The sequence below is a fragment of the Adiantum capillus-veneris genome, chromosome 17 (assembly GCF_014529385.1).
Source record: "Adiantum capillus-veneris isolate H3 chromosome 17, ASM1452938v2, whole genome shotgun sequence".
Taxonomy (NCBI): domain Eukaryota; kingdom Viridiplantae; phylum Streptophyta; class Polypodiopsida; order Polypodiales; family Pteridaceae; genus Adiantum; species Adiantum capillus-veneris.
In genome coordinates this window covers 108,973,256-109,261,613 of record NC_140947.1, presented here as the reverse complement: position 1 = coordinate 109,261,613, position 288,358 = coordinate 108,973,256, and the positions used below count along the sequence as shown (strand labels likewise).

The 288,358-nt window shown below is 42.5% G+C and overlaps 5 protein-coding genes across 7 annotated transcripts; 2 read left to right on the top strand and 3 right to left on the bottom strand.

Annotated features, from left to right (window-relative positions):
• Window positions 1-19,907: 19,907 nt before the first annotated feature.
• LOC147437859 (uncharacterized) lies at window positions 19,908-21,732 on the bottom strand. The gene is made up of 3 exons (XM_086487296.1): window positions 20,820-21,732; window positions 20,652-20,749; window positions 19,908-20,098 (listed from the first exon to the last, which is right to left on the bottom strand). The coding sequence occupies exons 1-3, from the start codon at window positions 21,249-21,251 to the stop codon at window positions 20,008-20,010; spliced, it is 621 nt and encodes a 206-aa protein (XP_086343422.1). The 5' UTR covers window positions 21,252-21,732; the 3' UTR covers window positions 19,908-20,007.
• Window positions 21,733-30,993: 9,261 nt separating this feature from the next.
• Window positions 30,994-31,635, bottom strand: LOC147437858 (uncharacterized). Its single transcript, XM_086486627.1, has one exon. The coding sequence runs from the start codon at window positions 31,633-31,635 to the stop codon at window positions 30,994-30,996; it is 642 nt and encodes a 213-aa protein (XP_086342753.1).
• Window positions 31,636-57,544: 25,909 nt separating this feature from the next.
• Window positions 57,545-57,913, top strand: LOC147437857 (uncharacterized). The gene has a single exon (XM_086486626.1). The coding sequence runs from the start codon at window positions 57,545-57,547 to the stop codon at window positions 57,911-57,913; it is 369 nt and encodes a 122-aa protein (XP_086342752.1).
• A 25,631-nt stretch (window positions 57,914-83,544) lies between these two features.
• On the top strand, window positions 83,545-264,110 carry LOC147437855 (protein ANTI-SILENCING 1-like). Of its 3 annotated transcripts, none has more exons than XM_086487292.1 (11): window positions 83,546-83,899; window positions 110,151-110,322; window positions 110,401-111,176; window positions 117,123-117,149; window positions 117,223-117,315; window positions 119,950-120,022; window positions 120,141-120,234; window positions 120,318-120,426; window positions 212,240-212,356; window positions 212,450-212,498; window positions 264,088-264,110. In XM_086487292.1, the coding sequence occupies exons 1-11, from the start codon at window positions 83,618-83,620 to the stop codon at window positions 264,093-264,095; spliced, it is 1,800 nt and encodes a 599-aa protein (XP_086343418.1). In that variant the 5' UTR covers window positions 83,546-83,617; the 3' UTR covers window positions 264,096-264,110. The 3 variants fall into 3 exon arrangements, with proteins under 3 accessions (XP_086343421.1, XP_086343418.1, XP_086343417.1); XM_086487291.1 differs by lacking the exon at window positions 264,088-264,110 and adding an exon at window positions 222,813-223,186 and having other exon boundaries at window positions 83,547-83,899; XM_086487295.1 differs by lacking the exons at window positions 212,240-212,356; window positions 212,450-212,498; window positions 264,088-264,110 and having other exon boundaries at window positions 83,545-83,899; window positions 120,318-120,477.
• Window positions 169,857-170,661, bottom strand: LOC147437856 (uncharacterized). Its single transcript, XM_086485928.1, is given in 2 exon segments — window positions 169,857-170,039; window positions 170,041-170,661. Coding segments are annotated over 2 exon segments (804 nt in total).
• Window positions 264,111-288,358: the final 24,248 nt, after the last annotated feature.

Genomic DNA, 288,358 nt, shown 5'->3' with positions numbered 1-288,358 from the left:
ATGTTTCAAGAGTACCAAAGCAGTATCAAGCACCAAAAATACCCAAGTCATACTCACCATTACAGTAGAAGACTGTAACTAGAAAGTACTAAAATAAGTAATCAAACTACCCAATGAACAGATAAGCACCCAGAGTACCAAAGATTGTGCCACATAGCACCCAAGGCAAATCTGTAGACTATATGAGTACCAAAAATTCTCAAGGCAGTACCAAAATGGTCAAAGAGAGAACCAAATAAAATAAAGAAGCACAAAAGGTTACAAGGGAAGTACCAAAAGTACCAAAATAGGTTGAAGTACCAAATGTTTCAAGAGTACCAAAGCAGTATCAAGCACCAAAATTACCCAATTCAAACTCAACATTACAGTATAAGACTGTAACTAGAAAGTTCCAAAATAAGTAATAACAGTACCCAATGAACAGAAAAGCACCCAGAGTACCAAAGATTGTGCCACATAGAACCCAAGACAATATCTGTAAACTATATGAGTACCAAAAATTCTCAAGCAAATACCAGAATGATTGAAGAGAGAACCAATTAAAATAACTAAGCACCAAAAGGTTACAAGAGAAGTACAAACATAGCAGTTAGTGTTCGATTAAATACCCAAATCAGTTTAAAAAGTACCAAAACAGTCCAAAAATAAGCAAAACACTTTCAAAAAAAAACTGGAAAGTACCAAGACATTTAAAGAAAATACCAAAGAACTAAGCAACATGTACCATAGCAGTCTCAAAATACAATTGAAAAAGACCAAATGATCAGAAAAGCACCAAAAGTACCATGGATTGTGCCATTATAGAATCCAAAACAAAACAAATAGTACAGTGTAAGACTCAAAAATTAGAAACAAGGAAGTACCAATATAGTACCAAGTAGTTCAAATGAGTACCAAATGAAATGAAGCAGCAGCATAAAGTACTAAGGAAAGTTCCAGCACTGCCCTTAGTGTTAAATAAAAGTACCAAAACAGTTAGAGAGAGTACCAAACCAGTCCAAGATAGTACTAAAACCCATAAAAATGTCAGCAAATAAACCAGTCAAGAAGTGAAACATGCCAAATCACCAAACCTTGTGCAGAATAAAAACTTTCAACAGTTGTACACAATGCAATAAGCCAAAAATACAATACCTCCTGCTATTCAACCTCAGCTTGGAGCTTCTTGATATTTTCAAAAAACCCGTGCCGTCGTAACAAGCACCGACTTGCTCCCAGCTCAGCCTCCACCTCTCTGATCTCTTCATCAGGGATAGGTATTTGTTGCCCCCGTAGCACACCGATGCGCGCCTCCAGGGTATCAATATCCTCCATCAAAATTTTTGCCACGCCCTCTTTACCCTCATATACCAATAGCTGGTCCTTGTTTGCTTGAATAGAGGCCTTCAGGTCTATTAGTTTTGATGACCCTGGATGTGACACATGCTTTTGGAGTCTTTGGAGCAATGCCACTAAGTCAGGTAGGTAGTCAGCCACCACTGCCCCTCTAACACCTTGCTCTGGTTCTATGCAGATGTTGCTACCACTTTGAGTCATGCGGGCCTTCTTAACTGACTGCGGGACAGTTCCAGGGGAGGAAGCATTTTGCTTCCTCCATGTCTCAACTTTACGGTCAAGACCCCCAGTCCTAAATAATATCATCTGCAACACTCCTTCCCCAAACCGGGCCCATGCTATTCTATGCCCTGTTGGGTCTTTTCTCGCTACATCACATTTCTCGAACGCATAACCCTTAGCAAATTTGGTGTTCAGTTCAGTGCATGAAGGGGGTCCCTGATAAACTTTGGAGAATAGAAATCTGCAGTCATCCACCAGATGTGGCTGCAAATGATTTAAATAAATTTTGTTGTTCTTTTGGAACTTGTACTTGAAAACAGATAACCACTGCTCAGATGGCAATTCCTCATCAGTCAGGTCCTTAGGGAGGTTGCCTTCTAGACTAAGGCCATACTCCTCATGCAAGTCCTTTGCTGTATAACAGAACCTGGTTTGTTGAGGGTACTCCTCCATTTTATTCTTACCTGAAATGTCAAACAAATCAGAAATTATTGTGAAACAAATCCAAAGTACCACATTTGTTATCGTACATTTAATAACTAATAACTAATGTGTTTACAATATGATTTATCCATACTCTATTTCCACGAAACTTCAACAATAGTCTGCAATAACTTCAGTTTTAATCCTTAGCATATGATATACAAAGCTCTAACATAAAGCAGGGAAACTATAGAATCATGTACATTGTCTCAGCTAAACCTTTCTATCCACAAACATTGAAGCTCCACAACCACTTTTCTAGAATATCCTAGAAAAATACACTTAATACTATAGAGCTGGATAATTAGCATGGTCCAAGTCAATTTTCTAATTTTTCTCTCATATGCATATGGATTACAAATGCGATGCTCCAAGGTATCAAATTTTACACTGAACATTTAAATTCAAAATTTTACACCGTCTAATTAACACAAGCCTGATTCCAATGAATAGCTTACCACGTCTTGACTTGTTGGCAGATTTTGATTCATCCTCATCGACACGGTGTGAGGTCCGTTCGGAGTCGATTTCAGAAGCCTTGAACTGTCTTGCACTAGCCCTTGAATTGGGACTGCTTTTGTTCTCCAGCTCTGTTTGTTGAGAGGCGGGGGTGGAAGAACCTTTGCTGTTGCTTCTCCCATGGGTGGGCATTCCCTCCTTGGCCTTCCCTTTCTGTTTGCATGTTGAAGGTGACGCTCTCCTGGCAGCAACTCCCTTTCCCTTTGGGGTCCTCATGGTGGGAGAACTCACACGATAGCAGCTCTGCTACAATGCTGAGAGAGAGAGAGAGAGAGAGAGAGAGAGAGAGAGAGAGAGAGAGAGAGAGAGAGAGAGAGAGAGAGAGCAGCTCTGCTACGAGTTTGAGGGGGGAGAGAGAGAGCCCAAGCGCTGGCAAAAAGGACCCAATTCAAACGGACACCACTAAATTTACTAATTACACCACTACTCTCACACGGGTTGGCCCATTGTGAAACTGCACGACTTGTATTTTTGAGATACAAGTATAGCTAAAAAATACAAATTCCAAAACTTTTGGGCCTCAAAACTTTCCCTCCAAAGGACCAAATAGGTGGAAAAAAAATTGGTCTTTTTTTGTACCACCATCCTTTGCTTTCAGCCGACGCGCCAAAAGCTACGAAATACCGTGAAATGCTTATATCAATGCGTAGAGATCTTACATGCGGCTGCAACACAACATACAGGATTGCAATGTGACAACCGGGGAGGGAGTAGGAAGCGCGAGAAGGAGAGAAGTGAGCGCCTTTAGCTCGCGCTGTGTATTTCATTATCCCAAAACTTCTTAATAACTTACAAAAATTGGCTTTTATACCTTAGCCAAGGTTTTTGGTGGTCAAAACTAATAATCTGGGAGCTCTAACTATAGACAGGTTGATACAATCTGGAAGCTTATAGCCCCGGCTCATCAATTACAAAGTTTATCCAAAAAATAGGAGTTACAATATTTTTTATTCACCACAATAATAAATATTTTTACAAAGAGAGCTCTGAAAAATGGTATCCGAGTTAGCTTGCTGCTAATAACAGCAATGATAGTGATGATTCTTATGACATTCCCTACCAGCAACTTAGGTCATCACCATCACTAGCAGCTTCTAACAGGCAAAGAACAACGAGTCCAAACCAGAAAGTTTGACAAATATGGATACCGAAGAGCCAGATTGGCCAAAAGCAGGTATGGATCAAGAAGACCAAGATCTTTGATAAAATATCACAAGATCCAATGCCAGCAAAAAAACAGTCTAAGCCTACAAAAGAACATATAAGAAAATCACAAAGTTGCAAGATTCTGTAACTCAAATTTGGGTTTCAAATAAGTTGACTCAAGCACAAAGAGGTCAGGAGTTCATATGGATTCCAAAATGGTTAAATTGTCAACTTCCAAAGTCTAAATCTCGTCACCAACCATCTGTATAAGAGCTGAAGCAAAGACCATTGTAGACTCACACAAAGACGAGGTGGATCTAAAAGCAATCTCTTCAAACACAAACAAAGCAGGGACAAGTATGGGTTTCCAAACGAGCAGCATGAAACAGCCAATAATTAGGAAGAAGTGGGTCTCAAAGGGAACCAATAAACCTACTGTCACTGTACCGCCTCTTGATTTATTTCAATTCCTTCTATGGTTATAGTACACTTAGAAGAGAACCCACTCCGAGGAACAATGCCAAATACAACAACCAACCACAGGGCTATACTTCCAAAGAAGAATGTGAGGTCCCCAACCCCGAGAAAATTGGGGCGACTTGATAGATGGCGTTCCTTTATTCTCCTTTTCCATTGACGACACCCTAGTCTATTTCGACAAAGTAGAGATACGAGCAACAGAAGAGATGAAGTCCTCTATCTATTGTTTAAGTGGTTATAAGGGTCATACGCCACAAGCCAGGTCGATAAATCTAGGATTCTAATGAAGCTGTTTCCTAACATAAAGATGAAATCCCATTGACATATTTAGAATCCATAAACAAAGCCTTTTTCCCCACGTTTAAGAGGCATGGCCGCCATCCATAAATCATAAATATGATATGAGACCTAGTCTAAATCAAATAGTAATTTTATGTCACGTAGATTTGGGCCATCTCGACTCTTGGCACAATGAGTCTCTAATTTCACTTCTCTTAATAAGAAGTGGAGAGTTTCTCGACTAATCGAGACCATCCATCCTTGACCGGAAACCTGAGCCAGCCTCCATTTTCCATCCCATACTCACACTTTTTAGCTTGTTTTTTAATTACTACCACACTGTTTTACATATACAAACAACGTTCTTTAATTAATTCCAGACACAGATTCTTTCATCCAGCCCTTCAAACATCACCAAATAATTTCTTTCTCAAACATGGTCTAATGAAGACAGTCCTATAAATCAACAAAAATGAATCTTTCAATTATTCTTAAGAGTTGCCGCTACCCACGGACTTTCTCTGTCTAACCAACAGAGCCTTTGCAAAGGATTTACTTATTTGCTAACCACGAAATGCGCATACTTTCCCAGTCACTGATCGCAAGGGAGCATCTCGCTAACCGCAAGGCATCCTGCTATCCGCAAAGTATCTTGCTAACCGTAAGAGACGAAAAGAGAGCTGCTAACCTCAGCTTAATCTCCGCTAATCGCGGAATCATCTCGCTAACCACGAGTTCCATCTGGAAACAAGATATTCTTTCAGCAATTGTTTTCTTTAAGTGATTTCTCAAACAACATTAACTAACTTCTAATATCAAACAGAGATATTTTATCAAACAGTAATCATAAATCAAACAATTCCTTTTCTACTCTATGAAATCATATGCTTGTTTCTTGTGATATAATCACATTTTCTAAACAATTTAAGGGAATTCTTAGGCTTGACTTACCGGTCATCATGTATAACGATGTAGAATTATAAATTCATCTTACCAAATTAGCACCACGTCCGACTACCTCTCGTAGTTGAGGTTGGACAGCTTCGACTTCTTCCGCAATCAATACCTCCGCTTGAGCCAGGTTTGGAGTAGTTGATACCTTCCTCTGCATCTTTTTTGGAGGTGGATAAACATGAGCATCCTTCGAGCTTCGAGTGACTCGCTTCGGGGCCATCGTATCGTGAAAGAGAAGAGAGAACGTGAAAAAGAGAACTCAAGAATTTGAGAGGTAACACGATGATGGTAGAGAAAGAAGTTGGAGATGGAGATGGCTTGAGGGTAAGAGCTTGAGGGAGAGAAGGTAACTCCGATGTTAAGGCAAGAGAGCTTCCGCTTCTGAGAGTGTGTGTCCTCAAAGTGAAGGGAACGGGGTCTTTATATAGGCTCTCAGACCAGCTAAGAATAGAGCTACATTACAAGGCTTGCATAGGCACAATTTTTGATTGCCCAAGCACAGCACATACCCTTGGTGATACACTGTCGTCAAGGAGGACTCCAAATAGGAGCAGCGAGGCATTCTAAATGCATACCTAATATTATGAATATTAGAGGGAAATGTTTTGTGAGTTGTATTGAATTTTTACATTTGATTGTGATGATTTTTTGGCAAAGTTCAGAGTATATGTCCTCATAATAGCGTTACAAGATGAGTACGAGGACAAAAGCCATATATGAGCCCCTAGGGACATGTGTACAATGTACATAGCATTTATATTTCTATTAACTTGATTTTGGTTTTTCAGTTGAGCTGATTTTTGGTTTTATTTAGTCGTTTTTTGAGATTTTCTTGAGAAAAACAGAAAAAAAATCCATAATCCAGATGAAGAACAGACTGAAGAGATGTCAAGCCGTACAAAGCAAAGAAGGTCCAAGAAAACGACGACACTTCATGAAGAATGTCTCAAAAGCCATATGCACAATGGGTAATGTTAGAGGTAAGAAAAGAATGTTGATAAGCCTTCAACAACAACATGAGGCCAAAAATGTCTGAAAATGATCATCAAACTCCGGGATGGACTACAAGGATAAATAAGTTGGTGATCGACTAAACAAAAGCAGCCATCAAGTGTAAAGTTTCCATCAAACACTTCACGGGACCATAAGGCCATATATAGGAAGTAGATCTATATACTGTAAATCTTCTATCTTGTATGTGACTTAATGAAGCCTAACAAACAAAAGGGACTAACAATATTGACAAGATTAAAAGGGGCAGAGATGACAGTTCAGTCATCTATCGTGATAGATGTCTGCAGGAGCAACCAATGGTTAAGCCCAATTCGGATCATCATCATTGGTTCTACATGTGTTTGCTAGCCAGAAGGATCCAAAGCAGGAGGCTATGCATAGAGAGTACAAGCTAAGGTTTTTTTTTTCTTTTTTTACCTAGCTTGCCAAAGATTGAATTTTTTCTAGGAGAAGGAGCCATGATAGCCATTTACATACCTTGTACATCATGTATGTGAGTTTTGGAGACAAAGGGACAATGATAGCTCATTGATGGTCGTCTATCGCGAATGATGTCAAATCAAGCCCTTTTGATGCAAGTTACTAACTTGTGAAATTAACTGGGGTTTGTCAGGATTTAATTAAGTCATGTATCAAGTAGAAGTAGTATAATGATTTACACAGCACACAAAAGTTAACAGTGGCAAATACAACTTTGATCACCTTGATATAGGAACAAAGGAGTCACCAACAAAGAAGAGCAAACACAAATGGTAGACAAACCAACCTTTGCAGGGCTGCATATCTTGTCCTTGCTGAGGCAAATCAAATGTTGAACCTGGGTTTGGAAACTCAAAGCAGAAAAATTATCTCCCATATTTGCATTGGCCTAAAGAAGGTGAAGGTTTAGCCATACAATTTCTACCAAATCCTTACAAAGTTGTCATTGGTTCACAAGATGTGAAGGCCAATCACTCAATTCTACAAATTATAGAAGTTGTTTCTGAGAATCACAAATACTCAAAATTGATAGATTTGTTGGAGCAAGTGATGGATGGAGCTTTCTCTATCCATGATGATAAGAGTCAAGCTAAACAAGATTGGGGTCTTTCTGAATTTAGATTTGGAAATAGACCTATAATGACAGAAATAGATGTTGCATATGAGAATGGTTGTGAAGGACATAAAGTTCGTCATCAATTATGATTTTTCTGAATCATGTGAAGACTATGTACATCGGATTGGACAAACAGGATGAGCTCGGGCACGAGCTCGGGCACAAGCTACATCCTATACTTTCTTTATATCAACAAAGCGAAAACAAAGACTGCACCGGCATTGATAACTAGGTCATGTCATGGACGACATGGACGGGGAGGGGGGGTGTTGACAGTTGGGTCAACAGCACGACATAACTCAACAAAGCCTTATTTTTTGAGAGTTATGAAATGCTAAGGATTATGGTTATAAACATCATTTGTAATAAGTAGATAGTCTAGTTGCAGAAGTTGAGGAGCGTGCAATGGCACTTCCAGATTGTACATACAAAGCCATTTTACCCATTGAACTCCATTTTAGGTTAAACCTAAGGTAACCGTAGTATATAAGGTACCTAGGTCATTTTGTAAAGAGAACTTTTACCATAATCATAGTTTTAAGCTGCCGTCAACTGTGTGTGAGAGAGAAAGAGAGAGAGCATGAGCTTCATCCTACCGCTACTGCCCGCTTGTTCATCACATTGTAGATCCAACTACACCTTCACGCTAGCCTCAACAAGAGCTACGCGACAATGCCAAGCATTCCGCGTGGAATGGAGCGAACGCGCTCGCGCATCTACGAGGTCTTTGCAGCTGTAAGTATATCAAATGATGTCTGTTTTTGCCTGCAAGTAGACGTTAGAATCGTAGCGACATAAGCTATTCTTAGGTACTCATAGATTTCACTTTTAGGCACTTCCAAAATTCAGCTCTGTCTTTATACGTGTTTTTTGCAGATGGGTTTAGAGCTAGGGTTTTGAGTTTAGAGGCTTAGGGACAGGTGTATTCTAGTGAGGGGATGGTGTTCCTTAAGTTTTGTATGATTCTGGCATGGTTTAGTGAGTTTCCTTCCGTTTATGTGTATGTGGGTTGAGTGGAGTAGTTGAGAGTAGTGAGACTCTAGATTGTGGTTTAGTTGCCCTTCCAGAGTGTTGTATGTGTAGGACAGTCTCAGCCTGACAAGATAAAGATATTTCCTCTGTGTGCCTATCATGTCATATGTTTCCTCGATTGACATTATGTTGATCTAGGTTGTGTTGCATGCACTTTATGGGTGGTGTGATTCGCTCCTGCAATAGGTGTCAAAAGCATGTATCTTCCCTAGAACTAGTCTCTAAGGTGGCACCTTTTAATCATACTTTTTTTTTTAATGGATGATTTTGAGTATAGACAATCCTCCATTCGGGGCTAAGCTAAACCATACCTACCCCAAATGCCTCAAAATTGAGCCTTCCTTCTCCTCACAAACCTTTGTTGATGGGACACCTTTCTCACATAAGTTAGTCTACCCTAACATGGAAATTTCTCTTGAGAAACCACTATTTAGCAACTGTGAGACACTTCTCAAGGTGGCTACAAACTCCATTTGCTCATAAAGAAAATGAGACAGAGAAGATGAAAGTTGAGTGTAGCTCTCCACCCATCCTTAGCTTATATAGGAAAAGCTCTTACCCTTCTAGAACAATGCATGAGACTTTGCTTTTGAGGCTCCACTTGAGCATCCTCCAATTACCCCTTGGCATTCCTGTCATGTGTTTGCAACTTTCCCTTCTTATGCATGCCTTCAAGCATAGGCCAAATTCCTAGCTACTTGCCACAATGCATGGCTAATTTTGGTGCCTTTGCCCTCGTGTGACATTGCAGTGACACTTGACATGCCTAGCCATCTAACCTACTTACACAATTGCACTTGGTCTATCTCTAGGGAATATGCTTAGTCCCAAGACCCTAGCCATTCTAGGATTGTGTAGGTACATTGACTTTCATTGCTTGTCACATAAATATGCCCTTGTTTTACTTGATGTCTAGCATTCTCTCCCCCTTAAACTAAATCACTGTCTACAATGATCACTTGGAAGGGTGTAGTTAGAAAAGAAAAAGTGTCTAGTGCAAACTTGTGCCAAAATAGGAAAAATTTAGTTATAGTCAACTTACCATTCTCTAGCTTGGTTCCTTTTTTAATTACCAGTTTCTAGCTTGGTTTCTTACCCAAACTTGGACCTCATATTGCCCCTTGCAATATCTACAAACTATATGGCTATGATAGATGAGGACACTGATCAACTGGTAGTCAATCTAATAACCCCATCAAAGATCATAAATTCTTCTATATGAAGGCTTTTTTTTAAATGACATATTGGTCCTAATATTTGGAGTACTTGTTAGTCTATGACTCTCTATGGAGTGAAGATTATGCTACTAATTTCTCCACCCCTTCAAAAGATGCATTGTCCTCAATGATAGCTACTTAGTTGGAAGCACTACAAAGGTACTCGATATATGAATCCCATACCACACTATAAAGAAATCCACGTAGCTAAAAAAACTCATTTTTCAAAGATACTAGTCTTCTTGGCCAAGACAAAGAAAATAATAATGCAATAGAAATTCCTATGTAGCTACATAGATACTTGACAAATGTGTCCCAGTTCCTCGAAGGGTACTCAAGCCATAGCATTGGTCTTCAATAACAAAGAAAAAATGAGATGCACACTTGGAAATGATGTTAATGAAGACTATGCTAACCTTCATCTTGTCCGTTTTATTTTTTCATTGGGTTTCAAATATATTGGCAAGGACAACTAAAGAAATCCCTTCTCCACAAAGTCACACACTATCATAGATATGACAGTTTTTCCATAAGGCCTTGGCACTCTTCTTTGCCTTGTGGCTTGCTTATACTTGGATACTTGGCTCATATCTATGTATTTAATGTTACCATATACATGTGGTAGTGATGTGTGTGAACACACTTAGGACCGTTGGGGCACTTTTTCCCTCACTAGGAGGTTTTTCCCCCCATCCATTATATATCCACCCATCACTCTAGGGCTATCTCATCTTTCCATTGCACGCTAAGTAATACTACTCTTTGTTGTGTGCCTTTAGCTTCTTGTGTTTTCTCCAAGTTGTGTGCATTTCCTTGCAACCCTATTTCCAACAATTGGTATCAGAGCAGGTTGCATCCTCCCGGGCTTAGTTGCCAGCATTGTTAGCACACGTCTTCTTTGGATTGTGCTATTTAGCACGCGTTAGTCTTGTTTAGTTTTTCCTCTTTTCGAGCAATTCTCACATCAGGTACATACACTCGCTAGGGCTAACACACTATGAAAATCTCAAAATGTTTATTGCGACCTTTTACTACATTTTGTAGAGAGAGAGTGGGGATGGGGGGCATTTTTTGTATTTAAAATATTAGTACTATGGATATTGCCGCTCATATTACCACGTATATGATTGCAATTATTGCCGCTTTAATTGACGTGCTTATTATTGAATCCCGCTTTAGCACTTAAACATTCAAATTTTGGTGTTTCCCTCTCTTTTGCTTCTGAATAAAAATTGAAAACAATCTTTAAAATTTCAAAAAAAGTAAAAAAAGATATTAAAACATGAAACAATGGCTATGTGGATAAACATGAAACTACGAAGAGGAAGCTCCATCCTAGAGTTATGTATGCGTCTCCATGTAAAGCAAGCACCACAGAGATGAGAAGCTAAACATGGACAATATCTTCTATTGAGGCATGGGCACTACTTCCTTGGACTTTGCATATGCCCACATGAGTGACGTCCATGGCATCCATCCATCCATCATGTTTTGAATTGGCTCTCACAAACTGAGGCAACCAATTCATCCCGTTACAGCAAAGCATAGTCAAGTCTGTTTTACAAGTGGAACCCCTCGTCTTCTACCTACAACCTCCAAGCTTGGGGATGGCTTGCCTTGTGATGAACTAGAAAGCCCTTCATTCAACCAAGCGTCCTCACCTTGAAGGTAATCTTGGTAGTGCTTATGAGAGAGAGAGAGAGAGAGAGAGAGAGAGAGAGAGAGAGAGAGAGAGAGAGAGAGAGATGAATGGATGACACGACAAAAAAATTCATAACTAAAAGTATATATAATGTTTATGAACTATCTTCCAAAAGATCTCTACAAGAAGCGTCATCCAACTCTAAGCACATGGCTCCTAAATCAATAAAGAGAGAAATAGAACTGTCGTTTGTGGATGTGTTGGCTTTAAATTCGTCATCCTTCATCTCATCATGGCAATTATCTTCGCTAAGATAGGGCGATCGTGGGACTTGAATCATCAATTTCTCTCTTCTCTATCTTCCCTCATTCAAAGGAGTAGGTGAGAGAGGGTCGAAGATGCTCTCAACTTCATTAGTGGAAAAAATGTTCTCCCCCAAGGTGTTACAGAAACTACCAACCAAAGATTTGGTGTTAGCTTCTCAGTTAACAACATGACATCATTCTTATTTATACCCTCATTGATTGTATCACAACTTTTTGTATTAATGAGAAATCTTGTAAAATTCCAAAGCTGTTGTATTATCAAGTGTAAAGGAGCATAGAGCTTCCAAATTTGTAACTAATTGCAGTTTTTAAGCCTTGTTATTGAGCCCAAATAGCTAGGAATCCATTCTTTAAGCCTTGCCTAAGGTATCAAAGCCAACTTTTGTCATTTTGAACCGAAGTTTTTGGATAATGAAAGTGAGTGTACGCTACAGCTAAGTATTGTGAGTTTTGTGCTACTTTCAATTGCTCATGTCTCCCTCATGCGGTGTTGCATTGTGAATCCGAGTATACCAACGCACTTGTTGGTGAAGCTCTCTCTTTCTACATAATTTTCTTACGACGAAGTTGTGTTTTTAGATGTGCCAGTCTACGAGATGTTTTCATTCCCTACCCACAATACACGCATCTAAACTTATTTTTTACCATAGTGGTAGATAGAGCACGTCCTAAGGAATCCATAGAGTGTTTCGGAGGCCAAAATTGACTTGCCCAAAATACGTTGTTTATCTTACGTGAAATTTTGTTCGAGTGTTAGAAATGACATTTAAGCATGCACATTCTAGGTAGTAAGTTTCATTGCAGTCGGAGCATCATAGCTATACAAAATCACGATAAATCTTGTGGTAAGAAAAGTTTCCTTTGATGTTTGACACAAGTCTAAGACCGATTTAGACAAGATCACATAAGACTTGGGTTTTTCGAGGGATTGGCTATCTCTTATAGTCTCCATGCACTAGTCAAGTCAGCTACGTCCGACGGATTGACATTTTATGCTTGTGCTCTGCTAGCATTGATATGGTGAGGCTCAAAGAAAATTAACAAAGAAAATGTCAATCCTGGCTAAAACTTGAAATCAGGGTGTAAATAAATCCTAAAACTTGTGGGAAAATCAATCTATGAAATAAAAATTGAAAAATATCAAAATCTGGTAGAATTTTATCTTAGGCGCGTTCAAGATAGAATTCCACACAGAGGGGGTATTTTGCCAAACTTTCAATTCATAGGGTTTTATTAGACCATATTACATCTCCTCAGCAAGTTTGATCAAGTGTGGAGTTGTTCAACGACAAAAAACACCAAGGAAGCTGGAAACCTTTACAACGGGATCAAAAAGGGGGACAAAACATTGGCAAATAGTTCAAACTTAGTGAAATTCATTGTACAAGCTTGAAATCACATATAGAAACCTACACAAGTCACATTGGCCAAAAAAAATGCTAAAATATAGAAGATTTATCTTAAACACACCGAAGATACATTTCTCACCAAGAGGGTCATTTTGTAAAATTGAGACCAGGGTTATCTTTGTCAAGCTATGCGGAGCCCATCCATGTGATAAAAGTTGAAATTTACCTCCACAGATAGGTGCAGCCATCTTAGGCACGCGTAAGATAGCCTTAGAAATTTTTAGAGTTAGGGCATATTGGGTGTGTCTAGTGCTTGAAAACAGAAATTTTTAGATATTTTGTTACTTCAGATTGACATTTGTGGAATCACGTATGGTTTGAAGTGCTAGTGTGCAAGGAATTATGACTTTGCGGAGAAGGGCAAGACAAGGAGTGGAAGTATAGTGTCTGAAACCAAGGGAAACTTTGAAGTATCTTTCCAAATTAAGTTGTGTGAGCCCATATATGTACTTAAGATTTAGTAGAGTTTTGGAAACTTTGGGTACCTTAGGAGAGAATAGGAGCAGAGCTTCCACAAAAGAGAGTGTAAACCAAGGAGACCATTAGAAACTATTGCGAAAGAAGTGTCAGACACTTATTCGACTCATCTTTGAGATGTCTTCTTTTCTAATTAATCAAGATGTGGGACCTGTCTCTAGTCAAGCACATCTTGAGCTCTTCAAAACCAACAAGTACAAAGCTCAGATTTACTTGGATCCTAACAAGGAATTTGTAGTAAGGATAGATGAACATACCGTTGAGTTTGAAGAGGAGGTTAGAACAAACAAATAGGACAACTTCTATATGGACCAAAATGGGGTGCAATACCTCAAGATACATGATCCTGATTTAGTAGACAAATGGGGATGGAGGTGATACTCTGATTCCTAATCAGGCTATGAAAGAAGGACCTCCCATGTTAGAATTAGAAGATATGACTTGATAGATACCAAACCTTTGAAATGCATACCCATTGACAACCCTAAGCTTGGAGTCTATTGTTGGGAAGCGAAAAATATCACGGATTTGATATGAACTACCCATAGCAAACTAGAACAATTGACACCCTTGAAGATATGTATATTTTCAAGATCAAGGAGAAGGGCTTAACAGAACTACCGATCCATCTCTTTAGGGATTGTTATAACAACAATTTGGTTATGATGACTCCTAAGGAGATTGAACATACCACATACCAGGGACATTCCATTCGAGAAGTGATTACAGAATGTACATGAAATTGAACATAATGGAGATCCAAATGATAGAGCCAATGATAGTATGATCAATCAAAGAGGAACCACAGCCAAGGGCACCCACCTCAATGATGGAACCAGGGGAAGAAATGTAGAAACCACCTATAAGAGGGAAAGAATGGGTGACCCTATGACAAGGAGAGGTCCACATGAGTCACATCTACCAAACAACTAGTTTGTCGGTTTAATGGAAAAAACCTCACTAGAAGAGAAAGAGCGGAAGCTGAGCCTAACCGTAGAGTCTAGTCAGACCAATAGACTTCCAAAAATGGATTAAAAAGTACAATGGGTTAGGGGATCCATTTGACCACTTAGCGAACTTTAGACAGGTTTTTGAGAGTTGAAGGCATAACCAACTTTCATACTTAGTTTGAGGGTTTTGGAATGACCCTAGAAGGCAAGGCCTTAACTTGGTTTAGACCATACCTCTTAAATCAATAACCTATTTACGACTTTGGCAATGAGATTTGTTGGTGCTTGTTAAAAATGAGAATCCAGCATAGTACAGTAGCACAAATCTAAAGTTTCAAACAAAACAAGGAGAATTTCAAAGATAATGTGACTCGGATGAGACAATATATAGACAGATGCTCGAAGTTGAAAATCCCAACCGAGGAAAGACTTGTCTCACTATTTATGGAGGGATTATTGAACAACGATTTGCATGCTATTTTGTATAGCAAAAAACACATAACTTAAGAAGCATGCAGTCTGGACGCGATTGACTTAAGTGATAATTGTGAGATTTCAACGAGGAGAGCATTGCTAAAGATACATAGAATAAGCAAACTATATCCACTGTGTCAGCACAAGTGGGCCCAATTTAAAAAGCTCTTGCAAACGATATAGAAGACATGCTCAAATATGTGACCAATATGATGACTAACATGCGTGCATGTAACGTCTTCCGCTCTTACAACCACAACACACAGCCAATGGTTTGGATTTCTAGCCTCCATGTAAGCTCACGCTCTTCCGTGGAAGTTCCACCTTTTGTCAACAGCACCAAGGTGGAAGAAACCTGATGTGCATACTTTCACCTGCAAGCGCCTTTGAGCAGGGTCTCTTCTGCGCCGAGTTGTGAACCCATCCTAAGAGATGTTGAAAGTAAAGAGTAAGGTTTTAATTAAGAATCAAGAAGAGGGCTTCCAGAACCTGCGGCAATAAGAAAAGGTCGAGAGAACGTGATCAACATAGCGAGAGCAAGGCCATCTCTTTCTCTCTCTCTCTCTCTCTCTCTCTCTCTCTCTCTCTCTCTCTCTCTCTCTCTCTCTCTCTCACACACACACACACACACACACACACAAGTTGCCTGTGGCCATGGCGAGCTCAGTGTTGCCCGACGCCCCATGCTTTTCTCTCTCTTGCATCCTGTTTTGCTGTGCACTCTCTATCACCTTCCCACCACTCTCTACCAGCTCTACTCCACCCCTGTGCAGCTTTTCTCTACCTTCATAGTGCTGGATCCCACGTATGATTTTCCTTGCTATGATATTACAATGTTGATTTTTCATTCTCTACCCACAATACAAGCATCTAAACTGATTTTCGACCATAGTGGTAGATAGAGCACACCTAAGGAATCCATGGAGTGTTTCGGAGGCCGAAATCGACCTGCCCAAAATAGTTGTTTATCTTACGTGTGACTTTGTCCGAGTATCAAAAATGACATTTAAGCATATGGGGATGCTGATACTCTGCACATTCTAAGTAGTAAGTTTCATTGCATTTGGAGCATCGTAGCTATACAAAATCATCGATAAAGCTTCTGGTAGGAAAAGTTGCCTTTGAGGTTTGACACACATCTGAGATTGATTTAGGCAAGAGCACATAAGACTTGGATTTTTTGAGGGATTCGCTATCTCTTGTAGCCTCCATGCACTAGTTGAGTCAGCTACGTTCGACAAATTGACATTTTATGTATGTGCTTTGCTAGCATTGATGTGGTGAGGCTCAGAGAAAATTAACAAAGCAAATGTCAATTCTGGATAAAACCTAAAATCAAAGTGTAAATAAATCCTAAAACTTGTGGGAAAATCAATCTGTGAAATAAAAATTGAAAAATATCAAAATCTGGTAGAGTTGTATCTTAGGTGCATTGAAGATAAAATTCCACTGAGAGGGAGCATTTTGCCAAACTTTCTATTCATAGGGTATTATTAGACCATAATACATCTCCTGAGCAAGTTTGATCAAGTGTGGAGTTGTGCAAGGACAAAAAACACCAAGAAAGCTGGAAACCTTTACAACGGGATCAAAAAGGGTGACAAAACATTGGCAAATAGTTCAAACTTAATGTAATTTCATTGTACAAGCTTGAAATCACAAATAGAAACCTACACAATTAGTCACATTGGGCAAAAAAATGCTAAAATAGAGTAGATTTCTCTTAAGCACACCGAAGATAAATTTCTCACTAGGAGGGTCATTTTGTGAAATTGAGACAAGGGTTATCTTTGTCAAGTTGTGGGAGCCTATCCATGTGATATAAGTTGAATTTACCTCCACAGAGAGGTGCAGTCATCTTAGGCACGCCTAAGATAGCCTAAGAAATTTTTTAGAGTTGGGGCATATTGGGTGTCTCTAGTGCTTGAAAATAGAAATTTTTAGATATTTTGTGACTTCAAATTGGCAATTGTGGAATCACATATGATTTGAAGTACTAGTGTGCAAGGAATTACGACTTTGCAAAAAAGGGCGAGACAAGGAGCGAAGTACAGTGTTTGAAACTAAGGGCAACTTTCCACATTTGAAGTGTCTTTCCAATGAAGTTGTGTGAGCCCATATATCAACTTAAGATCTAATAGAGTTTTGGAGAACTTGGGTACCTTAAGAGAGAATAGGAGCAGAGCTTCCATAGAAGAGAGTGTAAACCAAGGGAGACCGTTAGAAACTATTGCGGAAGAAGTGTTAGACACTTATTTCGACTCAAGCTCTGAGATGTCTTCTTTTTTACTCACTCAACAAGTGGGTAGTCTCTCAAGTTCAAGCATATCTTGACCTTCTTTAAAACCAACAAGTACAAAGCTCAAATTTACTTGGATCCTAACGAGAAATTTGTAGTAAGGATAGATGAACATACTCTTGAGTTTGAAGAGGAGGTTAGGACAAACAAATAGGACAACTTCTATATGGACCAAAATGGGGTGCAATACTTCAAGATACATGATCCTGATTTAGTAGACAAATGGGGATTGCAGGGTGATACTCTGATTCCTAATCAGGCTATGAAAGAAGAACCTCCCGTGCTAGAATGAGAAGGATATGACTTGATAGATACCAAACCTTTGAAACGCATACCCACTGATGACAACCCTAGGTTTGGAGTCTATTGTTGGGAAGCCAAAAATGTCACGTATTTGATATGAACTACCCATGCCAAACCAGAACAATTGACACCCTTGAAGATATGTATATTTTCAAGATCAAGGAGAAGGGCTTAGAAGAACTACCAGTCCATCTCTTTAGGATTGTTATAACAACGTTGATTTGGTTATGATGACTCCTAAGGAGATTGAACATACCAAATACCAGGACATTCCATTTGAGAAGTGATTACATGAATGGTACATGAAATTGAACATAATGGAGGTCCAAATGATAGAGCCAATGATAGTATGATCAATTAAAGAGGAAGCACAACCATGGGCAGTCACCTCAATGATGGAACCAGGTGAAGAAATGTAGAAACCACCTATAACAGGGAGAGAATGGTGACACTACGACAAGGAGAGGTCCACATGAGTCACATCTACCAAACAACTGGTTTGACGGTTTAATGAGAAAAACCTCTAGTAGAAGAGAGAGAGTGGATGCTGAGCATAACCGTAGAGTCAGACCAATAGACTTCCAAAAATGGGTCAAGGGATCCGTATGACCATTTAGCGAACTTCAGACGGATTTTGAGAGTTGAACGCATAATCGACTTCTTATACACAAATTGAGGGGTTGGAATGATTCTAGAAGGCAAAGCCTTAACTTGGCTCCAAACCATATCTCTTAAATCGATAAGCGATTTACGAACTTTGGCAATGAGATTTGTTGGTGTTTTGTTAAAAGTTTAGAACCAAGCATAGCACAATGACGCAAATCTAAAGTTTCAAACAAAAACAGGGAAAATTTGTCAAAAATATTGTGAGTCGGATGAGACAATATATAGACAGATGTGCGAAGTTGAAAAAGACTTATCTCACTATTTTTGGAGGGACTATTCAACAAAGATTTGCATGCTATTTTGTATAACAAAAAACACCTAACTTAGGAAGCATGCAGTCTGGACGCGATTGACTTAAGTGATAATTGCGAGATCTCAACGAGGAAAGCATTGCTAAAGATACAGAGATTGAGCGAACTACATCCATTGTGTCAACACAAGTGGGCCCAATTGTAACAGCTCTTGCAAACGCTATAGAAAACATGCTCAAATGTGTATAATGACCAACATGCGCGCATGTAACGTCTTCCACTCTTACAACCACAACACGCAGCCAATGGTTTGAATTTCTTCCAAGGAAGTTCCACCTTTTGTGAACAGCACCAGGCGGGTCTCTTCCGCCGCCATCCTAAGAGATGTAGAAAGCAAAGGGTAAGGTTTTTAATAAGAATAAAGAAGAGGGCTTCCAAAACCTGCGGCAACAAGGAAAGGTCGAGAGATCGCGATCAGAAGATGTAGGAATGACGTAGCGAGAGCAGGGTCATCTTCTCTCTCTCTCTCAGGTTGCGCGTGGCCATGGCAAGCTCATGTTGCCCACCCCATGCTTTTCTCTCTCTTGCGTCCTGGTTTGCTGTGCACTTTCTCTCACCTTCCCACCACTCTCTACCAGCTCTGCTCCACCCCTGTGCACCTTTTCTCTGCCTTCATAGCGTTGGATCCCACGTATGATTTTCCTTGCTGTGATATTTAAACAATGTCGATTTTTGCCACTGCGAAGGAGGTTCTGAGCATGCAGGAAGGGGGTTGATCAACCTGTACACTTTACGCTCATGATTCTTAAACTTGTGGAGTTTTGGGGGCATCGCGGGAGGTGCCAAAGTGGGGTTGGGCCAGGTGAAGAGGCTCTAGGTACTCTGCATCATACGCAGCTGTGATAAATTATAAGACTAGCTGATGCGGGCAACGCAGTGATTAACATTGATTCTATATTGCTTAGGCAGCTCGCTACTCGGGAGTCGGAGAAGGCTTTTATTAAAGCGTCCTACTTGTTTGAAAGAATCTAAGCAAGACACTTATAATATGCTTGTTGAGAAGAGTGTCATATAAATCTAGAGGGTGCATATGTTGGTACCTTGGTGTGGAAAACTAGAAACCAGAGTCCAGACTTTTCCTTTTGGGTCCACTCAAAAAACCTGACATTTGATGTGGATTGATACCAAACAATATACGTGCAAACTCTCTGTGATAAATTACATGAGATGAGATTGGGCGCGGCCCCTGCAAGTTGCACGTGGAGAGCATGATCATGTGTGTACTCGCTAGCAAAAATTTTGAGAAAACAGAGAGAGAATTAGAAACCGCTTTTCTGCACACGAGAATGGGGCGATATTGGATTAGAAATGGGCCCTCCTTCCTAATCCCCTTCTTAATCAAGGTAATTTATTCTCTGCAGGCAATTAATGCGTCATTCCTTGTGTATGTGATTATTGCCCTTGCAAGCTGGCAACCCCTCCGCCAACTGGAAGTAGCTTTTGTTTCGGAGAAGGGGACCATATCTGTGCATCAAGGAAACAAGGTAAGTAGAAAGATGCTCTCTCTCTCTCTCTCTCCTCTCTCTCTCTCTCAATATGTACTGATGTTGACACAAAGAGAGGCTTGAGAAACAAAGAAAGAGAGGACAGTATAATATATGCATACATATATGTACGTGAGAAACCTATCATGCAGCTAAAAGAATGCATATGTCCACATATAATTAGAGGCTGCATTAATTCACTAATGAATTCTATTTCTAGGGAAGCATTTACAACCAATTAGCTAATGCTCATGAGCTTTCACTCATGTGCGAGGGCCTAATCTTGTAGAGCTGGGCTTGGCTGTAATTAATGTCCTAGCCTATAATTCATAGCCCTTAATGTCGACCAAAAGAAGATTTCGACATTCTCTCATGTAGGAAAATGGGCTCTTTCTCCTTGTTTGCAAGTAATGTTTAACATCACGAAGAATAATTTCCGTTGGGAGACACCACATACTTAGCTAGGTAAGCGGTGCGCCTCCCTCACAGAAGCTTGGTAAGTCACAATGTGAAAAATTATTGTAGGAGAAGACCTTGATAGTTGGAGCAGAAGTTGATCAGATGCTGCGGCGCCGGCAAATGGTGTAGGTGCAGCCAGCAAATCGTTAGCGGTTGTGGAGAGGGTTGGGTCCTGCAGGTACGTAGCGTTTCTCTTGTTCATCAGTATCCTGGTCATCATGGGGGGCCGCAGTACTGCCCACTTGAAGGTCCTGTTGCTGCTGATTTTGATGAATGTCTGCGGTGGATATTGTTGAGCTGGAGCTGTTGCTTAATTGTGGGGGAATGGCAGCATTGTTGATGAAAGTGTGGGAAGAATCCACAAGCTGGGCCGCCACTAAAGCACTCTTTGGAGAAGTGGGTGGATTGGGGTAACTGGGTTTGTTTTGATAGAGTTGCAGCTTGATGAGCTCAACTTGGTGAGCATGTAATTGTGCAGCGAGAAGCAGACGGCGCGGGCAAAACGCGACCTGCAATTCCGCAGCGGCGAGGGAATTAAGAGCGGCTGCACGGGCCGCCGCATCAATGGCGCTAGTAGTAGTGTGGCAGAAGCTCATGAAGAGCTGCAGAAGCAGCAAAGAGAGGAGCATGCCCAAGCCGTTAGCGACAATCACTGCTTTAAGGAGTGGCGACATAGGACCAGCTGCAGCCAGCTGCTACGTCGTCTTAATATGCTGCAATCGTTTACGCTGCTGCTCTTGTCGTGACAAACCATTTAAGACGATGGACGTCCTACTAGCAGTTGCAGCTGCAGCTGAAGCCCCGCTGTGAGAGAGAGAGAGAGAGAGAGAGAGAGAGAGAGAGAGAAAAGGAGAATGACCTATCCGCCTTGCTCATGCATGTAGGTAACTGGGAGAGAGAGGGCGGCCGGATTCAAATTTGAGGAGTCTGGTAGAGAGAGAAAGAGTGAATCTGCGTTTGAGCTGCCCCAGATCTAGCCAGCTGTGTGTGTGTCTGTGTGTGTGTGAGAGAGAGAGAGAGAGAGAGAGAGAGAGAGAGAGAGAAGGTCGTTGCAGGAAGGAGAATGAAGTATCCGCCTTGCTCATGCATGTAGGTGGAAAAGAGGGGGCATTGCTCTCGCCTTTGACGTTTGAAGTTTGACTGCGCGCGAATGTGTGTGTGTGTTTCTCAGAGAAGAGAGAGAGAGAGATCACGTATTTGTCCTGTGATCTATCTCCGATTCTCCTGTGTATTGTGTGTGTGTGTGTGAGAGAGAGAGAGAGAGATATCACGTATTGGTCTTATAATCTATCTCGTGTGTGTGCGCGCGTGTGTGTGAGGAGGGGGGGAGGGGGGAGAGAGCGAAGGTGCACTGTGCAGTCACTGCAGTGTGGCGTTCAAGAGATAGAGAGAGAGTCATTGAGAGAGCCTTAGTGTAACCTGGGGTGTGGCTGCATGTGATGAGAGAGAGAGAGAGAGAGAGAGAGGTGGCTGTGTGCATGCATGCAATTGCAGGAGCTGGGAGGGGACGTGGGCAATACAAGAGGGTGGTGCAATGTGCATGCGCTGATGAGAGAGAGAGAGAGAGAGAGAGGGTGCAGAATTTTACCAAGGAGAAGGCCCTTTGTCGGGACCAGCTACTCGAGTGCTTTTGGACAGAAAAGCACTTTCTTTCCTTTATTTGCAAGGAAGGGCCTTGGGATGGAAGGCTCGTAGGGCAGCAAGCGAAGGGGGCCATGCCCATATTTACTTTCCACCGCCAGTAAACCATAAAGAGCTCACTGTTGGGATGCACTTCCCCATATAGCCTCTACCGCTGGATTCTCCACGTACAAGGTTGTTCTCACGCTCTGTCTTGTTCCTTCCTTCCAAGACCCTCACTCACACATCCCCAAGTTACAAGTTACACCCCCCCTCCTTTTGAGTGAAAGCCAATCCAGTGTAGTAAACACACAGGATTTTGCCATAGTATACCCACATTCTTGCCCAAGTAATACCCATATGCTTGCCATAGTAAATACATAGAATCGCTTCAAATCAACCCCCCCCACCCCTCACTCCTCTCCACCCACTTCAATCTTCTTCTATTGATGCAAGTTTTACCCAAGCTTCATTGCTCAACCCATAGTTGATTTTTGACGAGCATCCTTCATATTTTCACCAATTTGTACACCACACCATTTGCAAGGTGGCTTCAAAGGACCAAAAACAAAAACACACAAAAAGTGTGTGATTGTTGGGAAATCCGAGGGAATTTCAAGTTTTACTACTACCTTACTTTTTAACAATGAGAGGTGCCTCTCTCTCTCTCTCTCTCTCTCTCTCTCTCTCTCTCTCTCCGTATAAGCTCTTGCTCCATCTGCTTTCCCATCTCTATGCTTTCCCAACAAAAACAAACCTTTTATAATATGTAGGTGTGGTTTTAATGTAAGAGAGAAGAAAAAGGGGTGGAAAAGAGGTAAAAGAAAATTCAAAACAAGCATACATTCTTTAGATGTACAATACTTACTAGTAGAAATTACTTATTTTTATGAAAAAATCATAACTATTTATACCCACTACTCTAAGCTTGGTCACAACATACTTAAGGTTAAAGAATTTTCTTAATCGCATATTAAAGAACTCCTTGAACTTTTCCCTCCTTCCAATGAAACATCACCACACTTATAGAAGTAGTGTGTTGATATCAACAATTGGTGGAAGTGGGTGTTTTGAATGCCAAAACATACAAGAGTTTCCTTCTCTTCTTTCATAGTCACCCTTCAGTTCTTTTCAAGCTTAGGATCAAGCTATGCAATCTTTTACAAGGTGATTTCTTGGCTAGTATGCAAAAAACAGATACATTTGAATAAAAATGTGGATGTATAGTTGGATTCCATGGCAAATGTTAGCTTTCCTCCCTCTCTCTCTCTCTCTCTCTCTCTCTCTCTCTCATAATCCATTTCTCTCTCTCTATCTATCTATCTCCTTCTTTCTCTTATAATCCATTTCCTAACAAATCTACCACGCACATTCATTTGCAAACAAAGATTACATATTACAACAGCGTGCAAGAAGATTGCATCTACGTCACTAAGCAACCTACGTCAAATGAATGAGGTATCTCTCTCTCTCTCTCTCTCTCTCTCTCTCTCTCTCTCTCTCTCCTTCTTCATTTATGCATGTAAATGTGTGTGTGTGCGCGCGCCAGAGTAGAATCCATTAGGAAAAGGGGGGGGAGGGGGGTGAAGGTGCCGCGGGAAGAGTGTGCAAGTGCAAGTGCGAGAGCAGAGAGAAAGAGACGCCTGCTTTAGGTAGAGCGCACAACAATGTTATCCTGTTGCAACTCCTTATTCTTTTGTATTAAAGAATAAGTGTATATAGATTAAGTTAGTAGATGGGTTAGTAGTAAGTGGGATGTCCGGCCAGTTGGCCTGAATCCCAACAAACTCCCACTTGAAGGCCAACGCAACCCAAGTAACCTGGTATGTACAACCGTGAAGCAATAATATAGTGGCTTCAACCTATACCCATCAACTCACTGCAATGTGTAAACCGCTCCAAGGCTAAGCCTTTCATCAAAGTATCTCTCCACCCACTTGAATCTTCTTCTATTGATGCAAGTTTTACCCAAGCTTCATTGCTCAACCCACAGTTGATTTTTGACGAGCATCCTCCATATTTTCACCAATTTGTACACCACACCATTTGCAAGGTGGCTTCAAAGGACCAAAAACAAAAACACGCAAAAAGTATGTGATTGTTGGGAAATTCGAGGGAATTTCAAGTTTTACTACTACCTTACTTTTTAACAATGAGGTACCTCTCTCTCTCTCTCTCTCTCTCTCTTCCTCTCTCTCTCTCTCTCTCTCTCTCTCTCTCTCTCTCTCTCTCACACACACACACACACACACTCACACACAATTAACAATATGTTTCTCTTTTGAATACAATTCTTTAATGTGGGTCCACAATAGCAACAAGTGAATCTTACAATGGTAACAACTCTAAAATATGGTTTCTCGATCATAATAACCGTTTTCGTAAGCTAACATTTGCCATGAAATCCAACTATAAATCCATATTTTTATTCAAATGCATCTATTTTTTGCATACTAGCCAATAAATCACCTTGTAAAAGATTGCATAGCTTGATCCTAAGCTTGAAAAGAACTGAAGGTGACTATGAAAGAAGAGAAGGAAACTCTTGTATGTTTTGGCATTCAAAACACCCACTTCCACCAATTGTTGATATCAACACACTACTTCTATAAGTGTGATGATGTTTCATTGGGAGGAGGAAAAGTTCAAGGAGCTCTTTAATCTACGATTAAGAAATTCTTCAACCTGAAGTATGTTGTGACCAAGCTTAGAGTAGTGGGTATAAATAGTTATGATATTTTCCATAAAAATAAGTAGTTTCTACTAGTAAGTATTGCACATCTAAAGAATGTATGCTTAATTTTGAATTTTCTTTTACCTCTTTTCCCATCTCTCTTCCTCTTCTCTCTTATAATAAAACCACACCTACATATATGAAAGGTTTGTTTTTGTTGGGAAAGCACAGAGATGGAAAGCAGATGGAGCAAGAGCTTATACGAAGAGGAAGAGAGAGAGAGAGAGACATGTACTATAAAAAAAGATCTCTTTTAAAAATAACTTTACAATGCTTTTATAGAGCTCATATCTCGTACTTGCATGTGCATGCAAAAGGTTGTGTTTCAAGATTGCACATTGGATCAGAAAGTTTCTGCTTATACATGTGATGTGCTATGAAAGGGTCTTTGCTCTCTTGATGCCAGTGTCTATCCCTTTTACAATTTTATTGTGCAAAAGGAGCTAATCTAAAAACTGTAAATATTATAACTAATAAGGTTTGCATCGTTTGTCTCTCTTCCAATTGTAGAAGTGTCTTGCTCATCATCATCACTAGATACCTTATTATAAATAATAAGGTTTGCATCGTTTGTCTTTCTTCCAATTTGTAGAAGTGTCTTGCTCATCATCATCACTAGATACCCAGTTGGCTTTGTGATTGTTTTTGTAGAAACAATCTTTCTTAACATGATTAGTATGACCACAAATTGGACACTTGATCACATATTTAGCGCATTGTTGTCTTTGACATTATTTCTTGTAAAATTGGTAATCTACTACTTACACTAGAAGAGGAGTAGTCTATAATCGCTAGTATTGCCGCGGATAAACAAAGGAAAATGAAAAGACAAAATATTGTGTACGCGGCAATAACCGCGGCTCATATCGCGGTAGTGGTTTGAAAGCAATAATCGCGATAATAATTGCGATAAAATACCCGCAACTATTACCGCGACAATTGCTACTTGTATTACCATGCTAATTATTGCTACACGCCTATTCAAAAATAAAGATGCTCATTTGGACCACCCAATTTCATTTGCACCACCCAAAATTGGGTGGTCCAAATGAGCACCTTTATTTTTTAACAGCATAAAACAATGAAACATCAATTGTGTTTTGAAAGAATATGCAAAAAAACAAAGAATTGAAATGGAATATACTTTACCTTGACAATTTAATGTGCAGAGGATCAACTATTTAAAAAAGTTACAAATAGAATGAAAATAGTTGTATATATATTGTGCCACATTCGGACTTTACAAAAGTTTGGTTAAATATTTTTCTATCTAATCCTCCTTGTTCTCGTCATCGTCCAGAGGCACGTACATTTGATCACCTTAACTCTACATAAACCCAAACCAAATTAAACAATTATCAACATCTCAAAATAATGGATACAAAATTATTTGTTTAAACTTACCGCTTGTAGTGATCCAACCACTGCGTCGAATTGCTCATTGAAATTGGAGTTGATCTCTTCAGACAGCTAATTCTGGTGTTAGAATTTAAAGCTATTGGGTATGCCGTTAGTTCAGATAGTAAGATTGGAACAGAGCATTGACTGACTGAAATAGATAACTGAACTGGAATATGATACTGAACGAGAGACATAGTTAGAAAACTGGGAAGAGTATTTGCCAATTCAGATTAATAGCTCAAGATCAACCAATACAGTATATAATGGTTCAAGCTTAGATCATTACAGAATTGATGATTACAAGTGAAGCTAGAGGCGAAGAGCTCAAAAGTGCTAAGAAAGCTAAAGCCAAAACAGTTCGAAAGCCGATTACAATGTAGCGGGTCCTATTTATAGCTCTCCTGAGTTTATACTACAATATCTGCCTGTGATAATTACTACCAGTCCAATTGCCTCCCGCTGGCCGATCTTCTAAGGGACAGTTTTCGCCTGCCAGGACTATCTTCGCCTTCTATATCCTTCCCTACTTTCTTGAATTTTGGTATGATTCCAAAAAATTTGAAAAAAAATCCACCGCGTGATTCTGATTTGGTGCTGCTGAGTTGGCCGATGTTCCTCACGATAGTACTCTTTCGATATGGATTTATACCATACTTCATGCTTGTTGAGTGCTTGACACCCCTATAATTGTAATTCCAAGGGTGTCGAGCCAAGGAGATCCGAGTGCCTTACTGGAAAAAAATCCACCGTCTGATTCTGAGATGGAACTACCCAGTATTCTTCCACTGAACCCGCTTCCTTTTGCCCTTCTTTGGTGTTGGTGCCTCAGAAGTCCCAGTGCCAGTATTTTCCTTACGGATAATTCTATAAATGGCCTCCTTCTCAAGCTGATCCCACCTTTCAGTAGACATCTCAAATTCATAAGGGGTGAGAGGGTTGTAAGTTTTGATGTCGGGATCAGCTTTCCCTTTGTCAGACGAGTTCTAGCCAATTTGTGAGAGTGCGAGGCAATGTGGATCCATCCCTGTGCAAGAGGCTGACTCATCTTGATTCTAGCTTCGAAGAGAATCTCAGCCATTTCTCTGTATTGTGGTCCCAGTCCTGGTTTAGCCGTGATATCCTTTTTAGGGATTTTGGAAGACTCCACAGTGCAGCAAACTGATTTATGATCTTCGTCAAACCTCGGAGCTGGATCTTCCACTGTCACTATAGAGTTTGACCCTCTGCATTTGGCCTGCAACTCCATGACATCATCCAATTTGAAGGCATCATTGATGAGTGTTTGCCAAGTTTTCCACTCCAAAGTGGCCCGCTCATACCAATCCTGAAGGTCATAAGTGATACCAAAGTAAGTGAGCCAGTCCATTGGTTCAGAATGCTGGGGATACAAGGGCGGAAAGAATCTGGGCAGTTTAGTTTCTTTAGTAGGTAATGCATACAGGAGAACTGGAGAATCAGACACAAACTCCAGAAAAATTAAAATGGTTTGGTTCTCCTGCTACATCATCTTTCTGGTAACCCCGACTAGCTGCAAAAGTTTTCGGAGAGCAGTTGCATGTTCTCCTATAGTCATTTGAGTCCGAGGTCCCTTGCTGCTAGAAGCCTGTTCTTCAATGAGTGGCTTGTACTCGCTGGTCTAGAACTCCTCCAGCAATTTGTATCTGAAGTAAAACTTCTTTCAGCTGAGTTCTGACTTCTTTCATACATTTGTATGTCGACTTGTTTCCAAAGAGCAAGTCTAACTCCAGGGTTAGGGAATGTCGGTCTGCAGTGGATTGTCGTTGCCAATGTGGATTGGCTATCCTATCATTAGGAGTTAGTGCCCACTCAGGTATCATATCCATCAGTTGGATTCTGTTGGGATGCTCAGGCAATTGGCACACTTCTTGATCGTGAAAGGCAGCCGATTTCCAATGATATACCATTTCTCTGGCTCCAACATACAGCATTTGAAAGCATGCCAGATCAAAGATCAGAGTATCATCCTCTAAATACATCCTAGTAGCAGGATCATATTGATGTCTTAATCTCTTAATCACTGTGATGAGCTGTAATGAATGTTGCTCATCACCCTTTAGGGACTCAGTCATAGCTTTGGCTTTTCCTTTGCTGTCAACAAGGTGTTGTGACTGGTGTACTGGATAATCTTCAGTTTGGCCCTTCTCTCCACTGTCTGGCTGTTGATCCTCAGACCGTTGGTCCCCCGACTCTACTGGTCTAGCTTGTCTTTGTACTGGTCTGGCTGGTCTCTGTTGGGTTGACTGTCCCCTATAGCAGCAAATCCACCAGCTCCAGATCCTGAAGGTGGAGAAGGAGAAAAGTCATTTTCTTCACCATATGGCTTATCGTCCTGGTTGTCCTCTTCTTCTTCATCCTTCTCTTCTTCCCTCTCAAAATCCTCTCATCGGGATTATTCTATTTTTCAATGTAATCCAAGATGGCTTGATTTGTCAATGTTGTATTGTATTCTGAGAGCTTATCCTACAGATCACTTTGAACAGTGTCCATCAGGGCTTTTAGATTGTCCATATTCAGAGTGACATTGGCCTCTGGATTCAGAATATCAGCAACATTATTATAGACATATCTCTCTGTCATAGAAGCCTTGATCGCAGTGTGAGCTGTCATCTGTTCTTTGTGATATGTCCGCTTCATTCATAGCAGAGTGTGAAAGCGATCAGCATCTCTCAAAGTTGCTGCCTTGTCTTCTTTTAACTGCCGATTTTCTATTTCTATTTTTAGCAGCTTTGTTTGCAGATCATTGATTGTCCTCACTGACTGATTCTCAGCAATAGTATGCCTGAGTCTTTGTGCAGCCACATCCTTCTAGAGTTTTTGCACCTGCTGCTGGCTGCTCTCCAAGTCTTCTTTGAGCTTAACCACCTGCTCACTAGGAGCCGATGCATCCATCATCTGGCCTAAGGCGTTAACAATGGTGCTCCATGATTATTGGATAAGCATTGAGCAGTCATCAGTGGCATTTGCCTGGTCAGATTGAATTGGCTCATAAACCATTACGGGAGACATGTATGGTAAATGTGCTAAATCAGTAGTTTGAAATATCAGTCTACCTTTAAGGGGATTATGCTGCAATTGCTGCAGTTTATCTTTCTTGGCTATGGACAAGCCTAATTCACTGAAAGGAATTCTGTTTGATGGGTTGTCAAGTACTGGACCCGTTCCCTTATCTTTAACTACGGGTTGTTCAGTGCTTGTCTTTTCTTTGGAGCCCTTTCTACTCTGATGTCCGCTGGAATTTGTTCCTCTTGCTGGCCCTTCCCAACACTGGTCTATGCTAGAGTTTGTTCTTCACTTGTGGCTGAAGTCTGGCCTGCTGAAGCTTTCCCAGTAGGCAAAGACTTTACCTGATTCTCAAGCTGCTTAAGAAAAGCAATGCTTTTGGTCAGCATCATCCTTGGTTTCTTGGAACCATTGGCTTCCCCCTAGGTGCCCTTTCTCTTTTGTCCGGTTAAGGCCAACTGATTGCCTGGATCTTCTTCATCTGAAGACAGCTCGACATTGGCAGTCTCTGGGATTGGTTTCTGACTCCAAGCCATCCGTACCTGGTCATATTGGCCTCTGGCGCAAGTGCCCAGTATAAAAATTGCCAGACATACCAAGCTTTGATACACTCTGGGATTTCAGCTTGGCAGTCTGCTGGAACACAGGGTTGTTTTTCAGACTAACAGCCTCAGCCACAAACCTGTAAACTGAGGGGACGTCCAGTCCTGCTACTGGAACCCCTTGTGCATTGGCTTTGCGTTTCTTATTAGTTGCTTCATCTTCTTTCAGTGCCGTGCTTATCTGTTCCACAGAGACTGTGGTCGGCTTTAGTTCATTAGGCATCTTGAAGGCATATGCAATGTTGTCAGGAGTTGTTGTGACTCTGACACCATTGATAACGACACTACCATCCTCGGCATTAAAGGAGTCAAGAACCTACTTGATTATGGCCGAGTCAAAATCTATTCTTGTGGCATGTACTACCAAATGCAAGTCCCAAAGCCTTAGCAGCACTTCGGCCTGCTTAGTGAATACATACCTTTGTATCTTACTATGCGGAATAATTGCTAAGGAAGCTTTAAGAGAAGTGATGATTGCCAAAGTTTCATCTATGGTTTCTTGCATCCTCTCCGACATTTTCTTTCTACCCATACACTGTGAGGACGGTAAGTTTGTAGAGGAAGAAGACTTACTTGGATAATCAAAGACGTAACCATGTGTGTCGAGTAAAGATAGGTAGTGATCAACAGAGTCTGCTGACGATGAAGTTTGTCGTTGCAGTGAAGACTCCGTGGAGCTTGCGGCGATGGCGAATGTGTAATAGCAAGGAGACGTCGTGGAGGAGATTTACGACAAAGAATACCCACCCTCCTTACTGTTATATGCGCTCTCGCCATAAAAGCTCCACTACTTACCATTCCTAGAGTTTTGTGCACCGGCGTCGGTGACATGGCATACATGCATTGGCTTATAATTCCCATGTTCCTTCTAATGATTATCACTGGTCCTTTTCCCCATAAAAACTGGTACTGACTCTAACCCTTTACTGACTCTGACACTGGCATTGTTTTGTCATGCTGAGACTTTTCTATCACCTTGATTGGCTCTAGTACTGGTTGTATATGGAAGAGGTTCAGAATGGCTAGTTCTGAGAATTCCTATCCATCAGTAACCAAAATGCCAGTATCTTCTTCTCTGGAAGTCTCTTTCTCATTAGAATAATATAGCTTGATCTTGGCCCCATTATAAACACCTGGCAACAGTAACCCAGATAAACCTTTCAGCCGTCCTGTGCCATTGGAAAACACCCAGTCCACTTCATACGGACCATCCCAAGCTATCTTTAAGTTTGGCTTCTTCGGGACCAGTTTGGATTGATAGAGCAAAAGCAAGTCGCCCTTCTGGAATTCCCAAACTTTGATTCTCCTATCATGCCAGTGTTTCTTTCTTTGCTGAACAATCCCCTGTTCCTCCAGTCTTTGTTTAAGATTGTGATTAAAATCCAATCCATGTTTCACCGCCATCCTAAGACTGGGAATTATGGATTCCATAAGCAATACAGCTTCAGTACCATATACCATTCTGAACGGTGTCAGTCCAGTGGTAACTTTGTAAGCTGTCTTGTAAGTCCATAGAGCAATTTGGAGCTTAATATCCCATTGGCGTGGCTCCTTTTGCACAATCTTGGTGAGAATGTTTTTGATGGTTTTGCTACTGCTTTCAACTTTCCCATTACACCTGGGATAATATGTCGTTGACTTCCTGTGTTTTACTGAAAGCATTTCCATCAAAATATCCATAGTATCATTAATAAAGTGTGTTCCTTGATCAGATACAATCTCCACAGGGCATCCATAACGACAGATAATATTTTCAAATAAAAAGACAGCAGTGGACTTCGTAGTGTTATCTAGAAGAGCCTTGGCCTCGACCCATTTAGTGCATTAAAAAATGGCCATCAATATATACCGGTTCTTTCGAGGAGTAATCTTCTTGAATGGACCCATGAAGTCCAGACCCCATTTCATAAATACTCCGAGTGGCTGAACTGGAGTAAGTGGAGTCATATCTGTTGCTGTTGGTCTATCCATCCTTTGACATATATCACATGTTTTACAAAAACGTTAAACATCATATATCAGAGTTTGCCACCACAATCCAGCCTGCAAAATTTTCTTGTAAGTAATATCAATGGAGAAATGTCCTCTAGAATCCCCTTCGTGTGCTTTGGAAATAACCTGCATCGTGCCTTCCATCGGCACACACCTTTGAAGAACCCCATCTACGCCCTGTCTATAGAGCAACCCTCTGATCATGGTGAACTTCAGACTCTTAATAATCAGAGCCTTATTCTAATTTTAAGTCCAGTTTTTTTGGGAATCCTCCTTTGGAAAGGAACTGATATACATCCAACCATTCTGGATCTGTGTTTTCCTCAGCTGTTACCTGAAACAATTCTGCGTCCCCACTGGCTCATCTCTCAAGGATACTTCTGAATAACCATCAGTGCTTCTGGACAGGAAATCAGCTCCACAATGGGATTTACCAGGCTTATGGAATATACAAAATTCAAATTCCATGAGGAACATCATCCATCTAATCAATCGGCCTTGAATAATAACTTTGTTGATCAAGAATAATAATGCCTGATGATCCACATAAAATGAAATAGCTTTCCCAGCAAATAATGTAGAAACTTAGTGGCACTAAAAACCATTCCTAAAGCTTCTCTCTCCGTAGTAGTGTATCCTTGTTCAGCCTGACTGAATCTCCAGCTATCAAAATATACTAGATAGTAAGTCCTCCCTTTTGGTTGAGCTAGGATTGCTCCCATTGCCAGTCCCGATGCATCGACATGCACATGGAAAATAACTTCCCAATTCGGTTGTCGGAGTATTGGCTTACTGATGATGGCATTCTTCAAACTCTAAAACCTCTCCTCACACTCAGCAGTCCAAAAGAACTTGTTGGTTTTCTTTGTGAGCTCATACAAGGTATTGCCTTAGAAGCAAACATATGAATGAATCTTCTATAAAAATTATATATCTCAAGAATGAACTTAACTCTGATGTTGTGCAAGGTGCCTTGGCCTGCTGGACACTCTGGATCTTATCATTGGTCATCTCTATGCCATTCCTGGACATTATATATCCCAATAGTTGTCCCTTCCAAACCAGAAAAACAGATTTAAATGGGTTCAAACAGATCCTCTTTTCCTTACATATTTGAAAGACCATTTCCAAAAATAATAAATGCTTCTTTTTTGTTGAAAATACAGTGAAATCATCCATATATATATGGCAAGAAATTGGTGCAAGAATTCATTGAATATTTCCATCATACACCGTTGGAACATTACTGGAGCATTGTAAAGACCAAATGGCATGACCAGATACATGAATGGACCCCCTTCAATAATAAAAGTGGTTTTACTCCGATCTTTAGGAGCAATCTTTAGCTGATTATAAACACGATAGCCATCCATGAACCTATACATCTCATGGCCTACAATCTCATCAAGAAACATGTCTTTAAAAGGTAATGGAAAAGGATCCTTGATTGTTTGAGCATTCAGCTTTTGATAATCCACACAAACCTTGAGCTTCCATTTTTCTTGGGCACAACCACAATTCGAAACAACCAGTTAATAGTGGCTACCTCTGTGATGAGTCCAACCTTTAGAAGGTTATCAATTTCTTCTTTGACCTTCTTAGTGTAATTTGGATTCATTTTGTACCGTTGCAGACGCACTAGTCTCGCATCTGGCTTCAAAGGTATTCTATGTTGATAGACCTCTGGATTTACACCTTTTAGATGGTATGTTCCCATGCGAACACATCTTTGTACTTTTGGAACATGTGTCAAGCTTTTTCTTTCATTTCTGAGTTCAGATGCTTGTTTACCTTGATCAATCGAGGATTTTTCTCAGAACCTAGATTCCGCTCTTCGATTTCCTGGTCATCTGGAAGCAACCAGTTAGGTCCACCTCCCTTCCTTTTGGTTGACTCCTCAGCATAATTCCAGGACGGTCCTTGTAGTTTTGAACTATCATTTTGAACTTCACAAAAATTTTCAGAGTGCATTTCTTCAGTGGCCACTTGTGTACTGGAATCTAACAACTCTTCTTTGAAGTCAACTGGGTTCTCTGACCATCCATTTAGTTGAATTGGTCTTTCTCCAAGATTCAGTTCAAAGAACTGATCTGGAAATTGATTCCTTTGCTTTTTAGCCTGGTCTTTGTCAAACAATACTGCATTCAGACCTATCTCCGCTAATGGAAAAATATTCATTGCCGCCAGCATTCTCTGAATTTTCTTTACCCCATATTTTTTACAAAGCTCCTCTGGTCGCAATGCCTTCCTCCAGTTTTTGGTGTTGTTTGTCTGGACCTGAATTCTTCTACTGGAACCCTGTATTGTCAAAATTTTGATTGGCATAGTCGTGAACAGCCTGTGCCGTTCGCAGCCATGGCCGTCCCAGTAACATCCCATATGCGCCTTGCACATCCAAAACTAAGAAACTAGTCTTGAACTTTTCTTTTCCTACCCTTATCTGCATATATTCGATCATCCCAATTGCTTGCAGAACTCTGTGATCAATCATCCGAATCTTGAATTATGTTTCAAGTTTGTTATACCCATTCTTTGCTGAAGATGTGTCCCCCAAGATGTTGACACCTGCCCCTCCATCCAGTATGACACCGAATAGTGGCTCCCATTGTTTTCTGACTTTGTAGTCTACCTGGATCACCGGCACTTCATCTTCCTTGACAACTACAAGCTCAATTGCTCCAGTGTCGGCTTCAGCTTTCCTTCGCTATTTAATGAATTTTTCTGCTTCAGGCAAAGTTTTTCTGATGTCTTCTAATTCAACTGTTAGTTTCTGAATTCTTTCACAAATCTTCACATGTATTTTCTCTCTCTCTTGATTAGATTTATCCTCAAAACTTGAGGAAACTGAACCATCTGCACAGTGTCAGTCCTTCCTCTGGTGTCATCTTTAGCTTCTGCATTGTTTCCTATCTCAGTTACATCTGATTTGACATTTTCTAGATCCTCCACCAGTACTTGGACTACAGCCAGCATGGTCTCAAAAAGTCCAGATCCTAACTGATCTAATTGTCCTTTCTCAGAAGACTGGGCTGGTATCTTTTGAATGACTCAAGCCTTAGAAGGCTTTATGGCTGCTCTGGTAGCTTCTTGGCTAGATCTTTAGTGATCTTAGCCGCCATTTCTCTCTGCTCCTACCATTCGTCCACTACCTTCTCTTTGCCCTTTGCCTTCCATACCTCTCTCTGCTAAGTCCGTTTGCTAGTTTTAGCACTGACTAGTTTTGCCTGCTCCTTTGGGATTTCCTCAATGACTAGCCCTTTACTGCGTGTAACCGCTCTCACTGGAACTGGCTCTGGGACTTTCGCCTCAGTAGCCGCAGTAGTGGGCGTCTCCAGAAATTGAGCCACAAAGTGCCCATACTTGCCATAAGTATAACAATTCAGGCTTTGGTTTTGAAAATTAACCCCACCCTCAGCCAGTACCTCCATGGTATCTACCACGCCCAGTACCAGTACCACTGGTACCTGATTTCTCTTCCTGGGGTACACTGGTTATTTCTACTCTTGCTGGTTCAGCATTGGTAAATGCTACTACTGAGAGATTCTTTCCCTTCTTGAAGTGGTGAATGTGAATACCACAATTGTTCCATAAATGACCATACGCTTTGCAATAGGTACATTGTGGACATTCATTGGAAACATGATCTTTAGATTTGCACCTTGAACACCAGGTTTTCATTCTTCTAACTGGTTGTCTAGTCTGGCTGATTTCAGCAATCTACCAGGCCATTTCATCAATCTTTCTAGACCAAGACCCCTTCTTGGCCTTGTCTTTGCTCTTTTCTTATGAGCTACTATTAGAATTGCTGGAAGTTGCACTAGAATCAGAATTCTCAGAGGAAGAATTGTTGCTCCTCTTCTTGTGGCTTTTCTCCTTTTTAGCTTGTTGTTCAAGTTTCAAAGCTCTCTGCACTAAATCATTGAATTTCTTTGTTGGTGCAGGTACCTCTTGTTCTCGGAGCTTCTTACTACGGAACCCATTTAGAAACCATGCGCGTAGCCTCTTTTCTGAGGGTGGATCCTGCAACTGCATGGTTAACTCCTTGATCTTTTCAACAAAACTTCTCACTGACAACTTCCCTTATCTCATCTTATCTAGCTTGCAGAGGATGTCCTCATCACCCCTGTTATCTGAATATTCCAATCTGAAAGCTTTGAGCAATTTGTTGTATGATATGAGTTGGCAGGTTGGGTAATGGTAGTACCATTTCCTTGCTACATCTTTAAGTGTCTGAGAAAAATATTTCCCCCAGACATCTTCATCAATATTCTTCAACTCAGCATATTGTTCAAAAGCTTGAATATGAACATCTGGGTCATCTATCTTCCCTCCTTTGAACACTGAAAAATAGATTTTAAATGAAGAAGTATAATCATGTCGAACAGCATCATTTCTGCTTCTTCTGCCCTTGGAAGTCTGACTTCGGCGAGAAGACTTTTTGTAATGATCTATATCAGCTTCCCAATCAACTTCTTCTTCAGTCTCAGTCGTTGTCTCTTCTCTGGCTTTTTTGCTGGACCTGTGACGACTTCCCTTACTGCCTTTGGCCCCATCTGACTTATGTGTGGACCAAGAACCCCTGGTTTTGCGTTCTTCTCGCTCAGCCCTTCTCCTTCTAGAATGATTGGAGTGCTGAGAGCCCTTGGCCTCATCAGCATGACTGTGCTTCTCTCGAGCCTCAGTCTCGCTCTCCGGGTCTTTCTTATACTCAGACTCTCTTTCTGAGACCTCAGGAATGGGGTCAATGCGGTCGAAATCATTGTGTAACCGGGTTGACAGTTTGCGACCACGATTGACTTTGGGCGCCATGTGATCAGCTGAAAATTCAAACGGGGAAATAAGAGTTTTGTGGTCAAAGAGCGAACAGCTCTAACAACCGTGATGACCAAAATAGAATTGGAGCTGATCTCTTCAGACAGCTAATTCCGGTGTTAGAATTTAAAGTTATTGAGTATGCCGTCAACTCAGAAAGTGAGACTAGAACAGAGCATTGACTGAACTAAAATAGATAACTGAACTGGAATATGATATTGGAACAAGAGACATAGCTGGAAAATTGGGAAGAGTATTTGCCAATTCAGATTAATAGCTCAAGGTCAACTAGTACAGTGTGTAACGGTTCAAGCTCAGATGATTATAGAATTGATGAATACAAGTGAAGCTAGAGGCGAAGAGCTTGAAAGTGCTAAGAAAGCTAAAGCCAAATACAAACATTTCGAAATCCGATTACAATGTAGCGGGTCCTATTTATAGCTCTCTTGAGTTACTATAATAACTGTATGTGTTAATTATTGGCAGTCTGATTAACTCCCGTTGGCTGATCTTCTAATGGACAGTTCCCGCCTACCACGATTGTCTTCACCTTCTACACTCGCAAGAGATGTGGTTGTTCTTGAGCAACCATCGCCAAAGTATCAAATTTTGTATACCGCTCCCGATACTTGACCACCTCTCTGGTTGGGCGAGTAAGAGTAATATTTTTTTAAGTTAGCACTAACAATAACAAATCTCAACTATAATCTTTATAATCACCGATTTAGGTTGTAATTTAATCAAGCTTATATATTTGTCCTTCCAGACTGCTTTGCCTCCGGAGCCATAGTGCGTGGGAGTTTGTCTGGGGCGAGCTTCGCGTTGTTGTCTGTAGGATGAGCCCGTTGCAGCCTGATCGCTCTTTTCTTGCATTTCCCACTTCCACTTTGCATCTCCCATGTTGTCACCACGATAGCTCATGTCTGGATCTCTAACCTGGTTGGCTGTTGCGCGTCTTACACCGGACTGCTTGTTTTTCAAAAAATGTTTTTATGTAGCCCTCCAATCACTGTTGTGAAAAACGTTGATCGGGGACATTTGGAAATCTAGCGTGCAACACATCCTCAATGTAGCGTGCATGATCGGACAGTTGGTCTCTAAACTTGACAAAACAATTCTTATCCGTCGAATGTATAAGAATCTGAAGATGGCGTCAAAACACCCTACCCTGTGTTGTACCGAAGTCCACCTCCCCGCCATATTTTACTTTGTAGTAGCATCCATGCGTGTCTGGCACGGGTGTCTCAGTATCCTCGTCCTCTGCGTCAGGGACAGCACGTTCTGGAATAGGGGACTCTGTTCCCCACCACTACCAAAACAAGCGAAGCCACAAGATCCCCCGTCGCTTCGTCTCTCCCAGTGCTCGCTGCCTTGAGACGGACGTCAACACGCGCCGCTAGAAGAAGTACGTCGACGATGTTCTGGCACATTAGGAAAAATATGAACCCTCTAGGGGCCCTTTGGGATTAAGGTTAATTAGAGGCCAGCCAATAGAAATTAGAGGGTGGTGGACACACTCTATACCCTCAAAAAGGTAGGGGGACAATGTAGCCTTACACCTCTTAATGGCGTCTTACCTAGTGAGAAGGTAAGGGAGGTGGCTAAAGGAAAGGGATGGGGCTGGGGGGGGGGGGGGGGGGGGGGGGGGACCACTTTGACCTTTTTTCCCCCACTTTTTGGTGTGGATCTAAAAATACACTAAAAAATTTCAAATTTTCAAAAAAATTAAAATTTCAAGTTTTCCCTCCTTAAAAGGTCCCCAAACTTATTTCATGGTCAAAAAAGTATTTTTGACCTCCAAAAGTTAAAAACGTGCACTAAAAAATCCAAAAAACTGAATTTTTTCAAAAAAAGTTCAAAACATCATTTTTCACCCTCCAAAGTCTTTCCAAACCTATTCTATAGCTAAAAAGTGATTTTCTCTCTCTACAAACTCTTTTCTAAGCTCTACATTGCTGCAACAACCACATGCACCCCCTATAGTCTAAAACTATCTCTTTGCTAGCTTTCTCCCACCTCCATTGTAGCACCAAGCAAGCTCCTCTCCCATCTCTTCCCCTTGCCCACCACATAGTTTCACACCAAGCTAGCTCCTCTTCCTTCTCTCACCTCCATTACACCATGAAACAAAATTCTACTCCTTCTAATTTTATTCACTCACACTACATGGAAACCTCTACTCCCGAAGATGGCAAAAGTATGAGCTCACATGACTTGCATACCACAACAATAGGATGTGTGAATAGTGTGTGGGCATTGCAAGGGTTCATCTCCAACATAAAGATAAAATGGTAAGAAAACTACCCTTGTAGCTTACATTCAGAGCTTAACATCATCTCCATCTTTAAGTTTATCATGCTCGAGAGAATAAACCTCTTTATGGCTTTCAATGTTTATGCTTCATACCTCGTAACACTGGGTGATGCTGTTTTGTTGATGGCTTTGGCGCGCCATCTATAGTTGTGTAGCATGTGATTCGGCAAGCTATGCTTCATCTCACAAATTTATAACGTATTTTTTGTTGCAAAATAGGTCGATGTCAAAGAAGGTGGCCGATATAGATTTATCAAAGTTGAACCCAAGCCAACCCAAGCCAATGAAGCAATGATGTGTCAAAATAGCAAGCCTCTGAGAGATCCCCTCCTTGCCCACCATGGCCTATGCAAGAATTGTACAATTTATACTTTTTCATCAAAATAACAATTTCAATATACATCAGAGTGCGGAAGCAATAACATAGGAGGAGTTCTCAATGTCCGACCTAGCATGGAGTTTAAGCCATGAGTCGGACTACATCCAGAGGTACCTAGCAACTAGTGCTACCCATGAATGTGTATGAATGAAAAATAAATGACCAAGTGGAGGGTGAATATATGTGTAGACCGCATCTTCATAGAGAGAGAGAGAGAGAGAGAGAGAGAGAGAGAGAGAGAGAGAGAGAATTGGTGGGTGAAACATAGTGCATAGATCAAAAAAGAGAATCAGTCAATGCCCCAACTAAATGAAATAGGCAAACCATAACTTTATGCTAACTAAAGAAAATGAGTATATCATAACTTCAAAACCATCATAAATGACTAAGTGGGTATATGCATGAATAGGTGGACCTACTACATATTTACCGGAAACCACTAGCGAGGAGGTAGCTACATCCCAAATCTAAAGCTGGAGGAAAACTCTTTTGTGAATACAATAATAGAATTTTCAAAAAATGTAGCGGTGCCCACCATGATTCAAGGATGTTCCAAGCTTTTTTTGTCATCTCTCTCTCTCTCTCTCTCTCTCTCTCTCTGGTCTTGAGTTTCACTCTCCTCATCGGATAGATCTTTATGGTCTCTTGGGATAGTTTCCTACAATGTTAAAATTCTCTTCTTCTTCTTCTTCTTCTTCTCTCTCTTAGAATCTTGCCTCCCTCCATAGCTAAGCATTCTCCTCTCTCTCTCTCTCTCTCTCTCTCTCTCTCTCTCTCTCTCTCTCTCTCTCTCTCTCACACACACACACACACACACACACACACACACACACACATGCCAATCCCTGTAGAGGTGTTTCTTGGAAACTTTGGACAAGGTACTTAGTCATCCTCTTACACCTCTCAAAGAATCTCACAATCAACTTAAGATTGCACCTGAAGATTGGGCCAAAATTAACCACATTAATCACTGAATGGGAGCATTTCTGTATCAGGTACTGCCATTTGGACTCTGTAATGCTCCAAGAGCCTTCCAGAGATGCATGAAGGGGATAATCAATGAGTTTTTGCACAACTTTTGGCCATATTTATAGATGTTTTTACCATCTTCTCCACAAAGATAATGCATTTATTATTTTTTAAGATGGTCTTTGAGAGGTGTAGAGATAAAATAATACGCCTAAATCCTTTCAAATCAGTGTTCATGGTATAGAAAGGACAACAACCTATTGTGGCCACTTCCAGTTGTGAGGCTGAGTACAGGGCAATCTTCACAACTACGGTTGAGCGTGTATCGCTCACACGCCTTATGGTTGATTTGGGTGTTGGACAGGACATTGCCAACACTATACAATGAATGTCAGAGCGCATTGGCAGTTGCAAGGAACCCAGTTTTTCATGCTCGCACAAAGCACATTGAGGTGCATTACCACTATGTCAAGGAGAGGCTCTCTAGCAGGAGAGATCAGCTTGGCTTATGTGCCAACACATGACAATCTTGTAGATCTTTTCACAAAGGCATTGTCTCGTGAGAAGTTTGAAGCTTTTTGCAAAGCTTTGGGCTTACTCCCCTTTGTGGACTGATCATGTCCCCAGGGCATTGCACTTTCCTTTACTCTATGTGCCATCTCTCGATCACCACATCCCTCCAGGGGGGATTTGCTACCATATACATGTGGTAGTGATGTGTGTGAATACACTTAGGACCGTCGATGCATTTTTCCCTCGCTAGGAGGTTTTTCCCCCCGTGCATTGTATATATGCCCATCATTCTAGGGCTATCTATCTTTCCATTTCACACTAAGTAATATACTCTTTGTTGTGTGCCTTGAGCTTTCTTCATCTTCTCCAAGGTGTGTCTGTTTTCTTACCACTTTGAAAGGGGAACTATGAAAAACCATGGCAAAACTTGCAGCACTAAAGAAAGAAAAGGTCCAATGGGAAAGAGATATTGAGTTTTTAAATTGACTAGAATCACATTGCTCACACCTTCTCTACGTATCCTCCAAAGGAAGATCTATGCTCTCATAGTGGAGAATGCAGTAATGGAGCCCAACAGGCAATTGAACGATTCAAGACTATGTTGAACATGAAAAGGGAGGACTACAAAATGTTGCACAACACTGACAATTGAATGAAAAAGGTTGTGCTTGAGAAGTACATCTACCAGTCCTTGGTGGATATTGTGGATGCGGATGGCAACCTGACTTTCAATATGGCTGACCTGCAAAACATTGTAGAATTTATTCAGTTAGATCTCCAACACAAGATGAAGGAATACAACACATCACCGATCAACGAAGCCATCACAGAGTTCCTCAACAATCAGCAAACAAAAGACGAGGACTATGACAAGGATGAGGATGAGCCTGAGGATGAAGGGGTGCAGCATAACCACTAGGAGGATAAAGATGATGATGATGAGAATGATGCCCCACCATCTCTTCCATCACCAGGATCAGTTGCAATAGGATCAAATCCTAATAGGGACTAGAGTCTAGTGGAGCAAAGGACGGAGTTGGCGGCCAACAAAATCAAGGAGAAAATGAATCCCCACAACGGACTCCACGAGTTGACCAACAACTGCCAAGATAGTAGGATGGTATGATTTCTCAGAAAGATTATACGGATAAGCATGGTATCCCTGACTCAGACTCGGATTATGATCACACTCACTCCATTGAGCTACTAACACTGAATAAATGGCTAAGGAAGTAAAAATCACTTTAGATATAGGAGTTTTTGCATGATGAAACTTTCTACTTTGATTGGGAGAGGTTTTAGATGTTATGTGTGGGGACCATGCAGATGGTGCATGATTGGAAATCAATGAGCTACCATAATCAACAAGTTTTTCAACCACCTCCACATCCAAGCTATGTCCACGTGTTAAAAAGAGTGCCAGAGTGGCACATTACCACTGATGACTTAGCAGTTAATCCCTACATTAAAGATCTTATCATTGATAATCTAAAAGATCTTATCATTGATAATCTGAAAGATCTAGGATTATAATTGGAAATGTTGCTTGGCACTTATCCCATGTACAAATGTATGAAGTACATCCGTATTCAGATTAAAGAAATGCTAATTCAAATGCAGAGTGCTAGGGGAGTTCTGGATCGGTGAATCAAGGTCATGCTGGAAGATAATGGCACCACTAGTACGGGGCTAAAGACTTGGATGGCAGTAAGGGAGCAGGAGATGCATCTCAAGAGTTTGTATCATCTTGTCCAAATTACAAGGAAGATGATGCATCAAGAAAACCAAATGGTCTTGAATTTTCTAGAATTTGTTGTAGATTCACCAGTTCTGCTTCATGTCTTTCCTGCTAAGGAGGCTAAACTACCAAGGTTTTTTCCAGCATTATATCCAACATATCTAGAGCCAGTTGATTAGCAAAGATACATTAAGATAGTCGATGAGCGAAGGGAGCGGTATGAAGGAGCCACAACTAAATGTACAGACTGGAACTAGGTTCTAGATGTGCTCTGAAGAAAGACCAAGCTGATGATCTGATACGTGCCCTATACAATTTCAAGTTGAAGATGGGGCAATGGCAGGTTTAGATTTGTAGGCCGATCAATATCACCAATCAACTACTCCAACTCACAGTAGAGGCCTCTAAGATCCCTAAAAGGAATTAGCGAATAAGGCAACCTGTGAATGGCAATTCAGAGGAATGGATGAGATTCTCTTCAAAGCTTGCATCAAATGCAATTAGCCTCTTCCTCAAGGGTGGATACATATAGCTTCCTACTGTCATAAGCTGGCTAGAGCCAGAGCAAAAGGACTCTTTATGATCCTGATACTAAGATCTTCTCAAAGGGATCAGCTGGAATAGGAAGCGTTGTACCGGCTTATTCAACGAGAGAATCCCGATCCCAGTGTTCAAGAGCCACCAAGAGTCCTCTATCGACCACCAAAGAACAAGGTTCTAGCTAAGAATAAGCAGGTTCACTGGACTGACAATGTTTAACTGCTCAATACCTCTTGGAATTTTTGGGTTATACCAAAATTCAAAGAAAAGGGGAAAGGAATATAGATGGCAGGAACAATAGATGGTGGGAACAACGTCTAACTTAGCATGTGGTTGGATTGGTAACTCCAAGAATAGTTGTTGTGATAGCTGGTATAGTGTATAATCTATCAGAAGTCCAGTCAAAAGACTATAAATAGGGCCCAATACTAACAACGATAGTCCGAACATAAAAAATCGAATTTTGGCTTTCATAATACATAGGAAATGGAAAACTATTAAAAAGACAAAAAAAGGTGACAAGCTTAAGGAAAAATGCCAAAATGGTTTCTAACTAAGGAAGTAGCACCATTTCTTCCAACATCTTTTGAAATATTTTCTATTGTTTCTTTCTTCATGTGGTCCTTCAATGTCTTTGTTGGCCCTTCTCCATCCTCTCTAGGAGTTTTGGTACCCTCATCTACAAGAAAGAAGCAACAAGCATGATTGAACTTTCAACGTTATTATCTGCCTTAAGGAAAAAATAGAACCATCTTGGTCTAACACACCTTCCTTCTCAACTTATATGTGCACCTTTGGAAATTTTTTGTCACAATTGTTACCACCTACAATCGCCAGCTTTTTGGTAAGCTAAACCTCTTTTGTCATGACAAGTATTAAGGAATTAAGGACACTACCTCAACTTACATGTGGCTACAACATTACAGTGGTAGCTACCAGGATATTGCCTCTACATGTGGCTACAACATTACAGTGGTAGCTACCATGATATTGCCTCTACATGTGGCTACAACATTACAGTGATAGCTACCAGGACACTGCCTCAAGTTACATGTGGCTACAACATTATAGTGGTAGCTACCACGATAGCAATGAGAGCTACCAGTACTATGCAGGTGGCTACCAATGCTATCCTAGAAGTTCCCAATCATATCTTGATAGCTACTAATGTTATGTTGCTAGCTGGCTGACTCCAAGATGACACTAGTAGCTACTAGTCCTAGCCTGGTAGCAAGCAGGCTAACAGTGATGGTTAATAGAATGAAAGCCTAGCAACAACCTTCCCATGACTAGCATGGAAGCTAACACTATGGAAAGGTGACTAATAGGTTGAAAATGGTAGTTATCACATACCAACACAAGGTAGCAACTAATGCTAGTTTGGTTGCTACCAGGCTGATAGTGGTAGTTAACATAATCAGAGCCAAGTAGTAACATTTTCAAGGAATATCATGCCAACTAATTATGCAAAGGTGGCTACTACTCTAGTAATGGTTGTTATTACTCTACCAAGGCAGCCATGACTGTCTAGTAGTGACCACTATCATCTTGGTAGCTACCTTGATAAAGACACATGTGGGAGCTCTATCACTATGAGACTGGTAGCTACCTTCATAAAGACACATGAGAGATCTACCACTATGAGACTCGTAGCTACCATTGTCACCTTGGTAGCTCCTAGTGTAATAGTGTCTACTAGTACCATAAGGGTACCTACCATTACCATAAGTGCAACTACCATCATTACAATGGTAGCTACCTTGATGACAGTGATAACTACCTTACTACCAAAGGGACTTCCATGGGAGAATGGTATCTAATGGGAGAATGGTAGCTACCACTACTAAATCGGTAGCTATCTTTACGAGTAATATCATGGCAACTACCACTATGAAGCTAGTAGCTACTAGTTTGGTAGTTTCCATTACCATACTGGTAGCTACGACTACTAAATTGGTAGCTATCTTTACCAATATTAGCATGGAAGCTCCCACTATGAGGTTGGTAGCTACCACTACCAAAATGGAAGTGGCAGCTACCAGTATCTATACTAAACTGGTAGATATCTTTACTAGTAATAGCATGGCAGCTACCACTATGAGGCTGGTAGCTAGTATTATGGTAGAGACTACTACCATAGTGGTAGCTACCTTCAGCAATAATAGCATGGTAGCTACCAATCTTATACTAGTGGATATTAGTCTAGTAATGGATAATCTAGCCACTACTAGCTACCAATGCGATCCTGGTAGGTACCAGTTTCATAGTGGTATCTACATTGTCTATCAAAGGTAGCTACCACCCTAACAATGGTAGCCACCACTTTGTGTTAAGAGTGTTCCTTGAAACTACTAAGCTGAAAGTGGTGGCTACCTACCTACAAGCAAGAATTCCATGGCAAAATGGTAGTTTCCACTACTGTACTAATAGCTACCTTTACCAAGGATAGCTTGGCATCTACCACTACGAGGCTCGTAGCTACAAGTCATCTACTAGTGGCTATTAGTCTAGGAAATGGACAGTCTAACCATTGGGAGCTACCAATATTATCTTGGTATATTTTTATAAAATTGAACCTTAGCTTCCATGAACCTAGTACAAGAAGTATCCAGCCCTGCTTTTCATAAAAAAAAGCACCAAAACACAAAAATAAAGAAAAAGAAAAAATTTCCAGAATTGAACCAAGTGTTTGTCTAACCTAACAGTTAATAAAAACGACCTTGATTTCCACTTTAAAACATCCCAACATTGTGCAACCAACATTCTAAACCAAAAAGAAAGTAATGTGCATTGGAAATTAATTTTTCTTATTTTTAAAAATTGGAGATCTTAAATACTTCCACACTTAAAAGATTTGAGGTGTCATTTCCAAGTCAAGAGGAGACATCTTTAGTGAGCACTAACTAGCATCATATTTTGAAAACAAATTAATCCTACATTTTGTTTCATCACAAAACAAGATAATCTAGCACGAATTGCACTCATCACATCGATGAAGGAATGTCTTCTATGTCTAGATTCCATCTCAATGTACACTTGCAAGGCAGTTCAATGAGACAAAAATCAATGAGTTTCTTGGGGACGTTCCTTTTGCCATAGCATCTTGAAGGTCCAAATCGGTGAAAATCTCTAAAGTGAGAGTCAACGTTGTAGCACAGTCAATTGTAGTAGTATAATGTCTAGCTTTGCTCATCATTTATTAGAGATATGTGCAAGAGAAGTAGAGAGGTGAGGATGTTGTAGCATTGTCCATTGTAGTAGTATAATGGCTAGCTTTGCTCATTATTTACTAGAGATTTATGCAAGAGAACTAGAGATGTGAGCGATCTAAATAAGGGTCTAATATTTGAATATTCAAACAAAAAACACATTGGGGAAAATATGCATTTGGGAGATGTGCATTATTATAATACTATATTAGTATGGGAAGTATTAACAACAAAGTAGTGAAGTGATTATCTGTTGATGCTTATAGGAATAGGATGGTAGCAAATACAAGGATAGCAATATGGGAAGTTTGTTTGCCCATTGTAGTTCACTCAAGGTGCATGGGTCATGGAAGAAAAAATGGTGTCTTATGCACATGTCGAATGATAATGGGAACTCCTACATGGATACACAGATATGCATGAAAAACAATATGTGGTGAAAAAAAAAATCAAAGGTTCTTCAAAAAGAAGGTATAGATATAAAAGCATATGACATGGCTTTACAAGCTGGCACCGCTTTAAGAAGTGTTTTCACAATTGAGGATCCATTCTCTCATCTACTCTACACTATGTGTAAGTGTAGGACTCTACGACACTCCACAATTGTTAAGTTAATAGACTTCACTCTTATACTCATCACTTCCAGCATGAGCAACATGACTTAGATAAAGCTCAACTTTTCTACCTTGAGCTTAATCCTAATAATTTTAGCTCTTAGCGCCAAGTTTATTTCAGACTTGAAGCTTGCAACTAACACTTTTCTCAATTTGCATCACAGCAACTAGACTTTACTATGCCAAAGAGTGTTTTTTACACCTTGGCAACTTGACTTTTTACATTCTTTTGCTTATCATAAGAATTTATTGTGGCACAAGTAAGTTTGAATCCTCATCAAGTGGATTATTGAAGGACCAAGTTGGCAATGAAGGTTTCTTTTTCCATACCTATTTAATCACATTTGAATCTCAAACTATTATAGTTGCGTTATCCTTCTTTGATAGACTCTATTGTCCATTTGTTTCTACAAATAGTTTTGTTGAGGAGAGACTTTGATGTTGTTTTAGTACTTTCTTCATCGTTTCCATGTGAATTTTAATAGGGATCATGGGAAGACTTTTGAAATTCAAATCCTCCTATTACCCTTGTAGCAGCATTGTTGACTTTATATTCTAGCATGAGGTCTTTTTTATCTCTTGAGATCTTCATGAAGCTCTTTTGTAATTGCAATTAGTCTTTGCTTGATTGGTATCCAAACTCTCTTATGTGTTGTATAAAATCCATTTGTAATAAGAAGATCCTTTGGAGCCCACCTTTGTTGTGTATCTTCTTGGGGATAGAGGCCAATTTTAGTAGTATTCAATGTCCTTCACTTTTATTCCCTCCTAGGTTTTAGGTTATAGGTTATAGGTTAGGTTTAGGTTATAGGTTAGGTTAGATTATAGGTTAGGTTAGAGCTAGCAGCAAATTAATAGTATAAAAAACGCAAACGAACTTCGAAGATGACTCGTGTACTTCAAAAAACGCAAATCGACTTCGGTTAGGTTAGGTTATAGGTTAGATTTAAGTTATAGGTTAGGTTTAGGTTATATGTTAGGTTCTAGGTTATACGTTAGGCTAGGTTAGATTATAAGTTAGGTTAGAGCTAGCGACAAATAGTAAAAAAACGCAAACAGATTTCAAAAATGACTCGTGTACTTCAAAAAATGCAAACGGACTTCGGTTAGGTTATGTTATAGGTGAAGTCATAGGTTAGGTTTAATTTGGTTATAGGTTAGGTTATAGGTTAGGTTAGATTAAGTTATAGGTTGTAGGTTAGGTTAGGTTAGGTTGTAGGTTATAGGTTAAGTTTAGGTTATAGGTTTCAAAAGCGGAATCGAACTTCAAAAATGCACACAGACTTCAAAAACACTAATATATAGTCATTGACCCTGTGGTCCTAATCTCCATGCACCTCTAGAACGAAGTGTGCGAGGATCGGGCATGGCTAGAGAATGTGAGGTTGTTAGAGCTAGCGGAAAATAGTTGAAAAAAATGCAAACGGACTTTGAAAATGTCTTGTGTACTTCAAAACGCAAACGAAAATTGATAAACGAAGTAAAATAACGCAATCGGACTTCAAAAGCGCACACAGACTTAAAAAACATTAATATATAGTCATTGACCAATAAAAACAAGATTATTACCCTCTGTGAAGGATTGGATGTTGAGATGAAAGAGGTGATTCATGAACAAAGTGCAGGGCCGACGGATGATATAAGTTTGGATTTTGAGCTGGAGGTTAGTGGTGAGCATATGCCTGAACCTAGAGATGAAGTGTCAAATACTGAAACTGATGTGGAGAGCGACAAAGAAGTAGGGTTTGATGATGAGAAGATGTAGAACTACAGATTGAGATAGACATCTTTGGTGCATCAGATCTCATAGAAGACGAGAGATTAACTATTGATTTTTGCTAGGAACTCTTTTGGAAAACTCTTTTTATTAGTTTACAATACACTTTAGATTCATTCATTTGTGTTGGCGATTTGTTTATTTGTTATTCGTATTGATTAAGCGTTTCTTCTGTAAACTAACGTATTTTGTGGGTGTTATTTGTGTATCTATAGCCATGGCCGATGACGATGAGCCATACTCTCTTAGTTTTCGTTTTCCTGTCACTCCGGCGGGCATGTCACCCGAGCAAATGGGTCTCTTTTTGACACAGTTCACACCTGAGCAGATCGCAATGGCACAAAACCTTTGGGCAGCAGGTTCCTCTAGACCTACTACGACCGACCCTACGCCTAGGACTAGTGTGGTCCCTACACTGACCGGGCCTACACCTCATTCGGACTAGTGTATGCTTTGACAATCCAAAACCTTAGTTGCCACTCCTCTTAGCTTTTGAAAATCGGCCCTTCAGTATCTACACCCACGGCTTGAAGTGGCTTATTATAGAGAGTAGTGGAGTAATTCTAACATAGCAAAGTTCCCAAGGGCTAGCTCCTTTTGCACTTCTTATGGCTCAATAATGCTAAAGACGTAGGCAAGTCTAAAAAGACTCCATTTTTAAGTCCAAAGCTCTCGAGGTGTGCACCATATCCCACATAGTGGGCTCAACAAAACCGATAATAGATCCCATTCCACTTACCCTAATATAATTAATAACATCAACCATTTATAGGCTCCTTAAGGACCTCTCTTCTTAAGCAAGAAAAGAGAAACCAAATGCTTTGATACCAATGTAATGGAATTGGCCTATTAACTTGAGGGTAGCGGAAATTAATAAGAGTACTTTTGAGAGATTACTTTGTGAGCATAGCGGGTGAACATAATTGAAGATATCATCATAGACATAGCAATTAGTTAACTTGGCATGAACAATACTTTTGCAAGAATTTAGAGAACATGACAACAGTTGAGGACCGGATTTATGTGGAGCCGGTCCCCCCTCCAATAGGCATTTGTATTATGATTTCTCCCATGAAGAGAGACTTGTTACAATACAATCTTTGTGTTCCTTGTGGCCTAGGTGTTGCAATGAACATGGAAAGCTTCATGCATCTCAAGCATAACATAAACTTTGAAGAAAGCTTTAACTATCCCAAGCCTCAGTCCCAAGACCTCAAACACCTTCGAAGGTGGAGAGAGCTAGTAGGGAATGAGGGTAGGGAAGAGGAAGAAGAAACATTTCATAGGAGAAAGAATTAGTTCCTCACTTATCATAACTCTTCGTGCTAGCATACATAATAGCATAGTAATGAAGATGGAGAAAATGGAAAGCTTAAGCATTGAAGCATGGCTCTTGGTTGGATTTGCACTCCATTGCCAAGAGTGTTGGTCTAGGCTTTCAACTTCTCAAGGAGCTTGGAGAAGGAGATAGAGCTCTTGCACTTTTGCGTAGCACATAGTGAGTGAGTGTGTGAGTGTGTGTGGGTGAGGATACCCCCTAAGCAACCCCCTAGATTTCTTTGGTCAACCCCCCCCCCCCCTTATAGCTCATGCTTGAAGCTCATTGGACCCCTCCAGGCCTAGCCAATCACAAGCATGAGGCAATACAAGCAACAAGGGTAGTCTTGGGACAAGTGTCCCCCTTTCCCCTTTGAGAGAGAGGACTTGATAAATGCAAAATCAATTATTCAATCTCCTAATTTATCATTGGATCCCTTGGGTGGCCAACCAATAGGCTTTAGGCACACCATGAGGGTAACATGGGTAGGAGCATGACATGTGTCCTTATGTAGGACTCCTTTTGACTTTAGGTGCTCAAGAACCTTACTCATCAAGCATGACAAAGCACTTCTAGCTTGGGGGTGTTCCCACAAGCATATCAAGCAAGCACAACAAAGCACCTCAAGCACCTTAGTCATCCAATAGGACACGCACCTCAAGCACCTTAATCATCCAGCATGACAAGCACCTCAAGCACCTTAATCAAGCACAACAAGTACCTCAATCATGACAAGCATCTCAAGCACGACAAGCACCTCGAGCTTGGGTCAAGTTCCCACCTCAAGCTCATCCCTAGCTTACCTAAGGTCAAAGGACTTTTACACTAACTATTGGAGGTCTTCAATGAAGCTAACCCTAAGATCTTATGCTCCATTGGTTAGCCTTGCTCTTTGATAGACCATCTCTCATTTGGGCCCCTTTACCATTGGCCCCGTGTTGAGATAGATCTATAAGCACATGTCTATATCTTAAACCTTCTTCCTGTTTATTCTCCCACATTAAGTGATCAATTTAATATGAGAAAATCATTTGGGTTAGTTAGATATTAGATTTTATGACATCACTACTACCCTTGGTGTTAGGTGTGTGTGTGTTCCAATAACAATATAACATAACCACCAAAGAATTCTTTCAAATTACACAAGACGCTAGAAACTATGTCAGTGGAAAGTTGGTAAAATTCCCATTCATGGTACAGTACGGACTTTATACATAAGTACAATAGAGTAAGAGTCTGAAGATGTGTTAATCCACCATCTTCACTTTAAAGAACTTTGAAATCCATAGTTGAGAAGGTAACCCTCACCTGCATCCATGGAAACAACACAACATTCAGTTAGTATTGGCACCGTATGCAAGTGATGCATGGGTATCCCACATGTTATAGATGTCACCCAACATAACTGCTTTCAAAGAAAATTAATAAGAAAGAGATGGTTTCTGTTACAAGGTGAAAAACCAACAGGAGCCCTTTGTGCTTTACAAGCTCTCATGAGATAAGGTCGGAGACGAGTTTTCTTAAGCAATTTAGCCTCGAAGTGGGCCACATATTCCTATTTCTTGCTTTTATAGAGTTTGGCATTAATTGCCACTATTTTTTCAGGGTCTGTGAGACAGCACTCATACGTGCAGTCAATCTGTACCTTGGAGTCACCTGTAACATGAAAAGACATTAATAAATAAGCCCAAGACCATTTAGTCAGAGTTGGAGACCATATGTAAGTTAGTAAGTGGTAAACTCAATATTCCATATTTCATTATTTGTTCAAAAAAGCTAGGTATGTGTGCCATAGATGTCCATATCTTTAATGAAATGTGCAACTACATACGGCTTATGAGCCCTTTAATTTACAAACAAATTTATTATAATTCACACCTCATCTTAACCATAACCATATTCGGCCACCGTCCATCATAACCAAATCGGCACATTATTCAGTTATGCCCAAAAGCCAAAAATCCAATTGTATTGACCTTAACTGAACAAGAGTAGACCCTTGATAACCAACAAGAGTCACATCACCTTAGTATAACCACCATGCCAGCATTACCAAACCATACACGTCAATGTTTAACACCCCATAAGTAGGTTACCCCACTAATTAGGATCAAACATCAATCAACCATATCATATAGGGTCTTTCACCAAGTTTTTAGGAAGACTGCTAAGATTTTAATAGCACCATACATCTATTATGGCAGGAGGCTACTTTCCTTCCATGTATAGCTACGCGAGCTAATGACGGGACTATCTTTATGCATCGATAGAACAAGCCTACATTTTGACATGCAATCACAAACCAAGGCCATCAATACCCACTATTGAACTTCTTTTTTGATTTACCAATAAAAAGAAAGCATTTCCTACAGGAAAATACACCAACCAACCATAGCCATAACAAGGCTTAGTAGAAGTCATATTTCAGTACAAGTATGAAGGATAGCACTAAGTGAATCAAATCACACCACTCGGACAGAAGTCCATAACTCACCTGAGATGGAGTCGGAGCGACCAACTCTACAGTAGCATGCTTATCCTTGCCTTTATCCATATAGCCAATTACTAAACTTGACACCCTTGCGAGAAAGGAACCTCACACTCTCAAAGCACACAAGTACTTCACACACTCACAACAGCAATATAGTACCAATGCTAAGTGAGAAAAAACGCTCACCTTTATAGTGATGGGAGCCCAATGCCATTTCTTGTTATAATAGAGTGGCGGGCCAACTTCAAGATGACGATGATATAGGAGTTCCACTGCTTTAAGTGGCCACATTCCTTCTGAGCTATTGTGGCGGGCCCAGTTTCTTATGCCTCTTCACCTTGTTCAGAGAACAGGGGATGGCGGGAGAGATAGAGAGGTAAGAGAGGGGCAAGAGGGAAGGGGAAAGAGGAAGGTATTCGACTGTGCAATATTGCCAACTACAGTAGGTCACAGAAGAGAGTAAAGACATGATGGAGCAAGGTCACCCACCATCCTTCATTACTCTTTAGTTAGCTACTGATGGTGGTTAGGTGTTTATTAAAGGCACCTCTAAAAATATCCATACTGGATTTTACTCCAATAATTTACCCAAGGCTCTTTAGGTTAAACAGTCCCAAGTTTAAAAATTATCACAAGGATATTAACCCCAAGGGCATAATGCCAAAGCCAGCAGACCGCCACCGTTTCTTCATATCACTTAGCTATTACTGCATAGTAAGGTGTCATTTAAGACGCCTCCAAAATATCAATTATTGAATTACCTACTACATAACACCCAAGACTCCCGAGGTCAATTAGCCCCAGTAAATTATGTCCAAGGATATTTACACACTATCCTTCACTATCCTAGCCGGGCAACAGGTCCACCCATTTTTACACCAGTGTCAGTATCCCAGTACACAAGTAGCACGATTACCAGCTTAGTACAATACAATAGCCATACCAGTTTCAGTACAGCATTAGTACACTAGTGTCACTAGTACCATAACACAAGCCACGTTGTTCCAGTCTTTAATAGTATACAAACAGTCTTAGTACCAGAACCTGTTTAGAACCAGCACATAATTAGCACCAGTACTAGTCTCATAAGCAACCCCAGTACCCGTTTAGTATAATACTTTACACAATCAGTTCGATCCCAAGACCAGTATATCATACAAGTGGCATCAGTATCAGTTCAGAGTAATAAAATACCAGTACTAGTACTAGTGCTAGTCCAGTATACTATAGTATTAGCATCAGTACCAGTTCAGCACGAGCACACCAGTGGCACCCAAACCAGTACACAAGTAGCTTTGGTTTAGTATTTATAGTTCACAAATAGTATTAGTACTAGTATCAGTTCAGTACCAGTACACAATTAGCAACACGTCATTAGTGACTAAGCCCAAAAACCATTTAATTGAAGTCGGAGACCATATGTAAGGTGGAAAGTGTTAAATCCAATATTCCATATTTCAATATTTGTTCAAGAATGCACCACAAATGCCCATATCCTTAATGGAATTCGCAACCTCATATTGCTATATGAACAGCTTAACCAAAATTACTATAATTCACATCCCATCTCGGCCATAGCAATATTCGGTCACCATCCATCATAACCAATGAGTCATTCGGTGCATTTCATCAGTTATGCCCAAGAACAAAAGATGCCACAGCTCAGTAACAATACAGTGTCAGTACACAATTAGCACCAGTTCTAGTCTCACAAGCAGTCCCAGTACTAGTTCAGTACAATATTGTACACAACCAGTACCAATCATGGACCAGTATATCCCACAAGTTGCAACAGTATAAGTTCAACACAATAACGTACGACAAAGTACCAATACTAGTACGGTATAGTACCAGTACACAAGTAACCGAGTATCAGTACATAAGTAGATCAGTTCACAAGTAGTACCAGTTCAGTGTAGTAAAGTATCATTACACAAGTAGTTCCATTTTGCTTCAATAAAGTACCAGTTTTTGTTTAGTCCAATACCAGTACCTAAGTAACACCAGTATAAGTACATAAGTAGTACCACTGCCAGTCTAGTATAATAAGTACCCTTACCAGTACTCGTTCATAGAGGTAGCACGAGTACCAACTCTAGTACCAACACACCAACAGTACGAGTATTAGTATGCTCTTGCCTATGATGTGGTCCCAAATCATCTACCCTACATTTTTGAATATGTGCATTGAATCTAATGTTGGACCTTCAAATCTATCCAGTAAAGCAACTCAAAAAACATAGAACATCGTCTCATACCCTTGGGTGGCTGTCGGGGAGGAGGGTCCATTGAGCAATGCCTATCCCATGCTCTTTTCCAATCTCTCATTGTCCATCTATATGGGCCCTTCCATTTGAAGGTTCTTTGTATTTTTCACGTGTTGGTGGTAGAAAACGATGACTATTAGGATAAATGACCTTTTTGAGGTATCGTGGATGCTTTGTGATGAGAGAGGGACCACAAATAGGGCACATTGCATGTCCAAATGTAGAAAAAAATAATGGTAGTACATTATATTCATAATTAGTAAAAACCTTTGGTATACAATAACCAATAATTGAGGCCTATATGTATGGTTACCTGGGACCTCTCCAAGACCTGGAAAGTCATGCATAGTCCACATAAGTATGCCGCAAGAACGAGCTTGACACTCCGTTGGTGGTAGAGACACATTGTGGACACGAATATCGGTCCATAGCTCCTTTAACTCATCAATAAGAGGGGCTAGATACACATCCAAGTTTTTGACTTTGTACTTTTCGGGGATCAATAAAGATAGCATGATGTAGCCTTTCTTGGTGCTCTTCCAAGGGGGTATGTTGTAATCGATCAAGACAACTAGCCATGTGCTCCATGACGTACTGTTGGTGCCAAAAGGGTTAACACCGTCACTCCCCAAACGAAGATATCATGGGTCTCCTTTGAACGCGGGCCATTTTTCCTCAATGTGTTTCGATGCTTGTGAATCCGCTGGGACACGCATTATATCATCCACAGAGCGACTATCGGCATGCCATGTAAAGAGTTTGTTGAAGGTCGTGGTTTTGAACATGTATTGGATACGAGGGATGAGGGGAAAAGTTCCGTAAAACTTTTCTTGGTACCAGATGAGTCATCTTTCTTTCCTCTGGATCAATGGGAAGGTCTTTGTATCTCTCTTCACCACACTTTGGACATTTCTCCAACCGATCATACTCATTGCAAAAGAGAATGCAAACATTAACACACGCATGTATCTGTTTGTAGTCCATACCTAGCACATTAACAAATTTATGATCACTGCGTCTATCTTGTGGCATCCTCTGACCCTTTGGAAGTAGCTTTGATAACAAGCTGTAAAAATCAAAGTTTATTTATCCATTAGCTTTGAAAACATGCTGTAAAAATCTAAGTTTACTTAACCTTAAAAGAAGACAATGTTGGCATTAGGGAGGACATGAAACATCAATGTAGATTGCCAACATCAGCAATCCCAATGATCAAAGACAACGAGAAGTATCGTCTTCCAAGGCACCATGGATTCTATCAAACACTGACCAAATCAAAGTGAAAGAAGTTATTGCTTCCATCAGAACACCTACAGGTTACATGCAGTCTTTAAAGGGAGTATTCTTGAAGACAAAGAAAAGTGATGGACCCCTATTACACGGGTTTAAATCTCACGATTGGCACAAGATTCTCCAGGTGGTTAGCTAGCCTTTACATTTATCTTACTTGTTTCTACTCTAATGTTATTACTTTTGAAAAAACTATGCAGTTCATCTTACCATTGAGCATCAATGGATGCGGAAGCAAGAAAGTGCATGATGCTATATATAGAATGGGCGAGCTTGTCAGGTGGGTGATCCCTAAGGAGATTGAAGTCGCATCCATACCAACTCCAAGATTGTTAGCCAAAGAAGCGGTTGTTCTCATTGAAGAGAGCTTTCCTAGGTCCATACTAGTGAGCCAAGTCCATCTTATATTGCATCTTGTGGATAAGGTAGAGATTTGTGGAGTGGTTCATTCCCATTGGATGTTCTTCCCTGAGAGTTTTCTTAAGACATTCAAGGACTTGGTCAGGCTACGCTCATAGCCAGAGGCTAGCATGGCCGAAGGATTGATTGTTCAAGAGTCGTTTGTGTACATCTCTGAGTACCTAGCTATAGTGGATGAAATGATACCACATTTATGGACTGAGAAGATCCAAGGATGCACTCTCATATGCCAAATGGTGGGAAGGGGGAAGATAAAGCTCATGGGAAGGCACATACATGATGCAATAAACAAATACCTTGTCCCCTTAATACACCAATGATGCAAAAGTGGGTAGATCTATATACAAAATTGAAAAGAAAGTGTGAAGAAGATCGAGAAGCGTATAAGGAAATACACTCTCGCATAAGAAATTGCAATGTGGTTTACCCATCATACCTTGCCACGTTTCCAAAATTTATAAGGCTCGATTGGTTGCATGAACAAATGACTGAAGTTGAAGCTAATGGTGACCATGTTAGCAATGAGGAGTGGGAGTATGCACGAGGTTGTTGACCAAAGGTAACTGCTAATCAAACTCATTATGCACATATAGCTACCTATACTCAAACTTGTTCTACTTTCAACAGGCAACAATGTTCAACTCGATGTGGCATGAAGGAAGGCACTTTGGAACTGATAATGTAGACAAAAAGCAAATGACAAATGATAGTGGAGTAATGGGAAATTTTGATGCGCAAACTCAAAAACGATATGAAAAATAGATATTGTGGAGTTATCCAAAGAATCTGCCAATTAGATTTTCAAACTTTTCGAAAGTATGTGTTCGATGTGAAGTGGTCTGTGGGCATCTCATCTAGACATGAAAGTGGTATCTACATGGTGGACTCTACGAGGTTCCATACGGGCACAAGTGATATCTACATCTCTCCAAAAAGTTGAGCAAGCGATGTATCTTCCAAGTATTTATGAACAAAGGTATTGGTTTTCCATACAAGTCACGCCAAGAGCAAGATGTATACTAGATGATGCAGCAAACATAGGAACCATTGTGGACGAACACAACGATGATGATGATGAAGCAGGCATAGAAGGTAACAAACTTCCAACACAATTGCTTGACGAAGCAAATGAGAATGACGTCGATGAAGAAGAGCAAACCTACATACAAGATGAAGAAGAGGATGAAGAGCTAGAAGAAGAGAATGATGATGAGGATGATCGTTTCGATCCCTATGTTGATTTTGATGAACTGGGACTCCACATAGACCGCGTCATGGCTATGGAACTAGCAGATGACGATGTAGTGGATGATTAATCAAGGCCATGTTTTAATGCATCGTAATGAGGATGTTGTAGCTAATGTCAATCACTTGATTTTGTGAATGCCTTGTTAATGATCTTCTGCTAGCACACATTGTAGCACATTTATTTGATCTCTCTCTCTCTCTCTCTCTCTCTCTCTCTCTCTCTCTCTCTCTCTCTCTCTCTCTCTCTCTCTCTCTCTCTCTCTCTCTCTCTCTCTCTCTCTCTCTCTCTCTCTCTCTCTATGGCTCGTTCATTTGTAGATGGGAGGAGCAGCAACAAGGCGAGCTGAGGTGAGGTGGTCTTTGCAGAGGGATGAATCGCTAGGAAGTACGTGTGGGCGAGACAAGGGAGGACGCGGATGAAAAAAGCATATTGTGCAAGGGGGGAGGGAGGAGAGGGCTCACAAAGGACTAAGCTAGCACAGAGGGTTGGAAGGGAATGCAAGGTAGATAATTGGTGAGGGCGACGAGGCGAGCAGTCTCTGCTGATGTGAAATTTTCAGGTAGGAGGGGGAGAGGGGGGAAGGGGGAATAAAATATTCCAATGGAATTCTAAAATTAAATGAATTTCTTTTGAGGAGAGCAAGTACATAACTATAGTATATAGAGAGGATACAAAATGAAAGTACTTTTTATTGTATATTTTGTATTATATAAGGAGAGATATGGATGGGTATATCATAAGGGGTATATTATATTCATAATAGGGTATCTAAGAGTCTATAAGCGAGACAAATGCTAAAGCTATCTACGCGGCAAAGTCTACAGCTATTTGCGTGGCAATCAGCTAGGCAAAAGCCGCAGCAAAACAACATTTGTAGTCTCTCTCTTCCCCCACGCCTCTTCTTTCCACTCTTTCTCATCTTGACACGGCTGTCATGCTGCGCGGTAAAGACCTCACTCTCTTTATAGTGATATAGAAACCTACACAAGTCACATTGGGCAAAAAAATGCTAAAATAGAGAAGATTTATCTTAAGGACACCGAAGATAAATTTCTCACCAAGAGGACATTTTGTGAAATTGAGACCAAGATTATCTTTGTCAAGATGTGGGGACCCCATCCATGTTATAAAAGTTGAATTTACCTCCATAGACAAGTGCAGCTCTCTTAGGCACGCCTAAGATAGCCTAAGAAAACTTTTAAATTTGGGGCATATTGTGTGTGTCTAGTGCTTGGAAAAATGAAATTTTTAGATATTTTGTGACTTCAGATTGACAATTTTGAAATCACATATGGTTTGAAGTGCTAGTGTGTAGGGAATTACGCCTTTGCAAAAAAGGACGAGACAAGGAGCGGAAGTACAATGTCTAAAACTAAGGGCAACTTTCTAGGTTTGAAGTATCTTTCCAATTAAGTTGTGTGATCCATATATGAACTTAAGATCTAGTAGAGTTTTGGAAAACTTGGATACCTTAAGAGAGAATAGGAGCACATCATCAACAGAAGAGAGTGTAACCCAAGGGAGACCATTAGAAACTATTGTGAAAGACGTGTCAGAGACTTATTCTGACTCAAGCTCTGAGATGTCTTCTTTTTCTACTCAATCAGGAGGTGAGACCTCTCTCAAGTTCAAGCATACCTTGACCTTCTTCAAAACCAACAATTACAAAGCCCAGATTTACTTGGTTCCTAGCGAGGAATTTGTAGTAAGGATAGATGAACATGCCATCGAGTTTGAAGAGGAGGTTAGGACATAAAAATAGGACAACTTCTATATGGACCGAAATGGGGTGCAATACCTCAAGATACATGATCTTGATTTAGTAGAAAAATGGGGATTGGAGAGTGATACTATGATTCCTAATAAGGCTATGAAAGAAGGACCTCTTGTGCTAGAATTAGAAGGATATGACTTGATAGATATGAAACCTTTGAAACTCATACCCACTGACAACCCTAGGCTTGGAGTCTATTGTTGGGAAGCCAAAAATGTCACAGATTTGATATGGACTACCCATGCCAAACCACCAAAACTATTGACACCCTTGAAGATATGTATGATTTCAAGATCAAGGAGAAGGGCTTAGCAGAACTAGCGGTCCATCTCTTTATTTTGTTATGATGACTTCCATAAGGAGATTGAACATACCAAATACCAAGGACATTGCATCCGAGAAGTGATTACACAAATGGTACATGAAATTAAACATAATGGAGGTCCAAATGATAGAGGTAATGATAATACGATCAATCAACGAGGAAGCACAGCTAGGGACAATCACCTCAATGATGGAACCGGGAAGAAATTTAGAAACCACCTATAACAGGGAAAGAATGGGTGACACTAGGACAAAGAGAGGTCCACATGAGTCACATCTACCAAACAAACGGTTTGACAGTTTAATGGGAAAAAACTCCTACTAGAAGAGAGAGAGAGCAGATGCTGAGCATAACCGTAGAGTCAGACCAATAGACTTCCAAAAATGGGTCAAAAAGAACAATGGGTCAGGGGATCGGTATGACCACTTAGCGAACTTCAAACAGGTTTTGAGAGGTGAGTGCATAACCGACTTTCATACACAATTTGAGGGGTTTGGAATGACCCTAGAGGGAAAATCCTTAAAGTTGGTTCTAGACCATACCTCCTAAATCGATAACCGATTTATCAACTTTGGCAATGAGATTTGTTGGTGCTTGTTAAAAAATGAGAATCAAACATAGTATAGTGGCGCAAATCTAAAGTTTCAAACAAAAACAAGGAGAAATTGTCAAAGACAATGTGAGTCGGATATGAGATAATATATAGACAAATGTTCGATGTTGAAAATCCCAACCGAGGAAAGACTTGTCTCACTATTTTTGGAGGGATTATTGAACAAAGATTTGCATGCTATTTTGTACAGCAAAAAACACCTAACTTAGGAAGCATGCGGTTTGGACGCGATTGACTTAAATAAATGTGAGATCTCAACGAGGAGAGCATTGCTAAAGATACATAGAATGAGCTAACTACATCCACTGTGTCAGCACAAGTGGGCCCAATTGTAACAGTTCTCACAAACGCTATAGAAGACATGCTCAAATGTGTGAACGATATGATGACCAGCAAGCTTCGCCCTTACAACCACAACACGCAGTCAATGGTTTGAATTTCTAGCCTCCACATAATAAGCTCACACTTTTTCGCAAAAGTTTTGCCTTTTGTGAACAGCTGGTTTGCATACTTCTGCCTGGAAGCGCCTTTGAGCAGGGGTCTCTTCTGTTGCCCAGCTGTGAACCCATCCTAAGAGATGTTGAAAGTAAAGGGTAAGGTTTTTAATTAGAATTTCTAGTTTTAATTAGAATTTCTAGTTTTAATTAGAATTAGGAATTTTTGGGTTATACCAAAATTCAAAGAAAAGGGGGAAGCAATATAGATGGCACGAACAATAGATGGCGGGAACAATGTCTAACTTAGCATGTGGTTGGATTGGTAACTCTAGGCATACTTGTTGTGATAGTTGTTACAATGTATAATCTATAAGAAGTCTAGTCAGAAGATTATAAATAGGGCCCAATACTGACAACGATAGTCCGAACATGAAAGATTGAATTTTGGCTTTCATAATACACAGGAAATGGAAAGCTATTAGAAAGACAAAAAAAGGTGATAGGCTTTAGGAAATGCCAAAATGGGTTCTAACTATGGAAGTAGCACCATTTCTTCCAACATCTTTGGAAATATTCTCTATTCTTTCTTCGTGTGGTCCTTCAATGCCTTTGTTGGCCCTTCTCCATCCTCTCTAGGCTTTTTGGTACACTCATTTGCAAGAAACAAGCAAAAAGCATGATTAAACTTTCAACATTATTATCTGCCTTAAGGAAAAAACAGAACTATCTTGGTTTAACACACCTTCCTTCTCAACTTATATGTGCACCTTCGGAAATTTTTCGTCACAATTGTTACCACCTACAATCTCCAGCTTTTGGTAAGCTCAACCTCTTTTGGCATGACAAGTATTAAGGAATTAAGGACAATACCTCAAGTTACATATGGCTACAACATTACAGTGGTAGCTACCAGGACATTGCCTCTACATGTGGCTACAACATTATAGTGATAGCTACCAGGACACTGCCTCAAGTTACATGTGGCTACAACATTATAGTGGTAGCTACCAGGATAGCAATGAGAGCTACCAGTACTATGCAGGTGGCTACCAATGCTATCCTAGAAGTTACCAATCATATCCTGATAGCTACTAATGTTATTTGGTAGCTGGCTGATTGACCTACCAAGATGACACTAGTAGCTACCAGTGCTAGCCTTGTAGCAAGCAGGCTAACAGTGGTGGTTAATATAATGAAAGCCTAGCAACAACCTTTCCTAGGACTAGCATGGAAGCTAACACTAAGGAAAGGTGACTGATAGGTTGAAAATGGTAGTTATCACTCTACCAACACAAGGTAGTAACTAATGCTAGTTTGGTTGCTACCAAGATGATAGTGGTAGTTAACTTAATCAGAGCCAAGTAGTAACATTTTCAAGGAGTATCATGCCAACTAATTATGCAAAGGTGGATATTATGCTAGTAATGGTTGCTATTACTCTACCAAGGTAACCATGACTGTCTAGTATAGCGACCACTATCATCTTGGTAGCTACCTTGATAAAGACACACTTGGGAGCTCTACCACTATGAGACTGGTAGCTACCTTGATAAAGACACATGGGAGATCTACCACTATGAGACTCGTAGCTACCATTGTCACCTTGGTAGCTCCTAGTGTAATAGTGGCTACTAGTACCATAAGGGTACCTACCATTACCATAAGTGCAGCTACCATCATTACATTGGTAGCTACCTTGATGACAGTGATAACTACCTTACTACCAGAAGGACTTCCATGGGAGAATGGTAGCTACCACGACTAAACCGGTAGCTATCTTTAGCAGTAATATCATCGTAGCCACCACTATGAGTCTAGTAGCTACTAGTTTGGTAGTTGCCATTACCATACTGGTAGCTATGACTACTAAACTGGTAGCTATCGTTACCAATATTAGCATGGAAGCTACCACTATGAGGCTGGTAGCTACCACTACCAAAATGGAAGTGGCAGCTACTAGTATCTATACTAACCTGGTAGCTATCTTTACTAATAATATCATGGCAGCTACCACTATGAGGCTGGTAGCTACTAGTATGGTAGAGACTACTACCATAGTGGTAGCTACCTTTAGTAGTAATAGCATGGTAGCTACCAATATGAGGTTGTAGCTACCAGTCTTATACTAGTTGATACTAGTCTAGTAATGGATAATCTAACCACTACTAGCTACCAATGTGATCCTGGTAGGTACCAGTTTCATAGAGATATCTACATTTTCTATCAAAGGTAGCTACCACCCTAACATTGGTAGCCACCACTTTGTGTTAAGAGTGTTCCTGGCAACTACTAAGCTGAAAGTGGTAACAATTATTCCATACTATATTAGTATGGGAAGTATTAACAACAAAGTAGTGAAGTGATTATCTGTCGATGCATATAGGAATAGGATGGTAGCAAATACAAGGATAGAAATATGGGATGTTTCTTTGCCCATTGTAGTTCACTCAAGGTGCATGGGTGGAAGAAAAAAATGGTGTCTTATACACATGTCCAATGATAATGGGACATCCTATATGCATGAAAAACAATCTGTGGTGAAGGAAAGATTTTTCAGGGGTTCTTCAAAAAGAAGGTATAGATATAAAATCATATGGCATGGCTTTACAAGTTGGGACCCCTTTAAGAAAGGTTTTCACAATTGAGGATCCGTGCTCTCATCTACTCTACAATATGTGTAAGTGTGGGACTCTACGATACTCCAGGATCGTTAAGTTAATAGACTTCAAAATTTTATACTCATCACTTCCAGCATGAGCGACATGACTAGATAAGGCTCAACTTTTCTACCTTGAGCTTAATCGTGATAATTATAGCTCTTAACACCAAGTATATTAAGACTTGAATCTTGCAACTAACACTTTTCTCAATTTGCAGCTCAGCAACTAGACTTTGACAATGCCAAAGAGTGTTTTTTAGACCTTGGCAACTTGACTTTTTACATTCTTATGCTTATCATAAGCATTTATTTTGGTACAAGTAAGTTTGAATCCTCATCAAGTGGATTATTGAAGGACCAAGTTGGCAATGAAGGTTCCTTTTTCCATACCTATTTAATCACCTTTGAATATCAAACTATTATAGTTGCGCTATCCTTCTTTGATAGACTCTATTGTCCGTTTGATTCTGCAAATATTTTTGTTAAGGAGATACTTTGATGTTGTTGTAGGAATTTCTTGATTGTTTCCATGTGAATTTTAATAGGGATCATGGGAAGACTTTGAAATTCAAATCTTCCTATTACTCTTGTAGCAGCATTGTTGACTTTATCTAGCATGAGGTCTTATTTATCTCTTGAGATCTTCATGCAGCTCTTTTGTAATTGCAATTAGTCTTTGCTTGATTGGTATCCAAACTCTCTTATGTGTTGTATAAAATCCATTTGTAAGAAGAAGATCCTTTGGAGCCCACCTTTGTTGTGTATCTTCTTCGGGATAGAGGTCAATTTTAGTAGTATTCGATGTCGTTCGCTTGTATTCCCTCCTCCTAGGTTTTCAAGAATGTTGTTGATGTTGATGCTCGCTTGGCCTTCTTGCTTAGGAGGGTCTTGATTTCACTTCATATGCAATGATCTTTTGCTTTGGAACCCATACTTATGTTTTACTACTCTTGTTCTTCCAAACTATTGTGTGCTTGTTTTCTTGTGTTGATCCTTTGTCTTTGATCCACATGGGATCACTGATGACTGCTTGAGACTTTTCTCACTTGTCTCTACTTTAATCAGTATGATGAAGAATAATTGGGCTGGAATACCTTTGTTTTTCTATTTTGCATCATTGAGTGTCTTCTATTTGGGTCAACCAATGATTGAGACATTGGGAAACTTGAATTCCTTGAGGTAAACGATCCACCAAGTTTCTTTCATGTAGAGGCATATGTTGTCATATCTTCCATGACCTTTATTGAAACGTCCACTTTAGATTTTCCTTTGTCCATGGCTATAAGATTTTATGGCAAGACCTGTGACACTTGCAGTTTTGAATCTGGCAATAGCGGTACCTAAAATAAATTCTTATTGCCACTTGGAAAGAATAATAATAGCATTTTTTCTCCTTTGTAGCTCTTGTGTTGATTTAATCAACGATGATAAAACCATTTTCTTTGAAAGAATCACTTTAATTTTACATGCTTCTAGATGTTGAGAGTAGTAGCCAACATCTCCAATTAACTTACAGTCTTAGCTACAATTGTTTTGTTTTCCTACTCACATTGAGCAATCTCTAGTAATCTTTAAATGTTGTGCACAATACCATATTGCAGTCTACTCATGTATTCAGTAGAGTGATGCATCGAACACTTGCTCCATTTTCTCTACTGATTACTACAACAATCTTTGTTGATAGTACTATTGAATATACTTGCTCTTTTTTGTTGAGGTCTCATCATGATATAGCTAGGTCTCTAGGGAAGGTTCTTTAGGAATTTGTGTTCCGCTAGGACTTAAATACATTGAATCATTTAACAGTAATTGACATACCTTCTTGCTTCCATTTTGAAGCTCGATTGTGCCCTATTTGACTCAGTTTTGTCAACTTCCTGGTTTCTCAATAGCTTTTGTGGTTGCTTTCTTTGGTTGAACTTTTACTGCAGCTTCCTTGCTTTGATCACTCTCCACAATAGATATTGATTGAGATATTGCACCTTTTGCTTGCAATTGTGGAACATTATCAACTTGCATATGAGTAAATTTTGGCCTTGAAAGGTCCATAGTACTTTCTAATAGCATTTATCTTTTGGAAGGAAACTTTGGTGGTGACTTTTGTGTAGCATTTTGAGATGAATGTTTTCATGGAAGAATGATATTGTGGAGACTTTTGCAGACTTTTGATATCTTTAGCTTCTACCAAGTTTGAGCTTTTTGAACCCTTTCATGTTAACTTGAGGTTCTACATCAACTTGTGACAATCTTTCACTTCAAACTTTTCCTTCACAGGGCTACTTGTGTAATACCATGAACTTACTGATATACATCATGACATAAAATGAATCTATGGATGAATTAAGTCTTCATCTTCAAGGTCAAACTACAACTAAACTAAACCTCTTTAAGAAAAGATAGAATCCTCACCTACATTCATGTAAACAAAACAATAGATTTTGTTAGTTTTGGATATCTATTACAGGTGTCAAAGATCCTATTATTGATTATCCTTGTCCTACTTAAACATCATTGGATTAGCTACTATTGTGCTATTTATAAAAAAAAGTTTTTGGAAAAAATCAATATATAATTTGTTTTAAACTTTGATATCTATCCCTTCTATTGGAATTATGTGTTTATTAGTTTTTAATTTAAGTACATTTTGAAAATTATCAACGTTTAAAGAAAATTTTCTTATGTCAATACTTTCCCAGAAACATTTTTTGATTTCTTGAAAACCATGAATCAAGAAGCCAAGGTGGCTCCATTCTTTTAGAGTAATTGTTAAAGGAGCCCACGTCAATTAACAAAAGCTGGTAAAGGCCCAAGCCTTACAAGTACACATCGAAGATGAATGCAAAGAAGTTGTAAAGATTGGAGTTAGAAATTTTTAACATTTTTCCAAAATGGCTATATATTGTAAATTCTCAATTTATTTCAAGCCATTGTAATATTTGTAATGTGTTGTGGGATCAATGGGAGTTCCAAGCTGTAAAGGTTAGTGTGCCTAGGTTGCAAATTTAGTAAGTTGTGGAGCCCTAAAGGCCTTGGGCGCTTGGACATTGCATACTTTTACCCTAGGTATATAAGTGTAAATGGAATTAGGGTTCTCAACCACCACTCTTTTGTGAGGGCTCATGAAGTGTGTGGCTATAATCTCTTTGAGCTTCTGATTTCTCATGTGACTTGATTAACACTAATCAATGTTTAATTATTTTTCACTATGCCTCTCTCATACTCTCTTGTGATTGTTAATGATGCTTGATTAGCTTGATCTTAACTAATTAGTGGTTAATCTCGCTCTAAGGTTGTGTGTTTGCCCTCTATTCTTTATGTGTGCATGTAGGTTTGATTAGACTATGGATGCTCAATAGATCTATGTGTATGCGCTTATGATTAGTGTGTTGCATGATGGGATTAGTGATGTGTGTGTTGTTGCAATCGTTAGTGTGTTTTGATTGGGTTGATTTGAGGTGAAGAGAAGTGGATGTGGAGATTGCCAGACATCATGGCTTAGCTCCTCCATAGGTCGAGAACCTCACCTCATAGAGTTGTCATTCATATTGTCATGATTAGCTCACTAATCTATGAGTGTTTCCATGCCCTAGCCAAGGAGCTCATCCATCCGAATTGACAATTAGTGTTGGTCATTGGAGTTATGCTACAATGGTACCCCCAACATTTGGTGCAGTTGTTGGGGAGCGATGGCCCATGCTAGTGTAATTATTGACATAAATGGATAGGTTTCCTCACTAATTTCAAATGTGTGTTTGTTGTTTTGTGGATTTTGGATTTGTGTGCATATGGCATTGTGTTCAGTTTTCACTAATTTGATACGAAATCCTGCTAATTGTGTGCCTACACACTCTAATTTCACTAAATTTTGCTTACACACTAGTTTACTATTAATTGGACTAACATTTTGTGCTTATGCTTTGATATTTGCCTAGGTAGAGGCTTGGATTGCATTATAACAATGCTGGTTTGTGCTAATTACTTAATGATTTATTGATTTTGAGATGCAAGATTAAGAACGAAATCTGTCCACACATTGTGTAATCGATAATTGGATGGTGCCATTGGATTCACCATTTGTGTAGTGTGCTTAGCCTGTTACCATATACATGCGGTAGTGATGTATGTGAACACACTTAGGACCGCCGATGAATTTTTTCCCTCACTAGGAGGTTTTTTCCCCGTGCATTGTATATACGCACATCACTCTAGGGCTATTCCATCATTCCATTGCACACTAAGTAATACACTCTCTGTTGTGTGCATTGAGCTTCCTTCGTCTTCTCCAAGTTGTGTGTGTTTTCATGCAACCCTAATTCCAACAATTGTATCAGAGCAGGTTGCATCCTCTCGGGCATATTCACCATCAGCTCCGACACACACCTGCTCACTTTCTCCGATGTTTGTGAGCTTTGGCGAGCGTTTGCAGGTTGATAAATATTCTGGGAGAGCTTGAATAGCTTAGTCTGCTCATATTTTTGATTCGGGCTCATTTTGGCCTTCGTTTCCAGTGTTTTTGGTTGTTTGGCATATGCTTTGGTGCCACAAATGCAGTGCAAGAAATTGGATGATAAGGCTGTCAAATGTATTTTTGTTGGGTATAGTGCTGAAAGCAAAGGTTACAGGTTGTATCATCCACAAACAAAGCGTATCTTGGTCTCACGGGATGTTGTGTTTGTGGAAGATTCTGTTCAGCCTTTGTTATGTACTAGAGACAGTAATGTAAGCTCACAGGACATTTATGACACTTTGTTGCCTCTTTTCAGTGGTGTAAGATCGAATATGAATTCCAATGAGGTAAATGTACAACCTATGGAGGTGTTTCTAAAAATGTTACAGATCAGTCTATTACTGATGTAGATGTACATGATGTACTTGATGAGGAAAGGGCTAAGAATGAGCAAGCTAGAGGTATGCCTAAATGGCTGGTGCATACTTTGCGTGACAGTAAATTGGATGCACCTTTGTCTAGTCATACTCGTTCAGGTTCTCCCCATGCATCTTATTCATCGGATTGTTATGCTTTGGCTGTGTCTAGCTTACATGATGTTGAGGAACCTCTATCTTTTGATGAAGCACAAAATCCAAAAATTGGATGGTTGCGATGCAATCAAAATATGATGCACTTCTAGAAAATTGCACATGGGCTTTATGCAATTTGCCTCCTAGCAAAAAGGCCATTGGTAGAGAGTGGGTTTACACGTTAAAATGTAAGCTAGATGGTGAGATTGATCACTATAAACCTCGACTTGTTGCAAAGAGTTATGCACAGTAAAAAGGCATAGAGTATGAAGAGACTCTTACTCCCACTTGTCATATGACTATTGTGCATTTTCTGTGTGCTTTGGCAGCTCATCTTGGTTGGTATGTACATCAATTAGACATCGTTATTACTTTCTTAAATGGTGACATATTTGAGGAAGTTTATGTAACAAAACGTTGCGGTTTTGTCAAGAAAAGACAAGAGGATAAAGTGTGCAGCTGTAAGAAAGCTTTGTATGGGTTGAGGCAATCTCCTCATGCTTGGTATGAGAAAGCTGACATCATTTGGTCAAACGAGGCTTTCGTAACAATCCAACAAAAAGCACATTGTAAAGCGTGAGGGTGATGTACTTCTCATTGTGGTCCTTTATGTGGATGATTTGCTGGTCAATGGATCAAATGAGAGACATATTGCTGAATTTAAGGCTAATTTGAATGCTACTTTCAAGATGAAAGATTTGGGCTATTGCACCATTACTTGGGTGTGCAGTTTAAGCAGTGTGATGGCGGTATTGCCTTGTGTTAGAAAAGTTACATAGAGACATTATATGTAAGTTTGGACTTGAGGATTGCAAACCTTTTGCCACCCCCATGGAAACGGGTTTGAAATTGAGTCTTCATAATGCTGGTTTTCCTATAGATGTCCCTCTTTACCAAACTGCTATTGGATGCCTCATTTATGTATGCAACACAAGGCCGGATAATCAGTTTGCAATCTCACAGGTCAGTAGATTTATGCATAGCCTAGGGTCTAAGCATTGGCAGGTTGTCAAAAGGATTTTTCGCTACTTGAGTGGCACTTTACATCTTGGCTTGTTTTATCCCAAGGGGAGATCATTTCCGCCAGATTTACATGATTTTTTGGACTCGGATTGGGCTAGTTGTTTTAACACACGAGTGTCCACAAGTGGTTTTTGTTTCATGCTTGGCAGCTCATGCATATCATGGTTGAGCAAGAAGCACCCTACTGTGGCCACTTCTAGTTGTGAGGCTGAGTACAGGAAAGTCTTCACAGCTACAGTTGAGAGGGTATGGCTCAGACGCCTTATGGCTGATTTGGATGTTGGACAAGACACTGTCAACACAATCTACACTAACAGTCAGAGTGCATTGGCAATTGCGAGGAACCCAGTTTTTCATGCTCGCACAAAGCACATTGAGGTGCATTACCACTATGTCAGGGAGAGGCTCTCCACCAGGAGAGATTAGCTTGGCTTATGTGCCAACGCAGGACAACCTTGCAGATATTTTCACAAAGGCATTGTCGCGTGAGAAGTTTGAAGCTTTCCGCAAAGCTTTGGGCTTACTCCCCTTTGTGGATTGATCGTGTCCTCAGGGCATGGCACTTCTCTTTACTCTATGTGCCAGCTCTCGTTCATTGCATCCCTTCCAGGGGGGATCTGCTACCATATACATGTGGTAGTGATGTGTGTGAACACCCTTGGACCGCCGGGGCATTTTTTCCCTCAATAGGAGGTTTTTTCCCCCGTGCATTGTATACATGCCCATCACTCTAGGGCTATTCCATCTTGCGATTGCACACTAAGTAATAGCGTGATCTTTGTTTTCTGCCTTGAGATTCCTTCATCTTCTCCAAGCTGTGTGTGTTTTCTTACAACACTAATTCCAACATAGCCGTTGTCAATTTGGTGATTCTGAGCTTTTGATTTTGTGCATTTGCATGCCGTTATAATGTCAAGATTTTTCTAGAATCGAATGTGCATAAAATGATGGTTTCATGTGCTAATGTGCATTGTTGGTTTGCTAATTGCATGCTTGAATGGTCAATTGCAAGTGTGTGCACTAAAATCAAGTGTGTGTTGCACTCTAATTGAGTGTGTGTATGCTTAATTTTTTAGGTGTGCACTATTTTTCCACTGTGTGTGCCCCTAAAAATCAATGTGTGCATAAGGATTTTGCAAATGTGATGTTTCATTTCTGTTGTGGTCATGCCCAATTAGAGATTTGTATGTTCAATTTTGTGATTGCGACATGATTAACACGTGCGTGTGCACTTAAAAGATCGTAAAAGCAGGAAATTATTTGTGTGTGGGGGTGTGTGCACGCGTGCATAAAAGTTGATTAATGTGCATGATAAATCCAATTTTTGATTGCAAAATTGTTGTGTGTAATGGTTAAATGCTACATTTTTTAGCTCAAAACTGGGATTTACACACTCCAAATGCATCAATTTTTTACTTAATTTTGCCAATCCAATTTGCTTAGTTTTGAATCTTATTGGCAAACTTAACTGGCAATTGAATCGATGCACTAATTGAGTTTTGATTTGGTTGCACCATTCATCTATTGTGAAGAATTTTCAAAAAAAATCTAGTACTTTCTGGATAATTTTTGTAAATTTTTTAATTTTTTTTTGTTGATTTTGCATTAATATTTAATTAATTTTGTAAAAATTTGATCATTTGTGATCTTGATGAGCTATTTTGTGTGTATTTACAACATGATTTTGAGCGCTTTTCTGCCCTCATTGGTCGCGTTTTGTGCATTTCACTATTTTTTATCGATGATTTTATTATAATCGGTGTTCTTGGCAAAAATTGCTAGTTTTGGTGTGTTTGTGTGTGTCAAAAGTGTTTGAATGTGACTGCCGATGATTTTTTGAGCTTTATGGATTTTTTTGGATTTTTGGGAATTTGCAAGTGATTTTTATCATTTTTGACAACGCCACACCATCGCCGATAGTGGACTCAAGTAAGCAAGGTAAGCTTTATAATTTCATTTTGATTTTAATTGTTGGTTTATTTTAGGATTTTTAAATTAAAATTTTATTTTAAAAAAAGAAGGATGTAAAACAAAGAATAATTCAAAAATTCAATTAAAAATATTGAAAAAAATCATTTTTAAAAAAAAGTATAATACAAAAATTTAATTAAAAAACACACCAAGATTCCAAAAAATACTAAAAATCACCAAAAAATCTTTAAAAACACAAAAAACTATAAATGGCCATAAAAATTCATTAAGAAAACAAAAAAAACCCTTTTAAATTCACAAAAATTCTAGAAAAGTTAGAAAAAAATCACAATAAATCTCCAAAAAAATCATTAAAAATAAAAAATTTCACAAGAAAATCATAAAATTTTTAAAAAATCATTTAAAATCACAAAATTCCAAACATTCATAAAATGCAAAAGTTTCATAAAAATGAATTTTATTTTAAAGGAAAGGTGTCCAAAAATTTAAGAAAAAGGCAAAAAAGCAAAAAAAATCCAAGGAAGAGCTCACATCAAAACGAGCCAGAGCAATCGGAGAAAAACCAGAAGAAAGAAAGAAAAAAGCCTAGAGAGAGTCATGTCTAGTAAGCAGGTAGTTTCAAAAGTTTGTCGGGAAAACAAAAGTGTATAAATAGAAATCAGGCTGGCAAAAAACAATCAGACATAAGCACGTCGAAACCTAGTTGGTCGAGAGAAATCGCTCCAAAAACTTGATTTGAAATTGATTTTTAGTAAAACCGATTGTTAGGGCATTGTTCACGAGTCAAATTGCTAATCGGGGGCCAGTTTTGATCTTATTTTGGGAAAAAACTAGAAATTCAAGTCATAAAACTCGCCCGAGTTCAAAATTCTGACCTAGAGTTAAGGGAAACCTTTGAAAATTGGGACTGAACCGTTTCAATCAAGAGCATCACTTGTCTAGGCCAATTTTAAAAAGTAATATCGCAGCTCAATCAAAGAACACTAGAAGCTAGAAGTCATTGTGCAAGCCACAAATTGGCAAGTGCAAGGTAATTGCATTGCAATTTGAGCTTAGGATCAGACGAACAAGGGCACCATTCACATTGGTTGTAGATTAGGCTATTTAGAGCCCAGATTTTCATCGCTCAAAAGATTGCAGCCAATTTTGACACTTTTGAGCTAGAGTTAATCAGCTCTTGTGAGTCTAAAGAGCAATGAACTGTCAAAATTGCTTTAGCAAAAGCAGTATTGTCAACTCGAGCATGAGAAATTCTGTTAAGCAACATCAAAATTTGTTATGAGACATCTTTACAGACCAGGCCAGCATGTCTCAACCCGAGCCAAGGATTCAAGTGAATCAAAGCCAATTAGTAGCATAGGCACAAGTACAACAGAGCAAATTTTACAGTTGTATGGCTACATTGGAGATAAAACTTATATGCAGATTCAGAAGCCCATAGGTATCTAATGAGCAATAAAAGCAACACAGGAGACAAGATCCTAGTGATTAGAGTAAAGCTAGATCTAGTGCACCTGAATGGTTAGCTTGGTAGTAGGAAAGTGTTTCTCAAACATGCACACAACCTCCACGCGTTTAGTTTGGTGAATGGTATGGCATCTACATTGATCTCTTTTTGTGAGATCCATTGCACCAACTTTGCAAGTTTGTAGATTGTGTTACGAACGTCAGGAGACAAACATCCCTCAATGGCCATCGGTAAAATAAACTGCAAAACACGTCTAGCAATGATATTAAAGTCCACACACGAATTTGCTACACAATTCCCACTATGATATATTCCACTTCAAACATACCTGATACATTTTATGCCAGTCGTGTGACTTCAAACCGGTAAGCTTCCCCTGAAGAAATGTTTTTAGTAAGCACAAGAATGTAAAAAGTCAAGTCGACATGGTGCAAAAAACACTCTTTCGCATAGTCAAAGTCGGGCTACTGAGGCACCAAATGAGCAAAGTGTTACTTCCAAACTTTCAAGTCGTAATAAACTATGTGGTAGTCTTACGCTCGAGCTGGAAGAATTGAGCATACCTAAGTCGTGTCGCTCATGCTAAATGAGATGAGCATAAGAGTCAAAGTCTATTAACTTAATCATGGTGGAGTGATGTAATCCAACACTCACACATAGTTCACAGTAAGATGAGAGCACATATCCTTGACCACTAAAACCCTTCTTAAAGGGGTCCCAACTTGTAAAGCCGCGACATATGCTTTTAAAGCTACACCTTCTTTTTGAAGAACCCCTCAAAAATATTTATTGCAGGTCGTGTTGCTTTCCATGCACTTCTGTGTATGCATATATAGGATATCCCATCATTGGACATATGAATTAGTCACTCTTTTTTTCTTCCACCTATGCACCTTGAGTAGACTACAATAGGCAAACCCATGTTCCATCATGGTACTCTCAGTATGCTGCCCTTTTATCTGTATATATATTAGCAAATAATCCCTTTAGTACTTTATTAATATTTCCCATGCTAATAAGTACTCCAGTAATGCTCCTTTTTCCCCACTAGGTTTTTTCCCTTTGGTCATCTAGGTATTAGACCCTAATTTAGATCCTCATCATTCTACTTTTCTTGTACATTCTCTTAATAAATAAAGAGAAGCCTCACCATTATGTTGCTACAACGGATAAATGCGACATCATCTCTCACACCAAAGACAAAGTTGGACATTCAAAATGCTACAACAGAATGGACCTATCCAACAAATTCAGTGACAAATGAAGAAAACCAATCAACAACCTTCCATAGCCTCCACAACCACTTCTCAATTGTGCCCGAGGACGGGCACTAAAATTGGAAGGGGGGAATATCAACTGAGTCAATGTTAGTTACCAAAAGTTGGTAAAGACCCAAGCCTTACAAGTGTACATCGAAGATGAATGCGGAGAAGCAGTAAAGATTGGAGTTACACATTTTTAACATTTTCCCAAAATGATAATCTATTGTAAATTCCCAATTTATTTCAAGCCATTAATACTTTTAATGTGTTACAGGCTCAATGGGAGTTCCAAATTGTAAAGAATAGGTCAGTTTGTGTGCCTAAGCTGCAGATTCAATAAGTTGTGGGGCCCTAAAGGCCTTGGACACCCAATTAGGGTTCTCAACCGGAGGTGTTTCTTACGATCTATGAGCTAAATGCGAGCTGAATAGAACTTTCTCTTTACTGTAGAAGTAAAGGTCGCTCAAAATGAATGAGTCTTTGTATCTAAGAGAGAGCTTGAGATGTATGTGGAGTTAAATGAGGTAACAAATTATCTCAATGGTAGTTTTGCATGCGTATTGGACATCATGGACAATCATATGCTTTATGTTGTTTGGTTGAAAGTTGGATGGCCAAGGGGAACTCCAACAAGAATGTGTATGCAACAAAGGGGACATAGGCAACAAGATGGGAAATTAGAGACTAGGCTGAGAGATACAAAACAACAATAAGATAAGGAGGATATCAATTGAATGTTCAATGGGAGTAATGTATGGAGACAACAACCGAATTGGTTTGTGTGCACAATAGAGATATGAATTGAGCTTATGTGTGGACTATATGATATGGGATAACCAGCTAGGGTGTGGATTGACAGAAACCATACACGTGGGCAAGAGGCCTTGCATGTTGATGTGAAATAGCCAACATGAACAAAGATCATGGAACAATGTGTAAATGGGCATGATGGTTTTGTGCTAGTAGGAGGCATATAATATTGTGGTTGTTTATACAAGCATGTGTAGGTATCCAATTGATGCATGTGGCTAAGGACGACACCATGAAGCTGATGTTGGAAGTCAGTGGGTAGGTGCGAGGCAATTTGAGGTAGAATATGGCCATGGACAAAGAAAATTGTAGTGAGAAGGTGATGCATACACTGGTGGTAGAGAACTATAACGTGACATGTAGGGATGCCATGGGCTATTGGGCATTTGAAGTGGTACAAGTGATGCTAACTAGTAAGCAAATACATTTCAAGATTTGAGACATGTTGCTCTAGTTTTATCATTCCCAATAGGCACAAGAACAACGGAACTAGAGAAAATGTGTGAGCCTTGAGAGTAAAGATGCAAGGCATGCAAGGAAATGCGGAGAAGTGTGTGCATAAGGAAGTCATATCAGGCGGTTGGCTAATTTAAGGGAAGATCAGTAAATGGGACTGGGTAACAATAGCATATGTAAGAAAAACGGGACCTAAGGGCATCTTGTGTGATAAGGGATGAAATGTGGTTATTATTGGCCTTATGGACTAACTGTAACATGGGGAATATGCAGCCTACATAGTATAAGAGCACTCATGAAGGAATTGAGGGGCTATATACAACAAAGGGAATGTCTGACTCAAAAGTGACTCATGAGGATTGTGAACTTGAGGGTTTCAAGCATCAAAGAGCTGTTGAGCCCACTTTGGTAGTGGCTTTTCATGTGATGCTACAACATGTTGGTTATATTTATTTGAGTTGTCATCATAAGACAACTCCTCCTCCTAAATGTTTACTTAACTTTGATCTGGCACATGGTGAGTTATTTCTTCATTTGATGAGAAAGTGGACAAACTTGGTTTCTCCATCGCATGCGGCCCTTCTTCAAATACCACATCGCGACTACTGAGTATTTTCTTTGCCTTTGGATCATAGAGTCTATATGCCTTAGACTCTTCATTGTATCCAAGAAATACACACTTCTTGCTTTTGGCTTCTAACTTTGTTCTTTGTGAATTTTGAATAGGTGCATAAGAGAAACACCCAAATGTTTTGAAATGCAACACCAAAAGTTTCTTACCAAAGGTTTCTTACCAAAATAAGCTTCTTGAGGTGTTTTCCCTTTCAAGGCTTTGTGTAGCTTTGATTGAGAATGTACACTGTTGTACTTTACTGCTTCGGCCTAAATAGAATCTGACATATCCTTGGCTTTGAGTATGCATCGTGCCATCTCTACCATAGTTCGATTGCAATGTTCCAAAACTCCATTATGTTGTGGTGTGTGTAAGCAGTAGTAAGGTGACATTTGATGCCATGCTCATTGTAGTAGTTATTGAATTCATCTGAGATGAATTATCATCCTCTATTTGTGCAAAGCTTCTTGATCTTCTTTCTTGGTTCATTTTCTACAAGCTTTTGCCACACTTTAAACTTTCCAAAAGCTTTAAACTTCTCATGAATGAAATACACCCACATCTTTCTACTAAAGCGTCAACTAACAACAAAAAATAGAAGATCCACCAAAAGCGAACGTAGACATTTTACCACATAGGTCCGCATGTACCAACTCTAGAGGAGACTGAGCTCGATTATTACTCTCTTGTGGAAATGCCTTTCTTTGTTGCTTGCCCATCATGCAAGCCTCACATACTTCATTCATATATAAGATTTGTTGGAGTTAGGGTTGCAGGAAAACACACACAGCTTGGAGAAGACAAAGGAAGCTCAAGACACACGATAGAGAGTGTATTACTTAGTGACCAATGGAAAGATAAGTTAGCCCTAGAGTAATGGACATATATACAATGCACGGGGGGGAAAACCTCCTAGTGAGGGAAAAAATGCCCCTGCGGTCCTAAGTGTGCACACACATCACTACCACATGTATATGGTAACAAATCCCCCCTGGAGTGATGTGGTGAATGAGAGTTGTCACATAGAGTAAAGGGAAGTGCCATGCCCTGAGGACATGATCAGTCCACAAACGGGAGTAAGCCCAAAGCTTTGCGAAAAGCTTCGAACTTATCACGAGACAATGCCTTTGTGAAAAGATCTGCAAGATTGTCCTGTGTTGGCACATAAGCCAAGCTGATCTCTCCTGCTGAGAGCCCCTCCCTGACATAGTGGTAATGCACCTCAATGTGCTTTGTGCGAGCATGAAAAATTGGGTTCCTTGCAACTGCCAATGTGCTCTGACTGTCAGTGTAGATAGTGTTGGCAGTGTCCTGTCCAACACCCAAATCAGCCATAAGGCGTCTGAGCCATACGCACTCAACCGTAGCTGTGAAGATTGCCCCGTACTCAGCCTCACAACTGGAAGTGGCCACAATAGGCTGCTTCTTGCTCAATCATGATATGCATGAGCTACCAAGCATGAAACAAAAACCACTTGTGGACACTCGCATGCAAAACAACCAGCCCAATCTGAGTCCAAAAAAGCATGTAATTCTGGCGGCAATGATCCCCCCTTGGGATAAAACAAGCCAAGATGTAAAGTGCCACTCAAGTAGCGAAAAATTCTCTTGACAACCTACCAATGCTTAGACCCTAGGCTATGCATAAATCTGTTGACCCGTGAGACTGCAAACTGAATATCCGGCCTCATGTTGTATACATAAATGAGGCATCCAACAGTAGTTCGGTAAAGAGTGACATCTGCAGGATCACCAGCATCATGAAGACTCAATTTCAAACGTATTTCCATGGGAGCTTGGGGGGTTCACTATGTGTAAAACTATCATATCACGTGCGTTCAAGACATGTATGTAAAACGCCTTATCTGTGAATTTTTTTAAGAATATAATGTACCCTTTTCTTTAAAAATCTGTAAGTTTTTTTCAAATTTGAAAAAATAATGCCCTTCTGTATATATATTTATGTAAGTTTCAAGAACTTTAAATACCCTTCTGTTGAACTCACGTGATAGGTTACATTTTTATTAGGTGACCTCCCCGGGCATGGAAGTGGCAATAGGTTTGCAATCCTCAAGTCCAAACTTACATAGTAATGTTTCTATGTAACTTTTCTGACATAAGGCAATACCACCATCACACTGCTTAAATTGTATATCCAAGTAATGATGCAACATCCCCAAATCTTTCATTTTGAAAGTAGCATTCAAATCAGCCTTAAATTCAGCAATATGTCTCTCATTTGGTCCAATGATCATCAAATCATCCATGTAGAGAACCACAATGAGAAGTACTTCACCCTCATGCTTTACATACAATGTGCTTTTTGTTGGACTGTTATGAAAGCCTCATTTGACAAAATGAGTGTCGGCCTTCTCATACCAAGTACGAGGAGATTGCTTCAACCCATACAAAGCTTTGTTACATTTGCACACCTTATTCTCTTGTCCTTTCTTGAAAAAACCGCGAGGTTGTGTTACATAAACTTCCTCAAATATGTCACAATTCAAGAAAGCAGTAACAATGTCTGACTGATGTACATCCCAACTAAAATGAGCTACCAATGCACATAGAAAACGCACAGTAGTCATACGACAAGTGGGATGATCTATGCCTTTTTGTTGTGCATAACCCTTTGCAACAAGTCGAGCCTTATAGCGATCAATCTCACCATCCGGCTTGCATTTCAACTTGTAAACCCACTTTGTACCAATGGACTTTTTGCCTGGAGGCAAATCACATAAAATCCATGTGTCATTTTCTAAAAGTGCATCATATTTTGATTGCATGGCAGCCATCCAATTTTTTGAATTATGTGCTTCATCAAAAGACAGAGGTTCCTCAACATCATGTAAGCTAGACACAGCCAAAGCATAACAATCTGATGCATAAGATGCATGGCGAGAGCTTGAACGAGTGCGACTAGACAAAGGTGCATCCAATTTACTATGCAATGTATGCACCAATCATTTAGGCATACCTCTAACCTGCTCATTTTCAGCCCTTTCCTCATCAAGTACATCATGTACATCTGCATCAGAATAGGCTGATCTGTAACATTTTCAAAAACCCCCATAGGTTGTATATTTGCCTCATTGGAATTTACACTCGAACTTCCACCACTGAAAATAGGCAACAAAGTGTCATAAATGTCATGTGAGCTGACATTACTGTCTCTTGTACATGACAACAAGGGCTGATTTGTAGATGATACATCCTGTAACCTTTGCTTTCAACACTATAACCAACAAAATATATTTGACAGCCTTATCATCCAATTTTCTGCGCTGTGTTTGTGGCACTAAAGCATATGCCAAACAACCAAAAACACGCATGTGCTCAATAGAAGGCTTTCTATCATGTCATGCTTCATATGGAGTAATAGACTGCAAAGCTTTTGCAGGACACATATTTAGTACATAAGTGGCGCACATGATGGCCTCAAGCCAAAATGAATGCAACAAAGCTTGACTTTTGACCATACATCGTTCCATTTCCGTAAGTGACATGTTTTTCCTCTCAGCAACACCATTTTGTTGAGGCGTATAAGGCACTGTACATTGGTGTTTTATCCCACGACTAGCCAGAAATGCATTAAATTCATAAGACATATACTCCCCCCCTCGATCGGAACGGAGGGTGCCCATAGTACATTTCGAGACATTTTCAGCCATAGCCAGAAATTGTTTGAAGCACATAAACACTTCGAAGTTCGCTTTAAGTGGATATACCCATGCATGCCTAGAGTAATCATCAATAAAAGTCACGAAGTGAAGGTAATTGCCCAAGGACGGAGCATGGGCCCACAAACATCACTATGCACAAGCTGCAACTGCATGTGGCCTAAACTGAACCATCCTGTGGAAACTTAGAATGTTGCATCTTACCCAAAATATAGCCTTCACAAACATGTTTGACAGGTGCTTCAAGAGGCGGCAGAGAAGCAACCATATCAAATTTCTGCAAACGCTGTAAACTGGCAAAATTCAGATGACCAAAACGTGCATGCCAAAGTTTTGCATCTGAAATAGCCTTAGAATCCACAACTGCATTTGCAAAAATTTCCCCGCACTTGTCATACAAAGTGAGCTTATACAGCCCACTGCATAAAATGCCAGATGCAACAATTTCATCACCAAAACTGAGATCATGTATTGTACGTCTGTCATCCACAAATTTGACTACAAGACCAAGTCTAGCAAGTGCAGATACAGACAAAAGATTCTTCTTGATCCCACGAACATAAAGTGCATCAACAAGTGTGAAAGAATTGCCATTTGCAGTAGTAAGCACAATCTTTCAACTCCCTGAACCGGATAAGAGGTATTGTTGGCAGAAGTAACTGAATTCCCATGAGGGACAAACCCAAGAGAGGTGAACAAATCATGATGTGAGGTAATGTGCTTTGTAGCACCACTGTCAAAATCCACACATGTGAATCTGCAGCAACTGACATGCATGCATCATGGACAACAAGATTATAAGTACACTCTGCACTAAAAGCCCATTCTACATCAACATCAACATCACAGTCTCCTTTCACAGAAGACTCAACAATAGCTGCATTTGTAGTGGAACCAGCATTTGCAGTGGAACCACCCTCTTTCTTCTTAGCCTCTTTGACCTTCAACTTAGGACACTGCTTGATCAAGTAATCATTAGCTTTACAATAATGGCAATGCATCTTCTTTTTGCCCTTATCACCAGAATTTCCAGACGAATTGTTGCTAGCAGAAGCATTAGGAACATGTGATTTTTCACTCACAAAGAACCATGAGAAGTGGTTGCATTACTGTTACCACCTTTTCTTTGAGTAGCAGTAAAGGCTTGTTCAACTGCACTTGTCTAGTCCAGTTTTTTATGGAAAGTGACTCTTGCAACAACAATATGCATAATGTATCAAACTTGACAACTTCAAGATTTCCTTGGGTCATAAGTCTCCAAGTACTAACAAAAGTCTGGTAAGAATCTGGCAAGGCATTAAGAACAGTCTACACAAGGGAACTTTTTAAAATGACTTCACTTGCAAAAATAAGTTGCTCATTGATATCCTTGACACCAGCAAGGAAAGTGTCCACATCATCTTCCTCATGCACAATCTTTGACTCAAGCTCTTTACGCAGAAATGCAATTTTAGCCTCATTGCGACTTGCATAAAGACTAGCCAGAATATCCCATGCCTGTTTTGCAGATTTCATTGAACGAATGTAATAGTGCACTTCATAGACAACACACTCAATGCATGAGCCTACGCATCTTTCACATCCCAATGAGCTTGTTCTATCGTAGGCAAAAAAAAATCTAATTGCAGCAAGACCTGCAACATCCTCAACATCGCCTACATCCTTAGAACCAGGACGTACATAAATGCCCTGCACAATATTCTAGACGCTCTTTGACACAAGAACATGTTGCATTATGTAAGCACACATAGGGTAATTGTCCCCATCCAATTTGTCCTCAACAACAAACATCTTGAACAGATCTGTGTGTTGTTGTCGGCGATGACGAATGCCTGCACTTGATGTGAAAACTACCCAAAAAGAGGAGAAACGAAGTGAGAAAAACACGTGCTATATAACACAAACCGTAGAAGACTGTAAGGGACATGTTATGCAAAAAACAACATTGAAAAATTTTTTGCCCAAAATAAAAAAATAGCATGTGCAGTACTGCCTGTAGTGGAAACGGAGGCCGAAATGAGCTCGAATCAAAAATCTAAATTTTTTGTCGACCTGTGAACGCTCACCAAAGCTCACAGAAATAAAAAAAAAAGTGAGCAGGCGTGTGATGGAGCAGTTGGTGGTGGCGACTAAGCCCAAGAGGATGCAACCTGCTCTGATACCAATGTTGGAATTAGGATTGCAGGAAAACACACACAGCTTGGAGAAGACAAAGGAAGCTCAAGGCACACGATGGAGAGTGTATTACTTAGTGAGAAATGGAAAGATAAGTTAGCCCTAGAGTGATGGGCGTATATACAATGCACGGGGGAAAAAACCTCTTAGTGAGGGAAAAAATGGCCCGACGGCCTCCAAAGTTGGCCCTGAATTTTCGTCGTACCATCCACGATCACAAATAAAGTTCTTACCAGCGTGCAAAGCTGGAATCTAAGATATATGTGCACTAATGGCTTCTCCTCATATGGGGGCCTTATAAACTGTGTAGCATATATTGTGGTGGCAAAACTAAGAGAGGTGGGCATTGCAAGTATTCCAACACACTCCTGCTATTGCTCAACCTTGCTCTATCTCTCTCTCTCTCTCTCTGAGCCAATGGTCGTTGGGCTAGCCAAGAAAGCGACTGTTCAACTCCAGCCTGTCTTTTCATCTCCTACACTACGATGGCTCCCACTTTTGAAGGCGGTCTTTGCCTGCTTTTCTCGCATGGATCATGCCACACTGCAACACTTGTCAACTCTAGCTTCAATCCATGCAGCTAATGCCACGTTCTTACGATGTATTAGCCTACCATCAGCCAATAATAACAACATGAGATTCAATCTCGCTCCTTGGAATTGCTCCATGTCAATCAAGCCCTCAGATGCACCTCCTGAATATAGATTTGAACAAAAGACACAGCTATAATGGGCGTTGAGAATGATTATAAGGGTGCTACCTCATCAGGAATCCCTCATTTATATATGCTTACCTTTGCTAAAGCGCGCACACGCACACACACCCACCCACACACACACACACACACACACACACACACACACACACACACACACACACAGAGAGAGAGAGAGAGAGAGAGAGAGAGAGAGAGAGAGAGAGAGAGAGAGAGAGAGAGAGAGAGAGAGAGAGAGAGAGAGAGAGAGAGACCTTGCTACCATGTGCGCTGTGCATGTGCCCATCGCTTTGTGTGTGTGTGTTGGGGGGGGGGGGGGGGGGGGGGGGGGGGGGGGGGCTTCAGGTCTGAGAGGACCTAAGACAGAAGGAGTAGAAAAGGTAGGAGGGGGGATGCATTCAATAAGTGATAGGCTTTTGTACCTCAATGTGAGACACTTTGCTTAATCGTGGCAACCCACAATGCGCACCTCAAGATTGCGCCCTCAGTTTGTTGGCATCCTGCACCCCAAGGGCTCTCCAGAAGCAACATGAGGTTGACAAGGATATCTTTACGATCTCATCCACGAAAGAATTTTTTTTCTTGAGATTTTATCTTATTTAATCAATGGAATACATGACCACTAGCTTCATGCACCAATAAAAAACTTATCAATTTTAAAAAATAAAGAATTTTACTTTTTTATTAGTAAAAAGGGGAGCATCACTAAGGCCTTAACCCAGGCCACACTATATCATGGAAAGAGTACATGTACATAAGCACACGAAATCTCCCATACGTAATGGCCTGCTGAAAAGAATCGAGCGCGGCATGGCTAACGAAGAGGAAGACAGAGCATACATGTCCTCCTGCTCCAACGAAGGTGTCGAGTATCGCTTGTATGACATTGTCAAGATTTTTGATAAGGAGTTCGCAGTTCCTCATATCGGCAAAATCCTCAAGATGTGGGAAGAGCGGTCCAGCGGCACCAGGAAGGCCCTGGTTTGCTGGTTCCTTTGGCACAAGGAAGTGAAACCTCATGATGCTGACAACCCTAAAGAGCTGTTTCTCGCTTTTGGCGAAGGCAAAGGTGTAACTAATGAGCTCAAAATGGTACTTTGTCCTGCTCTGCTCTTTTCTGTGTGCCACAGACAGAGAGAGAGAGAGAGAGAGAGAGAGAGAGAGAGAGAGAGAGAGAGAGAGAGAGAGAATCCACTAAGGCCAAACTGGCTCATGAAAACTATACTGATGCTCTCTTCTCTGCACATTTCTCTTTGCATTTATTTTATAAAAAATTGAGGTTATGTGTACTAAGGAACCATTATCGGCTGCCTCCAATGCATTTACCACTAAGAAGCAATGGCAGGCCTCCACAGAGAGTCCTGCTATCAAGAGGAGATGCAGACGAGGTAGATTATGCAAACCACCTCGTCTAGACGTGCTCTAAATAGTGCTAGTGTGTGGTGGTCAAGATAGTTTATGTCACTTACACATGGCTCTATGTGCTACGAGGACATGTTATTGCTACGCCTTCATAGAAACGATGTGTCTATAGGGCGTAGGGAGTTTTGTTTTGGTAAATTTGCGAGCATGTTCATGAACTTGGATGTTCGGACGGGTCCGCTCGATTTCATTTTGTGAGTTGGTAACTTACTTTGCATGGATGGTTTGTCCATAGTGTCGACAAGCGCTAAGCATCTGACAACATTGATATGTAGCTTTGGGGAGAGAGAAAGTTTTCACCAACTTGCAAAAGGGGGTTAGGGTTAAAAACCTAACCTAACCCTACTAAGCATAGCTTTTCATGTAACTGCTTTTGGGATAGGCCAAGGGCCTTTATATGTCTCTTCCATTAGGGTTTAGGCTTCCGGTTGGGTCGTGCCCATTACAACTTTTTGCATTAGATTGTCTAAGCGCTACCTTCAGCCTTGGCGTTTTACGGAAGAGCAGCTCAGCCTAGCGTTTTTGCTCCAGATCAGTCCTAGTGTTTTGGAGGTAGATCAACCAGCATTTTTGCATGCTCAGCCCTAGCGCTAGCAATTCCCAGCAGATCAACGAGCGTTTTCAGTTTTCAGCCCATTCCCTCACCGGAGATGTGCGAGATCTGCTAACGCCAACCATCCAAATGCGGTCTGGTACTTCGGCAGCCCATTGAGCCTCTTCCCGGCCATTCCCTCGCCGCATCAAGTGCTTTCATTGTTGCCCATCATTGGCGTTTTTGCAGCCAGATCTGCATTTTTGCAGCAAGCTTTCAACCCTTGATTCCTCTCACATTGGGAGCGCAAATCAACTCCAGATCCACCCCTTGGTGGTCATCAACAACCCCTCATCGAGACGGATCCAAAGGTGCATCAAATCAGCCCCGGAGGTGCTTCATTTTGAAGAGTTACCACAACATTCGAGTTAGTAGAGTCTGCACTTGAGGTATTTTATGTGTGTACATTCCATTTACGCAATCAAAAGAAAATACCACATCGGCAACTGTGTGGGGGGCCCTTGAGAGGGTTGGTTGGGACCCCATGGGGATGCCAGTCTCCTTATCTCTCTCTCTCTCTCTCATTCTCTCTTTGCAAGGAAAATAAAAGGAATTATCATTCATGCTAAGTAGCACACATTCATGCAAGGAAAGGAGTAAAGATTTGTGGAAGTGTAAAGTCTAGATCTTGTCACCATGTCAATTCTGTTGCACCTGGCAATTTGACATGTACATCTTTTCATAAAGTCATTCAATAGAATACTGTCAGCCTGTCAGTATCCTCGAAATCTAAAAAGAAATCATTCTCATCGAGTTAACTTGTGACACAAGAGTGGAGTGACTGCCCTCGTGTGCAGGCTGCATTGCACCAGATTCAACCTGTTGATCCATTGGTAATTTTTGAAATAGTTGGTGCAAAACCAAAAGCTTCAAGGTAAGTGTGTCAAATGGGGGACTTGTATGATTGAACATTGTTTATATAGGTCCCTGCAGATGTGGCACCTCTTTAGTTAGAAGGATACATCATTTACCTTTTCTTGTACTTGGAAAGGTCCATAGTATCTCATACTTAGCTTTGCTCTCCGTACCCTTCTGTTTTCGCAAACATGCTTTCTCAAACTTGAGTAGCACTGAATCATTTTCCTTCAGCTGTAAGTCATGTCGATGCCTGTCAGCTGCCTTCTTATGCTGTGCTTGAGACTTCTCCAAAGCCTCCTGTACCTTGGCAAAAGCAGTGTCCAGATCCTATGTATACCGATCGGCTTCAAAAATCTTATCCTTGGTGCTTAGAATCGATGGAACCTTTCTGACACCATCAACAATCTCAAATGGCGCCTTCCCCATAGATGTGTGAACTGTGTTGTTGTAAGCAAACTCCACCAAGGGCAAAAACTTTTTCCACTGAGTCTTTTGATCGGATGACTCTAACACCACTGAGTTGGCTATCTGTGACTGTTTATCTGTCTGTGGATGAAATGAGGATGAGAATTAAGCTGTGTATATTCTCCTAGATTGCTCTCTAAAACAAACTCCTAAATCAGAATCTCTATTTGACACGATAGATTCAGGCATAGCATGTAATCTGAAAATTTGTGAGACAAATAGCTTGGTCAAATGATTGGCTTTTACTGTCTTCTTGACCAGAATAAAGTGAGCTTGTTTGTTAAATTGGTCGATGACTATCCAAGTGCCATCATACCCACTCTTGAGTCTCTGGAAGATCAAAGATAAAGTCCATTGCTATACTCTCCCAAGGTCGGTTAGGAATGGGTAAAGATTGTAGTAGACCCAAATAGTCAAGGTAAGAGATGGGACATTTAATACGCGACGTACAATACACTTACTAGACATATTATTTTAGAATAAAAAATAAAATACGTCAATTTTTCTTAGATATGATGCTTTAATAAGGACAAATGATGCACTTACTCTTCAATGTTTAACCATAGCATACATAAACAAGCACCGTGAAGCTCTAAAATACACTTGATCAATTAGCAAGATACATTAGAATAGAATACGTTTTGAGCAAAAAAAAACATTAGAATAGAAAACGTTATGAGACGTATTGTACGTTTTGATATAGGATGTCCCGTATTCTAATTAGCTGCTATGAGTAGACCTGGTGCCTTGTGTTTGTTAAACTTGACCTTCCGACACACTAAACAAGTGCGTACAAACTCATCCACGCCCTTTTTGAGCCTAGGGGGAATACTTTCCCACACCTTTCAACGTACTCTCTATGCCTCTATGCCCAACAACTTGTGGATTATGACACTCTGTCAAGACCTTATTCCTCAACCTCTGTGTGACATACACCGTGGTTTTTTGCGTTAAATAACCTTCCATCATTCGATTGAAAGTTGCTAGAGCATTAGTAAGGCCAAAAGGCATTACTAAAAATTCGTACAATCCGAAGGTTGTACGGAACACAACCTTATGTATATATTCGGGAGCAATACAAATCTGATGATAGCCGCACTTGAGATCTATGTGGCTGAAAGTTCGTGCCCCTTTAGCTTATCTAGAATATCATCATTTCTAGGAATTGGGAATCCGTTCTTGATCGTAATCTTGTTCAGAGAACAATAACCAATGCACATTCAAAAAGTGTTGTCTTTCTTTTGCACAAGCAAAATTGGTGAACAGTATGTAGAAGTACTAGATTGAATAAGACCCTTTTTCCAAGAGTTGATTTATTATCTCTTTTGGTTGTAGTAAACTAACTCCATAAGGTGGTTGATTTGGAGGTGAGCTGCCCGGAATTAGATCTATATGGTGATCTTCCGGTCTTTCGGGAGGTATTTCATTGGGGAGAGTCTAAGTAAAGCAATCCTGGTACTGATTAAGAAAAGTTAAACAATCTTTTTCTAAATTTGATAAGACATTTTCACCACTTATCTCTCTCTCTCTTTGACAAGAATCAAGTAAGCAAAAAGAAACTTCTTTATTTCTCTTCTAACAGTGATGTGATTGACCATAGGAGTTGGCCAATCACTTACACTAGCATCTACATCATACTGCTGCCCTTTAGAGCTGAAGGACATTTTCTTATTTACATAACTTGGGATAGGAGTTGAATTTAATAATGCGAGGGCATTCTTAAAACAACACCACATCCTTAGATTGGAGCAACTAGGAAGGACTCTCGGTCAGAGCACTTGCCAAGTTTCAAATTTAGATGTCCTTGAATAGGAGTAAAGTTTGATAAGACATTTTCACCACTTATCTCTCTCTCTCTTTGACAAGAATCAAGTAAGCAAAAAGAAACTTCTTTATTTCTCTTCTAACAGTGATGTGATTGACCATAGGAGTTGGCCAATCACTTACACTAGCATCTACATCATACTGCTGCCCTTTAGAGCTGAAGGACATTTTCTTATTTACATAACTTGGGATAGGAGTTGAATTTAATAATGCGAGGGCATTCTTAAAACAACACCACATCCTTAGATTGGAGCAACTAGGAAGGACTCTCGGTCAGAGTACTTGCCAAGTTTCAAATTTAGATGTCCTTGAATAGGAGTAAAGTTTGTGATCAATTCCTTTAAAGGCCGAACAGGAGTTGATTGGGTTCCCAACCTCTTTGGAGTGAAGAGACTCTGAGGTGTCCAACAAAATAAAATTGTCTGTCGAGCCTGGATCAAATAGAATCGGGACTCTCTTCCCGTTCAGGTTGTCCCATCCCTTTAAAATTTGCTGTTTACCTTTCTCCTTCCTGGTGTTGGCTTGTACATCGGGACCAAGTTTGAAGCAAGAGGCGTAGCATCTTTCTTGAGATGCGGGCAATCCGGCTTCCTGTGGCCTTTTTTACCATAGAAGAAACATTTACCCTCTTCCATGTAAGCCTTATATGTTGAGACCGTGTTAGTGGTCTCGTATCCTGGAGTAGTTGTCAATGTCAGTAGCAGTGGCAATTGTGTGTACCTCGGGTCTATCCATAAGGCATGTGAGATCTATGCCGGACCAGCCTTGGTCACTTATATGAGCAACTTGTTATCAACATGGAGAGCCTTTCCCATCTCTCTCTCTCTCTCTCTCTCTCTCTCTCTCTCTCTCTCTCATTCGCAGATGTCCTGTCTCTTTCTACCTCAGTGATGTCTCTTCTCTAGAGGTGCCTTGTTCATGTATGTGGCATTGCAGGTGGAGTCGAGGTGTCCACTGGATCACGAGCCAGTTCTTGTCTTCATCGCATCTTCCACAGTCACCTTTGACATGGTATCAGAGCCCTAGGTGACACGTGTCACGGGACAGGCACCACGTGCCAATAGAAAAGAACATAGTGAATAGACTTTTAGCACTTCAATAACAACTGAACCGAAAGAGAGAGAGAGAGAGCACACATGACACGGAGTGGCGGAATTCCACCCCAGAGAGTATTGGCCCGAAACCTTGGCGCCCCTTTCGGTATTTCCTTATATTACTTGAACTGAGTACAATGCCGGTACTCGCGCTCTGCACCTTCTCACTGAAGCGTGCTAGAGAATGAGCCCATGGCCTCATATTTAAAGGCCCTAGGCCCAAATTACATGAAAAGCCTTAAACTCAAAAGCATCTGGTGAAAAAGCATATTGTCCAAAAGCTGCCAACGCAAATTACGGAAATCTGTACAGTGCCACATCAGCACCAGTCAACGCAAATCATGGAAATCTATGCAGTCGGCCATGTCAGCAAACCAGTGCGAAATCCGGGCTATTCGTACAGGTCTGCCACGTCATCAGCTGGTTGCGTATCTTTTGTGTGTGTGTGTGTGTGATGGTCCTGCTTCATCTTCTGTTGCTTCTGCCTCTTCACTTAGGGACCGTTAGGGTTTGGGCCCCTCACTCGGGATCTGCGTAGTGGCTCCGTTCTTCAGTGGCTTGACACGTCAACAATTTGTGACATCCCCCCTTCTTGAAAGAAAGTAAACGTCCGCGATTACAGCATATTTGCAAAACAACTCAAGTTAGCTCAAAAATTTCGGAGGGTCATTCCGAGGGACAATCAGTTTGCTCTTTTTTTGTTAAGGAGTTGGCTTCTCCTTTCGGCTCTTTTGATCAAGGAGTTGACTTCCCTTTTGTCCAGATCGGAACTCTTGATATTCCGGCGTAGTAAAATTAGCCATCACACCCAGACCGCTCTGATCTTCCACGGGTGTCTTGATGTCAGATGCACTAAAATTACACACCCAGGCAATCTCATCCAATTAGGAATATTCAAGGGGGGGAAAAACCAATGCAACACAAATGCTCACATATGCATGTTACAAGACATATAAACATAAAGTCGCCAATGAAAACTTTCCCCGCAAATAACCATCGAGGTCCAGGCCATGAGCTGCTCAACGACTCCCTCATCACTCCTCCCGCAAATAACCTAAAAAGGTCCGGGCCAGGAGATATATAGGCCTTTTACAACCAAACGCCCCCCAGACCGCAGCCTGCGTCATTTGGAGGTACTGAGAGTCACCACTGCTCATACTTCTTAATACTCCCCCCGTAAATAACCACAAGGGTCCGGGCCATGAGTAACAACAATAATACTCCCCTCGTAAATAACCACAAGGGTTCGGGCCATGAGTAAAAACAACACTTTTCAAACATTCAATACTCCCCCTGCAAATAACCACAAGGGTCCATGCCATGAGTATGAGAAAGCATTCTCAAACATCATTTCTCACTACTCCAGCCGGTAGTAAAAATCACCAATCATTGAAACCAGTATTAAAATGAGAGTCAGACAATTCAAATCGGCACCAAGACAGGTTTAAACAAATACCATCCATTTCAAACAAAGTTTCAAACAATACTTTCTCAAATAAAGTTCAAAAGTATCTAACTATAAAACAACTAGAGAGTTTATTTAGGGTTTTGTTTGGACAACCGAACTTTGAGGACGATTGACTTGTCCTTTTGCATCACGGTGATGGTTCGGTTCCGAACCTGGAGAGTCGCATCATTCTTGTCATGCCAAGACATGCCCAAGAGAACATCGCAATTGCCCAACTTCATAATGTGGAAATCTGCTTTTCCATGATAATCTTGTATAGTCATTGGAAGAGCACCAATGAGCGGTACCACTTTTTGAGTTTGCCCTGTGGCTAGCTCAACTTCAATTTCTCCACCCTCTGCATGATAATCAAAGTCCATCTGCTTCAAGAATTCTGGATGGATGAAGTTCTTTGTAGCTCCTGGGTCAAAGAAAATTATGGTTTTCAAACCGTTGACTTTGCCATATGTGACACAATTCATTTGTACTTTCAAGGCGTATGCCATAGATGTCAGGTACTAATCCAATGGCCGGTTTAGCTCGTTTAGCTCATTTAGCTTCACGAGACTCTCGAGAATTTGTTCTTTGTTGGCGAGAGTTGTGGTTAGTGGTCGGAGGTTCTTCTGTGGTAAACTCTAGCTTTCCCTTCATCAGTTTGTAGCTGACCGCGGCATGGTCCATAAGCTCTTGCATGGTAGAGACTTGCTTGGAGAGAATATTCGTGCAATGGTGATGGTAGTCCAATGGTGTAGCGCTCTCATTGGTCCTCCAAGGAAATGAACTTATTTTCAAGTTGCTCCACTCTGCCAAAATCCAGACTTCAAACATAGAAGTCAATGTAACCGCGTGCAAAAACTGTCTTGAAAGCTTTCCAGGTCCTTGGAGCATGCGGTTGTGTTGCGATTGAACTCCACCATTGCATAACATTATCTTTAAGAAATCCCGCTGCTCGAGAAATCTTGGATTCTTCTGTATAGTTCCCCAAAGCATAGATGTTGTCGAATTGCTGTAGGAACTGCAATGCTTTCTTTCGATCTTTCACTCCAAAAAAAGTGAAAAATTTGACTGTCGTGCCGCCATCCTTGAAATCTTTGGGTTGGTTAGGTGCATATCCCGGGTATGGATAATAAGGGTATCCATATGGGCTTCAACCATTGTAGCCTGGTGGCGGTGGTGGTGGTGGAGGTGGGGGCATTGGTGGTGGCAAAGGCGGTTGCATTGGATCAAGGTCAGATGGCTGCACCATATTCTTGAAGACTCCCTAGATCGGAACAGACGGTTGAGAAGGTCGCCGGTTGGAAGCTCTCGTACTTTCTGGTGCTGGAGGAGGAGGTACCACGTGGGGCATCAAAGGGGGTAACATGTAGTTCAAAAATTATTGAAAACTTTGCAGCATCGAAAGATTCTGCTGAGGATGCCGCGAAAGAATGTCGTGAAGCTCGTTGAGAAGAAATTGCAAATATTCTGTTGAATCCATGAATGCCATGTCTTGGGTTCTTTATGGCTTATGCTCTGTAAGACAGAGCGATGAAGACGGGAGCGCGCCCGATGCGCGATGAAGTAAGGGTGGGAGTGCCTAGTAAGGGTGGGTGTCTGCTCTTTTGGGATTGGGACCCGAAGATACTTCAAGTAAAATTCTAGTAGCTCTGTCTGCTCTTTTGTAGGATTGGTATGCTTTCAGAAAAGCACACGCCTGATGCTCTGATACCATTGTCATGGGACGGGCACCACGTGCCAATAGAAAAGAACAGGCTGAACGAACTTTAGCACTTCAATAACAACTGAATTGAAAGAGAGAGCACACGCGACACAGAGTGGCGGAATTCCACCCCAGAGAGTGTTGGCCCCTTTCAGTATTTCTTTATATTACTTGAACTCAGTACAATGTTGGTACTCGCGCTCTGCACCTCTCATTGAAGCGTGCCAGAGAATGAGCCCATGGCCTCATATTTAAAGGCCCTAGGCCCGAAAGCAGTTTACATGAAAAGCCTTAAACTCAAAAGCATCTGGTGCAAAAGCATATTGTCCAAAAGCTGCCAGTGCAAATTACGGAAATCCGTATAGTGCCACGTCAGCACAAGTCAACGCAAATCATGGAAATCCGTACAGTCAGCCACGCCAGCAAACCAACGCGAAATTCGGGTTGTCTGTTCAGGTCTGCCACGTCAGCAAACCAACGCGAAAACCGGCCTGTTCGTACAGGTCTACCACGTCATCAGCTGGCTGCGTATCTTCTCTTTGTGTGTGTGTGTGTGTGATGGTCCTGCTGCATTTTCTGTTGCTTCTGCCTCTTCACTCAGGGTTTAGGCCCCTTAGTCGGATCTGCATAGTGGCTCTGTTCTTCAGTGGCTTGACACGTCAGCAGTTTGTGACAACACGACCACCTTGGATGCTCGGATTCGACTAATTCGATAGGTTTCTATGGCTGCGTTTTCTTGGAGGAGACGGATTGGCAGATTTGCTGTGCCTTTTGCAAATGCACGACTTTCTTGGAATTGTCGACGGAACTACCTATCCGATGGGTAGTAGGTTGATGATTCAGTTGCACTTTTGTACCACATTGTGGATTATGGATAACAGAGGGGGATTTCTTTCCTTCTTGAAGCAGAGGATGCTCTTTGAATTTCTCTTGTCCATCTACAGATGGAAGTTTCAGTTCCGGCTTCAGGTGACTCTCGTTCATCCGATATGCAATAGTTTAGGTGCATGTTTCATTGCATGTGTTGGAGTTGGCTTTGACAGGTAGAGGGGGATACTATCTCCAGAAGTGCCTCTGGTTTGATGATCCGACTTCTTTGGATGAGGTTTAGAGATGGAGCATGTAATGCTATACCCTTAGCCGACAATGACAACAGTTCGAGGAGGTTTTGATGGTGTGTGGATTTCTCCTTTCTCCACGTTCTCTCCTTCCCCGGTCCTACAGATTTGGTCATTCCTTTTCCCTTTTGTGAGCTTGTTAGTACCAGTTGTTGGGGACATGTTTATGATCCCTTGTGAGCTCGTCAACACCAATTATGGGACAGGTTTGCAACCTTTTGTGGGTGGTTTTCTTGATGTTCGACAGTAGATTTATCGAGATCCGTTGGACAACAGGTTTGCACAATTAGTGGGGACATCTAATTCCTACTCGCGCAATCAACAACATTTGGATGCTGTTACCATATACATGTGGTAGTGATGTGTGTGAACACACTAGGACCTCCGGGGCATTTTTTCCCTCTTTAGGAGGTTTTTTCTCCCGTGCATTGTATATACGCCCATCACTCTAGGGCTATCTATCTTTCCATTGCATACTAAGTAACACACTCTCCATTGTGTGCCTTGAGCTTCCTTCGTCTTCTCTAAGCTGTGTGCGTTTCTCTGCAACCCTAATTCCAACAATTGGTATCAGAGCAAGTCACGTCCTCCCGGGCTTAGTCGCCAGCTGCTCCAGCACACCCCTGCTCACTTTCTCCGATTTCAGTGAGCTTTGGCGAGCGTTCGCGCTGGTCGACAAAAATTTTGGGAGAACTCGAAGAGCTTGGTTTGCTCAGAATTTTGATTTGGGCTCATTTCGGCCTCCGTTTCCACTACAGGCAGTACTGCACAAGCTATTTCGTCATTTTGTGCAGAATTTCTGTCAGTGCTGTTTCCTGCATTACAGGTGCCTTATAGTCTTCTACGGTTTGTGCTATATAGCACAGGTTGTTCCCGCTCCGTTTCTCCTATTTTCGAGCAGTTTTCACATCAGGTGCAGCATTTACCATGGCTGACAACAACAACACAGATGTGTTCAAGATGTTTGCTACTGAGGACAGGTTGGATGGGGACAACTACCCTATGTGGGCTTATATGATGCAACATGTTCTTGTGTCAAAGGGTGTTTGGAACATTGTGCAGGGCATTGATGTACGTCCTGGTTCTGATGATGTAGGCGATGTTGAGGATGTTGCAGGTCTTGCTGCAAGGATTGCAACTGTTAGAGTTGTTTTGCCTACGGCAGAACAAGCTCGTTGGGATGTTAAGGATGCGTAGGCTCATGCATTGATTGCGTTGTCTGTGAAGCGCACCATTGTTCCTCACATCCGTTCAACAAAATCTGCAAAAGAGGCTTGGGATATTTTAGCAGGTCTTTATGCAAGCCGCAATGAGGCTAAAATTGCTTTGCTGTGTAAAGAGCTGGAGTGTCACGAGGACGTGGCAGTTATTAACTATGTCACAGAGATGTGGCAACTGCTAACCTTGGTCGTTGGTTTCTTTCCAATGGGGTTTATTTTATTTGTTTTGAGACCCTCTTTTTGAAGTAGCAAACGGTCGGACATTGTATGGCCAATGTGAACGGTAGATTCACCCGTAGACGGGAAGTGGTCGGCACTGGAATTCGTATGGTAAGAGGATGTCTAGGCTCAGAGCAAGATCATATAGGTCCCCCCGTCGCACTTAGCAAGTTGGTGGATACTAGGAAGTGAACTCAATTAAGGCGTAAAGTCAAGGTGGGACTACCAACAAAAAGTATCCGATAGTTGGGCCACATTGCACTTTTGGATGCGGCTCCAATGAGGATAGATGGTCAGAAGACCAGTGGGAACCCAACGGAAGCATCTCCTAAAATTTAGGGAACTGCTATTTTGGGCCGTGAAATGTGTTCGCGTCATTACCTCCGGTATGACTAGGGGAACATTTTATAACTCTGCCGCGAAGTCAACTGGGCAACTGGTCAGGATATTTTTAAGCGGCAAACCCGAAACGGGAAAATGCTTGAAAATGCGCCAAGTGTCACATTTTCGTGAACTTTCCTCTTGCAGAAAAATGGGCGCTGATTTTTAAGTTGGGAGAGGCCTCATTTGCAACTTGTCACAGGTTAAGAGCTATGGAGTGCTTCCTTTCCCTCTCATGTACAGTGTGGTGCTAGGAGTGATGCCCTGCACACTACACACTGCTCTCTCTCTCCCCTGCGTGCAGTTATGTGATGCCCCACAAGAGGGCTACTCATTTGACTGATGTACAGTTGTGTGGGTTCATGCTTTTGTGCTGAGGCAAGAGCCTCCTTGAGCAGGAACAGGGGTAGCTAACTGCTGCTCCAAAGCAGGCACTAGTGAGGGTCATAACCTCACCGTACAGGTGCAAAATCAGCGCTGTGTATGCGCTGTAAATTCACTGTTTTTCAGCCGTACGGACGCCAGGATCATTGGGAATCGTGCCCCACTAGCAAAGGGCAATTAGGGGACTGTTTGGGGCTGAAAACAGGGCAAAAACCAGTAAATACAGCGTGCTGAATTTACTGTTTTTGGACAGGAATCAGAGGGTATACGACAGTGCAAGCGAGTTCCAGCAGGGGAATTGGTTTCGCGCAAGTTTTGGGGCTGATATGTTGCCGAAATTTGGCCAAATCAAATGGTATCTAGGTGGATACACGTGAAGGATTCCCAGGACCTTACCTTGTAATTTACCCTCCTAAAGAATAAAGAAATACCGAAAGGGGCGCCAATTTTGGGGCCTACTGGTTGTCGGCGTCTGCTTGGAGCATTCTAGCGTTCGAGCTGTGTGTGTATTCAAGTGTTAACTCCCGTCGTAGGTTCTCTTTGCAAAGTGCTCTGTGTGTGTGTATTAAGTAAAGAATTTCGGGTGAAAGCCAACGCCTACCGCCCTACGGGCCGGTTTCATGGTTCAATTGCCGGGATATCAATCACTTTTTCCTCAAAGAGTGAGCCTGGATTGTTCAGGGTAAAGACACACAGTGCAAGAACACGGGGATTACACTATGACCGACAAGGGGAAGGGAATTATGGAAGAGGGTTCCTCTCCAAAGGACAGGCAGGAGATTCCTATGGTTTTTGAGATTGGCGAGAGCTCACGGCCACGTCAGTCTGTACCTCCTGTCAACGTGAATGTCCCTCCAGTAGTACAGGGCTTTATGACAGGGCAACTTGAGGATGATGCGTTTAAGACTCAGTTAGTTGCCGCGGTCAATGTCTTTTCGCAGCTGGTGCAGAATCCGAGGTTTATGGAATTCTTGCAAGCGCCACCAGTGCAACATCAAAATAGGCAACCTACGCCGCGTACGGAGCTTGTTGAAGCTCAAGCCCAGGTACTTCATGAGGCGCAAGAGGAAAGGGAACACTCGCATGTTGCGGAGTCGGGGGCTCCAAAGCAGGCTCCTCCCGTGCTTGAACAGGTGGCTAGAACGCCTATTCCACAGGTTATGCCAGTTCAGCCCGCCACCTTTCAGAGGCAGCATGCTGTCTTGAATGGATAGGGAGCTGGATACCAAGCTATGCACTCAGTTTTTCCACCACCCACGGTACATCCTGGGTATTTCGGGGGTGGATTAGTGTTCCAAAGTATGGCTGGTTATGCGTCTGGAAGTCAGCCGTACATGCCAGGAACAGTGTTCGGGGGTATGCAAGGCATCATGCCAAACCCCATGTATGGTACTATCGGCATGCAGCAAGGTTTCCACTGCAACCAGGGTCAGTTTGGGGTGCCACAGGGTCATTTTGGCATGGCTGGTTTTTCTGGACAGCAGCCAGATATCGCACCTCTGATGCAGAATGTGAATGGCCAACACGTGCCGATCATGCCTAGTACAGTGCCCATGTTGCAGACCATTCCGTATGACAACTTGGGGGCATTAGAGAAGCCGAAGGCTTACAAAGAAGGTGGTGCAGCGGTAAAGTTCAGTACCTTCAGTGGTTTCGAGGATAAGACAAAGGCACTCACTTTCCTCCAACAGTTTGATACAGCTTATGCGGGAGGGAATTTTACAGAGGCCTCGAAGGTCAGGAAAGCTGCCACTTTCTTAAAGGACAATGCGCTTACATGGTGGACGACATTGTTAATGCAAGGACAGGCACCCGCCACTTGGGTTTACTTCAAGCAGATGTTATCAAATGAATTTGAAGCCGATGTCCTGACAGATTGGCACCAGCTTACGGCAGCTTCGTGCAAGAGCTTGCTGGAGTACAATAGGAGGTTTTGTAAAGCATTACTCTCGGTGACCTCCTACAGATTTGTGCCATTGACAGAGCAGATAGAGAAGTATTGTTGTGGGCTGCCTAAAGGGCTTCGCGATTACTGTACAAAGAACAGAGTGGCTACCCTTACTCAGCTTATGGAAGTTGCGAACACTGGTCTTGCCTTGTTGAAAGGAGAGGACAGTGGTTTTGCGAGTAGTGACAAAGGAGGGCAGCAAAAGAAAAATTCAGCGAAGAAGCCCTTTGTGAAAACGGCTCCTGATGCGTCACAGGGGTCAGAACAGGCCACCAAGGACAAGGATTCAACTGGGACTTCTGGAGCGCAGGCAAAGAAACAGAAAAGGAAGCCTTTTGTGCGCAAGTCGCTCGAGGAAAAGAAAGTCCTAATGGCTGAGAACAAATGCTTTATATGCGAGCAGCCTGGTCATATTTTTATAAATTGTCCACAAAGGAAAAGGCCAGCTGACTCAGAGGATAAAGAAGACCAGAAAGGCAAGAAGCCTAAACCCACGGCAGGTTTAGTGCCAGACATGGTGGGTGACAGGCCCAGTACAGATGCCAGTGAGTTATGCAGGGCATGGGGTAAAGTTAGGGATCAGACGGCACTCATCTTCTTTGATCCAGGTGCCAAAGCCAACTTTATCTCCCCAGAGTTAGCTATGAAGCTGGGTATCAGAGCTGAAGAGATGGGGTACACCGCAGAGGCAGGCTTGGCATGTCCTGGCCACTCAGAGTGTGTTACTCCCATCATTGGAAAACTGCGTCTGCATATTCAGTCGTATGTGGACACTGAAGAGTTTTACATCATGCCGTTGGAAGGTTGTGACGCCTTGTTGGGGATCCCGTGGATGTTCCGAGTGCATGGAGTCTTGGATGCCTACAACAAAAAGATCACTGTACAGCATAGGGGCAAAACTCACATCTTGGATGTAAAGCTTAAAGGAGAGTCAATCCCTATTGTATCTGCTTCTGCTATCACTTCTGTAATAAAGAATCATCTTTCTGTGTACTTGATTTTTGCACGTGATGTCTCAGATAGTGATCAGTCAAATTTATCTGTGTTAGATAAAGAACGAGGACCATCGGATAGATTTGGTGCCAGGGTGTAGCCCACCAAATAGACCTCCCTACAGGGTTAGTGCGGCGCAGCAGAAAGAGATTATGGGCCAAATTGAGGAGTTATTAGAGAAGGGGCTTATCCAGCCTAGTTCTTCACCTTTTTGCTCCCCAATGCTCCTAGTGCAGAAGAAGGATGGCTCATGGCGCATGTGTATTGATTACCGTGCGTTGAATAAGAATACCATCAAGAATAGGTTTCCTATTCCTCGCATTGATGATATTCTCGATCGTTTAGAGGGTGCTGCAATTTTCAGCAGGATAGACCTTAAGAGTGGGTACCATTAGATTCGTATAAGCCCAGAGGATGTGCACAAGACTGCGTTTAGAACGACATTTGGTCTTTATGAGTTTCTAGTGATGCCGTTTGGGCTAACAAATGCTCCTGCCACGTTCAACAGAATGATGGACCGGATTTTCCGCTCGCATCAACAGTTTGTTGGAACATTCTTCGATGACATGATTGTGTATTCGAAGAATGAAGAGGAGCATAGGCGTCACTTGACCATTGTGTTCGAAGAGCTGCGCAGTCACAGGTTACTTGTCAATCCTAAGAAAAGTGAATTCTTCCTCGAAGAGATCCACTTTCTGGGCCACATAGTCTCAAAGGATGGTGTTAGAATGGATCCCGCAAAGGTCGAAGCTATCAAGACATGGCCAGACTTGAAGACTGTGCACGATGTCAGAAGCTTCTTGGGATTGTGTTCCTACTTTAGAAGGTTTATCAGAAATTTTGCAGAGATAGCATCGCCTCTTCACGCATTGCAAACGAAAGAGGTCACTTTCAGATGGACCCAAAAAGAGATTTCAGCTTTTAGTCTCTTAAAGGAAAAGTTGACGTCAGATGCAGTTATTGTTTTGCCAGATCTCAGGAAGTCATTTGTGGTCCAGTGTGACGCGTGTGGCAGTAGCATCGGAGCAGTGCTAATGCAAGATGGACGGGTAGTAGCCTATGAAAGCCGAATTTTGCAAGGGCCAGAGAGGACTATGCAAGTCTATGAGAAAGAGCTCTTGGCCGTGATTCATGCGCTTTCTAGCTGGAAGCACTACCTTTTAGGTGCTGATTTTGTTATCCAAACAGATCATCAGACCTTGCAATACTTCTTGTCATAGTCAAAGTTATCCGAAAAGCATATGCGATGGGCAAACATTCTTTCCATGTGGAAGGCAAGAAGAATGTTGTGGCTGATGCGTTATCAAGAAAGCCACAAATTTCAGCTGTGTCAATTCCTTATCATCATGAATTAGATGACATGAAGGAACAGTATACTGTTGATGAAGATTTTGCAAGGATCTTTGAACAGTTACAAGAGGGGCAACATCACGAGCACTACCTCCTCAGAGATGGTTTTATGATGATGCATGGCAGACTTTGTGTCACTAGGCCACTGCGACATAAGGTCATGGAAGAGAGTCATGTCCCACCGTATGCAGGGCATCGTGGCATTGATGCAACAGTTAAAGCGGTAGAGACGTTCTTCTATTGGCCTACCTTGAGGAGAGTTGTGGATGCCTTTGTGCGAGCATGCATAGTTTGCCAAAAGGTCAAGTTTGACAGGCAAAAGGCACCAGGGTTGTTACAACCACTGCCGATTCCGGATAAGCCATGGGAAAGCATTGCTATGGACTTTATCTTTGATCCTCCAAGGACACCAACAGGGAATGATGGTATATGGACCATTATCTGCAGGTTCAGCAAACAGACCCATTTTATCCCTGTCAGGAAGAAGATAAAATCTGATCAGATAGCACGCTTGTTCATGTACAATGTCTTTAAGTACCATGGTATGCCACAATCGATTATCAGTGATCGTGATCCTCGCATGACCTGTTTGTTTTGGAGAGGATTGTTTGAGAACATGGGTACTACGCTCAAGTTCTCGTCTTCGTTTCATCCACAAACTGATGGACAGTCAGAAGAGGTCAATTCTACTGTCTTAGATCTGCTGAAATGCTATGTGTCAGATAATAAGGACAAGTGGGAACAGTATTTGCCTATGCTTGAGTATGCGTACAATAATACGGTGCATTCGTCTACTGGCAAAGCACCTTTTGAGATTGTTGAAGGCGGCAAAAAGGTTCCTCCCATTTTGCATACAAAGGACAAGATCTTTGAGGCAGATCGATATGTTGAGAACATGGATGAGATGTATAAGAAGATTAAAGTTGCCTTGGAAAAGACTCAGGCAAAACAGAAAAAGGCTGCTGATCGTCACCGTCGTGAATTGCTACTATCACCTGGTGATTGGGTTCTCTTAAGGTTCGAAAAGGCAAGGTTAAAGAAGATGAAGGGCAAGGAATGGCTGTTTCCTAAGCTCAGCATGCGTTACTATGGGCCTTTTCAAGTGCTAGACAAGATCAGCGATGTGGCTTACAGGCTGAAACTGCCTCATGCGTGGAAGATTCATAATGCGTTTCACGTGAGTCTTCTAAGACCCTTCGTGGGTGATGTGCCAGAAGATATGCCAGATAAGGATCAGCCAGAAGTTGAGGAACTTGATGAGATCCTGGTACCTGAGCAAGTTTTGGCACATAAGGACAGAAAAGTTTAAGGACAAGTTGCAAGACGCTATTTGGTGAAGTTCAAGAACTATCCGCGTATGGATGCAAAGTGGATGGAAGAGCATGAACTGTCAGAGTCACGAAATGTATTGCAACTTTACCTTGAAGCCTTTCGGTTACAGCCTACTTATGCCCCAACCCAACGTGTGCAAAGGAGGGGTAATGATAGAGCTAGTACATCAAATGTACATATGAGTTCAGTGCCATAGATGGAAATGGCAAAAGTATGAAGGCCTCATTAAGTCATTTGTATCTATGTATGTTACGACCTTTCTTGCGGATACATGCGATGATAAAAGAGTGTTAATAGCACAAGATCATCAATGGCGTGTATTTATGGTATGCAATCGAGGACGTTTGCGATTTCAAGAGGGGGGTATGTCACGAGGACGTGGCAGTTATTAACTATGTCACAGAGATGTGGCAACTGCTAACCTTGGTTGTTGGTTTCTTTCCAATGGGGTTTATTTTATTTGTTTTGAGACCCTCTTTTTGAAGTAGCAAACGGTCGGACATTGTATGGCCAATGTGAACGGTAGATTCACCCGCAGACGGGAAGTGGTCGGCACTGGAATTCGTATGGTAAGAGGATGTCTAGGCTCAGAGCAAGATCATATAGGTCCCCCCGTCGCACTTAGCAAGTTGGTGGATACTAGGAAGTGAACTCAATTAAGTCGTAAAGTCAAGGTGGGACTACCAACAAAAAGTATCCGATAGTTGGGCCACATTGCACTTTTGGATGCGGCTCCAATGAGGATAGATGGTCAGAAGACCAGTGGGAACCCAACGGAAGCATCTCCTAAAATTTAGGGAACTGCTATTTTGGGCCGTGAAATGTGTTCGCGTCATTACCTCCGGTATGACTAGGGGAACATTTTATAACTCTGCCGCGAAGTCAACTGGGCAACTGGTCAGGATATTTTTAAGCGGCAAACCCGAAACGGGAAAATGCTTGAAAATGCGCCAAGTGTCACATTTTCGTGAACTTTCCTCTTGCAGAAAAATGGGCGCTGATTTTTAAGTTGGGAGAGGCCTCATTTGCAACTTGTCACAGGTTAAGAGCTATGGAGTGCTTCCTTTCCCTCTCATGTACAGTGTGGTGCTAGGAGTGATGCCCTGCACACTACACACTGCTCTCTCTCTCCCCTGCGTGCAGTTATGTGATGCCCCACAAGAGGGCTACTCATTTGACTGATGTACAGTTGTGTGGGTTCATGCTTTTGTGCTGAGGCAAGAGCCTCCTTGAGCAGGAACAGGGGTAGCTAACTGCTGCTCCAAAGCAGGCACTAGTGAGGGTCATAACCTCACCGTACAGGTGCAAAATCAGCGCTGTGTATGCGCTGTAAATTCACTGTTTTTCAGCCGTACGGACGCCAGGATCATTGGGAATCGTGCCCCACTAGCAAAGGGCAATTAGGGGACTGTTTGGGGCTGAAAACAGGGCAAAAACCAGTAAATACAGCGTGCTGAATTTACTGTTTTTGGACAGGAATCAGAGGGTATACGACAGTGCAAGCGAGTTCCAGCAGGGGAATTGGTTTCGCGCAAGTTTTGGGGCTGATATGCTGCCGAAATTTGGCCAAATCAAATGGTATCTAGGTGGATACACGTGAAGGATTCCCAGGACCTTACCTTGTAATTTACCCTCCTAAAGAATAAAGAAATACCGAAAGGGGCGCCAATTTTGGGGCCTACTGGTTGTCGGCGTCTGCTCGGAGCATTCTAGCTTCCGAGCCGTGTGTGTATTCAAGTGTTAACTCCCGTCGCAGGTTCTCTTTGCAAAGTGCTCTCTGTGTGTGTATTAAGTAAAGAATTTCGGGTGAAAGCCAACGCCTACCACCCTACGGGCCGGTTTCATGGAGTCGAAGATTATGCATGAGGAAGATGATATGGACACTTTCCTTGCTAGTGTCAAGGATATCAATGAGCAGCTTATTTCTGTAGGTGAAGTCATTTCAGACAGTTCCCTTGTGCAGACTGTTCTTGATGCCTTACCAGATTCCTACCAGACTTTTGCTAGTACTTGGAGATTGATGACCCAAGGAAATCCTGAAGTTGTCAAGTTTGATGCATTATGCACATTGCTGTTGCAAGAGTCGCTTTCTAGAAAAAACAGGACTAGGCAGCGTGCAGTTGAACAGGCTTTTATTGCTTCTCAAAGAAAGGGTGGTAATAGTAATGCAGCCACTTCTTATGGTTCTGCTGCTAGTGGCAAAAATTCTGTTCCTAATGCTTCTGCTGGCAGTACTTCGTCTGGCAATTCTGGTGATAAGGGCAAAAAGAAGATGCGTTGCCATTATTGTAAAGCCAATGATCACTTGATCAAGTCGTGTCCTAAGTTGAAGGCAAAAGAGGCTAAGAAGAAAGAGGGTGGTTCCACTGCAAATGCTGGTTCCACTACAAATGCAGCCATTGTTGAGTCTTCTGTGAAAGGAGACTGTGTTGTTGATGTTGATGCAGAATGGGCTTTTAGCGCAGAGTGCACTTACAATCTTGCTGTCCATGATGCATGCTTGTCAGTTGCTGCATATTCACATGTGTGGTATTTCGACAGTGGTGCTACAAAGCACATTACCTCACATCATGAATTGTTTATCTCTCTTGAGTCTGTCCCTCATGGGAATTCAGTCACTTGTCCCAACAATGCCTCTTATCCAGTTCAGGGAGTTGGAAAGATTGTGCTCACTGCTGCTAATGGCAGTTCCTTCACACTTGTTGATGCACTTTATGTACCTGGGATCAAGAAGAATCTCTTGTCTGTATCCGCACTTGCTAGACTTAGACTTGTAGTCAAATTTGTGGATGACAGATGTACAGTTCATGATCTCAGTTTTGGTGATGAAATTGTTGCATCTGGGCTTTTGTGCCGTGGGTTGTATAAGCTCACTTTGTATGACAAGTGTGGACAAAATTTTGCAAATGCTGTTGCAGATTCAAGGGCTATTTGAGATGCAAAACTTTGGCATGCACGTTTTGGTCATCTGAATTTTGCCAGTTTGTTGCGTTTGCAGAAATCTGATATGGTTGCTTCTTTGCCACCTCTTGAGGCACGTGTCAAACATGTTTGTGAAGGCTGTATTTTGGGTAAGATGCAGCGTTCTAAGTTTCCAAAGGATGGTTCAGTTCGGGCCACATGCAGGTTGCAGCTTGTGCATAGTGATGTTTGTGGGCCCATGCAAACTCCGTCCTTGGGCAACTACCTATACTTCGTGACTTTCATTGATGATTACTCCAGGCATGCATGGGTATTTCTGCTTAAAGCGAAGTCCGAAGTTTTTATGTGCTTCAAACAATTTCTGGCTATGGCTGAAAATGTCTCAAAATGTACTATGGGCACCCTCCGTTCTGATCGAGGGGGGGAGTATATGTCTCATGAATTTAATGCATTTCTGGCTAGTCGTGGGATAAAACACCAATGTACAGTGCCTTATACACCTCAGCAAAATGGTGTTGCTGAGAGGAAAAACAGGTCACTGACGGAAATGGCACGATGTATGGTCAAAAGTCAAGCTTTGCCGCATTCTTTTTGGCTTGAGGCCATTATGTGTGCCACTTATGTACTAAACAGGTGTCCTACGAAAGCTTTGCAGTCTATTACTCCATATGAAGCATGGCATGATAGAAAGCCTTTTATTGAGCACATGCGTGTTTTTGGCTGTTTGGCATATGCTTTGGTGCCACAAGTGCAGCGCAGAAAATTGGATGATAAGGCTGTCAAATGCATTTTTGTTGGTTATAGTGCTGAAAGCAAAGGTTACATTTTGTATCATCCGCAAACAAAACGTATTCTGGTTTCTCGGGATGTAGTGTTTGTGGAAGATTCTGTTCAACCCTTGCTGTCATGTACTAGGGACAGTAATGTAAGCTCATAGGACATTTATGACACTTTGTTGCCTCTTTTCAATGGTGGAAATACGAATGTAAGTTCCAATGAGGCAAATGTACAGCCTATGGGGATTTCTGAAAATGTTTTAGATCAGCCTATTACTGATGCAGATGTACATGATGTACTTGATGAGGAAAGGGCTGAAAATGAGCAGGCTAGAGGTATGCCAAAATGGCTGGTGCACACTTTGCGTGACAGTAAATTGGATGCACCTTTGTCTAGTCGTACTCGTTCAGGCTCTCTCCATGCATCTTATGCATCAGATTGTTATGCTTTGGCTGTGTCTAGCTTACATGATGTTGAGGGGCCTCTGACTTTTGATGAAGCACAAAATTCAAAAAATTGGATGGCTGCCATGCAATCAGAATAAAAGAGGACAAAGTGTGCAAATGTAACAAGGCTTTGTATGGGTTGAAGTAATCTCCTCGTGCTTGGTATGAGAAAACTGACACTCATTTGGTCAAACAAGGCTTTCGTAACAGTCCAACAGAAAGCACATTGTATGTAAAGCGTGAGGGTGATGTACTTCTCATTGTGGTTCTTTATGTTGATGATTTGCTGATCACTGGACCAAATGAGAGACATATTGCTGAATTTAAGGCTGATTTGAATGCTACTTTCAAGATGAAAGATTTGGGGCTGTTGCATCATTATTTGGGTATACAGTTTAAGCTGTGTGATGGTGGTATTGCCTTGTGTCAGAAAAGTTACATAGAGACATGGCTATGTAAGTTTGGACTTGAGGATTGCAAACCTATTGCCACTCCCATGGAAACAGGTTTGAAGTTGAGTCTACATGATGCTGGCGATCCTGCTAATGTCACTCTTTACCAAACTGCTGTTGGCTGCCTCATTTATGTATGCAACACGAGGCCAGATATTCAGTTTGCAGTCTCACAGGTCAGCAGATTTATGCATAGCCCAGGGTCTAAGCATTGGCAGGCTGTCAAGAGGATTTTTTGCTACCTGAGTGGCACTTTACATCTTGGCTTGTTTTATCCCAAGGGGGGATCATTGCCGCCAGACTTACATGCTTTTTCGGACTCAAATTGGGCTGGTTGTTTTGACACGCGAGTGTCCACAAGTGGTTTTTGTTTCATGCTTGGCAGTTCATGTATATCATGGTTGAGCAAGAAGCAACCTACTGTGGCCACTTCGAGTTGTGAGGCTGAGTACAGGAAAGTCTTCACAGCTTCGGTTGAGTGTGTATGGCTTAGACGCCTTATGGCTGATTTGGTTGTTGGACAGGACACTGCCAACACTATCTACACCGACAGTCAGAGCGCATTGGCAGTTGCGAGGAACCGAGTTTTTCATGCTCGCACAAAGCACATTGAGGTGCATTACCACTATGTCAGGGAGAGGCTCTCAGCAGGAGAGATCAGCTTGGCTTATGTGCCAACACAGGACAACCTTGCAGATATTTTCACAAAGGCATTGTCTCGTGAGAAGCTTGAAGCTTTCCGCAAATCTTTGGGCTTACTCCCCTTTGTGGACTGATCCTGTCCTCAGGGCATGACACTTCCCTTTACTCATGTGCCAACTCTCGTTCACCGCATCACTCCAGGGGGGATTTGTTACCATATACATGTGGTAGTGATGTGTGTGAACACACTAGGACCGCCGCGGCATTTTTTCCCTCTATAGGAGGTTTTCTCCCCCGTGCATTGTATATACGCCCATCACTCTAGGGCTATCTATCTTTCCATTGCATACTAAGTAACACACTCTCCATTGTGTGCCTTGAGCTTCCTTCGTCTTCTCCAAGCTGTGTGCATTTCTCTGCAACCCTAATTCCAACAGATGCTTCTTCCATACATCCCTTTGGAGAGCTCTAACCTTGGGGGCATCCCTTTGGGTGCATATCCACCACGTTTGGCGACTTTCTGGCATGTTACAGATCAGCCCCAACATTCTTCACGGGCTTGTTCCCCGAGCCGGTTCCTTTACTCTTCCTTTGAGTATTAGTGTCATGTTCTGTATTAGATATTGATTGCACAGTTTAGTTGTGGGTATGTTCTCTTCAGCACAAGTGCAAATGATAGTTTTGGTGAAGATTTTAAGGAAGCAAGTTACAACAGTGGGAGTATATGTGCTCTTTCGCTTGTGTATGCAGTTTGGCATATTGTATTGGATTGTACCTACATGTTTGATCTTGGCAGATGTACAGGAATGGCGGACATGTACAGGAATGACGGACATCTGGTTTGATCTCAGAGAGTTTGCATGAGGATGGCTTCTTTGGCAAACATGATCCTCAGGTTACGACCTATCAAGTCTTCCCATCCTAGTGGTCCGAGTTTACCGATGGTGTGATACTCTTTGAGTCTCGAGTTCTTTGAGATTCAGGTTTTGCTATTCAATTATAGAGGAAGCAATTTTACTCCAGGTTGTGTTAGATTTCTTTCTGGTGGTACTCATTCTCTTTTACCAGGATTGAGCGGGAAGGGGGCTTCCTATCTTGGAGGGAGCTCTTGGCTTTAGCTCTGGACCTTTTAGTTGATAGTGTTTGCTCTGTTTCGACGTGGGGTTGAGTCAGTTGTTAGCTCATATCATACTTTTGAGTATACTGGGGCTTCCAGGATTGTACCATTTAGGACACACCTACTTTCCTTATCCTTAGACTAGCATGTTGTTTCGTGCAGGTGGATGGTGGTCCTCTTGGACTAAGAACCAATTACAATTAGCTGACATTCTTCAAAGAGTGGTGAGATAGTCTTGTTGGTTCTCCTAGTTCTGGTTCTAGTTTCCATAGGTATATTTTCTTTCAGATTCACCTACCTTGGGTGATCCTTTTACACAGGTAGAGACTGTTGGAGAGTTACGATAGTTATCCATGGTTCGGGCGTTCTCCCTTCAGAGGGGGATGTGGAGCCAGTTTGGGAGTCAATTTCCGTGGACTACTTTCTTTCAGTACCAGGTGCTCCATGTACAACAGACAGGATTGACAGTCTTTTTGGTGGCTTTGAGTAGCATCTTATTCTTCACTACAGAGTGTGGGTGCAAGGTCTCTTGATCTTGCCGTGTTAGCTGCAGTCTTAGTATTGATGTGTGTTCCTTTTTGCTGTATGTTTGTTCCCGATTCACTCTGAGAGTGGGATGATATTCTCTCGGGATGTGTTCCAAACCGATGAAGATCAATAGCAGTTTCACTCCCAGGACAATTGATTTCTCAATAACTTTGGTTGTCCCATTCTTTGGACTTCCCATAGCAGCGTGGAGATTGTAGCATGTGGTATGTTACGGGAGGTGCAGGTTTTTGACTCTTTCTTCGAGCGTGGAGCACTTTAGAGTTGGGAAATGATTTGGATATCGGTAGTTCATGCCTTGACCCTCAATTTTGATGCGTTCTCTTGAAGCGGTAAACAACAGTACCTTCTGCAGATGCAGGTTGTGCGATTTGTGAGTCGGTTTAGTTGAGGAGATTCTTGATAGAGCTGGATTTACTTTTAGCAGACAACGTTTTACTTCCCGGATGTCTTTCGGGGGTAGCAATTGGATTGTATACTACAGGATGCTTTTCTACTGCAGAGTTCGTAGCAGATATCCTCGTCCACAAAACCCTCTCTGTACAGCTGCAGATTGCTCATTCCAGCGTCCTGGTCCTTCTGCCTTTTCAGGAGCCGAGAGGGGGTGTTAGAGTTGAGGCATCTCTCTGGATCCGTCCAATCAGTCCCAGTTTCTCCCAGGGACAGGTGTTACGGAGTGAGGGCTGTTTTGTGGTTGTGCCTGGGGAGTGTGAGGTTGTTTTCTCATGTCGGGTTGTGTTTAGCCATGTTTAGCCTTGGTTCCATGACCATGTAGGCTCTGGTACCCCCTAGGTATTTTTCGGCCTTGTGGTGTCATGGTTTCTCATCTGAGATCTGGATCTAGCCAGGTGGAGGTGCACCTGATCTATGCTTCAGAGCATGTTGGATATGGTACCTAAGTTGAGACCGTGTAAGTGGTCTCGTGTGCAGGAGTAGTTGGCAGTGTTAGTAGCAGTCGTAGTCGCAGTCATGTGTACCTCGGGTCTATCCATAGGGATGTGAGATCTATGCACCACCCTTGGTCACTTGTATGAGCAGCTTGTTATTAGCATGGAGAGCCTTTCTCATATCTCTCTCTCTCTCTCTCTCTCTCTCTCTCTCTCATTCTCAGATGTCTTTCCTCTTTCTACCTCAGTGATCGCTCTTCTCCAAAGGTTCCTTGTTCATGTATGTGGCATTGCAGATGTTCTAGATCGGAGTCGAGGTGTCCACCCGATCACGAGCCAGTTCTTGTCTTCATGCATCTTGCGTTGTCACCTTTGACAAGAGGATCCTATCGGAGTTGAGTCATGTGGGAGTTGAGGTGTCCACTGGATCGGATGCCAATCTGTCTTTAGTGCTTCTTCCGTTGCCTATTTTGACATCTGTACCTTGCACTTTTTTGTAAAGGTGAATGTCGGCTTATCTTGGATTCATCTAGGTATATTAATGCTGCAAAGTAGCAATGGGTGCATGACCAAAGCAAGAGTGCCAAAGAATACTCTCATCTAACTGTGAAAAGTGGTGTGACTCCTGCTGCCTCAAACTAGAAGAGAGAGACTGCATACGATACTATTCATGAACCACCTTCTGATTAACCATTAGCCACACGAGAGAGACTCCTGCTGTCAATCACTTCAATTACGTCATCATCAAAGTAAACTCCAAGACCTCTAAAAGTTGCTTTTAAGATGGAGAGGAGGCTAGTTAAAATCTTAGGCACATGTAACACATCATTCAAGATAGCCTTTCAAAAGAGATGTTTCCAACTTCAACCACAGGCAAGGTAGAATCATGGTTCTCATTGTACTGTGTTACGGCCAAAAAGGGTACTGTTTCATATGGTGTATACAATGTATTACAATTTATATTGTACAGTGCGCTTTTTTAAAACTCTTAAGAACCATTTCATATTGATGAACTACTGTACTTGCCACCAAGAGGGAATATTGCATCTTAAACAGTGTGATAAACAATGTCATACTAGAGGCACATTGACATTTACTACGTTTGCTAAGGGCAATATCTTTCCACGCAGTTTCATTTTAGTCAAACTTCCTACCATTCACACCCTTGATTCATTCGGTCAAAGTTTTTTTTTTTTGACTGCCTACAGGATTCGATTGTTGGCAAATGCAAGGTTGTTTGCATAAGCAGTGATCCCCGAAATAAGGAACCTTCAGTTAGTGATGTTGAAAATGCTGATTTCGTATATTCACATGCCTATGATGTTGATCTTAAGCACACTTTTCCGGTCAAGGTGGTTGCTGATAAGCTGGGACCAGATGGTAAGCCCTTCTATGCAGATTCAGTGCGTTTTGCCTGTCAGATTTTGCTCTAGACATTCTCTTTATTTTGGTTCGCAGCTATATTTAATACAGAGGAGTGGTTACTAGCTGTCACCAAGATTGAAGGGAAAACAAATGAATTCAAATCAAAGAAGTCGATTAAGAGCTCTCTGTTGGAATCGAAAAAGAGACCACGAGATGCAGAAGTTGCTTCCAAATTACAGAAGAAGAAGATTGATAAACAGGATGAATTAACTACACAGAAAAAGAAAGTTAAGGTCTCAGATGGCAAAGCACCAATTGCGAAGGAAAATGCTAGGGAGGGATCTGTTTCAAAACAGGAGGAGATGGTGCAAAGCAAAAGGCAGCTTCTGAAGAGTGAAGAACTAAGCAGACTCAGGAAGGCACAGATTGCAGATGTCAAAGTGCCTGCCTTGACAGACGGTGCTGTCCTGGACAAGGCTTCAAGTCCTAGAGAACTTGCTCCTGACATGCATGATATTATGGAGCAGACAGACTCTTTAATAAATGATATTGTAAGACAAGTAAATGACGAAACTGTCTTAGGTGAGAAATCGAAGGGCGAAGATAGTAAGGAACTTGAGAGCAGGGCTGGTAATGTTTCAAAAGTAGAGAGAACTCCAGAAGAAGGAAGAGAGGCAGCAGATCATGAAGGTGACATAGCAGATGGGGACAAAGTTGAATCAAAGAAAGCTTTAGCGGAATCAGATTTTTCTTGGCAGGAGGACCTAAACAAAGGCAGCATGTTTAAACTCTTGAAGAAAACAAAATCTTCCTTGACTATGGAGCCAGAGAAAAGGACAGCTTCAGCTGTTGAGCCACTCAAGCAATTTGTGAGTCATTTTGGCCTTTTGAAGATGTTTCATCTCTCTCCCCCCCCCCCCCCCCCCCCCCAACAAACTTGGATGATAAAGAAGATAGTGCAGTTGTAAATTGATTTGTCTCATTGGCCAACTTAGGCCTCTATGAGACGGTCATGAAATCTCTCTCTCTCTCTCTCTCTCTCTCTCTCTCTCTCTCTCTCTCACCCAAGTGTGGTAGATTGGTTATGCCATTTCCCTCTTGAATAAGAGGTCTTGAGTTCAACTCTCGTCGTATAGATCTTTGAGGTCTCTTGGGATAGTTTCCTACGACGTTAAAATTCTCTTCTTCTTCTTCTTCTTCTTCTCTCTCTCTCTCTCTCTCTCTCTCTCTCTCTCTCTCTCTCTCTCTCTCTCTCTCTCTCTCTCTCAAGAAGAGAAGAATCTTCTATAAAAATGAACATTTGGAGGGCACATTCCCCAAGACAATTACAGAAAAATGTTGTTCACGATAGAGGTGTGATCCTAAGGTCCGTTATATATACAAACAGTTACTGTGACTACTTCTTAGTTCAGATTCTCTCTCTCTCTCTCTCTCTCTCTCTCTCTCTCTCTCTCTCTCTCTCTCTCTCTCTCTCTCTCTCTCTCTCTCTCCCTCCCGCTCTGCACCTGTTCGCGCACGCTCTGCACCCGCCTTGCTCGCTGCTGCTCTGCACCCCCCCGCCTCTCTCTCTCTCTCTCTCTCTCTCTCTCTCTCTCTCTCTCTCTCTCTCTCTCTCTCTCTCCCCCCCCCCCCCCCTGCTCCCGCATCCCCCCCTCGTGCTCTCCCCCGCTCCCACTCCCACTGCTTCCCTCGACCTCCACACGTGCTCTCTCGCTTTCCCTCCCCGCTGCCCCCCCCCCCCCCCCCCCCCCAACCCGCCCCCCGCCCTCTTGAACCCCAACCCTAAGCGCTCTGCCGGCCCGAGCGTAGAGAGAGAGTGGGAAGGTTTTAGGCGTAGAGAGAGAGAGAAAGGTAGCGTAGAGAGAGAGAGAGAGAGAGAGAGAGAGAGAGTGTTAGGCGTAGAGAGAGAAAGAGGGTTAAAAAGGGCATAGAGAGAGAACCGGCGAGCGTAGAGAGAGAAAGAGGGTTTATTTATTATTTATAAAGGTGTAGAAAGAGAAAACCCGTGACCGTAGAGAGAGAAAGAGGGTAGGGAAAAGGGGAAAAAAAAGAAAAAAGGGACGTAGAGAGAGAAAACCCGCGACCGTAGAGAGAGAGAGGGTAGGGGACAAAAAAAAAAGAGAGAGAGAAACCTCTTCTTCACTCAGGTATCCCCTCTCCCTCTCTTGTCGCGGCCTCTGAAAGCTGAATAGCAAGGATGACCCGATGGAAGATGCTATCCAAAAATGCAAATAAGAACTGAGCGAGTCCATCAGCAAGATCAACCGCCACCTCCTAGGTATTATTAACGGACTGGACGCACGCGTGGCAGCACAGGAAAGCATGATACATACACTCGAAGATCGCGTGAAGGCCCAAGATGAGGAAATCGCACTACTCAAGAAAGAGCTTCCAGAGGTGCGATCGCAGAATGTCCTCGAAGAGGGAGAACTTCAACCCTCTGTCATTGAAGAGCTTAACACGATCAAGGAACAAGTACGGGCCATCAAGAAGGTGGGGAGCAACAAAAAGAAATGACGACCTCGTGTGTAGATGTCATCACAAAGACCCAACAAAAAGCAGAAAAGGCCGAAAAATGGATCGAGATTGTCAAGAAAGGGAAAGGCAAGGAAATAACTTCCACCCCCACACCAACCATCATCAACTTGACATTAGAAGAGGAGCAAGGGACGGGCCTTACACGTAAGGATATGGGGCCTCAAAGACCAAGATAATGTAGATAAAGAGGTGAAAGAACTCATGGCTGTGGTGGGGGTCAACGAGCAGACGCATACGAGGGCTTGGAGAGTGGGCACTAAGAAAAGTGGGAGCAACGGAGAAACCTCGAAGGAAAGGGCACTCATTCTCCGCTTCCCCTCCATGGAAGCGAAGAAAGACTTCTTGAAGAAGAGACCGACTCTAAAGAAGAGTGGCATCTTTCTTGGAGATGACCTCACCCTCTCGTAGATTGCTCATATGCAAGAAGTAATGCCGGAAATAAGAGTAGCAAGGGAAAAGGGGAATATTGCTTTGTACAGGGATGGAAAGGTGGTGATATTGGAGCGACGCTCGGTATGACGTTGCGAGACCTATGGGACCACACTAAAGATGGCAACATGGAATTGTAATGGGTTACTCCGTCTTGATGTAGGGGCCTTTGAGGATAGCTTCACGGGGAGAGACATCATTTTCTACTCTGAGACGCATCAAGCACCTGGACAATCCGATGGGAGACAGCCTGCAGACAGGAGACCAGATCGGAGCATCGAGGACGGGGCTCAGGGGGAGTGGCAGTTCTTTTCAGGGAAGAACTACAGCCACTGATATATATTGCACGCAAGGATGAACAGGCTAGGTACATGTGGGTGAGGCTCAGAGCAGAGACGGGCAGATACCTCTACATTGCTATTTGTTACTTTCCTCCTAGTATGTCAATATATGCATCACCTAGAGGACAATCCCCCTTTGCTATTTTGGATAATGACATATGGGAGTTCTCCAAGGATGGTGACATTATCATACTAGGGGATTTCAATGCTAGGACTGCCCGCCACCAGACAATATTTTATGATACTTCCGAAGAGATGCTTAGGAGCTGGACGTGGGGTCTATCCAGACTATCACAAGATGAGGAATACATTGAATATGGTAGATACTTGATAGATATGGGAACCGCACACAGATCGGCCATTATGAATGGCCTACAAAGATTTTCGACAGCTGGAGGTTTTACTTGCTTTCCACACCGACATGGTGCCAGCATAGTGGATTATGTTATGGCCCAGCCAGGTCTCATTCCATTCTTTCAGGATTTAATGGTGGGCACTAGGCCAGTTGGAGTAGCAGTCGATCATGCTATCGTGTCTTTCACCCTGACCTTTCAGCTCAACACATCTCCATTGGGAGAGGTCCCCACACACACTCGGTATACCTTCATGAGGCAGACGGATTCTGTGTATATGGATGAGATATACAGGCAGCTAGCACCCAGGAGCCGGGACGGCCACTAGATGAACTCACTCAGATATTGACACAGACGCTCCATGATGCAGCATCAGAGGCATACCCCCATAGCAAGCCCACACGGAAACGATATGGGAACATGCCCCAGAACAGTTGGTATGATGAGGAGTGCAGAGAGACGAGGATCACATTACAGGGGAAGTGCTCACGGGTATTACCACACATAGACAGTCACGGATTATCTTTCGCCGCCTAGTGCGACGAAAGAAAAGGGCCTATCTATCTCAGCTAGAGCGGGATCTATATCAGCTATTTATAAGTCAGGACTCAGGTGAAGCATGGAGGCTATTCCACGAGCATTCACCACCGCCAGCGGTCACCTCCACTGAGACATGGGGGGAATATGCCACATCTCTCTACACAGCATCAGGGCAACCACCTCTGCCGGACCCACTAGAGACATGCCCGGAGACATGTTCTTTCTTTACTGCCGAGAGGGCAAGGAAAGCCATTGACAGGATGAAGACAAGGAGAGCACATGATCATGATGGTCTGGTAGCAGAGCACTTCATCCATGCCAGAGATATGCTTGCAGAGCTCCTGGCTATGATGTTTAATCGAGCCATGTATGAAGGCTTCCTGGAGACTTGGAGTATGTCTACGATTGTGCCTGTTTTCAAGTCGGGAGATCCCATGATTCCCGCGAATTATCGCACCATCATGGTTGGTCACACATTAGCTAGGTTGTATGTATCCGTTCTTGAGCAGGAGCTGAGTAGATGGGTAGAGCGAGAGGGCATAAGAGCACCAAGGCAAGCAGGTTCAGGAGAGGTTTCTCCACTCTTGATCAGATTCTGACACTCAGAGCTATTATTGAGGAGTGTAGACACCATGGCAAGAGAATCTATTGTAGCTTTGTGGACTTCCGCAAAGCTTTTGACACAATGCCGAGAGCCAGACTTATACACAGACTACAGGACCATGGGTGTGCCTACAGAGCTGATATGGGGTATTCTGGCTCTATACATGACAGTGGTGGGGCGGGTACGCACCACTATTGGAGTAAAGCAGGGATGCCCCCTATCCCCGACTCTTTTTGGGATGTATGTGGATGAGTTTTCGGACTATGTAGAGCGTCAGGGGGACAGGGGGGCTCAGCTAGCAGGGACATGGATTCCGTTGTTACTATATGATGATGATATTGTGCTGATTTCTCACTCCCCAGAGGGGATGCAACGTCATTTGGATGCTTTGCATACATTTGCTCGTGATAGCGGATTGTCGGTCAATCTGGGGAAAACCAAGGTTATGGTGTTCAACACCACACCGTTGTGGGTCAAGAGGTCGGCACATTTATGTATGGCCAGGAGACTGTGGAGTACACAGATGCATATACCTATCTTGGCTATCTTGGGGTAGTCTTCGGTGGACCGGTGTTTTCACTAAGGAGAGCATCAGAGACTAGACTGACGAGAGCATATGCAGCTTTGGGAGGACTGGAGAGGATGTGTTCGCAGGTTCAGTTTCAGGAACCGTAAACAAAGCTTTGGCTTTTTGACATTCTAGTGACTCCAGCTATGCTCTATGGAGTTCAGGTATGGGGACCCTCAGTAGACCACCATGGGAGATCTGGCAACACAGATGGATGGAGATGTATGGAGAGGCCTCTGGTCTCTATGATCGCTCGGATGATTCGGGCTAAGGCCTCAGTACCACATGAGATTATCCGAGCCGAGGTAGCCGCCCCCCCTGTCGTGGTGGAGGCATTGACGAGATCAGTTTCCTTTATGCACGGTCTATGGGATCTCCCCAGGGACAGATATGCTCGGCTTGCCCTGGAGTCATCTCGACAACTGGCTCTACAAGGCGATACAGCATGTTGGTATGGACAGATGACATCATGGTTTCAGTCGCATGGTCTCAACATGGATAGATTACCTCCGCTTTAATACTCCATGGATGCACCCTCCCTGTCTCTCACACGGACAGAGATCACTAGACTCATACGTCAGGATCTGATTCAGCTAAATACCAGGAGCACATGGATACAGCCGACATAGGAGTTGAGCACGAAGATGGCCTTCTACAGAGAGCATCTTCTCCAACTCACGGAGGACAGCTTTGTGACTAGGCCTGCATACTTGGATTGTTCCTGCGCAGACTTAGGGAGAGCTTGCTGAGAACATCAGGGGAAAGACTGTCTCAGAGACGAATCACAGAGTTCTTTACACTAGACAGAGGAGAGCCAACGGAGTAGTCATTATAGCAGATCTCAGAGCCTGCTCATACTAGAGGTACACTGCTTGACCGAGCCACTGTACTTGGCAGATCCAGACGTCCATGACTTCAGGGGGTCTCCCACTACCGACGAAGGCTGCAACAGAAGATATAGATCACTCTAGCTCGACATGCAAGACGCCCAACCAGAGTTCGGACCATGGAGGAGGTCGATGAGAGACTTCATCTGAACCCACAAAACCCCCCCCCCCCCCCCCCCCCTTCCTTTCTCCTTAGTGTTTTAGTGTTAGTTCTTTGTAACTTGGTAACTTTGTAATTTCCGTACTTAGACATGGTATCAGATTCACCAATTGTAACTTTTTGGTCTCATAGGTCATTTTGGCCTTTTGAAGACATTAATATAACATTTCATTTCATCTCTCTCTCTCTCTCTCTCTCTCTCTCTCTCTCTCTCTCTCTCTCTCTCTCTGTGTGTGTGTGTGCCCATGTGTGCGTGCTAACACAAGTGCATAAAAATGCTAATACACGTGCTCACACATTCCTTCCGTTTGCTGCCAATAAGTGCTGTTATGCTCAAGACTTAGAAGGTTTTTGTTGTACCGGCGTGTCACTAAGGGTAACTGTATGTTGTGCAGGAGAAGAGGAAAATCTTCAGGGAGCTGGTATGGATGCTGTTTGTATTGTTTTTTCAGGGAGTTTTGCCCATTAATATTGAAAGATGATCTTGTTTATCAGCCTTGGGAGGAAAGCTTGCAACGAGGAATCCCACAAGGAAGAGTTCTTCACTTGCATAACATTGACCCTCTCGTCACTTCTGCAGATATGCGTGTGAGTGACTAATTGGCACGTTTGAAGTTAGCATTGAATCATGGTTATATGATTTAGGCATCATGTATTTTATCAAACTAGCTCTGAAAGTAAGTTTCTCAGGATTTATATATGCTTGCAGTGGCTTTCTAGGCTTAAGCTTTTGTACTTAAGAAAAGTTCACCAGCCTGGCAGGATAAGGAAAAAGGATTCTTTTAAACTGTCATATTTTTCGTTGCGTTTGCTATGGTATAGGTTCTATGCCTGTAATTCTGTTTTTGCTGTGGATTGTATTATGCCCTGGGCTCATGGGATTGCCTAGCGCTATTTTTTGGGAGTCATCTACACTGTAAGGCTAAGACTCCATGGATGAAATAGAATTTCTGATGAAACATCTATACGGAGAAGACTGCCCTAACATTGGTGTGCGGGAGTCGGGACTGATATCATATGGATTGTAACTCCTCCTTGAATATTATTGCCACATCCCCAGACTCTCCGCGCACCTTCTCTCACATGAGGGGGTGGTGCCAAGGCCTCTCTAGAGAAATGCTGGTACTGTTCAACCTCGAACGATAACCATACTCTTGCTTGCTCTCCATACACTTATGTGTTCCATTTGCTCAATGTCCATGCCAAGCCGCACAAGGCCTTAGTCTCCTTCACTTTATTCCTCGTCATCATACCGGTCACCCGCACATGGAGTGTTTGTCTTCCTCCTGCCAAGGTGTGATTGATGATAGAAGGTGTTGGTTTGAGATCTTATACATGAGCAACCTTTTGTTTCTTGGCCACCTCAGTGTGTTAAAACGTTTTCCTTATGCTATTTTACAACATCTGTCCGTGCCCTCAAGCCCTCTTCTATATGTGATGTGATGTAAGTATTTAAATTTTTGTTCTAGTCTTGGGCATGTTTTCACTTCTCCCTTTCCTGAAGTAATCCGTTCTATCTCTGATTTGTATTTCAACATCTGAGTTTTTGAGCTGCTCAACCTCCCCCTCCTCCATCATCCGTTTGCCCGAGCCCTTACATTACTTCGTATTTGGAATTAGGACTTATCCAAAGCATAATCTTTTTGTCCTTTTGTTGAAGTATTTCATCCCATCCGTTCCTCTGTAAGCCACAGACATGGACACTACTTTTGATGCTAAAAAATACAAAGCTTCAGGCCACGTATGAGGGCATGTGCGTGAACCCCTTAATATCACCCGTGACAAAATCAAAAGGGCCAATGATTTGGGTGAAAAAAATACAACTGGGATGGTGTTCACAAGACCAAAGAAAAATGAGTTGCTTGGCGTGAGCACAAAGATGATGAGTATAGTGGTTAGGGAGGGTTAGGCTAAAAGAATCCTGACAAACGCTTGTTCATTTTTGTGCCGCCAAGTTTATTTTTAATGTTTCTTTCTTGGAATGTTCAAGATAATCAATAGTAAACTCAATAAAAGTGGGGAGCTTAAAAGCCCACCTTATTGTTTGACTTAGTAACACACTAATTTGTAGTTAGATCATTAGTGCTTTTAATATTTTTGCTCTTACTTGACAAATGTTAGCCTTTATCATGGATGAGTATGCCCATTACCTTCAGAGGGTGATAGAAATTCAGTGCGTTGGTTTTATAGAGTATGTTCAAAGCATGAATGACCTCTATACAAACTTGCACCTACTTTGGGGACTAATGACCTGAGTAGGGATATCATAGCTGTTGTCCAGGCTATGATGATAAAGGTGTTAATGTTATTCTTCCTGTTTGAACAAGCAGCGATGTTGAAGTCGCATATTGTCAAGTTTTGAACTTTGTACTACTTTGGTTAAGTTTTGTCTCTTCTAGGTAGGTTTGTAGTAGTATTCATTTCTAGTATTTAGCCTACATTAGGATTTAAGAATTTGTTTCTTTAGAAGAAGTTGTGTGGAGTCTGATTTCTAGGATTAAGTCTTTGAGATGTCTTAACCGTGTAAGTTTAAAGTTGAGTACCTGTTTCTAGTTTAATTCAAGTAAGCTTCTTTAATGTATTTTGCATATGCCTTTTCTGAAAGCATTTTTAAGCAAATGATGGTTTATTTCATCTAGTTTTGTTTAGTAGCAATAAAATGATTTAGTTTTTCCCTTTTTGTTTTCTTGTGTCCCGTGCTTTTGTATTTTTGTGAGTGTTTTATCCCCTCTTATAATTCATAAGTTCAGACTATTCTGACCTTATGAAGGTATATAAAAATGCAAATGCTTTGATGACTGTGGCATTCTTGTGAAGGTGTTGTACCACATTCTAAAATGTGACGAGCCTCCTTTTGGGACTCTTGACCATAATGTAGAAGTGTATGTATTTACATATGTTTTTTCTGTCTTGCCCCTTTCTCAATATGTTTGTTGTTAAGATAGGTCAAGATAACGTAATCAATGACAAGTTCTATGTCAATGTATATGTTCCCAATGTCTTTCACTTTGGCCTCACTACTGACACAGTGACTTGTGTAAACAAGAAAAATAAGTGTATGTTATGTGTGGGTTTTTAGGCCAGCCTTCTTATGCCTGTAATGCCTTTGGGCCTTTCATAGAGACACTTATCTCTCATAGGTAATTAATGATTGCACGGGCAAATTTGCTCTGTGTCATAAGATCCTTGTTTAAGCTAAGCTTTGAATTTTGTTGCTGTCAGGAAATGCTTAAAAGTGCTTTCCAAGGTCTTTCAGATGCACGGATCTTACCACAGGAAGCGAGTTGTCCCTCCGGTAATATTTTGTCAGTTCGTTTCTAAAAGATAAGATGATGTATTTTTTCCCAAAGCATTTGGAAAGAGCTGTCTTGTGTGGTGCTACACATCTCCTGATTCACACTTCCTTTTGTCAGGACAAGCCATCGCGATTTTTGAATCAAGATTGCTAGCTGAGTCTGCTCTTGAGGCGATTGAGAAAAATTGTTTAGTGATGGCTGACAAGAAATGGTTATGCCCCTCAACATGTGCTTACAGATTTTGTTTTGTTAGAGTTCTTTTGGCTTATATCTCGGGTTCATGACTTTGAACAGGCCCGTAATTGCAAGCAGGGTTAAGGAATCTTTAAACCAAGCCAGGTTTCCTGGCCATTTAGCACTGGAAAAGTTAAAGCTGGGCAGGAATCTTACATCGGATGAATTTGTAAGTTTTTTCTATCTGGAAGGTTTTGACCGCATTTGGATAATGTTCTAGAAGTTGAATGCATATTTGTGCTTTGCATGCTAATTTAAAAATTATTTGAATGCCTCATATTCTTCATAGTATTTTTTTAATGCTAGATATTGCATTATCTGACTAGATTATTTTGATTCTCTTCTGTAAATCTGCTTTGGGTGTACATCCTTGCTGTCATACTCTGGAAAAGGTTACTTGTTCTAGTGGATGATCTTGAAAGAAATTTGATATTTGTTGCGATGTAGTAAGTTTGTTTCCAGCATTTCTTCTTTTGGAAAAAGAATGTCTTTAATGATAAACCTTAGTTGTATTCAATAGCCCACTTGTTCTTCAACAGAGTTTCTTGACTGTAATTTGTCTCTCCATGTTGTATTTGTGCATTTTCTCCTACTTTGCAAGTGCAAGCTTTTATGATGGCAAAGTGTGCATGCTACCCTTGACGTGTGATTGAAAACTCCAGTTACTGGTTTTATAAAGTAAGCTACAATTTCGTTTACCAACTCTAGCACCTACTTGATCCCCCCCCCCCCCCCCCCCCCCCCCCCCCAACACACACACACACACACACACACACACACACATATATATACATGTATGTATGCATATATAAAACATATATATAGCTCATCAAGAGTTTTAGAGTAGACGATGATATCATCAAAGGAAAAATCTCGTGATAAGCCCTGAGCTTACGAAATGGTCTATCTATCATCTGGTTAAACGTGGCCGGTGCGTTACTGAGTCCAAAAGGCATCGCTAGGTATTCATGTAGACCAAAAGTTGTTCTAAATGCAGCATTTTAATATCTTCCGGTACTGATTGAATTTGGTGATAACCACTCTGAAGGTCATTGCTACTAAAGTAGGATGTTTCTTTTAGTTTATCAAACAAATCCTCAATACTGTGATGTTGTTTTGGGCACGATAGTACACACACATTCGGTACGAAGCATTCTTTTGCATCAAAAGCAACGGAGAACAGAAATGAGATAAACTTGGTTTAATCATGCCCTTCTCTGAGAGAGACTCATTAAGGGGTTTTTTTAGGAGGAGAGCTTCTAGAAAAAAGCTCAATCTTTTTTTTTTGCAATACTCTCTCAATAGAGAGAGTTAGATTAGATTATATAATCAACAAAATACATAAATCTCCTTAGAGAATTTGGCCATTAAAATGTTATTTATTTATTATGTATATGCTATTATAAGGTTAACATAGCATATGTATCTCTATACATACACAAAATTGGCGTTTTGGTCATATGTTTCAGTGAAGCCTTAGCCTAGGGTGAAACGCCCACAACGTTTAAGGTCTGAAACGTTTCGCGGTTACGCTATAACTTACACCTCTTCATCGAATGGCTGCTCCCTTACACCAAATAGTCATGCGATTGGTTACAACTACTGGTCAAAGGATGTAACGCTTAGTCTAGAGTAACGTCTCTTAGGATAGTTTCCGACGACGTTAAAAATTCTCTTCTTCTTCTTCTTCTTCATCAATAGACATGCCTCTTCATGCATGTCTTTTCATCTCCTATATAAAGGAGGCTACGTATACAGGTCAATCAATCAAATCAATTGTTTTTGTCCCATGAGTCTCAGTTTTGTGAAGTTTTAGTCTTATTTCTAGGATTAGCACCACTAATTCTCACAGTTGTATCTGTAATATTTTAGCTACGGCTACAGATAATATGAAAATGATTTTTGTGCACATAGAATGAATTTATGAACTTATGAATTTATTAGTACCAATTAATTATTTAAAATAGGACGGGTAAATTTTTCCAATGCAGTCTAGGAATTTATCCATGTCTGGATAGTATGATAAGTAGAGCAGTAGCCGGACGCAATGCAAAACAGATCACAACAAGTCATAAATAAGATGGTGTCGCTAGTGGACTCAGAAAAGTATAATTAAATATTTTCATTGTGGCCGCCCATGCAAGTGGCCGGCCGGACACATTGCAAATACGTCGCAGTGGGAGCAGACATGCTGAGTCAGTAGAGGCATGAAAATGGCCGAGCTAATTATGCTCCAATTCGGTCAGAAAACTGGGTTTTTATGTCTGTTTTTTAGTGAAAGGTTTAAAACCTTTTAAAATTAGTGGCTTGGCAGTTTGAACGCTGCCAATGTTATTGAAGTATTAAAAAAAAGAACTCCCAACGTGAGATTAAAAAAACTCTAGCGCTGGTAGTTCTACGGGAAAATTCTTCTCTTTGGTGCCATTTGGCAGACAAAAACCCAATGCTAGGCTATACCTTGCACTTTCCTTCAAGGGTGAATCTGGGCTTATCTTGGATTCATCTAGGTATATAAAAGGAGGTAGCGCTATACATTGGACACTCTCTGCAGTAGTTTTCACCCATGCAGAGGCTCTCCTCTTTCCGCTCTCAGTTCAGCCCGTCCTCTCTCTCTCTCTCTCTCTCTCTCTCTCTCTCTCTCTCTCTCTCTCTCTCCCCCCCCCCCCCCCCCCCCCCCCAAAACGATTTGTTGCTGCGGTCTAGGAAGAGCGCGTAGAGGCCATGAAGCGCGCAGGAACGGTAAAGGGCAGCCTACAGTCCTTGTGGGAAATAGACGCACTCAGACAAGCGCATAACCGGCTGTCCGCACGAATTTCAGCACTCCGACTGCGTCCAGAAGAAGAATTCAGCCAAGAAGAACTCGTGTGGTAACTCCCTACGCAAGCAGATAACAACAGAAGCATTTCCCGCTTAGGAAATCTCCATATGAAGCAGAATTAGCCATTCACGGCTACAGGTATGAAAATTTCAGCCAATAGGCTTATGAATTTATGTATACTTATGCATCAGAATAGTATCTGGGATACGAGAAGCGTATGCTGTTTCGTATTTATGTGCTTGTAATTGTTCAGAAATAATAAGAAATCTCCTTCAAAAGGGGGGGGGGGACCAGCCCATCTTTTGGTCCTTGGTGCTGTGTCCGTCTTCTGCGTCATATCCTTTTTATCTTTATGTGTGTAATCTCATATGAAAAATGTTGATTATTTGAAAGTATTAAGGGTACGCTTCCGTTTCTGGGACAGTATATCAGAGCAAGGTCCTCTCGATTCCTTTCATAAGGAGAGACTAGCCTTGGCAGAACAATACCTGCCATGGCAGGACAAGCAGAAGAGCTTGAGCGGCTCAAGTAACAGATGGCTGAAGTGCAGGCCGCTCTGGCTCAGCAAGAAGTGCATGAAGTGTTGGGTTAAAGGCCTAAATAACGCCTTTTTGTACATTTTTATACTTGGTCTAGGTTCAATATGAACCTGGATACATTTTTTTAAAGTCACTTATAATAAAAGTGGGAAAACCCAAAACTCACTTATTGAGTTTTCCCCAAAAACGTGAGCTCTCTCTCTCTCCCTGCTTCGATCCTTAGCTCTTCCTCTCTGCTGCACTCCGCCTCTTGCTTCTTGCCCCAATCCTGCACTACATCTCGACCCGCACCTACCGGTACCTTCTGCGTCGCGCTTTTAACTGGTATCAGAGCCCTAGGGTTTCAAAACAGCCCTGCGCAGTCTGCTGGACAGCGAGTTAAAATTGCTCTCCTGCGATCAATTTCGCTTCCATCGCGAAGCCCCTTGCTCCCGGAGTCGGAAAGGTCACCAAAACTACCAAAACAGCCCAAAACAGGCTGTTTTTAGGTCAAACAAGTGATTTACAGATTATAACAGGTCAAAACAGCAATATGTAGGTGTACCAAAGTTGTGGGATCACATGTATTGATGTTTGTCGCGACAAATTGAGTGAAAAGCTGAGTACAGGTGCTTGAAATTGCATTTTTCAGCTGAAATTTCAGATTTGGACAATTTCATGTAAAAAATTGTGGTTTATCATATGCAAAGTCTTGTGGTCGCTCCTATTTGCTGAAATTTTCAGCCTATTGCATCTCTCTTGTATACACACTTGTGGTTGAATTAAAATGGCTTCTTCCTCTTCCGCATCTGATACTAAAAAAGTTTGATGGAAATCAAACGGTTCGATGATCAAGGCTTCGACCTCTGGCAAGAACGCATGCAAGGTATCCTTTTCTTAAAGGATTGTGAAGATGCATTGAAAGAGAATAAGCCGCCAAATTTGTTTGACAAAGAGTGGGGCAGGTTGAATAAGAAGGCTATGGCCTACATCAAAATGGCTATCAATGATGACATTTTGACGGACATCAAGCGTTTGGACTCTGCTTATGCAATTTGGCAAAAACTAAAGTCCAATTATGAAAACACCACGCCTGTGAACCAGGTGTATTTGATGCGAAAGTTGGTGAATATGCAGCTTGATGACTCGAAGTCAGCTTCTGAGCATTTGAGTGCTTTTACAGGTGTGTTGAGTCACTTGCAGGACAGTGGGCTTCAGCAATTCGATGATAAGCTGAAAGCTATTTTCTTGCTTATGACATTGTCAGATACTTGGGAAACCTTGGTTGTCTCCTTGAGCAACAGTCCCACCCTCACGTAAGACGGTGTGAGAGGGTCTATTCTCAATGAATAGATTAAATGCAAGTCTAGTGGGGAAGGTGGCAGTTCTGTCTACAATGCAAGAGGTAGAAATCAAAAGCGTGATGCGGGCAACAGGATTCAAAATAGAGGTAAAGCAAGACAAAGGATAAGGATGTCACTTGTTATCAATCTGGCAGAAAGGGTCACAAGAAACCCGATTGCAAGTATTTCAAGAAAGAGCAGGAAAGTAAGAAGGAAACGCAAGATAAGAAGAAAGGGGAAAAATCAACAGGTGATTCCTCCAGGGATGCTGAGAATGCAAACGTATCCTCTAGTGTGGTCATTTAGGAGTTGACAGATGTTGAGGAAATCTTGGTTGCGGCTTCATGCCCCTCAGATTTGGTGATAGCTAATGCAGAAGACATGTTTATCTCGAAGAAAGATGTCATTGATGCATTGCTCAGTGCTAATGATGGCCTATCCCAGTCATGGATAGTAGATTCTGGTGCTTCATTCCATGTGACTCCATCTTTGGAGTGTTTTGCTACATATGCCGGAGGCAATTATGGCAAGGTGTACCTTGGTGATAATTTTGCTTGCAATATTGAGGGAATGGGTACTATGCATTTGGCTCTTAACAATGGTCAAGAGCTTGTGTTGAATGATGTCAGGTTTGTACCTGGCTTAAGAAAAGTTTGCTATCTGTTGGTCAGTTAGATGCACATGGTTATACTACCATCTTTGCTGGGGGTTCATGGAAGTTGCTTAAGAGCTCTATGCTTGTTGCAAAAGGGTCTAAAAGAGGTACTTTGTACTATCTTCGATGCAAAGCTTTGCCTGGCAAGTTTCTTGCTGTTGCTGAAGTTGCTTCACACATGGAATTGTGGCATAAGAGACTTGGCCATATGAGCCAAAAGCGTATTGATGTGCTTTCCTCTCTGAAGAGGGTTGATGTAAAAGGCAAAAACTTGGATTTTTGTAACGATTGTCTTTATGGAAAGCAAAAGAAATTTTCTTATTACTTTGATGTCTCTCACAAAGCTAATCCTCTTGATCTTATTCACTCCGATGTATGCACTATGCCTGTTTAAGTCTTTTGGTGGTGCATTGTATTTTGTTACATTTATTGATGACTGTACTAGGAAAGAATGGGTGCATTTCTTGAAAGTAAGAGTGAGACTTTTAATGCTTTTAAGAAGTTTCATGCTTTTGTCACTACGCAAAAGAGTACTAAGCTTAAATGTCTCATACCTGATAATGGAGGAGAGTATGTATCTGCTGAATTTCAGCGTTTTTGTGATGAAAACGGGATTAAAAGGGAGTTGACAGCCCCTTATAGTCCATCTTCTAATGGTGTGGCTGAGAGGTATAATGGTACTTTATGCGAGAGAGTGCATTGCATGTTGTGTTTTGGGGGGAGGCATTGAAAACTGCAGTTCATATTTGCAATCCCTCTCCTAATAGTATGCTGGAAAATGACATTCTAGAGGAGGTTTGGTTTGGCAAACCTGCCTCTTATGATCATTTGAGAGTATTTGGCTGCGAAGCTTTTGTTCATGTACGCAATGACTTGAGAACAAAGCTTGATATGAAGTCCATTGAAGGAGTCTTCATAGGTTATGGGGAAGAAGGTGAAATGGGCTATAGAGTGTGGTTAGCACAGTTTAGAAAGGTAATACGCAGTCGAGATGTAGTGTTCAATGAGACAAAATTACTTTCTACAAAATCTGATGCTGACAAGAAAACAGTCAGATTTCACCTTTCTAAACTGTGGTTAGCACAGTTTAGAAAGGTAATACGCAGTCGAGATGTAGTGTTCAATGAGACAAAATTACTTTCTACAAAATCTGATGCTGACAAGAAAACAGTCAGATTTCACCCTTTCGTGCCACCCATTGATGTTGAAAAAGAGCCTCATGATGCATTACTGCAAGCTGAAATTGATACGCAGCCGGTTAACCTTGAGCCAGAAGAGGTAGGACATGATTTTGATGCTCCTAATGAGGATGGACAGCCACCTGAATTGGCTGAAAATGATTTTCAGCAGCATGATAGAGCTGAAAATGAGTTGCCTTATGATGTAGAACCGTTGCCTGAGAATGTAGATCATTGGGTATGCAGGTCAACTCGTTTGAGAAGGCAACCGCAGAGATTTAACCCCTCTTTGGATCATGTAATGTTGACAGATGAGGGTGAACCTCTTACATATAAAGAGGCCAAATCATGCGAGTCAAGCAGCAAGTGGGAGCTTGCGATGCAAGATGAAATGAAATTCTTGTATGCAAATGATACTTGGGATCTTGTGCCATTGCCTAAAGGGAGAAAGGCTCTTCCTAACAAATAGGTATATAAGATTAAGATAGTGGATGAAAAACCCAAGTACAAGGCAAGATTGGTTGCAAAAGGATGTGCACAGAAAGAAGGAATTGATTTTCAAGAAATCTTTTCTCCTGTTGTAAAGCTTACAACTTTACATGTCCTTTTTGCTCTCGTTGCGGTGCTTGATTTGGAATTGAATCAAACGGATGTAAAGATAGCGTTTTTGCATGGTGACATTGAAGAGGACATATACATGAAACAGTCTGAAGGTTTTGTAGTTCCTACTCGCGAGGAACTTGTATGCAAATTGAAAAGGGCTCTGTATGGTTTGAGACAATCATCATGACAGTGGTATAAGAAGTTTGATACTTTTATGTTGCCTCTAAGGCTTTAAATGCAGCCATGCAGATCATTGTTTGCATACGAAAAGGGATGAAGATGGTAGTCCCATCATACTTGTTCTCTATGTTAATGACATGCTGCTTGCCGGGAAACATAAGACTAGTCTTGATGCTCTGCAACGTAAGGTACATTCAGCATTTGCTATGAAGGATTTGGGTGATGCAGAGCATATTTTGGGCATGCGTATTAAAAGAGATAGAAAGCTGAAATTGCTGTTTTTATCTTAAGAAGGTACATTGCAAAAGTACCTTTACCTCCATGCATTAAGCTTAGCAAAGCAGATTGCCCAAAGGATGAGGTGGCATTGAAAGCAATGAAGGGAATCCCTTATGCATCAGCTTGTAGTTCTCTTATGTATGCTATGGTTGCCACTCGTCCCGACATTGCTTATGCAGTGGGGGTTGTTAGTCGATACACGTCGAATCCTGGCAAAGCGCATTGGGAAGCTGTCAAATGCATTCTGAGATATTTGAAAGGTACACAATCAAAGTGTATCTGTTATGGCAAAAGTGACTTAGGCATTGAGTACTACTGAGGCTGAATATATTTCAGCCACAGAGGCTTCAAAAGAGGCCATTTGGTTGGGCAGACTTGCAAAAGAACTTGGCATGCCTACTCATACACCCGTGTTAGGTTGTGATAGCCAGAGTGCTGTCTATTTAGCAAAAAATGCCATGTTTCATGCGCGTACCAAACACATAGATGTGCGGTACCATTTCATACGACAAGTATTGGAGGATGGTCTAGTCACTTTGACTAAGATCCATACACAGGATAACCCTGCAGATGTTCTCACCAAGAGTCTTGCTAAGGCTCAACATGAGCATTGCATACAGCTGGTTGGAGTTGGTTAACTTAAAAGGCGTCATTTATGCCTTAAAGTTGGAGGTTGTTGGGTTAAAGGCCTAAATAACCCCTTTTTGTACATTTTTATACTTCGAACCTGGACCATTTTTTTCAAGTCACTTATAATAAAAGTAGGAAAACCCAAAACACACTTATTGAGTTTTCTCCAAAAACGTGAGCTCTCTCTCTCTCTCTCTCTCTCTCTCTCTCTCTCCCTGCTTTGATCCCTAGCGCTTCCTCTCTACTCCACTCCGCCTCCTGCTTCTTGCCCCAATCTTGCACTACACCGCGATGTGCACCTACCGTTACCTTTTGCTTCGGGCTTTCAGGAAGTGCTTAAGACTCTTGAAAAAGGGAAATCCAAGATGGTGGATGAGCCACCTCAGAATCCCCTAATGCCAACTCAGGGAATATCTTAGATTGGGGCCCCAACACGATCTTAGAGGGACCTTGCAATAGGAACCTCCTCACAACATGAAGAAGAAGAAGAAACCCCTTCGCTGACCTACTCGTCAAATTACTCTTTCACGAAAAACGTGGACAGTATCATTCTTGATGAGGAACTTGAGTTCCCCCGAGATGAGGTTGTAGATCAACTAGCAAAAGCAGTAAAGCAAGACAAGGGACATAAGAAGAGTCGGCACAGAATTCCGGTGGACAAGGATTTCAAAGCCATCACCAAAAAGCGGGTCTCGACACCACAAGAAGAAGAAGAAGACGTTCAAATCTGGAGATAAAGATGATAAGTTCGAATTTTATAATGGAAAGAGGATCGATACGAAGGCTCTTGCTTTTATTTGACAATTTGAGGTGGCCTTTGCAGAAGGTAATTTCTCAAAGCGTACGCCATGTTAGCATGTATCTGAACGATGCAACTTGTAGCTGGTGGCTTACCACAATTCTGGAAAAACGCAACTCAAAGACTGGGAGGAGTTCAAAAGGAAGTTTTATGCTCAGTTCCTTCCTCCCGACTTTACCGATGATGTGAAGAAAGAATGGGATTGGCTCACCCAAAGAGAACATGAAGCTATGTCGGACTACGTCGACAAATTTTGGGCGGTCCTCCTTAAAGTTACTCCGTTCATGAAAGTTTCTGATGAAGAGATGCGCAAGTTTGAAGCTGGATTCTAGTCAGTACTTCAGAAAAGTATGAACCTTTACTCTTGAAATACTTTTCAAATTATGATGAAGTCCGCCCTGATAGCAACTCCTTGTAAACAGGAGTTTAGTACCTTTCATGCAAAGCAAAAGGCTCTCACTATTGAAGCAGAAACCTCCACTCAAAAGCGGCCTTCAGATCAGCTCAAAGGCCCAAAAAAGAAGCAAGAGGGAGCAAAGAAAAGTAAATTCCTCACTCCCTCTCAGTTGAAGGCGTACATGGAAGAGGGTAAATGTTTTTGCTGTGGCGAGAGAGCCATAGGAAACCATATTGCCCACAGCTTAAGAATGATTCTCCTCCTCGTGCATCAAATTCAGTACGTGACGTACAAGCCAACACCAGGAAGGAGAAAGGAAAGAGGTAGCTACTCCAAGGATGGGGCAGCTTGTGTTAGAGTTTTGGCATCTCAAGTGAATTGCTCAATGTGATCCCATTATTTAGTTTAGCTATATAAGCAACCCCTTGCCTCCATTGTATATACATTCAATTATTCATTGCCAAGATTGATTGGTTTAGGAGACTCTCTCTCTCTCTCTCTCTCTCTCTCTCTCTCTCTCTCTCTCTCTCTCTCTCTCTCTCTCTCTCTCTCTCTCTCTCCCCCCCCCTTGGTCTCTACGCTTATGCATCGTCGACTTTGACATGGTATCAAAGCCACTTGGTGTAGCTCGGTCATTGAAGAACCTTGGTGTGGAGTAGAGCAAGCGGAGAAGAAGATTTTTTTTTTTTTGTTTTGTCGCCGGCATTGTATCCCCATCCTCCAGCATTGCCCCATTGGTGCTCCATTTTTGACAGTAGCATTTCAAAACGCTACTGCGTTTTGTACTCCTCCCATCGCTCAATCTCCTAGGCTCGCCGTCGTAGCGTTTTGGAACGTTGCTGTCCACAGGCGGCCTCACTTGGCAACGGGGCGTTGCTCATCTCCCCTAAATCACCTGCGTCGGCGGGTTTTGTTGCCACTGCCTCTGCGTTTTTAAAACGCCAGCAAAGTGAGTCCCACCCACTACGACGTGTCAAAACGCAACCTCCAATAGCTTTTTGGGACAACGATCTCGCCCAGTGGCCCACCTCTCTCATTTGCGTTTTAAAACGCTGTCGTTGACGGTGGTGTCGACAAAGCACAGCAGGAGTAGAAATTTCGGAGCGAGGAGCGTAAAGCCCATAAAGGAGCCTTGTCGAGCCTTTGGAAAGGCGAGCAGATTGGAGTTTCAGAGAGGGATAGTAGATTTTTTGAGCAGCTTGGAAATTGAGGACAGAGGAATCGACTTGGTTCGTGCGACCTTTTTTTTTTGGAGTGCGAGAAGGTACCAGATTACCAGATCTTGCAACTTCATCATGGCTCCCCCTTGCTCGAGCACCAGCGACAAATTGAACGGCAATAACTACGCTCATTGGAATTTGATTATGCGACTGTGGTTCACACAGAAAGGCTTATGGGATGTTGTTGACGGCTTGGAGCCCCGTCCCACGAGGGATCTCCACAACAGGTACACCCGCTTTCAAGATGATGAATATCTCAAATCGTGTGTTGATTGGGATACGGCTAATGCGAAGGCAATGTCAACCATTGCGGAATCTCTTACAAAGGACCTTTCTCTAGCCATTCAAACTTTGAAGACTGTCAACGAAATGTGGTTCAAGCTCGTAGAAATGCTTGATCGGATTCAACGATGCGAGCAATCACCCTTCTTATTTGCCATCCACTTTCCACGAGGAAGTTCCATGCAATCATTTTTTATGAAGACAAGTTATTCATGATCAACTAGCGGCTATGAAGAGTGCAGTGACGAGTACTCAATTAGCTGCTTTGGTTCTCACGACGTTGCCTAAAGGGTATGAAACGGTGGCTAGGACACTTCGGCTACAAGTCACGAAGGAAAGCTGGAATTTGATGATCTCAACTCTTTTCTCATTGAGGAGGAAGCCGTGTTGGTAACTCAAGGCAAAATTCAGATTTCTAAAACAGAGGAAGCACATGGTGAAGCACTTGCTGCTTCGGATTCCAAAAAGAGGACGAAGTACCGTTGAGTCGGATGATAAAGAGGACCAAAAAGGCAAGAAGCCTAAACCCACGGCAGGTTTGGTGCCAGATATGGTGGGTGACAGGCCAGTACAGATGCCAACGAGTTATGCAGAGCATGGGGTAAAGTTAGAGATCAGACGACACTCATCTTCTTTGATCTAGATGCCAAAGCAAACTTTATCTCACCAGAGTTAGCTATGAAGTTAGGCATCCGAGTTGAAGAGATGGGGTACACGACAGAGGCAGGATTGGCATGTCCTGGTCACTCAGAGTGTGTTACTCCCATTATTGGAAAGTTGTGTCTGCATATTCAGTCATATGTAGACACAAAAGAATTTTATATCATGCCATTAGAAGGGTGCAATGCGCTACTTGGAATCTCGTGGATGTTTAGAGTACATGGCGTGCTGGATGCCTTTGGCAAGACGATAACCCGTCAGCATAGGGGCAAAACTCATGTTTTGGATGTAAAGCTCAAAGGGGAGTCTGTCCCTATTGTATCTGCTTCGGCTATCACTTCTGTAATAAAGAATCATCTTTCTGTGTACTTGATTTTTGCATGTGATGTCTCAGATAATTGTCAGTCAAATTTATCTGTGTTAGATAAAGAAAGGTCAGCATTTTTGCGAGAGTTTAGTGATTGTTTTTTTGATTCATTATCGTCGCAATTGCCGCCACAGAGACTTGAAAACCATCGGATAGATTTGGTGTGAGGGTGTAGTTCACCAAACAGACCTCCCTACAGGGTTAGCGTGGCGCAGCAGAAAGAGATTATGGGCCAGGTTGAGGAGTTATTAGAGAAGGGATTAATCCAGCCTAGTTCTTCACCCTTTTGCTCCCCAGTGCTCCTAGTACAAAAAAAGGATGGCTCATGGCGCATGTGTATTGATTAGCGAGTGTTGAGTACCATTAAGAATAGATTTCCTATTCCAAGGATTGATGATATTCTCGATCGTTTAGAGGGTGCTGCAATTTTCAGCAAGATAGACCTGAAGAGTGGGTACCATCAGATTCGTATAAGGCCAGAGGATGTGCACAAGACTGCGTTTAGAACACCATTTGGTCTTTATGAGTTCCTAGTGATGCCGTTTGGTCTAACAAATGCTCCTGCCACGTTCAACAGGATGATGGACCGATTTCCGCTCATATCAACAGTTTGTTGGGACATTCTTCGATGACATGATAGTCTATTCGAACAAAGGAGAGGAGCATAGGCGTCACTTGACCGTTGTATTCGAAGAGTTGCGCAGTCACAGGTTACTTGCCAATCCTAAGAAAAGTGAATTCTTCTTGGAAGAGATCCAGTTTCTTGGCCTCATAGTGTCAAAGGATGGTGTCAGAATGGATCCCGCAAAGGTCGAAGCTATTAAGACATGGCCACAGACTTGAAGGCTGTGCACAATGTCAGAAGCTTCTTGGGATTGTGCTCCTACTATAGAAGGTTTATCAGGAATTTTGCAGAGATAGCATCACCTCTTTATGCTTTGCAAAAGAAAGAGGTCGCTCTCAGATGGATCCAAAAAGAGATTTCAGCTTTTAGTCTCTTAAAGGAAAAGTTGACTTCAGATTTAGTAATTGTTTTGCCAGATCTTAGGAAGTCGTTTGTGGTCCAGTGTGACGCGTGTGGCAGTAGCATCGGAGCAGTGCTTGTCACAAGACGGGCACCACGTGCCAATAGAAAAGAACAAACTTTTAGCACTTCAATAACAACTGAACTGAAAGAGAGAGCACACGCGACACGGAGTGGTGGAATTCCACCTTAGATAGTATTGGCCCCCAAGTTACCAGTGTGACATGAAACGTTTCGTGGTTTCGGTCGTTTCGGGGTTTCGAGGTTTTCAAACGTTTCGTTTCATAGCGTCAAAAACATGAAACAGTTTTCATAAACGACATTAAATTATATATTAATAAAATATGATAAATATGTATACAATTTAGCACACATGACTCTAGACTTTAATGTCCAAGAGAGAGAGAGAGAGAGAGAGAGAGAGAGAGAGAGAGAGAGAGAGAGAGAGAGAGAGAGAGAGACGTGCTCACTGCTCACTGCTCACTGCTTAGAAGCGACTTCAAGCGAGCATGATCAAAGAGATGTGCAGTATTGATGAAAGTTAAAACACAGCCACTAGTTTCATGAATCATAACTGATGCATCATTGATTCATTTAGCAGAGTACTTCTATTGAACAAAGTTCAAACTTAATTCAATGTCACAAACCATAAGTTTTAGGGACCACAATCATCTATTAAGTGTAGCTAGACCTCAAACTTTAATGAAAAACCAATGCATAAAACCGAAGCCTAAAATCAAAACGAGCAATGAAACCACATCAAAATGTGTCGAGACTCCATAATAGCAATCCTGACCGATGAAAACTGAGTTCTAATACATAAGCCATCCAATATAGTAGCTACTCGCTAACTATCTAGTACAAAGTCATCACTAGGATCATGTAGAATCTGAGTCTGAAGTCGCATCCATCTCAGTGTGACCACTGGAAGAAGAAGTACCACTCTCATCAGATGGCATCATCTCGCTCATAACAATAGAGCCTCTAGTAGGTCGACCACGACGGCCTCCATGAGACCCTATAGACCTAACATGTGAAGATGGACCAACGTCTGCACCAATGGTAGTGGTCTCAGAAGCCAGTTGCAAAGCACGAGCTTGAGCTCGTGTGACACGTCTAAATCGTGACTGCTCCTCTTGAAGAAAATCGTAAGCAAGATCCTCATCACTTCGCCTTTGACTGAAAGTAATACCAATTGCTTCTCCTCATGCCAATCCACGTTCCAAGTTTGTTATGAGAGAGGCATCCATATCCTTCACTTTCCATTGCAAGACCCCTCTCCATTGCTATCCTTGAGCCTGAATCTTTCAAGCAACCTCAAGTTGGCATTGACATACACCAACTTATCAAGCTGAGAGGTATTCATTCTGCAAATTAATAAAAGACTTAGTTAGCTCTAAGCTAAGGACATGACTCATAGCAAATAAGCAATGTAGAACGTAAACAAAATAAAGCACTTGTTTCTCTTTCTTGTGTGAATGTCTGCACAAATGCTCCAAATACGCTTTGCAGCCCCACTTGTGCACTCTTGAGAAAGAGTGCGTAATGCAAGCTTTCGAAGAGTAGGTGTGAGTCTTCCATTTATCTCCCACCATGACACTACTTGCTGTGTGCTCTCCTCTTTCAAAGCAATAGGACGAGCGAAGTAATCCCTATCTTGGGAAAACAAAATGGACTCTTCCTCAATGCTATAAGAAACGACATACATCACTTTAGAATCATGAGCGACAATTTTAGACAATTTAACTTTGAGTCTACTAATTTTTACATTGTGCAATCATCAGTAGCCACATTTTCGATGTAGCTAGTCCATGCTTGAATAAGCTTGCGATCATTCCAGTGCTCAAGCTTTTTGTAAAGGGGATGAAGCATGTATGCAACTATATGAATTGGTTTGTGAAACCAATCAAAGCGCTCATTCGAAAGCCTAACAAGATCATCCCTCCTGCAAGATTCAAGAAAGTCAATTACATTTAAATGTATTGACAGGTATGCACATTCATTAGGTAAAGAGGTTGTGGTTCTTGAATTTACCTGTTTAGTGAAAGGACTGCACATGTAGTCATGCAACGGCCCAAACGTTGCATGTAGTGATAAACCAAACTCATGGTCGCTCCCTCATGATCAAACAATCGTAGTATATAGTATAAAGGGGCCCCACCGCTCGCTTGATGGCCTCCGCCTCATCCCAAAAGGTATTTGATAGAATGTGGTTACTCATGGTAGTGGCTTTTGTCTTTTTGCTTCCACTCTAATTGTCCCACTCTACACTGCATACAAGGCATCGGAGGACATCTTTTGATTGTACCAATCTACAATTCAAATCCAATTATTAGGATGAAGATTCAAGCTTCAAACCAAAGTAAATACAAGTATCGTGTATGTGGAGTATGAGTAAAATATTACCTATGAAGTACAAGAAAGAAAGAACCAAATCTCGTCTTGGCAGGCTTAACTAGTTCATATTGACATACATTACGAAAGAGAGCCAATGCTTGAGGATGAATGTAATTATGAACATAGCCTTCTCCAAGACGGGCAACACCCATGGAAGTTGTGCAATATCCTCACATAGTAAGTCGAGGGAGTGTGATGCACAAGGTGTCCAAACAATGTGAGGCATATATGCCACCTCTATCATCCTTCCCATAGATGCACAATATGAGCCATTGTCAGTTATTACTTGTACTACATTCTTGGGGCCAACCTCCTTAATAGCACGTCGAATATGCTCAAATATCCAATCACCTGTGATGCGCAAACCTGGCTAAGAGGCATCGATGATACGCAATAAAGTAGTACCCGCACAACTAGACACCAGTATGTTGATCATATGCGTACGTTTCTGAAATTTAAACAAATTTGAGTTAGTCAAGACTCAAACTTGATAGTGGATTCAAGCGGAAAAAAAAATGGACAAAAAAATCTGATTTTGCATAAAATAACTTACTGCATTGCTCCAGCCATCTGATATGATTGAGCACCCATAGCGTTGCCAACATGCTGGCAAACCCTCCAATTCCTTCTTAATATATGCCACCTGACTCTTCAAGTGAGTTGTCCGCAATGCTTCTGAAACCGGCCTGTTCAATCCAAAAAGGGCGGTAGACTTTAAACTTAAACCTTACTTGCTTTCACCCATTTAATTTGTTGTCCACTTTACCTGTACTTTCAAGACACAACAAAGGGGAGAGGGATACAGGCTGCTAGATTGCACTTGTATGAGTAGACCGACACCAGATTGGCCCCTAACTTAGGCGCCCCTTTCGGTATTTCTTTATTGTTTAAAAGAGGGAATAAACGCTCTGGTTCCCTACAAGCTGCCCCACACACACTCGGCTGAATTTCAACTCCTCCGGCCCGATTTTCGGCAGCATAACTGTACTAGGACCCTTCACAGTCAGTATTCCCACGCATTGACTGACTTTCCCGACGCATACGGGCACTTTGCAAAACCTGGCGAGAATCTGCAGCACGCTGAATTCTCTGTTTTCAGCCCCGAAAATGCGCCAGATCACCTGTACAACGGTCCCCTCGCGTCCCCGAACCTCCTGGGGGTATTAGGGACCGTTTAGGGCCAAAATCCTAAACCTGCAAAAATACACAGCAAGCTGTAATTTACTGTTTCGGGCTCCGTTTCGCGAGCCGGTCACATCCGTAGCAAGTCCTCGAGCTCCCGCACCTGTAGGGCTACTTGCCCTTTGAATCGGACGAGATTTCTGGCGTGAAACCTCTCCGAATTCACCTGTACCTGCGGGGGATTAGCCGCTAGCTAATCCAATACCTGCGCAAGAGGCTCTTGCCTCAGCAATCACGCATGAACCCACACAACTGTACATTGGTCAAATGAAAAGCCCACTAGTGGGGCATAACATATTGCCATAGGGGAGAGAGAGGGCAGTGCGTAGCGTGCAGGGCATCACTCCTGGCACCGCACTGTACATAGGAGGGAAAGCAAGCACTCCATAGCTCTTAACCTGTGACAGAAGCTGAAAATGAGCCTCTCCCAGCTTAAAAATGAGCGCCACTTCTTGTTGCATGAGGAAAGTGCACCAGAAGGTGCTACTTGGCACATTTATAAGCATTTTCCCGTTTCGGGGTTGCCGCCTAAAAATCTTTCAACCGGTTGCCTAGTTGACTTCACAGCAGAGTAAGAAAATGTTCCCCTTGTCATTCCGGAGGTAATGACGCAAACACATTTTCAAGTCCCAAAATAGCAGTTCCCTAAATTTTAGGAGATGTTGCCATTGTATCTTTCTAGGTCATCTGACCCTCTTTGTACACTGCAGCCACATCCATAACTGAAATGTAGCCTCTGTAACAAAGGATTCCAGTTTGGTTAGTCAATGACCCCACTTGGCTAACCATAGTCCTTGTCCAACTTTAGTGCTCTCTTGCCCTCAGGCCTAGACTCCCTCTAGACAGTTTCACACTAGCTATGCAATGCAGGGCAATTAGATTTCCTGAGGGGTGTTTCCAAAAAGTGAAAGTAAATAGATAATAAGAAAGAAATCAACAAAAATGATAGATAGTAGTCACAGGCTGGTGACATACCCCCCTCTTGAAATCTCAAACGTCCTCGTTTGCATATATGTCGTACATGCTCACGGTCAACACTGATGTATTCAACACCTGTTGACACTTGTACGACACATACATGCTCATTGTCAACCTTGGTGTATTCAACACCTCGTCGACTCATGTATTGCCTGCTTGTGAACCCTGTCCCAATGACATAGTGGTAGCTTCGCACTCTGCCATTGCTTTGAGTCACTAACTTTCCAATGACAAAATGGTAGCTGCACATTTTGCCACTTTCTTATAGTACATGTTGGATCCCGTAACACTTTCGAGCATACCCAAACCGACAGTTTAAGAATGCAGTTACACATGTACTCTTTAATAGAAGCAATTACTGTATCCTTGACAAACTGACAAGAAATACTCACTTCTATAGCACTAACCAAACTTTTGGACATTCCATAAGAGCAATTGCCAAACTGACAATCTGTACAGCTCTAACATTCATGTAACGGGTATTTCATTTGAGCTCACTTTAAATACCATGTACATCATTTGTTTCAAAAGCCATTGTCACACTGACAATCCATGTAGCTCTGAAACTCAAGGGGTCAAGGTAGGTTGCAAATCGAAGGCTTCCATGTAAAGTGATAACACAGTTGGTGACTGTGCAAGTTCACCTTCTTCCATCCACTTAGCATCCATTGGTGGATAGTTTCTGAACTTTACCAAGTAACGCCTAGTAACCTTGCCTTTCACTTTTCTTTCCTTATGTGCCAAAATCTGTTCCGGGACCAAGATCTCGTCAAGTTCCTCGACTTCCGGCTGATCTTCAGCTGGCATATCCTCTGGCACATTACCCACATAGGGTTTGAGAAGACTCACATGAAACGCATTGTGAATCTTCCAACTGTCAGGCAATTTCAGCCTAAATGCAATATCACTGATTATGTCGCACACTTGAAAAGGCCCATAGTAACGCATGCTGAGCTTTGGAAACAGTCTTTCCTTGCCCTTCATCTTCTTTAACCTTGCCTTTTCAAAGCGCAAAAGCACCCAATCACCAAGTGAATATACCACTTTACGACGGTGACGATCAACTGCTTTCTTTTGCTTTGCCTGAGTCTTTTCTAAGGCCACTTTGACCTTCTTGTACATTTCATCCATGTCCTGAACATACTTATCTGCTTCAAATATCTTGTCCTTTGTATGCAGTATGTGAGGAACTTTCTTGCCACCTTCAACTATCTCAAAAGGTGCCTTGCCAGTTGATGAATGCACTGTATTATTGTATGCATACTCCACCAATGGCAAATACTGCTCCCACTTTCCTTTATGCTCTGACACATAACACTTCAGCAGATCTAGGACAATAGAATTTGCCTCTTCTGACTGCCCATCTGTTTGAGGATGAAATGACGAAGAGAATTTGAGCGTTGTGCCCATATTCTCAAACAAGCCTCTCCAGAACAAACTTGTCATGCGTGGATCACGGTCGCTAACAATCACTGTGGCATGCCATGATACTTGAAAATATTGCTCATAAACAAGCATGCCATCTGATCTGGCTTTATCTTCTTCCTGACAGGAATAAAATGAGCATGTTTGCTGAATCTGCAAATAATGGTCCAAATACCATCGTTTCCTGTCTGCGTTCTCGGAAGATCAAAGATAAAATCCATAGCAATACTTTCCCATGGTTTATCTGGAATAGGTAGTGGTTGCAATAACCCTGGTGCCTTTTGCCTGTCAAACTTGACCTTCTGGCAAATTAGGCATTCTCGCACAAAGGCATCCACATCTCTTCTCAATGTAGGCCAATAGAAGAATGTCTCAACCGCTTTAACCGTAGAATCGATACCACGATGCCCTGCATACGGTGGGACATGACTCTCTTCCATAACTTTGCGTCGCAATGGCTTTGTGACACACAATCTGCCATGCATCATCATGAACCCATCTTTGAGAAGATAGTGTTCATGACGTTGTCCATTCATTAGCTGCTCGAAGACCCTTGCAAAATCTTCATCATTTGCATACTGTTCTCTCATATCATCAAGTTCATGATGATAATGAATTGACACAGCTGAAATTTGTGGCTTCCTTGACAAGGCACCAGCCACAACGTTCTTCTTGCCCTCCACATGCACAATCTGAAAATGGAACATGGACAAGATATTTGCCCATCGCATATGCTTCTCAAATAACTTTGTTTGTGTCAAGAAGTATCGCAAGGTCTGATGGTCCGTTTGAACAACGAAATCTGCGCCTAGCAGGTAGTGTTTCCAACTTAAGAGCGCATGAATCACAGCCAGTAACTCTTTCTCATAGACCTGCATGGTCATCTCTGGCCCTTGCAAAATTCTGCTCTCATAGGCTAGTACCCTGCCATCTTGCATTAGCACTGCACCAATGCTACTACCACAGGCGTCACACTGAACCACAAATGACTTCCTAAGATCTGGCAACACAATGACTGGATCCGAAGTCATCTTTTCCTTTAAGAGATTAAAAGCTGAAATCTCTTTCTGTGTCCATCTAAAGGTGACTGCCTTCTTTTGAAGAGCATGTAAAGGTGAAGCAATCTCAGCGAAATTTCGGATAAACTGTAACAAACTTGGACACTCCAAGTCAAGAATCAACCGCGACAGCACCAAATAACCACTTCAAAACAATTCACAGATCACAATAGATTTGCACTGGCCCGGCGGAGTTCCGTGCCTAGAGATATTGGCCCCAAAGACTGGCGCCCCTTTCGGTATTTCTTTTTGTATTAATCAATCATCAAAGTACAAGAGAGCGGTTAGGGTTTCACTCTCAGACTCTGCGTCCAGATGCTCTGAGAAGTGAGGCCCTCACCACTAATTTAAAGGTTACAAGGGATGCCCAAAAGCAGAGCCCCAAAAGCTTTTAAAATCAAAAGCATCAGTTCTCTCTCTCTCTTAGAGAGTCTTTTCTCTTTTTTTTTTAATAAAAAAAAGCAAAAGCAAAATTCGCGTCGCTCATCATTTTCCAAAAAAAAAAAAAAATTTTTTTTTTTTAATAATAATCCGCCTCCGCGATTTCCGGAATTTAGGGTTTTTGGCAAAAATTAGGGTTTGCAGGAATTTTAGGGTTTCTGGCAGAAATTAGGGTTTTTGCTGTCCGCCACGTCATCACTTTGTGACATACCCCCCTCTTGAAAGCATTGTAATCGACCGCGATTACGCCTGCAAAACCGACAAAAGCCATAAACCGTCTTAGCAGACACTGACTGTTAGTACCTACGTACTAGGAACACACATCTAGCACATGTACAAAATCGACAGTCACATCACATGACATCACAGGACATCACCAGACATCACAGGACATCACATGACATTCAACATTCATTCGGATCTTAGACCATGATTTATCGGCAATGTAGCTAGCAATCACATCTAGGTCCAATCGGGACCTCATCGATGTCCGATTGACTAACCCCTATTGCAACCATGTCTATTCGAGATCAATCAGACCAAAAATGCTGCAGTCATTTCGTCTATCAGTTCCTGTACTCACAAGAAGTCAAGAACAAATCAGTATCATAATCAGGAATTCCATTTCATAAAGTCATCCAGCAGAATACTGTCAGCTCTCAGTATCCCTGAAGCTCAAAGAGACATCAGTGACTTTAGTATCAAAATCGAGGCATCTGTTGACAAAGGAGTGGAGCGACTCCCCTCTTGTGCATCCCACTGCACCAGATCTTCAGCCAAGCTGAGTTTCTGGGTTCCGTTTGGAGTAGACTATGCTAAACCAAAACATCGAGGTAAAGTTTCACAATCCGAGGAGTATCTGCTAGGTCCTCCTCCTCCATCCACTTCGCATCAAATGCAGGAAAGTTCTTGAACTTAACCAAGAACCGCCTTCGGACTTTACCTTTCTTCGTATCATTATGTGCCAAAATCTGTTCAGGAACAAGGATCTCCTCGTTTTCTTCCACTTCGGGTTGCTCATCAGGCTCCCCATCATCAGGCACATCACCCTTAACAGGGTTCAAGAGACTCACATGCAATGCATTATGAATCCTCCAAGTATCTGGCAGGTCCAATCGGAAGGAGACATCATTTATCTTGTCAGTAATCTGGAAAGGTCCGTAGTATCACATACTAAGCTTTGGAAAAAGCCTCTCCTTTCCCTTTTTTTTTTCTTAGGCGTGCCTTCTCAAAAGTAAGAGCACCCAATCATCCTCCTTCAGTTTCCAGTCGCGACGATGGCGATCCGCTGCCTTTTTCTGTCGTTCTTGAGACTTCTGTAAAGTCTCGTGAACCTTGGCAAAAGCCGTATCCAAATCTCGCGAATATTCATCCGCTTCAAATTTCTAATCTTTCGTGCTCAGGAAGGATGGAACCTTCGCAGCAGTTTCAACAATCTCTCATGGCGTCTTCCCCGTCGAAGAGTGTATCGTGTTATTGTAGGCAAATTCCACCAAAGGTAAGTTCTTTTCCCATTGAGTCTTCTGATGCGAGATACAAGACTTCAATAAATCTAAAATCACTGAATTGGCAATCTCAAATTGCCCGTCAGTCTGCAAGTGGAACGATGACGAGAACTGCAACCGCGTCCCAATGTTCTCCCAAATTGCCTTCCAAAACAAACTCATAAATCAAACTCATAAATCTGGGGTCTCTGTCGGAGACAATCGTCTCAGGCGTGCCATGTAATCGGAAAATCATCGTGATCATTCTGTATTCTCGGGAGATAAAAAAAATGAAATCCATTTCAATATTTTCCCAGGGGCGGGTGGGTGGGTATGGGTAAAGGCTGTAACAATCCCTGTGCCTTATGCCTGTCAAACTTGACCTTCTAGCATACCAAGCAACTGCGCACAAACTCTTCCACATCCTTCTTCAGTCTCCGCCAAAAGAAATCTCTCTCTACCCCTTTCATGGTGGTAGCAATGCTGCGGTGACCCGTAAAAGGTGGACAGTGGCAATCAGTCATAACCTTTTCCCTCAACGGCTGTGTAACGCACAACATAGTCTTTTTCATCAAGTAGCCTTCCCGAAGGGAGTATCCAGCTACTGTCTCCCCATCCCGTATCCGTGTGAAAATATCTGCAAAATCTGTATCTGTGGCACACTGATCGACCATATCCTCGAAGCTCCTATGATGTATCGCGGAAATAGCCAGAACCAACGGTTTCCGAGACAAAGCATCTGCCACCACATTCTTCTGTCCCTGCACATGGACAATCTGGAAGTGAAACTGTGACAAGATGTTCGCCCACCGCATCTGCTTTTCCGAAAGCTGCTTCTGTGACAAGAAGTAGCGCAAACTCTGATGGTCTGTAAAGACAATAAAATCCGCTCCGAGTAGGTAATGCCGCCACTGAGTAAGAGCATGGATAACCGCCAAAAGCTCTTTCTCATAAATCTGTGCTGTCATCTCCGGCCTAGAGAACAAACGGCTCTCGTAAGCTATGACATGGCCTTCTTGCATCAAGACCGCACCCAGACTACGACCACAAGCATCACAATATACTTTGAATGACTTCTGCAAGTCCTGCAAAGTCAAAATAGGTCCCGTAGTCAATTTCTCTTTCAATGTCTGAAAGGCAGTCACCTCTGTGGGTCCCCACGAAAAAGGTACTCCTTTCTGTGTCAAGATATGCAAAGGGGAAGCAACCTCTGCAAACTTTCGTATGAACCGCCTGTAGTACGAACATAGTCCCAAGAAGCTTCTAACTTCATGGACATTCTTCAAGTCGGGCCAATCACGGATAGTCTCTATCTTGGCCGGATCCATTTGCACTCCTGCTGCTGACACAATGTGCCCCAAAAAGTGTATCTCTGGTAGGAAAAATTCACTTTTCTTTGCATTGATCACTAATGTGTGATCTCGTAATGCCTGAAAGACTTGAAGCAGATGATCTCTGTGTTCTGCCTCATTCTTGGAGAAAAGAATGATATCGTCAAAGAAAGTGCCAACAAATAGCCTGTACTCTCGAAAAATCCTATCCATCATCCGGTTAAATGTCGCAGGAGCATTGGTTAAGCCAAAAGGCATCACCAAAAACTCAAATAACCCAAAAGTCGTCCGAAAAGCTGTCTTGTAGACATCTCCTGGCGCTATCCTGATCTGATGATATCCACTCTTCAAGTCAATCCTGCTAAAGCACGAGGATCCCTGTAACCTGTCGAGTATATCATCGATCCTAGGAATCGGAAATCTGTTCTTGATGGTGATTTCGTTGAGAGTGCTATAATCGATGCACATTCTCCAAGATCTGTCTTTCTTCAAAATCAACAACACTGGAGAGCAATACGGTGAAGTACTAAGCTGGACAAGACCCTTTTCCAAGAGGTCTTTCACTGAGTTCATAATCTTTTCATTCTGTACTCGGCTCACACAATAAGGTGGCCGATTCCGTGGCGTGCTTCCAGATATCAGATCAATGGTATGATCTTCAGGCCCTCTCAAAAGCAATCGGCATGAGCGTGGAGAAAAAAAAATCTTGGCGTTCTTTTCTTCAGGTCAAAACATATTCAATCTTTATCCATCGTTCAGTTCTCCCAAAAGAATGAGTAAGAAAACTGAAGTTCATCAAGTACAATCTCTAAGCCCTTCATTTATCAAAGTCGCTTTCTCGGCCCGGTAGTCAACCACGGCGTAGTTCTTGTGGTACCAAGGGATCCCAAGTAGAACGTCACTCGCGTGCCCTGAACACCCCTGTCATTGCAAACAAAGTTTGCCAATGCTCGGTGTAATGGCAACATCCCATCCGGGTGCCAGTCGAACTACCTCCGCCTGTGGCGTCAGTCTGTCGGGCGTAGTTCCAAATCGAGCCGCCAATTCCAAGTGAAAAGAAGTTGGCCTTGGCTCCTTCAAAAGAGCTTCCTGATCCTTCACTTTGCCCCAAAAAAAAAGCGGCAAAGTTTGTACTTTCATTCATTTGATTCGGTGCAAGTCCCACGCCATGTGGTACCAGTTCTGCTTTTCTATCTGCCTTTTCTGCCACATTCCTCAGCTGCTCTCGAACTCTCAGACCTGTCGTCGTCTTTATCATTCTGTTCTTTCTGTGCCTTATCAGGGCACTTTGCGGAAATATGTCCATGTTTCCCGCATCCAAAGCACTTCCCCTCTCTGATGAAGCGAGCTCTCTCCTCAGGAGTAAGCTTTGGTCGTGCATCCTTTTTTTTTCTCTAGGTTGCTCTTTTTCATTCTACTTTCATTCCCAGAAGTCTGTTCGGCTCGTTGTGTCATGGCCTCATCTGTGGGGTAGGTCAGACTGCCAGAGTGAATGGCAAAGCCCCGCTTCGCATGACTCATCAACTCCTGAATAGAAGCTGACTTCTGTTCCAAGCAGTGATCTCGGATCTCTGTAGGTAGACCCAAGGTAAACCGCTCAATCTGTTCTCTGAACGAGATCTTCTTGAATGAAGAGGCGGGTAGAAAAGAGCTCCAGAATCTCTCACAATAAGCATTGATTGCATCTTTCTTGATCATCCGAAGATGGTTCCAAGCAGCTCGTATATCTCGCTCAAACTCTTGAGTCAACCAAGAAGAAATAAAAAGCCTCTTGAATTTCAGCCATGTAACTGGCACAATCTTGCTTAATAGAAGCGTGGACCACCAAGTACGAGCATTCCCCTCAGAGTAAGAGGCAGCTCTCCGAATCTTGGAGTGCTCTGAATAGCGTCCTCCCGCGAAAGCGATGTCAAACTACTGTATAAAAGACAAAGCCTTCGAAGCATCTGAGTATCCTGAAAAGTATCAAACTTGATCGAGTGGCCACCTTCCTTAAACTCTCGGACTTTCTTGCTGTTATCTTCGAGAAAGTCATACTGGTTGGCTTTGTAAAAATTCTTCTTGTTCGCATAAAACTTTCCGTCATCGGAATCTGAGCTGTCTGTAGACGAGTCCTCAGTAGAACTGTCAGTCTCTGGGCGAGATGTAGCCTTCTTTGCCTTTTTCTTGCCCTTTCCGAAGCTTTGTGTCTTGCTTCACTTTTTGCTTTTTTTCTGTCTTCTTCGCTCTAATCCGAGGAGCTAGAAGAACTGTTAGAAGAAGAAGAAGAAGAACTGGGTACTCCTTCAAATCGAACACGCTTCTTCCGTTTCTTTGCTTTGTCGAATGTCGATTGACGACCCAAATATCCCGGGAAGTCAGTACCTTTGTTCTGCTTTTTGCCGTGCTTTTTGCCTTTCTTTTGCACGTCGAAAAGCTGAGCAATCCGTGCATCAACCACGTTCTCCAGTTCCTGCTCCGTATATTTTCTTGGAGGCAGAAGGTTTCTTGAGAGCGGGTTTCGGGAGTGGTGTTGTGGTTCTCTGCCACTCCATCTGTACCTCTTTCAAAGAGGTCTGGTTCATATATTTTACCATCTTCGGGTCCTTGGCAAAATTGAGCATCATCTTTGTTGCATCGCCAATCAATTGACGACGCTCCATCTCTTTTTGCTCCGCTTGAGTAGGCTGAGGCGGGCCATACTCTCTGTCTGAATCTTCGTTGTGATCCCAGCCCGCATCTCCAGATGCAGAGGGAGTCGACTGATCATTGCCTGAAGCCATAGGTGCCGCGGAAAAAAAATTCGGGGATCGGATTTCCCGTAGAAGAGAAATCGGCCGTGCTCTGATACCACTGTAACAAACTTGGACACTCCAAGTCAAGAATCAACCGCGACAGCACCAAATAACCACTTCAAAACAATTCACAGATCACAATAGATTTGCACTGGCCCGGCGGAGTTCCGTGCCTAGAGATATTGGCCCCAAAGACTGGCGCCCCTTTCGGTATTTCTTTTTGTATTAATCAATCATCAAAGTACAAGAGAGCGGTTAGGGTTTCACTCTCAGACTCTGCGTCCAGATGCTCTGAGAAGTGAGGCCCTCACCACTAATTTAAAGGTTACAAGGGATGCCCAAAAGCAGAGCCCCAAAAGCTTTTAAAATCAAAAGCATCAGTTCTCTCTCTCTCTTAGAGAGTCTTTTCTCTTTTTTTTTTAATAAAAAAAAGCAAAAGCAAAATTCGCGTCGCTCATCATTTTCCAAAAAAAAAAAAAAATTTTTTTTTTAATAATAATCCGCCTCCGCGATTTCCGGAATTTAGGGTTTTTGGCAAAAATTAGGGTTTGCAGGAATTTTAGGGTTTCTGGCAGAAATTAGGGTTTTTGCTGTCCGCCACGTCATCACTTTGTGACATAAACCTTCTATAATAGGAGCATAGTCCCAAGAAGCTTCGGACATCATGCACCGTCTTCAAATCTGGCCATGACTTGATCGCTTCAACTTTTGCAGGATCCATTCTGACACCATCCTTTGAAACAATGTGTCCCAGAAAGTGGATCTCTTCCAGAAAAAATTCGCTTTTCTTTGCATTGATGAGCAACCTATGACTGCGTAGCTCTTCGAACACAATGGCCAAGTGATGCCTATGCTCCTCTTCATTCTTTGAGTAGACTATCATGTCATCAAAGAATGTACCAACAAACTGCTGGTGTGGACGGAAAATTATGTCCATCATTCTATTGAACGTAGCATGAGCATTTGTGAGACCAAAGGGCATCACTAAAAATTCGTAAAGGCCAAACGTTGTTATAAAAGCAGTCTTGTGCACATCCTCTGACCTTATGCGGATATGATGGTACCCACTCTTTAGATCTATCGTGCTAAACATAGCTGCTCCTTCTAATTTGTCCAGAATATCATCAATTCTAGGTATAGGGAACCTATTCTTGATGGTATTCTTGTTCAGTGCATGGTAGTCGATGCACATACGCCATGAGCCATCCTTTTTCTGCACCAACAACACTGGAGAACAGAATGGAGATGAACTGGGCTGAATTAGCCCCTTTTCTAACAGCTTCTATACTTGGCCCATTATCTCTATCTGCTGAGCCGCACTAACCCTGTACGGAGGCTTATTTGGTGGGCTACTTCCTGGCACCAAATCTATCGCATGGTCCTCGGGTCTCTTTGGCGGTAATTGAAACGGTAATGAATCGGAAAAACAGTCACTATATTGTTGTAAAAACATTGACCTTTCTTTATCTAGCATAGATAAATTTGATTCATCACAATCTGACACTTCACGTGCAAAAACCAAGTACGCAGAAAGATGCTTTTTCATTACAGAAGTAATAGCAGAAGCTGGTACAGTGGGAATAGACTCCCCTTTAAGCTTTACATCCAGAATGTGAGTCTTTCCCCTGCTCTGTACAGTGATCTTTTTGTTGTAGGCATCCATGATTCCCTGTACACGAAATAACCAAGGAATACCTAACAACACATCACATCTGTCCAGTGGCATGATGTAAAATTCTTCAGCATCTACATAGGTCTGGATATGTAGGCGCAACTTTCCAATGATGGGTGTCACAGCCTCTGTATGGCCAGGACATGCCAAACCTGCCTCTGGTGTATACCCCATCTCTTCAGGTCTTATTCCCAACTTTGAAGCCAATTCTGGGGAAATGAAGTTGGCTTTGGCACCTGGATCAAAGAAGATAAGCATTGTTTGATCCTTGACCTTTCCCCATGCTCTGCAAAGCTCACTTGCATCTGAATTTGGCTTATCGCCTACCATATCTGGCACTAGACCAGCCATGGGCTTCTTTCCTTTCCTGTCCTCCTTGTCTTCAGAATCAGCTGGCCTTTTCTTTGTAGGACAGTTGTAAGCAATGTGGCTAGGCTGCTCACAGATAAAGCATTTGTTCTCTGATCTCAGGACCTTCTTTTGCTCTTCCGACTTGCGAGGAAAACGTCTTTTCCATTTCTTCGCTGGTCCCTTTTCTGATTCAGCCGTAGCTTTATCTTTCCCTGTGTTGGCTGGCTCCTGAGTCTCTTTCGGAGCCTCCTTGGGAACATACTTCTTCGCTGAATTTTTCTTGGCTGATCCTTCCTTGACGCCAGTATTGAATTCATAGTCTTCTCCCTTGAGCAAACCATTGCCAGTGTTTGCTACCTCGATGAGCTGCGTCAAAGTAGTGACTTTGGTCTTGGTGGAGTATTTTCTCAATCCTTTGGGTAGGCCACAACAGTATTTTTCAATCTGTTCTGTCAATGGCACAAACCTATAGGAAGTTACTGGAGGTAGAGCTTTCCAAAACTTCCGATTGTAGTCATCGAGATTCTTGCAAGTAGTAGCATTAAGTTGGTGCCATTCTGTCATGACATCTGCTTCAAAGTCATCAGATAACCATGCTGCTGCAAAAATCTGCTTGAAGTAAATCCATGTGGACGGAGCTTGCCCTTGAAGCAATAAAGTTGTCCACCATTGTCCCGCATTCCCTGTCAAGAGAGTGGCTGCCTTGCGGACCTTTGAAGCCTCTGTAAAGTTTCCCCCTGCATAGGCCTTGTCAAACTTCTGGAGGAATGAGAGAGCCTTCTTCCTGTCATCAAACCTTGTAAAGGTCGTGAAAGTTACACCTTTGCCGCCACCTTTGTACGGAGTTGGCTTTTCCAGCGGCGTTAAATTGTCATATGGAAGTGACTGAACATGGGAACACTGTTAGGGTTCATTTGTGTTCCTTGACCGCAATTAAGTTGACCTGGAAATGCCATATTTGGCTGCTGATTTGTAATTCCAGCCATACCAAAATTTGCCTGTGGCATCCCAAATTGGCCATGAGTGCTCTGAAACACTGGTAGCATGCCCGTGACACCATACACGGGGTTAGGCATCATCGTTTGAGCATCCCCGAATACTGTTCCTGGCGTGTAAAACTGATTTCCAGGTGCATGACCAGCCATCCTCTGGAATACCGATCCACCTCCAAAATAGCCAGGGTGTACTGAAGGTGGTGAGAAGACTTGTTGCATAGCCTGTAGGTTGCTTCCCTGTCCATTAGAACCAGCTATAGGCTGCTGAAAGGTGGCGGGCTAAACTGGTACAACTTGAAAGACTGGCATCTCAGCCACCTGTTCTTGCACCTTAGGCACAGGTTGTGGAGACTGCACGTTCTCCGTCAAGTGTACAGGTGTTTCCATTGACTGTGCAGTATGAATCACCTGTGCTTGAGCCTTAACAGGCTTTTGAATATGATCCAGTGACCCAACTTGCTGAGACGGAAGAGGAGGTTGCAGAAAGGCTAAAAACCTCGGATTCTGCATTACTTGTGTGAACATAGTCACAGCAGTAGCCAACTGGGTCCTGAATATATCATCATCCGTCTGTGGTGGTCTTGAAGACTCACCCACTTCATGTGTCTGTTGACCCTGTGAAGAGGAATCCTCTTCAGTCACATCATCTGGTCTGTCAGCCATAATTGCCATTCCCTGTGTCTGGTCTATAATCCCCTGTGTCTTCAAGCCGAAACTGACCAAGGCTCACTTCTATGGGAAAAAGTGATTTAATCCCGTCGATGGAACCATGAAACCGGCCTGTTCAATCCAAAAAGGTCGGTAGACTTTAAACTTAAACCTTATTTGCTTTCACCCATTTAATTTGTCGTCCACTTTACCTGTACTTTCAAGACACAACAAAGGGGAGAGGGATACAGGCTGCTAGATTGCACCTGTATGAGTAGACCGACACCAGATCGGCCCCTAACTTAGGCGTCCCTTTCGGTATTTCTTTATTGTTTAAAAGAGGGAATAAACACTGTGGTTCCCTACAAGCTGCCCCGCACAAACTCGGCTGAATTTGAACTGCTCCGGCCCGATTTTCGGTAGCATAACTGTACTAGGACCCTTCACAGTCAGTATTCCCACGCATTGACTGACTTTCCCGACGCATACGGGCACTTTGCAAAACCTGGCGAGAATCTGCAGCACGCTGAATTCCCTGTTTTCAGCCCCGAAAATGCGCCAGATCACCTGTACAGCGGTCCCCTCGCATCCCTGAACCTCCTGGGGGTATTAGGGATCGTTTAGGGCCAAAACCCCAAACCTGCAAAAATACACAGCAGGCTGTAATTTACTGTTTCGGGCCCCGTTTCGCGTGCCGGTCGCATCCGTAGCAAGTCCTCGAGCTCCCGCACCTGTAGGGCTACTTGCCCTTTGAATCGGACGAGATTTCTGGCGGGAAACCTCTCTGAATTCACCTGTACCTGCGGGGGATTAGCCGCTAGCTAATCCAATACCTGTGCAAGAGGCTCTTGCCTCGGCAATCGCGCATGAACCCACACAACTGTACATTGGTCAAATGAAAAGCTCACTAGTGGGGCATAACATATTGCCATAGGGGAGAGAGAGGGCAGTGCGTAGCGTACAGGGCATCACTCCTGGCACCGCACTGTACATAGGAGGGAAAGCAAGCACTCCATAGCTCTTAACCTATGACAGAAGCTGAAAATGAGCCTCTCCCAGCTTAAAAATCAGCGCCACTTCTTGTTGCATGAGGAAAGTGCACCAGAAGGTGCCACTTGGCACATTTATAAGCATTTTCCCGTTTCGGGGTTGCCGCTTAAAAATCTCCCAACCGGTTGCCCAGTTGACTTCACGGTAGAGTAAGAAAATGTTCCCCTTGTCATTCCGGAGGTAATGACGCAAACACATTTTCAAGTCCCAAAATAGCAGTTCCCTAAATTTTAGGAGATGCTGCCATTGTATCTTTCTAGGTCATCTGACCCTCTTTGTACACTGCAGCCACACCTAGAACTGAAATGTAGCCTCTGTAACAAAGGATTCCAGTTTGGCTAGTCAATGACCCCACTTGGCTAACCATAGTCCTTGTCCAACTTTAGTGCTCTCTTGCCCTCCTGCCTGGACTCCCTCTGGACAGTTCCACACGAGCTATGCAATGCAGGCAGTTAGAATTCTCGAGGGGTGTTTCCAAAAAGTGAAAGTAAATAGATAATAAGAAAGAAATCAACAAAAAGGATAGATAGTAGTCACACGCTGGTGACAGCTTCCGCATTGATGGGACGTAATCCTTTGGCTCCTGCGGTTGCGGCGACAACTAACCTATTGTAGAATCGCTGATATGCTGGTGCACGGGCAATTCCAAATGCAAGATTGCGTTGGTAAAAAAATTGATGCTCTGCAATCTCTGCTTCTTTCTTGAGCTTGGGTGCATATCGAGATGATAATGTCGATTGCAAATGTGGAGAAATGTGTTGCTTTGTCTTCTTGCTAGCATGAGCGTGTATTTGTGAGGAAGAAAGAATCTGAGGAAATGACCCTGACTCACCCACATGTGAAGATGCTCTAGGTGTGCTCGAACATCCTCCGTCATTACCACCCGAGCTGGCATCGACTGTGGGAGTTGCGGTTTGAGTTGAATGACTCGCATCTTCAATTTCTTCCCATGCTCTTTTCTTTGCATCTCGTGCTTCTTTTGTTGCTTGCTCCTCCTGACATGCTCGAGCAAGCTTTTCATCGATGACATTTTGAGGTAATGTAGAGAATTGACTTCCATCCATCTTGTTTCTGCACCACCATAAGCATAGAAGAATGATTCCGGCACACGTTCACATCCATGTCCACCCACCCCGATTGCCCATGTGAAGTGACCAGTGATCCGTGTAAAACTGCCGCACATAACATGTCCGCAGAACTTGCACAACACAACTCTACCTGATGTGCCATACTTTGCAACAGGTATTGTTGAGTCCCATGCACTGTTTGATTTTCGCGGAGGCATATTGAAATTTGAATTGCAAACTTGCAACCTTGGTAAGCTGCAAGCAAACAGTTGTAAGCTGAATATGAATTCACATACACGCAAAAGAGAGAGGGGGGTGTGCAAGTGTGTATGCACTGTGTGTGTGTGTGTGTGTGTGTGTGAGAGAGAGAGAGAGAGAGAGAGAGAGAGAGAGAGAGAGAGAGAGAGAGAGAGAGAGAGAGAGAGAGAGAGAGAGAGAGGTACACAGTGCCCACGGGGTTTGAGTGGAAGTCCGAAGCATACCACACGCAGGCCGCAGCGCGCACCCAATTCGTCCGGAATCGTCCCCCAATTTGCGTTCGATAATTTCGCTGGAGTCGGAATTCACAAGTGGCAGCATTACGCACTTCGCTACGGGCAGCGTTGGGTTTCTGGAAAAAAGCCTCAATTTTAAACGTTTCATAAAAAATGCTTGTCCGTTTCATGCGTTTCAGCAAAACGTTTCATAGGTTTCGGGGTTTCATCTGCATGAAACACGTTTTTATGTCACACTACCCCCAACCTTGGCACCCCTTTCGGTATTTCTTTATATTGCATCAACACAATATAAGGTAGTACTCCAGACTCTGCACCTTCTCCAAGAAGCATGCCAGAGAATGAGTCCTAACCTCATATTTAAAGGCCGTTGGGCCTGAAAAGCAGTTACAGCGAAAAGTTTCAAACTCAAAAGCAACTTGTCTAAAGAGCCCCAAAATCTGCCAATGCGACAGCAGTCGGAAAATCCAGGCCGTGTATTGGTGGGTCTACTTTATTTTAATTTCTTTATGTCACTGGGGCCCCATCGAACGGGGTCCCCATAAGTTGGTAGGACTTCTTCTTCTATTACTTGTTCTTCTTAGGGTTTAGGCCCCTCGGCCGGCATCTGCAAGTTGGCTCCATTCTTCAGTGCTTTGACACGTCAACAGTTTGTGACAGTGCTAATGCAAGATGGACGGATAGTAGCTTATGAAAAGCCGAATTTTGCAAGGGCCAGAGAAGACTATGCAAGTTTATGAGAAAGAGCTCTTGGCCGTGATTCATGCGCTTGCTAGTTGGAAGCACTACCTCTTAGGTGCTGATTTTGTTGTCCAAACAGACCAACAGACCTCGCGATACTTCTTGACACAGTCAAAGCTATCCGAAAAGCATATGCGATGGGCAAACATTCTTTCGATGTTCCACTTTCAAATCATGCATGTGGAAGTCAAGAAGAATGTTGTGGCTGATGCGTTATCAAGAAAGCCACAAATTTCACCTGTGTCAATTCCTTATCATCATGAGTTGGATGACATGAAGGAACAATATGCTACAGATAAAGACTTTGCAAGGATTTTTCAACAGTTGCAAGAGGGACAACGTCACGAGCACTACCTCTTTAGAGATGGTTTTATGATGATGCATGGTAGACTTTGTGTCACTAGGCCATTGCGACATAAGGTCATGGTAGAAAGTCATGTCCCACCGTATGCAGGGCATTGTGCTATTGATGCAACAGTTAAAGCGGTAGAGACATTCTTCTATTAGCCTACCTTGAGGAGAGATGTGGATGCCTTTGCATGCTTGATTTGCCAAAAGGTCAAGTTTGATAGGCAAAAGGCACTAGGGTTATTACAGCCATTGCCGATTCCGGATAAGCCATGGGAAAGCATTGCTATTTGATCTTCCAAGAACGCCAACAGGGAATGATGGTATATGGACCATTATTTGCAGGTTCAGCAAGCAAGCCCATTTTATCCTGTTAGGAGGAAGATAAAATCTGATCAGATGGCACATTTATTCATGTACAATGTATTCAAGTACCATGGTATGCCACAATCGATTGCCAGTGATTGTGATCCTCGCATGACAAGTTTGTTTTGGAGAGGATTGTTTGAGAACATGGGCACTATGCTCAAGTTCTCGTCTTTGTTTCATCCACAAACTGATAGACAGTCAAAAGAGGCTAATTCTGCTGACTTGGATCTGCTGAAATGCTATGTGTCAGATAATAAGGGCAAGTGGGAATAGTATTTGCCTATGCTTGAGTATGCGTACAACAATACGGTGCATTCGTTGACTGGCAAGGCACCTTTTGAGATTGTTGAAGGCGGCAAAAAGGTTCCTCCCATTTTGCATACAAAGGACAAGATCTTTGAGGCAGACCGATATGTTGAGGACATGGATGAAATGTACAAGAAAATTAAAGTTGCCTTGGAGAAGACTCAGGCAAAGCAGAAAAAGGCTATTGATCGTCACCGTCGTGAATTGTTGTCAGCACCTGGTGATTGGGTTCTGTTAAGGTTTGAGAAGGCAAGGTTAAAGAAGATGAAAGGCAAGGAACGACTGTTTCCTAAGCTCAGTATGCGTTACTATGGGCCTTTTCAAGTGCTTGATAAGATCAGCAATGTGGCTTACAGGCTGAAATTGCCTGATGCATGGAAGATTTATAATGCGTTTTACGTGAGTCGTCTAAAGACCCTTCGTGGGGGTGATGTGTCAGAAGATATGCCAGATGAGGATCAGCCAGAAGTTGAGGAACTTGATGAGATCCTAGTATCTGAGCAAGTTTTGGCACATAAGGATAGAAAAGTTAAAGGACAAGTTGCAAGACGCTACTTGGTGAAGTCAAGAACTATCCACCTATGGATGCAAAGTGGATGGAAGAGTATGAACTGTCAGAGTCACCAAATGTATTGCAGCTTTCCCTTGAAGCCTTTCGGTTACAGCCTACTTATGCCCCAACCCAACGTGTGCAAAGGAGGGGTAATGATAGAGCTAGCACATCAAATGTACATATGAATTCAATGTAATAGATGGAAATGACAAAAGTATGAAGGTCTCATTAAGTCATTTGTATCTATGTGTTACAACCTTTCTTGCGGATACATGCGATGATAAAAGAGTGCTAACAACACAAGATCATCAATGGCGTTTATTTATGGTATGCAATCAATGACGTTTGCGATTTCAAGAGGGGGATATGTCATGAGGACGTGGCACTGCTAACTATGTCATGAGGACGTGGCAATTGCTAACCTTAGTTGTTGGTTTCTTTCCAATGATGTTTGTTTAATTTTTGAGACCCTCTTTTTGAAGTTGCAAATGGTCGGACATTGTATGGCCAATGTGAACGACAGTTTCACCCGCAGACGGGAAGTTGGTCGGCATTGGATCTCGTATAGTAAGAGGATGTCTAGGCTCAGTTCAAGATCATGTAGGTCCCCTCGTCGCACTTAGCAAGTTGGTGGATACTAGGAGTGAACTCAATAAAGGCACAATGCCAAGGTGGGATCACCAAAGGAAAGTACCCGACAGCTCGGCCACATTGCATTTTTGGATGTGGTCCCAGTGGGGATAGATGGTCAGATGACCAGTGGGAGTCCAACGGAAGTATCCCCTAAAATTTTGGGAACTGCTATTTTGGACCATAAAATCTGTTCGCATCATTACTTCTGGAATGACAAGGGGGACATTTTAGAACTCTAGTGCAAAGTCAACTGGGCAACCAGTGGGGAGATTTTTACACGGGAAAGCAGGAAATTGCTTGTAAACGTGCCAAGTGGCACATTTTCATGAACTTTCCTCATGCAGCAAGAGGTAGCGCTGAATTTCTAGCTGGGAGAGCTCATTTGCAAGTTTTTGTCATATGTTAAGAGCTATTGATTGCAAGCTTTCCCTCTCATCCACAGTGTAGTGCAAGAAGTCATGTCGTGCACATCTTACACTGCTCTCTCTCTCCCTCCTACGTGCAGTAATGTGATGCCCCTCAAGAGGGCTCTTCATTTGACTCATGTACAACTGTGTGGTCATATGCGTTTTTGTTGAGGCAAGAGCCTCTCTCAGCAGGAATTGGAGTAGCTAATTGCTGCTCCAAAAGCAGACACCGGTGAGGGTGATAACCTCACTGTACAGGTGCGTTTTCAGTGCTGGTTATGCGTTGGATTTGGACTGTTTTTCAGCCATATAGATGTCAGAACCATGGGGAACAATGCCCCACTGTTAGAGGACAGTTCAAGGACTGTTTAGGGCTGAAAACAGGGCAAAAACTAGCAAATACAGCGTGCCGAATTTACTGTTTTTGGGTAGAAAACAGAGGGTTTATGTCAGTGGAAGTGAGTTCCAGCAGGGGAATTGGTTTCGGGCAAGTTTTGGGGCTGTTATGCTACTGAAATTTTGTCAGAACAGGTTGTATCTAGTTGGATACAGGTAAAGAATTCCCAGGACTCTTCTTTGTAATCTACCCTCTTAAAGATTAAAGAAATACCGAAAGGGGCGCCAAATTTGGGGCCTACAGGTTGTCGGTGTCAGACGTTTGCTCGGAGCATTTTGGCTTCCGAGCCGTGTGTGTGCTTTAAGTGTTAATTCCCGTCGCGGGTTACCTTTGGAAAGTTCTTTGTGTGTGAAAGTCTAAGGTTAATTTAAGAATTTGGGTGAAAGCCAAAGTCCACCGCCCTACGGGCCGGTTTCATTAGCCACTCTATCGGGTTAGTCTATTGCAACAAGAAGAAATCCTTAAACAAGTAAATGAACTTCTTGTGAAGGGTCTTGTTCGACCTAGTGCTCCCTATTGTTCACCACTTTTGCTTGTGCAAAAGAAAAGATGGCACATTTCGCGTGTGCATTGATTATCGTTCTCTAAATAAGATCACGATTAAGAATAGATTTTCGATTCTGCGAATTGATGATATCTTAGACAAGCTACAAGGGGCACGAATTTTCAACCGCATAGATCTCAAGAACGGGTACCACCATATTCGTATTGCTCCTGAAGGCATACATAAGACTACATTCCGAACAAGTTTCGGATTGTACGAGTTTCTAGTAACACGTATCGGTCTTACTAACGCTCGAACAACTTTTAATCGAATGATGGACTGCATTTTTTGTCCTCATCGACAGTTCACAGGAATCTTCTTTGACGACATTCTAGTCTTCTCTCACACAGATGAGGAACACAAGCGACATTTACAGACTGCGTTTGTAGCGCAGATCGTGTTGTGCTCTCTACAGTGGGTGCTCCTCAGTGCAATGTGCGTGACAATCTCACTCAAAACAGATTGAAAACAGGAAACAATAGACAACAACTGAGCTCACAGAGACACAACAGCAACAGTAGACCACAACAAATGACTCGACTATCTCAAAGAACTCATACAGACTCTGGCGTGGCAGCACACTCAGCTCCAGCCCAGGACTCTCAGGTACATTGGGGGTGTCGAGGCTCAGATGTGCAGGGATGGTGAAGACGTGCTCTGTGTATAGACTCTCTCTAAACGACTACGTTAAGATACCGATGACCAAACCGCTACTACTCATATATACAACCATAAAGAGCCACCAACGGCTCATAAATGATAGCACCTAAGTCTATCTCCACTGAGTGGTGGTGGTGACCTGGCCACGATGTCCACTAGACCACCGTATCCCTGCCACATGTCACACTGTCCAACGAGTCCGTCCAGTGTGAACCGACCAACCAAAGACTGTAAAGTCCAAAATGACTATCCTGTGAAAGTGACACTGTAGCTTGCTACATGTTGCCCGCCACAAGACTACTCACCGTCTCGGTGAGAGGAAGACTGAAACTGTGAAAGAAAACTACTAGCTACTCATATGTACAATGGTGAGCTCTTGAATCTGTCATCCAAGAGATAGAGTGGTGGCCACTGCTGCACCCGAAGTATCAGCCTCTGGAGGTGGAGCCATCAAATCAATTGTGGGGCCCTGCTGTATGTGAGCTCTCCTGTCAGTAAGTGTGCCCCCTGGGAAGAGATCAGCCACATGCTAGGCAGATGGTAGTACCTGTCCTGTAGTGTACTGAGGACGTCGAGTAACACAGCCATGGCGATGTGCTCCAACAATTCCGTCACAACAAGTCACATTTTGCATCTGAGGCAATGGTGACGACTGAGGATACTGTTGTTGTTGATTGTAGTACTGAACAAGAACTGGAGTCTGTGAGTAAAGTCCCATAAATTGCTGAGAAGGACCCGTTGTTGCATGCTGCACTGGTGTACCTGCTCCAGTCCACCCATACCCCATACCCATCATCGTTGGTTGGGTTGCCCTATTTTCATGTAAGAGCAATTCTCTAAATCCTTGTACTTGATTTTGAAGGTCACCAATCACTTGAGACTTTGACTTCAGGGCCTGTTGAAGTGCGAAAATAGTGGCATCCCTATTGGCGATGGCGCTCTCAGCAACTCGCAAAGATCCCTCCATAGCTGCGTAAGTAGGTGCGTGACGCTGGTGTTGCTGCTAAACGCTCTGCTCCTAGCTCAATGGTCGCAATGGCTTGCCTAGACTCCTGCAATATAGCCTCAGATAGCCGAGAAAATGATGTAGAGTCCGATGTCACCAGCAGGTGTATTTTTCCTGTTGCCTTCTGTAAGTAAGTATTAGATATATTTATTTTATTTTTACTTGTTTGTCCCGGAACCCTTGAAAAGGTGCAAGGGGACATTGCATGGCCAATGTGAAACGGCTGCAGCCAAATGGGTTTCTCACATCAGGGATCTAGGTCGGTCAGACAGGGACTGCCCGGGCCAGTTAGCACTGAATTCTGATGAGTATGGAAGCTCGTGCTCGCCAAACTGGAATTTGGGCCACTCGTCAAGTCAGTGCAACTTTATAAGTTGAAAGGGGCCAGTAAATTAACCCACATTGTAGATGTTGGTCAAATGGTAGTCTTCAATGATGGTCAGGAGACCGATAGGGACGCCATGGAAGCATCTCCTAAAATTTAGGGAACTGCTATTTTTGACCGGAAAATGTGTTCACGTCATTAGCTCTGGAATGACAAGGGGAACATTTTATTGCTCTGCTGCCAAGTCAACTGACGCACCAGTTGAGATATTTTTAGCAGGGAAAGCCCAAACTCGGAAACTGGGCGACGTGTCAGCCTGTGAGCGATTCTTCCACTCTGGGAGGCAAAAACGAGCCGCATATCAACAAAGGGGGTGCCATTTTCAGCCTCAGGTGGATTGTAGCAGGTACAGAAGCTATGGAATGCTTACCTTGCCCTCTATGCACAGTATGGTGACGGGAGTGATGCCCCGCACGCTACATACTGCTCTCTTTCTCCCCTACGTACAGTATGTTATGCCCCACTAGTGGGCTTCTCATTTGACCTATGTACAGTTTTGGGGGTTTATGCGCGTTTGCCAAGGCAAGAGCCTTCGGAACAAGAACTGGATTAGCTAATTGCTAATCCCCCACAGGTACGCACAGTTCCATCACGAAAGATTGCGAGTTTGGAGAGTTTTCTCGCGTGAAAACTCGTCCAATTCACAGGGGAACTGTCCCATTGCGTGCGGGAGCCCTTGGGACACGCGTAGGCGTGTTCGCTCCGCTAAAAACAATCCGAAACAGGGAATTACAGCCTGCTGTGTTTTTCTGCAGGTTTAGGGTTTTGCACCTAAACTGCAAGGGAACATCGGGGGAGCCTCGTGAGAGCCTTGGGATGCGTGTACAGGCTTTTGGGCTCCCGGCATTGAAAAACAGAGAATTACAGCCCGCTGAATTTTTGTGACAGCTCACCTGAAAGCTTCCAGATATCCAGGGAATATGTCCTAGACAGGTGTTTTTGATCTACAGGGGTTTTTGCGCTGTTATGCTGTCGAAATCCGGTCGAAAACCTGCGTTTTCAGCCCTCGCCAGGTTTGGACAGCTTTTTGAAAGCTTGTGCTAAGTGGTCGGATCATCTACCTTAATTTGAATAAAGAAATACCAAAAGGGGCGCCAGTCTTTGGGGCCTACAGGGTGTCGGTCTCGTGTGCGCAGTGACATTCTAGTCGCTGGACGCAACTGTGTTCTCTTCCCTTCTCAGTGCTCTGTGTAAAGGTAACAGGTAATTGAAATAGTACCGCCCTGTACGTTGTATAGGCCGGTTATATGGTTCCATCGACGGGATAGTCACTTTTTCTTCAAAAAGTGCAGCGTGGATTGTTGTGGGTGAAAGCAACACAGAGCTTGTCGATATGGCAGAGAAGAGAGACCAAGTACCTGAAGAGGGATCTTCCTCACATGGCACAGAGAAAATTCCTTCAACTCTTCAAGAAGAGGACAGGTTGTTTAGAACTCAACTGCGTTGTTGCATGGACATGTTTCAGCAGTTGGCTAACAACCCAAGGATGCAGGAATTCTTACAGGCTCCGACACAGGGTTTTCAGCCTCCTACACAGGGCATGACTGAGCCGTTGCAGGAAAAGGAGATTTCCAATGCGCAGAGGACTCATGATGCTCGAGGGAAAGCCCATGTGGTTGAGCAACTAGTGGTGTCCAATGATCCAAAGCAACTTGCTTTAGGTGGACAGGAACCGTTTGTGAATGGTCAAGGGAGCAATGAACAGGCTATGTGTTAGACCCTTCCATTACCTAATACTTATCCTGGTTATTTTGGAGGTGGTTCAGGGTTTCAAGCTATGGCTGGACCTTCCACAGGTTATATGCCAGGGAATGTGTTCGGGACAATGCAAACAGGCATGGGTAACCATATGTACGCGAACATGGGTGTCCAACCAGGTTTTCAGGGTGCCTATGGCCGGTTTCGAGTGCCTGGAACACAATTTGGTATGGCTGGTTTTTCGCAGCCATAGGTACAAAATGCAGATATGATAGGGAAAACAGTTGATGCGAGTGTTGGAATGAACACTCATGGAGCACCACTGCTACAGGCACCTGTTTATGATAATGTGGCTCCTTTGAGTCAGCCTAAGGATTACAAGGAAGGTGGGCAGGGAGTGAAGTTTGAAACTTTCAGAGGAACTGAGGACCAATTAAAGGCTTTGACCTTCATACAGCAGTTCGATGCAGCTTATGCTGGAGGCAACTTCACGGAATCTTCAAAGATACGCAAGGCTGCCACTTTCTTGAAAGGGAATGCGCTTCAATGGTGGACCGCATTGTTGAACCAAGGTCAAGCCCCAACAACGTGGGTCCAACTCAAACAACTTTTTGTGCCTGCATGGTTGACAAACACTTTTGAAGTGGATGTAATGACGGAATGGCACGAGTTGAATGCTAAACAGTGTGCGGATCTAGAAGAGTACAATAAACGGTTTTGGGCCGCATTGTTGCCAGTCACCTCTTACAGGTTTGTGCCTTTGTCAGAACAAATTGAGAAGTACTGTTGCGGATTGCCCAAGAAAATTAGGGACTACTGCACAAAGACTACTGTCATGAATATGTTTCAATTGATAGAGAATGCAAGAGTGGCCAACAATCTGTCGAAGGGAGATTCCGATGGATTTAATAGCCACAAGAAAGGGGCCCAGGGCAAACAGTTTTCAGGCAAGGGCAATGTTGCAGCAAAGCCTTCTGAGTCTCCTGCAAAGAAGCCCTCCACTCAAGAAGCTGATACGTCCAAGAAGCAATCGAAATCTTCTTCGCAACGAGGACAAGGACAAAAAAGGCATTTTTTTGGCAAAACTTTTCAAGAAAGGAAAGCTCTTAGGGAGGCCAAGAAATGCTCTACATTTGTGAATAGGAAGGACACTTTGCAAATGAGTGCCCACAGAAGAAGTCACAGGATAAGGATGACAAGTCAGACCATAAAGGGAAGAAGCCAAAGCCGAGTGCAGGACTTGTTCCAGATTTGGTTGAAGATCAGCCAAACACAGATGCCACGGAGCTGTGCAGAGCTTGGGGCAAAGTTAGAGACCAGACAGTGCTGGTTTTCTTTGATCCAGGAGCCCGTGCAAATTTCATGTCACCAGAATTGGCATCAAAGTTGGGCATTCGTTCAGAGGAGATGGGTATGACAGGCGAAGCAGGTTTGGCATGCCCAGGACATTCAGAGCCTGTTACTCCCATTCTGGGAAAGCTTCGTCTGCACATTCAGAGCTATGTGGATGCGGAAGAATTTCATATTATGCCGCTTGAGGGCTGTGATATGTTATTGGGTATCCCATGGTGTTACAGGTTGCATGCTATGGTGGATACTTACAACAAAAAGATCTTTCTGCGTACTTGATCTTTGCAAAAGAAGTACCTCAAGTTGTATCTAATTTGTCTACCTTAGATAAAGACAAGTCAACTTTTTTGAGTGGTTTTAGTGATTGTTTTTCGGACTCTTTGCGAGGGGAGTTACCTCCTGAGAGACCTGAGGATCATACTATAGATCTTGTGCCAGGTTCTAGTCCACCGAATAGACCACCATACAGGGTTAGTGCAGCCCAGCAGAAAGAGATTATGGGTCAGGTCAACGAGCTTTTAGAGAAGGGGCTGATTCAGCCCAGTTCATCCCCTTTTTGTTCGCCTGTACTCTTAGTGTAGAAGAAGGATGGTTCATGGTGCATGTGCATTGACTATCACGCCTTGAATAAGAATACTATCAAGAACAGGTTCCCCATACCGAGGATAGATGACATTCTTGATCGGCTTGAGGGAGCGTCATTGTTTACAAGAATAGACCGAAAGAGCGGGTATCATCAGATACGCATTAGACCAGAAGATGTCCATAAGACTGCGTTCAGGACAACATTTGGTCTCTATGAGTTTCTTGTCATGCCATTTGGTCTCACAAAAGCTCCTGCCACATTTAATAGAATGATGGACATAATTTTTAGACCACATAGAAACTTTGTGGGTACCTTCTTTGATGACATGATTATCTACTCAAAGTCTGAAGAGGAGCATAGGGATCACTTGACCGCAGTTTTCAACGAGCTACGCAAGAATAGGCTACTCATCAATGCGAAGAAAAGTGAGTTCTTTTTGCAAGAAATTCACTTCCTTGGGCACATTGTTTCAAAGGATGGGGTACGCATGGATCCCGCTAAAGTGGAAGCAATTAGGTCATGGCCAGACTTGAAGTCCGTACATGACATTCGAAGCTTTCTAGGCTTATGTTCCTATTACAGGAGGTTCATCTGAAATTTTGCTGAGATTGCTTCTCCACTCCATGCACTGCAAGGAAAAGGAGTTACTTTCAAGTGGATATCCAAGGAAATTTTAGTGTTCAAACACATGAAAGAGAAGCTGACTTCAGATCCGGTAATTATTTTGCCAGATCTTTCTAAACCTTTCGTGGTTCAATGTGATGCGTGTGGCCATAGTCTTGGTGCAGTTCTAATGCAGAATGGCCGAGTAGTCGCATATGAGAGCAGAATTCTTTTGAAGACTGAAAGGAACTTCCAAGTCTATGAGAAAGAATTGCTGGCAGTAATTCATGCTCTCACTAGTTGGAAACACTATTTGCTAGGGGCTGATTTTGTTGTCCAAACGGATCATCAAACCTTGCGATATTTTCTTACACAGGTGAATTTGTCTGAGAAGCACATGCGATGGGCAAACATCTTGTCAATGTTCCATTTTCAGATTGTGCATGTGCAAGGGAAAAAGAATGTGGTGGCTGATGCGTTGTCACGAAAGCCCCAAATTTCAGCAGTGTCAATTCCGTACCATTGTGAACTAGACGAAATGAAGACACAATATGCTGAAGATTCAGATTTTGCAAGGATCTATGACCAGCTTGTTGATGGGCAACATCATGAGCACTATATGCTTAAGAATGACTTTCTCATGATGCATGGAAAGTTATGCGTTACTAAACAGTTACGGCCAAAGATTTTGATGGAAAGTCGTGCTCCACCTTATGCTGGGCATCGTGGAATTGATGCGACAGTGAAAGGGGTTGAGGCATTCTTCTATTGGCCAGCTTTGCGTCAAGATGTTGACACATTTGTAAGATCATGCTTAGTATGCCAAAAAGTCAAATTTGACAGACAAAAGCAACCGGGATTGTTGTAGCCATTGCCGATCCCTGATAGGCCATGGGAAAGTATAGCAATGGACTTTATCTTTGATCTTCCAAGGACGCAAACAGGAAATGATGGGATTTGGACTATCATTTGTAGGTTTAGTAAGCAGGCCCATTTCATTCCTGTTAGGAAGAAGATAAAGCCAGAACACATCGTCAAGATATTCATGAGCAATATCTTTAAATATCATGGGATGCCTTAGTCAATTGTCAGTGACAGGGATCCACGTATGACGAGTCTTTTTTGGAAGGCATTGTTTGAGAACATGGGCACTACGCTCAAGTTCTCTTCTTCGTTTCATCCGCAAACTGATGGACAGTCAAAAGAGGCAAATTCTACTGTCTTGGACCTACTCAAATGTTATGTCTCAGAGCACAAGGCAACTTGGGAACACCATCTCCCATTGGTTGAATATGCTTACAATAACACTGTGCATACATCAACAGGTAAGGCACCATTTGAGATAGTGGAAGGAGGAAAGAAAGTCCCACCCATTTTGCAGACCAAGGACAAGATATTTGAGGCAGACAAGTATGTGCAAGATATGGATGAAACATACAGGAAGATAAAGATTGCTCTTGAGAAGACTCAGGCTAAGCAAAAGAAAGCTGCTGATCGTCACCGTCGTGAACTTGTATTTTCACTTGGTGATTGGGTACTTTTGCGCTTTGAAAAGGCCAGGGTAAGGAAAAGGAAAGGCAAGGAACGCTTGTTTTCTAAGCTCAGTATGCGATATTATGGTCCTTTTCAGATTTCAGAAAAGATCAGCGATGTAGCTTACAGGTTAAAGCTACCAGAAGGCTGGAAAATACATAATGCTTTTCATGTAAGCCTTCTAAGGCCCTTTGTTGGTGATGTGCGAGAGAATATGCTTGATGAGGAACAACCCGAAGTGGAAGAATTGGATGAAATCCTTGTTCCTGAACAGATATTGGCACATAAAGAAAGAAAGGTTAGAGGAAAGGTTGCAAGACGCTATTTGGTGAAGTTCAAGAACTATCCATCATTAGATGCCAAATGGATGGAAAAGTATGAATTGCTTGATTCACCTCAGCTATTGCAATTGTATCTTGAAGCCTTTCAAGTGGAACCCACAGTGACTTGATGCAACCTTTTTGGAGCAAGGCAAGAGCATGGTTTATGATGCTCAAGAGAGTAGTTAAGCAATTGTATCTACTCTTTCCATACAGAATTTAGCTAGAGAAGTTTGTGCTCAAGAGTACACTAGAAGACTTCTATGCTTGATATATGTGTCGTAGCCAGGTTGGTGGGATTGTTTAATCGTCCAACGCTACATTTCCGGAAGCATGTATATCTTGGATTCCCATCATAGAATATATGTGATATCAGGAGATATCTGCATGTATTATTGGCATGCAAGCGAGGTCGCTTGCAGTATTTCAAGGGTGGGGTGTGTCACCAGGAGGTGTATTTTTCTTGTTGCCTTCCGTAAATAAGTATTAGATATATTTATTTTATTTTTACTTGTTTGTCCCGGAACCCTTGAAAAGGTGCAAGTGGACATTGCATGGCCAGTGTGAAACGGTTGCAGCCAAATGGGTTTCTCACATCGGGGATCTAGGTCGGTCAGACAGCGACTGCCCGGGCCAGTTAGCACTGAATTCTGATGAGCATGGAAGCTCGTGTGCGCCAAACTGGAATTTGGGCCACCCGTCAAGTCACTGCAACTTTATAAGTTGAAAGGGGCCAGTAAATTAACCCACATTGTAGATGTTGGTCAAATGGTAGTCTTCAATGATGGTCAGGAGACCGATAGGGATGCCATGGAAGCATCTCCTAAAATTTAGGGAACTCCTATTTTTGACCGGAAAATGTGTTCGCGTCATTAGCTCTGGAATGACAAGGGGAACATTTTATTGCTCTGCTGCCAAGTCAACTGACGCACCAGTTGAGATATTTTTAGCAGGGAAAGCCCAAACTCGGAAACTGGGCGACGTGTCAGCCTGTGAGCGATTCTGCCACTCTGGGAGGCAAAAACGAGCCGCATATCAACAAAGGGGGCGCCATTTTCAGCATCAGGTGGATTGTAGCAGGTACAGAAGCTATGGAATGCTTACCTTGCCCTCTATGCACAGTATGGTGACGGGAGTGATGCCCCGCACGCTACATACTGCTCTCTTTCTCCCCTACGTACAGTATGTTATGCCCCACTAGTGGGCTTCTCATTTGACCTATGTACAGTTCTGGGGGTTTATGCGCGTTTGCCAAGGCAAGAGCCTTCGGAACAAGAACTGGATTAGCTAATTGCTAATCCCCCACAGGTACGCACAGTTGCATCACGAAAGATTGCGAGTTTGGAGAGTTTTCTCGCGTGAAAACTCGTCCAATTCACAGGGGAACTGTCCCATTGCGTGCGGGAGCCCTTGGGACACGCGTAGGCGTGTTCGATCCGCTAAAAACAATCCGAAACAGGGAATTACAGCCTGCTGTGTTTTTCTACAGGTTTAGGGTTTTGCACCTAAACTGCAAGGGAACATCGGGGGAGCCTCGTGAGAGCCTTGGGATGCGTGTACAGGCTTTTGGGCTCCCGGCATTGAAAAACAGAGAATTACAGCCCGCTGAATTTCTGTGACAGCTCATCAAAAAGCTTCCAGATATCGAGGGAATCCGTCCTAGACAGGTGTTTTTGACCTACAGGGGTTTTTGCGCCGTTATTCTGTCGAAATCCGGTCGAAAACCTGCGTTTTCAGCCCTCGCCAGGTTTGGACAGCTTTGTGAAAGCTTGTGCTAAGTGGTCGGATCATCTACCTTAATTTGAATAAAGAAATACCGAAAGGGGCGCCAGTCTTTGGGGCCTACAGGGTGTCGGTCTCGTGTGCGCAGTGACATTCTAGTCGCTGGACGCAACTGTGTTCTCTTCCCTTCTCAGTGCTCTGTGTAAAGTTAACAGGTAATTGAAATAGTACCGCCCTCTACGTTGTATAGGCCGGTTATATCCGACCCTGTGGAAGGTCCTGTAACAGTGTCAGGGTGAAGAGAGCTGGTAAGTAGTAGAGCTGGTGGGACTGGTGTGGCAAGTGGCAGTGCTCGCGGTGGACTGGGAGCATGCCTCTCTGTCGGAGTAGAGATGGTGGGAGTGGTTGCAGCAGGACTAGGCATAGGAGAAGAAGCAACTCCCACTGGGACGTGGGAGCTAGTCACTGTGGTAGGGGTAAAAATAGCAGCAGTAGAGAGAGGAACACACACTGTAGAAGCCAAAGCTGTGACATGCATAGTGTGATCTGCACCACCTGAACTTACCATCGAATCAGTAGCGGCAGTATGCGAGGAACGTCGAACAGGTTGCTTCACTCGAAGCTGCTGGCTTTACGAGACTGGCAGGGATACTAAAGATTCTACTGTGTCCTTCACTACCTTTGCCCTCTTTTTCTTTAGCTTCCCAGGGAGATCCATTGTCTGTTCAATATCTTTTCCTTTTGCCTTAGAGATTTTACGCCGCATATCCGCATCCACATCCATAGGACTAACAAGTATGTTAATGACCCAGGCCAACATGGGAGCTGCAAAGCATGGAAAGCTAGATTGCACAGATTGCACCTGAGCTCTGAATCTTTTTGCCCGCGATTGTAAAGAGGTAAATAGAATTTGATGAAAGCCACACGGGATGGTGTGGATGAGGTAGTATAGGCCTTCGCAGTGCGAGAATATAGTAGGCACGTCACATCTGCCCCTGCCCTTGCCCTTGCTTACTTTAGTAGCTCTGACCTAAAAGTAGTACTTGAAAATGGCCCAGAGCTTTTTATTCCTGTCAGCATGACTCGTACTAAGTAGCTCTTTGCATGCCTCGATTGTCGCATCTTTCGAAAGTTGTGAATAGGTTCTCGTAGCCGGTGTTACTGCAGGAAAGGTTGTCATCCCCAAAGCGTGACCAATGCGTGTAGCAGTCAGTGGGTGTCCTCTGACTTTGGGAAAAAACTTGAGAACTTCATGCACCATATCCACGGGAATATCAAAAGGCAGATCGGTGTCTGCTAATGCTGACAGACCTAGCGTATGTAGTTGATCTTTTGATAAGACTTCTCGAAGAGACGGATGAGGCTGCTGCAGATGGAAGATCAAAGTGAACTTGGTTTGGGTTTTGGAAGAAGGAGGCCGAGGAATTTGATGACTCAATACCTGCATGATGGATTTCCTCTTCTTTTGGTTTTTCACAGCATCTTCGTGTTCATCATCTTCCTCTTCCTCTTTGCTAGAAGACTCAGAGTCAGAGTCAGAGTCAGAAGCAGAGCGTGAGTCAGACGCTTTGTAATTCTCATCACTGTGATCAGTGGAGAACACATCGGTGAGGCCATGGGAGGTATCCACATCCTCTTCCTCTGCAGAACTATGGGATGTTTCAGTTGGCCTCTGTCAAGACAAAGCTTTCTTCTTCCTAGCTTGTTTGCTTGTACCAGCCATTGTGCAGTGTGAGATGTAACGCTCTTTGGCTAGTGTGCAGATGAACTCTACTCCCAGATTCCTAGCTGTAGCGCTGCACTTGAAAAAAGCTTGATTACGCAAGGAAGAAGAGTCAGGCGGCAGATGCAGGAAGAGGACGAAGTTAAAATTAAACTGGGTAGGGGAGGCGAATATGCTGGGTAGGGTACGTCGAGTAGGGGCGAGGGTTATGTTGGATAGGGACGAGGGGAGTACGGGTAGGGTTGGTTAGGGGCGAGTAGGGGTTGGTGGGTAGGGACGAGGGCCAAAGAGGGTGGGCACGGGCAAGGCTAGAGAGGGTGGGTAGGGGCGAGGTTTTGTAGATAGGTAGGGGCGAGAGTGATGAGGGGTGGGTAGGGGCGAGAGAGAGGGGAGTAAGGGGAGGGTAGGGGCGAGGGGGTGGGTAGGGGCGAGGGCCAAAGAGAGTGGGTAGGGGCGAGGTTGGAGTAAGGGGAGGGTAGGGGCGAGGGCCAATAGGAGGGTAGGGGCGAGGGGAGAGTAGGGGCGAGGGGGTGTGAGGGGGAGGGTAGGGGCGAGGTTAAAAGTGTGTAGGGCCTAGGGGAGGGGTTGGTTAGGGCGGTGGGTTATTTTAGGGTAGGGGCAAGGGGAGCTTTGTTCGGCTAAAGGCGAGAGGGAAAGCAAGTAGAAAGTAAGTAGTTCCCAGAGGATGATCAGCAGGGAGAATTCGGTACTCAGCTCCGGCTCCACTTAGTAAACGGAAGCAGAAAGCGGCAACAACAAAAGGAAGCTTTTGAGGTAGGTAGGCAGCAGGCAATAGCGTGCCTGCAGTTGCAGCAGCAGCTTCAGGTTCTGTTTTCCAGAGATGCCTTGTGATACAACGGCAGTAGCAACAATTCGGAGAAGAGAGAGAGAGAGAGAGAGAGAGAGAGAGAGAGAGAGAGAGAGAGAGAGAGAGAGAGAGAGAGAGAGAGAGAGAGAGAGAGTAGATGTTGAAGAATTAATGGCCGATCAGGAGAGATAGTGTAAAAAGTACAAAGAGGAGTGGAAACATAGAGGAAGGATATTGCGGAGCAGGAGCTTTGTTTTGGAACTGTGTTTGTGTGAGAAGCGACATTAGTGTGTGTGAGTACGTGTGAGAGAGATACGGGATAGACAGATAGAGATGCACCAGAGTAGTGCTAGGAACAATACCAAGAAAAAGGCCATATTCTGTCCTACTAGAGTTGTACCTCGGACATTTTGAAGAAATCCACAGGGCCAGAGAGAGAGTGTGTAGTAGAGAGAGAGCTATAACCTGTAAGGACTAGAGATAATCCACAAGGACAGAGAGATAGATAGATAGATAGATTGTATTATCGTCCACGGAGGTCAAATATGACCTATGGGACCCAAGGCAAAACATTACGAACGTGGGAGGTTTTGGGGATACATCTCAGTTAAGGACTGAGGGTCCAAAAAGAAGGTGAGAGATAATAAGATGAATAAAATCTATTCAGAAAGGGGTGTGAAGGGAGCGGGTTTGGGAGTGCGAAACTCTTGAATAATGGCTTTACCTCTTCGGTAGACTGCCCATTTCCCTGCTGGGCGCGTTTCTCGCACCTTTTGTAGTTCTACTTTCTTTTGCTTGAGTTGTGCAGGTGTAAGATCTTCTGCAAACCATATTTTGGTGTCCTTGAGAAGCCTTGATTGCTCAAGAAATTTGATTCGGTCCGCCTTGGTTTTGAAGGTGTAGATTGCATGATTGGTGCGAGGTTCGTGTGTAAGAGAAGTGAGGGTTGCCAGATCACACTGTATCATGGGGATTGCGGATTGGATGCGGGCAAATGACTCGTGACTGAGGTCTCCCTCCCCTTTCCAATCGCTTGGGAGCCCTCCAATGCGAACATTGAGGGCGATTTCCTCTTGCCGTTGCTGTTCACGTAATGTGGAGGCCACGCGATCTTCGAGCCTGTGAGAGATTACCTCTTGTATTTGAGTTTTGACCTCCTTTGTGACGGTCGTCTCTACTTCTTCTTTTGCCTTCGTGAGCTTGATTTCGATCTGCTTCAGCTCCTCCTCCTTGCGATTCTCTATTGTGGCAAGCTGAGCTTCGAAAACTGTAAGCCTTTGTTTCAGCTTGTCATTCTCCTTACGGAGGTTTTCGACTTCGGCTTGGAGGCGGGTGATGTTGTCTGCCTTGGGAGGTGTTGCTACGACTCCAGCGAAGCTGAGCTTACCTCGGGACGAGGCCCGGGTAGCCATGGATGCCAAGGGTGAGTTGCTTGGGACCTTCTCGAATCAGTCTCCTTCTCGAGACAGTCACCTTAGGTCGGGGTTAATGCCGACTTTCTTGTGGTTGAGGTCGGAAGCCAAGGGTGAGAATCACCTTCACTCACACAGACCCTTAGGTACACAAACCCCTTAGGTAAAAGGTTAAGGCGGTTCGGTTCATAAGGTGAGGTAAGGCGGGTTGCCGAATGCGAAATGGAGCAGGGCACCACCGAGCAGAACTGCTTGACGGGGGCGGAATTGGGCAAGGCAGGTTGCCGAGCAGGTTGACAGAGGCGGAATCGGGCAAGGTCGCAGATGACCACGCAGGGCCAGGTCGCGCAGGAAGCCGAGACCAGGCCGCGCAGGGTGAGCCGGGACCAGGCCGGTTCGATCTGAGTTGGGAGGGAGGGGGCGAGCTAGGGCTTGATGCCCCCCCACAGAGCAGCCCCTCGCCCAGGGGGAGGCTGAGGAGGAAGAAGAGAGAAACGGCTAGGTCTAACAGAGAGAGAGAGAGAGAGAGAGAGAGAGAGAGAGAGAGAGAGAGAGAGAGAGAGAGAGAGAGAGAGAGAGAGAGCTCTAACCTGTAAGGACTAGAGATAGAGATACTTAGGGATACAGATAGACACGGATACAGAAACAGTAGGAAGATGATTATCCCATCTATGAGTGGATTCAACTAATTAAAAAGAAAAGGCTGGATCGTAGCTGGAATCCAACCCGAATTATATCAATGAGATGAGAAGCAATTTGATGCATGCAGTAAAACAAGGAGAATTTTAACCATAACTTGGATTACAACTAAGATGAAAAACCAGATTCTAAAGAGTCAGGCAAGTGAGTGATAGCACTTTATTCTTGATCCATTTACCAGTGGCAAAGGAACTCCTGCCAAAGTGATTAACTGGATAGCCCCCTGTGGAAAAATCTCTTGTACCATGAATGGCCCTTGCCAGGCTGGGACCAGCTTCTTAGCTTTCTTCAGATACTTAGCTTGATAAAGTGGTACCAGGGAACCTTGCGTTATTTATGGCTTTCGGAGATGGTGATCATGCCACGCTTTGCGACGAAGTTGCTCAGCTTGGAGAGCATGCGAAGCTAACCTCCTGCTTTCTTCTAACATTGAGAGACGGGAGAGGTTTGCTGAAGCAATCCCCGCTATGACACGAACACTTCCCACTCTTGTTGATCCTGAGTTGAACTCATATGGTGCAATTGCTTCTAGGCCGAAAGCTAGCTGGAATGGGGTGTAGTTAGTGGTTGCCTTGACTCTCTTTGAAGAATTGCAACATCATAAACTTCAAGTTAAGATTAAATTATTCTTGACAGAGATTCACTATCTGGGACACATTGTCTCCCATAATCAAGTACGTATGGACCCAACAAAGGTTCTAGCTATTTCAGACTGGCCACAACTTGCTTCGGTTTATTGTCATCTGCAAGATTGTTGGCACTCGGCCCAACAGAGGCAAGGTGAGGACCTACACCAGGCCCGGCTCCTCACTGAAGTGGGCAAGGTCATTAATGTGCAGCTTCTTGGGAGAGCCTATTACCAGATTGAGTTTGAGTCTCTAGAGATGGCGGTCAAAGTGGTTTCAATGAGCCCGCTCGGCATTCGGGCGGCTCATACTTTTTTCCGTCAGTGGCGCCATGGCTTCGACCCGACTACAGATGTTCTCGAGGAGGAGGCAATTTTCCCCATCTCAGTCTGCTTTCCTGAATTGAGGCGAGAATATCTCCCTTTGATTTCCAGGATTGGCTCCATGTTCGGGGTGGTCTTGGAAACTTGACGCAGTTCAGCTTCAGTTGTCGCCAAGGCCGCTAGGTTACCCACTGTACGGGTCCTTGTTCAGGACACTCACACCCTCCCGAAGGAGGTTCTTCTACCTCGGGTGGATGGAGGGTGGATCAGCTAGAGAGTGGAGTATTCAGGCCTCTCTAACCGGTGTTTCATCTGCAGGCAGATAAGCCATCTTACACGGGCCCGTAGGAGAGTCCGACTGGCTTCACCGTCCTTGTGCACTGGGACTGGCCCATCTTCAAGCTCAGAGGTCCTCCCTACAGGGGCCTCGGAGACGGTCCGAGATCCAGATCCAGCAGAGACAGCTCGCGAGCCTGAGGAGAGTTGGCACGAGGTTCCCAACGACCGTTGGCAGGGCCAAGGTCCTCGCCTTGGTGGCTGCCATCTTGCTCCCTACCAAGAGTGGGTCCCTACGGGGAATCGCCATGGGCCCCTGCAAACAGGAGACCGACATCGACTCTCCCTCCTCTTCCTGGTCAGCGCAGGATGAGCCGTTCCACCCTTGCCACCCCCACCCCCCCAACCGCAACCTCTCCCTCCACCAGTGCCCCAGCCTCCTTTCGACTCCCCTCCAGATGCCACTCCGTCTCCCTGCACAATCTTCCTACCTCCTCCTCCTCCTCCTCCTCCTCCCTCCCCTCCCCTCCCCTCCACCGCATCCTCATCCCTCTCCTCCTCCTGCTACTGGGTTTGTGCGCTCTCATGTTGCCTGCCGCTCCTTGGGTAGCACCTTCCCTTCGAGTCTCAAGCCAACCCCTTTCTCCGACCTCCTCTTCTGGTGGAGACCTCGGCCTTTGCGGTTGTACCAGTGGGCCTATCTACCTTCGACATCAGTAAACGTTGGAACCTCTTCAACTATGGTTTTACCCGTTTCTTGGGCGACCCCCATGCCGATCTAGAGGTGGTCTGTTTTCGAGTACACGTCCTGTTCCTAGCAGCACGTGGTATAGATGCGGTGGACTCTGTAGTGGGATACTCTTTTCCAGTGTGCGGTCGTGACCAGCAGGACTAGACTCTGGATTCAGTGCTTGGCTGGCTTTGGACTCTGGCCATGGAGTCCTCCCACCACACAGAGGAACTTGAGGCCACAGATCTTGTACAGACTTTGTGGCCTTTGGCCAAGTTCCACATGATGCAGGCACATTGTGGTTCACTTCTTTGCAGATGCACAACTACCTCCTTGCTACGTATATACCCACGAGCCTCTTGGATAGAGGATGTGGCCCAGAGGATTGCACGAGCCTCTTGGGCATGGATTCGACACGAGTTGCGGACTCGCTTATCTCGAGGTCGTTCGGATGCGAACTACTCTCCATCCAAACCAGCCTCAAAGATAGTGCGCCTGGTTGCAGCGGCATCATCAGTTTTCTCCCATTGATCCCATGAGGATAGTTTCATGGAACATACAGGGCCTTGGAGGACCTCAGTTTGTTCGCCAGCGGGGCCATCTGAGACAAGAGTTGTAGCGATGCTTAGTGGGTGGTCCCATTGATATTCTTATGCTACAGGAGCACCATCTTTGCGAGAGCTGTATTCGGCGTTCTCAACAGATTTTGCGTGGCGGCTATGACTGTGACGAGGACGTGGCAATTGCTAACTTGAGTTGTTGGTTTCTTTCCGATGATTTTTGTTTAATTTTTGGGACCCTCATTTTAAAGTTGCAAATGGCCGGACATTGTGTGAAACGGCCAACGGCCGAGAGTTTCACCCGCAATTGGAAACGTAGGTCGCTAGGAGATGGTCGGGCTTGTCGGCACTGGAATCTGAGCAGTAAAAGGGTGTCTACGCTTGGTTCATAGTCATTCAGGCCCCTCGCGACACTTATAAGTTGGTGGGTACTAGGAAATTAATTCCAAAGAGGCAAACTGGACACATGGTGGCTACATATGCAATTGCCAGAAGCATCAGCAAGAGGGGGCACCCATTTCAAGAGGTGGTTGATTTCAGCTCTCAGTAAGTGTGCTACAGTGTGTGAGTAGTGGGTGCAGGTGATCACAGCTTTAATGGAAAGCTTGCCTTCTCCCTTGCTCTATGTAGCGCGACGATTTGCTCTCACGCATCTCTCTCTCCCCGTTGCACATATGATAATGCCCCTTTAGTTGGGCTTCTTAGATGACCATGTACAGTTCTAGGGGTTTTATGCGCGCTTGCCAAGGCAAGTGCCTTCTGTACAGAAACCGGATTAGCTAATTGCTAATCCCCTTAAGGTACGCATAGTTCCATCGCGAAGGAATGCAAAAACAGAGAATTCTCTCGCGTGAAAACTCGTCCGATCCACAAGGGAATTGTCTTATTGCGTGCGAGAACACCTGAGACACGCGTAGGCGTGCTCTCTCCGCTCGAAACGGTCCAAAACAGAGAATTACAGCCTGCTGTGTTTTTCTGCAGGTTTAGGGTTTTGTACCTAAATTGTATGGAATCGCCAGAGGAGCCTCGGAAAAGCCTTGGGATGAGTGTACAGGGCAATAGGCACCTAATAGTGGCAAAACAAAAAATTACAGCATGCTGAAATTGACCTGCAGCTCACTAGAAAGCCTCCATACCGCAAGGGAAAGTGTCCGTGACGTGTACTCTTGACCTACAGGGATTTTTGTGTCGTTATGTTGGTGAAATTGCGTCAAAAACCTGCAATTACAGCCATGGACAGGTTTGGAAAGCTTGGTGAGGGTTAGGTGCAAGCGTTCGGAACGTTTGTTTGCCAGGGTAGCCTCGGGAAAGCATTGGGTGCTTGTACAAGTCAATTTAGAGAGATTTCCCGTGAGGAATCTCGTCTAATTCAAGGGGCAAGTGACTCTACAGGTGCGAGAGCTCGAGGGCTACCCAGAAAAGCGATTGGCACGCGAATTGGAGCGCAAAACAGAGAATTCAACGAGTTGCAATTTCTCGCTAGGTTTTCCAAAGTGCTCTAAAGTGCGTGGAAAGTCAATGTTTACTTGGGATTTTGTCTGTGCAGACTTCTACTGCGGTTATGTTGCCAAAATTGGGTTAGAGTAGAGGAATTTCAGCCCGATAAAAGTGGGACAGCTTGTAGAAGTTTACAGGTTTTCCTCAAGTATAATAAGAATAAAGATACCGAAAGGGGCACCAGTATTTGGGGCCAACAGGGTGTCGTTGTCTCCTTGGTAGCGCTCTAGCTGCCAGGCCGTGGTTTGTCTTGAAGTATTGAATTCCAGTCATCACTGGCTTATTCGTGAAGTTGCTCTGTGTCCTAAGGTCTAAAGTAAAGTTATCGGGTGAAAGCCAAAGTCCACCGCCCTACGGGCCGGTTTCATGGTTCCATTGTCGGAGTAGAATCACTTTTTCCTCAAGAAGTGAGCCTTGGTTGGTTTTTGAGGAAAGACGCAAAGCACAAGAACTTGGAATTACACTATGGCTGATAGGACGGATGACACTAGGGAAGAGGGTTGCTCTTTACAGGACAGACACGAAATTCTGCATGTTCACCTTGCCAAAGAGTGGTCAAATTAGGGCTGATTTTCTGCTGCAGTTTTAGGGTTTGCAAGTATGAACCAAGATGAGATAGGGAGAGGTCTTAAGGTGGTAGGTTGGCCACTAGATCTCCTGCGGGAGTGATGTGGGTCTGCTTGGTCACACGCTGCTCGCCGATTCTCTGAAACAATTGCTTGGATTCTTTGACGCATTGGTAAATTATCTTGAAATTTGAGCTTTCTTCGTCGTGGGTAGTACACTACAGTGTTGTGGAATTATGCTCGTTTGTAGAGGCAAGAGCCTCTTGCACATGTAAAAGTTAAGGGACAGGTTGCAAGATGCTATTTGGTGAAGTTCAAGAACTATCCACCTATGTATGCAAAGTGGATGGAAGAGCATGAACTGTCAGAGTAACCAAATGTATTGCAGCTTTACCTTGAGGCCTTTGGGTTACAGCCTACGTATGTCCCAACCCAACGTCTGCAAAGGAGGGGCAATGATAGAACTAGCACATCAAATGTACTCATGGATTTAGTGCAATAGCAGTGCACATTGTTTGACAAAAGTATGATGGTCTCATTAAGTCATTTGTACACATGTTTTGACAGTCTTTCTTGCGGATACATGTGATGATAATAGAGTGCTTACCACACTAAATCATCTATGGCATGTATATTTGCGATTTTAAGAGGGCGGTATGTCACGAGGTCGTGGCAATTGCGAACTTGAGTTGTTGGTTTCTTTTCGATGATTTTTGTTTAATTTTTGGGACCCTCTTTTTGAAGTTGCAAATGGCCGGACATTGCTTGGCCAATGTGAAAGGGCCAACGGCGAGTCGCAACGAGATGGTCAGGCCTGTCGGCACTGGAATCCGAGCAGTAAAAGGGTGTCTAGGGTCGGTTCAAAGTCATTTAGGCCCCTCGCGACACTTATAAGCTGGTGGATACTAGGAAATTAACTCAATAGAGGCAAACTGGACACACTGCGGCTACAGATGCAATTGCCAGAAGCATCAGCAAGAGGGGCGCCCATTTCAAGAGGGGGCTGATTTCAGCTGACAATAAGTGTGCTACAGTGTGTGTGAGTAGTGGGTGCAGGTGATCACAGCTTTAATGGAAGGATTGCCCTTTCTCTTGCTCTACCTAGCGTGACGATTTGCTCTCGCGCATCTGTCTCTCCCCATTGCACATATGGTAATGCCCCTCTAGTTGGGCTTCTCAGATGACCATGTATAGTTCTTGGGATTTTATGCGCGTTTGCCAAGGCAAGAGCCTTCTGTACAGGAACCGGATTAGCTAATTGCTAATCCCCTTGAGGAACACACAGTTCCATCGCGAAGGAATGCGAAAACGGAGAGTTTTCTCGCATGACAACTCGTTCGATTTAATGGGGAATTGTCCTATTGCGTGCGAAAGCACCTGAGACACGCGTAGATGTGCTCTCTCCGCTAGAAACAGTCCAAAATAGAGAATTACAGCCTGCTATGTTTTTCAAACAGGTTTAGGGTTTTGTACCTAAACTGCAGGGAATCGCGAGAGGAGCCTCGAAAAGGCCTTGGTATGCGTGTACAGGGTAGTAGGCACCTAATAGTGGCAAAACAAAAAATTACAGCATGCTGAAATTGACCTGCAGCTCACTAGAAAGCCTCCATACTGCAAGGGAAAGTGTCCTTGACGTGTACTTTTGACCTACAGGTATTTTTGCATCGTTATTTTGGCAAAATCGGGTCGGAACGTTTATTTGGCACGGGGGCCTCGGGAAAGTATTGGGTGCTTGTACAAGACAATTTAAAGAGATTTCCCGCGAGGAATCTCGGCTAATTTAAGGGGCAAGTGACCCTACAGGTGCGAGAGCTCGAGGGCTACCCAGAAAAGTGATTGACACGCGAATCGGAGCGCAAAATAGAGAATTCAACGAGCTGCAATTTCTCGCCAGGTTTTGCAAAGTGCTCTAAAGTGCGTGGAAAGTCTACGTTTACTTGGGATTTTGTCTGTGGAGACTTCTACTGTGGTTATGTTATCGAAATCGGGTTAGAGTAGAGGAATTTCAGCCCGATAAAAGTGGGACAACTTGTAGAAGTTTACAGGTTTTTATCAAGTATACTAAGAATAAAGAAATACCGAAAAGGGCGCCTGTCTTTGGGGCCAACAGGGTGTCGTTGGCTGCTTGGTAGCGCTCTAGCTGCTAGGCCGTGGTTCGTCTTGAAGTGTTGAATTCCAGTCACAGGCTTATTCGTGAAATTCCTGTGTCCTAAGGTCTAAAGTAAAGTTATCGGGTGAGAGCCAAAGTCCACCGCCCTACGGGCCGGTTTCATGGTTCAATTGTCGGGATAGAACCACTTTTTCCTCAAGAAGTGAGCCTGGGTTGTTTTTTGAGCAAAGACGCAAAGCACAAGAACTTGGAATTACACTATGGTTGCGAGGACGGATGACAACAGGGAAGAGGGTCCCTCTTCACAGGACAGACACCAAATTTTGGCCCCTTTAACTTTTACCTGTGCAAGAGGCTGTTGCCTCTGCAAATGAGCATAATTCCACAACACTTTAGCGTGCTACCCACCACGAAGAAACCTCAAATTTCAAGATAATTTACCAATGCGTCAAAGAATCCAAGCAATCGTCTCAGAGAATCGGCGAGCAGCGTGCCACTTGGCGGACCCACATCACTCCCCCAAGAGATCTAGTGGCCAACCTACCACCGTAAGACCTCTCCCTATCTCATCTTGGTTCATACTTGCAAACCCTAAAAACGTAGCAGAAAATCAACCCTAATTTGATCACTTTTTGGCAGGGCGAACAGGTTGCAATATGCTTTTTGGTTAAGTTCAAGAACTATCCAGCTGTGGATGCAAAGTGGATGGAAGAGCATGAACTGTCAGAGTAACCACATGTATTGCAGCTTTACCTTGAGGCCTTTGGGTTACAACCTACGTAAGTCCCAACCCAACGTCTGCAAAGATGGGTAAGGATAGAACTAGCACATCAAATGTACTCATGGATTCAGTGCAATAGCAGTGCACATTGTTTGACAAAAGTATGATGGTCTCATTAAGTCATTTGTACACATGTTTTGCAGTCTTTCTTGTAGATACATGTGATGATAATAGGGTGCTTACCACACTAAATCATCAATGGCATGTATAGGTGCGATTATAAGAGGGCGGTATATCACGAGGTCATGGCAATTGCTAACTTGAGTCGTTTGTTTCTTTCCGATGATTTTTGTTTATTTTTGGGACCCTCTTTCGGAAGTTGCAAATGGCCGGACATTGCGTGGCCAGTGTGAAAGGGCGAACGACGGAGAGTTTCACCCCCGCACTCGGGAAGGGCATGTCGCCACGAGATGGTCGGGCTTGTCGGCATTGGAATCCGAGCAATAAAAGGGTGTCTAGGCTCGGTTCAAAGTCATTTAAGCCCCTCGTGACACCTATAAGTTGGTGGGTACTAGGAAATTAACTCAATAGAGGCAAACTGGACACACGGCGGCTTTAGATGCAATTGCCAGAAGCATCAGCAAGAGGGGCGTTGATTTCAACTCACAATAAGTGTGCTACAGTGTGTGTGAGTAGTGGGTGCAGGTGACCACAGCTTTAATGGAAAGCTTGCCTTCTCCCTTGCTCTATATAGCGCGACGATTTTCTCTCGCGCATCTCTCTCTCCCCGTTGCACATATGGTAATGCCCCTCTAGTTGGGCTTCTCAGATAACCATGTGCAGTTCTGGGGGTTTTATGCGCATTTGCCAAGGCAAGAGCCTTCTGTACAGGAACCGGATTAGCTAATTGATAATCCCCTTGAGGTACGCACAGTTCCATCGCGAAGGAATGCGAAAACGGAGTTTTCTCGCGCGAAAACTCGTCCGATTTACAGGGGAATTGTCATGTTGCGTGCGGGAACACCTGAGACAAGCGTAGGCGTGCTCTGTCCGCTCGAAACGGTCCAAAACAGAGAATTACTGCTTGCTGTGTTTTTCTGCAGGTTTAGGGTTTTGTACCTAAACTGTAGGGAATCGCCAGAGGAGCCTTGGAAAGGCCCTGGGATGCGTGTACAAGGCAATAGGCACCTAATAGTGGCAAAACAAAAAATTACAGCATGCTGAAATTGACTTGCAGCTCACTAGAAAGCTTCCATACTGCAAGGGAAAGTGTCCTTGGCGTGTACTTTTGACCTACAAGGATTTTTGCGTCGTTATGTTGGCGAAATTGGGTCAAAAACCTGCAATTACAGCCATGGACAGGTTTGGACAGCTTGGTGAGGGTAGGTGCAAGCGTTCGGAAGGATTTGCCAGGGGAGCCTCGGGAAAGCATTGGGTGCTTGTACACGACAATTTAGAGAGATTTCCCGCGAGGAATCTCGTCTAATTCAAGGGGCAAGTGACCCTACAGGTGCGAGAGCTCGAGGGCTACCCAGAAAAGTGATCGGCACGCGAATCGGAGTGCAAAACAGAGAATTCAAGGAGCTGCAATTTCTTGCCAGGTTTTGCAAAGTGCTCCAAAATGCGTGGAATGTCAATGTTTACTTGGGATTTAGTTCGTGCAGACTTCTACTGTGGTTATGTTGCCAAAATCGGGTTGAGGAGAGGAATTTCAGCCCGATAAAAGTGGGACAGCTTGTAAAAGTTTACTGGTTTTCCTTAAGTATAATAAGAATAAAGATACCGAAAGGGGCATTAGTATTTGGTCCCAATAGGGTGTCGTTGTGTGCTTGGTAGCGCTCTAGCTGCCATGCTGTGGTTTGTCTTGAAGTATTGAATTCCAGTCACACAGGCTTATTTGTGAAGTTCCTCTGTGTCCTAATGTCTAAAGTAAAGTTATCGGGTGAAAGCCAAAGTCCACCGCCCTACGGGCCGGTTTCATGGTTCCATTGTCGGGATAGAATCACTTTTTCCTCAGGAAGTGAACCTTGGTTGGTTTTTGAGCATAGACGCAAAGCACAAGAACTTGGAATTACACTATGGCTGACAGGACAGATGACACCAACGAAGAGGGTTCCTCTTCACAAGACAGACTCGAAATTCTGCATGTTCACCCTTCCAAAAAGTTGTCAAATTAGGGCTGACTTTCTGCTGCAGTTTTAGGGTTTGCAAGTATGGACCAAGATGAGATAGGGAGAGGTCTTACAGTGGTAGGTTGGCCACTAGATCGCCTGCGGGAGTGATGTGAGTCCGCTAGGTGGCACGCTGCTCGCCGATTCTCTGAGACAATTGCTTGGATTCTTTGACGCATTGGTAAATTATCTTGAAATTTGAGCTTTCTTGGTCGTGGGTAGTACAGTGTTGTGGAATTATGCTCGTTTGCAGAGGGAAGAGCCTCTTGCACAGGTCAAAGTTAAGGGACAGGTTGCAATATGCTATTTGGTGAAGTTCAAGAACTATCCACCTATGGATGCAAAGTGGATGGAAGGGCATGAACTGTCAGAGTAACCGAATGTATTGCAGCTTTACCTTGAGGCCTTTGGGTTACAGCCTACGTATGCCCCAACCCAAGGTCTGCAAACGAGGAGTAATGATAGAACTAGCACATCAAATGTACTCATGGATTCAATGCAATAGCAGTGCACATTGTTTGACAAAAGTATGAAGGTCTCATAAAGTCATTTGTACACATGTTTTGACAGTCTTTCTTGCGGATACATGTGATGATAAAAGGGTGGTTATCACATTAAATCATCTATGGCATGTATATTTGCGATTTTAAGAGGGCGGTATGTCACGAGGACGTGGTAATTGCTAACTTGAGGAGTTGGTTTCTTTCCGATGATTTTTGTTTAATTTTTGGGACCCTCTTTTTGAAGTTGCAAATGGCCGGACATTGCGTGGCCAATGTGAAAGGGCCAACGGCCGAGAGTTTCACCCACAGTCGGGAAGGGCAGGTCGCCACGAGATGGTCGGGCTTGTCGGCATTGGAATCCGAGCAGTAAAAGGGTGACTAGGCTCGGTTCAAAGTCATTTAGTCCCCTTGCGACACTTATAAGTTGGTGTGTACTAGGAAAATAACTCAAAAGAGGCAAATTGGATATACGGCGGCTACAGATGCAATTGCTAGAAGTATCAGCAAGAGGGGGCGCCCATTTCAAGAGGGGGCTAACCAGAAAAGTGATCGGCACGCGAAGTGGAGCGCAAAATAGAGATTCAACGAGTTGCAATTTTTTGCCAGGTTTTGGAAATTGCTAAAGTGCATGGAAAGTCAATGTTTACTTGGGATTTTGGCCGTAGAGACTTCTACTGTTGTTATGTTGTCGAAATCTGGTTAGAGTAGAGGAATTTCAGCCCGATAAAAGTGGGACAGCTTATCCAGGGAGGAGTATGTATGACCATTGCGGATTTATGGCAGCATGCCATTTTGGGCAGAGGCATTGTGATGTCAGGCAGGGCCCAATGGGTCACCATGTAGGTTTAGGACAACCTGGTAGGCTTCTTGAACATCTATGCGCCCAACCAGGCGAGTGCACGAGGTGAGTTGTGGTCTCTTCTTGTTGGGGCTTTGCCCCATGCTAAGCAGCGCTGCATTGGGGGGGACTTCAACATGCTGGAGGACCCCTCAGACAGGATTGGAGGCAATCATGCTACTATTCATGGGACAAAGTTAGTTGCTTGAGAGGGCCTATGTATGAATTTGAGGATTATAGACGCATGGCAGCATGCAGGCTTTGCATGACCCTCATATAGCCTCTCCTTCTCACGGTCAGATTGTAGAGTGGAAGCGTGAATCTATCGAGGATAGATCGCTTCTATCCTAGTGACCACATTTGTGACATGGGTGGCTTAGTTGGCATACTGGCAGGGATCACCTTTTCAGATTATGCACCAGTCATTCTCACAGTGGCAGACAAACAGAGGAGTGGCAGTGTCATGCTTCGCATCCCAGATAGGATTTTGTTCGATACTGAGCTCAGAGAGTAGGTCGTGACACTGTGTGTAAGGTGCAGCGGAAGTGAATGTTGAACTTTGCTCAAGATGAGTGCTCTGAGCTGTGCTCAAGGGTTCCTTTTACTTACGGAAGGGAGAGCCTTCCGTTCCTTTTGTGAGAGAGTGCAAATGATCACAAACAAAGTGGATAAACACTGTGAATGGAGGTATTGAGACTGAGAGATAGAGAGAGAAGAATACGACACCAGAATGTTGTCAAACCCTCCTTCGAAGGCTCCACTCTCTGTGGCGAGAGCGGTCTATTGATTGCACAAATCTCTACAATGCTTTGGACTTGCTGACGATGTCGACGACGATGAGACATGCTGAAATTTAAAACGCTAAGGGCTGAAATCTGCAAATCTTTATCTGCTGAATTTTGACTCTATGTAGGTGACGATGTCGATGGCGACGATATGACGACGACGCGCTGAAAACGCAGATGCCGAAATCTGCGTTTTCCGGGCTGAAACTGCAAACTTCGCGGGATCTGAACGTGCGACGAGGATTTGCTCCGGGAAGGTGAGATCTGTGAGGTTCGGGACCTGTTCTGCTGTGGGTCTATGCTGAAAACTGAAAACGCTGATGCTACTGTGGATCTTGTCGCGATGGAACTGCAAAACGCCAAGGGCTGATCTGCAACTAAAAACGTTAGGGCTGTATTCTGCTATCTGATGCAATCTGCTGTGGATCTCTTGATGCAACTGCTAACGCTAGGGCTGATTTGCTGTGTTCTGTCGCCAGGTTACTGCAAGCGTAAAAACGTTGGCTTGTCTGCAATGCTGAAAACGTTAGGTTGCTGAAGCAGTAAACGTTGAGTGTCTTGCTCCAAAAAAGCTAGCGTCCTGTGGGGGTCCTGCTGAGAAGGTTCCTATTGAACGTCGTGTTCCTGCTGCCTCTTCTGCCAGAAAGTGCTAGTGCTAGGTTTCTATATATACTTGCTTGTGAAAACTACCCTACCCAGTTTCCAACAAAAGTCACTTAAAAATAATAAGTGAAAAATGTCAAAAATAGGGAAAATATGCACTGTAAAAATGCTCCTGATGGTGATCTGATGGTCATGCTGTGTGCAACCAGAGGATATGCATCTAATCTAAGTGCTTGGACATGCACGGTTTGCGAACAGACTCACAAAAGTGTTAGATCACTTCCTAAGCTAACTGAACTGAACCCAGGTCATGAAGTATCTTGTCCACGTACACATAGGGTTAGATGTGTCACGTGACACTGTGGACAAATAGCTTGACCATGCAGGGGGACCCGGGTAATAGTGTAGCCAATGGCCTTAGGGAGCTTAGCCATTTCTTTCTTCAAGAGTCTGCAACCCAATTGGTTGCGACCAGGGAGGAGGAGAGGCGACTTCGACGGGGCATTGCGTCCTTACAGCGGATGCAGGAGCGTCACCCGGATAGCCCCTAGATAGAGGGGCAACTGTTGCAGGCTCGACAAGAGCTGATCACCATAGAGGAGCGGTGTCATGATTATGCCTTTCATTGACATGCGTCTTAGTGTACACAGGTTGGGGACACAATCACTGGAGACTTTTTGAGATTGTGGGTCCCCGCCACGTAGACACTAGTGTTAAAGAGTTGAGGAGGCCTGATGGGTCCATTGCGACTGAGCCCAAGATATGTGTGGAGTTGCTACTGACTTTTATAGAGAGTTGCTTTCAGGTGAGCCACAATCAGAGCATCGAGAGGCATGCAATGAGTAGGTGTGGGCATAGGTGCCTTGTTTAGTCACTGAGGAGATGCGCAAGCGGCTCGAGCGACCATTACAGCTAGAGGAGCTGCAGGAGGCCTTCAGGGCACTTCCCAGGGGCAGCTGACAAGTAGAGGATGCTTTGACTCCTAGCTTCTCTCTAGAGTACTCGGATGTGGTTGGTTCTGTTGGAATTAGGGTTGCAGAGAAACACACACAGCTTGGAGAAGACGAAGGGAGCTCAAGGCACACAATAGAGAGTGTGTTACTTAGTGTGCAATGGAAAGATAGATAGCCCTAGAGTGATGGGCGTATATACAATGCACGGGGGAAAAAACCTCCTAAAGAGGGAAAAAATGCCCCGGCGGTCCTAGTGTGTTCACACACATCACTACCACATGTATATGGTAACAAATCCCCCCTGGAGTGATGCGGTGAACGAGAGCTGACACATGAGTAAAGGGAAGTGCCATGCCCTGAGGACACGATCAGTCCACAAAGGGGAGTAAGCCCAAAGCTTTGCGGAAAGCTTCAAGCTTCTCACGAGACAATGCCTTTGTGAAAAGATCTGCAAGGTTGTCCTGTGTTGGCACATAAGCCAAGCTGATCTCTCCTGCTGAGAGCCTCTCCCTGACATAGTGGTAATGCACCTCAATGTGCTTTGTGTGAGCATGAAAAACTGGGTTCCTCGCAACTGCCAATGCGCTCTGACTGTCAGTGTAGATAGTGTTGGCAGTGTCCTGTCCAACACCCAAGTCAGCCATAAGGCGTCTGAGCCATACACACTCAACCGTAGCTGTGAAGACTGCCCTGTACTCAGCCTCACAACTCGAAGTGGCCACAGTAGGTTGCTTCTTGCTCAACCATGATATACATGAACTGCCAAGCATGAAACAAAAACCACTTGTGGACACTCGCGTGTCAAAACAACCAGCCCAATCTGAGTCCGAAAAAGCATGTAAGTCTGGCGGCAATGATCCCCCCTTGGGATAAAACAAGCCAAGATGTAAAGTGCCACTAAGGTAGCGGAAAATCCTCTTGACAGCCTGCCAATGCTTAGACCCTGGGCTATGCATAAATCTGCTGACCTGCGAGACTGCAAACTGAATATCTGGCCTCGTGTTGCATACATAAATGAGGCAGCCAACAGCAGTTTGGTAAAGAGTGACATCAGCAGGATCGCCAGCATCATGTAGACTCAACTTCAAACCTGTTTCCATGGGAGTGGCAATAGGTTTGCAATCCTCAAGTCCAAACTTACATAGCAATGTCTCTATGTAACTTTTCTGACACAAAGCAATACCACCATCACACTGCTTAAACTGTATACCCAAGTAATGATGCAACAGCCCCAAATCTTTCATCTTGAAAGTAGCATTCAAATCAGCCTTAAATTCAGCAATATGTCTCTCATTTGGTCCAGTGATCAGCAAATCATCAACATAAAGAACCACAATGAGAAATACATCATCCTCACGCTTTACATACAATGTGCTTTCTGTTGGACTGTTACGAAAGCCTCGTTTAACCAAATGAGTGTCAGCTTTCTCATACCAAGCACGAGGAGAGTGCTTCAACCCATACAAAGCCTTGTTACATTTGCACACTTTGTCCTCTTGTCCTTTTATGACAAAACCGCGAGGCTGCGCTACATAAACTTCCTCAAATATGTCACCATTCAAGAAAGCAGTAACAATGTCTGATTGATGTACATCCCAACCAAAATGAGCTGCCAATGCACATATTAAACGCACAGTAGTCATACGACAAGTGGGAGCAAAAGTCTCTTCATAATCTATGCCTTTTTGTTGTGCATAACCCTTTGCAACAAGTCGAGCCTTATGGCGATCGATCTCACCATCCGGCTTGCGTTTCAACTTGTAAACCCACTTCGTACCAATGGCCTTTTTGCCAGGAGGCAAATCACATAAAGTCCATGTGTCATTCTCTATAAGTGCATCATATTCTGATTTCATGGGAGCAATCCAATTTTCTGAATTCTGTGCTTCATCAAAAGACAGAGGCTCCTCAACATCATGTAAACTAGACACAGCCAAAGCATAACAATTTGATGCATAAGATGCATGGCGAGAGCCTGAACGAGTACGACTAGATAAAGGTGCATCCAATTTACTGTCACGCAAAGTGTGCACCAGCCATTTTGGCATACCTCTAGCCTGCTCATTTTCAGCCCTTTCCTCATCAAGTACATCATGTACATCTGCATCAGTAATAGGCTGTTCTAAAACATTTTCAGAAACCCCCATAGGCTGTACATTTGCCTCATTGGAACTTACATTCGTATTTCCACCACTGAAAAGAGGCAACAAAGTGTCATAAATGTCCTGTGAGCTTACATTACTGTCTCTAGTACATGACAGCAAGGGTTGAACAGAATCTTCCACAAACACTACATCCCGTGAAACCAGAATACGTTTTGTTTGCGGATGATACAACCTGTAACCTTTGCTTTCAGCACTATAACCAACAAAAATACATTTGACAGCCTTATCATCCAATTTTCTGCGCTGCACTTGTGGCACCAAAGCATATGCCAAACAGCCAAAAACACGCATGTGCTCAATAGAAGGTTTTCTACCATGCCATGCTTCATATGGAGTAATAGACTGCAAAGCTTTCGTAGGACACCTGTTAAGTACATAAGTGGCACACATGATGGCCTCAAGCCAAAAAGAATGCGGCAAAGCTTGACTTTTGACCATACATCGTGCCATTTCCGTGAGTGACCTGTTTTTCCTCTCAGCAACACCATTTTGCTGAGGTGTATAAGGCACTGTACATTGGTGTTTTATCCCACGACTAGCCAGAAATGCATTAAATTCATGAGACATATACTCCCCCTCTCGATCGGAACGGAGGGTGCCCATAGTACATTTTGAGACATTTTCAGCCATAGCCAAAAATTGTTTGAAGCACATAAAAACTTCGGACTTCGCTTTAAGCGGAAATACCCACGCATGCCTGGAGTAATCATCAATGAAAGTCACGAACTACAGGTAATTGCTCAAGGACGGAGTTTGCATGGGCCCACAAACATCACTATGCACAAGCTGCAACCTGCATGTGGCCCTAACTGAACCATCCTTTGGAAACTTAGAACGCTGCATTTTACCCAGAATACAGCCTTCACAAACATGTTTGATAGGTGCTTCAAGAGGCGGCAAAGAAGCAACCATATCAGATTTCTGCAAACGCAGCAAACTGGCAAAATTCAGATGACCAAAACGTGCATGCCAAAGTTTTGCATCTGAAATAGCCCTTGAATCTGCAACAGCATTTGCAAAATTTTGTCCACACTTGTCATACAAAGTGAGCTTATACAGCCCACGGCACAAAAGCCCAGATGCAACAATTTCATCACCAAAACTGAGATCATGAACTGTACATCTGTCATCCACAAATTTGACTACAAGTCCAAGTCTAGCAAGTGCGGATACAGACAAGAGATTCTTCTTGATCCCAGGTACATAGAGTGCATCAACAATTGTGAAGGAACTGCCATTAGCAGCAGTGAGCACAATCTTTCCAACTCCCTGAACTGGATAAGAGGCGTTGTTGGCACAAGTGACTGAATTCCCACGAGGGACAGACTCGAGGGAGGTAAACAATTCACGATGTGAGGTAATGTGCTTTGTAGCACCACTGTCGAAATACCACACATGTGAATCTGCAGCAACTGACAAGCATGCATCATGGACAGCAGGATTGTAAGTGCACTCTGCGCTAAAAGCCCATTCTGCATCAACATCAGCATCACAATCTCCTTTCACAGAAGACTCAACAATGGCTGCATTTGTAGTGGACCCAGCATTTGCAATGGAACCACCCTCTTTCTTCTTAGCCTCTTTGGCCTTCAACTTAGGACACGACTTGATCAAGTGATCATTGGCTTTACAATAATGGCAACGCATCTTCTTTTTGCCCTTATCACCAGAATTGCCAGACGAAGTGCTGCCTAGTTCAACTGCACGCTGCCTAGTCCTGTTTTTTCTAGAAAGTGACTCTTGCAACAGCAATGTGCATAATGCATCAAACTTGACAACTTCAGGATTTCCTTGGGTCATCAGTCTCCAAGTACTAGCAAAAGTCTGGTAGGAATCTGGTAAGGCATCAAGAACAGTCTGCACAAGGGAACTGTCAGAAATGACTTCACCTGCAGAAATGAGTTGCTCATTGATATCCTTGACACTAGCAAGGAAAGTGTCCATATCATCTTCCTCATGCATAATCTTCGACTCTAGCTCTTTACGCAGCAAAGCAATTTTAGCCTCATTGCGGCTTGCATAAAGACCTGCTAGAATATCCCAAGCCTGTTTTGCAGATTTTGCTGAACGGATGTGAGGAATAATGGTGCGCTTCACAGACAACGCAATCAATGCATGAGCCTGCGCATCCTTTACATCCCAACGAGCGTGTTCTGCCGTAGGCAAAACAACTCTAACAGCTGCAATCCTTGCAGCAAGACCTGCAACATCCTCAATATCGCCTACATCTTTAGAACCAGGACGTACATCAATGCCCTGCACAATGTTCCAGACACCTTTTGACACAAGAACATGTTGCATCATATAAGCCCACATAGGGTAGTTGTCCCCATCCAACCTGTCCTCAGCAGCAAACATCTTGAACACATCTGTGTTGTTGTTGTCAGCCATGGTAAATGCTGCACCTGATGTGAAAACTGCCCGAAAATAGGAGAAATCGAGCGGGAACAACTTGTGCTATATAGCACAAACCGTAGAAGACTATAAGGCACCTGTTATGCAGAAAACGGCACTCACAGAAAATCTGCACAAAATGACGAAATAGCCTGTGCAGTACTGCCCGTAGTGGAAACGGAGGCCGAAATGAGCCCAAATCAAAATTCTGAGCAGACCGAGCTCTTTGAGCTCACCCAAAATATTTGTCGACCTGCGAACGCTCGCCAAAGCTCACTGAAATCGGAGAAAGTGAGCAGGCGTGTGCTGGAGCAGCTGGCGACTAAGCCCGGGAGGACGTGACCTGCTCTGATACCAATTGTTGGAATTAGGGTTGCAGAGAAACACACACAGCTTGGAGAAGACGAAGGGAGCTTAAGGCACACAATAGAGAGTGTGTTACTTAGTGTGCAATGGAAAGATAGATAGCCCTAGAGTGATGGGCGTATATACAATGCACGGGGGAAAAAACCTCCTAAAGAGGGAAAAAATGCCCCGGCGGTCCTAGTGTGTTCACACACATCACTACCACATGTATATGGTAACAGGTTCTAACCTTTGTAGTGCTTATCAGCACATTCTGCACACTGGTGAGATGCCTGACAACATGAGTGAGGGATTGATCTATCTTATCCCCAAGGAGGGTGGCTGCTTGGATGAGATCCGATAGTGGCGACCCATCATCATTCTCAACTCAACCTACAAAATCCTAGCCAAGGCTCCGAGTTTGAGAATTCAACCGCTTCTGGAGAGCCTTATCCATGAGACGCAGATTGGTTTTGTCGGGGAGCGCAGTATCCATGACAACATCTTCACCTCTTGGGAGGCGTCAACACTAGCTCTAGTGATACTTCTTCTCGACTTTGAGAAGGCGTAAGAGAGAGTCGACTAGGAATTTCTTGAGGGTACTTTACGGTGGATGGGGTTCTAGATGCATGGATCAGGGGAGAGTCAGCTCTTTACAGACGGGCACACAGTTAGGTGCTCTTGGCAAGGGCAAGAGGGGAGCGTTTTTTGCTCACGTTTGGTTCGCCAAGGCTTTCCTCTTGCCCCATCCCTGATTCTCTTCTATGCTGAGGCAATGAGCCGATTTCTGACATCACAGGAGGATGGTCTACGTGGTTTGCAACTGCCTATTCAGGGTGAGGAGCTCTTGGACGCTGAGTTTGCAGATGGCTTAGGCTTGTTTTTGGAGGGCCGAGAGTGAGCAGGCTCTTGAGGTGTTTTGCTGTGCATCGGGAGCATTGATCAACTGGAGAAAGATAGTGGCAATGCTCCTGTGCCTGAGTGGTCGCCTGGCGAGGGCTTTTGGTGGATCCCTCCAGGTACTCCTGTACCTTTCGGTATTTCTTTATTCTAATTAAACTTAGAGAAAACTTGTAAACTTCTATGAACTCTTTCTCTTTTATTGGGCCGAAAATTTCCTACTCTAGCCCAATTTTGGTAGCATAATGACAGTAGAAGGCTTCACATACAAAATCCCTATGTAGTAGGTGTCACAAGATGGGCACCACATGCCAATAGAAAAGGACAGACTGAACAACTTTAAGCACTTCAAATAATAACTCAACTGAAAGAGAGAGACCACATGCGACACGGAGTGGCGGAATTCCACCCCAGAGAGTATTGGCCCAAACCTTGGCGCCCCTTTCGGTATTTCTATATATTGCATCAACACAGTACAAGCCGGAACTCTAGACTCTGCACCTTCTTCAAGAAGCATGCCAGAGAATGAGCCCTGAGTACATATTTAAAGGCCCTTGGCCTATGAAAAGCAATTTACATGAAAAGCCTTCAAACTCAAAAGCTTGTGGTCCAAAAGCAATGCCCAAAAGCTGCTAGCATAAATCATGGAAATCCGTACAACTACCACGTCAGCAGTCAGCACAAAACGCAAAAATCCGTACAGTCTGCCACGTTATTATGTCAACGCAATTTTCGGAATTTCCGTACAGTTGCCACATCATCAGCTGCTACGCAATTCTCTCTGTGTGTGGGTCCTTTATTTCAATCCTTTATGTCACTTGGGGCTCCATCGGACGGGGTCCCTATAAGTTGGTAGGACTTCTTCTTCTGTTACTTGTTCTTCTGAGGGTTTAGGCCCCTCGGCCGGCATCTGTAAGTTGGCTCCATTCTTCAGGGCTTTGACACGTCAGCAGTTTGTGACAGTAGGTGACTTTCTATACTGGTGAGAAAATGTAGAACAGTGAAATCTCTGTTTTTAGCGAGAAAATGTAGGACAACGAAATCTCTATTTTTAGCCTCTACAATGCACCAGAACAAATGTTTGGCAATTCTCTAGCTTTTTCGAAGCTCATTGGACCTTTAGGCATAAAAAAGGGTCGTAATCTTAAACCTACCTAGGCTGCCAAGTTGGTTTGGATCTTTCACCAGAGTAGCAAATAGCCCCCCTTCTCCTCTCCATCAGGAGGAAGCTACTTCATTGGAGTTCAGCCCGGCTTTCTCTTGCAAGCAAGGTTGCAGTAGTCAACCAGGTGTTGTTGGCCACTGTGGTACATCACGTCTTTCTGGATCTTTTCGAGTTCTTGCATAAGCTAGCTGGAGCGGCTGATCATGAACTTCTTGTGGACAGGATAGGATACACAAACAGTTGGAGCCAAGGTTTCTTGGCAGGTCGTTACTTTACCCTCCTCTCAGGGAGGGTTGGGGATCATAGACCTAGCACGACAGAGCGGAGCCCTCCTTGGGAAGTTGGTGATTAGAGGTCTTCTCCCACGGACAGAGCCGTGGAAGGAGTTGCTTCACAGGATTCAAGCCCGGGCCTCTCAGACAGGTGGCCCTTGGAGGCCCTCCATCCGCTAGATCTTTACAGAGTTACGTAGAGTGGGCTTGAGCAGGAGGTGGGAGGATCGGTTTGTGACGAGCTTGCTTCAAGCCTGGGAGCAGCTGCGGGGGGCCCTTGAGCAGCATCAACCCACATGCATTGAGAAGCGGTTGAGGCAGCCACTTGTTTGGAACCCCTTGGCCATTACACAACGAGGTCACTTGGTTGGTAGTAGGCCTCACGTCTCTTGGGAGTCCATGGGAGATGGTCTAGCCCGTACTTTTGGAGACTGGCTTTAGTTCTCAGTTCTTCTCGAGGAGATGCAAGACATTCAGGTGCGTGGCATGAGGGGAGTGTAGGGCATGTGCCAAGACATTATAGAGGCTATCCCTGTAGAGTGGCACACCCCTCAAGAGTCGGCAGCACCCCACTGGATGGGGGCCTTCACGTAACTGGAGGTCGTCATCTGAGTGAGAGCCTGTACAACCACATTGTCTTGCAATTTCTTTGAGATATAGGAAGAGGGCAAACTTCACAGCATCTCTACCGAGGCATCAAAGGTAGCTGAGTGCTACTTTCAGAGGATCCGAGAAGTGGGCATCGGTGGGAGGACCTGTGTCATTGATCTTGACCTTGGTGATCTTGAAACTGGCCACTGATGCCTGTGGGCTTGGGAGAGCCGTCCTTTGGCTCGTGTGCAGTGGGATCCAGGGGAGTGGTTATGCAGGACCCCGTTGTCTCAACGGACCACCGTGGGACTCCCTTCTTTCAATACACAGCTCGGCTGGGTCGTCACATATTGACAGCTCGGAGAGAGGCTCGTCTTGCTGCAGCGACCCATTGGCAGGAGGAGGGTCTCACGGCAGAGTTTTTGGCAGGATTTTGGAGCGGTTGTGGGATAGCCGACAGCTGAGGAGAGTGACCTTGTCTTAGTGGTTAGTGGCACATAGAGCTATTGTAGTTGGGAGTTGGTTGGTACATAATGGCCTATCGGCACCATGCGCAACTTGTGGCCCTTCATTTGAGACCGAACGACCTTGTCTGTGGGATTGTCCCATCGCATAGCAGGTGTGGGTTCGGATCCTGTGACTGATGCCTGCGCTTTCTCTAGCCCGATAGTACACATGGGGTGCTACTGCGTGGTCCACCCTTATGAGCCCAACACTTCGTTTCGAGTTGGCTTCAGTCAGTAGGATGATTGTGATACAGGATGGCAGGCCTTCACTTCAGCCGGCCACAGAGGTCATCCCTTAGGAGGGGTATGAGAGTGATTGTGAAGAACACTCTTACTATATGTGTTTATTCATAACTGAACTTAGATTAAAACTGAAACTGAACTAGAACTAGAGAGAAAGACTCAAGAGATTGAATGTGTGTTGATTCCTTGAAATGTGTTACAAAGTGACATGACTCTAGACCAATAGTAGTGTCCCTTTGCTATAGAGTCGTGACCCTTCGGCGTAAAGGTGCAGCCATTCGCTGAAGAGGCATGGCTATACGCTGAACATGTGCGACTCTTGGGCGAAGAGACACATCCTTATACAAGGTAATACAAAGACAAAGAATACGTCACAATTGTGACATTCCCTCCCATTTAAAATAAAACCCAGGGTAGTTGTAGAAACTCCGAGAGAAGGAAATGTATTGTTGTAGTGCTTCTGCATCCAAAGCTCTTTCTGTTAAGTCCGTGCCTTTGTCAAATTCATTTGTAACTTCGAGCTTTGTCCAAGAAAAGATTAATTCTTTATCTGCTTCAAGTGAAACTATTGGTAAACTGTTTTCAGTTGAGTGACAACCACTGGTTGGAAATCTGCAAGGTATTTCATTGGTTTGTTTGGAATAGTAAAATCCTCCTGAAGGGATGTCATAGACTGAGACATAGTAGTGTTTGAAGGTACATCCATCGCTAAAGGGTTACTTGTGGAACAAGTTGTGTCCAAAGATTCAATTGCAGCGACTGAAGTCGTGCTGCAAGAGTTTGCATTTGATTTAACCTTTGCACCACTTAAGGTAAGGACTAGAATCTTTAAGTTTGAAAAATTATCATTCACCACTGCATTGGGTTTCTGTTCAAAGACAAAGACTTTATTCTGCAAGGGCGGTGACGAGGCAAAATTTTATGCCTGGTACACGGCCAAAGTAGGGGTTATGTGCTTGTTGGTTGTCACACAAGAACTGGAATCTTCTGAATCTTCAGCTTTCTCAGGGGGTATTAAGGCTTCCAATTGAGAAGGAGGAGGTTGAGGGAGTTATTGCTTCTTAGATCTCTGGAGAATCCTCTTGCACAAGGAAAGGATAAAAAAATCTTCAACTTTATCACCATTAGACAAGAAAGACTTAAATGTAGGGCATGGCTCGCGAGGGGAAACTTGTCCGGCGTCGCGGCATTCACAACTGAGTACTCGACTAGGGTCGGATATATGTGCCACTAAGTAAGTCCATCTTGATATGATTGACTGCTTTTTAAGATGAGATCCTTTGGAAGCTTCATGTTGCTACTTTTGTTGCTGATGATCCCAATAAGTAGGTTGCTTAGAACTATAATATTTCCAAGAATATTCATGTTGATACTTTTATTGCTCGCACGAAGGTACTTTGTGTCTCGTTGTCTCTGAGAAACCATGCTTTGGGTGAGGAAATTTGTGCTGGAAAACCTCCGATTTGTTCGGTTCAGAGGTTTGCATCTGCAACTGCTCCAGGCGAGTATTGATTGATGCGAGGCTTGTCGAAAGTGCTGCCATTTTCTCCTTGAGAACAACAAGGGTGTCCTCGTAGGCATACCTTGGTGCCACAAGAAGCATGCTGTCTTGAATGTCTTCAAGAGAACAATCACTCTTGTACATAGGGACAAGACTCACATCCTGGATGTAAAGCTAGAAGGGGAGTCCGTCCTAGTAGTGTCTGCTTCTGCTATTACGTCAGTAATGAAAAGTCATCTTTCTGCATACTTGGTTTTTGCAAAGCAAGTTAATGAAGTTGAAAATGATCTGTCTGCACTAAATGAAAGTAGAAAGGCTTTCTTGGATAAATTCAGTGATTGTTTTTCAGATTCTTTACCAAGATAATTACCCCCTGAGAGGCCTGGAGATCATACTATAGATCTCGTTCGAGGGTCTAGTCCGCCCAATAGGCCACCGTACAGGGTTATTGCAACACAACAGAAAGAGATAATGACGCAGGTAAATGAGCTATTAGAGAAGGGTTTAATTCAGCATAGTAGTTCACCGTTTTGTTCACCTGTGTTATTAGTTCAAAAAAAGGACGGTTCTTGGCGCATGTGTATAAACTTCAGAACCTTGAACAAGAATACGATCAAGAATAGGTTCCCAATTCCTCGAATAGATGACATTCTTGATCGGCTGCAAGGAGTAGGAACATTTAGTAGGATAGATTTGAAAAGCGGATACCATCAGATTAGAATAAGACCCGAGGATATTCACCATACTGCTTTCAAAACTACGTTTGGTCTCTATGAATTGTTAGTGATGCCGTTTGGTTTGACCAATGCTCGTGCTACCTTCAACAAAATGATGGACAAAATCTTTCGTCCACACAAAACCTTTGTAGGCACATTCTTTGAGTCTTTAATGAGCTTAAACACAACAGATTGCTCATTAATGACAAAAAGAGTGAATGCTTTATGGAAGAGATTCACTTTCTTGGGCACATAGTTTCCAAAGATGGTGTCAGAATGGATCCTACTAAGATAGAAGCAATCGTTTCATGGCCAGATCTGAAAACTATACATGATGTCCGCAGTTTTCTTGGCCTATGCTCTTACTACAGAAGATTTGTAAGACACTTTGCTGAGATTGCTTCTCCCTTACATGCGCTTGAAAAGAGGACCATCAAGTGGCAGTAGACCGACAAAGAGAAATCAGCATTTAGATGCCTGAAAACCAAAATGACTACAGATCCAGTGCTTGTTTTGCCAGATCTGTCTAAGTCATTTGTAGTGCAATGTGATGCATGTGGAAACAACATTGGTGGTAGTCGTGCCATATGAGAGTAGAGTACTCTCTGACACTGAAAATACTTATCAGGATTATGAGAAAGAATTGCTGGCTATAATCCATGCACTTCTCACTTGGAATATGCGTTACTATGGCCCTTTTCAAGTCTCAGAGAAGATCAGTAATGTGGCATACAGGCTGAAGTTGCTTGAGAAATAGAAGATTCATAATGCATTCCATGTGAGCCTATTGAGGCCCTTTGTTGGAGAAGTGCCAGAAGAGACGGTTCAAGAAGAACAACTTGAAGTCGAGGAATTAGATGAAATTATGATTCCTGAGCAAATTTTGGCACACAAAGATAGGAAAGTCAAAGGTCAAGTTGCAAGATGGTTTTTGGTGAAGTTTCAGAACTATTTACCAATGGATGCCAAATGGATGGACGAGGCTGAATTGGCCGACTTGCCTCAGTTGTTGCAACTTTACAAAGAGGCTTTCCAATTGGAATCTACGGTGACATGAAAAGCTTTTTGAAGCAGTGTACATTATTTACTATACAGCTCTATGGTGCACTTCGTTTGAATAATGTACAGAACTAGACTTGACATGTGTTGTCATTGAATGAAATTTCAGTGCTTTGAAGTTGTATTTGTTACGCTTCAATAGAATGATTATACATGTTGTGACACTGTGTTGCATCTGGAAGCATGTATATGAAAGGCTCCAAGTAAGCATATTTGACTACATTTATGTGAGGCTTGAACTTGCGATGGCACAAATGGTAGTGGGGAATTCCTATCATCACCCAATGTCATCCATTAACAAGAGATACATGCGATGATACAAATAACATGGGGAATCTTGTTATCGTCCTGTAAGGTGTAGCGGAAGTGAACGTTGAACTTTGCTCGAGATGAGTGCTCCGAACTGTGCTCAAGGGTTCCTTTTACTTACGGAAGGGAGAGCCTTCCGTTTCTTTAGTGAGAGAGTGCAAATGATCACAAACAAAGTGAAAAGACACTGTGAATGAAGGTGCTGAGATTGAGAGATAGAGAGAGAAGAATACGACACCAAAATGTTGTCAAACCCTCCTCCAAGGGCCCCACTCTCTATGGCGAGAGAGGTCTACTATTGGTTGCACAAATCTCTACAATGGTCTAAATGCAATGGTCTTGCCGACGATGTCGACGGCGATGATGACGATGACAAGACGGGCTGAAAACTGAAAACGCTAGGGGTTGAAATCTGCAAATCTTCTATCTACTGAATTCTGACTCTATGTCGGTGACGACGGCGATGATGACTACGACGACGACGCGACGACGATGCGTTGAAAATGCAGACGTTGAAATCTGCGAATAGTGGGCTGATTCTGCAAACTGTGGCTGATTTGACCGTGCGACGAGGATCTGCTGCGATAGGTGAGATCTGCGAGGTTGGGGGCCTGCGATGCGGAGTCTAACTGCTGAAAACTGAAAACGCTGATGCAATGGAGGTGCTTCTCGCCGGGAATCTGCAAAACGCTAGCAAGTACTGCAAGCTGCAAAAACGCTAGGCTGATCTGTTGTTTGCAAAAAACGCCAGGCTGATCAGGGAGTCTGCAAACGCTAGGTATTTTGATGCTATGGAAAACGCCAAGCTGATCTGCTGTAGATAAACGCCAAGGCTGATTTGCAACTGAAAAACTCTGGTTGGTCTAGGGGCTGAAACGCTAGGTTGTCCTGCCGGGGTCTTGCCGAGAAGGTGCACTGTCAGACACTGGGTCTCTGCTGCCTCTTCTACCAGAAAGTGCTAGTGCTAGGTTTCTTATATATTTCCTTAGCCAAATTGCCCTACCCAGTTTCCCAACAAAGTCACTTTTTAATGATAAGTGATAATGGCTAAAAATAGGGAAAATGGGTTTTGTGCACTGTAAAATGCTCATGATGGATTCTGATGGTAATGCTGATGATCATGCTGTGTGCAACCAGAGGAATTGCAACTACTCTAAGTGTCACGACATGCACGGTTTGCAAACAGACTCACAAAGGTGCCAGAACACTTCGTAAGCTAACTGAACTCTTGTCATGAAGTAGCTTGTCCACATGCACATAGGGTTAGATGTGCACGTGACAAAAATGGCTAAAATAGGGAAAATGGGTTTTGTGCACTGTAAAATGCTCACGATGGATTCTGATGGTAATATTGATGATCATGCTGTATGCAACCAGAGAAAATCCAACTACTCTAAGTGTCTGGACGTGCACGGTCTGCGAACAGACTCACAAAGGTGCCAGAACGCTTCCTAAGCTAACGGAATCCTTGTCATGAAGTAGCTTGTCCACATGCACATAGGGTTAGATGTGCAGGTGACATCCCCTCCTTTTTAAAGTGAGCTACTGGTACCGGATTGTATGGCGTCGAGAGAGATCGCCAACATCGTTTGGATGAATCCTGGGAAGGACTCTTCGCCGGCCCACTTTGATGTGTGGGTCGTGCGATACTTGAACTTTATAAAGGTCTGCAACGCTTGCTTCTATGGGCTGCTTTGAAAGCGACACAAAGTCATCTGTGGCTGCGTCAAAGCTCCAACTTCGGCTATAGTCGTGAATCTACCTTCTTCAAGAATCTCTGAGGAGGAAAATTCTTGAAACCACTTCCAACACAAAAACATGAACATACCCATTCCATGTAAAGTGACTGGAAAAATTCTAGTCTTCTTTAAAGACTGTGCATGCAAATATAGATGAACAAAGAGACGGAGTGCCAAACAGTTCATCAAACACACGCAAAAATTGGAATCGAAACTTGTCTTTTTGATCTAAATCTATCAATTGTGGCAAATCACAATGGAAGTGCCAATGCTTGATGCTCAATCCTTCTTGTGCTCTTTCGGATACTGTGTCATGCCAAGAAAGAGACATGGAATGTGAATTCCTTGAATGCAAACATTTTATCTTTTCATGAGTAATCCGCATACATCCGTGCTCATTCATGAGTGAATCGTGTTCATTGTACAATATGGCATGCCTATGAAAAGGGAACATATAAAGATGGTGACTAAAATATAGGAAAGCGTCACGAATGAAACACTCAAACAATGCGTACTGAGTAATCATGCGCATACACAATACTTCTTGTGGGGGTTCCTTAGATCGTGACTCGAGAGCCAAGATCGGTTAATCCACATATATCCGTGCTCATTCATGAGTGAATCGTGTTCATTGTACAATATGGCATGCCTATGAAAAGGGAACATATAAAGATGGTGACTAAAATACAGGAAAGCGTCACGAATGAAACACTCGAACAATGCGTACTGAGGATGACGTGCGTCGTACGGCACTGCCCGGAAATCACGTGCTGGAAAAGCAGCTTTTGCTCTACGCAATTGGAAATAGAGAGAGAGAGAGAGAGAGAGAGAGAGAGAGAGAGAGAGAAATTTTGCTTTTGATTTGAAGCTTTTGGGGCTCTGCTTTTGGCATCCCTTGTAAATTAAATACGTGAGTCGGGGTGCTCCCACTCTGCAGAGCATCTGGACGCAGAGTCTGAGAGTGAGACCCGAACCACTCTTATACTTTGAACTGATTAATACATAAAGAAATACCGAAAGGGGCGCCAATCTTTGGGGCCAATATCTCTAGGCACGGAACTCCGTCGGGCCAGTGCAAATCTATTGTGAACTGTGAACTGTTTTGAAGTGGTTATTTGGTGCTGTTGTGATTGATTCTCGACTTGGAGTGTCCAAGTCTGTTACAGTTTCAGCCCGGAAAACGCAGATTTCAGCATCTGCGTTTTCAGCACGTCCTCGTCGCATCGTCGCCATCGATATCATCATCGACATAGAGTCAGAATTCAGTAGATAAAGGTTTGCAGATTTCAGCCCTTAGCATTCTCAGATTTCAGCCAGTCTCGTTATCGTCCTCATCGTCGTCGACATCGTCGGCAAGCATTGTAGAGATTTGTGCAATCATAAGTAGACCGCTCTCGCCATAGAGAGTGGGGCCTTCGGAGGAGGGTTTGACAACATTCTGGTGTCATATTCTCTTCTCTCTCTATCTCTCAGTCTCATGCACCTTCACGCAGTGTCCATTCACTTTGTTTGTGTCCATTGCACTGTCTCATTAAAGGAACGGAAGGCTCTCCCTTTCCTAAGAACAAGGAACCTTGTTCGGAGCACTCATCTTGAGCAAAGTTCAACATTCATTCCGCTGCTCCTTACATTGGTATCAGAGCTTTGGCAGTGTTCTGTATCACTCAAGGAAAGAACCACAAGAACCGTATAATTTTTTTTGCTTGTTGCAGTCGCACGTAACCCAAGTCCTCTTGGGCGTGTCGATTCCTAATCGTGTTTTTGAAGAGTGACAGGAAACCCAAGAAAGAAGGGCTTGTCCAGCCTCCCCTTGTTTCTCTTTTCACTCATTGAGAGCGGACCGTGCACTTAGCGGCCGGCCAATCGACATGAGGTGGGAAAAAGCAATCTTGGTGTGAGCGCAAGGCCGCCAAGGGGTTCGCCCGCGGAAAAGAGCAGAACTCGGGTTAAGAGAAGATCCTTCTCTAACACAGATTGCAAGCGAAAGAAGAACCCAAGAACTTGAAGGAACATACCTATTCCATGTAAAGTGACTGGAAAAATTCTATGCCTTTGAACAAAGTGTGCATGCAATGCAGATGAACATAGAGAGAGAGTGCCAAACCATTCATCAAACACACGCAAACAATGGGGTCGAATCTTGACATTCTGATCTAAATCAATCAACTGTGGAAATTCACAACGGAAATGCCCATGCTGGTGCTCATACTTTCTTGTGCTCTTTCTACGAATGTGTTATGCCAAGGAAGAGACATGGAATCTGACTTCCTTGAATGCAAACATTTTAGCTTTTCATGAAAAATCTGCATACATCCGTGCTCATTCATGAGTGAAACGTGCTCAACGTACAATGTCATGCCTAGGAAAAGGGATCACATAAAGACGCTGACTAAAATACAGGAAACGATCACGAATGTAACACTCGAACAATGCGTGCTGACGAATCATTCGAACACAGAATACTTCCCGTGGGGGTTCTTTGGACCTCGACTCGAGAGCAAAGATCGGTTCGTCGTGATTGATCGAATCTTCCTGTGAGGGTTCTGTGGACCTCGACTTGAAAGCCAAGATTGGTTCTTGGTGATTGATCAAATCTACAACGAGGTTAGCTTCACTAGAAAAAGTATCAACTAACACATCATCCTTGTGAGCAATCACATCATCTTCATGCAAATCATCATGCTTGTGAGAAAACACATCTTGATCATCATGCAAATCATCATGCTTGTGAGAAATCACATCTTGATCATCATGCAAATCATCATGCTTGTCATTGTCATGCAATTCTTCATGCTTATCGTTATCATTCAAATCATCATGCTTATCATCATGCAAATCATGTGTGTTATGCTTTGGAGAAAAAGAGACTGAAAGAGTCTCCTTCTCCTGAATCTTTTCAATCTTCGCCTGCACATTAGAAATGAGAGAGGAAGAATGAACAACTTTCGTGCGATCCAAGTCTGTTTTTCTTTCTGCGTACTTGCGATCAAATTCTTTGGCCTCCGAGCGTAATTGCTAGTGCTCATGCTCCATGGTTGCCATTCTTGCTTGTGCCACGTTTTCATCATGTCCATCATCGTCTTACACCAAGCCTCCATAGGATCTGGTGCAATCCTTGACGTAGATGGGGAAGGAGGAGGGTCGGAAAAACCTCCTGGTGGGAAAAATTCTTCGTCGTCTCTTATGCTCATCACCTCCAAGCGAAGTATCCGTTCCGCTTCGAGTGATGACCATCTATTGAAGTCGTGGGTTCTTGTGGGTTCTTGTGGTCTTGGGTTCTTAAGTTCACGAGGAACTTGGGTTCTTGCGGGTCTTGGGTTCTTGAGGGTCTTGAGGTTACTCATGCGCATACACAATACTTCCTGTGGGGGTTCCTTAGATCGTGACTTGAGAGCCAAGATCGGTTCTTCGTGATAGTTGTCGCAAAATAAGCATTAAATTGATGCAACCAAGAATGAATAACATTAGCATCCATCTTACCGTCATACTTACTAAATGTCAACTTCTCTGTGACGGGGTTATTTGGGTCCGAGTTTCTGCTACTTGATGAACTACCAACATCTTTGATCGGCTCGGGTTTCGAGGTAAGTACCCGTAGGACCAACCCTTGCATGCATTGGTCTCTCTGCGCCTCACGCTCTAACTCCAAGGCCGCTCGTCTGTCTTTGCGCTCGCGTTCCAATTCTGCCTTTCTTTCCTAGGCCGCCAAGCGCACTTCCTCACGCTCGCGATCCAAGGCTGCCTTTCTTTCTTCGGTCACCAAGCGCGCTTGCTCGCGCTCACGCTCCAAGGGTAACCATCTTCCTTTGGCCGCCAAGTGCGCTTGCTCGCGCTTGCGATCAAAGGTGGCGCATTGCACCTCTTGTTGTAGCATCATGTCCATCATCGACTTGAGCAAAGCCTCCATAGGAGTTGGTGCAAACTGTGGCGTAGATGGGGAAGGGGGAGGGTCGGAAAAACCTCCTGGTGGGGAAAATTCTTCTTCACCACCTCCATGCTCATCACCTTCATGCAAAGTATCCATTCCGCTTCGGGTGATGACCATACACTGAGATCTTGGGTTCTTAAGTTCACGAGGAACTTGGGTTCTTGAGGGTCTTTCTCTAGCTTGCAATCTGTGTTAGAGAAGGCTTTTCTCTTACCCGAGCTCGACTCTTCCCTGCGGGCGCACCCCTTGGCGGCCTTGCGCTCACACCAAGGTTGCTGTTTTCCACCTCACGTCGATTGGCCGGCTGCTAAGTGCACGGTCTGCTCTCAATGAGTGAAAAGAGAAACAAGGGGAGGTTGGGCAAGCCCTTCTTTCTTGGGTTTCTTGTCACTCTTCAAAAACGCGATTAGGAATCGACACACCCAAGTGGACTTGGGTTACGTGCGATTGCAACAAGCAATTTTTTTTTTTGTGGTTCTTTCCTCGAGTGATACAGAACACTGCCAAAGCTTTGATACCAATGTAAGGTGCAGCGGAAGTGAATGTTGAACTTTGCTCAAGATAAGTGCTTCGAACTGTGCTCAAGGGTTCCTTTTACTTACGGAAGGGACAGCCTTTCGTTTCTTTAGTGAGAGAGTGCAAGTGATCACAAACAAAGTGAAAGACATTTGAATAAAGGTGCTGAGACTGAGAGATAGAGAGAGAAGAATACGACACTAGAATGTTGTCAAACCCTCCTCTTAAGGGTCTCACTCTCTATGGCGAGAGAGGTCTACTATTGATTGCACAAATCTCTACAATGGTCTAAATGCAATGGCCATGCCGACGATGTCGACGGCGATGATGACGACGACGACGACGAGACGGGCTGAAATTTGAAAACGCTAGGGGCTGAAATATGCAAATCTTCTATCTGCTGAATTCTGACTCTATGTAGGTGACGACCGCGATGACGACGACGCGACGACGATGCGCTGAAAACGCAGATGCTGAAATCTGCGAAGAGCGGGCTGATTCTGCAAACGTTGGCTGATCTGATCGTACGGTGAGGATCTGCTCCGGAAAGGTGAGATCTGCGACGTTTGGGGGCTGCGGTGCGGAGTCTAACTGCTGAAAACTGAAAACGCTAATGCAATGGAGGTGCTTATCGCCGGAAATCTGCAAAACGCTAGCATGTAGTGCAAGCTTCTCTATCTCTCAGTCTCAGCACCTTCATTCTCAGTGTTTACCACTTTGTTTGTGATCATTTGCACTCTCTCACTAAGGGAAAGAAAGGCTCTCCCTTCTGTAAGTAAAAGGGACCCTTGAGCACAATTCGGAGCACTCATCTTGAGCAAAGTTCAACAGTCATTGCACCTTGCAGATCACCTATGCCGGAGTAGAACTGGGACCGATCTCCCCACTCCTCGTTGACGGTGTGTTCAGCGCCACGGGTTTCCTCCTGATGATGTACTTCGTTATCAGGGGTTGAACTTTTTCAGATTTATCACTCTTCTTCATGGTGTTGGAGAAATCTAGGCATGTGATAAGGCTAGGTCGAGGTAGAGGATAAAATCAGCAAATCTGCCCACTACAGCCGATATCAACCCCAAAAGAGTGAAAAACGCAGAAAAACCAGCAAACCGTCACTTTTTGTCGTGAAAAATCAGCACCACAAACTCGCACAAGTCACCTATCCGATTCAAGAGCACGCCGTGGCTCTGATACCATGTCAAAGGTGCAACGGAAAATGGTAAATCAGGTGATGAACTTGTCTGCAACCGCGTGCAAACCACCTCACCGTACTGGGCAGCCAATAGATCTCGGATCTACCGTGATGGATCTCCTCGTTGTCAAGCTCCTAGCGCGTACCGCCCACGGAACGGGCACGGGTAACTAAACACGCATGTAACCACATGTGTAGGGGCTCAATGCGTAGAGAAAAGGGAGCGCTAGGAGAGAGAAGAGAGATCGATGGCAAAACGCTTAGAGAGAAAAACGCTAGAGAGAAAAACGCTAGAGAGGAATTCGCCGCACGCCAAAATGCTAGAGAGAGAGTATGCCCAAACGTTGGATCTCTGCACTGAAAACACATGCCAAAGGAGGGAGGGGGGTACATATATAGGCAAATCACAGGTTTGCTCTACCTCGAGCAAAACTCCACGATTCCATAAATGGCCTAATACTGCTAAGAAATATGTAAACGCATTGAAAGTGAGCTGACACACATATTTAGTAGCAAAACTGTAAAAGACTCGAAACTCTGACCACAGGAACCTTAGGAACGGAGGTCCAGCCTATCGGGTGAGCAACACAGTGAAGTGCACTGCGGTGAACAAGTACGTCTAAAGTAAGTACGATTGGGCACAGCGACAAAACAACCCTCACTCCCTAATATTGGAGCCACCACCGGACAAGAATCTGAAGTCAAACACCAATATGATCCAACTATTAACTTTCGAGGACATATTGTCAATCCGTTCAAAGATGGGCATGAACTAATTTTATGGAAGCTTTATCGTGTGGAACGAGTTATTTAAGCCTCACGTTCACAAGTCAAACAACATGATGCAGGTGCAGAAATTATTATTGTTGATTTGTTTTTGGATTCATTAACTTCTTTGGAATCAATTGATGAAGACAAAGATGATTTTGAATAGGAAATTTTTCCAAGTGATATTTCATTATTAGATAAAGATATGGGTGCAGATTTTGAGTTGAAAGACGATTATGTTTTTTTAAAAAAATTCTTTGATGGACAATGATATGTCTATTGCAAGTCATGAAGTGACAGTTTCTGAAGATGATTGTGAAGAATTTTGGGATTCCTTAATAAATGATGATTGCAATGTCGGTCAAAATTTTTCTTCAATGATTAGTAAAGTTGAAGTTACCCCCTCCAAAGAATGTCTTAAGAAGATTTCCTCTTCGCCGAACGTTTCGTAGTTATTGCATGATTTGCAACTGGAAGTTTTACATCACATGAAGGATTTGGAAGATCACTCTCTTGTTGCAGTCAACCCTATTAAGCCACGTTCCTTTAAATGATACAATGACATAAGATTTATCAGTTAAAGCAAAAAGGATTTGCAAGAGGCAAAAGTTCAAGACAAAGGTTCTAGATAACTCAAAGAGTGAATGATACAATGACATAAGATTTATCAGTTAAAGCAAAAAGGTTTTGCAAGAAGCAAAAGTTCAAGACAAAGGTTCTAGATAACTCAAAGAGTGAAATATTTTAGAGATTCAATTCTTTTCCAAAATTCTATCAACATTAGAAGTCATTTCTTTAACTGAGGATCTCATTTTAAGTGGGAGGGAATGTCAGGATTGTGACGCATACTCCATCCGTATGTTACCTTCTTTTACTCGATTCTGTTGTAGATACGAATATAGACAAGAATGGAGACCCTTGTCTTCGAAAGGGTGTGTCTCTTTGCCAATGCTTACACCTCTTTATCGAATGGTTGCACCCTTACACCGAATGGTCACAACTATTGGTCAAAATTTAACTCTTTAGTCTAGAGTGATGTCTCTTCGTCAATAGACATGGCTCCCAACCACATGACGAGAGAGACAGAGGGCGACCTATCGCTGCCGAGTAGACGAACAGAACTCACAACTGCCTGCACGCGCGCACACACTTTTTTTTTTTGTAAATCAATTTGATTTAACTAACTGTGGGAAACCTCAAAGAGAGGAAAACCCACCAAAAAGATGTACAAGGAAAGGAACACAACAATGTTCAACTGTACAAAATATCTAAAAGCATTCATAAGAAAGCTGATGTATCTCCGCCGTGATATCACCTACTTCCAAGGCAAACCGCAGAGACTGCCGAAGGGAAATCCTGAAGAAAGGTAGAGGATCCGCATGAATGCTATGGAACATATAGCCATTACGTTGTCGCCACAGGCTCCAATATGCCAAAACCTGACCCACATGAAGAAGACTGCAAAGCCTTGCAACGCCGGCGAGAAGATACCAAAAACCCAAAACCGCTTATGGAAGACCGGCGAGGGAAAACGTAGCCGCATACACGCAGATACCTGACGAAGGAAATCTCGAGTGACACAACAATCCCACAAGAGGTGACAAACATCCTCCTCGGCAGATAAGCAACGAACACGCGATGAAGGGCCGACACGGCGCTTCCGAAGAAAGGTACCCACTGGGAGCACACCAAGTAAACACCGCCAAAGAAACAACCGCTCTTTCAACGGCAAACGGCTTTTCCATATTGCAGATATAATCGTACGCCACCAAATGTCCGATTTATGCATGTGCCAAATAGTGTTGCAATGATCAGCAATCCATGGACGAGGCAGAAGAAAAGCATATGCTCGACCAACAGAAATATCTTGAAATGGCATATCCCCAAGCTTCCAGTCAGACATTCGATCACCATCAGCCATAGGTGAAACGTGCAAAAGACCTGTCAACATTTGTCGTAATTCTCTCCAAAACTGGCGATAATGCATGCCCAATCCAAAGCGGCGAGCGGCAAATGGAAACTCGAAAGTAAAACCAACTGCGTCCACTACATCCCCAACCACTCAAATGCCACGGCAAGAGAGAGAATACGCCTGGCGAGGCGAGCGGTTGACCAAAGTAAGAGAAAAAATCCGACTGCAATGGAGGCTCTGCACGAAGTGAGTTTCCTTCCCTCCGAGCATTCCATGAGAGATGAATCATAACCTGTTTCCATGCTGAAAGCAAGGTGGAAGAAAGCGGGCATCCAGGAATATGACCATCCATCTTACCAAATACTGCCTTCCACATGGATGATTGCCAGTGACCAAATGTAGATGTAACCACATGCTGACTCAAGTGTGCAAACATAAGAGTCCAAGGCTGAGATTGATGCACAAGTGTAGGCAAAAGCATAGCGTTACTAGCAATGACATGCCTACGCAAGTCCAAAATATTCAAACCACCAAAGCGCTTTGGTGTACAAAGTTTTGCCATCGATATTAAGCGCAAACCTTTCTTGTGAGCACGCGTTTGCCATAAATGAGACAAAATGGCCGACATGAGAGAGTCAAGACAATGCCGGGGCCAATGCAACAATGGCAAAAAGAACTGAACATATGCCATGAGGATACTCTGGACAATTCGCAGGCGAACATGTAGCAGCCAGGTAGAAAGCTTCCAGTAATGCAATTTAACATTCAAGCGATTCATAACCCAATCCACTTTCTGCTTGTGAGTAACATTCCAGCCAATTGGATAACCCAAATGCCTAGTGATTACATTTGGAAGAACAATCTCTCATGGCCACAACAGAGCATGCCAATCACAAGAACGAAGCGGCAGGAGCTTTGATTTACGGAAATTGACTTTAAGACCAACTGCAAGCGCAAACAATTCCAAAGCGTTCATAATCTCTTGAACATCGTTTTGCTGATTGCGGGGCATAAATAGCGAGTCATTTGCATAAGCCTGCCCAATAAAAGTATGACCCGAAGGTAGTTGCAAACCATGAAGACGCTGCGTAGAGGTCAAGTGATCAAGATACATCAACAAAGGATGAGAAGCAATTGCATACAGCAAAGCACTAATAGGGCAACCTTGTCGACCCGAACAACCAAGCGGCCACGATTCTGTCACTTCCCCTTCCAGAATTCCCGAAGACGTACTACAATCATACAAGAAATAAACCACATTAACCAACTTAGGACCAAACCCGAGACTTCTCATTGTGGCAGCAATGAAGTCCCAATGCACAGTGTCAAAGGGCTTTTCAATATCAACTTGCATGACCAGCACATCTTGTTGCGTATACTTAGCATATTCCATGCCAATCATAAGATTGGCCAAATTATCCATGATATGACGACGAGGAATGAAACCATACTGAGCCTGATGAAGTCCTGTAAACATTTAGTCCTTGATGCGATGGACCAACATTTTAGCCAAAATCTTGTATATCACCGGCATCAGAGTTATGGGCCGCCAATGAGAAAACTGCTTGCAAAGCGCTCGCTTGGGCAACAAGTTAAGTAAGCCCTCTTTCCATGAAACTAGTAGATCTTGTTTTTCCCATGCCACATTTATCATGAAGATCAGGGGTTGCTCAAGAGCATCCCAAAACGAGAGGAAAAATTCCACAGTAAGTCCATCCCAACCAGGAGATCTCCACCGACCCAATGCAAGCAAGGCAGCATGCAATTCGGCGACAGAGAAAGGATCCTCAAGGTAGTGTGCCTCCTGCGAAGATAAGATCGGACGAACATAAGAAAGCAACAATTGACGCGCTCGACAAGCTGCCGAAGACGGCTGAGATGGAGCAGCAAACACCTTACGGTAATGTGAAACCATAACCTCAGCAAGTTCCCTCTTCGAAGAAGTCCAAGCACCCGATGGAAGCATAACCCGTTTAATCGACTGTGAGACTCTCGAATGATGCAAAAGCTTAAAAAATTTCTTCGAAGCACAACCTTTATCCATAAAGGCCTGTTGACGTGCACGCGTCTACCACTTAGCAGGCTTCCGCTTATCATTTTGCTGAATACATACTTCAGCTTCACATAACTCCGTCATTTCAGAATCAGACAATGGGCGGAAATCAGCCAATTGTTGTAATCGTTGACTAACCTGTTTCGCATCACCGACATTCTCCCGAATGCGCTGCATATGCTGCCTACCATAGTCAGAAATCACACTTTGTACTCGCATGACAAAACGATACCAAGCAGCATCCAAATCAATATGCATTTGGGCCAACAACGGAGGAATAATATCGACAACCATGTGACGAAAAGCTTTATGAGTAAGATAGGCATTATTAACATGCAACAAACGTTTCCTGTGAAGAGCCTGATCACAAATAGACTGTCCAAAATACAACGACAGCAAAAGAGGATAATGATCCGAAAGCTGCAGAGCATAATCTATCCTCATATCACATACAAATTCTTCATACTATTGCCCATTAAGCAAATACCAACGATCCAATCGTGCTCTATAAGAGGAGTAAGCAGCATGCTGAAAGGTGAAACCGGAGGCATTAGGATGCAAAGAACGCCATATATCAATCATTTGAGCAGAGGCAACAAAATGATCCCAATTATGTCTCTCCGCAAGCAACATATGCGAATTTCCTGTGGTATTGTCAAGCAAACCAGGACTATTATTGAAATCTCCACACAAAAAGGCATTCGATGTCCATGGGCGAGAGGAGATTTCCCGCCACAAAGCAGCTCTTTGCCCAGAGGCCGTAAATGCATATGTACCTCCAAATTCATGAACTCGACCATTCAACAGACACTGTACAACCATCCACCGACCATGCCTGTCATTGTATAACAAAACAAGCTGAAGCTCATGTCGAATCATCATCAATACACCAGGGAAATTTTGCGAGCCAGCATACGCAATCCAATATCCAACAAAATAGGAGCATTGACCAGCAAACTCGTGCTGATTGTGCTCTTGCAATACAACTATGTCTGCCCTACATGTATGTACATAGTGCCAGGTCAGCCGCCATTTGTCAAGATTGCATAACCCACGCACATTGTATGAGATGCATTTAATATGACTTTGCATTGAAAACATATGTACAAAAGCAACGAGTATCAAAATCAAGTGGAGGTGCCCATAGACACGTCTCCATCCACCGCATCCGTACGAGGACCCAGCCTCTGAGTCAGGGCTGGAAACATGTCCACATTGTTCACATGCGATGTGGAAGCCTCACCGAGGAGTACATCTTTGTAAGAGTGCATCGCTTTGTCCCATGCATCAATCAGCGTGCGATTGTCATTACATGGAAGTTGCTTAAACGATGCATTCTTGTTAGCATTAACAGAAGGAACGTAATTACGAGAAGAAAGTGGCATGCAAATCTTCAGTACTTTTTTCGGCACCACCCATGTGTTGACATCAGCAGGTCCAACATTTTTGCCTTTAGCAGCAGTCCCATTCCCAAGATCAGTAACTAGTTGTACCTTGCCTTTCCCTTTGTCCACATTCGAAGTCACTTTAGTAGTAGAAACTCCACTTTGTTTAGCTTCACTTGTGGGTTTTCCAGTAGGGATAGAGGTGGACAAAGGAACAGCAGATGGAGGGGGTTGCAAGACCGGCTCTGGACATTCGGATTGCATATGACCAAACTTGCCACATCGAAAACATGAATTCGCAAATTTTTTCCATTTAAGTTTAAACGGGCGCTTGCCTACCCATGGATCACCTGAGTCAACCATAATACCATCAGGGGTAATCTTGTTCGTGTCCCATAGAATACAAAACCTGTTGGTATTCGCATCCAATTTGGGAGGGCAGATAACCTTTCCAAGCTGCGCAGCCAACAACGGCAGGAAATGTCTCCACGTGCGGGGGAAATCAACAATTTCCACCCACACCGGGCATTTGTGACGAATCAGACTCTGGTAGTTTTTAGTGAGCGCCCATGGGAGAACATGTGTCATCTACGTATTAAAAAAGAGGGGGGACATCTCAAGCAAAAGATTTTGAGCTTCCATATCTGCGAGCAAAACTTCATAAAAGCCACGCGCCCCGAAGTAGACACCACGGATAGCTTGTTGCTTAAGGAGAAAATCGACCCATTGGTCGACATCTTGCGCAGTAGGCATTTTCCCCGGGAAAAACAGAATAACTGCGTTCATAGCGTACTGCGCAACTGGGTCCATGAGGTCCTGTACCGGAATGCGCACCTCAAGAGCAGGCGCCTGACCATTCCATGCTTGTCGAGCCTCCTCAAAGTCCTCATACAAGCATGCCTTGATCTCAGAAGCTGCCTCCGACGCTGGTTCCATCGCTTTCCGACGCTTAAAGACGCACAGTGAGTCAAAAATAAATTAAAAGAAACCCCTACTTCGAACAAAACTGATTGGCAAGACAATTCCGCAATCTACTGTGAAGAAAACCTTTTGCAAATAACTGACTAACCACAGCTCTGTACAAACTTCACATAAGGCAGCAACCAAAACCACATGAATATACATCTGTTGAATTCTGCCCAAAAAACTGGAGCTTGACCGAAACTCTAACCTGTATACAAAACTGTCCCGCTGGTCTTTTCTGGTCCTGCACAGCTAGACCCGACAGAACATCACCGGCCACCAGTAGGTGTGCGAAACCTGCGGCTCTGTCACTGATAAACTGGCTGGGCAAGACTGCACTTTGCAGCAGCGACGAGCAGGAGGGTACGCTAGGTAAGGGGTGTGCAGGGGCAGTCACGCAGGCAACAGTCACGGGCTGCTGCTGCGCGCAGCGTGCAGGGAATTCCACGACAGAGGGGCAGATTCGCGCGCAGAGGAACTGTCCCACACACTCACACACACCAAGGGGCGCTGGCACAGCACGCTGTGGCAGCGCGCTGCGACAGGACAGCAGTAGGGTTCGCGCGCGCAGGCTCCCAGAGCTCCCGTCACTTTCTAGATTTCACACACACACACAGAGAGAGAGAGAGAGAGAGAGAGAGAGAGAGAGAGAGAGAGAGAGAGAGAGAGAGAGAGAGAGAGAGAGAGAGAGAGAGAGAGAGAGAGAGAGAGAGAGAGAGAGAGAGAATCCCATACTCGCCCGGATTTGCTAGAGAGAGACAAAAATATCTTGCATTCATAATGCAGCCGTTTTTCTTTTCGCTTTCGTTTCCTCTGCGGGGTACCTCTTGAGATCCCCCCTAACAAAACACTTTGGCCGACCTACTAGACTAACATTGCAAATTTGACATGCTAGGTGCCCAAACATTTTTTAAAAACAGATTAAAGTCATTCTATTTTGCCTTTGTGGTGAACATGAAAACAAACATCAGATTAAGTTTTCAGTCGTTTATTTGCAGAAGAAGGCAGTGTCCACTTCCCATTGTTCTCAGCCAAATACGATAGAATTTGAAATGGCAATGGAATGGAGACAGTTGCAAGAAATCACACGAACTTGTCGAATGGAGTTGTTCAAGGTCGGAACTTAAATTTGAATGCTTGAAATGTGTTCTGCACTAAGAGGTACCAATCGCAAATTCTTACTTATCAAACCTGACATTTCTACACAGAAGCAAAAAAAGGAGCTCAATGACATCAGGAACCATGGCAACAGTAAAGGTATGTTTTCAGTTATCCCTGAAGAACTTATACTGTAATAGGAGTGTGAAGCAAAGAGTTCATTGTATCCAAGCATGCTGCAACTGTCCACATTGGGCAAAATGGTTTTATTGTTCTGCATGTAATATCGTTAGGAGTTTCTATTCTCCAAAATGTTGGCCCCAGCATAGAAACTGCCAGGTCATCAGCTAGGCTGCCACGTCATTATGGACGCATTGTGATGTGCGCTGCAAAATTTGGGCCGTTTAGTTGGCTGTCTGGGTGTCTTTGTTCTGCTCCAGTCGGCTCTTCTCCACCTACGTCATCATTTTGTGACAATCACATCTCATGTGGAGCCCAACACAGTTTGCCCTTGCCCTTTTGTAGGCATGCTTGCGTGCCTCCACTTGAAAAGTGATTGGGTGTATGGAGCCGGCTCCTTTTTTTGTTGATTATGTATGCCAAATGGGTACTTGGTCAGCGTGTGGAATGCTTGCTGTGTGCAAAGACATGTTCAATTGGAAGGCAATTTGTCTACTGGAGGGTGTGATTGTGGGTAGCGTGTTCTGGCCGTGCGAACTGAGGCCGACGGGGGCAATCACAAGCTAAACAGCCAAAAGCATGGCATCCGAGAGAATGATCTCGACAGTGAGTAACCACCATTTTCTGAGAGTGAACTGGACCCCTCCACTCCAAGTCAAGGCAGTAAGGAGACTATGTATCCCCTGTACCATAAACCTAGACTTCTCAGGTGCCAATACTTGCAAGAGGCTACAACAAGAGATCCTGGAATCATATGTCAGCAAGCTACTATTGCTGAAGGAGGTGGTGCATGGTTTTTGGAAGATAAGGAAATGAGAGGATAACGGAATCGTTTTCCAACCGTCAAACTTTTCTTCATAGAACTCTGGCATCCACCTCTTGAAGGCCAGAAGATGAGAGTATGAGTCAATTGGCAAGCGGGCAAAGATGGACTCTGAACAATGGGCATACAAAAGGTGGACAATGAAAATGGCGTGGCCCATCATGATAAGCTCTAAGATGTGGCCAAAAGAGCCACCCAATAGGGACTCGATCCTCTCTGGATATGGGAGCTACACCAAGTGACGACCCAATGTTTAACCAAAAACAACACTGCACTGTAGCATCAATGTGCTATGTCCTTGTCCTCCCTGCACTGGTTTCTCCAGGTGATAGGTCGAGGAGCATCGACTAGAATGGAAGCCACCATGAAGGAGCAGTGATGAGGTTGATACAGGTCAAAATTGCCGGGTACAATGAATCGGAAGGAACTCTAGCGATGCAGTGTTTTCATATTACGTTTCCCCTCCTTGGAGGAGGAGTTCTTGAAGAAGAGGCCAACCCTCAAGAAGACAAGTATTTTTCTCGGTGATGATCTCACCCTCTCACAGCTGGCTCACATGAGAGAGTTGATGCCAGAGATTACAGCAGCAATGGAGAAGAGAAGGGAAAGATTGTCTTCTACAGAGATAGTCGGGTGGTGATTGTACAACGTCGCTTTACATGATGATGTGAGACCTATGGGACCATATTGAAGATCGCAGCCAGGAATTGTAATGGATCTTATAGGCTGGATGTGGGCAGCTTTGAGGATAGCTTTTGGGATAGGGACATTATATTCTTCTCAGAGACTCATCAGGCCCCTGGATAGATGATGCCACATGTCACGGGATATAGATGGGAGACGGCTTGCCGGATTGACACAAGATTTGAGCATGGGAGCAGAGGATCAGGGGGAGTAGCAGTATTATTTAGGAAAGAGCTACAACCACTTCTACACATTGTACAAAGAGACGATCACGCTAGATACATGTGGGTTAGGCTGAGGGCCGACATAGGCCAATTTTTATACATTGCCATATGCCCCCCAGTACATCAGTCTATGCTGGGCCTAGAGGCCAGTCACCTTTCTCTATCCTAGACAATGACATATGGGAGTTTTCCAAGGATGGTAACATCATCCTCCTAGGGGACTTCAGAGGAGATGCTTAGAGGGCTAGATGTAGGAGATTTGGGGCTTGATAGACATTCATAGGACACGGAGCAGACAAAGTATGGAAGACATCTCATGGAGATGGCGTCTACACATGGTGTGGCGATAATTAATGGCCTACAATGTTTTCCTAGAGTGGCCAGTTTCGGAACAATCGAAGAAGGAACCCGCTCCACAAGGCTCGAATTCCATTCTTGATGTGCAGGGAATACTGAAACAGAAAAAGGGAACCGTCAGCTCCTTAAAGGTTGGGGACCCGTGAATAACTAGGGGGTGTTGATCCTCCACGACCCTGGATCAACGGACAAGTTTATCTCATTGGAAACTGCAAAACGCTTGGCCTCACACCGGCTCAGCTTGAAACTGTGGTCACTTTCCGGATTGGCATTCAAGGGGTTGACCACCAATGCAACTCCTGTGCAAGGACAACTTAATCTCAGGATTTGCGAGTACAAGGACCGCGAATCATTCTTGATGGCACCCGTCGAGGGATGTGATCACATCTTGGGTATGCCATGGTATTACCATATGCAATCGGTTCCAGATTATGTAAAAAGACCCTCCCTTTTGAGCATGAGGGCAAGAACATTAAAATTTTTGCTAATGTAGGGGATTGGCTATTCCTTAGTGTAAGCCATATCTCCATTAAAAAGGAAATAAAGAAGTGCGTTTTTGCTTACTTCATTTTCGCACAAGAAAAAGATAAAACTAATGAGGGTTCACTCTCTAGTTTGGACATTAAACGTTTTCAATTTCTTGAAAACTAAAAAGATTGTTTCACGGATTCTCTATCGGACAAGCTACCTCCGGAACGTCCGGAAGATCATCGCATTGATCTCGTACTGGGTAGCTCTCCCCCAAACCAACCCCCTTATAGGGTAAGTTTTGCCTAGCAAGACGAAAGTTTGAAGCTTGTCACAAACTATTGACTTCTCAAGCCACTAAAGAACGGAGCCAACTTGCAAATTCGGGTCGAGGGCCTAAAACTTGAGATAGAGCTGCATATTGATATGGGCAAGTAGGGTGAATGAACCGCCCTAGGGTCTTTTTGTGTGGGTCGGTCACTTAAAAAGTGAGCTTTAAGTTTATTAGGGCTTTTACCCATTTTGATCCCCAATAACCCGAGGAGCTTTAGGGAAGTTAGGGGATTATTGTACAAGTGTGCGGGTGCATTTTCGGGGCAAAAAATAGAGAATTTAGCATGTTGCAATTTCTCGCCAGGTTTGGGAAAGTGCTCAAATGCACCGGGAAAGTCACCTTTTGCTTGGGGATTTACCCGATAAAAGTGGAACAGCTCGTAGGAACTTACAAGATTTTCTCCAAAGTTAAATTGGATAGAGAAATACCGAAAGGGCCGCCAGTTTTTGGGGCCATCACGGTGTCACTGCCTACTTGGAAGCACTCTAGCTCCTAGGCCGTGTTTCGCTTAAAGTGTAATTTGCAGTCGCATGCTTATTCGTGAAGTTCCTCTGTGTCATAAAGTTTACAATGTAAAGACAGGGTGAAAGCTAAAGTCTACCGCCCTCTAGCGAGTCTACGGGCCGGTTTCACTATTTTATCAGAGCGCTTTTCTCGTGCAGAGGCTCATGCCTTCCTTTGCTCTTACTCCCTCGCGAAGAGGAAGCGCTTCTGCAAACAAACACTCAAAGATCAAGACATGAAAAAGCGTGACCTATGAAGTTTCGACACTTGGAATGCAACTCGGTTCTCGAAAAGCAACTCCTCCGAAGAGATCTCTACGCAGAGAACCTTCTCTTCCAATCCTAGACTCGGGTTCCTTCTCATAAATCAGCCCCATCTACAACATCTATGGGCTGAAAACAGAGAAAAACAGCAACTTGTCATGATGGAAACACTCTCTGATGGCACTTCTTTGCGATGGAACTCGCCTCCTTGATCTTGGCGACATCTCGTGCACTTGGGGCAGCCATGGAAGTCACTGCCAGCGTCATCTCTGCTGCTGAACTTGCAGCAGCAAGGGCTGAACTGTAGCGTTGGCATTTCTAGTGCCTGAGAGCGTGAGAGAGTCTGCTTTGAAAGCTTGTGGCAGCCAACACAAATAGAGGTGATCTTTTTGGCAGAAATGGGACAGAAAGGGGGCACGTAGTGTTAGGGTAAGCCTAACTTGTGGCTTATATGGGAAATCCCTCTAGCCACCTAAGAAAGGATAGATGATGAGATGGTCCAATAGCAAGAGGATGCAACCTCTCTAGTCAATGATTGTAAAGCACTAAGCCTATTTAAGAGGCTATTCTTTAATGAATCAATTGCACTATTGAGTTCTATCCTTTGTGTCTATACTCTACACTAATGCTTTTGCACTTGGCATAGCCTAACCCTAATCTCCATCTCTCTAACCTTAACCCTAACAACATGATCAAGCTAAGGCTCCATCCTCCATAGCCTAATGCTACACCATTGGCGATTAGGGAACATGCTTTCCAACACCTAGAACTAGAGAGAGAGAGAGAGAGAGAGAGAGAGAGAGAGAGAGAGAGAGAGAGAGAGAGAGAGAGAGAGAGAGAGTGGGGCCCCGTCTTGGTTTTTGCTGCTTTTTTTAACATGTGGCTGCCTAGTTACTAAGTGGGCGGCCGGCCACTTTTAAAAATGGTTTGAACTTGCTACAAAACTCAGTAAAAGCTTATAAGCTGGAAACCATGGTTACACAATTGCAACCCAAGCATTCTTGGATGAATCTCAGGCACAGATGTAGTGCAAACATAGACTTCTTTACAGGAAAGCATCTACGTTCCCAAAAAGCAACTCGCTTTCTCAAAAAGCAACTGTATTTCCTCAAAGTATCCTTTGAACCCATCTTCATTCGAGTGCTTGCTCATTTCTTGTGCACATTTCTAACTCCGTTCGGAATTCCTCCTGACTATGGAATATTCCCTTCCAATCGTCACCCACCCTGTGACGCATCGCGAATACCCATCACCTAGTCCTTTCTCACCGAACTTATGATACAATCTCTCCCTGTCACCCCATCTGATGTACAGATCACAAGTACCCGTTCTTGGTGGCCCTACAGATATTCCCATTCTCAGTGCTCCCATCATTTCTCTGAATGACACACTAGAAATATCTGTACTCGGATGTCTCAAGTGAAAAAAACCCTCACTTATAATTTCAATAATTATTTAGAATTATTTTTTATGATGTCCCCCAAGCAAGAAAAACCCTCTCACTAATGAATCCAATTAATTTTCATTTAGAATTATATTTCCTTTAGATAAAGCTGAGTTAGCAACGTGTGAGGTTGGTATGCTACCAGAGGAGTAGGGGAGAGAGAGAGAGAGAGAGAGAGAGAGAGAGAGAGAGAGAGAGAGAGAGAGAGAGAGAGAGAGAGAGAGAGAGAGAGAGAACCCAGAACGATGATGTGGCAAGAAAAGCGGAAGCCCTATGATGCTAACGTGGCAAGCTTTTGGACGGTAGTTACGAAAGCATGTGACATTGGGCTCTTGAGGGCAATTGCTTTTGTATTACTAACGTGGTCATGTCAAATATGGGCCTTGGGGGTCACTTCTTGCAGATCAATGCATGGTTGCGTCGTTGCGGACTGACCCCTTGGCAGCCGTATTTTGTGACGTCATTAATATAAAAAGAAGCATCGAAGGGGCACTAGACATTGGGGCTAATACAGTTGGAAGTGGAACTTCGCCACTTCGTGTGTGAACTATAGATTGTTTTGTAATTTTATCTTTTTTTAGTTCTATTCGAATGTCTATTGTGGATTTATCGCCTCGCCGACGGCTTGTTGGTTACAAAAGGCCTAGCCACTCAATGGAGTGAAACATAAATTTTCCAAGCGGCATCTTTATAAAAGGCGCTCCAAAACTGGTAACACGAGAGAAATGTTATAAATGAAATGTTATATTAACGTCTTCAAAAGGCCAAAGTGACCTATGAGACAAGAAAGTTACAATGTGGTGGATTTGATACAAAGTCAGAGTAACTAGATGACAAAATGATAGAATGACAAAATGAAAAAATAAAATACTATGGAATCATGAACTGCTAGGTGTGGACTAAGCAGCTAAACAGCTAGCTGGGATAGCTAGATCACATGAGATCCAGCATCGGTCGCTGGTGGATCTCATCAATCTCCTCCATGGTCAGTAGTCTGACCGGGCGTCGTGCATGTCGAGCCAAAGTAACCCGAATCCTCTGATGCAGCCTCCGTCAATGCTGTGTAGTCCTTTGCAATCGTGGGCGTCTGGATCTCCCCAGCTCAATCGCTCGATCAATCAATATGCCTTTGGTGTAAAGCGACGGGCTCTGGTGTGGTAGTAACTCCTCTCGGTGTCCAGTGGCAGCTCTAAAGAAGTCTGTGGTCTGTCTCTGAGTCTGGCTAGCCTCTCCTCTCATCAGGCTCTCTGTGTGTCTGCGTAGCTCGAGCAAAAACAAACCCAGGCATCTCTAATCCTCGTACCGCATGACTCTAGAGAATGGTCCAAAGCCCTCTCTGAACAAGCAATGGAATCGGCCTCGTATCTCGTAGTAGACGGGGCAGTGGCATGTGTAGTGCAACTCTGTCTCAGGCTCGATGTCACACAGGGGGCATGTCCTGGCCTCTATTGGTACTCCGCTGTATCTCCTAGTCCCGATCCGCAACTGGTGTGAAGATGTGCGTATCTGGCCAATAGCACATCGTATCCCATGAGACAAGTGGGTGTCCATGTATCTGGGCCTCGTCACAAAACCATCCTTCGTAAGCTAGAGGAGATGCTCTCTGTAGAAAGCCATCTTCGTGCCTAGCTCTTGTGCTGGCTGTATCCATGTCCTCTTGGTGTCTAGCTGAGTCAAGTCTTGGCGAATGAGCCTGGTGATCTCGGACTGTGTAAGAGTCAGAGAGGGTGCATCCAGTGAGTACTGGAAGGGAGGCAATCTGTCTATGCTGAACCCATGCGGCTGAAACCATGATGTCATCTCCCCGTACCAGCATGTTGTATCTCCCTGCATGGCTAACTGTCGAGAGGACTCAAGTGCAAGGCGTGCATAGCTGTCTCTGGGAAGTTCCCACATGCGGTGTATAAAGGAGACAAATCTGGTGAGCGCCTCAACCACCAGTTGGGGGGCAGCTAGCTCTGCTCGTACAATCGTGGTATTGAAGCCTTGGCTCTAATGAGCAGCGAGATCATAGAGACCAGAGGCTTCTCCATGTCCCCCCATCCATCACTGCGGCCTGTCCTCCCATGATGATCCAGTGAAGGTCCCCAAATCTCAGCTCCATAAAGCAATGCAGAAGCCACCAAAGTGTCAAAGAGCCAGAGCTTCGTCCGAGGCTCCTGAAACTGAACCTGTAAACACATCCTTTACAATCTACCCAATGCTACATGGGCTCTGGTCAATCTAGCCTCTGCTGCCCCCCTCAATGAAAATGCTGGCCCACTAAAAACCACTCCAAGGTAAGTTTAAGCATCTGTATACTCCACCTTCTCCTGGCCGTATGTGAAGGCAGGTGCTGACCTCCTGATCCACTGTGGGGTGGTATTAAATACTATGACCTTTGTTTTACCAAGGTTGATGGACAAACCACTTCCCTGAGCAAACCTATCCAAAGCATCCAGGTCACGTTGCATCCCCTCCGGAGAGTCGGAGATCAACACAATATCATCAGCATATAACAATAAAGGAATCCATTTCCCTGCCAGCTGTGCACCTCTATCACCATCTCTCTCAATGTAGTCAGAAACCTCATCTACATACATACCAAATAGAGTAGGAGAGAGCGGGCAGCCCTGCTTCACCCCAATAGTGGAGTAAACCGGTGTGGATAGACCCTCTGAGGTGCGTACATGCCCCACTACTGACCTGTATAATGCCGTGACCCCCCAAATGAGCTCTTTGGGTACTCCCATCTGCTGTAATCTGTGCATCAATCTAGCTCTGGGCACTGTGTCAAATACTTTGTTGAAATCCACAAAGCTACAATAGAACTGTCTCCCACACGATCTGCCCTCCTCAATGATGGCTTCGAGTGTCAAGATATGGTCAAGAGTAGAAAAACCCCTCCTGAAACCTGCCTGCCCAGCTGCGCGTATCCCCCTCTTTGTCCATCTACTCAGCTGCTGCTCAAGAATAGATGCGTACAACCGTGCCAATGTGTGTCCAATCATGATAGTGCGATAGTTCCCAGGCTCCATAGGGTCTCCCGACTTGAAGATAGGTACAATAGTAGATAGGCTCCAAGTATCAGGCAAGCCCTCACACATGGCACGGTTAAACATAACTGCTAGAAGCTCTGCTAGTAAATCTCTGGCATGTGTGAAATGCTCAGCCACTAAGCCATCATGATCATATGCTCTCCCAGTCCTCATCCTGTCAATGGCCTTCCTCACCATCTCAGCGGTGAAAAAAGCACATGTGTGTGGGCATGAATCGGGGGAGTCGGGAAGGGGGGCCTGCTCAGGAACTGTGTACAAAGATGATGCATACTAGCCCCAAGCCTCTGTAGGAGAGAGAGAGAGAGAGAGAGAGAGAGAGAGAGAGAGAGAGAGGCCCAAAAATGCAGAGAGAGTTTCATACAACATGGTTGGAATACAAGGGGGGCCACGGGCACTGCTAGTCTGCTACACCTCTCTCATAATACCCCACGACCTAAAAATGGAGGGATGCTACAAAAAAATGTCACATCACCATAAAACTGGCATGCAAGATAAAGATGCCACTTGGCAAATTTATGCCACATCATTGGGTTGACAAAACTAGTGAAAACTGCAGCATAGAGACTTTGACCCTGTGGAAACTCATGAACAAGGATCCTGCCTCATACAAGCATATTGGTTGGACAAATACATGGCTCATACTGTGAAAAAGGTTGACGTTACGGCATGGCACAGCCACAAAACAACCCTCACTCCTTAATCTGCCCCTAGGAGATATTGGAGCCACCACCGGACAGAAGATGAAACTCTTTAACATATATGCGATCCGATGGTGTACAACCCTCGCTCAAAACAACATTCAAGCTACTGCCAATCTCTGTGGTACGCAGTTGAAACTCTGGCAATAGTCTTGAAAACTTGGCTGTAATTGCTATACCATCGCCAAGGCTAGCTGGATCCATCCCCTGCTTGCATTCATATAAGTACCAATAAGTTGTGATGAAGATGAGGGCACACAATGCTAAACTAGCCTCGTCTGATATTGCAAACTGAACCCCTGTCCCCAATGGAGAGGCGATCACAATCCTAGGAATAGGTGGCATGAGGAAGGCTGCTTTGAGCAAGTCTAGAAGCTAGCTTGCTGACATCCCATCTCTGACTACCAGCACTGAATTGTGAATGGAGCTGAGTGTATACGCTGATAGTTTTAGATAGAGACCATTTGCAGAGGATTTTTAGAAATCGCTTGAGGTGTCCTCGGTTCTTCCCTAGGAAAGATACTGATTTGACATAGCAACGAACCGACCAATCGGTAATGGGATCCAGCGCTTCAAAATAACACACAGTTTTAGTTCAAAGTTTACAGAGCTCCCATGACTAAAGGGATCTAGCTCTTCACCCATCTCCTCCATTTGTTTTTGTTGTATTTTGTGAGGTTCGTGCTCCTCTAGCTACTAGCTCTCTACCATTATTTTTTTGCTGCTTCCGTGTGCCCCCAAAATCATCCTCCCCCCCGCCCCCCCAAAAAAAAAAGAAAAAAGAAAAGAGAGGGGGAACCCAAAGGCCCTACATTGTCATTAGTTTATGTCTAGGGTGTTCAATTTTGGAGCTAATTTTGCTCCGAGCAGTTATCATTCTTATGATGCTGTTTTGGGGTGATTTTTGCTTTTTGCAGACATAGATAGTCTCTCTCTCTCTCTCTCTCTCTCTCTCTCTCTCTCTCTCTCTCTCTCTCACACACACACACACACACACACACACACACGCACACACACACACACACACACACACACGTGCTCACACACACGCACTCACACACACACACGCACATGCGCACGCGCGCGCGCGTGCACACACACACACACACACGACATTTTTAATTTCATTGCCATCTGGTTAGCTGATAGGAAGCTTAAAACTACCATTCAGTTGTGCTCTGCAATTTTCCAAAGAAAACAATTTTTGAATGAAGAGAGGATTATCCAAGGGTTAATGACAGATGAAAGGAGGATAGGTGATTGGATGCTTTAGGAGGAGAAGTGTTGCTCTTGTTGAGGAAAGATACTCTTATTGTTATTCCAGCTAGAGTGGCAAGTTTCAGTAGGGACCGAGGAAGGATTCTCAGATGGAATAAGTGATAGATAAATTTACCAAACAACATTTTACTTTTCTGTTTTGAGTTCTTATAGGGAGTAATGTGGCTCTTATGTGCAGCCCAACGGTCAAAGGAGGAGAGAGTGTGAAGATGGTTGAGCAACAATATCATTGCCAATGCGAATAGTCATGTGTGTGCTGGACTCAGCCCGCCCGATCGCATCTCTGGAGGAAACATATCTTGCGGTGTTTGCACGATGGCTGACGTTCTTCTTTTGTGAAAATTCTTTGTTCTCTCCAATGTCTATCAAAATGAGTAGACTGCAAGATGGCGAGACGATGAGGCTATTGTAATTCTTGGCTAGTTTGCACCTTAGCATTCTTTGCTTCTGGCTTGTCCCTTGAGAAAGGAGGGGTTGCTGGGAATGTGAGTATGTTTTTTGTAAGTTTTAAAATATATGTCCTGTCGAAAGAAGCTGAAGATCTTGAGTTGCTGAATTGTTTATTTAGCTTTAGGTGCATTTTACATGTGTGTGTGCATTTTTTGGGTGTTTTATTCGTCGTTTCCTTCTCAGAGAAAGCCAGTGGTGAAACTTAACTGCAAGGAACAAATATTCTTGTAAACACCGGCAATGTGGGTGGTATAATGTGAAATAATGAGCCTCAAAGTTTTTGTCACCATGTGGTACATCGGCATTGAAGGATAGCCAAGTTGATTGTGGGGTCTAGTGATGCATCCTGAAGTAAGTGTTTTGCATGCCACATTGTAACGACTTCTTGATATCTCGCTTCCATCTCTAGCTCTATATTTTGCTTTCATGTGTCTTTTCATATCTACCTTGTGACATCATTCTCTGTGTGCATCTTATACGTGTAGCTCAAGGCGATAAAATGAGTTTGGTACACGTTTTAGCAAGCTAAGGTTCAGTGTTTTTGGTTGATTTATTTATGTGTGCGTGTAAATGCTACCATAGTCGAACCACTCTAAACCCTACACCTAGTACAAGTACTTGGTTTTCTCTGTGTCGGTGATCATTTCATGAGCTCGCTTCGAGTAGTCAAGGCATATAACAATCTATCTCAAGCTAAGAGGGTTTGGGCTAGTAAGCAACAGAGAAAAAGCTATGGCCTTTGATATGCTCATCTGTAAAAAATGGGTGGAATCTGCTTCATCAATTGAGCTTGAAGATGTTGGATGTTAATTGCTACAATTGATGGATCAAGGAGGGACCCTTTGAGCTGGAGAACAAATCTCTAGGTGATGCAGTGAGCTGGTTTTGTCTCTACAATTGGGTAGAGTTGTTGCAACAGAGTTGTAATGAAAATGGCTTATGAACTTTAAGAATAGTGGAATTAAGAGAATTAGAGTGAGCATTTTTGTGAGATTACTTTGAGAACTTGGAGGGTGAGCTTAATTGATAGTAGCAACATAAACATAGTACTTAATTAACTTGGCATGAACAATACTTTTGCAAGAAAGAGTATTAGAGAACATGACAATAGATGAGGACCGCATTTACTTGGAGCCGATCTCCCCTTCAAAAGACGTTTGTATTATAGATTCTTCCATCAAGAGAGACTTTGTTACAATACAATCTTTGTGTTCCTTGTGACCTTGGTGATGCTAGGAAAATGGAAAGCTTTATGCATCACGAGATTAACATAAACTTTGCAAAAATCATTAACTATCCTAAGCCTTAGTCCTAAGGCCTCAAACACCTTGGAAAGTGGAGAGAGCTAGCGGGGAATGAGAGTAGGGAAGATGAAGAAGAAACATTTCACAAGAGAAAGAAATAGTTTCTCAAATATCGTCACTCTTCTTGCTTAGTATAACATAATAGCATAGTAATGAAGATGAAGAAGATAGCAAGTTTAAGCATTGAAGCATGGCTCTTGGTTAGATTTGCATTCCATAGCCAAGAGTGTTGGTATAGGCTCTCCACTTCTCAACCAACTTGGAGAAGGAGATTGAGCTGTTGCATTTTGCATTCCACACAATGAGAGAATGTGTGTGTGTGGAAAAGTATACAACTTTCATAATGTGTTTGAATGCTATTGTTTAAATTTGAAAGGGATCCAATGAGAATTTAGATACATAAAAATAAATATTTAAGTTCTTTCTCTCAAAAAAAGAAAAAGAGGACATGTCCGAAGAAAATAATAAAATAATACGGGAGAGAGAGAGAGAGAGAGAGAGAGAGAGAGAGAGAGAGAGGTGTGGATCAAGTATGAGAGTGGCACATGAGGAGGATCGTTTGAACATACGTTTTTTATGCTTATTAAGTCATTTGGTTGAATGGAATACTTCAAGGATTTATTCAATCAAGCTAGCATGTGTCTTTTATGTCTCTTAAGTCATTTGTTTTGAATTGAATACTTTTAAGCCTTAGTCAATCAAGTATGGACGTTCATGCCTCTTGAGAACTTATATTTGAATTTAACATTTTAAAAACCTTAGTCATTTAAGCATAAAAATCATCTCAAGCTTTGGGTAAGGTTCCCACAACCACTTTAAGCGTTTTAGCACCTCATGCTTGAGGTACGATTTTCACCTCGAGGTTAGTCTTAACTTGCGTAAAATGACGTTTTAACACTAACTTTTGGAGGTCTTTAATGAAGCTAACCTTAAGGTCTTTTAACCTTTATTAGGTAGCATTGCTCTTTGACAGACCATCTCTCATTTGGATCCCTTTACCATTGGCTCCATGTTGAGATAGATCTATAAACACATGTCTATATTCTAACCCTTGTTCTCATTTATTATCATACATTAAATGATCAGTTTAATATAAGAAAATCATTTGGATTGGTTAGATATTAGATTTTATGACGTTACCTCTCTTTTGAAATCATAGTCGTCCTTGACCTTGAGGTAAAAGAGATAAAGCCATAGTTTTTAATCAATTTGTCTTAGCGGGTGGAGGATCCCTTTTTGCCCTACGACATCATTCCAAGATGGATAACTAATCCATTTGGTGCTTGGGAGACATAGATTTCGCAAGCATGTCTGCTCTTTAGTCCATTTGAACCTCCCAAGTAGAGTGACAAATTCTACACGGTGTCTGAGAGACGCCGTCATCACAAACATGATTCTTAGTATGCAAACTACTTAAATTTGTGCACAATAAAGAGAGAATTAGTCTTATAAGACAAAAACATTGATCTTTTAAAAGAAAATGTACATTTGCTTACTCTAATATAGCATTGTAAGCGTTGACAATGTTCATACTATCCTTAAGCTGGATTCGTTGTATCCGTTTAGCATCTTGAAAATGATAATTTTTGAACTAAATAAGATACCGTTGGATAATCTTACCATGTCGTAGTACCTTGTTTTCATGCCGAAAGATAGCTTCGGGTTGTAGCACCTCTTCTTGGTCTTCGATAATTGGTTCATTTGGAGGCTATCTTTTATAAGGCTTAAGTAGGCTCACATGAAAAGCATTGTGTATGAGCCAATGGTTAGGTAACTTGAGTTGATAAGCGACCTCATTGATTGGCTTCAAAATTTGAAAAGGACCATAGTGTCTTTTTGCTAGTTTAGCATAATACTTTTGATGGTCCGTAGGGTTTTTGCCCTTCGTTTGCCTCAATCGAGCCTTAGGAAACTTAAGTAATCATTTTCTTTGAATGTTAAGGCTCTTCTGTGCTTGTCAGCAACAACTTTTTGCTTTAGTTGAGAGATGGATATAGCCTCCTTAATCTTTTGAAAAGATGCTTGTAGGTCACGGCTATAATCATCCGCAGCAAAGATCTTTCCATGTACTTCAACTAGCAAGGGACTTTTAGGTCTTCCCTATATGATTTCAAAATGTTCTTTTCCCGCAGAAGTATAGATAGTATTATTATACGTATACTCTACAAGAGGTAAGTACTTTTTCCACTATAAGGGTTGATCTACCTTTGTAACATAGGTCTTTAGTAGATCAAGAATCGTAAGATTGACTATCTCACTTTGGCCATCTGTTTGTGGGTGATAGGCCGAAGAGAAATTTAATCTTGTACCTAAATTTTCAAGGAGACCTTTCCAGAAATTACTGGTCATTCTATGATCTCTATCTGACACGATAGATGTTGGCAATCCATGGTGTTTGAAAATCTGATATGAAGAGAGTTGCCATTTGGTGTGCCTTAATAGTCTTCTTGACAGGGATAAAGTGTGCTTGCTTGCTCAACCTGTTGACTATTGTCCATCTTCCCGTATTCCCATGGATAGACTTGGGTAATCCAAAGATAAAATCCATGGATATACTCTCCCATAGTGAATTAGGGATTCACAATGGCTAGAGTAATCCAGGTTGCCTCCCTCTATCATACTTGGTCTTTTGGCATACCACATATACATACTCTTGTATGTCCACTTTCATGGTAGGCCAATAAAAGTACGTCTCTACTACTTGAACAGTAGGTTGAATGCCTCTATGCCCCGCATAGGAGGAGCATGGGATTCATATATGATTTTCACGAACGGAGTGGGTAACACATAGCCTAAAAATTTGCAGTAGGGTCTAAAAATTTTCTTTATCAAACGATTGAATGTGGCAGGTGCATTGGTCAAGCCAAAAGGCATGACTAGATATTCATAAAGACCAAACGTTGTACGAAACGCGGTCCTTAGGATATCTTCCTCCACTATCCTTATTTGATGATAGCCACTTTTAGGTTAATCCTACTGAAGTAAGTAGAACCTTGTAGCTTATCAAACAGATCTTCTACCTGAGGTACGGGAAATCTGTTTTTGATAGTGATATGGTTTAGTGCGCGATAGTCCACACACATGCGATATGCTCCATCTTTCTTTTGCGCTAAAAGGACTGGAGAACAAAAGGGAGAGGAGCTAGGCCTCACCATCCCTTTGTCTACCAATTCTTGTACTTGCCTCATGATCTCCTCTTGTTGATCTTGGGAAACTTGATAAGGAGGTTTGTTAAGTGGTGAGCTTCCTGATAGGAGCTCAATTCGATGGTCATCATCCCCTTGTTTTGGAGGTAAGTCCATAGGAATATCATCGATGGACACATCTTGGAATCCTTTTAGAAAGTTAGACAAGTCTAACTCTTCTTGATTCCTACCATTCACCTTTGATGAAACATTGGGACCTTTTGGGAGACTCTTTGACAAAAATCATGTACGCATAAAATGTGTTCTTCATTGATTTATCAAGGGCAAGAGGATTTACAAGTGGTATAGTACGACCAGACTCATTAGCATCTATATTCGTGTTCTTTCCCCTGTAGGTGAAGTAGATTCTCCTCTCAGGAAACTTCATGTTGATAGCCATGCGATCAAACCATGGTGCCCCTAGGATAGCATCCTCATGTTGGAGAGGAGAGATGAAAAAGTCTTCTTTGTCGACATAGCTTTGGACATGAAGCCTCAACTTCCCAATCAAGGGAGCAATGCAGGCTTGCTGTCCCTTGAAAGCTGTGTCAGCCGTTACAATATCTCCCATCTCAAAAGCTTGAATGCCCAACTTGGTGGCTAACTCCGTTGATATGAAGCTGTGAGTAGAGTCAGGGTCAAACAAGATGAAGGCATCATGATCCCTTACCTTTGATCCTTTGCAATGAGCATTATCTTTTGGAGCTTTGATGGTGGAAGCCCTAGGAGTCTTATTGCGAGCATTTTTCTTGGGACAAGAACGAGAGCCATGTCTTTGCTCCCCACAAATAAAACACTTATGGTCCTTGTGAAAAGCTTCAAGCTCTTCATGAGAGAGTTTGTTTTTACCTTTGTAAACTCTCTTCTCCTTGGACATATTGTTGTTGTTGTAGGAAGTGCTATGGAAAGAATTTTGGACATTGGTTTTTTCCTTTGCATCATTTTTGTCTTTTTTTTCCATGGGTTTGACATTCCGTATAGCCCCTTGTTTGAAATTGATGCAAGAAGCAACCATGCTGTGGTGGATTACTTCGGTGATAGAACCAGGCCATTGGGAGTTAACATACTCGGCCATGTAATCCCGCACAAAATTGTTGCTTTTGCTCGACGAAGTCTATCTTTTGAAAGATAGTAGCCTTGAGATGTAAATCCCAGAACTTGTCCACATATTTGTGGATAGACTCATGAGAGAGAAGCCTCAAACTCTGCTATTCGTTGAGCACTTTGTCCTTTGCATCGCTTGGAAGGAACTGCTTCATGATGGAAACTCGTAGAGTTTTCCATGTCTTTGGGGCTTCGACGTTGCCACAAAGGCTAGCCCACCATTGACGGGCCAATTTTTGGAAGTGCATAGCTACACGGTGTAGCTTGGCGGACTCTGTGAAGCCCTCGTCCCTAAAGGCCGCATTAAATTGTTGGATGAAGGCCAATACTTTGTCGGTAGCACCAAAGGTGCCATCATAGGTGAGAAAAGAGATACTCTTTCCTCCCTCTTTGAACTTCTTTAGCTTTTGTGACCTTCACCATGCAGGGTCGATGTCCTCCCCTCTTGTATTCTCTAGGAGAATAGCCATAGCTTTCATCAGTAGAAGAGGAAGGTGAGGAAGAAGGAGAAGAGGGTGACCTTTTTCTTGCCCTTTTCTTCCTTTGTTTCCTTTCTTCCCTTTTGGAGTGACGAGGAGAAGGACTATAGGTTAACCGTTTCCTCTTGGGAGGAGTTGGCAATCATTTAGTCGGCCTTCCTCGTGGAGCCACATCTTCGGAGGAACTTAGGGATTCATTACTTTCTTGATCTTTGGATTCCTCCTCTCGTATTGGAGAGAGTCTTCTTTTGGGGGTCTCATCAAGAGGCCTTCTAAGCTCTCTCTCCTCTTGGAGAGGAAAGGAAATCCCATAAGCACGAATTTGTTGAGTAACTTTAGCTTGCAAAGCGGGGTTGCCCATAGCTTGTTGCAACCTAGTAACAAGATAATTAACAAACATGGGGGCATCATCATTAGCGCCTTCATGCGCAAAATCAAAGTTATCAATGTTTATTCTACTCTCTTGGTTATTGTCATCCATGTTAATTAAACTTATGTGTTTACTTAGTGTATGCTTTGGCAATTCAAAACCTTAGTTGCTACTCCTCTTAGCCTTTGAAAATAGGCACTTAAGTATCTGCATCCACGGATTGAATTGGTTAATCATAGAGAGTAGTGGGGTGGGTCTAACATAGCAAAATTTCCAAGGGATAGCTCCTTTCGGACTTTTTATGGTTCAATAATGGTAAAGCCGTAGACAAATCTAAAAAGACCCCATTATTAAGACCAAAGCTCCCGATGTGTGTACCATATCCCACATAGTGGGCTCAACAAAACCGATAATAGATCCCAGTTCCACTTACTCTAATATAATTAATAAAATCAACCATTAATAGGCTACTTAAGGACCTCTCTTCTTAAGCAAGAAAAGAGAAACCAAATGCTCTGATACCAATGTAATAGAAATGGCCTATAAACTTTGAGAATAGCGGAATTAAGAGAATTAGAGTGAGCATTTTTGTGAGATTACTTTGAGAACTTGGAGGGTGAACGTAATTGATGGTAACAACATAAACATATTACTTAATTAACTTGGAATGAAAAATACTTTTGCAAGAGAGAGAGAGTATTAGAGAACATGACAATAGATGAAGACCGGATTTACTTGGAGCCGGTCTCCCTGCCAAAAGATGTTTGTATTATAGATTCTCCCATCAAGAGAGACTTTGTTACAATACAATCTTTGTGTTCCTTGTGACCTTGGTGATGCTATGAAGATGGAAAGCTTCATGCATCACGAGATTAACATAAACTTTGCAAAAAGCATTAACTATCCCAAGCCTCAGTCCCAAGGCCTCAAACACCTTCGAAGGTGGAGAGAGCTAGCGGGGATTGAGGGTAGGAAAGAGGAAGAAGAAACATTCCATAGGAGAAAGAAATAGTTTCTCACTTATCATCACTCTTCTTGCTTAGCATAGCATAATAGCATAGTAATGAAGATGAAGAAGAGGGCAAGCTTAAGCATTGAAGCATGGCTCTTGGTTGGATTTGCATTTTATAGCCAAGAGTGTTGGTGGAGGCTCTCCACTTCTCAACAAACTTGGAGAAGGAGATGGAGCACTCCACACAATGAGAGAATGTGTGTGTATGTGTGTGTGGGAGAGTATACCCCCCCTCTCATGCTTGGTCCACCTCTCTCTCTCTCTCTCTCTCTCTCTCTCGTATTTTTTATGATTTTCTTTGGACATGTGTCCTCTTTTGCCTCTTTTGAGAGAAAGAACTTAATTATTTATTTTTATTTATCTATTCTCATTGGACCCTTTTAAAACTTAAGCAATAGCATTCAAGCACATCATGAGAGCCACATGTAGAGGATCATTTGAACATGTGTCTTTTATGCTTATTAAGTCATTTGGTTGAATATAATACTTCAAGGACTTATTCAATCAAGCAAGCATGTGTATTTTATACTTTTTAATTCATTTGTTTTGAATTGAATACTTCAAGACTTAGTCAATCAAGTATGGACATTCATGTCTCTTGAGTAGCATTTCTCTTTGACAAACCATCTCTCATTTGGACCCCTTACCATTGGCCCCATGTTGAGATAGATCCATAAGCACATGTTTATATTCTAACCCTTGTTCCTGTTTATTATCCCATATTAAATGATCAGTTAATATAAGAAAATCATTTGGGTTGGTTAGATATTAAATTTTATGAAATGAGTACTACTTCGAATGCTATTTTTCAAGAAAAATGTACTTGTCGATATAACTCACTTATTGCTCATATAGTTGCAATACTAAAAAAATGGAAGCATGCATGACTTAAAAGACCTATTAGAAGATTATTTTCACTTAAGAATGACCTAATATGGATTAGCAACCTGGGCATTATCCATATAGATTGATGCACTAGAGAGGATGTTAACATACCCTCACACACAAGGTGCAACAAAGCTCACATTCAATATATTTAGCCTCTTGAGTGACAATATATATCTTAGGTTGCTTTATCTCAAGACGGAATCATTGTCGTTAGATTTACAGGTTTTTCCACACTCAAATTGGTTTGGTTGTTATGATGCTCGTTGGTCTAAGAGCGATGTTTGATTTATCCTTAGAAATTCAAACATTTTGGGGTGGATCAAGAATGAAATGACTATTCCAATTTCTAGTTGTGAAGCTGAGTAAAGAGAAACTTTCAAGGCGGCTCAGTGTGTTTAGCTCAGATGCTCTGAGAACGCATTGATAATTGCAAGGAACTAGTGTTCTATGCTTGCATGAAGCATGTTGATGTGCATTATCAATATATCAAGGAGAGACTCTTTGCAAGATAGATGAAACTTGCTTATGTGGCTACAAAGGACAACCCCATAGATCTTTTCACAAAGGATGTGGTTGTGAGAAGGTCAAAGCTTTCACAAAGCTTTGGGCTCACTTCCCTTTGTAGACATTAGTGTGTAGCACCTTTCTTGACATGAATAGTGGTTCATCTTCATTGCATCACTCATGGGGGGATTTGTTACCATGTTTTGTAGTGATGTGTGTGAAAACACTTAGGACCATCAAGGAATTTCTTTTCCTTGCTTGGAGGTGTTTTCCTGCGCAAGTATGTGCGCTCATCAAGATAAGGCAAGCCTTATCTATATATTAGCACCCTAGGCAATACTACTTCCTCTATTGTGTGCCCTTGAGTTGCTCCTTTTTCTTCTCTATGTTTGTTTGCATTCTTGTAGCCCTATTTCCAACATTGTCTTATTTCAGCAGGCAGAGACTGTTTGGAGTGGATATGCAATCCCAAGTATCGAGGTTTCGAGCCATGAGATTACATCAAAGGGAGTTCCAAGCACGACCTCAATGAGCTAAAGAGGAGTAGGTGGAGCAAATCTCCTAAAACCTTGTAGCTATTGCTGGTGGCTTCATTCCCTAGCCAGCCATGCATGAGACCCTTCATCATCATTTTGGTAGTGGATGGAGCTAGCTAGATGGATGCTTGAAATAGTTGTAGTCCTTGAGCATAAAGTTTTCATACCCCTCCACCTAGCCCCTCATGCCTACATCATCACCGTTGTCCTCACCTGTGTATGCACTACCCTCACCTTATAGCTTAGGCCTTTTTGGATTTCTAAAAGAAACCCTTAGTGTTGTGTTGGGTTAGGGACACTTTTATTGTTTTCAATGTATGATGGAGACTTACCTTTCATTTCACATCCAAACATTTCTTTACTTTTCTTGCATTCTATTGTTTTAGAATACTAAAGTGAAGCTTCACCTTGCATAATTTTAGTAAATTTTACACATATACACACACATATATGTTTTTGTTTTTCATTTTATTGTTTTAGAATGCGAAAGTGAAGCTTCATCTTGCATAATTCTAATAAATTCTATACACACGGACACATATATATTTATTAGTTCTTTTGATTTCACCTTTCATTTCACAACTTCACATGGCTTCACATTTCTTGCATTCTATAGCTTGATTCCAGTGAGTGTTAACATTCGAAAAAGTCTCTTTTATTAAGCGGCTGCTGGTCGAGTTTCCTCCTCACCAAGAAAAAAACCGGAAATACTAACAAAAGTTTTGAGATTTGCAAAATTTTTAGACAACTTTCTTACATATTTCATCGGTTTTTCTTCCGTTTACCATGGTTTGTAGCTAGTTAGTCTCGATTTTCAATCGGCTCAAAACTAAGCTGAGGCAATCCTTTCTCAAACACTGATACCAATTTAATTCAACCTAACAATTTTATCACTTTCTTATTGTTTTTGAAAGCCGTAGTGACCCTTTCACTTGTTTCCCTCGCGATAAGCTTTGTTGAAATTTCACCTTGTTTTTGTGTCAAAATGTAGAATCGTTGAACGTCTCAACACCTTTCACAAATTTGCGTGATGTTTTAACTGAAAGCTTGAAGTCAAGAATTCACTGTGGCAAAGTACTTGTGTACGCGCGCGTAAGGAGGGGACTTGTATAAGAGAGGCATGCCGCTCGATTGATTAGCAGAGAGAAAGATGAGTGGCTCTGGTGCACGCATTGCCTTGTTCTTCTCTCTTTGGGTGCTCTGTGTGTGTGTGGGTGCGCGCCATAGCTTTGCTTCTTCTGTACTCACCCTCTGTCTACCCTATGCCTCCTACGACTTGGTTGAGGATTTACTGCCTGCCCACGTCAATTCAAGTGAGAGTAGACGTGCAAGCAACAACGCAACAGGGGAGCTCAAGCTCGGTAGAGAATATGCCATTTGCCCCGCAGGGCTGCCTCATCTGCCTGTTCTAGCACGCGACTCCTTTGCCCCCCCTCTTGCTCGTAGCGCTTATATTCATACGATCGCCCCCCTCAGGATGAGGATGCCTACCTCATGAGATTACCAGCACCCACAACAGCAACTGGCGAACCTCACAATGGTGAGAGCGACGGCGACGGCGACAATTTTGACGGTTAATGTGAAATCATGAGCATCAAAGTTTTTCTGACCTTGTGGTACATCTACTAACATAATATGGCGGAAGGGGGAGCCTTTACACGTGTCACAATCTGCAACATGAAGGTTAAAGTCCAAAACAAAAACAAGCCCCTTTGCACCCCCCCCCCCCCCCCCCCCCAAAACCCAAAAAAACACACACACACACACACACAGAGACAAGCATAATATCCTTTGCAAGCTTTCATTCCCTTTCCCTACTTGTCTGTGCTACAAGCCCTTCCTTCCTGAGAGCTTTCACTTGAGCCTATGAATGTAAAATTTGCGATAAAACTCAAAGATTAATGTCCCAATTGAGTTTTGCTTAATCAAGCTTAATCTCTAGAATTTTGTAATGCAGATCTTTAGTTTGTGTGTGTGCCTAAAATCATTAAATGCTCACACTTATGTTTGGTGGAGAAGTGATTCCAAGTCGTTTTCTTTTGGCCACTTAGTTGACCCACATGGTGGGAAAACTCCATCTTCAGAGTCAAAAGGCATAGAAGGGCTGCCGGCTCTGGCGGAAATCAAATTGGCGATGTTATTTCTCACTGCAGCATCCCAGCAACTGCTCTGGCCCATCCTCACCCCGTAACCCCAATTGCCTTGCCCTTGACTATTATCACCACTCACTGCTTCGTCATCAGCTACACGTACTCACCTCCAAGCAGTATTGAGCCTTGTATCACTAGCGCTATAAATGCTCCCACTGCTCGTTGGCAAGCATAACCCGGAGCTACCCCACGAGTCGACATGTTATCCTCGATTAGCTGCCGTTGCAAGCCTATGCCGCCTCACCATCACACACTGTTCGCCATTCACATGAAGATTTAGAAATTTCCTCGTGTTATAGGAAAACGGAGTCTTTGTTAGTGTTTCCATACAATGCATAACATCATGAGCTTCTGCGAGGGAGGCCCTCCATACCTAGCTAGGTACGATTGGGGGCACAGGACCCCCGGCCCCCCACCGGGCCGGCGGTCCCCTGCCCCCAATCGTACCTAGCTAGGTATGGAGGGCCTCCCTCGCAGAAGCTCATGATGTTGAGGTAAGTCACAATATGGGAATTATTGTGATAATTTGTCCAAAACTTCTTGTGATTGTGATGTCTCATTGTTCTTCATTTGCTCGACACCTCTGAATTCCTTTTTGGGTTTATTTTACATTCATTTGAACTTCGAAGTTTTTTTTCCTTATAAAAGATTTCATTCCCATGGGCTCACTAGTTCTTGGCATAGTCGTTTACACCAAGTTCAAATTTATTTAGAGTTGCTAATCAAATCCGCAAGGGGCCATTCTCATAAGTAGGAGCTTCAGCCAAGGTCTAGAGCTTCCAAAACGCATCCCCCCAAGGGCCTCCTACTTTGAGGTTGTTTTCACTCTCTAAGAAAGAAAGCATTTCTACAGCTTGATTCTCACAGAGGCAGCCATCCTTTAGAGCACCTAAGCAAGAAGGATCCAAAGTTTCAAAACTCCACAAGCTTCGACATTCAAGGGATCTTCTTTCGGAGCACACCTATTGAAAATATGTCACACCCTCATGTGGGGACATCGACATGTGTGGCATGTGTGTGTGTGTGTGTCTGTGTGTGTGTGTGTGTGTGTGTGTGTGTGTGTGTGTGAGAGAGAGAGAGAGAGAGAGAGAGAGAGAGAGAGAGAGATGAGCCATGGAGGCATCCATGTGTCATTTAAAGGGCGACTCTACTTTTCCTTTTCAAAGCCATAAAGAGACTCTACTTTGATACTTTATCTTTAACAGCTTCAAGAAGTCCGAGCTCTCGGTGCTTTCCCGCATCTTACAATAGAGAGAGAGAGAGAGAGAGAGAGAGAGAGAGAGTTCCAACCCACCAAAAAAAAGAATTTCAACAGACTTTTAACACTAGAATGGTAACCTAACAGGACATAAAAGTGTCCTTTCAGGGTTTTGGGAAAAAATTCCAAAACCATAGTAGATCCACTCATTTTGAAAAATCCTTTCATGAGCTTATAGTTCAATAACTACTACATATGGAAAAAATGAGAAACTTATAATTTTTCTCATCCCTTGGTCACTACAAGCCTCCAAAGTTGATGGACCAGTGCATTTTGCCCAAAACATCAATTTCTTACGGTTGATTGCATATAAATAAGAGTGAAGATTTTTGTAGGACATGAGATAAAATGCCCCATTAACTTCAATGGGTTGGTGACCAAAACATATGGTTGCTTTTACCTCACTAATTTTTTTTTGGGCAAAAAAAATAGGTACAAAAAAGGTTGCATTTTTGCCATTCTACGGACCTATCATCAAAGTTTCTATAGTCACTCTCAATACAGATACTATATACATGTTTTCTTAGTTCCCTTTGGGCCTCTGGATTCAAAAGGAGCCATGGAGCATGTCAAAAGGATAATGGATCTCTTACAATAGGAACCTTGGGGGCAATGATAAAGTGCTAAATACAGCAAACATGAAAAAACTGGGTTTAGCATTATGACCTCTAGAAACCCATAGAAACTACTCAATATCTAGCCAAGTTTGTAGTCTATGATTAGATATGGTTACTACCTACAAAATACACACAATTGGCCTAAGAAACTAGCAATATTGAGAAAGTTATACTTGCTACTCTAAAATGTATCGTATTCTTCAGCAATCAAAAAACTCAACCATCATCATATACTATGCTATATAGCATATTAGGTCCCCCAAAACTCAAGGAAGATTAGCTTTATGTTATACATTACACTTACACAATCAAAATTGAATTTGGATATCAAGAAAGCCACCAAAAAAATTATAAAAGTGCTAATTTTGGCCAAAAAGGAGGATTATGCAATTCTTGTAAATTGGTCATAACTTTCAATTTTAACACTTAGCTCTCCCTACAAGCATCAAAACATGTTGAGAACTATGAAGGCCTAACCTCTAGCCATCTAAACCTCACAAACATGAAGTTTAGAGTGGTATAGTTATCAAAAATTGAAAAAAAAAACCAAAAACAGGACTCGTTTTTTCACACAGTTTAGGTTCAAAAATGTTGTGCAAGAGTAAGGTTAATGGTGAGAACGATACTAAAAAAAAAATGCTAAGTTTTTTTCAGCTCATAAGGCAACTTTGTGGATATATAGCACCTAGAAATTCATTTTCATACTCTTCAAATAATTCAAGCAAAATGGTCACTTAACAGGACACAAAAGTGTCCAAGGACATAAAAGTGTCCTGTTACCATTCTAGTGTTAAAGAGGGTAGAGGGAGGGAGAAGAAGAGAGTTTTGATTGTCATAAGAACAATCCAAATAGTGAGGCGGTCCGGGGCGGGCAACAAGAAGAGTGGCCTCTAAGCACTCTTCTAAGCTCGCGTGCTGCTCAATTGGGTTGGGGTTGGAAAAAAACAACAACACACACACAAACCCGCAACCTAACCCTACACAAATTTGGGGCACCACCTAGTTTTGGATGCGAACTAGGACGCAGAGAGAGAGAGAGAGAGAGAGAGAGAGAGAGAGAGAGAGAGAGAGAGAGAGAGAGAGAGAGAGAGAGAGAGAATGCTCGGGCTGCTTTGAAATGTATCGACAGTGATCAAGCAAACACAATTATATATGTAAAAAAGAGAGAGAAAGGGGGAGGGGGTGCTTGTTGCATTAATACTTTCTTACAAATCTGTCATGACCAATCAAAGTGAGATTAGTATTTGTTCAACATGAGTAAATTACACCACAACACATCACAAGAAAAGCCACCCCAATCACTGTCTTAAGGCTAGGGGAGTCCTCTCCACCCTGTCGCCCTCTTACAGTATGTGGGATTTATGGCTAAATTGATGACAACACCCAGAGACAAGCTATCAAGAACTTCAAAAAAAAACACCAAGACACTTACACATCATTGTTGTCCATTACTTTACGTTGGAAGAGAGACAAAGTATCCAAGCTTAGTCCAAATCCACCCTCCTTGATTCAACAAATGTGGGCTTACACTAGTAGGAGAAATGATAGATTTCCTACTCTCAATTGAATGATCACTCTCTCTTACAATGGCATGGAGTTCCCTTGCTAATCACCCCTAATACAACACATGTATATGCATAAGACAATGAGCTTCCACTCAAGAGCTCCTTCTAGAGAGGTTGAGCTTGGCTTCTCAAGCTATAGCATAGTGCTCTTGCTTATGGCTCCCCCCTTTTGTGCTAGCTACACCCTCCTTTTATAGCAATTTTGAGGGCTAGGGTTACTCCTCTAACCATGGTTGGGTTAGATTTTCAGCACTTATCTAATTTCTTTTTCTTGGAATTATCAAGAAGTTGGTGGGGATAGATGAAGAAGAGAGAGAGGAGAGAAGTGGAGGTGATAGGACTTTTCATAGTAGGTTAGTGTTAGTAAATTAGTAGAGTTAGTATTTTTATTGATTTACAAATGGAATTGGATATTTACAATGGGAGTATCTATGTAGGATACAAATAAGGAAGAAAAAACTCTTAATAGGTAAGAAAACATGGATTTCTTACAATGTTGATGCTCCAATTGTCTTGAGTAGGGTCAATTTTGACGCTTGTTGACGGTCCACTAGCTTTGACAGTACGTTTTTTCTCCACTCTTGACCTTCCTTGAGAGCCAAGGTAAGTGAACATGAGTAATCAATCATCATGATGGTGTCTTTCAAGAGAAGAGGCTGAATTTTGTGGTTTTTTTATAGATATGGGTAATATGGATGAGGAAAAATGAGATTAGGTGGTCAATTTTGGAATGGAAGTGTGTGTAGGAGACATAAGTTCACCATGGTTTCTCTTATTCTTCAAGGTTGAGAAGAAGGTGAGTAGGGTGCAGAGAGGAGTGGTGAGAGAGGTGGGGATGATGAGTGGAGAAGTGTGTGTGAAAGAGGAAAATGATAAAGTGGAAGAGGGAGTGTGGCTGCATAGCATGGGCAAAATGGGGTCCACCAATAAAATCATAGCTCATAGCTCGTAGCTCAAAAAAATATGAAAAAATTTGAGGTAAAAGTTCAAACCACGAGATACAACTTTTGTTTGTATCACCTTTTCAAATTCGGGGAGCATGTGATCTTTAAAAATTCAGCAAAATCGATTGTTTTTTCCACTGCACAAAGTCCTTGTGAGGTTCTTCTTTGGATGATTCTTTTGAATACCTCCAAAAGTGAGCCCCCCATGGTACATGCATGCATTCCACATACCCTTGACCTTATTTGGTAGGTCTATAATTGAAGATATTGTTGAGATCATGATATAAGTGAATAGTACAACTAAGAAAATCAAATAATGAGGGGTCTAAAAAATATATGTACATATCAAATATAAATAATATAGGTGGAAAAAATATAAAGGGGTCAAAATAAATCTCTCTCATTATAAGTCTACCATAAAAGGATGAATATTTTTGGTGTTCTAATTTATGAGAGTAATAGAGAATAGATATAGGAAGGAAAAAAATCACAATAGTGAAAAAATATACACATAAATAAAACTAGTTTTTTTGGATTTTTGTTGGGATGGAGTCACACCAAAAATAAGAGAAGCTTGCATGAAATTATCTCTTTACGGAATAAAGAGTATGCAAAATGGTAAGAAAAAATATGGTAATGGTGAGTCAATGTACATGGCATAAATAACACACACCTAAGTATAAATATTTAAATAAATACCAAAATAATTATGAAAAATCTTTTTATTTAGGCCCTATATACAATGAAATATTTACACACAAATGGGCCATAATATACTTATAATTTTTTATTTTTTTTGGCTCAACTAGCCCAGTGACTAGCTAATTGAGGGTTTTTACAAAATATGGAGAAAGTCCCTAACTCACACACGCCTATGTACAGTGAAATGGTAGGGATGACCAAAATGTTTAAGTGATTTGATAGGGAGAGGTAGCTTACTATGGCAATTATGGAAAGCCGAAAAACGGCTATCAATAGATATCAAAGATCTACTGAACAAGCTTGATCTGAAGATCTAATAAGAAAGGGAGAGGGAATTGCCATCTTCTTGGAGTGATTACAGGGACTAAAGTACACCTTCCTTGCCCGTGCACACACACTTGTAGATATGTATATGTGTGTGACCCAATGGACATGCTTTTATTCGCAATGCCCGAATCACACACTAATAAGAAGAAAAAGCAAATGGAGAAGATGGGTGAAGACTCAAGAGCTAACATCTCTATAGTCATGTGATCTATAAACTTTAAACTAAATCTCTATTATTTTTAAATGGATAGATCCCATGAGCTGTTGGTGCAATGTCAAATCAGTATCTTTCATATTGAAGAATCAAGGATGCCTTCAATGACCTTTAACGATAATGTCTTGAAAGATCCTTTGCAAATGGTGTGATGTAAAACTTTCAGCAGATACGTTCAGCTCTACTCACAATTTAGTGGCTACATTAGAGGATATTGTTAGTGCCTCATCAGATCCATCCTTTTTTTTCAGAACTCACAAATTGTGAGTGGATTGTATTAATCACAACATAGAAATTACAAAACAACCTCAAGCTCATACCGAGCCTTGAGAAGCGGAAGGCTACAACCTGGATGTCTACCTCCTCTCACCGAGGCTAATCATAACCAGGTGAACTATAATTCTAAGATGTAACTTATTACAGGTTGAAAACATGGCATGGGTAGCCCTAGACCAATCTCTCAAGTCTTGCTTGCTTTCGAGCATATAGATCATCACCGGATCCATCTGTCGGGTTTGTGGCCTTTGGCCTAACATCAACAAAGGAAAGAGCATCTCTTTCCTCACCTACAATGGCACCTTTGGTGCTACGGACAAAGTCTTGGAGTTTATCTAGCAATTTGATGTGGCCTTTGGAGATGAGGGCTTCACAAAATCCTCTAAGCTACGTCATGTAGCTATGCACTTCCAAAAGTCTGTCTGACAATGGTGGGCTAGCCTCCATGGCAATGGTGAAGCTCCAAAGACATGAAAAACTCTACGAGTTTCCATCATGAAGCAATTTCTTGAAAGTGATGCCAAAGATAAAGTGCTCATTGAATGGCGAAGCTTAAAGCTACTCCTCAATGAGTCAATCCACAAGTATGTGGATAAGTTTTGGGATTTATATCTCAAAGCTACAGTCTTCCAAAAGATAGACTTCACCGAGCAAAAGCAACAATTTTGTGTGGGACTACCTGAAGAAATGACCGAGTATGTCAACTCTCAAAGACCTAGGACCATCACCGAAGTCATCCACCACACTATGGTTGCTCCGCGCATCAATTTTCAACAAGGGGCTAAAAGGAATTCTAAGCCCATGGAAAACAAAGAGAGAAATGAATCAAGAGGGAAGAACAATGCTTAAAACTCTTCCCAACGTAGATCCAACAACAACAAGACCAAGGGGAAAGGAGTTTACAAAGGTAAAAATAAAATCTCTCCTGAAGAGCTATAGGCTTTTCACAAGGATCATAAATATTCTAAGTGTGGGGAGCAACGACATGGTTATCATTCTTGCCCCAAAATAAATGCATGCAATGAGACTCCTAGAGCTTCCACAGGTGAAGCTGCAAAAGAGGATACTCATTGTTGCAAAGGATCATCTCTTTCCTATGCTTGGGAAAAGGTGAAGGAACATGATGCCCTTATCGTTTTTGACCCTGGCTCTATTCATACCAAAGGAGTTGGCCACTAAATTGGGCATACAAGCTTTTGAGATGGGAGATATCATGACTATTGATGGAGCTTTCAAGGGACAACAAGCCTCCGTTTCATTGGAAAATTGAGGCTTCACGTACAAAGAGATGTCAACAAAGAAGACTTTTTCATCTCCCCTCTCCAACATGAGGATGTTATTCTAGGGACACCATGATTCAACCACATGGCTGCCAACATGAAGTTCCTTGGAAGGAGAATTTATTTCACCTACAAGGAAAAGAGCATGTATATAGATGCTAATGAGTCGGGTCGTACTATACCTCTTGTGAATTCACCCGATTTTGATAAGTCAATGAAAAGCTCAGTTTCCGCATACATGATTTTTGTCAAAGAATCCATAAATGACCCTAATGTTTTAAGTAAAAATGATAGGAATCAAGAAGAGTTAGAGTTGTCTAATTTCCTAAACAATTTCAAGCTATTTTTATCGATGATATTTCTGGAGAGCTACCTTCAAAACAAAAGGATTATGACCATAGAATAGAGCTTCTACGTGGGAGCTCACTGCCTAATAAGCCTCCTTATATAGTTTCTCAAGCTCAACAAGAGGAGATTATGAGGCAAGTGCATGAACTAGTAGATAAGGGGATGGTGAGGCCTAGTTCCTCCCCCTTTTGTTCACCAGTCCTTTTAGTGCAAAAGAAAGATGGTACATACTGCATGTGTGTGGACTATAGATCACTAAACGGGATCACTATCAAAAATAGATTTCTTGTACCACAGGTAGAAGATCTGTTTGATAAGCTACAAGGATCTACCTACTTTAGTAGGATTGATCTTAAAAGTGGCTATCATCAAATAAGGATAGTGAATGAAGATATTGTAAAGACCGCTTTTTGCACAACCTTTGGTCTTTATGAATATCTTGTCATGCCTTTTGGTTTGACAAGCGCTCTGGCTACATCAACCGCTTAATGGAGAAAATCTTTAGACCCCACCGCAAGTTTACTGGAGTGTTTTTTGACGACATTATCATCCACTCCCAATCTTTTGAGGATCATAAGCAACACCTCTAGGTAATCTTTCAAGCTTTGAGGCAGAATAAACTTTTCAGTAATCAAAAGAAGAGTGAAATTTTTCCTCAAGAGATTCAATACTTAGGTCACATTATCTCTCAAGATGGTATCTGTATGGATCCCACAAAGAGGTAATAAAAGGATGGACTAATCCAAGGAATCTACACGAGCTACAAGCTTTATTCGTATGTGTGCATACTATAGATGCTTCATACTAAATGCTCGCAAATAGCAGGACCATCACATGACTTGACAAAGAAGAATGTTAAGTACATATGGACTACAAAAGAGCAAAATTATTTTGAGAAGCTTAAAGAAAAGCTTACCTCTCAACCTGTGCTTACATTGTCGGATCTCTCAAACTTATTTGAGGTCCAATGTGATGCTTGTGGAGATTGACTTGGAGCAATTGACTTGGAGCAATTTTACTTCAAGAAGGGCATGCCATAGCATACAAGAGTTGAAGACTCAATTTTGATAGGCAAGTATTGGGCATATACAAAAAGGAGCTACTAGCTATCCTACATGCCCTTGACACATGGAAGCATTATCTTTTGGGGACTCCATTCATCTTATGAATGGATCACCAAAGTCTTAAGTATTTCATGACGCAAACCAAGCTCTCCCGACAAAAAAATGAGGTGGCCAAACTTTCTTTCGCAATTAAATTTTCATATTGCTCACATTGTTGGAAAGCACAATCAAGTAGCTGATGCACTATCACAATGATCAAAGGCAAATGCGGTGTCTATAGCAACTCACAATGATCTATCTTCCATGATAGATGAGTATGCTATTGACCGTGATTTCAAGGATATAATCTCAGCCCTGGCCTTAGGGAAGAAAGAAGAACCATTCACCTTGTAGGATGGCTATCTTGTCCATGGAAACAGGCTATGTGTTACTCACTCTCTTTGTGAGAAATTAATGTACGAATCCATGCTCGTCCATATGTGGGGCATAGAGGGATTCAAACTACTCTTTGAGGAGTAGAAATGTATTTTTATTGGCCTACCATGAACATAGACATACAAGAGTATGTTTCAAAATGTGTGGTATGCCAAAAGACAAAGTATGATAGGGGGAAGAAACTTGAATTACTCCATCCATTGCCAATTCCTAATTCACCATAGGAGAGCATATCCATGGATTTTATATTTGGATTTCCCAAGTCTATCCATGGGAATATGGGAATATGGACAATAGTTGACAGGTTTAGCAAACAAGCACACTTTATACCTATCAAAAAGACTATTAAGGCACACCAAATGGCAACCCTCTTCATATCCCAAATTTTTAAACACCATGGCTTGCTAACGTCAATAGTGTCGGATAGAGATCCTCGAATGACCATTAATTTTTGGAAGGGTCTGTTTGAGAATCTAGGTACTAGGCTAAATTTCTCTTTGGCCTATCACCCACAAATGGATGGCCAAAGTGAAATAGCCAACCTTACGATTCTAGAGTTACTCAAGACCTATGTTATGGAAGTAAATCAACATTCACATTGGTAAAAGTACCTACCTCTTTTAGAGTATGCGCACAATAACATTGTCCATACTACTACAGGGAAGGCACCTTTCAAATTCATTGAGGGAAGACCTAAAAGTACCTTGCTACTTAAGGTACATGGGAAGATCTTCGCTCTGTCGATGAGTATAGACAAGACCTACAAGAATCTTTTCAAAAGATTAAGGAGGCTATATCCTTCTCAGAACAAAGGCAAAAAGTTGTTGCTAACAATCACAAAAGGGCCTTAGCTTTCAAGGAAAATGATTGGGTCCTAATCAAGTTTCCCAAGACTCAATTGAGGCAAACTACAGGCAAAAACCCTACGGGCCACCAAAAGTATTATGCTAAATTAGCAAAAAGATATTATGGTCCTTTTCATAATGAGATGGCCTACCAATCCAAGTTGCCCAACCATTGGCTCATTCACAATGCCTCTCATGTGAGCCTACTCAAGCCTAACAAACGAGAGCCACCATGAGAATCAATCATTGAGGACCCGTCAGAGATCGAAGATCAAGAAGAGTTGCTTCAACCCGAATCCATTCTTTGACATGAAGACAAGGTACTAAGACATGGTAATATTATCGATGATATCTTATTAGGTTCAAAATTATCCTTTTGAAGATGCTAGATGGATGCAAGGAACACAAATTAAGGATAGTATAAAACTTTTCAATGCTTATAATCCTATACTAAGTAAGAAAATGTAAATGTTTCTTCAAATGAACAATGTTTTTGTATTATAAGACTAGATCTCTTTTTATTGTGCACAAGTTTAAGTAGTATGCATGCTTAGAATCATGTTTGTGATGATGACGTATCCCAAACACTAAGTAGAATTTGTCACGCTACTTTGGAAGTATGATATGGACTAAAGAGCAGACATGCTTGTGGTAGGTAAGTCTCCCAAGCACCAAATGTAGTAGTCATCCATTCCAGAAGGATGTCGTAGGGTAAAAATGGATCCTCTACCCGCTAGGAAACATAGACTAATAACTACGGCTTTATCTTCTCTATCTCATAGTCAAGGACGACTATGATTTCAAGAGAAAGGTAATGTCATAAAATCTAATATATAACTAGCCCAAATGATTTTCTCATGTTGAACTGATCATTTAATGTGGGAAAATAAACGGGAACAATAGTTAGAATATAGAGATGTGCTTTTAGATCTATCTCAGCACGAGACCAACTTGAGAGAAGGCAATGGGTCCAAAAAGGGAGATGGTCTATCCAAGAGCAATAGCCAAATAGTGGAGCTTAAATGACCTTAGGGTTAGCTTCATTAAAGACCTCCAAAGGTTAGTGTTAAAAGTCCTTAGTCCTAGGACCTTAGGCAAGCAAGGGCTAACCTTGAGGTGGGAACCTTGCCCAAGCTTGAGGTGCTTGTCGTGCTTGCTGACTAAGGTGCTTGTGGTTCTTGTCATGCTTGATGATTTAGGTGCTTGAGGTGATTGTAATGCTTGAGGGCTAAGGTGCTTGAGGTGCTTAAAGTCAATGGGATCTCTACATAAGAGGGGGCGATCCTTGAAGCTAGGGGATGAGAGAGAACACACTCACACAATCTCTCAAGGCAAGCCAAGACTTAGGAGGCAGCAAAGACAATTGTCAATCCATTACCCATGTTTCCCTCATGGTGTTCCTAGATCCTATTTAATATCCCTTTAAAAGGTCCAGTGAAAATTTAGTTCAATTAAATAATTATCCAAGCAATATTCAAGTCCTCTCTCCTAAAGGGGTAAGGAGGAAACTTTTCCAAATGTTACCCTTGTTGCTTGATATGACTATAGAATGTAATTGGCTAGGCTTGTGGAGGTCCAATCAAGTCCAAGATTGAGCTACAAGGGGGGAGGGGGGGGGGGGGGGGGGGGGGGGGGGGGGGGGGGGGGGGGGGGGGGGGGGGTCGACCCAAGCAAGAAGGGGGTGTGCTTGTGGATATACACTCTCTCCCACACACTCACACATATTATGATTGTGTGAAGTGCAAGAATTTCATCTCCAATTCTCCAAGCTTGAGAAGTTAAGAGCCTACACCAATACCTCTTGGCTATGGAATATGCAAATCCAAACAAGAGCCATGTTTCGTGTGATTGTCTTTTTGTTAGGGAGAGGTTGCTATAGGGTTCAATTTGAGATATCAAACAATGCTAGTTTAGCATTGGCATAGAGACCCCTTGTCTTCAGCACAACTTATTGTGACTTGTATAGATGGAAGTAGGGGACGGAGCTAGCTAGCCTCAACAAGGGTCTAGCAAGTACAACGAGGTGTCCAGGACTATTGCTAGAGTTCTAGCCACATATAATAGAGATCCGGTAGTAGCTAGCATGTTGTTCTAAGTGAGTGTAGATGGCGGAGACAGTCTCACTGGGTGGGAACTGGCTCCTGTGAGACGAACATCGGATCAGTCAGTAATTACCAAGGTAGTTACCAGTGTAACTCCCAAGGCATATAAATAGGACCCATTACATTGTAATCGGGTGGGCATTTGTCGACTGTACTTCTGCTTAGCTTTTGATTCATAATCCTTAGTTCCCGAGCTGTTTTTGAGCTACATCATCTTTATCCGTAATCTTTCATCTGTAATCCTAAATACAGCAGTCCAGTGTACTTCAACCATACATACTTTGTACTCATTCCCTCTGAATCTGAATTTGAATATGAATCTGAACATCATTCTTAGTACTTCAGTCTGTTTCTCAATTCAGTAGATGTATTCTAGTTCAATTTCTATCTCCTTTTCCAGTTCTACTGCTTGAACTCACACATCACCAGTAGCTGTAAACTTCTAACACTAGAATCAGCTATCTAAAGAGATCAGCTCCAATTCCATTTTGGCGATCACGGTGGCTAGAGCTTTTGCTTGTTGACTAGAAAACTCATCTCCTAGTTTGAAGTTTTTTAGCTGCAGTAATGACACCCAAACCCAGTCGTGGCCGGAAACCATCCTACCGTGTTGACCCTATTCCCAAGGAGTCAGAACGAGACTCTGACCCCAAGCATGAGATGGTGATTGACACCGAGGCTCAGGAGGAGCACAGTCATGCTGATGAGGTGCAGGACTCACAACATTCTAGTCAGTCCAGACGCAGAAGGGCAGAAAGGGAAGCACGCAAGGCTAAAAGTTCTTGGTCCAGGCAGGGGGACGAGGGTGCCAAAGGCAATAAAGGAAGTCTCCATACTTCCAGTAGACAAGCCAAGGAGGACACAGAAACTGAGACAGAGGCAGATATTAATTGGGATGCAGATACAGACAATTGTCAAAAAAATCCAAAGAGGCGTTCAGACTCCAAGATGAGAAGAGGAAGGACCAACGGTGATCGGCATGATTACACATCCTAGTTGAAAATCTCTTTTCCCGTGTTCAAAGGGGCAAGAAGGATGATCCGGATGTTCACATCCAAGCCTTTGAGCAGTATGCAGAGCTGAAAAATATTGATGAGGATGACTGGGGTGAATACTTTCGGCAAATGCTAAAGGAGGCAGTGAGGAAGTGGTACTACCATTACCCGCCATCTTGCCAGCGTAGATCCTATAATAAACTACTTAAAGCCTTCAGATTGGAATATTCTAATAACAGAGGTGATGAGGATATTCTTTGTGAGGACTTTTTGATCTCCCCTCAATTACCTTGAAAGGTGCTTTTCCCGTGGAAGTATGTACAGTGTTATTGTAAGCATACTCCACTAAGGGTAAGTACTTCTCCCATTGGGATCTTTGATCTAGTTCCATTACATAGGCTTTTAGTAGATCGAGAATGGTTAGGTTAGCTATTTCACTTTGGCCATCCGTTTGTGGATGATAGGCCGAAGAGAAGTTTAGCCTTGTCCCTAAATTCTCAAAGAGACCCTTCCAGAAATTATTGGTCATTCTAGGATCTCTATCCGACACTATGGACATTGGCAAGCCATGGTACTTGAAAATTTGTGAAATGAAGAGGGTTGCCATTTGATGGGCTTTGATAGTCTTTTTGACAGGTATAAAATGAGCGTGTTTACTGAACCTGTCTACTATCGTCCATATTCCCGTATTCCCATGGATAGACTTAGGCAATCCAAAGATAAAATCCATGGATATGCTCTCCCATGGTGAATTAGGGATTAGCAAGGGTTGAAGCAATCCAAGTTTCTTCCCTCTATCAAATTTTGTCTTTTGGCAAACCACACATTTAGAAACATACTCTTGTATGTTCACTTTCATGGTAGGCCAATAGAAATATGTTTCAATTCCCTTTAAGGTAGACTGAATCCCCCTATTCCCCGCATAAGGTGGAGCATGAGATTCATACATTACTTTCTCACGTAGTGAATTAGTAACACATAGTCTATTGCCATAGAGAAGATAACCATCTTGTAAAGTAAATGGTTCTTCTTTCTTCCCTAATGCAAGGGCTGAAATCACATCGCTAAAATCGAGATCAATAGCATACTCATCTATCATTGAAGATAGATCATTGTGAGTTGCTATGGAAACTGCATTCACTCTCGGCCGTCTTGAGAGTGCATCAGCTACTTGATTATGCTTGCCAGCAATGTGAGCAATATGAAAATGAAATTGCGAAAGGAAATTTGCCCACCTCATTTGTTTGTCGGAGAGCTTGGTCTGCGTCATGAAGTACTTAAGACTTTGGTGATCCGTTCGCAGAATGAAAGGAGTCCCCAATAAATAGTGCTTCCATGAGTCTAAGGCATGTAGAGCTGCAAGGAGTTCCTTTTCATATATGCCTAGAGCTTGCTCAACAGGGTCGAGCCTTCGACTCTCATAGCCTATGGCGTGCCCTTCTTGGAGCAAAACAGCTCCAAGGCAATCACCACAAGCATCACATTGGACCTCAAATGGTTTTGAGAGATCCGATAGTGTAAGCACAGGTTGAGAGATAAGCTTTTCGAAAGCATTGTTCTCCTTAGCAGACCATGTATAGCTAACGCTTTTCTTTTGTAATGTACCCAACATTTATCCATATAAGTCATTTAAGTTATTTTGCAAAGTAATTGAGATTCTCAATTTTGTGAGTCATCATGAGTTTATCAGAGCAATCGGATTGAAAATTGGGTTCAGAATCCATTTATTTATGATCTTTCTTTATGTGGAACGATAGGTTTATGTGGGTACCTAATCTATGTGTGAAGAAAAAGCTTAGAGATAGTATTTTTAGGAAAGAAAGAGAAGTGAGTCAAAATTAAGATACGTCTTTCTTTCTCTCTTTCAAAATAGAATGGGAACTTGTAAGTATAGAGCTTTATAAAATCGCGCATAGGATTCGCGTACCAAAAATATATATATATATATATATTTATTTATTTATTTATAGAGCCGCGACGACGCGCGAGCTTTTTTCCTCTCCTATTCTTGAAACCTCTCAGTATTCTTAGCACCCCCCTAGAGCCTATATAAAGGACCTTCCTCCTCTTACTTTGAACACACACATCTACAGAAGCGGAAGCTCTCTTGCAACGACGCGTCGGAGGAAGCCTCTCTCCCTTAACCTCTCACCTTCAAGCCATCTCCATCTCCAATCGTCGACGTGCCATCACCCGATTTGTGAACACTCTCTCTCTCTCTCTCTCTCTCTCCAACAACGCGCTTTTCTTTTCTCCATTTAGAAGCTATGGCGCCGAAGCGTGTAACGCGAAGTTCTAAGGACGCCCATGCCGTTGCACCACCAAGGAAGGTGGGAAGAAAGGTGTCTACTCCGAACATATCTCATACGGAAGCATCAACCGAAGAAGAAGTCGAAGCCGTCCAACCTCCAGCACAGGAGTTAGCTGCACGCGCTCCAAATCCGGTAAGACAAATTTACAATTATGCATTGCTATTCATGTTTGACTTGGGAAGCTAAGCGTAGGGAACCCCTTAAACTGTTCGAGAAACATGATCTTATCACAAGAAACAAGCATATGTTTTCATAGATTAGTGAAAGAACTGTTTTGATAAATTATCAGTGTTTGTTGAATTGTTATGACTTAATAAACTGTTGTTGTTTGATAAGTGGTTACTGATTGATATGAGGAATTGGTTGATCATGTTTGATGAATCATTTAATGAGAAGAATTGTTTTGTTCTCGCGGGTAGCGAGATGATTCCGTGGGTAGCGGAGATTAAGCTGAGGTTATCGGCTCTCTTTTGTTCCTCGCGGTTAGCGAGATGGGAAGGTTGTGCAATTCGCGGTTAGCGAATAAATCCTTTGCAAAGGCTCTGTTGGTTAAACAGAGGAAGTCCACGGGTAGCGGCAAACTCATGAGAAATTGGAAAAGTTATTTTTGTTGAATAATAGGGCTGTTACATTAGACCTTGTTTGAATTGTTTTGGTATTGTTTGAAGAGCTGTATAAAAGAACCTATGTTTGGAATTAATTAAGGAACACTGTTTGTATATGTAAAACAGTGTGGAAAAAAGTGTGCGTGTAGTGTGGAAAGTGGGGACTGGCTTAGGTTGCCAGTCAAGGATGGGTGGACTCGATTAGTCGAGTACTTTTCACTTTGTCTCAGTTAGTTAGAGATTTATCCCATGTCATATTTTGGATTTAAGGATGGCGGCCGTGCCTCTTAAACGCGGGAAAAAAGGCATTGTTTTTGGATCCTTAATATGTGAAAGGGATTTCTTCTCTTATAATGTAAGATATAGAGTCCATAGAACCTTTAACCTCATCGACCTAGCTTGTGGCGTAGGGTCTTGCAACTACGAACACAATAGGTGGAAGTCTTCTTCTCTTTCGTTGCTCGTATCCTTGCTTCGCCTTATCGGAGTAGGGTGTCGTCAACAGATTTAGAGGATAAAGAAGGCTTTCTTCCAAGTCGCCCCGATCTTTTAGGACGGGGACCTTACATCTTTGTTAGGTCATGTAATGGTCCCGCAATTTGTGAGAACTTTTCTATGAAGTGTCTATAGTATGCACACATACCTATAAAGCTTCTTAGTTCATGAAGATTCCTTGGTTTAGGCCATCCTTTTATTACCTCTAACTTTGATGGATCCATTTGGATGTCATCTTGAGAGATAATGTGACCTAAATACTGAATCTCTTGCAAGAAAAATTCACTTTTCTTTCGATTAACATAAAGTTTATTCTCTCTTAAAACTTGAAATATTACCTAGAGGTGTTGCTTGTGTTCGTCTAATGAATTAGAGTAGATGATAATATCATCAAAGAACACTCAAGTGAAGGTTCGATGAGGCCAGAACAGCTTCTCCATCAAGCGGTTGAATGTGGCTGGTGCATTGGTCAAGCCAAAAGGCATGACAATGTATTTGTAAAGACCAAATGTGGTGCGAAATGCGGTCTTTACAATATCTTGATCAACTATCCTTATCTGATGATAGCCACTTTTTAGGTCAATCCTACTGAAGTAGGTCGATCCTTGTAGCTTATCAAATAGGTCTTCTACCCGTGGAACGGGAAACCTATTCTTGATAGTGATCCTATTTAGTGCTCTATAGTCGACACACATACGATATGTGCCGTCTTTCTTTTGCACTAATAGCACCGGTGAGAAAAATGGAGATGAGCTAGGCCTAACCATGCCCTTCTCAACTAACTCATGTACTTGCCGCATAATCTCCTCTTGTTGAGCTTGAGAAACTCTATAAGGAGGTTTGTTAGGCTGTGAACTTCTTGGAAGAAGTTCAATTGCATGGTCATCATTACCTTGTTTAGGAGGTAGCTCACAAGGGATGTCGTCAATAAAAACATCTTGAAACCCCTTCAGAAAATTGGATAACTCTAATTCCTTTTGGTTACTTTTATTTTCTTTTGCTAAAGCATTAGGTTCATTCTTCAGAAGGTGAAGAATTTGAAGAAGGTGGAGAAGAGGGTGACCTCTTTCTTGCATTTTTCTTGTCTTGATCTTCGTTGTCTTCACCATCACTTTCATAAGAAGAAGAGGATGAAGAAAATGGAGAAGAGGGTGTCCTCTTTCTCGCCTTTTTCTTCTCTTGCTTTTTATCATCCCTCTTTGAATTATGGCGTGGCGAAGAGTGTGATGGTCTTATCCGCTTTGGTGGTGACGGAGAGCGTTTAGCCCGCCGTCTTCGTGGAGCCATCTCCGCCGAGGTGGCGGGAGACTCACTTCTTTCTCGTTCTTTCGGTGGAGGATCTTGAGTTCTCCTTTGGGAAGGAGATGCATCATCAAGAAGTAAATTCTTGAGCCCTTCGTATGGATTCTCTTCTTCTTCTCGAATCGGAGAGAGACCTCTTTTGGGAGTCTCACAAGGAGGCTTCCTAGGTGTTCTCTCGTCATGGTGATGAGCTTGGAGAATCCCGTGAGCACGGAGCTGCTGTTGCACTTCACTTTGGAGAGATGGATTGCCCATGGCTTGTTGAAGCCTAGAAAAAAGATAGTTAACAAACATTGAAGCATCATTAGTAGCTTGCTCATGAGCAAAATCAAAGTTATCAACATTAATTTCACTCTCTTTACTATTGTCATCCGTTCTAACAACTTTTAGGTGTAAACTTTTTAGGTGTACTTTGGCACTTCAAGCCCTAGTTGCTACTCCTCTTTACCCCTTTAGAAAAAGCACTCAAGCTACTGTACCCGCGGCTCGAATACCATTAATTGCAAGGAATAGAAGAGAGGGTCTTTAGACACCAAAACAACACCGGCTCCTGTCAAGCTTCTAATAGCTCAATAGTGGTTAAAGCCGTAGGCAAGCCCCGTAGGACTCCACTATTAAGACCACAGCTCTCGACGGTGATACCCCGTTAACTGCACAAAGGCAGGCGCACTGCAAGGCTGAAAAATCCCTATTCTACTTACTCAAAGGCAATTAATAATACCAACCATTTATAGCTAGCTTGAGGACCTCCCTTCTTGAGCAAGAAAAGAGAAACCTTGTGCTCTAATACCAATGTAACATTTAATGGTCTAAAAACTTATGTGTAGCGGAAATTAGCATGAACATAGTGGGCATTTCATTAGAATAGATTCCTAATGAGAATTACAAGAGTGCTTGGGTGGAGAGAGCAACAAAAAGTATAACACCTAGTTAGATAGCATCAACAATACTTTCAAAAGAGAGAGAAATTAAGCTATTGACAACAGTTGAGGACCGGATTTGAATGGAGCCGGTCCCCCCTCCAAAAGGCTTTGTATTATGGTTTCTCCCATCAAGAGAGACATTGTACAATACAATTCTTTGTGTTCCTTCAAGACTAGCTAGTGCAATGAAGATGAAAGCTTCATGCACTAAGCAAAACAATTAGTAAACACAACTTTAATTATCCCCGTTCTCAGACCCAAGACCTCAGACACCTTCGAAGATGGTGAGAGCTAGCAGGGTATGAGAGTAGATTGAGAGGAAGAAGGAGTATCTTACGAGAAATATATACATCTCCTCACATAATCACTCATATTAGCATAGCTTTAGCTTAGTAATTAGCTTGGTAGAGGAGATGAGCATGCATTGAAGCTTGGCTCTTGGTTGGATTTGCATCCACAAGCCAAGAGTGTGTCGATGTAAGCTTCTATCTCACAAGCTTGGAGTAGGTGATGAGCTCTCCATTAAAGCTTGGGAAGAGATAGTCTTCTCTTTCTTCACACATCAGATTGTGTGAGTGTGTGTGTGATAATGCCTTGAAAAAATCAGCCCCCTCTCTCTCTTGGGCGAGCCCTCTTGCTGTTTGCTCTTGCAGGCTCCCCATTGGACCTCCCCAAGTCAAGCCAATGGCTATTAAGCAGCATAAGTGATAGACTTTTGACATGTGTCCCCCTTTCCCCTTTTGTGAGAGCTTTAGGTAATTTAATAATTAAACTAAACTCTCATTGGACCCCTTTGCCTCCTGGCCAATAGGAATCAGGCAAGCCATTGGGCTCTTGAATGCTCATTGGACCCCTTGGGAGACTGTCCAATAGTCTTCTAGGAGACTTAATTCTCATTGGTTCTTTTATTAAGTGTTTTTAAATTAATTAAACTAGATTTACTCTAGACTAATTCTCATTGGTCCACCTCCAAGGCCATCCAATAGGAATTGGGCACACCTTGTGGGCATCTAGGCTAGGGAGTTGACCTGTGTCCCTAATTCCCTTTGTGTAAAGGGAGCCTATGTGTGCGTGTGTGTGTGTGTGTGTGACTTTCTCTCTCATCACCTAGAAGAAGGGCTCGCCCCCTCCCATGTAGGGATATGCAAGACTTTTTTGGTCACACACAAAGCATCCAATTTCCCCTAGGGTTGACCTTTGGACACAACCTTTGAATTTTGGAACCTTAGCATTTTGGAAGTCTTAATGGGTTGAACCTTAGGGTCTTTTTAGCCCATTGTTGCACATGGATCTTTTGTAGATGCCCCCCCCCTTTGGATCCCTATTTTCCCTCCTTTGGATCCCTACTGTGGCCAGTCTGCTAGCTTAACCAATATTCTAGCTTTTTCTCCCCTGGCACTTCCCCACATTAAATGATCAGTTTGATATGAGAAAATCATTTAGGAGAATTAGATATTGATTATTATGACACATCTCCCTCAAAGTATTGTCCCAACTTGTTAACAGGTATTTCTACAACAAGGTTCTCATCTAGGTTGGGTTGTGGATCTAAGTGTTCCTCCTCTATGGGCATCTCCCTAGCTCCATCCATCTGTGAATATTGTGATAGCCTGACCTTCAGTCCTCCATTGAGGAAAGCTCAAAGAGCTAAGAATAGCTCAGGGTCTCCATATAGTTTGGACAAGATGGTGGTTCTAACCTTTGGAGCCATGAAATCCATCAATTTAGCAATTTTTAACGGCACCTTTTGGGCTTCAGTACCTTGACGTAGGGAAGATGGGATCTCTATTTCTTCGATAGGGTCAGGTAGTCCCTCCGTAAACATTATTTCCAATAAGAAGTAAGTATGCCCATTTTCCCATGACTTTAAGTCACTTTCTTCTTGGATGACACTAGGTATGGCTAAGGGTCTATGGACTTGGTGAGGTTGTTGTTGCGTAGGGAACATTGTGTCTGTAATCTGGCTCTACCTAGGTGCTGGATCTAGATCCCTTTGGGTATCTGCTACCAAACTCCTTAATTGCTTGACTCGCTCGATCTCCTCTATAGTGTTTGGGTAAGTTTCTATCTTCTTTTTGGATCCTGGCCATTATGGCTCATGACGATCTTCCTTGTTGGTTTCTTTCCTAGTGGTCATTTTGGTCTCCATGGTTTCACCTAAATCAGAATCCTCTTCAGCGTCGTTCATATATACGGGGTCGTCACCAATCCCTATATTGGTCTTTGAACTGGGGTCTGATTGCGCTGCTTTTTGTGATCTCTTTCTTCGAGTTTTCTTCTTCTTCTGAGATAGGGCAATTGATGTCGTGTCTCTTTCTTCAAGAATATAATTTTGTTTTTAGATCATTGATTGTGTGAGTACATTTACTGGTACCACAGGTGTACTTTGTGATGGCTCCTTCGTAACCTCAATCAAGTTTAATGGCATGATCTTCGGCGCATTTGGATTATTTGGACATTGGGCAATTAAATGATCTATGCCACATTGATTACACATGAGTATCGGCATTGTAGACGTGGTCGCTTGATTTTTTGCATTAGTGTGGCATTATTTTGTAACCTAATAGGACACTCAGCCACACGATGTGGACCTCCACACTCTTAGCATTCAAGAGATGGTCTCTTAGCAGTGTAATTGATATTTTGTCTTCTTGCAGCAAGAGAAACTACTTGATAAACAGGTTTGACTTGTCCCCAATAGTCCTCCATGTAGTATTGTGGACTTTCTTCAAGCTCACCCATCCCATAGGCAATATTAGGGTCTATATCCTCCTCACAGCCTTCCAAACAAGCAATAGATGACTCACAACCCACTTGATTCAGAGAAGCAATTCTCGGATGTGGTGGTTGCGGTCCTAGCACTGGAGGTCGTAAGGGTGTTGTTTGAACAACATTTTGGGCCCTAGGGACCATGTGTTGTGACGTTTGTTCAAGAGCTGGATCCGGCATCAATGCAAGCACTCAAGGTGTGTCTGTCCATGCTAAGGTTGGTCTATTGGCCATCACGCGCTTAAATACTATGCAATCCTTAACTTGATGACCATACCTCCCATAGGCATTGCAGTTCCCATTGAATTTCACTCTAAAAGTAGGGCATTCACTAGTACTATGCGGACCATAGCATACTAAGCACCATTGTGGCTCCCTTCTTGGATGCATATGATTGTTTTGCGGAGCACGATTGTCTCTAAGACTCTCTTGAATGGCCTTGGTGAGATCTGCTAAAGTCATCTCAGATAGCTTTGGCTCCTTAGCAATAGGCTTTAGGGTCATTGGTTGATGCCTCAATGCTTGCGAGCTAGTAGATTTAGGCTGAATAGACACTCTTTCTCCTTGAATCATTAAATTATCCTCCAATTGGATCACATTGGTGGTGATTACTTCCCAAGTGGTGATACCTCTAATGACTAGGCCATTGTAGATATCCTCATGTCGTAATCCCCTAATGAATCTATCAAGAAATTGATTATTATTGAAGCACTCATTTGGATTACAATGAGAATTCAAATGCTTTAAGCGACTAATAAAGTCTCTCACTGACTCTCCTTCCTCTCATTGGGCTTTCTGGAGCTGAGAGGGTACACCCCAAAGCACTCCCTCTCGTATGTATTCTTTCAAGAACAGTCTCCTAAGAGTAGGGTAAATCGTTTTTTCTTCCACCCTTAGGGTTCTATACCAATCCCCTGCCTTCCCACTTAAGGTTAGGCTTAAAACATTACTCTTATGCACGTCATTGTGTTCTCCTAGAGAATCGCATATTTGTTCAAACACTTCGATATGCTTTCTCACATCCCCGTCTCCACTAAATTTTTGTGTGAGCTTGGCTATTTGTATTGCCTTACTTCTAGGCTCTCTATCAGGTGTGTTATGAATATTCTCAGCAATAGATCGACCAATAGCTTGAGCAAATGTTGCCAAGTCACCTAAGAGCAATCACCGTGGGTGAAGGCGCTCCACAGACTACATTTGGAGTAGGTATTGGCATTGGGCTTGGTGCATAGGAAGCCCTTGGGTTCTACGTTGGGTACGGTGTTGTGCCATGTGGTGACCCAAAGTTCATATGTGTGGCCCTAGGCATAGCAGATGTCGGATGTGACATGCTAATGCTAGCCGGTATAGTCCCATGGAAATAAGAGCTTGGGTGTTGTGGTTGTGGAGCATAGGTTGTTGAAACAATGGGAGCGGTAGGAACCACATGAGTATGAGGACCCATGGGTATATACGATTAGTACACACGTGTAGGAACCACATGAGTACGAGGACCCATGGGTATATACGATTGGTACACACGTGTAGGTACTGTTGCCGGCATTGAGCTACCATGTAGCGGTGCTTTACTAACAAATGAGGTCCATGGCGTGTTTCTTGGCATGCCCATCATTGGGGTATGCATGGTAACCGTGGTGTCATCAAGGGAAATATGAGATAGACTTGGAAAAGTAAAGCTATCACTTGTGGGCTCAGATTGCACTGAGACCCCTGGGCGAAACAACATATGGAGGATCCATTGAACTTATCGAGGGAGTCTTCATTTGCGATAAGGTCGTTTGTTTAGCCTTCCCTGTATCCAATAATCTCATGAGACCCGTTGAAGGCATGTGGATCCCCTTGTTCTGACTCTCTAGTTCAATAACCCTATGGATGACCTCACAAACTCTTTGTTGTTGATCCTCCACACTAGTAGCATCCGTTGTGGATTGTAGGATATCCAACCAACCCACGTGATAGGTGTGACCTGTGTATAGGTCGGTTAGAGTTTTCGTTTGTAGTTCGTACTCCCAGTTCTCATTTAAGAACGCTCCATCTAGGATTGAGGTGCTAGGGGTGTCCTTTGAACTGGATGTAATCTGGATCTCTATGGGTTGGCCCTTAGTGGTTTCTAAGTCAAGCGCACTCGATTGCTCTCCTAGCAAGGATATTGACATAGGGGCTTTTTCTTTTAGCTCTCTTCATTGCTCCGCCTTGTGTAAGCTCTTGATTTCCTTTTCCCTAGCCGCAATGATATATCGCTCAACCTCTTGCACTTCAGCAAGGCTTCTACCATCAAGTAATATAACCTCGGAGGGGAATAGCTCTGAAGAGTCAGGGTGTGCATTGAATGGAGTATTCATGTGCACATTCTCTAAGGGCATAGGGTCTAAGTTGGTCATGAATGGAGAATTTACTTCCCCACCCCCCTCATTTACATCGTTAACTCCATGTTCGGAGTGAGTGGCTCTACTAAAGGTTTCCTTCAAGCGGCTAAGCACGCTCGACCCAGACCGTGTGCCCATGGCATGCATATCTTGGCTTGAGCTATCAGGATTAGGCATTGGGTAACCCTCCATGACATCATAGTCAGAGGAAGAGTCACTAGCCGCTATGTTTGGGTCTTGGTTTGTACTACCTTGGGTCCCCGTCGAGGGCCCGGAACCTAAGGTAGGTGGATATTGAGAACTCGCATAAGTCGAAATGCTCTCTAGTTGCTCAGCATGTAGTACACGACCAGAGTGCAGATGCATGTACCTTTGGCACCCTACAAGCGTCAGGCAAATAACCTTGAAGGTTAACTGCTTACATTTTTAAGCGTTCGTTTTCACTCATTTTTTGATATTTTTTAATGTTTTTTAATTATCCGTTTTTGGATTAGAGCATGTAATAGCTTAAAATGAGCATATCGCTCAGCGGCTCGTGGTGTGCTTTACAGCACAGCATTCGGTTACTCGAAGCTCCGTTGGTCCTCAAAAAGGTCAATTTTTACCTACGTGTGAGGCTAATATATGTAATTTTAAAGGGGGACTGAGGCCTGAGCTTGAGCATGAGCTTGGGCTTGGGTTTGGGGGATATTCCTGATCCCGGTCCTACCTTTAAAATTTTAATTTTTTTTGTTTTTTGGATAAGGTTACCGCGGCCGCGCTGTGCACGCGAGCACACACACACACCTAACCTACCTACTTACAACTAATACAGCTATTGTTACACACTAAAACACTACTACAGTAACTCATTAGCTAACACAACTACTTACTGTACTTTACAGAGAACTAACATTATGGATCTACTACCTTAATTTTAACACCTTACCACAGAGAAAACACCTTATGAACAGAAAATACACAGTACCTTTAAACACCTTATGAATAAAACAATACACAGAAGCAAAAAAAAAATCCTTCTCAAAACAGACACAACTTCCTTCTCTACCTTTCCTACATTTGAAATTGCACCACAACGCAACAGAGAATGTTTCTTGAGCTTAGTGCAGGGCATTTCCCCGACAACAGTGCCAAAAATGTGCACGTCTGTCGCATGTGTCAATGCAAAGGACTTGCCGATACACTGTGTGCGAGCCACAAATGGCTCCAAGCATGCACCTAGCCTAAACTAGTAAGTTCAAAGATGATGAGAGTGTGTCACTCACTGCTCTATGTTTGCTGTCATGGAGGATTCCTCGTTGCGAAGAAGACGGAGACGCCGCTACGTTGCGCTCTACCGCCTCGTTGCCGTCGTGCCACGGCAATGCTCGATCACTCTCTCTCTCTCTCTCTCTCTCTCTCTCTCTCTCTCTCTCTCTCTCTCTCTCTCTCTCTCTCTCTCTCTCTCTCTCTCTCTCAAGCACGCGCGCGCGCACACACACACACGCACACACACACACACACACACACCAGTACACAAGGGAGACGGAGAAGGAGATGGAGCAAGAGCACTCTTCTTGCATTGCACAAATGAGGGAATGAGGTATTTTAGGTTTAGATTGACTTCTATATGGGATTGCCCGTTCACATTTGGGTGCCCACACTTAGCCAATCCTACCAAACATTATAGGTTCCAGTTTTAGAGTGCGCCTCTCATCGGAGATCACTCTTATCCATTCCTACCTAATCGACAAACCCGGCCGATAGCATAATACATACTAGCGGGTCCGACAAGCCCGGCCCATGGCTACATAAAAGGTGGTCGCTCGGTGGTGGTGATCGCTTGGTGGTAACACTTGTTCAAAGTGATGTTGTGGCCAAATGCACACTCCTTCGTTTAGCAATAATTTGTACTTTGTGAATTTTATTGATGATTACTTATGACATAAATGGGCATATCCGCTTGAGGTTAAGTCCAGTGTGTTTATGCACTTCAAACTATTTTTGTTGTTGATTAAAAATGTATCTGATTATACTGTAGACACCTTTTGATCGAGGGGAGTATATGACAAAAGAATTTGATGCGTTTTTGGCTAGTCGTGGGATAAAAAACTAATGTACAATGCCTTATACACCTCACAAGTGTTGCTGAGAGGAAAGATAAACTATTGATGGAGATGGCATGATGTATGGTCAAAAGCCAAGCTTTGCTAAATGCTTTCTGGCTAGAGGTTGTCATGTGTGTTGCCTACATACTTAACATGTGTCCTCGGGGGGTGCACTATTTAGTATCCCCTATATAACATGCATTCACGGAGTAATTAAAAAATCCCTTTTTAACATGTTTGAATGAATAAAATGGCCCCATATTTTATGATTTTTTTTTCAAAATTGAATTAAAAAACCCTTATTTTAATGTATCTTTTTTATATTGCTTGAAAATTTTGCATTTTAAAATCCCTCCTGCTAAACTCATGTGGTACATTAACATGATTACATAGTACACTCCTCGAGCATGTGTTCTACCAAAGATTTGCAATCTATGGTTCTATATGATGCATGGCATGATATGAAGCCATCTATTGGTCACTTATGTGTTTTTGGTTGCTTGGATTATGCTCTAGTGAAACAACAATGCAATAAATTGAATGATAAGGCTGTCAAGTGCAACTTTCTTGATTACAATGCTGAGAGCAAGGGTTAAAGGTTATATCATCTATAGTCAAACATATCTTGACTTCTTGAGATTTTATTTTTGTGCAAGATGTTGTCATTCAATCCTAGTTGTCATGTACTAAGAAACATGTGTAAGCTCACATGACATTTTTGATACGTTGTTGCCTCTTTTCAATGGTGGGAATACAAATGTAAGTCCAAATGAGGCAAATATCCAGTCTACCTAGGTTTCAAGTGATGTCACACATCAGCCTAGTTTTGTTGTAGATGTCAATGATGTCACATCATCCTACCTAGGTTTCAATGGTGGGAATAAAATGTAAGTCCAAATGAGGCAAGTATCCATCCTACCTAGGTTTCAAGTAATGTCACACATCAACCTATTTTTGATGCAATGTCAATGATGAACTTGATGAGTACGGGGCTGAGAATGAGGATGCTAGAGGTATGCCAAAATGGCTAGTGCATACTTTGCATGATAATAAATTGGATGAGTGTTTTTCTGCTCATACGAGATCAATGCTTGTGCATCAAAGATAGTTATGCTTTGGATGTGCCAAGTATGTGTGGTGAGGAGAAACCTCTTAGAAAACCAATACTTGGTATTTATTTGACTTGCCTCCTGGCAATAAGGACATTGGTACAAAGTGGGTGGCATTGATTATAAGGAAAATTTTTCTCCCGCTTTTGTATGATTACTGTTCATTTGATTTGTGCATTGACATCTTATTTTGGATGGGATGTAGGCCAGTCGAACATTAAAGCTGCTTTCTTGAATGGTGGCTTTGTATGAGGAAGTGTATGTACTACAACCTTGTGGTTTTTTCAAGAAAGGACAAGAAAAGAAAGTGTACATATGTTATAAAGAATTGTATGGTTTAAAACAATCTTTTCATGCTTGGTATGAGAAATCAAATAATCGTTTGACTGTATGTGGCTTTAAAATAGTCCAAATTAGGGCACTTTGTATGTAAAATGTGCAGATGATGTGTATCTTATCGTTGTTGTGTATGTGGATGATTTACTGCTCATTGGTCTGGATGCTACACATATTGCTCATTTGAATGCCACATTTGAGACATTAGATCTGGGGGCTTTGCATCATTATTTTGGCATGCAATTTAAGCAATATGATGAAGGTATTGCATTATCTCAGACAAAGTATGTGCAAACTTTGCTAGGCAGATTTGGACTTGATGATTGCAAGCCAATTGCCACTCCTACGGAGACGGGTTTGATGTTAAGTTTAATTGATGCTAGAGATCCTACGGATGTTGCCCTGTACTAGAAAGTAGTTGGTCTCCTCATTTATGTATGCATTACAAGGCCATATATTCAATTTGTAGTCTCACAAGTGAGTAGTTTTATACATAGGCCAAAGTTTAAAAAATTTCATGTAGTTAAGAGGATCTTTCGCTACTTGAGTGGCACTATACAACTTGCGTTGTTTTATCCCAAGGAGGGAACATTGCCGCTAGACTTACATGGTTTTATCTGACTCAAATTGGGTTGGATGCTATGACACACGAGTGTCAACGAGTGCTTTTTTTTTCATGCTCAACAATTCATGGAGATTTCATGTATATCTTGGTTGAGCAAGAAGCGACCTATTGTAGCCACCTCTAGTTGTGAGACTGAGTACAAGAGGATAACTCTTACAACTATGGTTGGGTGTGTGTGAGAGACTCAGAATTGGAGAGATCAACTTGGTATATGTGCCGACACATGACAACCTTGCAAATCTATTCACAAAGGCATTTCCAATTCAAAGCTTTGGGCTTGCTTCCTTTTGTGGACTAATAATGATTATAGGGCATGCCATTTATCTATATGTGCAAGCTCTTGTTTACCGCATGACTCCCAGGAATGGGGGGGGATTGTTTGTTACCATGTATATGGTAATGATGTGTGTGAACACACTTTGAACCACCAGGGCACTTTTTTTCCTTACTAGAAGTTTTTCCCCCGTGCTTGGTATATATGCCCATCACTATAAAGTAGTCTTATCTTGTATTTGCATACAAGTAATACATTTTCTATTATGTCTCTTCTCCATCTCCACGTTGTGTGTGCATTCCTGCAAGGTTGTCTTGTGCATAAAATTTTGATGAATTTCAGTCTTAACCATGGCCTTTGTCTCTCTAAAATGACTATACTAGAGAGAAAGCACATGTCAAAGGACAATGAGGCATGCAAGGAAGTGCAATCATGGCTAAGAAAGTGCCAAAAGATGAATGCCACTTTTTAAGTTCATGAAAAAATCTCCTAAGATTTAGCATGAACTTTAGAAGACTCAAAACAACAAAATACGGCTTACGATGTGTATGAACTAGGGGCAAAGTGGATAGAAGGACATGAGCGCCTAGAAAGTTCATATGAATCCTTAAAGTTTCCCAAAAGAGTCTAAACCTCCTTGTGTCGTACTCCCATGCTTTAGACTCTTCTACCTCCTTCTAGAAAATAAAAGTTACTATGTCTAAAAAGAAAGGGGAAAATGGAGTTTTTATTGAATTCAGAATAACTACCTCATACAGGCTTGAATTCAGAATAACTGCCTCATACAGGCTTGGATTGCAAATTTTTAAAATCAAAACTTAGCTCTTTTTAAGGTCTAAAACATTATAGAAGAAATTGAGAGCTAATTCTGAGATTATAGAGGTCGTTTGATGGGATCTTCATAGACTATCTAATTCATGTAATAAAAACTAACTAGGCCATCCACCCACATCAATCTTGCACATACTTGTGTGCTGATCCATTCCTAGACAAACTCATAGTGCATGTGAATACCTAACACACACACACACACACACACACACACATGCACTTACTCATCCCTTGTCTTTCATTGTAGAGCTTTCATAGCCTTCTAATCTTTGACATAATAGAGCTTAAACACCACTTTACTCTAAAACAACCTCGTTTATTATATCTTGCATGTAGGTTCTTCAAATTCGTGGTTATTGAAGGTGGGTAATCTTATCATACTAATGTATATTTCAGCATTGTTTAGACCAAGTTAGATGAAACTACTTGCAAATATTGAACTCATGTGTTTTTTTGTTTGAGTAGGTCTCTAAAGCATCATGGTATGAGGTGACCTCTTACTATGTTAGTTGAGTGGTGATCTTTGTGAGAATGGCTCAAGATGTTGGCATAACATGAGTTGCTTTTGGCGGCACAATGCTCTCCTCAGGCAAGTTCATTGTAAATTTAATGCAGCTCTCACCACAACAACCATAGGTTACCATGAGTACACTATGTCATGGAATGGATACAATGAGTACATACCCCTTGCATACTCTTCATGACCATATCTTGATCAAGATTAATATGAAGCAATTTGGATTCTTTTTTTCTTTCTTTTTGTAAGAGCACCCTATCTCTTCCCATATTTTGAGTTTGCCAATAACTTGAATTGGATTTGTAACATTTCAAGTGTAAATTACTTCTTGCTTTGGATATTTTGTACATAAAAGGTAAAAATTCAACCTCAATTCCACAATTCATAGATACATGCCCTCCCAATCTGTCTGCACGTAATTTGTCAACTAGGCTGCCATAACCATAACCCTGTAGAGTACTAGTCGTAACTTGAAGAGCGCAACTCCAATTGGGGCATTTTAATGCTTGAAATAAAGTTTGAAAATGACTAGCAAGAAAATTTAAGATGACAAAAATTGAATCTACACACCTCTATGTGCAAAATTGATTCAAACAAAGAGCTTTCTCGATACGACTACACTTAGAGAAGGCAAGGCGAGGGCAGAAAACTGCATCTAAAAGCATCAAGAAGGCACAACGAACCAAAGCCTAAAAATTTCTGAAATTTGGCTGAATTTTTTAAAGTTTTTCTATGATTTTTAGTTATATACAAGTCTCACTTCAAAAAACTCACTTACGGGCACTTACAATACCCCGACAGCTAGCGCTACACTAGCGACTTGCCCTACATGTACATGCTCTTGCAAAAGAAAGCTAAAAAAACCACAAAAAGAAAGCCTATACACACTTTTGATATCGGATGCCATGTCCATATGTAAAAATTTAGAAAATATGGGGTTCTCAAAATGGGCGTAATAACGTCACCTTATGAGCCATTGATAACTATTAAAAAAACATTCAGAATTCCCTAATACACTTGTATGACACTTCATACAAATTTTTGTAACCCAATACCATGCAATTCCACACAAGAACACAATTGAAGCAAATGTCATCAATCAATGTCACTCATAAATGCTTGTGAATACAATATCCTTTCTCAAACAGCATTACACAATGCGTGCATGATGCATGACTACCTTGACTAATATTAGGCTTCACGCTATCCCCATAATCTTAGGCTCTAATACTAGGTGAGAGATACCCCTCCCCAAGGGTCTATGCAAGAATTACAAAATTTACACTTTTGTACAATTCAATAAACATCAGAGTTGTGGAAGCGTTTGTATAGGGAAGGAGTTCTCAATGCTTGACCTAGCATGGAGTTTAAGCCATGAGTCAGCTTGCATCTAGAGGTACCTAGAGACTAGTGCTACCGTTTAATGTGTGGTATAAATGAAATATTACTCAAGAAAATGACCCAACTGGAGGGTGAATATATGTGTACACCACATTACACACACACACACACACACACACACACACATACACATATACACACAGAGGTGGAGGGTGAAATAGAGTGCATAGAGACAAAAATTAATGCAAGTACAAAAATTGGGGCATACCATAAGTTCAAAATATAAATGACTAGTAGAAACACCAGACCCTATGTAGTGATTGACCGGTCTACCCATCCACTTCTACTCCTACTACGGACATAGAGAATTTGACTTCATAGGGAGTGAGCCACAACACCTCCAACTTACTTGATCCAAACATAAGCTGAGATCGCTTTGCCTCCCTCCATGAACCCGAGATATGCAAGGATTCCAAATACAATGATGTGGTAGGAAATCGACATCAACCATACCAATTTAGATGCCACACCTCTTCAATACCTAGCATTGGGTATTTAGGCAAAGCCAAGGCAAGATCCTCAACGCCTTAGATATGTAGGTTGTTCAACCCCCGATGCACTAACTGTGTAGTTGAGCATAACAAAAAGAAGAAGATCAAGGCAACACCACCAATCCAACAAAGCCCCATGTCATTGACCCTTTCATCTAAGGCTAAGCAATGTAGGTCTTGTAGTGTCGCTAGACCATGAGAAACATAACACGAGTCCAATTAAAATATCATCTTGCATATGTACAAACAATAATTTTTGAGCAAGTCAGACTGTATATGGTCTCTACCCTTACATGTCCACCATAAACCATCAAAACCACTTCATGATCCAATCCAAGACAATAAGGCATAATCCAATACCATCACATGGATGAGCACTCCACCATATTAGGGAGATGCACATCCATCTTGCAAAACCACTTTAGCACATAACATGGTAGCAAAAATTTCGGCAACACAATCATATTCCAAAAAAATGATCCAAGAGCCACATCGACTTCCACCATTAATATTCACAACCATAATCCATGAGGGATCTCAACCCTTTTACCATAAACCATATTCCTTACTGAACCAACTCCAATACTCGGAGTTTGACCATACAAAATCAAATCGATCCAACACACATGGCCCCTAAAGAATGAAAATGATATTTGTAAAAGAACTATGAATATCAACTAAAGATAACTTCAAAACCCCATTTTAATAATTTTTAACCATTTATAAGTGATGCACTATGACGGTACCTCACCCCCCTTGCACGTAGAGCTAGTTTTGACCTCGAAGGATGGAAAACAGTACACAAATTCACATGAGACATCCACATCTATCCATGGGGTTCCATATATCATATGACACCATTCCATCAACTAAATCATAATGGAATAAGGATCCCGCCACTTTGGTCAAGCATATGCCATAACGTCACATCTATGCAAAAAACAATTTCCTTCTTTTTTTTTAAACTCATGCATAACATGGAAAAGAAGGCATTTGACCTCAAAACAATGCATCAAGATTATAATCATAACATTGAATAACACCTTATCATATCACTTTGCCCATATGAGACTTATGCAAACAACCGTGACACAAAAAGAAAGCCACCTTATCCATATTAGCCCATACGGTTTGGGTCAACTAATCATATATCCCCATAAACGTTTATGGGCATCCAACACTTGAAATCAACTCACCAAAACAAACTATAACATATATCAACCACTCATCAAACACACGACTCCATATGGTACTCCCCTATGGTAGCACCCCTACATGCATATGTAACCCTGTACAAGGAATGGTTAAAAACTCATGCTTACGAAGTGATATCGGTGATCTAATTACATATATTAGAAATTTTAAACAAGTTTTTGATTTGTTTAAGTGGGTTCTTTCATTCAATGAATCTATAAAGTGATTTTTTGAGGAGCATGGGCTCCAAAATATTGACTAAGTGCAGTGAGCAACAAGCTGTGTTTTGACCATAACTCTTTCCTCATGCAAAATTTTCACATGACACATGGTATGGTGTCACTTTTTATAAAAATAATTCTTATATAATTTTTGTTTAATCTCGTTTCCTCATTGTATGGTTATTTTTATACCCAAGAGTGACAAAAAAATTATTCTTAGGTTTAGGTTAGCCTAAAAGCACATTGCTTTTTAAAAAATACCAAAAAGCATGAAAAGCTAAAAATAGCATATTTTTTTCTCCCTAAAATTGAACCATGGGTTTTCCTTGTCCATCCGAACAAGAAAATGGACTTGATTTCATAAAAAAACACCAAAAATAATGAAAAGATAAAAAAAGTATGAAAAGTGCCTGAAATGCATTTTTTAACAAAATCGAACAATAGCATCACTGAGACTCGTAGTTTAAGATCTGGCCCTGCTTTCTACAAAAAAGCATCAAAAAGCACAAAAAAACAAGAAGAAGCTAAAAAAGCATTTTTTTCTAAAATTGAATCAAGCGTTTGTCTCTACTGACCTACTCTGGAACATGAAAACGACCTTGCATTTCTTTTTAAATCTTTAGAATACTGTTAAGAAGCATTCTAGACCAAAATTTCAAAAGTGGACATTGGAATCCAATTTTCTTATTTCTGAAAGAGACTGAAAATTAGGGATCTTACAGTCATCGACACGGGGAATAGGGTATCAATTTTTTATAGTGACCTAATTTAATTCTCTATAGTCTATGCACATGCGAAATGTTTTGTTTTTTCTTTTGAACAAGAAGTACCAGGGCATCAAAGGGGGATGAACTAGGGCAAATGAGACCTTTTTCTAAAAGCTGAGTTATTTGTTTTTGGATTTCATGTTGGTGTAAAAGACTATGTCTATACGGCTGTGTGTGGCGATTGGGATCTTGGAAATATCTCAATTTTGTGGTCTGATTCTCCTTGTGAGGGTGTAAGGTAAGGGGATAATTGTCAACAAAGAAATCAACATACTATGAAATGAAATATTTGCATGTATGTGAGAAAGGTGGTTGCTTGTGCTCAACTTCAGTAAAACGAATACCATATGTGCTTTGTCATCTTTGCGAAGTGCATGTTTTTCTTGTGTATGTGATATAAGAGAGAACTGTAGGACATATGCTATTTGGTATATGCACCGACATAAGGTGTATACTATCCCTAGTCCAATCAATGCTTGTGTGTCAGATTCCATGTGTAAATCCATGTGATAGCATGTGTAGCTTTTCTCCTAGGATAAATAGGGTTGGACAGTTGTAAAAGCCCTTTACCCCTTGTGTGCACACACAATATGCATTTAAAATGAAGCAGTGTCCTATTTGCCACCACCTCACCATCGGAGCACACATCCTTGTCAAAACCAAGCATTGGCCACACTTGTCGCTACTTGCCCCCAAATCTCTTGCTCATGGCTAGCACAGAGAAAAAACTTTATAGTCCCAATTCCCCACCATCCTTGTTTGCAAGAAAGACTCTTGCATCCACCAATGTAGACAATTTGGGTATCTTGGCAGTTCATCACATGTGGAAGCCCCACCTACACATGTGTTGATGTGGCTCTAGTATTGGTTCCAATACAAGGCCTAGACCCACACACTCAAGCTGCCTTCGTACCTTTGTTTGCATTCAATTTGCAGACATTGACTTCGGGATGTATTTCACCTACTGCCTTGGGTGATAAAGTAGTCATTCATGTGAAATGCCAAGTAAGAGCACTTTTTTGAAGAAAAAATACCATGGAGTGCATACACTTGTCGTTATTTCAACACAGACCTTTGATAAAATGTGTATTTTGTAATTGTTTTTATGCACCAAGAAACAACTGTTATGTATGCATTTATCTTTCATCAATGGAGGAGTTGATTAAAGTCGAGGATGGCAAAGGAGAAGAGCACACCCACATAACCTTTGCATCCATAAAAAGAGGTTATCATCATGCACATCATCGTATCATTGACAAAGCATGGATGAATTGTAGCGACGGCAACAATGAACCATAGCAAGTGAATAATATGATTAGGAGAAAGGGGAGATGTAACTACGAGTAGATACTGGCATTTGTAAAGGATATGGATGAGCTTCTGCTTGAGGGGAGGACGCTTTAGTCTATGTGACACCATATCATGAGACCACTTAATGTGGCATGTGTGGAAATAGTTAGTGTGACAAACCAATATGTGTGACTCTCATTAGCCTGTGTGGCAAAACAAATCTCCATGCACTTGGTCAGAAGTCCAAATCCCAAGGGGAGGCTTGTTGGGTATATGGTATTTGGCCTATGCACTGACACAAGGTGTACACTATTCCTAGTCTAATCAATGCTTGTGTGGCAGATTCCATGTGTAAATCTGTGTGATAGCATGCATAGCTTTTTGCCAAGAATAAGTTGGCATTCGGTTGTGTGCGCAACAACTCTTAGTCGTAAAAGCTTATGTGGAAGATAAAATTTTAGTATCCTAGATGTTATTCTACATACTTGTATCAATTTATGTAAGTCAAAGGTCCCAACTCGATATCTATCCTTAGCCTTATGAATATAAGGCCTTGATTTCCTGTGCATGTTATGCATGAGTCTTAAAACAAGGAAGAGTTTTTTTTCACATATATGTGATGTTATGGCATATGATTGACCAAAGTGGTGGGGCTGTTAATTTGCATCATGATTGAGTTGATGGGATAATGTCATATGATGTATGGAACCACATGTATGGATGTGGATATGTCATGTGCATGTGTATACTGCTTTTCGTCCTTCTAGGTCAAAACTAGCTCTACTTGCAAGGGGAGTCAGGTGTGGTCATAGTGCAACACTTATGCATGTTTAAATACTATCAAAATGGGATTTTGAAGTTATGTTTAGTTTTTAGTCATACTTATTTTATGCATAAAAATTCTTTAGGGGCCATGTGTGTTGGCTCGATTTGATTGTAGTGTGTATGGTCAAACTCCACATGTGGATGTTGATTCAATAAGGAATATGGTTTATGGTAAAAGGGGTGAGATCCCTCATGAATTATGGTTGTGATTTTTGATGGAAGCATGTGTGTCTCTTGGATTTTTTTATGGAATATGGTTGTGCTGCCAAAATGTTGCCAAATTTTTGGAGATAGTGGAGTGCTTATCAATGTGATGGGATTGGATTGTGGCTTATTTCAAGCTTACTATCTTGGATTGGATCATGAAGTGGTTTTGATGGTTTATGGTGGATGTGTTAGGGTAGAGACCTTGTACACTTTGATTACTTAGAAAAGATTGTTTGTGCATATGCAAGATGCTATTTTGATTGGACCCCTGTGTTATGTTTCTCATGACAACGAAGCTACAAGATTAGGATAAACTACATTGCTTAGCCTTAGATGAAAGAATTGATGACTTGGGGCTTTGGTGGATTAGAAATGTTGCTTAGATTTTAGTCTTTTGCTAGGCTCATCCACATGGTTAGTGTGTTGGGGGTTGAATGACCTACATGGCTAACACATCAAGGATCTTGCATTGGAGTTGCCTAAACACCCGATGTTGGGGCATCAAAGAGGTGTGATGTCTAAAATGTTATGGTTGGTGTTGATTTTCTACCACCTACTACAAATCCTTGCAGAGCTTAGAATTATGGAGGAAGGTGAAGTAGCTTGAGCATATTTCTGGCTCAAGAAAGCTGGAGGCAAAGTAGACTCAACTTATGTCTGGAATAAGTAAGTTGGAGGTGCTCTAGCTCGCTCTCTGTGAAGTGAAATTCTCTCTGTCCATAGTAGGAGCGGAAGTGGATGGGTGGACCCATCGATCCCTACGTAGGGTTTGGTGCTTCTACTAGTCATTTATATTTTGGAGTTATGGTATACCCATATTTTGGAGTTATGGTATACCCATATTTTTGTACTTGCATTAATTCATGATTTCCTCTTTCATTTAGATTGGGCATTTAAAGGTTCTCTTTTGTCATTCTCCTATATCCCTACGTACTCTATTTCACCTTCCACTTCTCTCTCTCTCTCTCTCTCTCTCTCTCTCTCTCTCTCTCTCTCTCCCCCCCCCCCCTTGGGGGTGCACTATTCAGTACCCCCCTATGTAACGTGCATTTGTGGGGTAATTACAAATTCGCTTTTTTAACATGTTTGAATGAATTAAATGATCCCTTAATTTAGGATTTCTTTTCTAAAATTGAATAATTAAAACCCTTATTTTAATGTATCTCTACCTAATTGCTTAAATTGTTTTCATTTAAAACACCTCCTATGATTACATAGTGTACTCGCTGAATCTCTCTCTCTCTCTCTCTCTCTCTCTCTCTCTCTCTCTCTATGTGTGTGTGTGTGTGTGTGTGTGTGTGTGTGTATTCTTGCAATGACTTATACACATGTATTCACCCTCCACTTGGATATTTTCTTGAGTACACTTTCATACATACCACAGATTTAGGGATAGCAACAGTCCCTAGGTGGCTCATGGATTAAATGCCATGCTAGGTCCGATGATAAGAACTCCTCCCTTATGCAAATGATTTAGTAACTCTCATGTATATTGAAATTGTATAAAATTATAAATTTGTGTAAACTTTGCATAGATCCCTAGGGAGGGGTGTCTCTCAATGACCTTTTGGTTTGATTATTACAAGGTGCTAAAATTTTCAACAAATTTGACTTAAAGTTAGGCTACCACCAAATACGCATGCATCCTAGTGACATTTGAAAAACTACTTTTTGTACACAATCTAGACTCTATGAGTTTATTGTATTACCTTTTGGTCTCACCAATGCACCTACCACATTTTTCAAGAGGAAGAATAAACTTTTTCTAGATTATCAAGATTTTGTCATTGTTTTCTTTGACGATATCTTAGATTTTAATCACAATGAACAAGAATACAAGGATCAATTGTTTGAAAAATTTGAGAAAAGTACTTCCTTTCAATAAGAAATTGATTATTTAGGCCTCATTTTCTTTGAAACATCCATCTCTGTCGACCCTAAAAAGATTGAAACCATTCAAACCTAGCCTAATCCAAAAATAGTGCATGATATCAAGTCATTCCTTGACTTATTAGTCTTCCATCGTAAGTTTGTAAAAACAAACTCTTGCATTGTCTCACCCATGACCACATCGCTTTGCCAAAAAATACCATTCAAGTGGGGACTAAATAACAAAAATCATTTGACACTTTGAAATACCTTTCGACCATGCACCCATCCTTCAATTTTTTTGATTTCTCACATCTTTTCTTTGTACGTGTTATGAATGAAAGTGGTTTAGTATAGGAGCTATTTGATATAGAAACCATCTAAAACCAAATATAGCACATACCATAAAGAACTACTAGCAGCATTCCATGCCCTTGATATTTGGAAACATTACCTTATGAGATTTTAAGTCCTTATTAAGACAAATAAACAAGAAATCAAACACCTATTGACACAATATACCATTTTAGACCATCACATAAAATGGGTTGGGTCTATTGAAAACTTTCATCCAATGATTCAATACCAACTAGGCAAAGCAAACGTAGTAGCAAACGCATTAAGTAGAAAAATTGATGTGAATGTATTGTCTATTACTCATTCCTGTATTTTTGATAAAATTAAACATATTTATTGAATCATATTTTACTAAGTGAAGTGCAATCCTTCAATTTTATTTCTGACACATATGCTTTGAAATCTCATTTTTCACGTGCATGGTTTACAATACATCAAAATAATGGTCTTCCTTTCGAGCATTATACTTTTGCAATTTTCTTTCTTTATTTTCAACAAAATCTATTTATCACAACACCATCTAGAGAAATAGCAATAAATGAAAATGCATGCACCAGCCTATATGGTTCAAAGAGGAATACAATCTACACTTACTGCATGTAAAGATCACTTATTTTGGCCTGACATGAAGCACAATGTAACTAGATTTGTTTCTAAATGCTTAATAAATCAAATATTTAAGTGTCAATATGATAAGTCTTATAATCTTTTAATGTGCACCCACCTAGCCAGACACCATATTTTTGATAGATTTGTACTCTATTATTTTTTCTAGCTAGTGTAGTTTTACTCAGTTTCAATCTTTACTCCAAAGTAGCATATCTATTCTAGAGTTGTAATTCTTTCATGATATGTGCAAAGGCATGTATGAGCATGGCCACTGGCCATTTAGAAAGCCCTAGGTATAAAAGAATAACCATGAGATAAAAATGAGGCTTATCTTTTGGAGAAAAGGGAGCTTTGTGTACTTATGCTCAAGTGACTTCTTAGTTCAAAATTATAATTGACTTATTTCATATTTGGGTAATCCTATTTTGATTGTGAAAGTTGAATTATGCTCCTCTTCTCTTGCTCTTTCATTCAAGTGTTAGTATTTTAAGTTTTTCCAAGATTTGTCACTTCACATATGTCAGCCTAATCTTCAATTTTGAGTGCTTCAATCTTTTTTTTTTGACATTTCGGCCATATGAGAGTGTCGTTAGACCTTAGGGAGACTTGTTTGGGATGTTTTGTTTCAGTTTTTGTGACACGGTACATGATTAATAGTGATTTTGGTACCTTGTCAGATTGTGACCAAGCTTTGTAGACTTGTCTCCTTAGACCCAATATAGCTTCCCTTAAAGTTTTGTGACTATCCGAGTTTGTTTAGTCATAAAAATAGCATGATGACCTAGAGCAGCGAAAAAGGACATAGGTAGATTTTTCAATTTGGGAGTTGGTGATTTTCTTGTTGAGTTGATGCGTTTTCTTGTTAGGTTCATTTCTTGAGGATTGACAACCTCAAAGAGTCTTTGTGTCCCATTCGAGTCACTTTCTTGAGTACTGAAATTATTAAGTTAGTGTCGGATAGCTATGCTAGAGACGTCCATCATGGTGACCTACTAACATAGGCATCGTTGTCGAGGAATGATCCTTAGGTGGTGAGTGACCTAGTGCTTGTTCTAAGTTCCTTTGTCCAAAAATTAGTCTTTCAAGTCCATTTACACTAGCAACAAGGTAGCTAAATGGGGTTTAGTACTTGATAGATTCTACAAGTTGGGGACTCGCTAGATCTATTCTTGAGAGGTAAATAGAGTTGTGAATGAGATAGCCAAAATTATTTCATTCTTCAATTTTCTCATTAATTTCAGAGTGCTATTCCTTTTTTTTGTTACGACTTTTATTTGCATTGTTTTGTTCTTTTTGTTTCAAGTTTTTTTCTAGCACATACGAGTGGGATTACTAGAAACCATTACCATTAAATTGGGCTGAAAAGATCAAGAAGGAAAGGCAAGAAGACCATTTCTGGGCAAAAATGACCAAAACTTTCAAATCCTAAAAATTTGACGGAAGAGACCTAAAAGTTGATCTAAAACCAAAACTTTGGTGCTCACAGACCTCAACAAACTCACGAGGAGAAAACTAATAAGTTTCACAACAAATTATGTTGCCAAACATGGATCATGATCCATGTACCTCAGAGGCCATTTTTGCAGGAAAGTTGTTAATGACACTCTGCATCACTAGAACATTGCTTTGAGAAAGTTTGGTTGCAAGAAAATTTTAAAAATCACATAAAAATTAGTTGATAGGGCAAAAACCCTAGAAGTAGAGGTCTCAAAAACAAAATTGGGCATATCTTGAGATTCTGAGATCCAAATCAAAAAATGTCGACTGGGCTAACTAGAGAAAATCATGTTTAGCAATTGTAAAAATTACAGATTCATCTATGGTGGAACATGGATCGCGATCCATGTACCCTTGAGACAAATTTAGATGTAACAAAGACCAATTGATAGATATTGAGTTCATCTGACTAAAACCAAAGTTTGGGATCAAATTGAGCTAAAAAAGATACTCAAAATTATAAAATTTTGTGGAAAAAACTTAGAAACTAGTCTACTAGTTTACTACAAGCTGACAAAGTTTTATTTCAAAAAGAGGTGGAACATGGATCACGATCCATGTACCTCATGCGACATTTTAATTCAAAATTGAATGGTGAGTAGCAAAGACATATAGAAATATATTTTGAAAGTCAAAGTTGCAAAAACAGTTGAAAAAAGTGACAAAGAGGGTTTGAGATTTAAGATAGCCAAAAAACACTAAAAAATATCAGACTTTCACTTTTGGTTGATTTTTTCTTGTTCGAATCCCAAACGATTTTGAGGATAGCTTAAAAATACCTTCATCATCTAAAAGAGATTAAAATTTGGGATCAAAAGCTCTCCAAACATGGATCGCAATCCATGTATCTTTTCCAAAATTTCGAGCCAAAATCTAGTCACTTTGATCTACATGCTATTTATAGTTAATCCCAAAGTTTCATCTCATTTGGACATCAAAACCCAAGTCAAATCCCAAAATTATCAAAGCACTCTAAGAAAGTGTAAAAGATGACCTAATTTCTAATCCAAAGGTCCAAACCCACAAAGTTTGATACCATAGCGTCTAGTAATCATGCTAATCCTCACAGTACCAAGAAAACTCAATTTGGTCTCCAAACATGGATCGCTATCCATGTCCTCATGGTGATATCTAGACTGGAATTTTTTTCCTATTATAGTGCATATACAAGGAAACATATCCCCAAGTATGATTTTTTTTATATATAATAAAATTGAGCAAATTTGTGTCAAAAGGCATCGAAATAAAATACAAAATCAAAATCGTAGATCTTCCAAATTCAAAAGGATTTGAGATATAGCTTGTAGACATAGAGTAAAACAAGCTCTCTAGAGATCGATGTGGTGGAACATGGATCCCAATCCATGTCCCCCAACCTTAAAAAATTGTGAAAATTGGTTTAGAGCCTATGGATGACTTTGTCTAGTTTTACTGCCAAAATTTGAAGTTAAAATTTGATAGGGGGTCATGGATCGCAATCCATGTACCTCTTCATTGTGGAGGTATTGCCTTGATGAGCCTATAGATATAATTGAGTACATCTTATATCCAAGTTTGAGCTAAAAATACCCTTTGGAGCCCAAATTTGATAGGTTCCTAATTCCAAATTTTATGGTACCCAAAATCAATTTCCATAGACCAAAGGGTCACAAAGACTTGACTTTTGAGAGACCTAACCAGGGACAAAAAGGGATAAGTTGCATTAATCCAAGGTGGACTTGTCAAAGACTATCTTGAGAATATTGAGTGAGCCTTAACAATGACAAATCATCCACCACCAGGGTTCTCTACTCAACTCAAAGATATGAAAATCGCAAGAAATGTTGCACCAATTTCAACCCAATTTTGATACTATGATTGAGAGAAAACGTAGAGATGTATCAAGCATATGACACCACAACTCAAGGCATGGATCATGGATCTTTTCCAAGTGATTATACACTTCATTGGAAACCACACCAACCATTATACACCTCAACTCACGCAATAGTCTCTCATCTTATTTACTGGTACAGGTTCTGCTTTAGACTTTTTGGCGTTTGGTATTTTTGAAGAAATGATTTTTTGGGGAAACATCAACCCTATTTTCTCCAGAGTTTTTGTCACTTCTTCCCAAAGGTGAGGCCTTATTTGCAATAACTCCGATAGAGTTAGCGTGCAATGTATAGGAGATGACATCAACTCATGAAGAGCTAGTGTCTATCATCTTGGAATTAGATTTCCATTGAGATGGTACTCTCCTAATTTTTGATCTTGTTTCATGGTTTCCAATGACTGAAGGTAAGGTTTTCAGAGTTTGAGTTTTGTTGTCTCTTGATATCTGTGTCCCTGCATCATCGTATAGTGATTAGATATCAATGGGATAGAACTTGTGGTCTATATTGATTTTAGTGATAGGGACTGACTCATGGGTTGCACTTCCATCTTTTTTGTTTCTGATATCCTCCCATAGATCCTGTGTCCATGGTTCTTCTACTTTTGGAATATGCATCATTGCTCGTGAGCCCACCCCATCTATGGTATTGGCCTCAATTTCCGGTTCTTCCATGTCTCTATTTATAAGAACTTGGTTCTCCATTGGCTACTTCCCTTGTATCTGAAGGTGCCTCAATTTCCGGTTCTTCCATGTCTCTATTTACAAGAACTTGGTTCTCCATTTTATGAATTCTTTTCTGGATTGGTACCTCCATTTTTGGAGCATCTGGAACATGTGTTTCAATAAGAGCTTGGGCTGCCTGGATGAGCTCCTTGCACATTTACAACCTCTCTATTTCATACCCTGGATGAAGATACGTCAGCCATCTATGCTCTTGGGTTTGATTGGGTTTTAGCCTAGCTTCATAGGCCTTCAAAATTGCATCTAAAGGTTCAAAGACTTTGTCCACCAAGACTGAACCTCCCGATGGTAATTTTGATGGTTTTACTACAACTGTTTTTTCCTTATGATTATGTTCCAATCTCAATTGCTCTTAGATTTGATGTAATTTGGTTTTTAAGGCCGACTTCTCTTTTATCCTCTTGAATTTCATCTTGTCCCGTCTTGCTTTCCAAAATTTTTTGGGGGTCCTAACCAACAAAAACTATCATCAATCATATTGTCTCTCATTGGCATAATTTGTGCGGCTTCCTGGACTTGTGCTCTCGTTATAACATTTATTGGAATCATTGGTTCTGTTTCTGATCCACTTGAGCTTGATACAACTCTGATTTTGTTTATGATGGCTTTTCCATTGTTATCAAGATTTTTAGGACAATGTGGAAATAGATGGTTAATTTCACATCCCTCACATTACCCAAATATTTTTATGCACTCTCCATTGTGTGGATAGCTTCTTACCCAATGATCACCTCCACATTCATAGCATGGCCCTACTGGTGATGGGGAAGCTTGTGGAGCTCCATAGGTTGTTCTATTCTAGGAGGGTTTCCCCTAGGTTTGTAGTTTTGGTTTGCCATGACCATGAGTATATTTTCATCGATCAAGTAATGGTTTTTTGTAGGTTGTGTTATGCACAATGGTTCTATCATTCCCTTAGAATCTATCCATGGGATATGTCCGTCAGATACATAAGCATTATTGTCTAACCCTCTCTCATAATTGTTCTCTAAATCTTCAAAGTATGAAGCTACCGGCATCATTCTTTTATCCATAGATGCCTCCATGGATTGTGAAATTCTCACCATGGCTCTGTTTTCTTGGGGTAAGGGAGATTGTTGTCCCAACATAGGTTGAGGTTTTGCTCTCCCTTGGACTGTGTTATTTTGTCCTATTTGGTATCTTCGAGGTGATGGCAAATTTTGCGCTCCAAGAGACCCGTATGGCCTTTCCCCTATGTAGGCTTCTATTATAGAAACATTTGTGGGTCTCATGGTTTTTCCAATTTTTGCTCAACAACACACCACTTCAATATACGCTATACATTTGCTACTGGCCTTGGCTGCAAGTTGCACCATTGAGTCGGACGGTCTCCTCCACAAGTGTCACACTTTTGAGTGGGCTATTTTCATGTGTTTGGGTTTGACTTGTTACCATGGTCCATCCTTCTGATCACTTCCTTCGATCATTTGATCAACGTTTGGCATAATTGGGTTTTGCCCTTTAGTTTCAATGTGGATTCACTAGTGGTTAGAGAGGTGCTACTTGTCCCTTGGTCAGTATCCTCAGTCACCTCCCTCTTTGGCCAGATTGGCATTGAGAAGCAATGGAGAATCAAGTACAAACTTCAAAAAATTCATGATCATCTGGTTCTCCTACTGCATCATCTTTTTGGAGATACGAACCATATGAAAAAAACTTTTCAAATTTAGTTCTTGTTCTCTCAGAGTTGTCCTGGTTTTGAGCCCTCTGGTGCTAGTTGCATTGTTTTCTAGTAGAGCTTTGACCCATGAATCCAGAACTCCCCTGGCATTCTACATCTATATCAAGATTCTTTGAAATGTAGACAAATATCCTTCATACACTGGTAGGGTGTGGTCCCATTAAAAGATCTACATGTATCCCCAAAGACTTGAGATCCTTAGTAATTAAGTCTTGTACTGTGTAGATCTTCCAGCTTTCATCTTCATTGATAGATTCCAAATCTTCATCCTCACTTTGATCTTCACTTGTGTTTGGATCTTCCTCTTTCTCAACATGTTTTGAATCGCTATCTTCTCTTCTCGCAAACACTTGACCTTTTCCCTACAATGGGAACCTTTACTTCTGTCCAATCTAGTTCAAACAAGCTGTAAGTAGCATTTTCATGCATATGTTTTTATGGTCCAAACCATCTTTTTGAGAGCTTACGCATGATTGTGTGTTGGTTGTTAAGGATAATATCATACACTGAAACCCAGTCACCTTTGTCAATTGCTTTGCTCTTGAGCTGATGTTTCTTATCAAAATAGTCCTTGTCTTTGTTGCTCTTTTGCAACCTCAATGTCTCCAGGTCTTCTCTCTAGTTTCCTTAGAGGCAATGCAAGGAGCTCTTCACTGCTAATCCCATCTTTCCAAGATAGTACATTCCATGTGGGAATTTTATTACCAATTGGCATCACTGGCTTTTGACCATACATGAGCTCTAAAGGCATATAGCCAGTTACTGAGCTATGTATTGTAAGATCAGCCCATAAAGCATATGGCAACAATTTTGGCCACTCACCAACTCTTTCTTCACAAGCCTTGGCCAAAGCATTGATGATAGGAGGATGCCCTCTTTCACTCTTTCCATTGCCTTCAAGATTGTAAGTTGTAGTAAGGGAATGTTTGCTTCCTAATCTAGAAAAGAACTCCCTTGCTTCCTCGACATCTAGTTCACCTTTGTTTGAGTTATCCTTTCCACACAACCATAATAGCAAATCACATCATCAAGAAGGAGTTTTCATATAGCTTTTGTGGTTTTTCCTCTTAATGCTTCCCCTTCAACCTAGTTTATTAGGTCCTCTCATGCAATAACTAAGTATCTCATATGTAAGAGTCCTAAAGGCATTGTGACTAGATAGACAACCCATTTATAGTGCATGGCTAGTGGATATGTAGGGTGTAACCCTTCATGATGCCATACATTTGAATACAATTGACAAGTTACTCATGACTCTACAAACTAAGATACATCTTTATACATACCCTTTCACTAGTATCTTTCTTTCAACTTAGAGAAGGTTGCCCACACACTTATGTGTCCAGCCCATAGACTCTCATGAAACTCTTGCATGAGCTTTACTTGAGTCCCTTTTCTACATATAACCCTTTGTGGTGTAGCATCCTTTTGTTTAGAATGCTTCCACAAGTACCTATCTTTCAAAAAGTACCCATATGCTTTCATGTGTATCCTCTTGAACTCTTGTTCAAACCAATCATCCTATTTTGTTAGAATGCTCAAGTAGCTTCCAATAAGAAGCTAATCACCTTCATAAAGATCTTCAAGAACAATTCAAGTGGATTAGACATGCAGACATAGTTGCCTTTGACATGAGAGATGGAATAGAACTTTGTGACCATATCATCACCCTCATCAATAATCTATGATTCAGCTTCATACCTTGCCCTTGATAGCATATAGGCCACTATATTGTCTTTACCTACAATGTGCTTAAACTCAAGATTTAAGGATTTAATGTAGGTAATCCACCGCAACATAGTAATGTATGGCGTTGAGCAGCTTGTAATCGTCCCAGTAAGTGGTAGACAATCTATTTCTACAACTACACATGCACCAATAAGGTACTCTTTCCCATTTTGCAAGGTTGTAACCATACCCCAAAACTCTCTCTTTATCTATGGATAGTTTCTTTGGAAAGCATTTAGTCCCTTTGCTCCAAATCTCACCACATACGTGCGTCTTTCTTCATCATTTTGGCTTATTTCCCATCCCATTCATGTAGGACTAGTGTCTACTATCACAATTACTTGACTTTTACACTCATAGTTTACCTTTCTTGAAGTTCGTACTAATTGGAGCAACTCCTTTAGGATTTCATGGCTTTTACATGTGCATCTCCCTATTTAAACTTTTGATTCTTTCTAAGAAATTGATAAAGAGGATCATCTACAAGTGCATAATGTGGAATCCAAATAACATAAAATACACATGCTCCCAAAAATCTTCTAACCTTAGTGATGCTATCTCTGCCTCTTCTTCTTTCAAACCAAGAAAAATTTCAAAAATACTATCTCTAACACTCTCCCCATCGATCTCTCTTAGTCTTTAGCTTCCAAACCTAACAGAGTATCAGCAAATCTAGGTCTCTCACTCTCACTCTCTCTCTCTCTCTCTCTCTCTCTCTCTCTCTCTCTCTCTCTCTCTCTCTCTCTCTCTTGACTCCTACAAAAATCACTATGGAAATACCTTTCTATGTGGAATTCAAATGAAAGAAAACGCTTTTCATTTTTTGGATGGCATCTACCTTTTTTGGACAAGGTTTCCTACCATATGGGCCACACATGTGCCCCACAATGAGAACTTCATAGCAAACATAGACTTTTTCCCTAAAAAAGTAAGATTCACTTCATCCAACCTAGATAAAATTTTATCACAATCATTTATGTGATTTTCCACAAACTTGTGGCACCTCTAAGATCCAAAGCTTCATCTTTCTCTCGTTCTTAACATCCTTTGATAGGAAAATCATCAATGAAAGGCATCATTATGAAAATTTTGGACTCAAAAAAGGACTTTTTGGCATTAGAGAGAGAATGTTGTTCGACCAATAGAGTTTGAGTCACCACAACAGTAGCTCCAATTTATTTGATATTATCTCAAATTTTTGCGTTTTCAAAAAAGGGTTTTTTCTGTTAAAAAGATCTGAATAAGAAGATACAACGCGATTTGTGCAAATTATTCCCCTGCCATGGGCGACGAACGCTGAATGTGCCATAACTCACATTCAATGAGGCACACGTTTTGATGAACACTTTTCAAGCTACTACTTCTTGTGTAAACTAGTGAGCCTCTTTTCTTTTATCGTTTTTGCGTAGTGTCACTTCGCAGCTCTAATAGAAGAGGAGCTGGAAGGAAGACGACCACGACGACCACGACGACCATTCGCCTCTATTAAATCTGTGGAACTATTCAATAGCTTTGACTTAGACCATGGTCGCTTGATAATTACCACAGTCACCATTGGTAGTTGGGTTCTGCTTCAAACAAGAAGAAGAAAACGGATGTCAAATGAATTCATCAACAGCTACAAAGGACGTGTGAAAGATTTTTGCTTGTCTCAAACGGGAAAGACAATGAAAGAGGTTGTCATTGAGTATGCATATATGCACTCCGAACTACGACTACAACAATCACCTTTGGGGTTTCCTGCTCATAGAACAAACTGTGTGACTACTATATTGCTAAAAAGTCTTTAAAGATCCTTCAAGTTATTTTGTTGACTATTTCTTGTGACCATTCTCTTATCTTTTGTTTTTGCAGATATTTATCCTTCTAACAAAGAATACTGGCAACCAGTTGAGTGCATAATTGGTATTTTTGATGCTTTTCATGCTTCGGTGGGAGAACTTATGTACACAACTAGTGCGAGAAGAGCTCTCGCAGAGAGGGGAGTTTTCTTTTACGACTACTTTTACAACGCCCCTTGCTCTGTCCATGGATTTGGCACTTTGAAACCTTTCCCTCTTCCCCAACAAGATTCCCCAAAGTGGCCAGTTTCAACTTCAGGAACCTCTGAGTATTTAAACTCAAGTTTCATCAAGAAATTTTGAAGTTTAAACACTCAGAAACCTCTGAGTGTTTAAACTCAAGCTTCATCAAGAAATTTTGAAGTGTTTTGGACCAAACATTGCAAGCAGGCAAGTACGAGTCAGTCTATTTATGCCATTACATGTCTTTATAGATTTCTTCCACGATGAGGAGGTTAGAAAAACAGAAACCATGTTCATCTGCAAATCCCAAACTTGCCTTGATTTTTTGGATGATAATTGGGATGTCGGTGATTCTGAAGGCATTTTGTGCAAAGTTGACAAGCGCTCGGTTGTGTGCAAGTGTATGATAGCATCACAAAATTTTATAGTTTCTTTCTACTACATGAGGTGGCATCGAGTGAATGGTCAGTTGGTAGCTATGGATCAAGATTTAAGTGACAATGCTTTTAATCCCTTGATGTCCATCGAGATATAGTTTTCAAATTATTTTCTTACAGTTGTTGTGGTCAGATCAAATGTCACTTTAAGATAGGTTCGAGAGGATCTGTTAAATGAGTCCGATCTCAATTTTCCTTCAAAATTTGTTTTCAAGTGTAACATGTGAAAGGTACTAAGCTACATGTATTACTTTTATACGTTGATGTTTCTATCGTGCTCATGTATCCCAATGTCTTATCGCGTACGTTGCATTGCAGGTACCTCACAGACAAGAAAATACGACTCTTTCTACACAGATTACCAGCGACAGACTTGAAATAGTGAACTAACTGTACACAATGATTCAAATACTATTCTCAAAGATTACTCGACAAAGGCAGCTCTCTACATTACCAAACACCATTGGATCCTCACTCTCCCATTTTTTTGGAAAGCTGTACACAACATTTTGTAAACTTTGAACCATAATCAAAACAAAAGTCAAATTTCGATCAATTGCTTGTAATCAATTTGTCAAAAGTACATTTCATAATCTCTTTCTAATCTTGTGCATGCGGTGATGTGGGGTCTATTGGTTGAGGTTGAGGAGAGGTGGTGGCTTGGGGGTTTGGGGGCTCTGGAGTTGCTTCATGAGTAGGAGAGGTACTGGGTGGGGGGTTTGGGGGCTCTAGAGCTGCTTCATGAGTAGGAAAGGTGCTGGGTGGGGGGTTTGAGGGTTCTGGAGCTGTTTCTTCAGGACGAGAGCGGGTGGGAGCTTGGGTTGGGGAGGCATCTAGGGAGATATTGATATGTGCTTGTGTTGGTGTGGCAGACATGGGGTATCTTGTTGACGGAGGCCTAGGCCTTGGTGCTGGCGGGATAAAATCATCACGTGCTCCGTCTGGACGCATGGTCGCGCAATTGATCAACTTTTCAATCATTCTGTTTCTAAACGAAGAAACATCAGCCTCTGAATAATCTGCCAAATTTCTTATCTACGTTAAGAACATCATGTTTATTAACATAGCTACTAACTTATTAAGATACAAATCTGTAAATGAGTGTCAAATGCTTACACTTCTACGACTTCCATCAAGCATGACCCCTAACAAAATTTCTGCATTGATTAAGACCCTCCATCAAGAAGAGTAGGCATCATCCTGCTTAGGGACTTTGCAACTAATAATCTTAAGATTCTCATATATCTACTCTTGAGTTAAAGCTTCAAGAGCAGACACAAGCTTCCGAACAGATCTACGCAAAATACAATTAAATTTCATAAGAGACTTTTAACAAAATTCTATGCGATGTCGAACAAAATACAAAACCTATTACCTACGTACTTCACCATGAAATCCATGGGATGAATTAGCAAGGTAGCACCGGTTTCGTTCAAGGTGTAAGAGAACAAGACTCCAATGAGATCTGCTACAAATAAACATAAGCAAAACATATGTCATCACAACAAATTAGAGTTCAAGATCGATAAAATAATTTCACTATTGAAAACATTGCGTACCCTTCATGATAAGCCAGAACAAAATTTTTTGCCGTATCCATGTTCACTGACTGGAACCAATCAACTACTTCCACTAAAGATGTATCCTCGGCTGTCAAAATGACCGAGAGGTTCGAGTCAAGGATGGCGACATCATCTTGCATATTCCAAGGCAAATTTGAAACTACAAAAGTGTAAAGAAATCGTGTCATACAAAATTGAATATATTAAAAGAATTTATTGTGAAAAAAAGAATAGCACGCACCAAAGAAAGCAATTGATGATTGAGTCTGTGAGTTCCCTCGTCCAGTTCTGTAAAATTGCAATCTCGTGGGGGTGATAAGGAAAATACAGAATGCGTCCCCACACAGGAAGGCCAACATGGAAATAGGAAAACAGCAATGACAAATCATCAGCGTTGGCGTACTGATGGCATCTGCCATTTGCTCCTCCAGCATCTCAAGGCGTAACTGCTCCAATCTCTCACTATCGTCTTCTGTTGTGTCCCGATCAGTGTTGAGACGGGTGTTGTATCGATGCATTTGTGTAGACACTTCATGAACTTTGACCTTGTCAATAGGTGGTATTCTAAGAATATTGTCCATCTTTCGGTCTGAAATACCGACACGCGGTATTGTTTTGTCATACCTGAACCTGAGAAGGCGAAGTGTGTTGATGTCTCACGGCATCAATGTTGTCCTATGGGCATGGGCCGAGAGAATGTAGCTGTCTTGGAAAAGCTCTACAAAAAAATCCTCGGCGGCCTCGTGCACGCACCCCATTGCACTTCGAGACCACTGGAAATTCAGGTTGTGTTGCTCGTAAATCTCGCGAACAACTATCTGGAATGGCAGTTTAGGTATTGCCAATTAAATGTGCTTTTGGAGCTTACGAAGTTCGAGTAGAACGCTCCTATTCTGCTCGTATCTTCTTCTTCGCATTGTTGCCCGCAACTGCGGCATGGTCTTGCCCGGAATCATCTGCGATGTTGACGGTTGCACTGTAGACGAGCTAGCCTGGCCCTGCGGACCAGACTGGCCAGGATAAACCTTCCTTGCTGTTTGCTTTGTGCGGGCCATGACCTGAACGAGGAGAATGCAAGAAAATATGGAAATCTGGATGTGGGTAAAAAGGCAGAGTGACTAGAGACACTTCGGAAAAAACGATGAGAAAAAAAAAGGGGGGGGGGGGGGGTGTTTATATTCGCGGAATAAGTATAATGAGAAGAGGCAGCTGCATTAATCATGACATTGCGAGGTATGACGAGAAGCGTGCGAGCATAATGATTATGTGCCATGTGGCACATCAGGACTCAAGAGATATTGGTGGTGCCGAAATTAGTGGCACTGCCTATTCGCGGGGTGGCACGACGAGAAAAGGCGCCAACGGGTTGCCCTAGCAACAACGGTATGTCCCGGCACAACGCGAGGAGGCAGACCAGAGTAGTCTGGACTGGTCGTATCGTGTTATGATGCGACAATAAGCTGTCACGCCAAAACGCGATAGCGGTGCTTTTGTGGAGTGGCTGCACCAATTTCGTGTTGTGGCGTGACCGTTCCACGGCGGCTAACACATGGCGTAATCATCACGGCGACTACATGATGCATGGGTGGCGCGACAAAAAGGCGTCGCGGCACAACACCAGGAGGCGGACCTGAGTACTTTGTACTGGCCGTATCGCGTTATGATGCGACGACAAGTTGTCGCGCCAAAACGCGATAGCGGTGCTTTTTTGGTGTGGCGGCACCAGTTTTGCGTTGTGGCGTGATCGTTCCACTGCGGCTGACACGTGGCGTAATCATCACGGTGACTGCATGATGCACGCCGGCCCCATGATGCACGTCAATTGATGTCATCATTGTCCTCGGGAATCCTATAAATATGACTTGCTTCCCCATTTGCCCTTTGTTTGGATGTTGTGCTCTCTCGTCTATCTTCGCTTTTGAATTTCCGTTATGGACCCCTTCAATGTTGAAGCAGAGGAGGAAGTGCCTTGCTCTGAGGATGCCCCCCAAGACAAACTATCTCATTTTCTATACCGCATTGGGCTTCAGCAGTGCGAGACAGAGATGAGGCCGATGTTCAATCCAGATTTTTCTTTGCATGAGTGGATTGTCTCTGCGCAACATTACCTATCAGGTTTTGAGAAGACCTACCAGCAGCAAACGTCTGGTGGCATTGTCGAGATACAAGGAGTTCTTTTTGTTCACATGAAGGATATCAATTCGGACTCCTCGAAGAAACACATATTTTCTAGGAGTTGCCTTAAGCTGCCAGTGCACTTGCGGATAACATACTACAAGTGTACACTTCATAACCGCAAGTGTCGAGTGGCTGAATATTATGCAGGTTTTATTTTATATTTGCATTTAATTTTGGATGGCATGTTGATGCTGCAGAGGCCTCGCTAGAGGATCAGACTGGGGAGGGTCAAGAGCCCAAGTCTCGGAGAAGCCTTGCCTTGCAGGTTTCAGAGGGAGTCCAGCTTCAGGAGCGTGATTTTCCTACTAGTGTTCTACCTACCATACCTATTGGTGATTTGCAGTATGTCATGCTTAACGAAATTATGGAGATTTTTGACCTTCGAGAGGACTATTGCCTTGCGATTGTGGCACAAAATCTCGAAGAGGATGATGTTGTCATTGACCCTGAGCACGACAAGTATTCTGTTATAGATGCCCATGTAAATGATGATGAGTTCGTTGACCCCGCAAGTGCACTTGTGATGATTTACAATGATGTTGCTAGGTATGAGCGCATGCTTCCAACAGAAAAGGAGTTCATGGAAGTGCAAAAAAATCTAGGGATTGAAGAAATGGGTAAGGCAAGAACTTCTTCATCATCTTTGGCCTCAACCTCCAATGCGCCCACTGGAGGTCAGGGCGGCATCAACCTATGGAATGAGGACTTACTTGAGGAAGATGAAAACCAGAAGGTAATCTTTTTTTAGTTGCCTTACCTTTTTGGTTTCTACTTATCTCATTTCATAACTTTAATTTGTTGCAGTTGGTGGTCTATGGTGATACCTTCATTCCTCGCCCTCGTGGACGAGGCATGGGAGATTTAGGGAAGAATTCCTCTCTGGGCCAATACTTAAAGAATCTTAAGTATCCGAGTTCCTTGATGATGTTGAAGACACTTTCAAGATATTTAGGAGGGGCCATCATTAGGTGGAACGCAGATAAAATAATGCTTTTAGAAAAAAAAAAGCGGCATTGTATATGTTTGGCCAAGGGCCAGTAATGTATGGTTTGCGTAGTCGCTATTTTTTGACCCAAGCAACATATGGTTTGGCATGCGGAATCACCAACCCTGCGCAATTACTATAGTATGACAAGCGTGCTATGTTTTCGCAATAAACAACCAATTGCGCATCTGCCTACTAAAGAAATGTCTTTGTGGCTGTGGAGGTAGAGACAAATGTACTATCGACAAACGAACCTGC

Bases quoted from the DNA above. Each gene is read 5' to 3' on its own strand.
- LOC147437857 (XM_086486626.1), top strand. From the start codon at position 57,545: ATGTATCTTCCAAGTATTTATGAACAAAGGTATTGGTTTTCCATACAA.
- LOC147437859 (XM_086487296.1), bottom strand. From the start codon at position 21,251: ATGTCGCCACTCCTTAAAGCAGTGATTGTCGCTAACGGCTTGGGCATG. The intron at 20,750-20,819 runs GTGGGCAGTACT...ACGTACCTGCAG, and splicing joins AGCAGCAACAGGACCTTCAA to GACCCAACCCTCTCCACAAC. The intron at 20,099-20,651 runs GTCTTCTCCTAC...CTTGATGCACAG, and splicing joins CTTCTGCTCCAACTATCAAG to ATATGGTCCCCTTCTCCGAA.
- LOC147437858 (XM_086486627.1), bottom strand. From the start codon at position 31,635: ATGGATATTTTGATGGAAATGCTTTCAGTAAAACACAGGAAGTCAACG.
- LOC147437855 (XM_086487291.1), top strand. From the start codon at position 83,618: ATGGCTAACGAAGAGGAAGACAGAGCATACATGTCCTCCTGCTCCAAC. The intron at 83,900-110,150 runs GTACTTTGTCCT...GACTGCCTACAG, and splicing joins TAACTAATGAGCTCAAAATG to GATTCGATTGTTGGCAAATG. The intron at 117,316-119,949 runs GTGAGTGACTAA...TGTTGCTGTCAG, and splicing joins TCACTTCTGCAGATATGCGT to GAAATGCTTAAAAGTGCTTT.